The 277,599-nt window shown below is 44.1% G+C and overlaps 2 protein-coding genes and 1 long non-coding RNA gene across 6 annotated transcripts; 2 read left to right on the top strand and 1 right to left on the bottom strand.

The window, feature by feature from the left end:
- Positions 1-1,699: 1,699 nt before the first annotated feature.
- Positions 1,700-69,031, bottom strand: LOC143358415 (sodium-coupled monocarboxylate transporter 1). Of its 4 annotated transcripts, XM_076795553.1 has the most exons (8): positions 68,320-68,589; positions 67,922-67,966; positions 65,669-65,846; positions 16,090-16,492; positions 14,534-14,708; positions 13,122-13,273; positions 12,248-12,388; positions 1,700-5,084 (listed from the first exon to the last, which is right to left on the bottom strand). In XM_076795553.1, exons 4-8 carry the CDS (start codon positions 16,446-16,448, stop codon positions 3,953-3,955), a joined length of 1,959 nt encoding a protein of 652 aa, XP_076651668.1. In that variant the 5' UTR covers positions 16,449-16,492; positions 65,669-65,846; positions 67,922-67,966; positions 68,320-68,589; the 3' UTR covers positions 1,700-3,952. The 4 variants fall into 4 exon arrangements, with proteins under 4 accessions (XP_076651668.1, XP_076651669.1, XP_076651667.1 ...); XM_076795554.1 differs by lacking the exon at positions 65,669-65,846; XM_076795552.1 differs by lacking the exons at positions 65,669-65,846; positions 67,922-67,966; positions 68,320-68,589 and adding an exon at positions 68,727-69,031.
- On the top strand, positions 43,584-48,153 carry LOC143357950 (uncharacterized). Its single transcript, XR_013082910.1, has 5 exons — positions 43,584-44,040; positions 44,268-44,446; positions 45,114-46,321; positions 46,391-46,512; positions 48,126-48,153. It is a non-coding gene; the product is annotated as an uncharacterized LOC143357950 (long non-coding RNA).
- Positions 69,032-110,659: 41,628 nt separating the features above from the next.
- Octalpha2r (alpha2-adrenergic-like octopamine receptor) lies at positions 110,660-250,577 on the top strand. Its single transcript, XM_076794887.1, has 3 exons — positions 110,660-113,213; positions 246,640-247,020; positions 249,510-250,577. The coding sequence occupies exons 1-3, from the start codon at positions 112,029-112,031 to the stop codon at positions 250,104-250,106; spliced, it is 2,163 nt and encodes a 720-aa protein (XP_076651002.1). The 5' UTR covers positions 110,660-112,028; the 3' UTR covers positions 250,107-250,577.
- Positions 250,578-277,599: the final 27,022 nt, after the last annotated feature.

Genomic DNA, 277,599 nt, shown 5'->3' with positions numbered 1-277,599 from the left:
ACAGGTGACCATTTCCCGCAGCAATCCGTCACGCTGGTGATACTGCCCGATGTTTACACGATATTTTTCTGTCGGGCTTGCATCGACGCTCGATTTTGCCCGGACGAAATAATGGGCAACCGTCGTCCACCTTTTGGGCGCTTCCAATGAGCCTCTTTAGATTTATTTGTTTATTTGCGACGGGCTGGGCGGGGTTGGGCTTGCCGACAACTGAACGGCCCCGTTTGCTGTCCGAATAAATTCACGGGTTTGTTTATTATGCCATTTATCTGCTGGCTGCTTTTATATATAATCCGGGGTAGCTACAGTAACAACGGTTATAAAAATAGGACGGGACGCTTTGGGGAACTGGTGGACTACTAGGGGTGAAAAGTGAACTATTAATGGTCACAGTCGTTGTTAAACTGCGCGTTTTTGGGGCTAAAATGCAAGGGAACATGTGTGAGCGAATGAAAATCGGTAATACTTTCATTTTGATGTTATGTCATTTTAGGAGGGGGTAAGGCTTTTCATCAATGACAGAAAATTTTCCTTTATTCCATTTTCGTTATCCTTTCGTGTTTAATTGACCCCTAAAGATAGTCTCTATCTCAGCCCTTCTCATTCTCCTTTTGTATTTAATTCATCCCTTAAGCTAGACTCTTTATACAAACACTTCTGATTATCTTCTTCTATTTACTTCATCCAACAAACCGTGTCTGTGACTACCATTTGTACTTACAAATTCAATTACACCTCGCAACGACAAGAATTCAAATAAACAAGTATTTGTACGGTGTAAGAAGCACCCCCGCGATCAATTGGCCCGCGGTTGTAAAACGGCGGTATCACGCCCGGCCAAGAAGCTCCCGGTGATTTTGACGAATGGCCGATTTCCAGCGGTTCGGCTGGAACCGGCTCGAATTCGATTCCTCGATCGCGACAGTGAATTTGCAAGTTTAAATTTATCGAACCGCCGAGAGCGATAGATTTGCGGCGGCGAACTTTCCCCAAAGTTCGCCGATAGTTGTCCGATTTAAAGCGCGGCAGATTGATGGGAATTCGCGGTCTGCTTATCCGATCGGTGAACGCTCGTCGTCTCTTAATCGTGGTTTAATAAAATTCAACGCCGACGGGAATCTACGCTCTCGATCCGTCGTCGCGTGAAACGATTATCATACTCATCTACTGACGTCTATCGATAAACTTATCTAATCAACGAGTAAATCGATGTCTGTAGATCGCTCATCGAACAAAGTCGATTATCTTATCTCCGATTAACGCGACGAGACCGTTAATTCTCATTTGAATATCCGCGAGAATGTGACGCGATAAAATGGATCACGATCTCTGCGAATCTGTGCGAAATCTGCTGACCAAGCAATCACTGCAGGTAATTTAGGTATGACATTGAATCTTTCGATGGAGTTGTTAATTTTACCCCATTCTTTCTTATGATTGTTAAATAATAAATTCACGAGGAGAAGGTATATGAATTAATCCACGAATTTTCATTGCAAGAAGGACTAAACGTCAAAGTAGAGACTATAGCGAGTATCTGAGAATTTTTCTGGATCATTCTACAGACCCAGAACATCGCAAAAATTATGTTATCCGCGTAAAGAAAATTGAATTTGTACGACTTCGGAACTGAATATTTCCGAGTCGTTTGAAATCGAGAGGGTGGTAGGGAATTTATAAACAAATAGAGACAAACATGTTCAACTCAACACTTATAAAACATGATATATTTGTATGCAAAAAGAACAAAATAAATATTCACAGATCATTCGTAACCTACTTCGAATCGCCGCTATCAGCTACTCGTAAAAATAATCGTTAGCCTACGAAGTATAAAACTTAATTAATATCGCTATGGAGATATCCCGACAATGGTGGGGACACACACACGCATACAGTGCACAAACACGCGCCATCGTCGCAATTCAGAATCATGAACTTCGTGTATCTCTGACCTTAAGGATCCGAGTCTCGCTCGATTTCCGTGGATCACCGGATCCCGCCAGTTTCCTCGCAATCCTGTATCACGATTCAATACTTTCATTACACGCTAACAACGCGGGGCCGGGTGCTCGACCGTGTTACCAGACTGCTGGCTTCGAATCAACGTTCTCCGTTATCCGAACGGCATCGAAATGTCAACCTAGTTAACCGTCTCTTGTGCGCTCGGGTCGAATCACGAATGTTTCTTCCTCTTGGAAAATAGAATCTGCAGAACGTGAAAGAGACCGAATTGCTTTCAGACGCTTCGACTTTCCTCGATTTATCACTCGCGAGGCGGCGGACTTTAAATACCGAGATTTATGCTGCGAGCGAGCTTATTCTCCGGGGTAGACGAATTTCTCTACTCGAAGCTGTAAACCCCGGCACAAATACGCGGGATGATAAAAATAAACCAGCTGATCTTCGATTCTCCCGAGACAATCTCCGCGAAAAATATTTGTTGGTCGCATATGAATTGTCCGATTCGTAACAGTAACTTCTTCGTATGCAACGACCCAGTAAAAAGCGAATCCAATCGGGTTTATCCAGCAATCGTTCGAGGAAGTCGAACAACCCGGCCGCGATTTTAAACAATTGAGTATTACACGCGCGTGTACGTATAACGTACAAAGTGTCCGTATGGCAAAATTCGCGAACGCCTTTAACCCTACCCCGGAAAACGTCGGGGAAGGCTCGCAAATGACGGGCGTCGTTCCGCAAAACTCGAAACTACGTTTTCTTAAGTGCTCCGCGTACGAAGTTCGTCGATCGAACTGGAGGGCCGTCAGTCTCGTGACCCGAGATAAAAACGGCAGGAAGAAAGGGCCTGGCTCTCCGGGGCTAGGGAAAACCGAGTCGACGGTAGTTGCAGTTGCATCGGGATGCGCCAATAAATGCCACCGTCACGAACCCGATGCAGCCAACGGAGGAAGATGCTCGGAAAAAGAAAAAACTGAGCGTCCTGGCGGAAAAGTATTCGATCCAACAAATCAAGCCTTTAGCATTGTAATCATTCGTATATTTGACGTCGACAATTTTCTTGTTAACAAATAAAACAAATTTAACGATAAAATTCAATACAAAGCTGAGTATGTTCGATTTTTTACAAGTTACAGATTCAGAAAATTTAGGACATAATCGTTCCCAAGTAGAGGAAATTGCTTAAACAATTTCTGAAAGTAAGTCGAGCTAAGTAAATTTTTTTTACAATTTTCACATACCGAGTCCCTTATGCCACATTCAGTGAAAGCACAAGAGTATTCGTTACTTGATTAATATTTCGTCTAAATATCGCACTAACTCTTTAAATATCTACGTAATACTATCATTCACTGGAGTAGTTCTCTCAACGATCACCACTTGTGATTTCGATCGAATATTTTCCGCCAGGGCCAGATTTCGCTTCAGAATACGATCGTTTGCGCGTCCATGTGCCACGTTCCCTACTTTGTACTGCCTTCTACCCTGTGTCGTTCTCGAACGGTTCCAACCGGAAATGTTCGCTAGAAGTACAGAAACCGTCTCATCGACCGCGTCCGGGGCCAAAGGGCGGCGCCAGAGTCACCGGAGGGCGTGGCTACAGTCGAGCCAGAGCGCGGAGTGGTCGGCCCGGACGGTCACGTGACACCAGCGCCTGCGCGACGCTATCTCGAGTCCTGCTGGCCTGTCTACAGGCCTCTAAGTTACCTTACGAGTTACAGAAGATTTCTACTACGGACTAACTGAATCTGAGTTTTCAAGACTCTGCAGGATCTAATGGTCCAGGGACCTCCTCTGGCTCGTCGCGCTACACACGAGCCATGTTCGAACTGGGAAAGATCCTAGGGCGTTCTACAAATTTCGGGAACTAACTAATCCCAAGGATCGCACACTCTGCGATCAATTCCGACGAACTTCTACAGTCGGTTATGCACTGAATCACCTGATCAACCAGGTCATCCTTGCGAATCACAGCCAAGGTGTTCATCCTTCACAGTCTCGTGCCTTTGTCAACTTCGTTGGTCACGTCCAGGGAGACTGTCTTCAGCGCGTTCAGCTTCTCGATATAACCGATATCGATGTGAAGCTTTCCGTTACCGTCCACCGTGCCCTGAAGAGTCTTCTCGGCGCCGTTTGCTATGGAGGCCACCGAGGATGCCGTGGTGGTGTTGATGTTGTTGTGCTCGTTCTGCAGCCTCGTGCTGCTGGCGTACAGTCTCCGCCTTCCGGGGAAGAAGCCTGACATCTTCACTGCCAAAGGATGGAGCAGATGTTTTTCGTACATGTCTGCTTCGGCGTCAGCGGTGATTAGGCTGACGATGATGCCGACGACGACTGTGGTCAGGCTGCCGATCAAAGCGTAGTACATGTAGGTGATACTGTAGAGGTACTGCAGGAAATTGGTGGGCTCGTTGACAACGTTGTTGAGGACCACGTTCTCCGTTTCGTTGGTGAAGCCGGGGCTGGAGTAGTACGAGTTGCCTGGCTGAGTGATCCACGGAGAGAACGTGTCGTTGTGACAGTTCTCCGTTGACAGTGGCAGCGTCTCTACCGTGTTGCTCACCGTCAGGTGACCGAAAGTGATCCAGAGGGTCGTTATGTGGCTGAAGATCATTCCTGCTACCGCGCCCTTCCAGTTAGCACATGGTACCAACATGGCTAGCAAGAAGACTCCTAGCAGTGGACCCGAGGTGGCTGATGTCATCAACATTGAGGACTCGATCACTCCCGACAGCATCGCTACCAGGAAACTGACGCCAATGATCAATACACCGTAGATCACACTGATGAGCTTGATGAAGTTCAACTGCTGCTTGTCCTTCAGGTTCTTCAACGATGGTATCTGACCCAGAAAGTCCTCGAACGTCACCGTGGCTAACGAATTCAAGTTGGAGACTGCCAAGGTGAGTGCACTGTTGAACAACGTTGCCATAACCAGACCCAGAAGACCTGGCATGTTCAGGAACTTGTCTTCAACGTAGAACGGCACGATCTCATCGAATTTCGAGATGTAGCCCAGACTTAGGGGATCACAGTCGGCGTAGTTGGCGAAGATTACCATTCCCACTACCCATGACAGCGAGAAGAGCACGAAGATTATGGGCATGTTGGCCATCATCGTCCTGGAAAGAAGGATTCAGTTAACATGTGAAATAAATTGAGTTGTTCGGAAGACAGTAAGATCATTATAAGTTAGCAACGTGGAATGGTCAAGAGATTTAATTAGTGGCTTGTTTGATATTGCGGAACCACGTGACAGTTGTTTAACAATTTTGTTTATGTCATTTTAAGTGTTTCCCACTGTTATCCTTTTCGATTACTATCCTTTTTCTTTTTGTGGGTGGATGTGTTTTAATACGATTTTAAGTCGACGAACAATTTTTACTGTTTTTTTTCTTTGTTCTTTTCGGTATCATTAAAGCCGGCGGGTTTACGTCATTTTGTCTCCTCAGTGTTTTGTTTTGGTACAATTTTCTGAATCCAAGTAGGTTTTAATGACATGTGTCATTAGCAGTCTGGAAACCGTCATGAGAAATAAAATGTTCCCGAGTAAGTTGTAAGAAACCGAAGTCAAATAAAAATGTATTCCTTCTATTTAACAATTTTAATAATTACAATAGTATTTCTATATTTGCAACAACCCCCACCCCCACATTCAAAGACAATTTAAATGTCCACCAAAAAGTATCAAAGAGCTTCTTTCTGCTAACAAAGGGAATGATGTGAGGTCGCTTTCCAGGAATTAACTGTTAAATACCGTACGCAGAAATGTGACTGATTGGAACCGGATGATTAATTAGCGGAAGGCTGGATAACGTCGCGCTCGAGGGATCAAACAAATCGGATTAACCTCTCTAAGGGAGCAAGCAGCTCCCGCTTGTAACAACGGGGACCGTATGTCCTTTTTCCGTATGTCCTTTCTCCACTCGATATTGTTGACCTTACGCCACGCCGACTGGCTGTCACTGAAAGTTTGGCAGTCTGCCATTTAACCCCGTCTCTCCATCCCCACCCCGTTCAGCACAGAAGCCATTGATTACGCGGTAACGGGAAGTGCGGCCGGAATTTCGCGAATCGGAAAGCGTTCGAACGTTACTTCTTGTTTAAACATTCGTTGTGCATACTCATTACACGTGTCGATGAGTAATTTACCTTTTTGCCGGATCCCTTGCCCAACCGATTTTTCATCCGACTGCACCAGTCGTTAATCATTCGCCGGAAGGGGTGGGCACGCTCTCAACAAACACCCATTAAATGTTCACACTATACTAAATGGACATGTAGAACATAACTTGCTTTCTCGAAATCTCCTATTGAAACATGGAAGTATTTTTTATTCGAAATAAAATAAAGAAGAGAGCAAGGGAATTTGAAACAGGGCCTGGATGAGACCTAATTTGCAACTTAATCAGTTGATTAGCAAACGCAACAGTTGCCGATGAAAAACATAAAACTCGCATTCTTTTTGATCTGAATCTAAAATCTTCTTTATGAAATTGACTCAGTATTACCAGACAAGGTTTCCATTCAGAATTTAACTTTAAAAAAATTCCAGTATTGTCGTGGTTCTTTCTCGAGACAATTCTTTATTCAGCAGCTAAAGTATGAACATTTTTCGACTGTCTTTCAAGATAATTTTTGTTCCATTACTGAGATGAAACCGACCTGGAAACCGAAGGTTCCTGAAGAAAATACATTTTCCGGCACGTTTCCAAAGCCGTAGAATTATTTTTGTAGGGGCAACGTGTGCCCAGCAGTTTTATCTGAAATCGTCGCGACACGCGTCCTTCTCCCAAACCAATAAAGCCGCGAAACGCACGATGAAGCGTGTTTCCGCGTGACATTACGCCCGCGATTACAGTCCAATAAACCTGTATCCGCGTGGACGATTTTATCGCTGCGTGCCATGATTCTAGTCTAATAAAAATCAACAGCTAACAGCAACAGTTTCCAGACTTATGCTTTGAAGAACCGGGCCAACATGTTTAAGAATTTTTTTCGAGAAAACTAATGTACCCTTCTTAAAGCGAGTTGTCTTATTTGAAAGTACATGTATCGCACTAGCTACAGTAATTTTTGTGTTTCGAAATATTAAGGAATGGCTGAGTAGCAGCTTTTCAAAATCAACACAGAAAGCAGAAAACAGCTTTTGGAAGGCAGGCTATTACTCAGCCATTTCTCAAGTTTTCTCGACAAAAAAATTACTGCAACTACCACAATGTACGTACCTTCGAATAAGGTCCTTGTTTAAAAACAGGTCCATTAATTTCTTCCCGGAAAAAATTCCCAAAAATCGCGTCGCTTACGGATGGTTAACCAGACGCGACCCGTCAATAAACTATTTCTGTCGTGCCAAAGGCCCTTCCAAAGTAGACCTTTCGTCGTCGATATTTCACCCGGAAAAAGGGTTGAAAATAAACTGTTCGCGATCGTTGCAGAGTATTCCTCCCTTTTTCGTTCTTGTTTTTTGATCGGAGCCCGTAGAGATTCGAAGCGACGGGAAAAACTGTATGCATCGCGAACGGCGCGCGATTTTTTCTCTTTTACGGGTTTTTTCGTGCCGTCGAATGGCTGATAAGCGTACCGTGGACGCATGATGCTTCCTTCGGAGCGGATCTTTCAGCTATGGCCGGCATTGTGAACTGCGGAGCACTCGGCGAATTATTTTCAACGCCTCCGCGGAAACGGTTCGCTTTTCAACGTGAGTGGTCGACGGTGAAACACGCGACCTCTAGAAAAAATGCTTCTAATAGCTTAAAAGACGTGTGCACAATGTCTGTTTACAGAATGGAATTCTAATGAAGCTGATCCGTTTAAAAACTGCCTAAAAATTTTTCTATAGAAACTTTGTATAAGGGAATGTAAAATAGTCACGCTTAGTGCTCCGCCAACCTGGTGTTAGAGAAAGAAATTGTTAAATGTCTCCTGGTGCTCGCAGCAGACGCGGACAATTTCCATTTTGCATAAAGATCCGCACTATAGTTATCAAGATGGGTTGCTTTCGGGTGGTTAATCCGTTTAATCGCGGCGCGGAAATTCGCGAAGTTAATGGCAGGCGAAAATTCGGGCCGGCAGCGGCGAGGTCAGCGTTCGCCTGAGATTCGCAATTTGCGTCGGAATTGCTCGGGTTTCGGGGGTGTGGAGGGGGCTGGCCCGTGAATACTGAAATTTCCGGAAGCCCGGTACGGCTTCGGAGCACGCACGGAATTAGCATTTTACGCGTCTGATATGTAAACAAGTGTCGCACTGATAAAGCCGGCCACCGTTTACTCTGGACCAAGAAAATCACGATCCACGAACGGTTTATTCGCGGAAAAATCGCGGATTAGAGCCCTTGCGAATCCGCGCTGCCGAGCCGGTCCTTACCGTCGCCATTGTTCCCGTTTTTCAGCTCTAACAAGCCCCAAAGCAACGAGAATTTGCTGCCCGAATCCTGTGTCCGTTTACCACCGTTGAAATATTCTTTGGCATTAAATGCAAAACACGAGAGACTCAAACACCTATGTCATGTGACTTAGAAAGTTATTGTCTGTTTGCTGTCCGTGTAGATATTTCGCAGGATATTGTTCTGTCGAGCTTTACGTACAGTTCCCATTTAGTTTACAGTGCGTCCCATTCTCGAGAAATTATCGTCATTTAAGCTGTGACAATTTCGGGTTAAACTTCACCGTGGCAACCCAGAAATTTTTAATTTTTCACTATATAATCCAGCACATTTTTGCGAGAAAATGCCAAAAATCGAAGTTTTAAGGCGAGGAATTTTCTGGTTCGAAAGTTATCGGTGAAGTTAAGCCTAATTCCGTGAAAAAAGTAGTATGACCATGTAATAACACTCATTTTGTAGTTTAAGAAGCACACGAGGGACAATGTTGTCTTTGTTTGATTTTTGGAGTTCTCTTGAGACGTGAACAATGTGTCGTTGGTAAACTGAAATTAGAACAAGAGATTGATGGTTTTCTTGTAATAATAAACGTTAGTGAAATGCACATGAAAATTGTGTGTTTTACGAGCGCAGTGAACGCGCGAATACTGTACAGGATACTGGAAATAATCGTGTGCACCAGTTATGGGAGAGCCAAGCTGCCAATATTGGTTTTATGATTACGAAATTTATGGAAAAGTTTAGAATTTCTATAAAAACTGTGTTAACAGTGTGAAATACTAGACAAACGTGTACCACTAGGAAAAGTGTTTTAAATAATATTGTTCTCAGTGAGAATTTGCACGAACATACGGATGTTTATCAACCAACGTAGCGTTTGACTTGTTATGTAAGTAAAGACGTGTATAATGGAAGGTTACTAAAGTTAAAATTTCAAGAAAAACATATTTGCACAATCGTAATGGCTATAATTTTTGCCAACGTGAACTTTAATAGTACGTTCTACCCGATAATGTTGCTTGATAGCTGCAACAGTCGCTATCAATTTAGGAACGGAAATTGTTTATGACATTTTAATGATACCTACAATAATAGTACATTTGTTGCACAGAGGACAATTTTGTAGCGATTACGCCAGAGATTAACAAGTCAGATGTATCGGAGAAACAATGCAAGCTGCGTACGAGTTATAAGTAGCCATAAACTTTCCTTAAACTTGCTGATAAACATTTCCAGAAAAAAATTATATAAACAAACACCGTCAGAAGTCCTTCAAAACATAAATGAAGGAGAACATATCTCAATTTTCTGTGTAAAGTGGTTACAGAGGACGAACTTTTAATTATCAATTAGTCTAGTTTGTAGAGGACATTTAATTTAGCAATTAAACTTGTTGAACGATGAAGTGAACTTTCTTCTGAAAAATGACTTTAAACGGTAGATGAAAATGTCCAGGATCACTGTTGATCAAACGTGAGCCTTATCGACGTTTAGATGTTTACTGTTTAATACTCAACTAATCAGACAACTAATTCATGTAATTCAAATAAACTTTTATGCCATTAATCAATAGTCTATTAGCCAACATTCCATCAAGCACGTAATAAAATATTTTCTATCACAATATCTTTCAACGCTTGACAATTTTTAGAAATAATACAAGGGTTGTAAAAATGCCTCTCAAATTTCACTAAACTAAGGCTCCTATAATATTTACTTAGCATATTTAATAGCGTTACTCTCACTACAATACTTTCGCCCCAAAAAGTTTCCTTAAAAAGGGTATTATTATGTTAATGCTGGAAGAAAAAGATTAGTGTGCAGCACAACCATAAACCAGCCACTTAGGGATTAAACCAGAACAATAATCGGCGAATCAAACTGTGCTCTCGAGCACCACAATTAATTTTTAACGATCGCGTACACGGAACCGGCAGTTTCGCGTGGGATTCATGCTCCCGTTGGATCTTCTCGATCATTCTCGTTCCCCTGAATCCTCGACGGTTTCGCGTGGCGGTAAGGGGCCACGTTTTCAATTAAAGGGTCAATCGTGCTCGCAGACACGTGCGAGTGAGTCATCGTCACGCCGAGGGAAGCGCAATTTTTGCCATAAACGCGCGTGCGCGAGCGCGCAGGCTGTCTTATCGGTCATTATTATGATCCGGCGGCATGCGTCGCGTGACGCCGCATGATAACCGGCCGAAACCGCTCTCCGCATTATGCAAATCGTAACACTTATCTGCCCGTTATTTTCATTTCTGATTGGCCGGTAATCGGCTTCCCCTCTCCCCAGTTTATCGAAATCCCGGGGCAAACAACTGGAGTCTCGATCGTTTCTCGATCCACGCGGCTCTTGTTCGCAACCTCGTTTCTCTCATCGATCGTCTTAGGGTAGTTTCAACTCCCGCCCTCGAACACCGGGAGAAGCTGCTGAGAGCTATGCTCGAAATCGAGAGCTCGGCTCGCACAATTTTCATAGTTTTACTGCGCGAGCTGCTTTCGAGTACCCAACCCAAATCGAATCACACTGCTACGATATTTTCGTGCTTTTTATCCGAAACTCGAATCCCAGATTTTTGTTCGAAATCATACTCTTTGGGGTTGCTAAACTCGGACGAGCAGACGCTCTTTGATTTTATTTGGGACAAGCAAGGGTGGCTCTTGGGTGCCGGGTTATTCTTTATGACATGCGAATTTACTTCGGTTTTCTTGGAAGGTGGTAGATCATACTAAAGTAAAACTTGATAGATCATACACAAAATAGAAAGTACATTTATAGAATTTGAAAATTCTGTATTACTTTTGTCTGCTTACAATTACCGAGAAAAGAAATAAATGTCCATGTAGCTTCTGTGTCTTGCAAACAATTTTTCTTTCGTGTAATGAATGAATGGCATTTGTCGAACACTAATGCAAGAAAATTTGTCGGTATATCGCAGTGTAAAAAATTATGCAGGATGCGTTGCAGTGTTTTGAACGAAGGAGTTCCAAGAATTCAAAACAACTATGTTTACCGACTCGTAGACACCAATTAGAAATTACATAACAATTTTCCGGTATTTGTCCACAATCAAACCTGTTGAGATCGAATTGATCTCTTTTGGGGCTCAATATCAACAATTCACCTTATAAATATAATAGAATATTCATTTTGAATTTATGTCGAGAAAAAATTAAAAATCGTGGCAATGCTTCGGCCAATTGGGATCACAATGTGCCCAGGCAGGCTCTCCTATATACAATGGCTCTAAAAGTTATTCTCACCGCCAAAAATTGAGCGAATAATCGATGATTTTTATACTCTGGGCAAAAATAGGGATTTGCGAGGCGAGCTCGTAAAACGAATATGTTTTCCCTTGCATGAATAATGGCTAGTACTTGGATTGAAATGTGTAAGCGATAGCCTTATCAATGAATAGCTCAAGTTATACGATTCATTGTTCGAGTGGAGCAGCAGTTATAGTACGCCCTTGCCATAAACCGACGTCGTATGTGGGCTAGGTACTTTATGCGCTTACGACAGAAGTGAGTGGAATAAAACATAGTAAACGCGTTGGAAGAATCTGGAAATAGTCTCGCTTTAATTTCTGCTAAAATTTTTACCACAGCTTTCACGCCAATTAATGTTTTCGTATTCATTGTCAATTTCTACTTTAATCTTGAATTAATTCTCTTTTAAATTTTGTGTTGCAATGTTGGTAAAACAGCCTGTCAGATGGTTCGAGAAAAGCCAAGGACAGCGATTTCTTTAGCTCGTGATACGAAGATGAAGGACACGCGTCTTCTATCAACGGATGGGATTATGTTATGAGATAATTGTTTAAATATGGAGAACGTGCGTCCTCGGCTCTGATTCTGGCGAACCTGTGGAAGTTGATATAGAAAAATCGACTTAATACTCACTGGACGACCTTCCTCTGGCTAGTCATGCTGCAGTACCTCTGCACGAAGTTCTGTTGACAGCCGAAGATGGACAGACTCATGAACAGCTGGCCCAAAGTGGCCGACAGCGTGGTCACTCTCAGCGTTGGGTCCGTGTCCATGCTGAGGAAAAGAATATTCCTTCATTAAGACCTGAGTAATCGAGATTTTAAATAATTTGTTTGTTCAACCCCCTTCGTCTCTGCTAAGAACAATTGGAATTCAAGCTACGACTGTTATTTTCTCGCGAAGCGATTTTCCGAGTGTACCATGGGGAATTTACATTTACAAATTGACAGTTCGGATAAGTGGTTTGTGAAAATCCGAGTGAACAAGGCTCTTTGTGGGGAGACACCTTGAATTGATGTTTGCGCGACTTATGCTAAACTTTCATAGACTGCTTCCTGGAAGCTAGGACCGTACATCATTTGGTTTTGCAATGGCGGTTACCAAGAGGTCATATCGAGTGATTATTATTAAGAGCACGCAACTAGATCAAGCAGAATTATTGATATTAATAATGACAATTATAGTGAAATGGTCGACACCGAAATTAATTTAGAAAACGAAAAAGGATATTATTTCTGATTTGACCTAACGTTTACTCATCCATAGAGACTGTGAAATCAACAGAAGAGGTGGACGATGGTTAATTTGATGGATAACTAATTAAACATAAAATGGTAAGCTAGGAAGTGGGCTATCAGTTCAGAAGTGAAAGGTCCATCAATTCAAGTGGATCTTTCAGAATAAATCTCTTCTGTAGAATCGACCGATAACGCCGTTATCCAGCCCCATCGTTTCGTTATCGGATCAGGATTTTTGAGATCGCTACGATCTGTATGTTTACACTTACTTGAAAAAGTCAAGCCGGCCGCGTTCGTACGTCACGTTCACGACTTTATCGGGTCCCATATCGGCGGTGCCACGGGCGATTATCACCAAAGAGACACCGATCATTGTCAGGCCTTGTATCACGTCCGAGAGAATGGCCGCTTTTAGTCCTCCCTGGAAAATGATCGATCGTTCGATTACACTTCCACCGGTGCGATCAATTAACACTGCTTGCGTCACAGATTCACGACAACAATCGTAATCCGCGCAGGGAAAATCGAATTAATTGTTTGCGCCGTTGTTCGATACCGTGACTCGCTATCGAACGTACACGAAGCCGATGACATCATTACATCATTACCAATATTTTGTTAACTTTTTCTCATACATTACAGTTCGTTCTACCAAATTTTTTATCGAACATAAAACGGTCCGAAAATTTAAAAAATTATGGGGTCAGCGAAAGGTAGCCGGTGTTTGGAAATCATTAAAAACTCGAAGACAGGATAAATGGTGGGTATTGACGATTGTTTGTAAATTTACAGATCAGAATGAAACGTGTGGCGCGTCGCGACGCTTTCAGGTGATGTCTCCGACCTCTGTTTACCGGAACTCGTCCCGTATTTACGATCCTTTCGGCCGGAAATGTGACTCGAACGGGCAAGCAGCCTCGCGTGCTCTCTCGATTCCGAAATAATTGATGCCGCGTAAATGTGACCCGGTGAACCCGATTTTAGAGTTCCGGACGCGACCTGTCGTCTTCCGCGGAAAATTTTGCCCATTCTTCACTTTGCCGTTCCACGCAACCCCAATCAATATAAAAAATCGTCGCAACTTTTGTCCACAATTCAACAAAATATTTCAAATACATTACACAGGGCTTCTAAATTAAATAATTGTGGAAGTTGAACCGGTGACTTCAGCTACTAAATTTTTTCTATCATTCAGTTAGTGTATATTTAACACATTTATAAAAATCTAGACCGACATATCCAGTGGGGAGGTACAATTTTAATTTTAATCATTCTTGAAAGTGGCTACAAGGGCAAGGAAAAATCTGACTTGAGTCGTGAAATGTTTGAAATAAATAATGTTCGACTAAACAATTCTCTATCCATCGTAGAAACCTTCCGTGCCGTTTTTATCTTAATGGCACACCATAAAAAATCAATAAAAATCCTTTTCGTCGATCGAAGCATGACATGAAAATACAATAATATTTTTCAAGGATTTGTGTTTCAAGTGCTTCGAACAACGATAAAAATTTGTACCAATGTAATCACGTTCTCATTTCAATCGCACGTAACAAAGAAACAATAAAAATTGTTTCTCCTCAATGGGACAGCGTCCAACATCGAAGCACGATTCTCTTTGTTCGAGATTGATTCTTCAGTTCGGAACAAAGAAAAAATGTCTCGTGACCGTTGCACATACCATGACGCTGAAGATGACCGATATGGATGTGATTCCGATGATGCTGGCCCAGTACGGCAGCCCGATGACGGCTTTCAGTGCGACGCATGGCGTGAATATCGTGACGGCCAAGTTCAGCAGGCTCCGTATCACGTAGGAGAAGCTCGCGATGCATCTGACTAGCTTTGACTTGAACCTGGACGAAATTAGCATAATTAGAAGAGGTCTCGGCTCGGCCGGACATAATCGTTAAGCGTAAAGACGTTCTCAAGGCCCGCGGCGAAATCAAAGTCCGAACCGGCGCGGCGTGTGTTCTTCGGAAGCGCGAAATTTTTATTGAATTCTTTGTTGTTTTCTAGACGGTAAAATCGAGAAGAGGGTTCGGCGATGAGGCTCGATTCGATTTATGCAGGGGGTCCTCTCGAGGTAAACAGAAAATGCAAAGCAGCTTCGGTTTCGGGCGAGCAGCGCGGCGAATTTAAATTTCCTCGTGATCCGTCAAGTCTCGTCATTTTGATAGAATAACAGAGGGATAGGGGATCTCTTGTGAAAGCGGAGATTTCCCTCGCTGTTCCGTCAACGGAGAATATTAAATCCCTTCTCCCCCGAAAACTAATTTTTCGGCGCCACTCCCCCTCCACCGGCCGGCGGAGAAGAAAAGAAAATGAATTTTCGAGGCGAGTTATCGTTTCGGATCCCCGTCCGCTTCCGTTGTTTCCTTTTCGTCTTAATAGGGAGTCGGGAAGACAATTTGCCTGAATCGAATGGATTATTTATAGCCTCTCTCGAGTATAGTGACTCCGCTAATTGCCGCGGCAAGCATAGCTCCTAGCCGACAAAACACAAAATGAGTCACGCGCACCGGCACGTCGCGGCGTCTTGACTCGATAATTCATCGGCTAGCATGTTTCTGTCTTTTAAGCGTGTTTGCGCCAGGGGACTGGGAACTTTAATAGCCAATTATGCCCGGTCGAATCTGTTTTCGTTGCAGTTCCCGTCTGAAAGAACTTGTTCTTTCTCGAGACGATGGATCAAAAGCTGTGACACCACTTGTTTGCGTGTTTCTTCTCGCGTTGGGCTCGACACGTCAGACCTCACGTGGCAAAGAAATGAATTTTTTTACACGCCGCCCCGCTTTGAATTCTCGCGATGACGCAACGTCGTTGTGCTTTGAACTCTGATGTTACTGTCTATCGAGATTCTGTTGCCTTTTTGTCACGAAAATATACCTTTACTGCCATTAAAAAGATATAAATTACATGAACTCTGGTTTCATCTTCTATCTACAATACTTTATCAGACAATCCAAAAAGTCTATAAAACTCTATCAAACCGCCCCAAAAGAATCGTCGACAATCTACATCAAAACTCCGTCAAGACAGTAACAAATAATTCGAAACCGTCAACAACAAGTAGAACTCGAATCGAAAACCGATCCTCCATACTAATCACTCCCAGAACCAGCATCGGTCTCCAAAACTCATTCCCAATTTCCATGCAAACCAACCCCCAGCATCAGACACCCCTTTCATCCAATCGTGGCACGCGCGAATCGGGTCAACACAGCAGACAATTACCTCATATCCAAGTACTGGTAGACGGACGTGATGCCGAGGCTGTAGTAAACAGGAACGAAGATGAAGCAGACGATGGGGTACGCGAGCAGCATACCATAAACAGTCTCCCACATCGCGCTGCCCCTGTAATACAGCTCGGACGGGTACCCCAGAAAGGACCTGACCCCCAGAGTGCCCCTGGCGATCGAGAGCATCATGGCGCCCATGGACACGCTCCCGGTGGCGAACACATAATCGGCCTTGGTGGTCTCCTTCCGTCGTCCCCGGAACTTCTCCCATAGCGGGATGACGAACGAGGCGATGATGCACCCGACGAACACCAGATAGTCGATCACCATGGACGACGGGTTGATCGTCATCCTGGAGTGTCCTGCTGGCCGGTGTCAACCCTTACCCTCGAGTCCTTCGTGGTACCGAGAAAACCGAGTGTATCGACGTTAGCTGCGACCTCTGCGATCGTCTTTATGGACTTCGTGTTTGAAACGGACGCGAGACAGTTTACCGAACCTAGGTTCGACCTAGGTGTCTTTGATCTCTACGTTGAACCAGGCGAAACGATTGTCCTCAAAATCTGCCGGTACCCGTGTCCGTGAATCTTAGCAGAGCGCGTGTAGACGTTGAATAATTCGATCAAGTGTGTGCGCGTGTGTGTGTGCGTGTGTTGTGACGCGTGCGAGAGAATTGCGAATGTTCAAATGCAATTTTCGCGGGCAATGCGATTGTCGTCTTTCCCGCTGTCCCGATACGATCAATGCGACGCGATCGGTGGCGACGGAACGTACTGACTAACGCCGACCGTTAACCACTTCACGTTATTATGCTCAACACCCGGAGAGAGATAGACAGCGCTGCCATCGAGAGCGACGGAGACCGACGCCGACTATCTTCCGGAAAACGGTGGAGGGGTTGCCGGTGGAAGGGACTAGAGAAGACCAAGACAGCCGGTGCCTGTCGAGCTTTTTTTCTTATCCGCCTATCGTTATTATTTATCGAAACCGTCTCCTCGCGAGAGTATTTGCATGACGAAAAACTGTCACGCTCCGTTCCTGGATACACCCACCGCGTATTTCGTACCGATCGACGACACGGAGATTACTCGGATACGGCCGGAAATTCTGTTATGACGGTATTAGACGAACGTTTAGGCGACTGGGGCTTGTTTTCACAGCGACGAGCCTTTTACGACGCGATTCTTCGATCACGAGCATCTCTGCGATACGATTTATGGCAGATTTTCCGCACGATTTCGGTTTCAGCGTTGAGTCGTCAGGAGGTTGCGGCATCGCGCGTGGTTTCGGGATTTTGGAATTTGACGGGGAACGTGTTTGGAGCTTCAGAAGAGTTTTCGGTTCTTAAAACTCGAGATTCATCGTTTCATCGTGAGCAGTCTTTAATATTTATGAAGTCTGAATTTGTGAGAGTGGAAAGAAATTTTCACCTAAAATTATGTTATTTTTGCGATTATTTGGAACTTGGTATTATTCGAAATTGAATTTACCTAATTTTAATCATTTCCAGCACTACGATCGCGATATATTAATGTTGAACCTCACTGTAAACCTATAGTAAACTGAACAAATTCCAATATAACTCCTTCATATGCAAATCGGTCCAGGAAAATCAATATTAGTATAAATATTCGTAGTCCAGTTCACCAGCGGTCTATACCGCACCTGCGATCATGTTTTCGTAAGAATTACTATTCTCCCAGCACCGTAGAATTATTTTTATTTCGAGATTGGTGTTTTGGGAGACAAGGCTCCGGTCGAGCAGAAAATTGAACCGCGATCGATCTTTTCTAGGGCAAGAGAAAAGGGCCAAGAAGGGCTGAGCCAAAACAAGAGTAGCTTCCTCGAAAAGGGACTTCGATAGCTCTTGGCCTAGTCAAACAATGGCCGATCGAACTTCTGAGATGCTCGGTGCATGGCTCGAATTTTTGAAGACGATTATGCCGACCCCGTGAACCCGGCATTGTTGCCGAAATTCGCGGAAGTCGGCTCTCGATTGTCTCGGACGCTCCAAAATTTTCCATTCGGAATGGACGTGTCAGCACGTGCTGACCAGAAAAAATGGAACTTCATGAATAATTACTCGGGTTTATGGCAGTTGCGTAACACCTACGAGAAATTCGCGATTGATCTTTATTCAATCTATAGGAAGCCTGTCAATAAGATTCTATTGTGTCATAAATGCAATCGCTACAGATAAAAATTTATTGAAACCGAAGAATAAAAATAGAAAAGTGAAAATAAACTGAGGAAAATAAAAATCTCTCATAAAAATTGGTGACATATTTTTTGACGATTTTCTGAAACCGTTAAACCCCCTCCTAAATAGAGTAGTTAATGGGCTAAACAGTTTATATTAATTTTCTACAGAATTAAATTATAATCTCTTCTCTCGTGTACGTAATGTATGTACATATCTCTGCTCTTTAACCTTCAGCATATTTCGTGTATTTAATTTCGAGACTAGCGTAGTCCGTTTAATAAAAACGTTATTACGGCAGTCACAGTATAATTTGTTGATTACTACACAGTTCACTAAGACGATAATGAAATTCTCCAGGTCTTTGTTCTACTAGATTCCTAACATTTGCCTGCACCATAAATTCATAAATCCTGCCATCCATTTATTGCTGTGATTATTGCATCAACTGTAAAGCTCTTTGGAATGTTCGCAGCAGTCTACTTGATAATTCAGCTTCTCGCTTTTAATTCCTAGAAAGTAATCGTTCTGAGTCAGGCGTTTTACCGAGAAACTCGTTCAATTATCGTTACAAACGTTTCCAATTTACCGTAAAATCAATTCAAATTTCAAAACTGCTTTCTAACACGTTCGCGCACGCTCTTAATCAACTAGAGTTCTTGAATATAATCTTCGTTGCAAAATGAATCATTAGTATATAAATATCGCACTACCAGGCAACGAATGCAAAGTATTTGTCTCATCTCTAATCCTCCAGACTCTACAATTATATTCGACAGCCGATTAATTCGCATTAATTAGAGTCGTCTGGCAGACGAACAAGGAAAAAGATAAATTAATTTTCGTACGCTAAAATCGAATTAATTTCGTTAATTTCGTCTACAGTCCAAAGATGGGTGTGGAATGTTATAAATATTGCTATTTTTAATTTTATACGCATAAAGAAAGCTTACTACGTTTTCTCTTGGATTCCGGCGAATGCAAAGCCTCGTTCTGATTAATTAAAAAAGGATGCCACATTTTTGGCTCGGTCTCTGAGTTAGCAGAAATCAACGCAAAATCAATCGCGGCTATTTACCGTGGCGCGTTTAACCCATTTCCCTCGGCCGATTGACCGAGTGTTTTCAGCTGTGTGGAGGGGGAGGAGGGGGGTGGACAAAACATTTCATACACGAGTCACCCGGATCGAGATTATGCGGTTCTTCTCGCAGATCCGGCGAATAAACCCGCACGGGCTCGCTCGTCGAATCTGCGGGTTCTGCGAACTCCGATAACGGACAGACGCCTCTTCATTTTTCGCAAACTGCCGTTCCGGACAACTTCCGGCGGAAACTTCTTCTTCGGCGAACGTTTTCTACGGTGAAACTCGGCGCAGAACCTTCGCAGAAAATTGATTCGAACGAGATTAAACTATTCCGAGTAGATTCCCCACGGCCGGGAAATGATTTCCGAAGGAGAACTCGAGCATCGACTCTCTTGTTTTATGCATTTGTTTAAATGTATTATACATCGCTGAAAAAAAGGAAGAAAAAAAAACACCGCGACGCGGTGACCGTCGAGCGGTCATGAAACTTTCATGCGATTGCAAAAACTACGTCGAGACGTGTCGCTTGGTTGCGGTTACTTGGAGTCATCGTATTTTGTTCATTTCGAAGAACCTTAAGTGCATTTATTCGTGCAGATATTAAAGAAGAGTCGTGTCTTGTCAACAATTTGAAAGAAACGTGATCCTTGGAAATTTTTTTCTAGAAAATTAGTGGATTTATTTTTAAAACGAGTGCCTTATTTAAAAGCATATATACTGTACTACATGTAGGCATTTTTTTGTTGCAAAATCTTAAAAAATTGCCTGAGGGATAACCTGGAGGATATTTCCCTAAGAGAATGATTTTTCAGAGCTGAATGATCTGCAATTATGCTCGCTGTCGCCGCCATTTTACTTATCTTTGTCTAGTGGATAATTATCGTTACAGCATTATTATGTACAATCGCTGTTTGATTGCACACGTAATAATCATATTTAAAAAACAGTCGGGTTACAATCATGATAAAAGGCTTTTGATCAGATATGATCGACTGTCGAAATACTTATTCGTTTGACGCGATGCCTACGTCAAACCATTATGTTTTTCACGATAACTCTAGCACGAACAATATGCTCTATCCTCTACGATCACATGTCGTTCACGAAGAATCTGCTTTATCCTCCGTGATCACGTGTCGTTCACGAATAACGTGCTTTATCCTCGGCGATCACGTGTCGTTCACGGGTGATTTGCTCTATCCTTTACGATCTAAAAATCGTGGAATCTTCTGGTAACCAAAATCTATAGGTGAATTTATGTTTCGTAATTTATGTAGAATAGAATTCATTCGACTATTTGGATCCCGAAGAATATGTGCTCTTAGAAATTTTCAGAGCCAACTGCCACAATAAATGAGAACAAGATATCAACAATTAAAGTTCACCGCGTTTTAAGTTCAATGTCGCTGTCGTGTGCAATATCCTTAAAATGCGAATGCTATCAGCATCATATCATCATAATAGAAATTTTATCCTGTATCCTTCAAGGATCCTTGTGTCCATAGCGCGTGAAAAATCGCGATTAAAAAGTATAGTTTTACAGCGATCCGTCCTCCACCCCCAGCAACGCGAGATACGAAGATCGCGTACGTGACGAATTATGCAAACACCGATAGCCTGGCATGCCGCAACTGGATTCATCTGCTCCAGTTCAACAGATACGCGCCTGTCTCGTAAATAAGCCAGTATTTATGTATATTCTACATATGTTCATATACTATATCGCCCGCGGCACGTGACACAAGAGACACTTGTTTTCTGCGTGCGCATCGGAACTCGTTTAATCTGGCCAATTAATTCGCATTGTCAATCACTGCTCGGCCGGATCGTCGGAAAGGCGTTCGAAGACAACGCCAGCGAACCGGAAGAAATCGAAAACCACGCCTACATATTAAAACCATCCCATGTTTTCTATATTTTCTAATTGGAGACAATTCTCTACCTCGAATAAAATCTGCAAATCAGAAAAATACAATTCTTGCACTAAATCAATTCATCAGAGACAAATGATCATAGGCAAAATGACGAAGAGTCCACAACAGAGCTTGCAATTTTTGCAAAACCTCTTCCAACCCCTAAGCATCTCGACCTAGGAACTCATATGGTTCCAAACCTTTCCAAAAAGGGTTCCTCAGCTTCAACACAATTTCTACTGCGGTTTCAAGTACACCTATTTCGACTTATTCTTTTTATGTAGAATCATCCCCTTTTCGGTTGGTGTATATCGCTGAAACCGATTTATTGACCAATTTCCTTTCAATGCCAGAAAATAAAATTTTTAAAGATGTCTCTCGACACCTTCGGCAGAAACAGTGATAATAACCGCGACACCGTTCCCGAACCCCCTCGATGCAGCCCACCCCGTGTGAAACCCCGCGTGCAACCCGATGCAACCCTTCTGGGAAATCACAGGGGAGAGAACGAGGCACTTGTGCGAGGACGAGGCAAGAGACAGGAGCAGACGCACGGTGAATGTCGTCGAAACGCACGGCGCCGCAGTCAATTCCGTCGGTTCGTTCGTCTGCACAGGTATCAAGCCTCTTCTACCAGCACAAGGATCAGAGGCGGCTGCCTTCTAGTTAGAATGCGCGACTATCGACGCCGCTCGGCGCCGGCTCGTGGAAATTTCCCTGAAAAACATTAATCCGCTGTCGCCTGACGTGCTCCACCCACCCAGCACCTTCCAGAAACTCTGTTCCCCACCTGCGAAAACTTCTGAACACTATAGGGACGCGTGCAATTTGTTGGCGAACCGGATTGGCGACGCAATTTTTGGGAGGAGTTTGTTTTGGAGTTCATTTGTTTGGTTTGAAAAGAATTTCGCGTCTTTTGCGTAGGATTCGTTGATCACGCGACGCAGATCGCAGAGTGATGTTGAAGGTGGTAGTATATCATACCTCCACGATGCGTAGAAAGTTCTAGATGTGATTCTGTGGCGACTGTATAACTGCGGATTTTATGGCAGGGACGAATAGGAGCGAATTTTCTGTAGAAAAGTTAAATCAATTTGTAACTATCAATGTATTATTTCTAGCTTATTGAATACGTTAAGGCTGAAGCTTTTCAGCAATTTTTATTTTCCATAAAATTCCGCAATATCGTTGTAATGTAAACGGGTGGTGTAGTTTTAATCCACACTGTGTTTTTATTATTTTAATCATTAGAGGTATTCCATTTTTGTTTCATCTCGCCTATCCTACCCCTTCCATGGACACCGTTCCCCACCTATAAATGATTCTCACACTATACGGACGCGTGCAATTTGTTGGCAAACCGGCTTTTGCTGATTGACGACGCGATTTTTTTGAAGGAGTTTGCTTTGGAGTTCGTTTATTTGGTTTGAAAAGAATTTCGTCTTTTGTGAGGGGGATTCGCTGATTACATGACGCAGATTGCAACGTGATGTACGTAGGTGGTAGTATATTACACCTCCATGATGATGCGGTTCTTTGACGATTTTTGACGGCGGTTCTTACGCTTTTACGACAGAGACGAATGGCAGCAACTTTTTCACCGGCGAAATAATTGTCGGCGTTTTAAAGGTGAACCAACAATTTTTATAAATGTCCAAAATTATCGATAGCGTGTCTACTCGACAATCTCAAGAAAGTTCCCAAAATGAATTGAGAACGTACCCTAGTCGTACGTACTCAGTTTCTAATCAGAACCTAAGGGTTTCGGCCTCGTGTCCCGGCGAAAAGGAGACAATGTATGCCGCACAATGCACGAAAACGCGAACGTTGACAAATATCGGGGGTGTGTTTTAAGGGAGCAGCCAATGAGACGCCGACCGCGGTAAATGCGAGCGAGAGCTCGTCGGGAGAGAGCCGCACTTTCGAACAATGGCCAGGATGGCCGTCCTCCTTTGCGGACATTCGCCGCTTCCGTCGGCGTCCCTCGCGCCCTTCGACACCTTCCGCGTGAAATTTTTCTTACGCCTTTTGTCTCTCGCCACTTACATCTCTCCGCGAGAAAGCAGAGAACTCTGTGCTATCTCCGTGCAAGCCGTGCACACCGTGCACACCGTGCTCCGACGATAGCACAGCTTTCCCTGCGAATCAGTTCTTCCGTGCTTTTGTGTTCGAGATAAAAGCGACATTCTTGGAAATGTAATATCGAACGCGACAATTATATTTCGCGATCGAACGGCCCTTTGAAAGTCATCGAATTAAGGGCCTCAAAGCCCTGGATTTTAGACGCTATTGAAAATGCAACATTTTTAAGTTATTGTGCCGCTAGGGTATTAAAATTTTGTGTATATGCTTGTTCGTGCCCCAACCTAATACTCTGCAATTTTTGTGCAATTATCCTCATTATTATATACTTAAATAGTGCAAAATTTTTTGAAAGTTGGCACAATTTTTAAAAAATTGAGGATATTTGAATTGTTGTAGTTTCGTGAAAAAGAATCGTGCAATATTAAGCCTGGACTCTTTTTTCACGCAGTTCTAAATGTTTAAACATCCTCAAAAATATAACGTTCAAACACATGATGGAGTCACCGTGGATCGGTGTCATATTTTTGGGGAAACTGTCAAAATGTCCAACGGAAAATTAATTTTTCACCCGCCAATTATCGTACTATGGTTTAACTCTCACGCGTGACACAGCGAAAAATAATCAAAGTTGCGACAAACTACGAAACTCGCTGGTGAAGGAGACACCCGCTCGTCGATTAATTCAGCGAACCATACAAATTCACGCGTATATGCTCATGCAAATATTGTACAAATACGCAAAGGGCCGCTGGAGCCGCGCCAGCTTCATGTTCATAATTTCATGCAGCCGAATTACATCCGTCAAAATGGGCTTGCGTGAGCGCGCAAGAAGAACCTGAATCAATACTAATTCCCCTGGCTATCTTAAATATTCATTCGTCAACGCGTTCGCGAATTCTACGGGCTGTCCACCCTTGGAAAATATCAACGGTGACGGGAGTCGGTTCCATACAAATTAATATTTCATTCGCTCGATGCAATTATCTCGAGCGCTCTTGCAAAAAACGAAAAACGTTCGCGATTTATCGCTCCCTTTTGTAAACAGCTGCCGTGTATTTTTACAAATTTATATGTACGCCGTTCGATTATTTTAATAAATCGTTATCGCCGGAAATTAATTGAAACGTTGCCCAGCAAAGTGTCACGTTTTTCATTACTTTCATTTCATTTCGACTTTACATTCGACTAATTTACTTGCACTTATTTTCTACATTCGAATGGTAGTTCCAGACAATTCACTCGATTCACTTTAATATTTTTTCAATTTTATATTCGACTGGTAGTTCTTCTTGATTTTGCATCGGTCTCGATATTTTCCTTTAATATTATAATTTTAAATCCTGAAATTCTTAATCCTAAAATTGTTTGCATTTCTGGAGAATCTTTCTCGAAGAGCATCATCAGCTTTGTACAAGCGATCAACTATCGAGGCAAGGCTTTGATTCGGCTCAAAGTGCAGGGAAAGGATCGCATCGAGTCGGCACAAAGTGCTCCCTGTTTCAGGCTTTCGGATCCCGAAGTTTACATCGATTGATACAAGAATTTCGACAGTTCCGCGAGCAACGGGATCCGTTCCCAGAATTCCGGCGTTTCCGCGTTTGAGCGTAGCCCGGCGATCAAAGATCGCAAGAATGCGACGGGAGCGGGCGTTACACGCGGAATAATCGCCGGAGAGAGGGTGTGAGAGAAGAGGGAGAACGTTTCGCTCGACTTGGCCATCGATAAAGTCTGCCGGACGAGTTCCTGGCCACGGCTCTCCGAGAACATCCCATCGCGATTTCCATGCTCGACCAAACCGCTTTTGATCCAGTCCCTATGATCGAGCATCGCTCGCGTTCCTACGAATCCCCTAGCGCCGGTCTTTGATGCCAACGAAAACAGAAGTGAACGCTCCCACTCGCTAAAAAACTTCCAGAATGCCTGTCAGAAATTTCCGAAATATCTGCCACGATGCTTTGGAAATATCTACGCGCTTTGTCTGCTTTTAAGCGGGAAGTTTTAGAAAATTTTAAATGTGTCGTTGTATGGTAAGTTAAAATTGTAACATATTTGAGTGACGTTATCTTATTTTCTACTATACTTGTATTGTTGCTGGCACTCCTGCTGTTTTCTTTTAAGTTTTTCGAGCAAGAATAGATCGATAGATATGTTTCGTACTTTGTGTGCGTCATTGGAGACTTGTTTACTATCGCTCTGAAAAATAACATAATCGTTGGTATTTTCTAATCTAATCAGTCCATGTTCTGTCTTACTCTATGCCAGTGACATTGACTCATGGCTCTGAATTAATGGATTAGGCTAATAACAACTAATAGATGTTAGAATTGATGGCAGAAATTTCAGAAACACTCTCTTAATTGCTTCCTATTTTCGAATAACCATCTCTTTACATTTCGATTATCCGTAGATAAAAAAAATATGTCGTTAATTTTTCCTCTCATTTCTCACGTAACAATTTTATTCGCATGTTCAACGATTAGCAACGTGACCTAATAAATATTCAAGTTCCATTAGTTAGATATGTATCTGGTGAACGTTATCGCGTAATCGGTTCTGCAGTCTGATAAACTCATTCATAATCTCGGTACTATAGATCGCAGATAAATGCCTACTATTCAAGCCAATCATCATGCTAATCATTGCTACCAGCGTTCTTCCAAGAAAGAAGAATACAAAATAAATTTTCAACAATTCATCCGTCGTCTTTATTCGACGGTAAAGTTTTAAATACAAAAGTACATTTAAAAAAAATGATAAACAAAGCTGTAGATGGTTTCGAGAAGGAGCAGTATAATCGTGAATAGTGAAAAAAGTCCTTCGATTATTAAAACAGTCCGAGTTTTTCTTCTCGACAGTGAAGGCCGACAGATGTGATCGCAGCTTTTCGTAAACAGATGGTCGCGACGAAAGGAGAGAACACCGACGAGCGCAGTACACGTGACGAACCGGCTCTTTCGTAACACACGTGCGATTAGTTGAAAACTTGTCGAGAGCCCATTTATCATCGGCGATAAAGAGCGAACGGTAGAAATTCGTTGCTCGCCGTGCTGACGACGTCAAACGATCGGACCCGGGTGGGGACTGAATAGTATTATTTCAAACAGAAATTTTTCATTGTAAGTTTTCCACTATTCTTATCGGAAAGTGTCAGGGGCCAAGGACCGGAAGATTGCGCGCGGCTCAAGTTTCCCCGGCAAATATTAGCCTCGTCCGGCGATTAGAATCCATTAAGAACGGGGGAACACGAAAAAAGTGCCTCGCACATTGTATGGTAATCGTTCGGAGACATCGGAAAACTTATTCCCGCTCGCGGAAGTCAGTTTCTTGACTACCAGGCTCGCTGGCAGCGGCTCCTTAAGCCGCGTTCTCATCGAGGAGACTCTAGAAAGCAGCTCTATCGATTTTGTGTACCCGAATTTTCTTCCAACCCTTGCGCACTGCTCGGAAAATTGGGACATTCGTTTTTCAGGAATTAAATTGGATGAAAATTGATATTTAACCTTGGAGTAAAAATCTAGTTCTATTTTCGTTCTTAGGTCGTACCTAAAATTTTTATTATATTATGTGGCACATTTTACAGCGCATTTAAATATTCCCAACTTATGAATAGTACATGCACTCCGACAGAAAAATATACACAATCTAAAAGATCCTGAGCAAAGTGATCGTAGTCATACACGATACGTTTCAGATATTTTTCATATAATTTTGTAATTGAAATCAATTGAAACTCTTTCGGAAAAGTCTCTCAGGTGTGGACGCAGCCTAAAGCATCGCCTATTGCTCGTCTCTTCCATTATTAAACAGCGTCATCTACCTCCAGTAACCATCCGCACCTATCTGCGTAAATAACGCTAGAAATAATAACAAAAATCATTCTCTCAGAGTATAATTGAAACTGTAGATAGCGTGCCTAATTACGCCTATTCAAATGTCATGGGAAATATGTAAATTTTAAGTATAATAGTCCTCGAAGATTTGTAAACAAGATCAAAAATCGACGAATAAGCAAATCATCTACTACACAATCATTTGCGGAACCGCTTTATCAAACACAGTATTTATTTTTTAAACGATCTTTCTGAATAAAACTGTTTCTATTCCTAGAACCATTTTTCTGGAGGAAGACAATCTTTCTGTTCCCGTACGAACAAAGACGATACACAACCGACGACCGCAATTACACATAATCGGCACGGAATCTACATCATTCTCCATCGAGGGAAAACCAAATTGGCACCTGGGGGATCGCGGTTTCCCCGGAAAAACAGTCGCCTCGTTTTCTGCGGTCTCGCCGAATCGATTAGCCGGTAGCGCGCGATTCCGACGAGCACATGCTCCGAGAGTTCAAGGAAGCCAGTCGATCACGAGGACGGTAGTCACAAGACAAACAATTGGCGGGCAGTGAATTTAATTGATGGCTCGGCCGGGCCCGTTGACCCGCCGCCGGCCCGGGCCGACGGTCACGCGCCGGATCATTGATTGTGACTCATTCGCGGCAAGGAGAGAGAGAGAGAAAGAGAATGCGTGCAAATTTATTCGAAACGCGTGATCCCGCGATCAGCTCCCCGGGAGCCGGCCCAATCAAATTTTTATCGCGCACCCAATTCCGCGCTGACGTATCACCCCGCGAACGTGCGGCTTTGCGACATTTATGCGAATTTATTTCGAGCCGCGTGCGACGCCACCGAATTTGTTTAAATGTTCTTTTTCTACCTCGGGAGCAGGGCACGACTGTGCCATCGGGTTTATTCTCTATTTTTGTGGCCGATCGCACGCGCGGTTCTCTGCGGACCGCGGGACATTCGTTGCGAAATTGCGCGATTTTGTTGTCCGGGTCGGTCGCGAATAAATTGCGGTCCGATATTTGCACAGGATTTTCCTGTCCGAATTTGGAAGTCGCGGGAAACGTATCTTCTGCGGAGGATTCGAAGATTGTGAATTTCTTTTACATATGTATATGTGTATATATGTATATTAATAATTCATCACTGTAGAAGATCTATTTCTATAAAACTGCATATTGGGCACGATTAGGTCGACTTGAATTTTGTATGCTACGCTCCGATCGTGACGCCACTTCCACAATTTTTGCTTCCTTTACTTGACCAAAAATGTCCACGATCATATTGCGAGGTTTTAGCGTCGCAAAATGAAATCTACTCGAACTGGACCGGTACGTGTTCCTTCCGCAGAGAACATACAAATTCAATTAGATCTGCCCCGGTAGAAACATACGGATATTCCGGCAGAAATTTCCTGCTTTCCTTTTGCCCGGGAACAAAAATTTCCGTGAAATAGAAAACGAGATGTCGATCTCTCCTCTAGTACATCCTTTTAATACTGTTCCACTGTACCCTGACCTCGTCGCCATGTACTCAATGATTAATGCATCAGGCCGTTCCGAAAGTCCATCATTTTCCACTAATATACACAACGTGAACATAATATAATTTTAAATAATTTTAAATACATTTAGTTTAAATACATTTTAGTATACATTACAAATTGAAGGTATACATTACGAAAGAAATGATATTACTCATTTTTAATAATCCTACAGTAAATTTTAATTAAAACAAACCAATTCTCGTACTTACTGAAATTAATGCATATTCACTACCATCGGTGTGCATTGGTCTTTGTACATTATTAGCTGTACAAATTCGTTCGTGGCTCTCACAGTCAATTAATTGGAACTTCATTTTAAAACCCAATATTTAGATGAAGCAAATGCTTACCGATCGCATGCCTGTTTGTAAATGATCAATAAATTCACCACGAATTAATTTGTGCATCTATTATTGGTGCATTGTTTCTTAACATGTATTTCATTCGTACGAATCACAGTTTCAAGTGCCATTTCCCTTGTGCCGAGCATTGTTCTGGAATTTCATGGATATTTATCAGAATTTCGCAAGCCGACAGCATGATTTGGCGAACCGAGGAATATTCCGCGTTCCCGAAAGCCCGTCGAGGTTTTCGGAAAATATTTTCCGTGGAGAAACAGTTTCAGGACCCGAGGTTCTTTCGCGGCGGTCGATGTTCCCGAAATTATGGGCGACGCGTGCCCTGTGGTTACCGATAAGCCCGACTTCCTCTTCCTGTTCCCGTACACTTCGCCGACCTCTAACGAGGTTTCTACTTCGATGAAGTCGACTCGCCCCGGCTCGCGAGATCCGACGAGGATACCCAGCGAAGTGAACGGCGACAAACTCGAGCGAGAAACGAAGTGCCACCACGAAGAAGCGTATCCTGCCAGAACGAGAACAATGCCGGTGCAGGATACGACGGGGTAACCCAGGTGCGTTCGACAACGTTTCGCTTTTAAACATTCCTGCACGTCGACACAGCCACGGTTCGCAAAACGTCGCGGTTCCGCCGCAAATGGCGATCGCCTGCAAATTTAATTGAAGCTTTCTGCCACTCGGATCCGTCCGCGACACGGGGAAAAAGAATTTTCCCGTGGCGACTGATCGGCTTTTGCGATAACCTCCACCGGATTTGCGGAATTTTCACTGCGTCCGAAACTGTCCTATGCAAATCTCACTTGACTCGTTTTCATTAATTTTTATTGTATACAAAAGGGAGGAAGATTAAAAAATTTGAAGCTTTAGGTGACCAAATTTGATTAGACTGGCCGCATTAAAAGAGAAATTGAAGAAACGTAGCTATTGGACGCGAAATTCAATTTTACTCGATGTCTGTGTATGGCCGGACCAATCTACTCAATACATTTCCATAGAAACACTCCTGTGCCTTTGTCCACAGTATTTATATTTATATGAATAATTTTGACGCTTCGTTAAATAAAATATACAGTGTTTAAAAAGCAGTGTACCTACACAAATAAACTATTCGTTATTGGATTATAAATGAAGAAATTTAACTGTCTAAATTTAGACAGTTCTTGAAGAATATAATACTTTTCCCAACCTCTTTATAGACGAATATAAACAAAACGAAAACAGAAAGATATGAATATCTACGAACATTCATCAAGAATATATTAAGATAAACAGTTTTTAGTGTCGCAGTTGTAAACATTAATATACATACAGAGGAATAGCCATACTAAACATAACAGCAGACTACCATGAATATGTATGAATATTCTTGTCTTGGCAATGCAGTACATTTTGTATTTCTGATTCTTTCGTGTTTCCTGGATAACGAACATATAGAAAATATTGTCATTTCTCAAAGTCTATTAAATTTTTCTGTAAATGTGCAAAATCTTTGTTTTCCTTTCGTCTTTAAAATTTGTTAGGTGTACGTGGACCTCTTTTGACTAATTGCGTATGCGATATTCATTACTATAATTATTACAAGTATGTTATACCCAGCGTTCGCCAATGAACAATTATCAATTGCAAAACCAAAAACCGGGACTGTCAGACATTTTCATGTCTCTGCCCGTATCAATGTTAAAATAAATAAATGAATAATATTTTTCAATCCTGTCATGATCCCAGACGAGGCGTGGGGCATCAAGATGGCGGACAGCCGACTATCACCGGATCAGTAATGACAGTCTAAGCCTAAACGTCCGACGGCGAGCGTTACTCGCGATTCCGCAGAAAAATCTGTTCGCACGACGCGTTGCCGCGATAACGGTGTTTGTAATTGGCTCGCGGAGATTAACGATAAAGCATGCCGAGCACTCGAGGCTTTGCCGGCTGATTGTATGCATATTGCATGAGCTTCAGTCTCTTTTTTTAATCAGCGCCGGCTACGCGAGTTCCGCCGGTACAATATAATCAAAAGCGCTTTCGAAGACAGAATCGACGTATGACAAAGATCGACCATAGTGCCCGACGATCGAGAACACTCGAAATCGCCGATTTGATTCACTTTCGACTCGATTATTCCTGCAACGGGGTAAAACAAGCATGAAATTTCACTCGCTCGATTTTATAGGGGCAGTTATCCCATCCCTCGTTTAAGCAAAATTTCTGCTCGACTATTTCTTCTCTTTGTCCTCGTTTAGGAACACTCCGAGTTGCTCAACGACTCCTCGGTTATCGCGAGCATCTTAACAGAACCGATGGTAATTAAGAAACTTTTTATTGTGTGGCCCTTTTCGTGTCACCGGGTTGCTAGAGTTGATGAAAGTTTATGTAACTATCCGCGGATTTATAAAAACAGTAATTACCGCGAAGTTTACTCCTTCGGCGCTTTAGTACCCTCGGAATAGCGCATAAACGCTTCTACTGCTCTGGGCATAGTGGTTCCTGTTGGCCCTCGGTGTTGGTGAGTGACGCTCTCGTTTTGGCTAAAAGAGAATGGTCTATTAATGCGTCCTTTAATCAGTCCATTAACCCTCCCAAAAAGGGTTAATAATAATAGTTAGGAGTAAATAGTGAATTTTTATGCACTTATGGCATCCGAATGCACGAAAGTCCACAGTCAAGTAATGTAACTATCTAGGAATATGACGTAGAAAGGTTTGTTGGTGAGTTTTTGTCCCCATTCGCCTCGAAACGGCCGTCACAGTGTCATAATCGGCACAGCCTTTGTGGAGGCCAGAACGCAGCTCTGGAAGGTTGTCAAAACAGCTTTCGGTAGCCTCCAGGTTGCATTAGGATGATAAACTTCAGACTAGGCTTGTCTCTGTGTACACGTACCGTCTACTGTTTAATCGTACGGTCGTAAAACCGGCACACACCGTTCACCAGCGTGCCTGTCGTAGTCGCAATAAATCTATCAGGTGTGCAATTATCCAATTACCGTCGCAACACAATTATTCCGCCAGGCAGAAGTCACGGGGAGAGGCTGCGATGACGAGCAGCAGGATAACAACATTCTTAACATTGGAACCTCTTCTCAAACTCGGAAGTTCGTAATTTCTGAATTTAAAGTCTTTGAAATTTCAAAGACACATTTATGCAGAATTATTAAATAAATAAACTTTGGATATTTTCTGTGACAAAAAGCGCCAACAATCTGATTAAGTACATACTTCCTTTTATAAAATAATGTACAAAATTCATCCATCTCTTTTCTATTTATTTATCAATTTTAGAACGTTAAATTTATTAAGGAAAGAGCATGAATCATAATTCCAGCTATGGTAATATATGTGTACCCAACGCTGACAATTGTACGTGAAAACGGATAAAGTTAGCTGGATTATGTCAATAAATTCTAGTACTGTCGCATCAGAGTCGTTCCAATATAAAATGTGTGGATTTTCTACAGCATTTCATTATAAAGTACCGCCCAGCTTATGTTTAGGATTGTTCCGATTCTTAGGCGTTCCAATGGCGGCCATTCTAGAGGCAGAACCAATATAATGACTCCAGATATTGGATATCGTTCACAGGATTTTATTATTCGTATCGTATCACCGTAAAAGTTATAGATTTTCCATTAAATTTCTTCAGATCGCGATTTAAAGAGCTACCGCGGCTCGCGATTATAATTTGTTCGATTTTTAGGTACTTGGGGGAAGTAGCAAATCCTGATATTGAATATCACGTTCGCAGAATTATACTGCTAATATTGTTCTATCGTGAATGTTATAGATTTTCTATTGGATTTCTCTAAAATGCGATTTGGAGAACCACTAAAATTAATGATAAAGTTGATATTCTCCCTTTTATATTGTTAATATTCTCTGAATTGTGATTGGAGTAACTACAGTTTATGCTAAAAATTGTTATGTTCGGGCACTCCCATGCCCGCCACCTTGCTGACTCAGCCAGCGTCCGGTCCCAGATGCCACAAACAAAATTGTTAATTACGCAATTAAAACCGGCAAAATATAGATCCCGTCTATATTTAGCACATTATGAGCTCTTCGAAACGGAGACGATAAATCTCAACATAATCACTCGTAAAATTATGTAATCGCAGCAATGAACACTCGTGACCACCATATCGAGGATTCACTCTGAACTCTTTATCAGCCTCCATTAGAAAAAACTCATTAATCACATTGTTTGTCCAGTGAAGTCGTAAAGCATGTTCGACGCGTTACCTTCGATCGCGATCTCGATTTTTCTCGATTATTCCGTTACTACGCCCACGACTGACATATTTCTGACAGAGGTCACGAAGCCTGGCTATCGGTGGACGAGAACAAAATCGGTTGATTAGATGATCCGGTTTCATGATCAGCTGTTTACCGATTCGAGTTAACCCGTGATGCGTCGCGACGTTTCGATCTCCCTCGGTTCTCGAAGGCCCCCCTGACTTATCAGCTCGCATTAAGAACATAGTTAATTGGTCGATCGGTATTTATCACCGATCCGCTTCGTGTTCTCGATCGGAGCGAGTCTCATGACTGATAGCGGCCCCTGACGCAAGATCTGCGATCGAATAATATTGTTGTCGGCGTTAATGAGATCCCAATTAGGGTCTGTTTGCTCCCTGATTTTATGGACAATCAGGATGCTACTCGGTGCACGCGAAATTTGTAACGAGTGCGGTCTACGTGCAGAATTTCTAAGGTGCTTCCAGTAATTATATTTTTAATGTTGAAACGTGGTAAACGAAATTTCGTCTAGGAAACAGTGTACTAATTTACTTTGGAAGAAAGGTATGCAGCACTTGATTTAATTTAACCGCAAAACAGACTCGTATAATATAATACAATGAGCGTTCAGTTTCATTTTTCATCGCTCAATTAGCAGAGTTTCAGCGTTTAATTAAGAGCCTGTCGATTCTCTGTAATGTCTCATCTCGCCGAGACACAGCTGGATAGCCTAAAAATATTTTCGAGAAGGCGAGTTGCTTTTCGCTCAGGCGACTAGGATGTTGATTTTTTCCTCGATTTACTTCCGCTCGCCGTGTAATGCGATGCCGGCAATTTCATTATCTCGCCGAGAATGCGGTTGGTTTATTAGGCGAACGAGACGGGCGTGGGAATTGTTTAGAAAAATGGAGGAACAACGTACTTACATAAATAAATTGGCCATTATCCACTGGGGAAATTAATTCGGCGTATTCTTATCGAATAGCATACACGTAACCGCTTTAACCCTCCGTATCCTATGCCAGAGTCATTCATGACCCGTCACGGTGGGGACAAGCTGAAACGTCCGTTAGTATGTACAATTTTATTCCGATATGAGACGAATCTTCTTCTTCTTCTTCCGAAATGCGACGAACGCCGGTGTACAGCCTTGTATAAAAATCAGGAAAATTTGGGATTGCATTGTCCTTCGAGTGTAACAATTTAGGGGGGTAAGACCAAGCAAATAGACTAAGCTGCAGTCATCGCGAAACGGTCGCGAGTTACTGCACAACATTGTCGCTAGGTGACGCGTCCAAATGAAATTTAACGTGCACTCGATGCACTAAACGGCAAAGCGCTATGCACGATTATTACCCCGAGAAACTCGATCCGGGTGCATCGTAACTGTATTTTAATGTGTCGATATCGTTGCCAGCAGCCGCGGTTTATTTTCGTCGGTTGAGCAACCGAAACGTAGTAATAGACATTCTGCGCGCACGCTGGATGCATAGCGTTTCGAATGATGCATGTATATGCGTGAATGCCGGGGCTTCAACGCGCCGCACACCGTGCACAAAGCAGTGGATTATTGCTGAAAACTGTCGGCCACTCGACACGTTAACACGCGCTCGGTTTACTGATTTCTTGTTTGAATTGCGTGTTACATTCCGCTCGGCGAGTTAGAAACAATGAGGCCCCCGCGCGAGAGCAACAACGGCAACCATTTACACGTTCTTTTTTTAAACGTTTGTTTAAAATGTCGCCGGGGGAGGAAAGCTTCCGGTAACCTGATTTATTCATTCAACAGGCCTTTTTTCATTTTAGACATGTCCTCTGTTGTTTCTAATCGTGTCAGCTGCTTTTTCATAACAACCAGCCTTTACGGAAGGGATTTTGTATTTTTCAGATTCCATCAATTTTTGTTCCGATCCTTATTAGCTACAAATGGATAAAGTGCTTGGGAAGTTTGTATGAAATGTAATAAAGATTATTATAGTGTTCCTACAGAATTTAATATTCATTAACGCTATTTAATCTTCAGAGTAGATGTAATTAGTAGAATGAACCTACAACTCATGCTCTCTAAAAATAAAAATGATTAACAGTAATGTTCAGCTGCATCTGCCAAGTGCTTTTTTAAAGATATGCATTTTGAAATGAAATAATTACTTCGTGTGCGTAAATAAAATTACTTAAAGATGATACAATAGAATCCTCTGTTATTTCAGATTAATACCGGGTGTCTCAAAGCAAAATTGACTTTCACTTATCAATTTCATCAGAATCAATATTAAAAAAAAATTAAATGAATCATTGCACTTTTAAAATCCACTTTGAAGGTTTACTTAAGGTTTAACTTTAATCTGACAGGCTATTTATGACACGGATGATGTTTCCAGAATTTTTCAGCAGTACCCTGAAGGGTTTGCACTCGCAGTGCATCAGGACGCGTGGAGGGTGCATCGAGGTTGGATTCGGTTTTGAAGAACAGTAAATTGCGACAAGGGAGCAGGTTGTTTCCGTGTTTGAGCGGACGTTACACGACACGATGGCTCGGTCTTCCATGGTTTAATCCCTACGATGCACCCGCGGCACGTCATTGCGCACCGTTGCGTCACGTTGCATTTGGCTTCCCTCCAGATGCACCGGGGACCGATAGCGGTCAGATCGGGCCAGGAAAGTTCGAGATCCTCACCCCGGCGGCGGCTTTTCGTGCGGGCGCCACGCGACGTGATTTAAATTTTTGCCAAACTCGCATCAGGCAAATGCAGTTCTGTTCCTTTTGCCGCTCCGCGATTCGTTCTCCTTCCCTCTGTTCTTTCTGCGAAATTTTATTGGCCGCGAGATTCGACGGCGCACGGAGATCGGAAGAAAAGAGACCTAATCGATCGTTCATAATTAGTGGGCTCGTTCTGTAACTGATCCTACAAATTTCCTAGTGATAACAATGATCTACTACAACAATTCTTAAAATGTCCGACTTAGATTGTATGGAGTCTCTCTCGTTAAAAAATGTAAAAGCATATATCAATTGCTCATTATATCCTCACTTTTCACCTCGCATTTATAAAAATGGCTAATCCTACACATAAATAAAAATCAGTAATTTAACAACTGTATAAAATTCTAGCGAGACAGCAGGGAATTCAGCAAAAGTTAATTCAGAATTTATTAGAACCTTCCCGAGTAAAATCAACAAACCTCTGATTCACGCGGAGCCTTTGAACCCGCGAAAAAAACGCGCCATGCATAAAATCGTTCATTCTCGCGTCTCACAACTGGCTGACTCACGTACGTACGTTGCGCAATCCGGTATTTTTTGCGATAGGAGAACCGTTCGAAAGCAGTTCGCACCCGATGACGGTGTTAATTACAGGAGACGGTCTCCTCGTTGGCAACTAACGCGGCCGTATTCCGCATCGACAATTAATTTGTCAGCGCGGGACGGGTGCGGGTTATTTACTGGAGGATTTATCGCCGTCGCCGGGTGGAGATCGTATTTTGCCGCACCTACGATTCGGCCAACGGCGAACACGGAGAAATCGTTCCTTCGATCCGATCGATCGATCGTGTTCGTTTGTTCGCGACGCTCCGCGGCTTTTCATAATTAAACGTCACGCGTATCGCGGCCGCTCTTGATGTTAGTTAATGGGGAATATTTAAGCGCGATTATCCGCAGCTGTTTCCTTTGTGGCTTTAGCCCGACTTAACATCTCGAGGGCTGATAACGTTTCTTCTTCGCGAGTCAAAATTAAATTGCTCCCACGGTGTCCAACGCACGAAATGAAGTATACTACTCTCTCTCTCTCTCTCTCTTTCACCCGGTGAAATGAGAATGATATATTGAGCTCCTGGTAGCGGATGAAACGACCGCCCATAGCATGCATTTTATGCTGTCTGTTTGCGTTCTTTTCTTTTTTTTTTCTTTTTTCTCTTCGTTTCCTTTCGGTTCCGGGCGCTTCTTGCGTCCACCGGTGGAAATAATTTATCGGTGTCTTCCACCGAGACCCAGTTAGGATAGTAAAATATCTTCTTGCGAGGCGGATCCTAGTTAATTCAGAATCGCACGCGCGATGCAGATCCGACTTTAATCAAGGTAGACGGAATTTCTTTGTGACACTCTTCTGTTTTTGCACGTAATTGCCACGGCGTCGCCGTGCAATTTCTCCTCTCGACCCAGGCCGTGTTCTTACCAATTTAGCGAAAATTAGTAATTCCCCGGAGCTGGATGCTCGGGCCACGCTGCCGTTGCCTTCAAGACTCCTCTATTTTAGGGGAAAGACACGGAATTGATGACTGACTGAAATGAATTGTTTGGTTCGTGCGTGATCACTTGCTTTCTATTTATTTTGCTGCCACTGAGTCGGCTAGAAAGTCTTTCCTGCTTCGTTAAATTCAAATGACTGAAACATAAGTGTCGTTCATTATATTTGCAAATATTGTGTTATCTTGCAGTGTCGTTGCTTTATTTTAGTATCTACTTTTACGGATAATATCACCGATGGACTAAAAAGAAAAATTTAAGGACTGTTGTGACTTACGAAAGAATGTTTCGTGATTTATTTTTTAACAGTTTGTGACACAGAGAGGCGAATTTAGAATGAAACGTTACATTAAACAGCATAAATAAATAAGTCCCGTGAAAGGGAGTAAAACGTACTGGAATGTTAGCAAAATGTCATGAGGCGAGCGAAGCTGCCGGAGAACTCTCTTTCATGCGGCTGGTTCATTACGCGACATCTGAATCTAAACTGAGTTAGTTTAATTCGAAATGAAGTGGACAAACCTAACGCCGCCGGAATTAAACTCGAAGTGAACGCACTTTGGCCCATATTACTTCGCTGCAAATCGTGGAATCCCCGTGAACAATTTTAAAAAATCATTTCACATGTGCAGCGAGAAATCCCGGACCATAAAATTGTTGAAAACGCGTGGGCGAACTTAATTTTTAATATCGTTAAAACTTTCAATACCCCAATGACCCAACACAAATTATACAATACACGTAAATTTGAACTGGGAATAGATTAATAGCATCTAATAGCAAGTTGATAAATTCAGTATTAAAGGAGGTAAATATTATGCAGATCAAATTGTTTTATAATTGTTTTTAGAAAATTGCTCAACAACTGAACACTGGGTCAACACTGACGGAATTAAATTTGAGGTCCAATTTGACCCTCGCGACAAGTAAAATTTTCCGAATAATTTAGAATAGTCATTCTCTAAACATCAAGTCAAACCAAGGTTGGATCGATTCACCAACAAACGGGCCAAATTAGCGTTAATAATAATTGAAATGCTTCATCCAGCTTGGGCATCAATTATACAAGTTAAAATCACCAGCGGAAAAATCCATGCAGCTGCGTGGAAGTAAATTTGCCACATCTGGAACCGAACAACATATCCAAGTGCCTAATTTCGCCGCCCGATCGCCCTAATCAAATCCATGGGTCCCTCGTCACCAATTACCAGATCGCCAGAGGCAGCAGCTGATCGTCGACCGCGTCTAAGCGCGTTTGAATACGTAATGTCAAGGGGGCAGAAGTTTTTCTCCGAATGACTCAATCTAACCACAGCAGCCGGTGCACTATAACCGGATCGAGCGTAATCTTGGCCGTCATCTTAACTCATTACAGCGTTTCATTGAAAACTATCGCCAAGTCCAAGTTTATAATCCTACGAAACGATACGTCAGCATTAATGAATTCTCCGTTAGCGTGACTAGAAAAACTATTGTCCAGTTAAAGGCTTGACACATTGTTACGATGCCGATTGACGTAGTTTTCTCTAAGCGTTGGAACTTCTATTGCTAATTACTCTTCTTTCGTCAGAACAAATGTTTAAAAACATGTCGGACCCCTGCGAGTTCTAGTCCTATGCCGGAGTCATTTCTGACCCACGCCGATATTTCACTACAGTTTTTCTCCGATATAAGGCGATTGCTCGGGACCAGCTTTCGTCTTATTTCGGATGAAGAAGGAGAAGAGGGGATAGCCATTTTCTTATTTCGAAATAAAAAGCATCGTCTTATATTAGAATAGAATTGTATATACTGACAGAAAAATTTTAAAAAATTGAAAATTACCAGTGTATAACATTTAACCTACTACAATTAATAAAGGAAAAATTTCCTAAGCATTATTTTGCTGCAACAAGTGCAAAAAACTTTTATGTAACCTGAGGATTAGCAATCTAGTCGTAAAGTTATGCGTGGAGACTGTCGTCGCACGAACCATAACTCATGTTTTTCGGCAGTCTACCATATTCTACAAATATTTTCGAGTCGTTCGCGAAGATCCATCTTTCGCCTGGCAAATTCGCGGTCACGTGATCGCGATCCTAAGCCGTTTATCATCCTTTTTTCCGGGGCAGACATTGACACGCGAGATGTTCTTATTGCGCCGCGTAGCACGGTCTCTATTCCTTATCCATTTCCGGCATGTCGGCGCGGTTTTTCGGCGGAAAAAAATCCACGATACAGATTTACGACGCGTGCGTCCTTTCCGCGATGTACACACACGATGTTTGCTTCCGTAGAACCGGTGACGCCCGCGAGCGTGCCGAACATCACGTTGCGCCGTGCGTGTCGCTCAGGTAGTCGTAATTCCTGGCGTGAGATTTGCAATTTAAAATCGGCGACGAGAGGACAATATTGATTTATCGCGGCGAGTCACGCGGATCCCGAGCTTCGCAGATCTTCCGCGGAACCCTCGATCCGGGAAATATCGCGATCCCCCCGGCCCGGACGCGATTTATCACAATTTTTGAACCGTGACCCTCCGGCAATTTTTCCCGCGAAGCAAACTTTTATTTCTCTTTTTATTATGCTCACCCTCGCGCTAGCATGCTACAAAGTCCTGAGCAATTTATACAGATTTAAAAAAACTTTTTTTAATTTTCTTTTTTTCATATCGTGTCATACTGGTTTTGATCATTTCGAATAGAATTTATTAAATATTAACACTTACTACCACAGCACAGATTTTAATATTGACCTAGGTGCAAAATTAAAATTTTGATTACCCATCTACAAATAAATGTACTAGCAATCTTTGTAGACTGTATGCATCACAACATGTTAACAAGAACTTAATTGAATGAAGCTATGTACTGAAAAATCGAATTTAATTTCCTGCCCCGCATCGACTCGCAAAAAGAAACTCCGAACGAAATTCACTTTAAAAATTAACTTGTGCAAACAGAGTTACGTAGCCTGGAGTGCAAATTGCAAAAAAAAAGAAAATGTTTGAGCAAAGACTTGCATCATAAATTCTCTCGATATTTCGACAGAATCTTCGTTTTCGACGAGTGCGTCACTCTTCGTTACATAAGGGGACCAGAGTGTACAAACAGTTCCCAAAAATCTCGAAACGAGAACGTAATTAAAATCCAATATATTCACTTAAAAATATACTGTCTGGGTATTTTGACAGAGGTATGTCTTCGATAGCTGCGCCAATCAACCTCACACAAAGCATACAAACAATTCCCAAAAACGTCACTTGGTGTAAGAACGCAATAAAAATCAAATACAGTTTGAAAATGTATTGTCTGGATGTATTGACAAAATTTTGTCTTCGATACAACGTGTCAGCTTTCATTGTGCAACGATCGAAGTGAAGAACGTAGCAAAATCCAATATCCCATCCAATCAATAATAAAAAAAAAAAGCTCCGGCGGAAGTCAATGGAAGATCAACTGTAAAACCCGCATCTGTTTCTTCGAAAGGAGCTTTTTCACGCAGATGAACGCGTTACGCGACCGCGAATTGTCCTCGCGCAGTGAAACTGTGCCGGTCACGTGATTTAAATTAAAATTCCGCGTGCGCCTCGCGTGTCCGGAAGCCGAATTAAAATTGCGGCCCCGGTAAGAGACAAATAACATTAATGAAAAAAAAAAAAAAAAGAGAAGAGTAGAGTGCAGTAGAGTGTGGCGGTGGTCGCGTCGCGTCGCGGCCCGTCCCGTCCCGTCCCGGCGTCGTGCAATATAAATTTCGCGTAACTTCGTTTAATTTTCGGCAGCCGCCGTCACCGCACCGTACCGTCGCGATAGAAATGGTCGTCGTGCTGGAAAGTTCCGCCGCGTTCAGACCGGAAACATTAGCGGTTTGATATTATGCAAGTTTGACGTACTATGGTAGAGTGCTGATCACGGTGTTTAACCGATTTATCCGCGGGCAAACACTGCGCGTTGATTCATTATACCGTCAACAATCGGTTCACACAAGCGGCAATAAATTTCACCCGGGCAAACAGCCGAGTGTAAGTAAGTCAAATAAAACAGCACACCGTGTGACAGAATATATTCCACCTCTTTCTCCTATTTCTCTCTCGGTCTTTGGGAATCGCGGGGATTCGCAAACAGTGTCAAAACTCGCTCGTAAAAGCGCGCGCGCAGGTATTACGTATTTACCGATGAATAATAGTCTTCGTCTCGTAACCGCGTTCCGTAACTTCGATGGAAATCATTTTTCTTCGAGGAACACGCATCCGACGGGTAACGCCCACCACGCCAGTCACGCTGTAAATGTTTCTTTCATCTTTTTTATTTATCTCACCCCTCACCGTAATCGGATTCCCTCGGCGTCTCGTTTAACAACGCCCACTAGAAAATTTGCAGAATCGATCATCGTTCCGAGAAGCTGATTCGATTCTGCGAGGTGTCTAGCAAACAGGACTTTGTGGAACTCGGTTTTTGGAAATGAGCGTGGAGGTGACGTGGATGAGAATTATGAGAATATTTTTTTACAGAACTGGATTAGGTGTCCAAGTCTTGAATACTGAAGAAAAAGAAAATTTAAGCTCACACTATGTTTGTTTAAATAATTTTGTCGTTTGCTGCTACGAGATGTATTTCAACACTTTTTCGACTTTCGATACTTCACGATTTTTAATGTGTTTTAATTTCCTAAAAAGAAATCACACGACGATGCAACTGGACTCATCTTAAAGCTTGAAGCCTCTACTATCGTAACCCATCATTCATTATCCTCAAACAAAATTTTTCATGCTACAGTCGAGAAAAATCTGAAAATATGTTGTTACATTTTTTCCTGAAAAAATTGTACAAAATCAAACGTCTGTAAAATCGTTGAAAAATTTTTCTCATGACTGAATCCTGCACAGAGTTAAAGATCGAAGCTTCAGCTTTACAACGACATTAAAAAACTTGACGTACGATTTTTTTTTAGCAATTGTACAGGACTCAAACCGAGACACAAGTTCGGTCGAGTGAAGCCCGCATGGTGTACCTCAGATTACCGTAAAGATGGCGGTACACCTTACCCTTCGAAGTTGAATAAAACGGCTGGAAAAAATCGTACATCAATTTTTTGCTCTCGTTGCAAACGGGAAGCTTCGATCTTCAAAAAAAGAAAAAAAAATGTCCACTGTTTTTTCACAGTAAGTCCAATAACGATCTAATATCAGCGTGCTCGCCGGGTGCTATGGAATAGAAAAATTGTGGTTTCGGGTAAACGAGATAGTAGATAATGACATGTAATGGATTTGCAACGACCGGTTGTGTCACGCCGACTGTTAGGTAACCGTTTGACGAACATTCCTTTCCGCTGTCGGTTATAATCGGTCTGCAGCTGTTTATGTAAATTAATATTCTTACGGGTAGAACGCGAACTAAATTCCATTAACGATCGATCGTCTGCCGGCTCAGTATTAATGGCACTCTCAATGATTTCTTTTCATCTGAAGACGAGCACTTTGAAGTACGAAAGAAACGTCATTTCATGTCATTATTACTTGCAGAAGTCGATACATAACGCTCGATTCTTCAACAACATTGTCTCTTTTCCATTGTCCCGAGACTGTTACGAATGAAAACGTTATTATCCACTAATTAGCCAGAACTAATTTCCCTTCCTCCACTTCTATCTTCGTTACGGTTCCCAAGCTTCACCTCGCTGCGTTTTCCGCTCGCGCAAATCGAATTTTCGAAATTCACGGAATCGCAAGGCTTAATATTCGAAACTGGATCTATCGGGATCGCTGGAGAACCAATATCGCGGAAATCAAAAATTTCCCTCGGAGCTTTCACAGATGGAACACGCATGATCTCGTAATCTACATATTGACAGAGGAACACCTGCCGTCCGGAGCCCGTCTTTTCAATGCACGTGTACCCGACGGTTACGTGCAGTGCCATGATCGATCGATAAGCGGTGGCACGTGTTTTTCATTGCACCGGGGTAACAAGAGACACGCACGACTCGCCGCTGATAGCCGCTGCAAACGAGTTGACGATCTAATTAGCGATCTAGCGTGGTTCAAAATCCGCTGATCGTGCAACGATCTACTTCCCCAAATGGATTCGCTGTTAGGGAGATCGCGAAGCAGGGACTTGCTCAGTTGCGAACTGGCTCGCGGATCTGCGCGATTCCGCTGTTCCGCGAATCAAGTCGACGATGATCGACGCTAATCTCTCGGAACCCAAGCGTTTCCGATAATGGCATGTCGGGCGATTACTGAGACTTTTTCGACTGCTATTAAACAATCTTCTAAACACACATTCATTCCCCCGGAGCTCCTCGAACCATTGACTTCGCGGTTCACACCGATTTGCGGAGGTATAATTGTCTCGTTCCTCTAATCACACGTTGGAGTTTGCTGGTTTTGCAAATTGCTATTGCTGGAACGTTTTGTTAGAGTCTTGCGAGGTAAGTTGGTTGGTCAAGTGTAGATTAGGTTTGTAACTAGGTTTATAAATAGATAAAATATGAGAGTTCATAAAATTGGTTGGACGAAGGACTTATTCGAAGCAGTTTTTGATTAGGCATCATTGCTATTTGACTGCTTCAAAAATTTTGTCATTCACTCAATATTATAAATATTTTTCCCCGTGTTTCTATATGAAATAATTATATTTTCTAGTTCAACATTTAATTTTTTTGACCGTGCTGATCTTCTTTCAGGCTCAAAGCAAACGGCCAAAAAGATTCAGTGCAGCTTCTAATGGCTATGGATTAGGTGAAACTTCGAAAAACCCGGGTCAGAAGGGGCCCAGGTGGCGTAGTTCGACGGTTGAGCTTCATCGTTGGCCTGTCAAGTATCCCGGGCTCGGATCCAGCAATCTCCGTGTTTCACGATTAAGGTGAGTCACGCATCTGGATCTCGGCAACTGTTACGATATGCTTGGTGACCTTCGACACGGTTCTCGATTACGTCAGACGTTCCTTGTTACGCACGGCATTGATAAGCCACGGAAAATGGAGTGGGATCGCTTTTAATCTACGCTAAGATCTTGATTTACGCGACGATTGTCACCTCACGGATTTCGTCGGATTCCGGATTTCACGTTTTTGTAACCGGGTTCTGATGTTATCAGAACATAAGATGTTATTGCAATAATGCTACTATTCCACTGACAATTTCAAGTTATATCATTTCCGAAATTTTGAAATTATTGTGATACTGGATCAATATTAGACGTTTTTTGGTACCGGAATGTGCATAAACAGTTACCTGGCTAGTTCTGAAAACTTTTGTTACTTGAATATAGATGAGTAGTTACTTTATCAATTTAAAGAAATTTTTGTATCAGCCTAATATGGACAAATTAGTGGACACTTACGCACTCGCCTAAAGAAATTCTTCTCTTGTCTACTAAAATTTGAAATTCTCGCAAAAATCCCATAACTCTTTGTCGCTTCTGTTCTCGTTCAAGTGCATCCGAGTGCATTCACTGTGGAATTAAATAATGGCGTATCGATGATTTCGCGCTGCACCCGAGTTTTCTGATCGATGCATTTTCTCCGCAGGGATCCCCGGCTGATTTTTCATTCGAACACGCTCGCAGCCGCGGGGAACTATTTACTCGGACAAATTTCTCCCGGAGTGCGCTTCGGGTAGTTTAGCTGCAAGAAAACCCTCTTTCGCGAGGGTTGCGAAGGGTGAGGGGGTTGCAAAACCTCTGAGAGGGTGAGGAGAAAGAAGACACGATCCGCCCAAAGGATCCGCGAGATACTCGCGGCCGGAGCATTTTTCTGCATTACAGTTATTTCAAGAGTAAATCGTCCGGATTGATAAAAATGGAGCTCGGGCGGCGGCAGGAGCGTGTATAGCGCCGCGGCTGCCGCGAAGAAACGTCGACGAAGGAATATAAAAGGCCCCGGGACGAAATTGGACGGTGATATACGTCCCACGGTAGCCTAACTACGATACCCCGGTTGGTCTACCGTCGGTTTCACGGCCGTTGCTTGACGAGAGCCTTCTTTCCGAGGAACCGATCCCGTCATTCTAACGGTTCCAGGTCCAAGTACTCTATTTTCCAATTATCCCGGCGACGACGATGCCCAAGCGCCACTGGAAATTAGGTCATTGACGGCTAACTGACTCCAGGCTGATCCACTTTTAATCCCTGCTGCAGAGGCTTCTTGGAAAAATCGGCAAGCCCCGGGAACTTGAAAATAGGATCATTAGCGGGGCGAGGATTCCGCGTACAGCCGGTGCGATTTAAAGCCGAGCATTGTGAAGAATTCTGGAAAGTTTCTCGGCCGTCCCGTTTTATTTTCTACCCCGCGGAGCCCTTAATAGGGTGGACAAATCTCTGTTTAATTGCAACCCCTCGGGAACCGGTCCCTGGAAATTTATATTTGCATGAAGGCTCGCAAACCCTGCCGTGGACAGGCGTCCGCCGTAATACTAATTTTCGCGGTTTTGTCTGCGGAAGACTACACTCTTCAGAATGAGATATCTTCTTGGTCTTCGCTATCTATGATAAACGAAGCCAAGAATCGTTTTGCATCATTTTATGCATGGTTTCCAAAAAATTTTTAGCACCGTCAAAGTAGCTTTCCCTCACAGCTAATAAAAATGAAGTAAAAACATTTGTGCACATTTTACTTTTAACATCGTATTGTGCAGAGTTTTCTTTTCGAAACATTTCAAGCACCCGCAGGGAAGCTTTCTCAAGAACCAAAGTTTACCAGAGCTTCAACGTTCGTAACACTCATACCAACGGCAGGAGGTGAGCAAAATTCACTACATTTTTTTAACATTCTGTATTGGCTGCGCTAAAAGCCCAAAAAGTTTGCAGATCGTATTCTACCACACCCTTCTTGGCAGAAAAGTGTTGAGCACCCTTCGGAAGAATTTTCCGAGAGAGCCGAAGTTACAAGTGCTCCAGTGTTTATGTTGTTCGAGGCTAACAAAAATGAGGTAAAAGAATTTTCTTATATTCTAGATTGGTATTGCAATAAAGCCGTTTCGTAGAACGGTTCGCGTCAAATTGTACCTAAAGTTTTCCTAGTGCAAAAAATGTTAAGCACGCTTAGGGAAGAATTCCCGAGTGCGAAAGTTTCCGTCGCGTTTAATCGGGCCCGGTTGTTAGAACTGCTTTTAACCAGCCAATTTTCCTCTACTCGCCAACGACACCATGTAACAGCTTCGGAGTTGCACGGAGAGGACGGTTTTTGCGCAATTTTTTCCGCGTCGCGAAAGGCGGAGGTGTTTGAGAAGGGATCGGAGAAGGTGGAAGGGACCGGCTCGAGCAAATCCAATATTTAATATTAAATATTGGACACCTCGAAGTCGCGACTCGTCGTCGGCAAACACGATTCGCAGGCGGACTGTTTTTACTCGGAGCTACCGGGAAACAATGGACCCTTGATTGTCGGTACACCGAGGAACAACACCGCGGGATTCGTATAATTCGATCCCGACGCAGATTCCGCACGCGTTTCGCAAGGCATTCGCAGGTTGACCGATCGAGCGTGTCTAGATCGCTTTCTCGCGAAATTCTAGATCGACACTTGGTCACTATTCAAGAAATGGGGACTGGGAAAATATTTTAACAATTTCATTGCATTACATTCGACAATTCCGGAAAAATGCAATTTTTATTTCAGTTAGAAATTGCCTTTGAATTTCAGCTAGAAAAATTGTAATTGAATGAAATGGTCTGCTTTTACATGATCTCCATTTTTCAGCCATTCAATTTGTTCGAATATTGTATTTCGAAAGATACAGCTTCGATAAATGAACGAAATGAATTTTCATTCCTGTTTTCCAAAATCGATGCAGAATATTTTTATTTTCACAAACAGAAGGACCATTTTATTAAAAAAAAAAATTAGTTTATTCATTTAAACCATCAGAGATCAATATGTACACAGTTGAACATCATCAATGTCCACTTCCGTAATCTCGGCGCGCGATCGATTATCGCGTGGTAGGAATCGAAGTACCCAGGGGCAATTATCGGGACGAACAGGTCGGGTAGTGATAAGATCGTCACGTCAGTGGGCTCGGGTGATAATCATCCGTTCCGCCGGTAAAAATAAATCTCGATGATTCATCGGCCCGCGAATGACGTTCGTGCGACGGTTTAAAAGTCGCGTGAGATAATGTAGCGGGTACGTCGGGTACACGTACTCCCCGCCTTTCTGCGAGTCGAGAGAGAGGGGCGGGTTGTCTTAAAATGAACGATTAATGGAGGATCACGTACACGAAGGAACCGTGCTGGATACGAGAACACGGAAACACGTTGAATGCGAGAACACAGTATAAAAATAAAATAAGGTTGCCACGATTTTATGTTTCACCCCTTGAACTATAACACCGAGTCAGACCCGTGATGAAGATTTCCGACAGGATCTACTAAATGCGCGTGTTATTAATAGACTGCGGATTTTTATGCATTTACGGAAAAATTGGTTATACTTGGTTATTCGTTATTATTGGCGTAACCATAAAATATATTGCAGTGCACGGGGGTACTGCTAAGTCTAGCACTCAATTTTCATATTTTGAAAGGATCGATCTTCTTTCAGACGCCACGCGAGCGGTAAAAATCTTGAACATAGTCGAAAGCTGAGGATTATGCGAACCTTTGAAAGAAGTGGGCCGAAGAGGATCCATGTGCCACAGTTGGACGATAGAATTCCATTGTTCGCGTATCAAATATCCTGTCCACGGTTTCGATGATCTCCATGTTTTATGAGGTGACTATTTTTATTTTTAATCTAGCATTCCATACTCTTCCATTGACAGTATTGTTTCTGTTCCAGCCAAAAATATTGCACACAGCTGTCAGGAACTGAGGATTAGATGAAACTTTGGGAAACGTATATTCGAAATGAATTGTGCAATTTTAACTCTACCATTCTGCTTCCTTTTTTCGACGGTATTGCTACTAAAATTGAATACAGCTCCCAGGAGCTGGCCGGGAGTCTAGGATCGGGTGAAACATTGAAAATTCTGGATTAAAACCGATCCAAGTGCTGTAGGTCAACTAAATAAATAACTAAAAGAAAAACCAAATAAATTGCCACTATCGGTCTGCGACTGACACTCGCGCAAAAATCTGAAAATTATATAAGACAAGGGGGCGTCGAGTAAAAGAAAAATCCTGGGTCAAAAATGACCCAGTTGCTGTAGAGCGCCGTCTGAATTTCGCTACTAACGTCCCGAGCGACTAAACGGAAATAAATCGTGTAGATCGGCACATACCTGACACCCGAAAATTTAAAAATCGCGCAGGGTAATGGGGCGTCGGGTACGTCGGGTACAAGCTCTCCTAGTTGCCGGTAGAAGCGAGGGGGGAGGGCCCGGTTGTCTTAAAATGAACGTTTAATGGAGGGTCACGTACACGCGGGAACCGTGCCACTCGGCTCACGAACTCCATCCTTGCGGATCGAACGGGTTGCCGCATGCGGTATTAACTCCGAAATTAGCGAGTTCCTCGTGAAATAGCCACTCCCCGGCCGCCTGTGCCTAGATCTAATCAGCCTCGGGCCGAGAAGCCGCGAGCCACGCTGTAATTTGCGGGGAAGCGTGAGATAAGTCCCGAGCCGCTGTTATCAAGGCGGATCGGCGAATCGCCTGGCCGACGATACCAATTCGCCACGGTCGCTACCACGGGACTCTGGGAGCACCGTGAATTCCCCTAACTTCCCTTGCCCCCTCCCCCGTACCCTAAACTAGCCATTATTTAGCCCTCTTTTACCATTCACAGCTCTATGGAATTTTAATGCGTCAACGGGTCATGTCTGGTTGAATGTCTTGTTTCAAATGTTGCGCAACTTGTAGCAATATTTTGATCGTGAAATTTAAAAAAATGACTGGCCAGCACTGGGTAACTTAACTCTAGCAGATTATTTGAAATAAAAAATTCAAGAAGATTTGGTAAATCTGTAGTTTTGTCTAGTAGATGACCGGAAGGATTTTCGAAGAAATTGATTTTCCAGAAAATGGCAGAACGTAAAAATCAATTCTTAAATCTCCACAGATAATTCCGTCACCTATCTGTAAATTCCGGGAAGTGAACGATTCGTTGAATCAATCATAAACGTCCAAGTCGCGTACAAACGACACGTTCGTCGTGGCAGCACGTCTTCGTACCTGTTCCAGTTCGACGGAACCAGTTCGATCGGACCAGTTCTTCCCGTTTCCGGTGATTTATTTCTGTACGAAACCAATCGAACCGCGCGTACAAATAGCGGGCGACTGAAAAGCTCGCGGATCGGCTTTAGTTTTATCGAGTTGGGAAGATAAAGTCGACCTCCCGCGTAATCAACGCTCTCGCTGGAGGAGTCATCGAACGTCGGTTTGTTCCGTGCCGGGAAATCATCATGTGCGGGAACATTCTGATACTGAAAAGGGATTGGCGAGCAGGAGGTAGGCGTGACCCGAAAAACTGTGACTCTGTCGCCTGAATAGCCGCTGACGAGCGCGGCTAACAAGGTTTAACTTTTAAAGAGCGTGTATTTTACAGCCGACCGCAGGAAAGACGCGCGGAAACGAATGGCCAGGTGAGCCGAAACTTGTTTGTTGCGCGTGGTTTCCGAAATTTGCTACCGTCATCGAATTCGCCGGAGGTCGCCTCTTCAATTACTATTTACCCAGCTCAGTCTTTTCGTGAATTACAGTCTTTATAACTGGAATTTTTAGTTTGGATTTGACTGTATTAATTTCTCGTCTAAATACATTATTAGAATTTTCAGTTTTGTGTTTATGCTATTCACTTGCAAAAATGCATTAGAGCTGCACGATATGAGGAATTTTTCAATTAATTTTAAATCTTTCATTTATAATATAAATACATTGTTACTGAAATTATTACTTCAAATTTTGAACCATTGAATTATAATATAAATACATTGTTACTGAAATTATTACTTCAAATTTTGAACCATTGAATTATAATATAAATACATTGTTACTGAAATTATTACTTCAAATTTTGAACCATTGAATTATAATATAAATACATTCTAATTAGAATTTCCATTTTAATCATATACCATTGATTTATAATGTAAATGCATTATAATGAGAATGCTTACTCTTAATCGTATGCAATTGTTTCGTAATACTGCATCCGTGACAGGACGATATTAAATTGGATTTATGAATATTCTTCAGTCCATATTAGAAGGAGAAAATATTGTTTCATGCACATGTATATTAAATTTGTACATTAAAATTGCATGCTCGATGAATATCTAAATTCTTTGGCATCTAGGAAATTGTTAAAAACGGAGCCTCCCTCACGAGTCTTGTAAAAATGATCCTATCGAAAGGTGTTAATGTAAAGAATAGTGCATTGACACCAGTAAGTTACATTTCTTTTTTTCAGACGAACAAAATGAAGTATTTTTTTTTAATCGAACAAAATCGAATGTATTTTTTTAATCGAACGAGATCAAGTATTCTTTTTCAACCGAACAAGATCGACTAAATGTTCCTACCGAAGCAGGATCAAATAAATTTTTCAACGACATTTTTCTGCTTACAGAGCCACAGAAAGTAAACTGATACCGCTGCAGCGAGGAATCGATCGACCGGAACCTCAACCGTCTTGAGCCGTCTTATCGATGTTTATCATCGATCGGTATTGTATAACTGGCCGCCAGATAAGTCGTCACGTGCGTGTCTGGCCAAACGCGTGAACAACGATCGGCAGCGCGTGATTTCTCTCGTTATCGTGCTCCCAAATGGAGAGACACTGTTATCAATTTCTCGCCGCGAGTATCACGGCTGCGTGCCCGGGCCCGTTGCTCCCGAAATTTGTCGAGATAAGGAGATCGAGTGGGAGTGTATAGTACACATAGAACCCCGTAGACATATTGTGTGTTCCCCGCTGTGACTAATTAATTACAATTAATAGGCGAAATCGCGCGGCCTCGGGTTCATATTATAATTATCGAAGTTCTAGCAAGTTTCTCTCCGGCGATAATAAGAGAAACGAGTGGTCTGATAATCGCGGAGGTCATTGGAACCGCGGATAAACTCTGCGAATTTCGTGGATTTTCGAGTTGCTTCGCGCCAGCTCGTTTATCGTAACGCTGCTGTTAGAGTTATCGGGAAAGTCGTATTTACTGGCTCGGATATTTTCTTTCACGTTCACAATGTTTATTGCTCTTTCATTCTCGTGTTCGCAAAAACGAAGTTTCGTCTAATTTCACAGTCCCGGAAAGCGATTTCCAGAATTTGCATAATCTAACGACGCGTCCCGCAGATTGCCGGGCAATCAAGTCTAATTTTTGTCGCACCAGAGCACCAGCTCCGCGATGATAAACCGAGAGATAGAGAGATAGAGAGAGAGAGAGAAAGAGAGATGACAGGAGAACGGCGAAGACAGTCGCGACCGATTCGATGATTACGCGGAAGACGAAAATTGCACGCTACGCCGCCGGTGGCAATCGTTCGCCGCCGTTAATGACACGTGTATAACAAACGGCCAGAGAAATAATTACCTTCGGTAATGGCTTTATTCCGGCTCGGCCGGCAATCGGGAAAAAAAGCAAGAACGGACGGGGTGACCGGTGGTCAGGATTCGAAGAGGACAGTTGCGCAACGCGCGCGCGCTGAAATCCGCTCCGGAGAACCGGCGTGGCTCGTCGCGTGCCGCGCTGACCGTGTAATTGAAGTTCTCCCAGGCACAAGGCTACCGCCGATTCCTTGTTTTCTTTTCGTAGATCCGTAGATCTCGGGGTAGCCTATCATTCTCAGCCTCGGTCGCTCGTCGAACGGTGTACTGGAGGGTTCCTAACTGCTGGAGAAAATCAACTCCGAAGCTAACAATATCGCATTTCAATTGATTATGGTAACACAATAAAGTCTTGATCTAAGTTCATTTCTCGGGTCCGTGCTGCGACATAGATCGTGTAGCGCTACTATTTTCTTGTGACCGCGTCGATCGTACCGAACGTAGATCGGGTAGCCGCAGGCGCACTAATTGAACCATTTTTGCGGCTTATATTTTGCTACACTGTATATAGAGAAACGGATTCACTGTTTACATTCTAAGTTCGAACCTGATCGATCTCTGCCGGAATCAATTCTGGCACCGAAAAAAAGGGTACCTGGAGCCCGTCTCTACGTTTCGCTCATCAATTTCGCTAACTTTTCGGCCCATTGATGGATAGCGCGAACGGTTCCGTTGGCGGGAAATCGATCCGCAATTTTGCGGCAAGAGATCCCCGCACCGGTGCGATTAATTCAACTGTTAAAATTGTTTAGACCGCTGGCAGCGTAATTGCACGCAGCAGATGGACAGAAAGAAAATATACTCGGCTGCCGTTTTTTTTACGCCGAGCTTGAAGTTAAAAGAGGCAGTAAATCATTTTTCAGAGATTTTTGGAACGAGGACAGTGATTATATTTTTTACATGTTCTAAATGGTTCATATTTTCTTTCGTGACGTTTCTTCATGGCTATTGTCCATTGAGCGATTCGGTTCATATTTCTTCTCCTGATCTTTATTAATAGTCAATGTCTGTCGGTTGATTAAAGAATTGATAAATGAAGCTATAGTCATTGTCAAATGCTTTAAAAAAAATGTTTAGAGAAATTGAAAAAGGAAGCCATAGACTGTGCTAATGCTCGTGAATTGTGTGTCGAAGAGGTCTATGGATCGTATCGTAAAAATAATGATAAAAATTAAACAACTGTACAAATTCCGAATTGTCTAACAACCTTAAAGTAATCTTCTCAATTTTGGCTATCGATGCTGATAAATGTCGAGTCAGTTCACCAATTTTATAGTGCTAGATGAATCGAGACGAGGTCACAAGGACGATCCGGGGTCCACACGCAAGGACTCCAACGTCGCCGCCAGAGGAGGCCGGCCGGCGATAGACTTTAATGTCGCTTAATAACGGCGAAGTCGCGCTCATAATGCCAGTTTAACCCCCGTATTAGAATGTACGCGACTCTCCTTCGCCTAAGTTTAAAAGATAACGATGGAAGTTAGCTCAATTTGGTGAGGACAGGCCCCGTTGCTCTCGCCTCGAAACTGAAAACCGGGCAGATATGAAAGGAGAATGGAGGGTCCGTTCCGCGGAATAGACGAGACACAACGTTTCTGCGATGGGAATTTGTTTTGGCTGAACTTAATTAAACTTCTTAATGATATTCCGAGCCCGTTCGAGTCTGAAACTTTCATTTAATTCACGTCCGTTCCTGTTTGCGCAATTAAATTTCTTTATCCGAGACGGAGCGCACCTCTCTCTTCCGTGAATCCCTGCCCTCGATTCATCTTCTAATCGGATCGGGAATCTTTACAGTTTAACTCTTTCTGTTTCTATGTCGAATCAGTTTCGACCTTTCTCACCAATTTATTCATTTTTGCATTGAGCTACTTATTTTTCTGATATTCGTAACGTTTGTTCATTTGTCGTCTTTAGGAGGCTGTCAAAATTCGAAAAAGAATTATTCTGGCGTGACTGTGGTCTGGATGGTAGCCACATATGTGCTGAAGATGTGTGCAAAATTTGAGTTCGATTGGCAAAGTGGTTTTCGAGGTATAGTGAAAATTAGTTCGGAAAACATGATTCCGAGAGAGTGACCTTTGAAGAACCGTGTTCTTCCTAAATGACTTACACTAAATCAGCTGTGATTTCGTTATTTTTTGGAATATCATTATGAAATTGTTGGAGCATGTCTTTAAAATATTGCACTTTCGATGCACGTAGAGAAAAATGGAATCGTTGGATCCGTTAGACTATAATACTCATAATTAATAAGCCATCTTCGACGCGGTTTCTGCGCTCATTCATCGGCCGCCGATTGAAAACCGTGTTTCCGGTTGCGCAACCAACTGTTTATTGCCGTCGGTGTTTACACTCTCGAACACGAACGGAGTGGAACTTAAGAACAGCGAAAAATCGACAATCGGTGCAGGGAATGCAAACAATGGCGCAGCTATTTACGCAACTGCCCTCCTCGGAGTCGGCCACCGCGGTGCGTGCACCGGGGAAAAAGTATACGGAACCGCTGCTCCTTCAGTGTCGACGGCCCTTCTTAGCCTGCTTCAAAGCGGATTCAACTTCCTCGGCGAGAGCTTCTGAATTCTTTTTACTGCTAACCCATTGGCTTGTTTCTCTTGCTACTGCATTCTTCGGGGATGCCTTATTATTTAATAATTCGCTGGGGAACAGAGGGCTGTGCAGCTTTTTTGTCTGCTTGTTTCGGTCGGTGTAAGGCTGCGTTCGCTTTGAAGATTAAATGTGGGGCATCTGGAAGGTTGGGTCTACCCTTTCGCAATCGATAAACTTTCCAATGTTCGTCCCGTAGGGAAGAATAAATTTAAAATGGGTTGTTGCTGGATGAGTCTAATTTTCACGGAGATTTTGTAAATTTTTATTTTTGTTGGTTCATCTTTTTTAGAAGAGGACTGTACGGAAATTGACCTTTGTTTTCTATTATTTTATGGTTTATTCGACTGGATCTGAGTGCCGAAGTTTATTGGATTTTGTTAAAATTATTGCTTCCTAATAGCATGAGTATTTACGTCTGCGGTAAACGTATGCAGTTTATTTTTAAAAAACAGTGTTTCATTGGAACTTGAAAGACGAAGTGTTTATTTGCTGAATGCAGTTTGCGATCTTTATTAGCAGAGTGACTCGACCATTTGAGACGAAGAGTTAATAAAACTCAATTACTTAGCGGAGCGATGAGATGTACATCATTTATTAACGCTTTGGTTGTCGCCTGTGTAGTATGCTTGTTAGTATGGCGCCGAAACTCAATTAGAATGGCAAGATATACAGGAAACATTTTCTGACATTCATTGGCTGTTTTAGAGTCTCATATTTAATGAGCTAGAAAAAATAATTACTGGGAAAATCATTAGTTACAAATCTTGAATGTTAACTAATTATTTTTCTTCAAGATGGAAAAATAGAAAAATAACTGAAAATTTGAAGTAGAAAATCGACGGAATTAAAATAGTCTGTATACTTTAAAAATGTGTAACAAGATCTATAAGGCCCACTGAAGGGAAGACAAAAATTTATTAGTGATTTTAACAGCATGTAAAAGTTGAAGGTGTCGTCAACAGAAGAGGAAAATAGTAATCCAGCGTTCCCTGTAGCATGTTCTGTACATTTTGCAAACATCTCGCAAACAGAGCGTTGCAAAGGAACGGCAATCGCGTTTGATACACTGAACATTCGGGCAACGGCGTCGAAACACACGTAGCAAGGAGTGAGAAAATTTAGGAACGAGAGATCCGGGGGTCCAGCAAATATCCACAGACAGCAGAGAGTCTGGATTCTTGCTCGGTTAAGGGGTTGACGGGTCAACAAATCTCAGCGGTGGAAAAGATTCGAGCGCTGCCCCGTGGAACAGACACAACAACCGCCCCCGCAGGCGAGCGCACCTCTCGTACGCAAATATTTGCTGCCTGTAACGGGATATCGAAATCGCAAGTCGAGCGTACGTGCCGGGACTGACGATCCCGCAAGCCCGTTTCGCGATGGATGCGAAGGAAATTACTAGAACTGTTAACTTCTTCCTTGAACGGGAAGCGGTTGTCACGGCCGATAGCTTTTCGGGGGATGAAAATACTCCTGGACGCTAGGAAGCCAATGGGAAACCCCTTAACCCCCCACAAATATATTTTCTCAAGCTTAGAGAAAGAATATACAGCGTGCAAAATTTTTAAGAATGCACAATGAGCTTTTTGGTTGGTCCTTTTAATTTTGTCATGTTTAGAAAAAAAAAATATATAATAAAAATGTCGGCAAATTTACTCAACTTTTCAGTGATATTTTATATTGTTTTTATCAGTACCTCTTAAACTGGACATATTTGTTTTTTAACCGTGAAAAGGTCAAATAAATAATGACATGTTTTATGAATAAAATGTTTTAGTGGCGTCACTAGAAAGTGTCAATATGTTCTACGTATGTAAAAAGAATTATACACTAAATGTACCTTGTGAAATTATAATGGATGATCATTATAATGAAATTCTTTAGTTATAAAATGATGGTGACAATAAGAAGCAATAAGAAGCTTCTCCCCTACAAGTTTTTCTCACAGCTGCAAGAGCAATGTCTTTTTTCAAAAGTCGACTGCGATAATAAAAAACCTCGATCGAAAATCGCAATAATTGAAAATTCAACAGGAATCGCAATTAGCTCGGCTCTGCAGCACGGAAATTCGTACGGCAATATATAACTGCGTTCGGTTTACAATATCTCGAGATCAACAGTAAAACCACCGCAAAACCGGAAAGAACGTTGACAGATTTTCATCGCGCAACCATCGGATAATATTATCGCGCGAATCGATTCAAACCCCGAAACCGCAGCGCCCCGTTTACATAATATAATATTATATTCATTAATTACGGTTGTTTATTTCATTCGCCCTGCATCGTACAAAATATATTATCTACTTATCAAATAATCGACGGGTTATGGGATGTCCGTGCTGTTCCACAGCGAAAGAGTGCATCGATCCGACCAATGCACCGGGGAACGAGTCAGCATTCCTGCTGGAAAGAGCTCGTAGATCATTCCATGCTGTTCATAATACATTTAAATATTATTCCAGAACCGCATTAAATACGTAATTACACTTTTAATTTATTTACGTTGGCTCTACATACATGAACACGATTTCCGAGTATCGAAGAGTCGTTAAAATATTCAAGCTCGTATAATTTCGTGAAAAAACACCGCACGACAATAAGTCTGTACTCATTTTAAAGCTTGAAGCCTCTACTTTCATAGCCTCTTATTCATTCTTCTGAAGAAAAATTTTCCAGGCTACAGTTGATCGAAAACTGAAGACATGTTCTTACGTATTTTTCTCGAAAATTGTGCAAATTCAAACGTCTGTAAAATCGTTAAAAAATTTGTTTCCCGACCGAATTTACAACAGATTTGAAGATTGAAGTATCCTCTCTACAACGACATTGAAAAAAGTTGATGTACGATTTTTTTTAATGCCCCAGCTTAAGTATGAAGCCCAAATTGAACCCAAAAGCATTAATCACACTACTCACATTTTCTTACAACGTAAACAAAATCAAAATTTCGATCTGGTAGAATTCAAATTAATAAAATTTCCACTCACTTCCCGAGCTAAACCGTGACTAAATCACCGCTGACAGCTCTCGACGACAAACAGCTGAGTCAGCGTGTGTTTGTACTTTTTTTTTCGCTAGAGTACCGGTTTCACTATATTATGGTTATACTTGTCAAACACGGAATCCTCGGGCCTGGAAAACAGGTATAGCCGCCGATAGGATCGCAGCTGACCCGGCTCGAAATTCACAGTTCTCGGGGAAATCCGTTCCCGCCCCCGCAAAACCCGAAACCACCCCCGCCACGGCCGGAACCGTCAACCCCCTTTCGGTGACCGAATGAAGGGAAATGTATGCGAGTCAACGATTAAACCGGTGAAGCGCGACGAGCCACTTTGCCCGGTGTTTTTCGGGGGTGGGGGAGTGGGGGACGGCGGGCTAACTTTGCCTGGGCTCGAAACTTTTTAATTAATCCTCCGACCGGTCGGCTAATTCGGGCCCGGGGATATGCGCCATCACGAGGACGAAGGACCAACCCCTTCCGCCCCTCGTGGTCACACGTGATTTGTGCTACGCTCGAACGAGCCCAAAGTGGCTGCAAGCTTTTTCCGGCCGAATTAAAAGCTTCTTGTTACGAGTCCCTTTCTTGTTTCGAACCTGACGCACCGAAAATCGGGACCGTGTTTGCTTCGTGGACTCGTGCATTATTCAAAGGGTAAGTCTCTTTTTTTTTGGCGCTGAAAATTAATTTATCAGTGGATCTTGTAGATTAATTCTTCAGGAAGATCTCTGTGCAATTTTAAGTTGGTATTCGTAATATTTTCAAAGTTATATTTTATTGGCGTAACCTCAAACTGCAAAGTTCGTTTTTCAGGCAACCACGTTTTCGCATATGATTGTCACAATTAAGAATAAAGTGCTGCACCAATTAGCTTGAAATTTTAGGTATACCATCAGAAACAGTCCTATCATCGTCTGACCTACTACCGACACCGAGAGATAAGTTGTACAGATTTTATTTTAATGTCAAAAGTTCAGCTCCTGTTTCAGTAACATTTGGTCTTAGACAGCTACCATACCTCAGAAAATAATTTTTCCCCCGCAGATTTCTCCGATTTTCTCTGCACTCTGACCCGTGAAGACAACCCCAGTTTCATCCCCCGGCATGTCACCCCAGAATTTGATCACTATCGTTCCCATAAGGGTGGCAAGGCCATATCTGCTACGCGTTTTCCTCTCGATTGACTCGCTTATTAGTCGATAACTCTTCCACTAATCACCCAATCGACTCGTAACCCGGCACCCACATAGAAAGTGAGTCACACAATAGAACTTTCGAACTAACCTCCTCCGTCGATTCTACTTCGCCGTCGTGCAGAAGTTTCCGTTTGATTTCTCGACGCGGAATCAATTTCATCGAAAATTTCAATTAGAGCATTCCGTCGCGGAATTCCCGGAGGAATTGCCGGGCGGTAATGGACGAAGACGGCGAGCGGGAAATGCGCGAAGAAGGCAGTGGCTTGGCAAGACGGTGAAAAGTTAATGCCCGGCTATTGTCGCGCGAACTGTATTTTTATCGCGCTCTTTCAGCTTCGCAAAGCGAGAGACCTGAGTGTCTACGTGTATAGACTCGGGATGGAGATGGATGGATGAAGAGAAAAGGAGAAAGAATGACAGCGGATGTTGCCGGGGAACTCGGCAGCGCATCGTCGTCGCGACGCAAAGTGCGCTTCCCTGTTTTAATAAACAAGCCCCCTGTCGAAGCGCCTTTTGTATTACAGTTGACGCACAGCCTTCCACGGCGACGACAAGAAACAAGCGTTCTAATTAAAGGACTAAGTGATGCTTCTCCCGATGAAAAACCGGGTCGACGACGGAAACTGTGAATGACTAGGACCGGGGCTGATGTCGTTAATCGTTAAACCTCGCTGGACCCTGCGGAACCAGGGCGTGAGACCTTGCCCGACAAGATTTATTAATTTTAATTTTAGCGATTTTTTTTAGGAACACTGCCACTTCATATTAAACGGGAAGTCTTAAGCCAGCGTGTCTCAATTAATTCCGGGTAATTATTTTACACGAGAATGCTGTTAAAAGAGCAACGAAATTACATTGAATTGACTTTGTTCTGGTGGAAAATTATAACCGTATTAGTCCAGGTTGAACCATGCATAAAATAAAAATTTAGACATTAATTGATGTTAGAAGCTTCATTTAAAATGGTCCCTTAGAGGAAGATGCTCTGGGTCCAGATAAACCCACCCATTTTTTTAAAATGTAGAGACATTAAAATGATTTATCTTCGTGTAGGATCGCTGTCGAAAATAATTTTGCAGAGCCTATCTAATTAAAAAGTTGACGAGCCCGGTGCCAGAAACTTTGGTCGACGTGATTGCATAATGGGTCCGCGTGGACCCATCCTCCGCCACGCCTCGATTAAATCATTTGCACTCTGTACAGGAGCCCGCGGGGTACTTTTGTCGTGCTATATCATTCGTCCCCGACTGGCATGACCGACGAGTAATTTTCGCGATGACTTAATCCGACGAATCCGTTCACGAACCCGTCCCGTTTCGCTCGAACAGCGGCTATCGATCGTTCCCGATGGGCGGAGCTGTGCAAAAGGCGAGCTGCGAACGCGTGTACATCATAGGGAGAAAAAGAAATAGGAAAATCGGTCACGGGAAGGTGCAATTCGCCTGAAATTCCTGGCGAACCTGGATAAAAAAGGTAGGGGAGGGGGATGTGTGGTACTCGGCTAATTGAATACAGAGTTCTCTTGTTACAGAGACCAAGCCCCGGAAAAAAAGTGTTGCGATACGTAGGGGAGCTGGTACGCGTTCGAATGGAGAAAAACTGTGAGGAATAAAATTCTTCCTCTGCAAGGCCGACGCAACGGTGCCCGTCAAACGGTATCGTATCTCGCTCGGCGAAATCGAAACAGAGTGTTACGGAATAATTGCTCGGCTCACAGGCGGAACACGCCAGCTTTTATAATCATTTCAAAGAGCGCAGCTAATCGCCCGGGAAACGACAGCGCCTGTAAAACAATCCCCGACTCGGAGCACCCGATGCTCAAATTAATTCGTGGCCGTGAACAATTGCGGAATTTCGAAATTGTGTAGCTTCGTGTAAAAGAATCGCACGGCATTCGTTCTATGCATGTTTTATAGGATAAAGTGTCTACTTTCGCACCCTTGAAGTGGATTTAGTTTTCTCAGTCACCCTTTTTATTTATCAAAAGAATGAGCGAATGACTTCGGAGTGAGCGGTTGCTTTTCTTCCTTTGGAATTAGACAAATTCAAAAAATTCTAAGGAGTTGGAAAAATTTTTTTCATGAATTGTTTTAATGTGATCTTGTAAAGGGATGTTTCCTCTTTCCAATGACGTGTTAAAAATTGATCAGCGAAACTTTTTTAAGGTTCCGTCGTATTTTGAATGCCATCGATACTGGAATAACACAAAGTACAATACAACATACATTAAATACAAAAATGACACACATGAATATCCTGCATACACACCGAAGACATGCTAAACCTATACACTAAATCCTAGTGTACCTATTTTACTCTCAGTGTAAACTGTCTCTAGCTCAATTGTTAATTCATTTCATATTAGGTTGAAACCGTCAGCAAAGTTTTGGAGTGTTTATTTCGCAAGTGAATAAACGATCAAGATTGTTGTTTCCGCGGCCAGGAAAGTATGAAAATATCGCGAACAAAGAAACAAAGTCGAAACGGAAGCGAGGCGGCGTCCAGTCCGGAGAAGATGAACACATTTACAAATAAATTGGGAAAGTGACGTGGGTCGAAGGGGCACCGTCCAAATCTCTTCCCTTTCGCGGGCTCAATTTCCTCAAGCTGTTCAATTATCTTGCTCCCAACTGCGTGGCTCTTGCCGACGAAGAACACGAAGACAGGAGAAGGATGTCGGCGGGCACATTTATTTCTATCACGAGCGAGAGAAAAGGTCGGCCCTGCGTTCCGAGGTTGCCCGGCCAGAAAACTTCCACGGGGCATTAATAAAGAAAATTTCTTCTAGCTGTTACAACCCGGCCAGATTTCATCTCAGGACCGAAACGGAGACTCCTTAATATCCATACTTTCGAAGGTAGGTGGTTTTCTTCCACAGCCACTGCCGTTGCCCGCGGCACGCGAACTTTTCGCAATAATCGTCTATAAAAAGGGAGACAACCGGCACATCTGACGGCATAAAAAAATGCTAAACGCGTGCCGCAGTCAGCACGACTCGGCTCTTTTTCGTTCTGTTATTTTTTATGGGTTCCCTTTTTTTTCAGTACCCGGTTCTACCCGCTGCGGCAGACCGGATTCGCGTTATCAAATTCCTAAGCGGACTTTTATTACCCTGCATTTATTTTTTTCGAGTTTGGTTAATTGTCTGCGCGCATTTTTACCCAATGCAGAAGAGGTAGACTCAGTTTTGCTTAATTTAAAACAGTATTGACAAAGTTCAAAGTGGGTCTCAATTGCAACAAACTGACGAGAAATAAACACGCAGGAAGGGTCGTTGATAGACTGTGAATCTTGAGAGAAAATACAAATTTTTTACCACGATTGAAGCAAACTGAAATGAAACAGGAAGTTAACTAGTAAAAGCAGCTTTAATAAACTACAAATTTATTTTCTACCTCAACAGGCTTGATAAGTTGAAAATGATACGAGAATATTTTTAAATTCTGTTAGTGGTTTCACTGTGTGACGTTCCCCCTATTCATTTAGCCATGAACGCGCAAACGAGAACTGGACGGTGGATTCCCGATAATTTTCTGGGCGAACGAGCGGGAGAATCGAGAGTCGATGGTCCATGGGAACAACCGAGAGCCGATTCGTCCCATGGGAGGAATCCTCGCCATGGCGCCAAGCCGTAGGAAGTTCGTCTCCTCCGCAAACCTGTTTTCGCGCCTCTGCGGACAGGTAAACACGTGGCGCGTGAAGGACAAGAGGAGTTTGAGCGTCGCACGTCTATTTCTCGAGCCCGCTATATCGACAACTATTTTTACACTCGGAACGCAGACCGACCGGCCAGTTTGGCGACGATCTTCTGACACAAACTATTCGAGGTTGATGCAATTCTGCGCGGTGTTTTCGTTCGGGACGGACGCTTTCTCTCGAAGAGCTCTTTCTCCCGTTTCTTCTACGAAAAACAAAATGAGTCAGCGATGCGTTCATTGTTGCAGAATGCGTGGGAAATTTTGTCTCGTTCGTTTGGAACGTTTTTCTGAAATTTTCTTCACGTGGAAGTCGTGTGGTATGGTAAAACGAGTGTTCTCATTTTTTAAATAACGGTTGTTTGAACTGTGGAGATGATTTTGTGCGGAATTTTTGTACGAAGTTATTAAAAATAATTGCAATTTTTGGAGAACTGTAGAAAAGACGTCGATGATACGTGACTTTTTCATTAAAAAGAATAGTCAACTCATGGATATGAATCCCAGTCCATTTAGAATACAAAAGAGGAAAAGAAACGGTGAATACTGGTTACAACGAATTGTTTCACAATTCCAGAATAATTTATCAGTAACAGTACCTCTCGTGATGCCGGCAACACATTAACAACCGAAAGCGAACAAGGAAACGAATTAAGCCGCCGTTCGATCTAATCACGCAAGGCTTAAGGTTTGACAAATTGACTCTTAAAGATTCTGCTGACGTATGTCTCAGGATTAACGGAACTAGTATCTACATCTAGAATCTTCCTTATCTCGTGCTTATTATTCTACTCGTTGGAAAATAAGCAGATGTCTTTCCAATTACAACAACAACGGTTCCCATAATCGTTCGAAGAGAAAGATAAATTAAACGAACAAATAAAGACCATTAACGTTTCTTCAATTCAAAGATAATTACTTGAAAAAAAAATCTATCGACAACGTCAGCACTTTGATTGCAGCCCAAGTAATCTCAAAAATTCGATAAAATCATACTAATTTATTCAGTGGAATAAACATTGGAAAGTTTGTGGTTCCAAAAATAAATCTGAACTCTTCCAATTCTTTCCAAGGTTCACTTGTATAACTTGTACCTCTATTTTGTCCCATAAAACAGTAACAAAAAATCGTACCTCAATTCTTTTTACGTGGTTGGAAAAGGGAAGCTTCACTCTTCAAATACATAATAGAAAAAAGTCACGAAAACAATTTTTCAATGTTTCCAGAGATGTTTGAATTTGCCTAATTTTTGGGGAAAATATGGCTTCAGTTTCGCACCGGCTGCATCGTGGAAAAATTGTTTGGGAGGAAATGAATGATGCTGTGAGGAACGAGCCTCGGGTTCATCGTCGAACGACTCTTCCTCACAAAGTAATAACAGTTTCGACATCCCCAATTTCTCAAAAAATCGGAAATTCATTTTTCGGGCCGTGGAAGTGGCGAAACGAGAACGAATCGATGAATCCGCAGGCAGGAACGCGATCAAATCGGGAAGAGCACGGTTTCATCCCGGAGGCCGTTCATTTTTCTTTGTTCCTTTCTATAATTTAGTTCCATTATCGTGGTCGGACCCGCGAGCGCAACGGAAGCGAGTCTCGCGTTTGTTTTAATTTATCCGGGCGCGTCGTTTTTCCCTTAATCTAAATATAAAGGCAAGCCGGAGGGAAACAGCGAAAATAAAATGGCGTTGCTCGCGGAAAAGCGGTGAAAACCGGCTTGGTTCGGGGAGGGACGTTAGGGGCTCGCGATTCCGCGGCGGGTTATGCATTTCTCGAGGGAATTTCAGCGCGGCACAATAGAAAATCACGCGACACGAATAATCATGGCCGCCTGAAATCCGGCCGGCTGATCGCGTTCCTCGATGCTAATGGCTAATATCCGAGCGTTTCCTGCCCGGAATCCGTATCTGCCAATCGAACAAATTTGCGAGTATAATGAGACTCGTAGGTACGCTCGTTTCATCCCGAAGAGGCCTGTGCACGCGTGCACAAGCGTAATGCGCGCTCTCGCAAATGACCGCCGAGCGGGACGAAGAATCCCGGAGCGGAACTCGAGCGTTTTCCATTCGGATCGCATGCGATTCCGTTCGATTTGCGAAAGAGCGGTGCGAGGTGCGCGAGCATTTCGTCCTGCAGCAATATTCGCACCTTTGGTTATATCGTGTTTGCGCAAATTCTATGTAAATAGTCGTTTCTTTAACATCAAGAGACTTTTCCGCTCTCGTTATACCGCAATCTGATTCCCATTTTAAATCACCATCCGAAAATTCCACGTCGAAGGGAGAAAAATGCTAATATTTCGCGTACTTCTTCTTTCGTATCATTATTGCAATTGTCTTTCTGTCCTGGGAAGCGTTGCAGAATAAATTGACAAAGGGGTGTTTTATTAGATTTTAAGTATTCCTTTCGAATGAACGAGAAGATCTCATGAAATATTTCGCCCTCTCCGTATTCGAAAGAGACCGTTCGGAGATGTAATGTTTCAACCTGATTTTTCTGTCATTTCTTTTATTATTACTAACAATATTAGCAGTTTAATCTTAACCATAAAAGAAAACGTATTCGATCGAGGAAGCGTTATTCCGTGTACACATTTTATAAATAATTCATCAATAACCACAGATGTTCATGCAACAGGGAATTTTACAGCTCGACCTTCTCATCTACATAATCCTGAACGAAAGAGACGTCTATTCATCTTATTAAACGTTCTACGAGCCGTTCAATATAACAACAAGAAGCTTCCTAAATTGTTCGCGTGGATTGTGCAACCTATTATGCTAAGAGGTCGATCAGGCTACCGGTTATCGTAAAACGGAGGTCAATATCTGCAGGTTGCCATTATGTAGAACCAGTCGAACAGATGGTTTATGCTCGAAGTCGATGTAGACTTTTTCACGCATAAATAATTGAATATTATCGATGATAAAAAATATTATTTCTCGGACGTTGAAGTTCGTCTCTATCACAGCCGGCGCCGAACCGCGACAAATCGATCGATTGATTTGCATTCGAGAAGCATCCGGAGGATCGGTGGAACATCGTTTCAGTAAACACGGCGCGTCACAGAAGGAAAAACGAGGGACAAAGAAGCGCAGTTACCTCTTCGGTCCTCTTAATCCGAGTTCAACGACGCCTCCGCACGGTGGATCCTCTCATTCCCGAGCGCGCCGCGTGTCCAGCATCCGTTCGAGCCGAGTCCCCAGGCCCCTTCAAAGCAACGAACCCGATATCTCGAAGCTCCGCGAGCGCCGAGTGTCCTTCGAGGACCTCCGTATCCCTGCACAAAGGAACAGACCAGCTCCGTGACACGTCCGATCGATTCCGAGCCCGAACAACACCCGAAAAATCCCGCTTTCCCCTTCCCGGAACCCTCTGTCCCTTTTCTTGGCACCGGTTCCCGCTTGTAACTTGGAATTACAACGCCAAGCATCATGGACGATCAATCGAGTTCTCCTTCGATCGAATACATACTCGGCAATAGCTCGCGAATCAGACCGACGTCGAAATATTTAATTATTTAAGATCTATCGTTGGTTCCACGAATTTTACAGTTCTAGTAGATCGTTAAGCTAGCAAACAGAAGTAACTATAAATAAGTGCATTGATTCACCGAGGTCGAGCATTATGAACTTCGGTAGCTGTTTCCTAAAATATCTCTGACTCAGGAGAAAATTCGTCACGTGACGTCGTTTCGCTGAAAAGCAACACAGATCGAGAAGCTTCATCTCTAAAATCAATTCTTGATCATTGAAACGTTACTAAAAAATATCTAGCATCATACCTATATTGCAATTGTTCCATAAATTCAGTACACCACGATTGAAGCATCTGCTTTCCACTAAACGATTTATACACCTATTCAATCAACACACAAATCACAACCTTCTCTATATCTTCTGTATCGTGTTTCACTGAAATATCTTTCTGCATCGTTCTGCATCACTTCTAGCCCCGTCTACGCAACAAGTTCTACCATCTAAACCATCCTAAGCTCCTCGAGTCCTCCTACGATTCACTATACCAGCGAACAATCACCGCAAACGTCAACAGGCCCGAAAGAGCGTTCACGCCCGAACTGCTGGGCCCTCGAAGTAAAAATTTCGAGGAGATTAGGCGCGAGCAGGGTTTCGGGGAACTCCGTGGATTAAAAAGGGACACCGCGGCGCCCGAGGAGAGCAGGAGAGAGGGGGGAGAGGGCACAGAAACGAGTCGTTGGACGAGAAAAACGGGTAGACACGTAGGAATCGGTGGAAGGGAGAAGGAACGCTACGCGGATAGAAACGGAGAGTGAGAATCGGACCTTGTCGGGTCGAGGCGAAGGGCCAGAGGGGTAGGAGGACGAAACTGGACCCGTCCTCGTTAATTCACTCAAACAGACGTGCTCGACTGGTTCGTTAGCTCGATCGAGTTGCATCGCAATAAGCAGTCGCTTGTACGTGGCCCGAGAAGTCCGCGGCACACGTTTCCCGCCGCGACATCGGAAACGCGTGTATCAGGGAAACGTTCCCGAGCATGCACCGCGGCCGAAAGGCCCTCCAATCGAACCACCGACTCGCCTGGCGAAAAAATTCCAGCTGAGAATTTCCATACCGACCGGCGCCGTTCGGGTTTAATCTTTGCTTTCAAGGAGATTCGATTAGAGTCTGCGATTTTTTCGGCAAACCCCAGCCACCGTTTCTGCAGTTTGCTGTTTTCCTTTGAACCGATCGTGGTGTGCCGGTGGTTCGTGCCGGGGATTTCGCGGTTAATGGACGTTTTTTATTCAGAGGGAATTGCAGAGATTCAGAGTCGAAACTGTACAAAACGTATAAATTAATGCTAACATGTATTTGAATAAAATAGTATACTAAAAATTTCTACAACTTCACGAATTGTAACAGAAAAAATCTGAAATCTCGACGGGATCGGTATACCTAGTCTTAAACGTATGAAAACATTTTTTAAATAAACTCCTATTTGGTTCTTACGACTTGCAATTGATGCGGACAACTTTTATTTCTCATAAGGTCAGTCTATTGAAATTGATATTCTGTTTTGAGGAAGTTTGTATACAGTATGCAGACGCAGTAGAAGTGGCAGGTCATAACCAGACACGTCAGTCGGTGCCAATTTAACCGCACGTGGGTCTTACCAACTTTCAAATTCACTTTTCTTCAATAAGCGAGACTCGTACAAAAATATTTGAACCCACATTTTTGTACTCCTATTGGCTGACTTAAAAGTAAGCTATTAAACATTTTTATATCCTTTTTAAAGCAATAGTAAGCCCATTAAACTGATTAAATGTACTATCACCAGTGCATAACAATAAAGTTACAGATAAGCTTTTTAGTGAAATATTAAGGTACTCACGCAGCTAAAGAATCCTGATTCTAAGGAAGCTAATGGCTTCGAGTTCTGAGAGACCCACCAATCCAGTAAGAAGCACCATAATTGCAGACGGAATTACGTTAAACGATACTTCAATTAAAAAAAACCTTACCAATGAAAGAACAAATAAAAAAAATGCTACGTTCACAACTTTATAAATCAATCCAATAAAATTTAGATTCTGTCCGTTGACACTACAAAATAATATAACAAGTATATATTTTAATATCTTGACAATGGAAAAGAAAATATTTTAAAACGAAAATTCAACATCTTCGCGAGGTAAATTCTAAAAATCAAAACAAAGGTAAAGAAAATATTTTAAAAATAAAATAGAATAGACAAGAATAAAGATACTATTTAACTGTAACGATACATACAGTCTCCTACATCGAATCACAATAAAATCCGCAAAACCGTTCATTCAGCTGGCTTGGAATTCCGCGAGTCGGCGAAACGCTCGACCGACACCGAACTTGACATTCAAACTCCCAACAGCGTGTCCACGGAGTCACGCGAAAGTATCGTGCTCGTTTCATTTATCAACACCGGTCACATTTTCCCGCGGCTCTGTCGTAAATCATTCGGGACCAAGGTACGGCTGGCAGTCGGCTCGGACTGTTTGCAATAATATTTCTTACATCATACACGTATCGGACGCGAGCGGAGCAACGCGCTGTCTACGATTGACAGTCGTTGCACAACACGGGCAGAAGCTTCGTAGTAGTGTGCATAGCTAGTGGTCATCGATCGATTCGCGGTTAGCGAAGCAGAGAAGATTACGTACCGGTTTGGATCGAAGGATGGTCGCGGGAACAATAGATCGCGAGAGTGAGAGATGCGGGGCGAGGATCGACGACAGAGAAGGTGTCTTGATCGATAAACACACTGGGGGAGGGGTCACGTCAGATTGGTAAACACAGGGATCGTGCCGAAGCCGCGCGATCGAGCTCGATCCACGCGGATCAGAAGACGTGCGCCGTGGTCAGTCGACGACGTAATACTGGGAAGCCGGGAGAGTTCGGGCTGGTATATTTAAAAAGGCAGAAACGTAGCCGCGACCGTGTTCCCCTGACAGACTGGCACCGTGCAATACCACTGGCAACGTCTGCGGCGAGCACATGCTGCCGGCGTGCGTTGTCTCTATTACCATTCGATATAAATAAAGGCACCAGGTAGCACCAACCGTGGGACGTTCATCATCGGGAGTTTCGGGTGCCGAAACGAGTCTGTTAGATCGTCTGTTAAATTGACGCTTCGAGCCAACTATCAAATTTGTCTTCAAAATCCGATACAAAAGATGATGGTCGCAGACGTTTGGTATAGATGCAACTGTATTATTTGATCGATGATCGAACATTTATTTTCTGGAACAGTCTATTGAAACTTAAAGTTTGTAGTAATTCTAGCGGACAACACGAAGAGTTGCTTACACGAACAGTTACAGTTACGGTTACGGTTACGTGGTTCTCAAGGAGAAAACTGTGAGTCGATTTTTAAATTTATTCTTCGACAGCTGAGTTATTTACCGAGTCATTTGTGTTCAGAGTGGTGAATAAGACAGGTATTTTTAGTGCCTTGTTGGCAGACACAGACTTCAAGTTTGTCACTATCAATAAAGACTTTGTTCTTCTTCGAACGAGATAACCGCGTTACAGAGGAATGATTATTGTACTTATGTAGTTTAGATTAAAATTTCTGGATACGTTTAAAAGCGATGGATCGATGACTGAATCAAAAAATTGTTTCTCTGTTAATTGAGCATTTAATTATTTTACGAATCGTGTTATTAAAATAATTTTCACACTTCAGAAGGTACAGTCCATAATCCTTTGAATAATCGACTTAAGATCAATGTCACGGTTGCGCAGTGGCACATTTGGAACGAAATGATCGTGCTTCTTGGAATGAATTCTTAAGCAGCTTAGAAATCGGATTCATTTCGATCAGATGAACTTTCAAAATCTTGATGGAACACTCAGAATATTTTATTCCCTGAACTTCGAAGATGGTGTGCGAATTAACACTGTACCAATAGCAAATATTTCATCGTACGATTTTGTGATAGTTCATTATAAAAATTCAAGGAAATCCAAATTTTGGTTTCAACTAAAATTCCACGAAGCCCTCGACAGTTCGCAGAAATATTCAGTCTCGCGTAATTCTCAAAACCATTGTATTCACACAAACATCCTCGGTTTAATGATAATCGCCTGATTGAGAGATCACGGGTCACGCAACGTATAGCGCGCGGTGAATCGCGGTTAGGCAGAAACCGAACACCGGTAACCGATCCACCAGTCTCCGCTATCAGCGATGTTTAGCGTGACAAGTTATTTTTGCGTCACGATCCCGTGATTCCACGGGGAAAAAGGGTAAAACCGGACCCGTCAACAACGATCCGAATCGTTCTGTATATTCTCTTAAAGAAATAATTTTAATATTTTTTAGCGGACGAGATAGACGCGAGGAACAAAAAGAAAAGACTTATTCATATTTTATGCACTTTCGCTGATTAGTCGGTTAGAACACGCGACGTCCAGTGCCGGTTTCAGCAACGTGTTTCAAAGCAGAAATTCCCTACTTTATTCGCAGCGCTCCGCATTAAACGCAATTGGCCGATGCTAACTTTCGCCTAATGTTTCCAGAGTGTCAACGAAACTCGAAATTGCGACGACAGCCTCTGCTCGAAACGAATCCGCGCATGTACTTTGCTTCTCAATAAATTTGTGCGCGCGTCCGTTCGTCCATTCATTCACTGTGCATCGGATATAGTTGTCCCACGTGTTTTAAAAATATCTTCGGTAATTTAAGAACTCATTACATGCTCGTGTACAGTTGATAATGCACTGAATTCGAAAGCTGCATTGTGAAATTTTGTGTAAAATGTTTCAATAAATCACAGAGAACAAATTTCTTCATGGCAACTACTTGCGCAAATTGTAAATCATTTCAAGGGGTTGTTTTAAAGAGGAAGCTTCAATCTGCATATCTATGGTTCATGCAGCCATGAAAAAAATTTTTTTATTGACGTTCCTAATCGATACCGTGTTCAAAATGAAACCTGTCATCAAGTTTTCCTTCACCGTCACTGATATGAATTAATAACAGAGCCTCTATTATCCTGAGAACCCTAAAATCGATCTTCAAGCTCACTTATCTAAACGTCCACTCCTCTTATCAAATAAGAACTAATAAAAGCGTTGAGAATGACTGGTGAGCCTCTATTATCTGAACAGCCTTGTCCCCAGACAAGTTCAGATAAGAAAGGTTCTCCTGTAATTATTTATTGGGATTTTCTCTCCCATTTGTCAAGTGGCGTCTACCCCAAAAGTTCCGAAACCCTTTCCAGTTTAATGAGTCCGTGGAATCAGTCATGGTGATGGATTTTAGGGTCGTTCGGCCATTAGACCGGCTCGGTTCTAAGGGTAAGACGAATTGCCACGGGGCTTTGCTCCTCCGTTCGAAGAAATCAGGTTGATCCGAGCGCCGCGCCGGTTGATCGCGTTCTGGTTCGCCTCGGAGCGTGACGACGACGCTCGGAGCGTCGCGAGTACGCGCGTCTTCGCGATAATCTCGCGCTTACGTAATCGCGTGAACTCCCGGTTGAGCCTCTCGATACATCTGCAGATGAAGTGATTCACCTCGACAGAAGCCGATAAAGACCGAAGCCGGCTCGTAAACAAACGCGGCGTCAGAATCCCGTGACGATTTTTCCCGCGGTTCCCCGACCATGTTCTATTTCCTCGTGCAACTCGGACCTCGTTCTTGCACCGTTTATTAGTGAGTAGTCTCTGTGAGTAGTCTTACTTCTGAGACGCAGAAATTAGAAAAATTAATGTAAGGAGCCGGTAGCACTGGGAACTTTTTTTCATACGAAACTAGTGGGCATACAACGATGGAACTTTATGCAGTTGTAAAAGTGTATCTTGAGCACATATTGAATTTTTGTCATAAGAAAATATCGGCTCGTTTCGAAGTTATAAAATAATTCGTAAACAATCTATGTTGTGTATGACTAGGACTTTCATTCACGTAAGTGAACAGGTACAGGCAATTTTGGGAATTTTTTTAGACGAAACTAATAAAGATATCGATTCGAAATTTTATAGACCTATTAACGTATACTAGAAGAATGTATTGTCACTTTTTTACATAAAAATATTGTGTCTAGACTATAGGGAAAAATTGAAAAGTTTGTCAATCTAAACGAGATCTTTTTTTCCCGAGAAAGCAGCTACTCCCCGATTCGTTGGCAGTTCAGCCAGATCACCAATGAATTTCTGAGGGATAAAGAATAACACACGGCGTTGTCCAGCGAGCTATTTACTTGACGAAGATGGCGTTCTCCTGGATCAGCGGCAGCAACGTGACTTCACTCGCGGCACTGTGCGCCGCGGAGACATAAAGGTTGACAAGGCCCTCCATCTCCGGGTCTTAGAAATCCTTCAGGATCCCGTGGAAATATTTAGAGCGATCAATTCCTGGCTGGCCGATCCCGTCGTCCTTGATTCCACGTGTGGCGTTAAAGGTCTGATTTACAATAGCCGGGCGCAGTCACCGACCGAACGTAGTCCGTTACTCACCGTCGAGGAACGTGACCGGCAAGTGAATCGCACCTGCTAAATAATATTTGATCGAACCCGGCGAAATAAATCCTCCAACTTCCTTCAACCATCCGAAACCGTTCTCTTTCTCTGTTTCCGCCCCCGTGTCTGGGAGCCGTTGTAAATCAGCGGCGGCTTCGTGTTTGTCTTTTCCTTACTTTCTGTTTTTTCGAACGATTTCCGGAAATTCGCAAGGCAAACAAACCGAGAGACCAGCGCCCCGATAACACGGTCGTTTGACGTCAAGCTTGTCACGCGCCTGTGTGCCTCCCGTCACGATGGATTACGCCGAAGAGACGCCTCAGCGTCGCGACGTCTCACATAATCAAACAGCGAGAGAGCACGGTGCGACAGGCATCGTCACCTACAGGTGCGCCAGGGCGATGAGTTATGCGCCGAGAATACGCGGTGTCGCGAAATTAGGTAAACCGAGCAGCATAATCTGGACTTATACCCCACGAATGCCTGGCAGCCTCTTCGAGGTAGGCGCCAAGCCGAGGATTAAATTCTCGTGTCATACGTGCGTGCGTGACACAATTGTTTCCGCAGCTTTGGTAATACGTTTTCGTCCTAGAAGGTGCGGGAGGGTTGCGGAGAAACTGATGATTTTTACGCACTGTTTCATTTGTTCGGGACTCGAAATTTATTCTTCTGCGGATGCTCGGAGATGATCTGAATATTTCTGCAAAGATTTCTTTTTTTAAATTTATTGCTGTTAAATAATTTTAGTGTTTTCAGTAACGATATTCGAGGAAAATGCTCAACGATTCGTCTAACTAATGTGTACGAACGTATGCGAACGCGAGATCCAGAATATGGCGAGCGTAGTGCGCAAACAGTGGATTAAGTAGAAGCAGACATCATAGTCAGACTTCGTTAAACGTGCTGCACGATGAACACAAAGTTTCAACAACATGTCTCACTTACATATTCTGTTTGTTCAGTTTAGGGATTAAGCAGACATCTCTTTACAATTTCGACACTACATTCTTATAATCAAACGAGAATTTATTTATTTATAAAAATGGAACGATTTAAAATTCGAACTTCTCTACATTCCGCATTTGAGTAACAATATAATTTACAACCCTCTCTCATCTAGTGAAACAATCGTTAAATCATATATGCATATTTCACTATACAATCACGTTATTCCCAAAGAACGCACCTGATACGCTACTCTCCATACTTCGCGCAAACTTCGAACCGTAGTATGTAATTACTTAACAACATGTCGAATCATAAGACAGTCCGCTTCACTGCGACAAAGTCATTTCCGAATCTAAACTTCACAACAATTATATCTTACTTAATAACATATCTAGCAACATTTGCAACGACACGTGACATTCATCATGTGTTTCAAGCCTGCTGAGTCACTGTTTCCACGACAAATCCGTCACTATGTACTGCAATGTATTCTCAGAAACAGAAATAATTTATGACTAACTAACAATTTGCTAACAAGTTTCCGACAAGCGCAATTTCGTAGAATCACGTTCATCATCCTGGATAATCATATCACTAGTTCGTGATTATATCGAGAGCGAGAATAACCAGAGAGCAGTAATTTATCAAACACCCAAGAAACCACGTTGAGTAGACCGTGATTGAAAATTCACACTGCAAATTCCAAAACACTTTCAATGATACTGATCACTTTCTATTTAATAGTAACGAGCCAGTCTCGAGATTAAGTTTTCAAACACAATCCACTATGGACATCAGTCGTCACTTTTAAATCGAAATAAAATATGATTTGTCTATTACCGAAATGTCGAATACAAAGAAGATTAAAAGCATTTAATACCATCTACATGTTACTTTCAGCTTACTAAAATTATTGAAAAAAGAAAGGATTGTGCCTTGAAAAATTGTCGAAGAAAATTTTTGCACAAAGATCGCAGTCTACGCACAATCTTTTCCTATAAGAAAACGGTTGAGAATAAAAAGGTTCTAATCATAGTAGGTGCGAAGAAAATAATACGGCAAGGGGTTAAACAGACCTCGTGCGAGGGCGACTATTTCCCTGAGAAATTCCCTCATCGTTCACGGGAGGAGACACTTTAGTCGGCGAATCCGCGAGCGCCGGGACAGGAACTTGCCTCGCGTTTACATTTGCATTTAATTCAAACATATGCACTCGTGTATGCCGTTGAACTTGAGTGTTTCGCCCGGCGTATCTACAATTGTCGCCATTTTCGATGCCACCATCCACCCCCGTCTTCTCTGCCACCCACGCCCTCGGTTGTTTCCGTCCCAAAGCAAAGATTAGTTCCTGGCACACATTCCGCGCGCATATCAGGGCAAGGTTTGAGCGGAATTGTATCCACCCGCGCCGGCCGTGGGCACCGGCACGTGTTACTCTCGTGCCAGAGACAGCTACCCGCTAGGACTAACATATTTCTACAGAGAAAGTCCTAACCGAATTGATCAGTTTAACCGTCCATTGGATTCATAAGCTTTGAAATAGTCCTGCCTAGTTAACAGTCTGAAAGAAAGGTGATTTTTATGAATTTTTTCCGTGGAAATCAGTGGAGCTATTTTTTAAACGAAAACCTTGTTCGAAAGTACATACATTCTACAACTTTCACCATTTTGTTTTGTTGCATAATGTTTCAAAATGTCTGAGTAACAGCCACTCTTTCAGAATCTGTTTTCCTTTCTCAGAGTCCTCTAAGCTGGATCATCTGAAGCAGAAAATTTACAAAGATCGTTTTGATATATGATTTTGTTTAGTAGATGAATGAAGGGATTCTGAAAAGATTCATTTTTCACAAAATGGCAGCCTCCGACACGGTGCTCGATCGCAGCGATTAAAAATCGTTCCAGTGATTCGAAGCACCGTTGCGAAATTCATCAAAATCTTAGAGTCACTCGCAGATTGTCCGCCGGTTGCAGGAGCGACGCATGTATATCCTCCTGACGCAGACGTCCCGGGAGCAACCATAATCCTCTTTCCGCGCGTGCATACGTTACGAGCCGGAAATTACAGTGTAATCCTATTTTTGCGCGCGTTACGTGTTAATCTTTACCAGGCACGGGGGACCCGTTCGCAATAAAGTATCCCCGTTCCTATTGGAATTCTCACTCGTATTCCGCGCGCGTCGTAAATCAGCCCCGCGGACACTCTGGATTGCTCGTTTGCCCGCGGCCTGGCCATTCGTCGTTTGCTTTGAAAAAGTTGCGCGCGCGCACGCGTTTTTTTTTGTCACCTCTAGCACAGGATGATTGAAGGCCGGCGAATGACGAAAATTGACCTTCGGATCCGGGACGCAAAGGCTCCCTCTACGACAATATTTCGACTTTCCCCACACCTCATTCGTGTGCTCATTTTTTTCGCGTGGTGGGCGTTGGCTGTGGCCATTCACGTGTTTGCTTTGATAACGGTCTTACCGAGTTTTCGCGGTCCGTGAAGGAGGAGGTAGCCATTTTTAAATGGCTTCTACATTGTGACAGTTAAAAGGAACTGGGAAGCTCGGGATTTTTTTCAGACGAAATTGGATAACGTACCGAAATGAAATTTTGCGAACTTGTTAATCTATGTTTGGAGAATACACTGTAATTTTTTCGTGTAAAAGTATTGACTATGTTCGAAGTTATACAAAGAATTGTAAAGATCTACATCGTACTAGTAAAGAGGCACCTTTGGGAATTTTTTTAGAAAAAACTGATGCATATATCAATTTGTTACTTTGTGGAGTTATTAAAGAATAGTTCGACAATGTATTGTAACATTTTTCACGCAAAAAATTTTTTGTCAAAATTTCTTACGCAAAAGTTGTCAATCTATAGTAGTGTGGCTATGGTTGGATTAGTAACGAGTAGCAGGCAATGTTTAGGAATTTTTTGAAAAAAAACTGGTGAATTTACCAATTTGAAAGTTTGTGGCATTATGAATCTGTACTTCAGGAAGACATACTATTTTTTTGGTCCAAAAATATTGACTGAGTTCGCAGTCATAATGGAAACTGAAAGCTAGGTATATAACCATAGAATAGGGGTAGTTTATAAAGAAGTTTTGATTTTTGATGACGATGTTTATTTCTTAAGTTACAAAGCACTTTTGGTATTGATACTCAATTCTGTAATTTCTGGAGCTTCTTTGAAGTTCAGTTCTGCGATTTCCGAGGAAATGGACTTCACTGCTTCAGTTCCAATGCACTTGCGATCAATCTCTGTCCTTGCGTTTGCCAGTGTCGTTTCTACCAATTGTCTGCACCTACCGCTTTTGAGGCTGCATGACGCGAGACCTCTCGGTCAGCCATTTTGACGAGTCCCATTTCTCCTGTAAATTGGCACACGGTCTTCTCAACTTCAAACAATCAGTTTAAATCCAATGGTATTTAAGAAGCAGACGAACGTGTCAAGATAAAATGTCTTTGAAAATATGTTCATAAACTTAATCACGGTGTTTAAAAATAGGATACTTATTCATGTCCCTACTCTAATAATGTTATCAATAAAAAATAAAGAGTTTAGGGATTAAATACGGTATAATGAGGTCTTGCCTCCTTTCCTTTCGGAAGGATGCAAAAATAAAATTTTCGTCTAGTCAATGCTAATTAGTCTCCGTAGTTCCATCAGGTTTTACGAAAGTTCTGCGGCGTCGTATTATCCCGTCAGTCTCGGGGTGAATAATTATCAAGAAATCGTGTATCTCGCGCATCTGGGAGGGCCCCAACTATTAATAGGATTATTGTCCACGGATAAATTCGTTCGAGCGTCTGCAGATTCGCGTCAAGAGGGCCGGAGCGGTGCAATTATTACAGAGTACTACGGATTAGCGAATGTTCCACAATATCGGGAGCTAGTTTAACGAACTACCGGGGTGTTCGGAAACTCTCCGACTACAAAGCAACCACCTAAATCGCGGCTGTCCGCGTTGCCCGATCCGCGAGGCACCCGGTTCCGCGAATTAGTTCGCGACTGATTGGGTCAAGGATCGCTGGGCGCGAATAAACTCGAAACGAGAATGCCGGGCTCGGGGAAAACGGGAGAGAAAAAAATGTGGAAGAATAATGGTTAAGAGAGGGACGGGGGCAAGAAATACTAAAGAACCTCGAGCGAACCGACCGAAACTGGGACGGCGAGATAATCTTGAGGAACTAAATATAAGACCCGAAGACGAGATCCCCGGGCAAAGAAAAGAATTGAACCTGTAATGAACGACCATACACAACTGCTGAAGAATGGTCAACAGTTTTCCCGCAGCCGGCGTCGTCGACGATGACGACAACGACGACTGGTGCTGGTTCGCTGAAAAAGTCCCGAACGAGGGATTATCATTCTTTGTGCGGCACAATGAACTAGAATTATGTTCGGTAATCGACGTTATTGCGGAGCGATGGCTGCACTAGCTTTTTATTAATCGGCAACAAAAGGATTCTGATTTCAAATATGTTCATTCAATAAATCCAAAAATGATAATAAACTCTTGAGTTTGGACAGTACAAGTCCAGCATCGAAAGTATTGAGCAAGGATGGAACACGTTGAAGGGTGCAGTTCGAGTACAACATTAGAACCAAAAGGGTGGGATGTCATCGAGGAAGATAAAGGGAGACAGAAGCATGTAGAATGGAACATATGGAGACAAGGGTGTTCTCCTTCTCCACCGGAACGTGACTAGGAAGGGATTCGTAGGGGTTGTAAATTATGTCCGTAACAGACCCCACTCGATACATTTACCAGGACGCTATAAGATGGCCCCTTAAGTCACCGTGTTACCAATTACGATATAATATCAGCTATAGGGAACGCCCATGTCCGCGGAGATTTATCTGTTTCCGGAAAAAAGGGAACAGATGCGACCGTGTTCCAAGATAACGCGGAAATAGGGGAACTGTTCGCGATGGCTTTGGTTGACACGCCTCTTATGGCTTTTATGGTCGCTACCCTTAACCAGGATAATGCCAGGATCGTCTGCTCGATTATTTCTTGTGCTGCGATCATTTGCGAAATATGAGAAAACGAGTTCTTTTCAAGAATGTTATTCTCGTATTAATAGTCTTATTAGATTCAGGATTTTATTAAAAAAAAAATGGTGGATGTTATGCATGTGCAAGGAATTGCAACCTATCAGTCCGAGGCCTCGTTAACTTCATTAAAATATGCAATAAGCAAAGTTACAGATTGTCGCCCGTGTTTTCCTCATAGTTCAGCCACGTCTCGTAAACATGGCGCCGGACCGTTCGCGTTTTACAGGAAATTGGAAACAGCGTGCGCGGTTACATTCCGTCCACGAAATATAAGACATTAAATTACTCGGTGACGTAATTGCGCTGGTGAGACGACCGGCGACGATATAATGAGGCCGATAATTGAAATTTTCGAGTTCGCGTAAAATCGAGGGACCCGGGATAATGAGACGGAACGTTGGCGAATTTGGCATCCGCGAAAGTTCACGAATCGTTAATTCGGAAAACCGAGTGGCAATTGAACTATAAGCGAAACTTGCCATCTGTGAATTCTCCACAAGTAAATTCTCTATTCTTCACTACAAATTCTTTATTAATTGTCAAGGATAAAATCAGCGCACTAAACCGAAAAAATGAAGAGAGAAATGACATGACTCCATGGCCAACGCAGATTCGCGAGAAGGTGCAAAAATCGCACCTCCGGTTCTGTTGCTTTGCGGTATCGGACGAATGGGCACCGATGCCGGTTGCCGCGAAGAAGATATACACTCGTCCGAAATAATGCACCATAAATTCGAGGGGAAGTTTAATGTACCATTACCCGACGGCAGGAGGGGGCTCGCGATAAATCAGCTTTTCGTCCGAGCGTGCTCGCGGAAGGATGAAACTGGGTCGGCCCGCGTTCCGTCATCGTTAACGCCGTCGTTCACTTCCGTCGGCGATCGTTCGCCGATCGAGGATACATCTTCCTCGCCGTAAGAAACGATAAATCTCCCGGCAAACTATGTATCCTCGTTCGATGTAATATTTAAGACTGACGGGAGATTTCATTCCGCGCTTTTTGTCCCGACTGGTCCACGTGTGTTGCGAACCGCCATGTTAGCTGGACAACGCTCGAAGTAAGCGATTCAATCTATTTATATACATTAATCCTGGAACGAGTAAGTGGACTCTACGAGATCGCCGGATGAAAAATGTTGACGAAACATTATTGCTTTCGTATTAAAGAAGTTGTCATCTGAAAAAATCCATAAATCATCGAAGCCACTTTAGAATGTATTCTCGTAGGAATCTTGCAACGTTCTAGGTATTAAATTAAAGATAAAAGATCGCGCTATGTGATAGAATAATTTAAATTTACAAAGAAGTACCGCTCTCCGAAATGTTACTTGTCCAGCAACATTGTCGATTCGCAACACCGCGCGAGGGCCTCCGAGGACGACCGAGGTCCGCCACAGAGACTCCGGAAGCCATTACGAGGCTTGAATCCCGGAATCGTCCCGAGGAATACACGAACCTGCGATTTGAATTTAAATTTCTCGGTCCTGTAAATTTTCCAAGATCCCCCGGACGGGCTCGTTCCCGAAACGCGAGTGAGCGTCGCGTGAAACGGAACGGAACGGCCACACAGCGGGCACGGATCATAGTTACAGCAACAAATTATTACACAAGCGGCCGCGGTGTGGGATATAAGTGGTCCCGAAGGATCGACGACAGCCTCCGGGACCCTTGAATCCTGAATGCGCTCGTTCTCGAAACTTGTGTCCTGCGAACTTCCAACGAAACCTGATGGCCGGGTCGATTCTGATACACGAGAACTGGAAATCTGTCTACCGGGAGGAATTTGTTACGGGCTCACCTGTACAATAAACGAACACCTCCCAGCGAATGAACATAATTCGTACAAAATGAAAAGATGTTAATCGAAATTTATGATACACCCTTCACGATGAAAATACAGCAATTCAATTGTAAGCTCACAGACATATACCTGAAGATTTAATAATTGATGAAATGACGACTCCTATTTTAATTAATTCATCTTGCAACAGAGTGATTGTTCGGCGAAGCTCGGCCGCGAATGAAATCCGCGTTCGAATCGTTGACGTTCGCAACAGCGAGACGGATCGTCGACGCTCGTCGATATCCTCTGCCCAAGAGATTGAATTGCTAATTCGACCAATTATTCTCCCCGGTTGTTGGTCATGTAAAATTGAAACAGTCCACACTTATTCGCCCGACGAATTTACTCGTCGATTGAAATCGAATCGATCTCGACGCACCCGAAAAAAATAAAAAAGAATCGGAAACACGTGAATTGCACGGGGGCACTTTGCTGCAATCAGTTCCCAGATTCTCTTACCCCAACGTTGATTCATTAACGGAATAACGGGGAAAGAGGAAAATTGGATACGATGATCTCGTGCGCTTCCTTGCTCGCTCGCTTGCTACAGAGTGTTATGAGTCGAGAGGATCCTGACTGGCAAATCTCTCCCCTGCTATGCTATTTTCTCAACAAGTTTCGCCTCATTACTTATCCGCGGCATCAAAACAACCGATCTTCACCCTCACTCGTTAACCTCTAACTCTATTTACTTTCTCAAGTCGTAAATTATAAAAGACACAGAGGTTCTTCAGGATTTAGTGGCAGTCGTCATAATGGAGTCTGGAAATTTTTCACGCGGTTCTTCCGACGAGGCTCAGAAATTTATTTTTATTACGATACTTCAAGTGAATCGAATTTTGTAGACTGGGGAATGTTTCGATTTTTGAAGATTTTTTGAGAAGTCTGTGTCAGAAAATGACATTTTATCTGCAACTTGGCAGAAACAATGTTACATTTTATTGTGTCCTAATATAAATCGCTTCGGTTGTACTTTGTATTCGTTTTCATTAAGAAGTTTCTTCCGAGCAGCAAATTCATACTCGCAAGTGAGGTTCTTTATAGTAGAACTTGACAGTTAGAAACTATATTTCTCGATAACTCGAAGTAAAAACTTTGTAGCGATATCCAAGAATTAAATTTACGACTGTGGATTCACGGAGTCTGGTCTCGGGGCATCGTAAATGGGAAGCAGGAATCAATGGGTCAGCGAAGGAACAAAGAAGGAAACAAATCAGACAAATAGCCTCGCTGCGACTTTCGAGCTGCGCCTCCATAAAATGTTTACTGCGTGGCGCATCCTCTGCGGCGTGGATTTTTTCGCATCATCGGGCGTTTTACGAGATTTTTACGGTTCCTCCCGTGGCCGGCTCGCATCGCTCGCGAAATGAAAAAGTCCGGAGGCTGTCTTCGGATCGTCCTCGTCCATTCGAGGTTCAAAGCCACTGCGAACGCGCGCAGTCGACGCTTTCCGGTCGGAGCAGGCTTGTTAATAATGGGAACGGTGTTAGCTAATTATCCGTGGAAGTTTATCCATCGATCATGCTCGCTCGCGCGTCGGGCGAGCCCGAATTTAGAAGAAACTGCTTCGTCGAACTCGCGTGTACTCGTTCCGTTCCTTTTTGTCTTTCCATAACACGGAAGTTCTCGGATTCCCAGGGGCGGCAGGTCTCTCTTGCCGGTTTCGAAACACATCGCCTCGTTCCGCGAAAGCTGCGCGAACTTTATGCGAAATTAAAATCGAGCGGAAACAGCCTCGCTGTCGCGAAAGTTCCACGGTTGTTTTAGTTATGGCCATGTATCGTCACTTCCCGACCGGCGGCGTGTCGTTGAAGTAAAACTCCATCTATCCGAGCTAATTTTGTCACGGCACCCGATTTATCCAACATCCTGAGCTCCCATTATCCGGAAGTTTACCGTGTGTACGCGCGGAAGTACGCGAACTCTATATGCGAGTTCAAGCACCTTAGAATTGGATAACATTCAAATGGAAATAGACATTGTACTAATTTTTGAACAGATTGCACTGTGGACACCGAGACGGTACGGTTCTCAGAATCCAGAGGAAAAAGGGGAAATGACAAAATTTAGTATTTCTCAGAAGAGATAGATTTTTCTAAATTTTACAACTCGATATTTTCTGACATATCAAATTTTATTCTATGCCATTTTTAACGTTTACTTACTTCATTTATTCATACTTTTTAACTGTATACGCATGCTATAAAAGTACGTACAGTAGAATACGTAAACACGGTCTTAACATTGATATTCCCCCTAATTCTCGTGGATACTTCTCTTGATTTAGGTGCGATATATTCTTGTAAAGTGTTATAATGGCAATGTAAGGTCATTGGAGAAGCGGATTAGTTTCTTGTCTACCAAGCCATCGACCCGGGTTCGAATCCCCATGGGGATTACCATAACTGTTGGTGGTTATTTTCTGTAGAATGAAAATATAATTTATCCAGATAATCTGTAGTTTAATGACCAATCCGTCCAAAATATTTGGAGTAAACAAATATTTAGATGTAAAAAGTGAAATAATATGAAACAAAAATGTCAAAAAGTGAATGAAGTCACATCAATGAAAATCTCACAACGGAAACCATGAAAATGACAAATAAACCATTACAATTGATCCGAAAACACAACAACACACAACAATCCTTAATGAAATTAGTAGTGAACTTGTCATAAAAATTTCACTAGAAAATTCTCTGAATGAACTGAATAAAGTAATCTTGGATAGAAGCCGTGGACGAATCGTAAAAGAACAACCAGAAGAGAAGCAATGTTATACCAATTCGCCAAAAAGTCCCTCTAAATTTCTTTAAAACGACGGGGATCAACCATTCCATGCCGTCGGCGAGTCCAGGAAATGAAGATTACGCGAATGGTGTATCCAGAAGCCAACAATTGTTGTCCGATTCACTATAAAATTCCGTCGGCTGCGGCTGAAAGGGAGAGGACGACAATGGGGGGCGAGTGAACACGACACGAAAGTGTAAACAGGTGTAAAGTGACAGTATGGATCGCGTGGGAAGCGCCGATACCAAACATCCATTGACAACCTATGCGCAAACAACAAACAAGCCAGTCCAGGCCAATTGCAAGCCCTTGTGCCCCCTCGCGCGTACAGCAAAGATATTTAACGGCGACAGGATCCCCTGCATCGGCGATACGATGCACCAGGGGGGAATCGGATCGAAATGCAAACGCCGCCGCTTAAATATCATGCTATACTCTGTGGGACCTTTCGGCGTCTAATGACGCACGACGCCTATCGACCCGATCCTCCCGCGCGTACGTCATAAATCCTGGTGCACCGCGTGTGCACCAATGCAACGCGCGGCCGTACGTCTCAGGCAAACGCGACTATTCTCACGGGGGGAATAACTATAATCGAAGTAATTTATCCCCCCTCCCTATCGTACCGGAGCGCCGGCAGCGTTTAATGTCGCGTCGAATCAATGGTCGCGATTATATTATACTGGAACGGCGTCATAGCACTCGGATGTAATCGCGAGGCGCGTCTCCCGACACGTTCCCATCAGCGCGCACTCATAGTGATTCGATTCTCACTTGACAGCCTGGGAATTGCCAGGGGACCTAAAAGGATAGGTTACCACCTACGGTAGATCATTAAAATTGGCCCCTAAAATCCATAGCATTCTTTCACAACTTTTTCTTCTTACACAATAAGATTAGGGGAACACTTGGAATATAGATGCACTAGTCTCGAGGAACATCGGTGTTTTTCTTTCATATGTTTCATACCAAATTTGTACCACCCCACCTGTGAGTACGCATACTACGGTACAATATATTGCCATCGATGAACTAAAGTATAACAACGATGTCCTAACGATATAAAATAATCATGAGATGTTATCGTCATTCATAGAAAACTTTATCGCACTTCTACCACGAGAGTTAAATATTCCATTCCCAGCTGAATCATCCCACACACCGAGAAGATCGTGAACAATTGAGGAAATCGGTTGAAGATACACGCAGCGAAGCATAATCCCGCGAACCTGAGGGATCTCTCAGCTTCCGCGTGCGTTATCATTGTGCCGGGGGTTTGAAACGAAGCCCGTGGGACAGCACCGGCAGAAACGAAAAGAATAATTTTCGAGTAGCTCCGCGGAGAATAGCGCGCGATGGGAAATGTAAATCTTCGGCTGCAATATTAACAATCTTCCACGGGCCCGGTTCGACTAACCGCGCGCGGTATCAGCCCCGCGTGCAGAACTTCTGCTCGCCCTTCGCTCGAAATAATTCAGCGGAGCGCCGCTCTATATACCGGGAGTGCTTCTTAATTGCGCGTTAATAATTCACCGGAGCGAATTCGCAGACGGTAACACGAAAAATCGCTCGCGCGTTTCTCTCGCTCGCCTCGCGCGGAAAATCGTTCCGTTCCTCTTCGTGGACGCTGGACGTCCGTCGGGATAACACCGGGAACATCACCGGCGTGTCCGACACAGACGTTTATCATACGCGCGAACGACCGACACGAATGGATGCCAATTTTCTGTCCGGCTGCGAATCGGAGGGCCCGGCCTCTGCGCTTGATATTGCGAACCGAAAAAATCGCGATCTACGAGTCGCACATCGTTTTTTTTCCGTCTCCGTTGCGGCCACTTCAACCTCCTTTGATCGCTCGTTTGCGCGATTCCTAGCTGTTGAACGCGCTGAGCAAAGTAAGTGTTGCTCTCCTTGTTTCGTATAAAACCATGTTAGCGAAACAAATTATTTCGTGTGTGCGAAAGTTTCAGTCTGCTGCAATCGTTCATGCATAATTACTTACACTTGTTCATGGTTATGATGTTTTGCCTTTTGCTGCACTTATTTCTCTGCTATCTGAATATCCGTCTGCATTGTAGACTGGTAACAATATGTCGTGTATGGATAAAAGAAAATTGTTGAAAAGACTGAAGCTTTTGCACGCTTTTGTTACGTTACAGATTAAAGCAACACTGACAATGAGCTACAAGAGAAAAGATATCGATCTTTGAGGTCCTGTAACTTCGTGTAGAAAGGTCTGAGAAAAGAGTGAATTTTCTACTTCGACACCCCCGAACTCAATTTCCTGAAAGTCTTTTCCTTGTTACCGCACATCGAATACTGCAGAGAGACATTGACAGTGAATTTTGATTGGTACTTATTAAGTGAACATTAGGCTTCTTGTGAAAGGAAGGTGATTGTTTTATCTAGTTTGGTAGCTAACTTTGTACAAAGAGTGTGTACGTAAATTGTTCTTAGTTGTAACAGCTGAAAGAATGTTTTAACTTAATCTACAGTATGGTTCATATCACAGTACATTATAATACCCGAGCGAAGGGAATCGCAACATGCCATTGTCTATAACTTTTGTGCATTGCTTTCTGGACGGTATCGACGAGATTTCTACTTCGAGGAGCGTAGATACTGGTCATGGACGGATCGTTGAACTCGTCGAGACGAGAGGCGACTTAACAATGTAAATATTCTGCGATGCTCTGGATTGTTTCGTGCGCGGCTGTACTATTCTGTCTCGAATCGACCAACCGATTCTTCTTGAAAAGTTCTCTCAGAACAAATAAGATAGAGTATCCTGTAGACCATCACCTTTCTAGAACCTAATTAAAATGTTCACTGCGTTTGATAGAAAATCGTATGCATCTATAGTCAGTTTAATTCGAGAGCCCTCCCAAAAAGTATAAAAATCGATACTCAGACCCACTAATACACTCAATCCCTTACAGTTCTGAACAAAACAAGCTTGGCCAACTCCCACGCGATTTCTACGGAGCTATATCTCTCATCATAGAACGGATCATCGGCGTCTGGGCTTGATGTTGCCCTAACTCCGAAGTTCGGCTGCCGTAGACGCTCGAAATAGTTGGTTCTCGCTGCTAATTCCGCGGTCGCGGGCAGAAGTACGCTGCTTGCATAGCCATAGTGAACAGCATCTGCGAGTCACGTGTCGCCTTTCGAGGCGAGAATTCTCTGGCCACCGTCACCGAAATCATCTTTCCGTCATCCATCTTCCGTGCGGCCGCTATACACGCGCCGACTATCGAGCATCTGTCGATCAGTAGGACACCGACGGCAACGGCGGCGACTGAAACTCGATTTACATAGGATCGATCGGTTTCTGGGCCGCATAAAATCCAATCGCCGAAGGATTCCGGAGGCTGTCGGTCTCGCGCGAAATCTCTTCTTCGTCATCCGGGCGGACAGCAGCCGATTCCTTTTGTGTCCTGTATCGTTGCACGAGCTAGGCGCAATCTCGCCAGGCTTGCCGATCGATCCCACGACCGACAGGCCCTGTCAGACGGACGAGCGATCTCTAACGATCGATCGACAGCCTGCGAGGGCTTTGGATCTCCTCGACCCTCGGAATATCCGATAGCAAACCGGTCGCGAGGAATCGCGGACTTCGCGGACAGCCTACCGTGATACATTCAACACTTTTTCTATTGACAGTGCGGTCTTTGGAACGTCTATGTGAATGGCTTTGTGTGAATTTAGCCGGGAAATGAACGTTGACACCATTGAGGCGTCAATTGTTTTCTCGTCGCTTCACGGAAATCTGATATTTATTTTCTGCGTTATGCTAGACGAAATTGATCGCTTCTCTGGTGAACGACAATGTTCTCGCATAAAATAAGAAATTTATCGCGTAGTGCGAGAAAAATCGGGAAGGGTTTATGTCAGGTTTGTACGATTGTTTAAATATCGACGCTCTTTTCGCCATCGGTAATTCGAGTCTCATTTCGAGCGGAGGTAATTTCCTGCGAGCTGCGGGCTGCGGCGTTCGAATTATCCGGTTCCGACAACCGGTTCGCTTCTGTTCGCGCGTTTTTACTGGCTGTCAGTAGCCGGCAACGATACGGGCAAGAAGAAGACTGCTGGCCCCCAGACCGGATGGACGCCGGAGAAAGAAGCTAATCGAGAATCGCTTCCGCCACGTTTCCGCACACGCAGGCAAGAACGCACGTTGCAGCCCCCTTTGCGTCACCACCCGCGGCGAATCGATTCTTCGAAATCGTACGACGACGCCTTGCTTGGCTTTGTCGTTTCTTGCACGACAAGTTGCTCAATTGGGTCATTCTCGGATGGAAGTTGGAAATGTCGACAAGCTTCGTCGGTTTCGAATTAAATATTGGGCTTCCCTCAAAAATCGGCACGAACTTTCCGGACAATCCAATACTTTCGTCCTGTGTAATTCTCTCTAAATCCACAAAGTCCACTGATACAACGAAGTTCTATTCAAATAATAAATTGTCGAATTCAGTCAACTCGGATAAAAGTTCAGCCCCGCTTAAAAAAATCTCGACGAGCTTCGTTGATCTCGAATTAAATCAGCAATTATATTTATCCTGTATTATTTTCCGCGAGTCCACAAAGGTCGTTGCGTTAATGGAAGAATCAATTAACAAACGGCTATGTTAAAACCTGTAACAATCCCATCGTTGCATTACCGCTGGGGAAACCGGTGTGCTCTCTCCGCCCGGAAATATGTATCGCGGTCCCTCGAACGGATCAAATTGTTGTCGACGTTTCGCCACACGTTCACCTCTGTAGTCTATCAATTTCTAAAGAGGTAGGCCGGCTCGCCGGGATAATGGAATAATTAACTAACAAACGGCTATTTTAGCGGGGCACATTGGCACTAATACGGAACGGGAACTTGTACTGTAATTAGGCAGAAATAACAAACGTTACCCCTTTTCTTTTTCTGTCAATTTAAGCGAACGCTCCGCGGTAATTCGGGTCGCGATGCCGAGCGTGAACAAGTCGAAATGCACTTATTAGGGAGAGGGAAATGCGCGTCCGCGTTCCTGGAGAAGTGGGTTGGCGGAGGCAGACGACTCTAAGCTACGAAATCGTGATACTACGCCGCACAGTGGTTCAATCGATGAATTAGGAGGAAAATAGTTAAAAATTAAAGGTAACAGAAAACACGTATCAGTGAATTTTCTATATACTATAAATAAGTACTGTGCATCGGCAGCCGGCGAGGGGGAAGTTATTTCCGCGAAAGAATTGAATTACCGTGACGTGAGGTAGCGCTGGTAGTTAATGGCTGCTTCCTTCTTAAGAAATAACGCTACCTGTGTCCCTGGCACGAGAATCATTCGCTCCAGCGAGAAAACTCGACTAATATTAGTCTCTGGAACAGTAATTGTGATCCAAAAACCCTGTCAACTTGGATATATTGTGGAGTAATAATAATTATTCTTTAATGAAAAGCACGTCACGACGGAACCCACCCTACCTGGATTCGAACCTGGGCCCTCGAGGTGGAAGCCAAGAAGCTAGTCTACTTATGAGTTTACATTCGTAATATGATACTGTGCAAGCATATCTCTTATCTAAAGAAGTCGACTACGCTTCCTTCTTACAGTGTCGCTTATCTAGCGATTAATACCAGGGGTCTCTAAAAATAATTGCCGCGCTAAAGAAGAAAACAATGATGAACTTCACATGTCTGCCGACAAGAAACAAGCATATCCGCTTTACTAGCCTGTACTGGCTCAAATGACACCTTTGATAACATTTTTTATAAGCCTCTCGGTGACTGAAAGTCTTTTTTAAATGCTTATCATAAGAGTTAAAGAGGAGTCTAAGACACTTTTCAAATAATTTCTTCTGTGTCCCACTTCATCCTCATTCGTCAAATTTTCTTCTGGCCTAGACCAGGTCCTGAACCTTGAACCCACAAAAGTGACACTCATTTTCTCCCAAGCCTGACACATCGATGAACATCTTTTCGACAGCTGATCGCTGCCTGATCCCAGCATTGTCAGAGTTTAGCGTGACCCGGGGCCGTCGTCTTCGGAATGAAAATCGGCGGCGCGTTTCAATCATCAAAAAGCAATCAGAAGATCTCTGGTTCGCGCCAGCGTCCCCGATAAGGGTGCTAGGCCGGTGTACGTCGATCGTAAATCGATTCGACGATCGAGCGACCCGCGTCATCACCAGAGAAAGAGAGAGAGAGAGAGAGGGGCAGACAGACAGAATGGGAGAAAGAGAGAGTAAGAGAGAGAGAGAGAGAGAGAGAGAGATACATCGACGCTGTGGGTACGCGTGTGTGCGTCGGCCTAGTCTGCGAACTTCGTCCCCCTTCCCCGCACTCGTGGCCCCTTTCTCCCTTTCTTTCGCGCATCCATGACGTCACTCCGCCCCTACCATCGGTTTTCACCATCATGCCTGCATCCCTCGCTCGGTCTCGCTCCAGCCTTCGCGAAAGAATCTGCTCGAGGTCGATACACCTCCCACCCCGTCAGCTCGGAACCAACTGGCCTTACACTTCTTCCTGCCTGAATCCTGGCCGAGTCCTCAAACTTCTCTTTCTCTCTTGGCTTCGTGTGCCCTCTCGTTTTCTTCTCCATTTATCTTTCAACCACCCTCCTGCACACCGTTCTCAACCCCCTCGACATGCGGCGATGTAACAATCCACACTTTACGTCTGTTATCACGCGACTGCGTCGTCTATGGGAATTAGCAAACTAGTATATCGAAATCTGGAGCAATTTCAGTTGCTTGAAGGATGAGCAGTTCTATCGACTCACTTCAGATAATGGTTTTTTTAATTTTATGTGAAGAACATTGACACATTCTGTTGCAGTCAAATTGCATCTTCTTTTATTGACTGCTGTTTCTCTCTCTCTTTCTCCTGGATCGTTTCTCAGGTCAATGACAATGTTTTCGCGCAATGTAAGGTATGTACAAGCGTCAAATACTTGATCAGTGCATCAGAGAAATCTGAAATGTTTCTCTGCATCGTACCTCCATAAATCGATCATTCATCTGCTAAATTAAAATATTTCTCCAGAAACTGAGACACGTATCGTATAATTTACATAAAATTAGTGGTGGTTTAAGTCATCATTTTCCCGTCCTTGACATTATCAACAAAATACAATCCCTCGAACTTAGCAGTCTGACCGAAAGATACTAAAAGTTTGTCTTACTGAAACACGTTGTGCTTACCAATTTTCATCTCGGAAACCAGCAGTAGGATTGAACTAAAATTTTTTTGTGTTGACCTAGATAGTCGATTCAACATTCACAAAAATGTTCTCAATCGAAATATCAATTTTGCGATGTCTGCAATTTTTTATATTTCAAAAGACAACGTCCAATTTATCAGCATTCTATTTCGTGTCAAATCTGGAAGTCTTTCATCCACCTCGTGGAAATCATGGAGGTATATCGAAGAGTGTGACTGAAGAGAGAGACTCGCTATTATTGTTGAGCAGTATTACGACACAACAGCCCCGTTTTCATCGCCATCGTGCGATCAATCGCCAAACAACAAACGCCGTTCACCGATTCGTCCGTGTCAGTGGCGCTCAGCTATCCGAAAAGGGGTCGAAGGACGAGAACGATGGGAGAAGGGTGCGAGGTAGATAAACGGCTCCTGAAGAAGCACCGGACACGAGGACACCGGGTAATAAGGGCCACTCGTGTGCGCGACACAGTTCGGAGTCTCCCGGACAGGAAGGGGTTAACCGGGGCTGGGATAAAGGGATGATAAGTAGACGCCGGTGTTGGAATGTTAAAGCGATCATTCATGGGGGTTGACGTTGTAGAATCGTTGTCGGTCGGGCTCCACCTTATACAGCACGTCTCGTACACTGCTAATCCCGCACGACCCTGCATTATTCCGACCCTTCTAAATTTATATCGACCATTCTGGGAAGTTGGAATTCAGAAGGGTTAACGTGCACAACCCTTTACCTCTAGCATTCGTCGTGCTACTGTAATCCGTTACTGTCGCTTTACAGTCTACCCTGGACCTGCACCGTGACCCATAAAATTGCAACATGTTTTAGACATTGTTGCTGAATCGTTTTGCCCTGGTGGTTAACCCTTTAAGTTCTCTAGGTGAGTTTTGTTGAACATTGTAGAGTGGACGTTTCGAAGACGTTAAAATATTTATGTGTTGATCTTTGATATGTTCTTTCAACTAATATCTTCTTTTGGAATTATTATTTCAAGGTCCTTATTTCAAAGAGTGCAATTTTCAACTAGAACATAACAACTGACCTACAGAACCAGTCGTTCTTGCTCGTTCAAATTTATTTTTTCAATCGCAAAGTCGCCGGGCGCCACGAACAACAGAGCTGTCCATAAATCGGCAAGGATTGCCGCATTGTTCCAAAAACGAAGCAGAAAATCGCCACCAGAAAATATTTAGTCCCGCTGTCCCATAAACACGCTTAACCGCAGTCGAACAGTCCGCAACAATGGCGATGATTTAGCCATTCCGGGGCATTCAACGATCCACCTCAAGATCCAAACCCCGCCGTTGCGTTGGCTCGCGATATTCGGGCTCGCGGGTTATCCGGGTCACCGGAAATAATACTTTAAACCGATAGTATCGTTAACTTCTTGCGTCACGGGGGCCCATAACGATCCTGGTGAAAAGTGTAGCTGCCGAATCGGCCGGCTCGCCGGAATCTTCGGGGTGGAAACGGGGGATGAAATGGCGAGTTACCATTCTCGGTCGAGATTTCCGAAAAACCTACCCCCCGTCGCGTCTCTTGGAAAATCGAACGCGTTTACCCAATTTCTGTGACCTGTCGCGGTGTCGGAGACTTAAGGGTGGCGGGGGTGAACTGATTTAAGTAGATCGAGCTGAAAAATTTTGGTAACGTGACGAAATTGTAATGAAGAGGTGTGCAGCGCTCCAGATAAATTAATTGCATTGGTTGGTTTGTGAAAAATGTTGAAATATCGCCGTTATTGAATGGAAAGAGAAAGAAATTCTGTTCTTAAGCGGGAGCAGGGCAAGTTGCCACTAGGGGTTGGTTGCAAGGGTGGGGGCGCGCGGCAGTCATCCGACACGACCCCTTTTCCACGTGTTGCTCGCCCCTTCGTTGTCCCAGTGCACTGGCAGAGTGCAGTTAACGAGGACCCCGCCCTTGTGACGTCATGCCGCGCGGCGCTTGCGTGTGCGTGACGTGCACGCACGACACACGCACACGCGCACGCACCCTCCTCGCGGACGAGGCCGAGCGCGTTGCACACCCCCACGGCACATAGCACGCTTGATTTCTTGCGCTGACTTTTTCCACGACCTTTTCCAACCACCACCTACTCCTTCTAGTTTTCCAGCTTCTCCTCTTCCTCACCCTCCGCAATTTCCATCCTCCTCAGCCACCCCATTTCACGCGAGGATTGTGTTCCGGTGTTGTTTAGTTATTCTCGGTGAAAAGGGTGATTCTTGAATCGACCGAGAGTACAAGCTGTTTTAGGAAACGTTGGGAGAGAAGGGTGAAGGTCATTTTCTGGGTTAGGGATGTGTGAATTGCAAGGGACATAGTGTCACTACACAACGTTAGGATAAATTGTAACACGGGTGGAACATCAGTTATTCAAGTTTAGAAACGTATTACACTTTTTAATATTTTTAAGCAAACGAGAGTGTACAAACACTCACGAGCAATGGTAAATATTTTTTTGGGAACCATCATTGATATGCAGGGGTGGCAATAATTTAATTGATATTCAGGGGAGATTGATATCTGGTTGAAAACCACATTTACTCGTTTATTTTGGAATATTTCCGAAACTATTAATTCTGGAAAAAATATTTACACATTTCAGAGGTGTTTTTATCCCTTGAATATAAACCAGGTCGGCTAGAAAAATATACGTCAAATATTTTCCCAAGTTTTATATTGCGTATGCGTTTCATAAAAACAAATCCAGGGGTTGCTTGATTACATTGCTGAAAACAAAATGGCCGTACTAATTCGCCGAAAATTCATGAGGTGAAGGTTAACCAAAATTTAGATTTTGACTAAATTTCACTACAATTTTATATTAAAACCTCTGTTAAACAAGAATTTCAAAAATCTAAAAATTCTTGATCTTCTAAAATTCATGAAAGAGAAATCAAGTTAACGAACAAGTTCGTACACTATAAGCAGCGTGTAGAACGAAATGTAATCAGTACCATTAAAAATCTAGCCACTAATCGTTAACCTCACGAGAAAATCCAACAACAAAAAAGATTGACAAACAGCCACCCTCTCGAATCAATTCCTTCCACTGCTCGATCCACTGGAAACGGAAAGAAAACCTCACGAGTAGTATGAAACAAAGCATAGCCGCATAAAAATGAGAAGAGCGAAAACAATTCAAGCAATCGCAACAATGTCCCAACGTTTTCTATACCACCGCAGGAAATCTCGCGAAAGCTCGCCGGAACGTGGTCTCCGATCCGTGACGACAAGTATCCATCAAAAAAAAAAAAGGAAAAAATACAAAACCGTAAGTCGAGCAAACAATTCGGAAAAACATCTCAGCGTTACGACAACCGCGGATCGAGAAAGAGAGAGAGCGAGTGAGGGGGTGGGGGGAGTGAGGGATGCGCGTCGAATCGGGAACAAATTCCGACGCGAAATTTCGAAATCCACCCCCGTAAACCAAAGAGGGAATTCGAAGTTCGTGCAACCGAGTGGAGGAATCCGGCGCATCGACGTACCCCGAAATTCCTGCATGCAGCAACCGCGTTGCATATAAGAGGCTGGAAAACGGTGGCCGCTCACCGGGTACCGTGTTTCGAAGTTAGTTTCGCCGCTGGAGAATTTCTTGATAGCGATACCCGGTGGCGGATCGAGCACTCGACCCTCGATTTAGATCGGGGGGCGTATCGACGCGGCAACAACAAAACTCGAATCGAATCGAGACGAACTCTCTCGATTGGCCGCAAACGTCTGCGGTTCGCAACAGACGTTGCTAAGCCGTTTCGCGTTGCAAGCCGGTTCCACGAAGATTGAGTTGAACGTGTTAGACATATTTGGGTGCCATTGAGAATTTTTTGGTTCTGGGAGTACTGCGGAGAGATCAGTGACTCAGCACTCTCAGCACTCTCAGCTCTCTCAGATCTCTCAGATCTCTCAACACTCTCAGCACCCTCAACGCTCTCAGCACGCTTAGTGTCTCAGCATTCTCAGCATTCTCAATGGGCTCAAGTCACTAGGGAGTGCCTCTCAACACTCTCAGCACTCTCAGCTCTCTTAGATCTCTCAACACTCACAACACTCTCAGCACCCTCAGCGCTCTCAGCACGCTTAGTGCCTCAGCACTCTCAGCGTTCTCAATGCGCTCAAGTCAGTACGGAGTGCCTCTCAGCACTCTCAGCACTCTCAGCGCTCTCAAGGCACTTGAGAGTGACCCTCAGCAGTGTCCATAAGAAATACTATCAACAGCAACTCTCGATAGTTTTACTCTCAAATTGGACTCCTAACTTAATAACGGGTTGCTTTGGATTTCCAACTTTCAATCATCATTCTTCTAAACATAGTTGAATGACCCACTGCGAAGACAATTCTGTTTAGTTTCAGACTACTCCAGATACTTGACCTAAGTCAGCAACCCATCATAAATCCTTTGAATGCTATGGTTTGGCAATTAGAGCTCGATTTTAGTTGAAACACGTTGCCGCTAACAAGTTGGGAGATCGTTCCGGCTCCGTCACCGGACTTTTAAATATTCGCAGTGCAGCAGCGAACGACGAAGTTGCTCGCCGTAATTTCGTTCGACCGTGGTCCCGGCGGACCTTCTGGGAACCGGAAATTAACGGACGGCTCTGCCGCACGCGTTTTTCCCCATTATGCAGTTTATTTACCGGTCGCACCGGTCCCCCAGCGAATATCGCGGCCTCGCACGGGATTGGAAAGTTTCGCGGTCGATCGCGAAATCTCGACGGTGTTTTATTTATTTTGCTGATCGCGCTTCGGTGGGATTGTGGCGGGAGACGTTAGCGAATTTTATGCAACCTCGGAAAAAGGACAGACCATTAATGACCATTTATGCAGATTTGTAAATTTTTTCAAACGTCATCCTTTATTCTTGTCGATTTAACGCATCTTTCCTTGCTAGTTGGAAAGCAGAAAGTTCTGCAGTTCGTTTGATTATTCCCAAATAATGTGAAGAATTTATACAAACATATTTTTCATAGCAAGTTCTATTTCCGTATCCTTTGAAATTCTGTCTTTTAATTAAAAATGGACCTGGTTACTCTTATCCAAATTTTGGTTTTAATTGAAAGAAAACTGTGTATGATGTGAACTGTGTTTCAATTGAAATACAAGCGTATGTGTCATTGTGGTAGACTGATGTACAGAACTTGAGCATGTGGATTTATTAGATTGAAACTGACATTTGGTTTGGACCCACTTTGGACCGGCAGTCGTTTTATTTATTCACACATTTGTTTTCGACATGGTGGCGCCAGAGGCCTGGTATTTAGTTTTGTTTCTCTCGTTCATTTTGCTCTGTTTGGGCAGATCAGCGTATTTATGTTTATTAGTGATTACTCTTCATTGTATTAACTTCCAAGCTGTTTCATTCTCATTTGTTATTGCCTCATATTTCTTTTATTTTTTCATATTTGTTTTTTTCTCGCTTGTATGCGTATGAAACTAAAAATGGCATTCATGAATTTGACAGAATCTCGCATTGGGATCGTTGATATTCTACGTACACAGCATTGAAATATATTATATTCATGACTGTCACTGGGTTATTGCCGCTTTTTTACAATGCTGGCACGTGACATGTTTATATTTTTCTCGCAAAAACGCGGGATTCTGTGTCTGTCTCCGAATATTTATTACAAACCCGGAGAAGCTTCTAAACAAAACAAACGAAATGATTTGTTTGCTACTTAAGCTCAAAGACATTGAACAAAAGACGATCAGCAGACAATGGGGAATTGACGGGGGGCGACAAGTAGCTAATCAGAGTCGCGTCGCGGATTACGCCTTGGTCTTCTTATCGCTGTCGAGACTACTGTTATCGTAATAATACGTAACGACACGGTCAACGTCATTCTTAAGCGTCTCATTTCCTATTGTCGACGCGTGTCACGCATTAGTCTCGTCCTGTGATTAACCTAATCAAACTGCTTCAGACGTCACACGATAAGATCAAGTCTCTCAATCTCCGTGCGTAATTTACCTGTTAATAAAAATCACTTCGTTAACAAACTGATAGGACTACAACATTTAAAACCCGATTAAAGGAATAAAATAAAGTGTACAACGCACGGAATAATCCATTGAATATTTGAAAGCGCATAAAGAGATACAGCTAAAATCTTTATTTTCTCGTCCTTTTGTTTGCAACAATGTTTAAAGTCACCGACAAATCCGACGGTTCAAATTACGGGAAAACAATTTCTCCAATACAATTCGTTACACGATTAGCAAAATTTCAGTAATTTCTGGCAGCAACGCGATGAAATGATTTTTCTTTCGGAGGAAAAAATCGCTCGGATTATTCCGCGTAAAAAATTATAACGCCAGGAATGGCCGTCGCAGAATTTAAATAATTCTTTATCGGTCACGTATAATTGATAATCCACGCGTTTCTCCGAGGCCGGAGCCCTTTTGAGCGAGCTATTTAATATAGATTAAATATCGATTGTATTTCACGTTGCGCGAATAATTCCTTCGACATCGCCGGTTCATGCTTCCCTGGTGTTGCGACACGGCCGCGCACACAAGCTTAGAGCGTCGAATTTGACGCGAGAGCTCGGGAATTAATGTAACGCACCGAGGGAATAATCGGTAAAAAATTTAATTTGTAATTTCCTGTCGCGAATTTCTCACAGCTCGTGGTTCGCGAGCGACATTTCAGCCATCTAGATTCGCTAAATTAATCACGCCCGTAGTTTTCCGGATAATTTAATGGAGCCTGATGTGCCAAATTGCATGAAAATTCAATTCCTTAAAAAATGGCAACATTCTTAAATCGGAATACTATTTTCTAAATGATGAAACGAGAAGGACTAAACCAGATCAAACAACACTCTACAATGACCTGTATCGAAGAAATGAAAAGCAAAAGCAGAACCGAAAAATATAATCAACTCATAACAATATTAAGGAACTGAAAATATAAATGTCAAATAAAGATTTATAGAGTGCAGTAGGAACAAAATTGCCTTTTAAAATACGATATAAACAAAGTAATATTTAGCCCGGTTCGCCAATAATGAAACGACTAGCACAGCAGCCTCGGAATTAATAAAACAGCACCAAATTGACAGAATTTGTTCAGATTTTGATGGAATAATCCGTGAACACTGCAATTTGCACGAAGGCAGGAGCCCAGTTGGCATCGTGTTCGTTTTCCGGAAGCTTTTGACTGGCGAAACAAATTCGGTATCGCTAAAATCGCCCGTCGTGGCGAGTTTCTTGTGCAATATTAATCGAATTCATTGGTCGACGGGTCAAATGCACTTGCTCGTGCTGGTTTCGGCGCCACCTGTGACTAATACAATTGGCGGAGTGTTTCGAAAACGTCGGAGACACCGTCGCTGGTCTGTAAATGGCATTAGGTCGCGATTGGCGACGGACTCTCGACGTTCTCGATCGATTCCTCCGTCGTCTTTGTCGGCGTCGTCGTCGTCGTAGTCGTCGGCCGAATAAAATTTCACGGAATCACGGTAACCGCGAATTATTCCAACTGTCCTGGTAATATACGTGTGTATATGTGCGCAGATACCCAGCAGCGCTGATATCAACGTATAAAAACGTTTATGCGAACAACTGCGGGGGCACTTCGCCCATTAATAATTCACTCGACGAGAATTTTAAACAAGAGAACGTCGTATCAGCTACGTCCCCCATAAACCCAGCGCGCAACTTTTATCCAGCAAGTTATTCCGCCTCGACAGTAATAATATCAATGTAAATCAGGCTAGTAAATTTGGAGCGGGCCAGTGTATTTACCGTGGGAATTTATAATGTGGCTATTCGGAAAATTCCACGAGGTATCCGCTGGCGGGTCGAGGTCTCGCGGTTCGCTCGTTTCCGGCTTTGCCGCTTAAGTCTCTCCACTTCCTCGCTTCCGGGATTTTTTGAAATGAAAATAGTGGTCGTATTGGATTTAAACTTTGTGGTCATATTCAGTAGTCTGTAAAGAATATATTATATTTTTTTGTCCTATATTTCCTCCATTACTTTCATTTTTAAAAAAATCGCAAATTTCGGCTGCGATATCGTGCGTAACAATGCAATTGAGCGAGCAGCGTCTTTTCTCGTTTCGGTATCGCGTGGAAGGCTTGTTTCACAATAGGCGGCCGGTTTCGCTGGATGTATTCGATACGTAATTTGTACTCGATACTCGCGCAGGCTCGAGTTCTCACGTTTTCCGGGCCGGGATATCGAGTATTTCGGCCGCGGGACGATTCGCCGAGGTTAATCGATGCACGGGGACCGTTCGTCGGATTCGGCTGGATTTCGATATCGCGCCGGATGCAAATGTTTCCATCGACCGGCGGGTGGTATGGTTGTAACAAGAGTTGCGAGGGAAAAACGACGGCGGCGAAGTAGCTGGCCCGATAAACCAGCTCCGTTTACGAGCAGAATGATTCCTAAGAAGGCACAAGTTCGCCGTTATTTATTGGACCAGCGTAAAAAGCCCGGACCGATAAATCTGCTCCTTTACTGTCCCGGGGTTTACGACACCGGCCACCGTAAAATTAGCTATTAAAATTAGCCAGCCAGTTTGCTCGGAATTAGCAGGACGCCTCCGTATCGAAACGGGTCGGCGAGCCAAGAATCCCCTTTGTGCACAATCCCCGTTCGGTTTTTCTTTTTTTTTTTCTTTTTTTGTTTCGGTCTCTGGGCCTGTTTTCCGCTGGCGATCGACAATCGGTTCGTTAGAGCCGCCGGGGGAAATTTCATGGTGTCACCGTTCCCCCCTCAGTTTTCTCCATTGGGAGCCGAGTCATTGGATTAGCGGAGCGGCAGGTAATTCCTCGTGTTACACCGGAACGGAAATGTAGAATGAAATTTTTCGGTACAAGGCTTCGTTTGCGCTGAAATCGGCTTTGATTCGATGGCTCTGACCCGGTGCATTCGGCTTCGGTAGTCTGACTATCACTCATTCGTTCTACTGGCATTACTGTTTTCAAATATTGTTCGGCGTCGCTGGAGTTTTTTTTTGGAAACAGTCGGTGATCGAATTACCGGAGAAATGGAATTCGTCGCGGGAATTCGATTAAGTAGAATTGGACTGCTGCGGTTGGACACTTCCGTAGTGGCTGTATTGTGCTGTTAGTTTGTTTTCTGGAATCTAAGGTTAAAAAGATTTCAAGGGAAAAAAGAAATAATACTACTATTGCACAAAGTGGATTAACACATAGCGTTGAATGTATGGCATTGTCTTTCTGTTTCTGGGAACCTGATGCTGACGATACTCTTAGGGTTGCAAGCAATAATGCCACCATTTCCGGTATCCTCTTAAGTAGAATTGGACGGCCATGGCCAAACAGGGTAATATTTGCTCTTTTGTTTTGTTCTTGTGTCTCTTGGAATCTAATGCTGAGATACCCATAGGAGAAAAAGCAATAGTGTTGAGATTGTAGCTAGTCGGTTAAGTAGAAGTGAACGGCAATAGTCAGACATCTCCAGAACCGGCAGTACTATCGGCGTCGCTATCGTTTTTTGAAATCTGGTGGTAAGTAGATTCTCCTGAAAAGGTAATTCTGTATAATCGCTGGCGTTCGATTAAGTAGAATCAGACGGCAATGATCAGCCGTGCAATTATCGTTAGAATCATTGTGTGTGAATAACGTGTTCTTAATCTGATTGGCGAGAAGACTCCCAAAGATAGAATAACAGTCTTATGGAAGCCTGCCCAAGTAGAACTGAACAGTCATGGTCAGACAATCAGATACAGTCAAATAAAAGAGGAATCTCATGTAACAGAAATTCAGTATTTATGATCTTGACATCGTTCTAAATGGATATCACTCGGTCGTGTCGAGGAGTACTTATTTTTGTGGATATAACGGATTAATAATTAAAAGCTGAATGGTCAGGCCGGTGACTATTGTGCATCAGCCGCGTGACAAAGTAATGTTTAAATTCTCATGGGCCCCGCATGCTTAATTCTTACCGCAACACCACCGTGCCAACCCCAACGCGACTCAGCACTCGTCTCACCCCAGACCGCAAGAAATCCCCTAAAACCACAATCCTCGTGGTCGATTCGCCGCGGCTGCAGTCAGACTTAAGTAACACCCCACCGTTCGTGAAATATCCAGCTGATATTCGCTCGCAGGCGTTGGTCCAATCGCCACGTAACGATTCGACTTTGTTTCCCCATTGGAGGATGGCGTCTCCAGAATTCAATATGCCCACTGGAGCCTATAATCCTTAAGTAGTATCCTGCCGCGTGAATTCGCTTGACAGTCTAACTGCTGCGTCGATCCGATCACCGTACAATGATCCTGTTTCCATTGACAAATCACGTCACTCGGGCTCCCGGCATAATAGCCGTGCGTGATAATCCGCGTGACTGACTGTTGCCGGGCTGATTTCACTTCGAGAGAATCTTCTTGCGTAAGTCCGTCCTGGAACTTCGCTCGAGAAGTTTGCTGCGACAATAATCATGTTCGAGGAACAATTATTGCTTAATGCATCAAGTTGTCTAACAGTTGTCATTAGCTAATGATAACCCTATCATCGTTTAACAATCTCGTGGTTTGTTTAATCGATGAACAATATAGAGAGAAGACAGAGTGTATTACACAGGCTTTGCTATTTTTGTGGTTGAAAAAGTTTTGTTCACATTTAACCAAAGAGTTAATTGTTAAATAATAATTGTTTTTAACCAGATTTCTACTGTGTTTAATGTTAACGGTTGAGTGAACTGGTCTTCGATTACCAGGTTAAAAAGAGAAAGACACAAACGCAACTGGATAGATAAGCAGCCTGTCTGTCTGACTATGGCTGACCTGCTCTACTGGCTTCATAATATTATCATGTATAGGGAGTGCATTATGCAGAATACTTGGAAAATTATTGGAGCTAGAGGAATACTTTATATAGAAAACTCGCGTGTCCTTCCCCAAGGAATCCAGGCATACAATGAATTTCCCAAAAATTGTACACACCGCATCAAAAGTGGAGGACTAAGTGCCTAATTTAGAGCATCCCGGGATGACTAGAGCTCGTTGACGTAGGTGTTACGGTGATAAAAGTTGAACTACCCGCATCACGGTAGAAAGGTGCGAAATTTGCTCGGGTATCTGTCGGAGCGTGTTCCGAGGGGTAGATTGCATTAGAACCGAATCTTGAGTCTCATCATCGGTAATGATCGCGTCCCGTCTTCGTTGACAGATAATGCGAGGCGAGCGTAGGGCCCGTATCTCGTCGCCGGTACCGCGGGGAGGCCAAAACGAAGGAGTTCGTAACTAGTTTCCCCGCGGAGCGCGGCGCATGTCCTACGGACGGGAACAATGCCGATACACGTACACGCCGTGTGCACCAATACGCCGCTGGGCCGACGCCAGAGAGAGGCCTGCACGTCGGAGTTACGACAATATCCCGAACTTACCAACGGCAAACTTTCGGCGAAGAGACAGACGGAGAGAATGAGAGCAGGTTGCGGGGGCGGAGAGGCTACGTTGACGCGTTCCCATCAAAGGAACCGACGGCCGCCGCCTTATGGATGCCGAGGCAGGCCGGGAGAGAAGGAGAGAGAGGGAGCTGGTTTCTGCTTTTTCTTTTTCTTCGTCCTTCGTGTCCCTTCACCCTACGCCATATCATTTTACGGCGCAATTTTTTCTCGCCACAGTGTGATTGGCCACTTCAAACACGGTCAACGTGTTTGCAGATTGAAGATTGTGGAAATAAGAGGGGTCTTTCATTTTTATTTTATTATTCGACGAGATTGTTGACGATATTATGATATAGTGTTGATAACAATGGAATTGCTTGTGAGGAATGTGTAGAGTTTACAGCGTGTAGATTTTTGTTACAGGAGACTAGACATTCGTTCTCTTGTCTGACCATTGCAGGCTGTTCTACTTACTGGGAAAATTGAAGAATATGTTGTGGTATGTCTGTACGAATTTATTTTTAAGGACGGGATTTGTGATAATGGATTTATGAAACACAGTATTTCAAGGATTTGTGAATATCATCCCATTTTGAATAACAAGAAGGATTTAACTTATAAAATAGGATTTTATTTAATTAGAGATATATATTGATGCATATATAATATTTGTATGATGAAAATATTGTTTCCCTTCCAAAAATCCCAAACACACCGACATTAATATTATTTAAATTAAATCCCATTCTTAATTACATTCAAATTATTTTGCTTAAACCCCATACCTCGTTAAATGCAAATTACATTAATAATACTGGTGCATTGATTAACCAAACGAGCCCTAAACCAATCACAATCACATTTATATTAATTCGATTAAATATGCAATCTTAACTGTGCTTGTTAAAGCTACATTCATCCGCTCGTGGTTCACTCGGCCGACCCCCGAGGGTGGTTTCATCAGCGAGGAATGGGGACAGCCCGGCTCCCCGTTAAAACCCCATACGTAGCTGGTTCCACGTTGACGGTAGTCGGCTGTTTTTCCCGGTTAATACGGCCGGATGAGATCGTGCGCGGAACAACGCACTGTCCATCTTAATTTGCCCTGCGCGCGCGTTTTTAATTCGATCCCGCGTCGCGTTCGCTGTGCGCCCGATCCACGCCCATGGGCACTGGGAGCCTGGGTACCGTGAGCCGTTGTAAACGGCTGCGAAAATATTTGCTTGCGTCATTGCTTGTCAACGCTCGTAGATTGCGTCTCTACGTTGTCGTTGTTTCACCTGGACAACGAAAAACCAGAGGGAAACAAGAATCCTCGGAAAGAATTTCCGCGCACCACTGCCGCTATTGCGATATGCTTTCAATGACCAGGAGTCGCTTGGACAAAAGCCACAAACTTGGAGCTACACTTCGGCTTCTTCTGTTCATTTTCGTTATTACTCATATTTTTGTGGGTCTATTGGAGTGGAGCGGTGTGGGATTTTTGGATCATTTAAATAGACTACATTTATTTATAAAATAAATTAAAATATAAATATAAAATATAAAAAATAAAAATTGCGTAAATCATCGAAAGGATGACAAATAGGTCGAATCAAATCATTGTCAACCCCCATTACAAGCGTCTCGTTTAACCGTGAAGCAGTTTATGAATAAGAGGGGTTCGAGAGTTAGCTCGGCCGTAGCGGAAACGCGGTTTCATTATGGTCGAAATACTTGATCATCTGGATTTGCTTGGCGGTGAAAAGATCCTTCTTGTACCTTGTTGCCCGCGAGTGCTTCCGATAACAAATTTCGAAGCCGAGTTTCACGAGCTGCCTTCTCGCGGCGGGAGCCGTACGGAGGAGCTACGCCGCTTTATAACCACGATTTTTCAGGTTTCTTTTCCCCGGCTGCGTCGACGGGGAACCGTGTGGAACTGCGCTCGACCTATCATCCAGACACTTCACAACCTAATATCGTACATCGGCCGCACTTCCGGCGTCCGCGTGGCCATCGGAAATTCGCACGCGGACCCGCGGCAACTCGACAACCTTATAAGCGGGCCGCGGAACTTGAGGCACGACGGGCGAGGACGCGAAATTTGCAACGCAGATTCGTCGTTTCGAGTTACGCCGGTCGACCTATCGCTTTGAATCTTCGATGCGATTTGGTCAGCCGCGAGCCATTTCTCAGCTGCAATATCATATATAGACATAGAAGACGTTGCTGGAACTAAAACATCGTTCCCGAAGAACGGCGAAGAAAATCGTTTTCAACGCAGTACCTACCGCCGATCATTTCGTCATTTTTAATATCCGTGGCTAAAAGCTTTCCAGTGGATTTTTCAGCAGCAAAAAAATGTTTTTTGTACTCGCCACAGTCGATCACCCCTTAACTCAGAGCAAGCCTAAAAAATTGAGGGCAGCTTGGTCCTTCGAAGGGCAGTTGGCCCGACGTGAAATTAAAGGGTTCGGGTTCCTTCGATCCGCTCTCCTTTAAAGCGTCGGATCGACCAGCCGCGGCGTGGGAAAACGAGAACGAATGGAAGCCGGACCGATTGTTGACGTCGGCCATCGACAGCCCCAATCAACCGATTAACGTTGCCACGCCGATGTCGGCGTTATCATCGTCGTCATCGGTGATCGTCGTCCACGTCATCGTCGCAGGGGTTGCGCTTGTACGTGGCTGATCGCCGATGGGGTCGGCTGCGTCTTCATTGTGGTGGCCGCGTCCGTGAATGCACCCTCGGACCGGTAACAACCGGCCTGGCAGCGCAACATAATATATTCCCGATCCGGTGGCTCGGTGTTCTAAAGGCGACTATCAAGTTGTGGTCGCCTAATTTACGATCCCGGCAAATGGACCCCGGGTTTAGTGGACGCGCGGCTCTTCGATCCACGGCACCCTCGAACAGCGCATTTCCCGTTTTCTCCGCTGCGGAAACCTCGCGGGTTGCCGTCCGTGCGCTATAGTTGCGGGATAATCTAGTGTTCGAGCTCACAGGGTGTCAGTCGGCTCTGAGCGACTCTCACTTCAGTAGAATAGCCTTCGTCGACAGACACGATGAATTTTAAGGGAGAGATTGGACTAAACCGAAAAAAATGTGTTTTTGAGCATTTTTTCTGAAATGATGGCTCGATGAAACACCCTGATACTTTTACTATCTCTTCGTTTATAGTTTAAAATATAATGAGAATATTTGTGCAATTCGATCTGTTGAGAATTAAGAATTAATTGTGTTCAGAATTTTGTCCTCGTGTTAAAAGAATGAAAATTTGTGCTGGTTTGATAGCCCTTGTACTGAGAAAATTGGTGACGCCGAATAATAATCTGGCATGTTTGGTATACACTCGCCGAAATTTCTATAAAGTCATCGTCATTTTCATAGATATTTTTAAAATATTACAATTTCTGTTGCTTTATCGTATCTGGCCTTGTGCTTTGTTGACACTCGGATAGAAGGACCGCGCACTCAAGACCGCATTGTTTACTATTTACGTTTTTTTTAATTATTTCTGCGTGGTGCAGAACACAAGTGCGAAGTTTCTATAAAGTCACTTAGTGTTTCTCTGGATTCTGAGCAGAGAACTACGGGAAATTGCAAACATTCTAAAAGTATTAGTATTAGAACTGATAGAAATCCTGTTTTTTATAATTTGATTCGCGTGTAGTACAATGCCGAGAGGAAAAGTACTAACAATTGAAGAAAAAGCATCGATCGATGCTTATAAAAATATGGGCTGCTCTAATCGCGCAATTGCTAAGAAAATTAATCGGTCATATACTGTGATTAATAATTATATCAATTTACGTGAAAATTACGGAAAAAATCATTTTAAAGGTGGTAATAAAAAATTGTCAAAGAGACAACATTCATTATTAATGAGGTCTGCGGCTAAGGAAACGAAAAATGCAGCACAATTGCGAGCTGAATTGGAGCTCCCAGTAACAAGAAGACGTGTGCAACAACTTTTAAATTATTCTGGGCAATTTGTGTGGACAAAAATGCAACGTAAACCAGGCCTTAAAGAAACACATAAACAGGCCCGTCTTGATTTCGCACGGGCACACATGTCCTGGACAAAAGAGTGGGAGTCTGTCATTTTTTCAGATGAGAAAAAATTTAATTTGGATGGGCCTGATGGCTGTAAATATTATTGGCATGATCTGAGAAATGAGAAAAGTGTAACAATGAGTCGTAACTTTGGCGGTGGTTCCCTAATGATATGGGCTGCGTTCAATGCTGACAAAAGGACTCCAGTGTGTTTCATAAAACACAAAATGAATTCTGAAAATTATACGGATTTGTTAGACATGGTTCTAATACCCTTTACAGAAAATATTGAAGATGACAATTTTATTTATCAGCATGATAATGCTGCAGTGCACGCGTCGAAGCACACAAAGCAGTGGCTTCTTGAAAGAAATATCAATGTTTTGCCATGGCCTGCTTGTTCTGCGGACATAAATCCTATTGAAAATGTTTGGGGTATCATTGCGCGACAAGTTTATAAAAACTGCAAACAATACAACTCCATTAGCGAACTAAGGGATGCGGTGATTGAAGCATGGGCGTCTGTTAAAACAGAAACGCTACAAAAGTTAGTTTCGTCAATGGCCAATCGCATTTTTAATGTAATTCAAAAAATGGAGGTTACACTAAATATTAAAATAGATATAATAAAAAAACAATTGTTAATTTCAACTTTATCCGTATAAAACGAAACTGACATTATAGAAATTTCGCAGTCTGTTCTGTGTAAAATTATATTTTTGTTTTCTTTTATCAATAAATGTTATACTTATGTTTTGAAATCGGCGTGTATGCTTTCTTTATGTAATCCCGAAATGCTACCAAATACAAATTTTTCATTGGTAATGGTATAATTATAAGAATTCATTACAAAACACAGTGACTTTATAGAAATTTCGGCGAGTGTATATCGCTTAAACTTTGTTTGACATTTCCTCGGTCCGTCTACGAATTTCTGTTCACGATCGGCGAACGCCGACAACCGCAGCAAATAACAGCGTCGCAATCTGTTCGAGCAATGAAATCTACATAAATTATTAATATAGGTACGTGCAAGTAGAAATGGCAGCGCAGATTGATAACACAATAGGAACAAAACGTTGTCGACTAGAAATGCGCAATTGCTTTAAACACAATTAGCCAGGATCGGGGTATAGTGATCGTATTATGCCTGCCGGCTAAAGTCGCCTCTCGGCCATATTGGACATCTGGTGGTCCGGTCGTCGAGTATAGTCAGCGTACTACTGAAAGGGTCAAAATTGATCGTATCAAGTTAAAATCATAGTAGTCCGCCCTCTCGACGTGTCAATTTCTCATCCACGTAACATGAACATGTTTTTAGTAACATTCCCTGTGTCAGCATAGGCATGGACATTTTTAGCGACCCTATTATGTTTGTAGTGCACCAGAGTCTTAAAAAAATTTTATACAAAATTTCATACAAACATTGCTACCAAGTAATGTAATTTTATTGACTACATTTATATACCTAGTCGAATTGATGGTTTCTACTGAGCGTGTTTAAAGTCCACAATATCTCAAAACAGAGGAACAATTTTTAACAGTTTGCAGAAACCCATTGTGCATGGAAATAAAAATATTTCCTGTCTGTCGGAATGAATTTCAATTGCAAACCTTGAAAAAGCGGCAGCAATTGCTCCTACCATGCTCGCCAACGATTCAAGTAACCGTAGACATCAGCAGCAACATCAATCTCAATCATCAATAATCCCACCACAGGCCATCCCAAAGAAACCTCTCCCACAGCTGCCTAATTAACCAGTTAAGCGCACATTCAAGCGGATATCTCTTGTCCCCATTGGCCTAGGATCTGCGTCACCCGCGCTCCAGAAATCCGACTCCCCCATCCTCCCCGAAATGAAAAGGACTGCTTCGAAACGTCTGTCCATCCAACCGAACCCCTCCTAAAAAATCTTGCGGTAAGCTTTCATGCCAACGCCCGAACTTCTACTAATAGTAGATGGACACTGGTAGGAAAGAACCATCCTTAACACTTTGACTGCCAGTCACTCATATCTGGGTGATAGTATAATTTCTCCAAAAAAGAATTTCCGCGGTGACAGGTAGAGTGCGTTAAATTTGCTCATGGTCTGTGAACTGTAAAAGTATTGCGAAAGTAATTACCACCGTAAATATTAACCTTTCAGTTTTCGTTTTATCGAATGCGTTGCTCTGATTTTACCCAATTTTTGTTCTCGTTGAGTATGCAGTGAATGTGTTCAACGTACGGGAGCGTACTAAATTGCGTAAAAGTGCAAGAAAGTGTAGAAGAATGAGACAATGGGAATCGGTGAGGATGGAAAGAGAGAACCAAGTTGAGCCGGGAGTAGTTTTTTCGCGGACGGATCGGTCGATGGTCCAAAGTCGACTGTCGGGCCGCGGCGGTCTGGTGCTGGCGGCGTCGCGACGCTTGCGCCGCAGGTTTCGCGACTCCGTCAGACGGCGCCCCGACGCTGGTACCGTCGGACGGACCGGTCGGTCGGGCCACCAGTCGGTTGAGTCAGCAGCCCTCTCTCTCTCCTCCGACTCTCTCTTCCTCTCTCCCCCCACCAGCACACAAAGAGAGAGAGAGAGCGAGAGAGTGAGAGAGGCGGTTGGCGCGCGTGCACACCGAGAGAGCAGGTTCGCACACTTTCACGCGGCGCTGACGCACACACTCTGCCCCGGCTCGGAATCACGGGCTCGTTGGCGGGACCCGTCGGTGTGGACCGACGTCGGACACGCGCACATGCACGCCCATTCTCTCTCGTTTCTCCGTCGCGCGCCCTCCCAACATCCTGCGAGAGAGAGTCTCTATCCGGCGAACGACACGAGAGGGAGTCCGAGTTCCTGGCGGAGTCCCTCGCGGCTGCAGTGCGTTCCCAAACAGCCACGAGAGAGCCTCGAACGTGTCCGCACGCACGCACGCCACGCGACCATCAGCCCCGGCTCCAAGGGCCACGAGGTGGCCCTTTGACTCCGGATTCGGCGACCGCGAGAAACCGGAAGCTTCTCTCGTCGCCGTTTTCGTCCTCGTCTCCGTCTGCGTCACCGTCTTCGTGTCATCGTCGCGAGAACGTTCGACGTGGAGACGACACGCGTCGATCGTGTGCTGCGACGCATCCACCACCTTTGATCCCTCGATCCTCCCGAGGAGCCTCTCTCGTGTCGACGTTTTTCCCGCGCGTGTGCCGCGAAGGATCGTGCTAGGACCTCGTGACAAGGACACTCTCCGTTCCTCCCTCCGCAGGTCGCAAAAGAAATCCGCGAAGAGGATCTTGTCGTGATCCTCCCGACGATGATGGCTCGAGAGTGATCGTAGTGGAGATGCGTCGATGGAAACGGTGTCGGGGATCGCAGGCTCGATGGCGCAGCTAGCAGCGTGACTGAGTGACTCGAAGGGACGAGCTCGCAAGGACGACCGGAAGATCGGCGAAAGTGGTGGCTACACGTCGCTGGCTGGTAGGGAATCGATGACCGTCGAGGATCGCTGATCAGCTGACGGGTGAAGTGGTGCGCGAGGACTCCGAGAGCGCGTCAAGCGGCCGTGCGCGTCCTGTTGATTCTGAGCGGCGAGGACGAGGCTCAGGGGCGTGTGTCCGCCGCGACTGTCCCCGTGTAAATAGCTGTACATAACCGGGATCCTAAATTTTCACTACACGCGAGCCCATCCCTCTAGCTCCCTAACCGATCGCTCCTCAACCGATCAACACTTCCCAAGCCTGATCGAGTCTGCGATTAAGAAGGGAACGAAGTTCTGTGACTTAGATTGAAGCGAGTAACGGATATAAAATTGCGAACGGAGGTCCAGTGACATAGAGATAGAAGAAAGAAGTACGGATGTACGATCGAGAAGCTCTGTCGGTCGGTGGTCGGCGTGTATAAAGACATGTACAAAGATCCTAATTAGTCGAGTTCGCTTTTCGTCGCGAGTGTCTTCTTCGTGCGGTATCGCCGCCGGGAGGTCCGCTCGATCCCGAAGGGAACGACACACATCGTGCCGAGAACACAATTCGCGAAGAAGCAAGTCGGAGCAGTACGGGTATCCAGCGCTTTAGCCTTTTTAGCAGCGGCGCGATAATTAAGTAGCTCCGCGGCCGCGCGTTACGAGCGTTCGCGACGTCGAGCCGCGAGTAGAGAATTTACACATAAAGTACGCGTAACATATATACGTACACAGGGACACGGATAGACACGATTGTACGCTAAGGTAGCAGCGAGGTTGTCGAGGGGAGGGGAATCAAATCGGTCGACGAGGACTCGAGCGGGGGAAGGGTGACGCGTTTCCGTCGCCGAGGACTTCGACGAGTCCTGATTCTAGATCGCTGAAAGGACGATAGATCCGATCTGTCTCAAGTTCTCGGAGCTGTCTCTCGCCTTCTTTTGCTCTCACCGTCACTTTTCAAAGGGGGACCAATTTTTCACGGTGATTATCAATCTCTATTCCTTCTCTCTTCTCTCTCTCTCTCTTTCCCTCTGTCTTTCGGCCGATCGTTTCTCTCCGCCTTTCTACCTTTTATCTTCTTAATCCAGCCGGCCGGCGTGGCGCGGCGCGGCGTGGCGGCGGACTATACCATAAATCTCGCTGCTCTTTCTGTATTAACTCCGTCATCGTGAGCCGACCGGCGAATATACGGGCCAGTCGCTACTCACGCGAGCAATAAATCAACGGAGCAGCCTGACTCACCTGGCGAACCGAAGATCCTGATATCACAGTCCTCCGGTATAGATCACGGTACCGAGTAACAGGTAGACTGCTCGCCTCTTTCCCCTTCCGCCTTCATCTTCGTCGATCAGAAAAACACCGTGTCGAACAGATCGATACAAAACCTGATTAAACACAGCCTCAACAGGCCCCCCGAGTAACAGGTTTTCATCGTCGGTCAGAAAGACAGCCACGCAAAGCAGCCTGTTTCACCTGGCGAAAGAAAGATTCTCCTATCAGAGTCCTCCAGAATAGTTCGAATATCAGAGTGTCTCTTTTTATCATTTTACCTTCATCAACGATCAGAAGGAAGAAACCCTGGTGTCGAAGTGAAAGAAGATCTTGCCTCGAAGCAGTCTGACTCACTTGCCAGAAGAAAGGATCTACCATAGTGTCCAGAATAGTTTTCAAGAACAGTGTCGAGTAACAGGTAGATTGATCCTCTCCTTCTCTATCATTCTACCTCCATTCTCGATCGGAAAGAGTAGAACATAGTGTCGAAGTGATCGAAACAAAGCCACGGGGAAGCAAGTAAAGTAGCTACGGTCTAGAACAGCCTGATTTATTTGGGGAAAGAGAGATTGTCCTGTGAGAGTGTCCTGAGTAGTTCGAAAAGCCGAGCCGACATCTTTTCCATCATTCTATCTCCGCCATCGATCGAAAAGAGGAGAACCTAGTGTTGGAGTGATTGAAAAGACGCGAAAGGGTATCCAGAAGAAGTGCAACCTGGTGAGACCAGTCTGATTCGCCTGGCAAAGGGAAAATACTCCTGTGAGGGTCCTGGAGGATTGTGCGAACAGTGTTGAGTAACAGGTAGACTGTATCTTTCTAATTCTACCGTTCTACCTCCATTACTGATCCAATAGAGAACTGGCAGCAATCTGAAGCAACCTGATTCGCCGGAGGAAAGAAAGATTGTCTTGTCAGAGTGTCTAGAATAGTTCGAGAAACGGTGTCGAGTAACAGGTAGACTGATCCTCGCGTTATATATCATTCTACCTTCATTGATCAGAAAGAAGAGAACATAGTGATCGAAACAAAGCCACATAGGATCTAGCACAGCAACAGTCTGGCCAGAGCAGCCTGATTCACCTGGAAAAAATCCTCAAGGGTTGATCAAGGGAGGATTGTTTCGATAACAGGTAAATCTCTTTCTAACATTCAATCTCGATTATTAATCAGAAAGAGGAGAACCTAGTATTGAGGTGACCAAGACGAAAAAGAGTAACCTGAACCGCCTGGACAAAGATAGACTTCCGCAGGATACTCCCTCGTCTATCGAAGAGAGAGAGAGAGAGAGAGAGAGAGAGAGAGAGAGAGAGAGAGAGAGAGAGAGAAGAGAATAGAAAATTGAAGCGATCATAGCAACGCGGTAGAGGGCCCAGCGAGCATCCGCGTCCGTTCACCGAGTATGCGATCATCCTGAAACGGGCATGACGCCCCTGGCCTCGAGATGCGACGAGACCACCACCATCCTGCTGCTGCTGCTACTCGAGCTGGCGCCCGGTGCACGGTGTTACTCGCGCGCGGCCACCCTGTCCGGCTCGACTTCGTCGAGATAGCATCAACAGTGGACGGCGAGGGTGCGAGTGATGCCTCAGCTCGGCAGCATTATGACCATCGACGCCGGTAGTCCGACAACGGCGTCCAGCAGCGAGCTCGAGGAGAACATGACGTGGTCTCGACCGGCCGGCGACTCGACGTCTTCCTCCTTGCACGAGGCCCACACCGTCCGAGGCGAGACACAGACCGACCACGAAGACCAGCACCTGCGCCGGTTGCTGCGTTTAGCTACCGCGAGCATCGGGGACCGCGGGACCACGATACCCGTCGCCGGGATCGACCAAGGACCAAGCGAAGGACCCGCGAGCACCGCCAAAGGGAACAACACCGAGGATACTGTCCCGCTGGACGAGCGTACGGCCGAGAGGATCGGCTGCGCCTGCGAGAGGCTAAGCCTGGGTAATCGGTTAGGCGGCCAGGACACGTCAGCGGGATCCAGTTTGCCACCTTTTCTGACCAGCAACGAGACCGACCTGGACGACAGGACACTGCTGGAAGGTAGCGGTGAGGGTAGCACCATCGGCCTGGACTCCACCACCGGCATCGGTGTCAGTACCACCGACAAGGAAGACGCGCAAGGACTCCGCGAGCTCGAACTGCTGTTCGGCCTGGGTGGCATCATGGAGGACTTCGGCGGGACGTTCAACGAGTCGTTCAACCAGAACCTCTCGTACCCCTGGAACAGCAGTCATTACAACGAGAGCTACATCGTCTTCAGCGAGAGCATGTACCCATCCGGCTACACCCTGCCGCACATCGTCCTGGCGTCCATCCTCGCCACTCTGCTGATGATCGTGATCGTCGTGGGTAACATGCTGGTGATCATCGCGATCGCCACGGAGAAAGCGTTGAAGAACATTCAGAACTGGTTCATCGCCAGCCTGGCTGTCGCCGATTTCTTCCTCGGTCTGGTGATCATGCCGTTCTCTCTCGCGAACGAGATCATGGGCTACTGGATCTTCGGTTACTGGTGGTGCGACATCTACTCGGCTATGGACGTGTTACTGTGCACCGCGAGCATCATGAACCTATGTCTGATCAGCCTCGACAGGTTCTGGAGCATCACGCAGGCCGTTGAGTACCTGAAGAGGAGGACGCCCGCTAGAGCTGCGCTCATGATCGCTCTGGTATGGCTGCTGTCCGCGCTCGTGTGCATCCCCCCGCTGTTAGGATGGAAAAGACCCACCCCAGCCGAAGAGTACCCCAAGTGCAAGGTGAGTCCTTTTACGGTTCTACAATTTATAGTTGCCCGGGTCCGATGGGATCGATCGGACGCGTAATTTCGTTCTCGAACGACCTGCGAGATCGAGCTTAGATAGAGACAACGGTGCAACCGTGTGCAACCAGCTCAACCGGCCGGCTACACGCGACGACACGTGCACTCGACGACGTGCGCCTGGCCCTGCACGATTAATGTTTAAAACACAATTTTCCATGGCCTCGCCGCACGGGCCGGCAACCACCATTCGGGGAGTTAATTATTTCGCGGGAACCGGATGCACCGTCGTGCCGCTGACAGCTTACTCGCGTTCTAGGGAGTTCGCAAAAATGCCCGGGCGATTTGCGTCGCCTAGGCTAAACGACTTATGGCGGTTTCTTTGCGGTTTTGTTGGATCGTGTTAACGAGTATTTTCTAGCTGATCGAGTTTGTTCTGGATACCGGATCGGTGTCAGTATATTCTTTGGATTTAACGGAGAAACGAATATTGTATAAATATAGGCTTTTTATACAACCTGACCTTATCAAGTGGCTCCAAAAAATATTTGGAAACTTTTCCAATTTCTTAAATTATAAGTGTTGAAATATTCTCTATTTTTCGAATAGTTCTATTTATTGTGTTGCTCCTTCGGTGCAATAAAGATGCTATAAAATCCTTATAGCAGGGAAGCGAGCTCTGAATTGGTTCGAGAAGGTTGAATCTATCGATTGATTACTGGGAACGATTGTCAGGGTCGAATAGAGTAAGAAATTCATCGAACGGTGTCGGGTTTCATCCTCCGGTCACGAAAGGTTATAGGATAGGGTTGGTTTGCCGGGGAGGCACTTGGCCGTGATAGTGGGACCGTATATCCATTTTGAGTAATTTCTCCTGCGAGTGCATGTATTATCTAGGACGATCTGGGAGTTTGAAGCATTCGATTAAACCGGCTGACGTTGATTCTATTTTCTAATCGATAAAAGCCACTCGGTTTTCTATACCGGCGTCATGGCGCTCGACTCCGAGGCGTTCCTAATGTTGCAGGATTATACAGGATGATTCTAGGAACTGGGTCGAACTATAGTTTCGGTGTGGGCGGTCCTCGGAAAAAATACGTGTAGGGATGGATGAATCCTATCAGGTCGCAGAGCGGTGGATATCGATAGTGTTGTGGAACGTTGTTGAATACTCTTTGAGAGGAGACTTGTTGCCAAAATAATGACGGATGTCCTTGAGAACGTTATTAGGGATGCAGGGAAGTGATTAAAGTTCACTCTGAAGTTCTCATTATAGATTTATTATTTTCTTTAGTTTCCTGAAGGAAATCCGAATGAAATGGGATACGCGGTGGACAAGTTAGACTTGTACAAAATTACTTAGAAATCGTTACAATCATCGGTTAAATTAATATTCTATGCGAACAGCTTGCAGCGATACAGTGGTTGCGGGATAATGAACGCGCAAATAGAATCAAATACACGTCAGAATCGTTATAACGTGGAATCGTTATAAACAATTTTCTCAGACGAGTTAAATGTTGTCTCGAAGGGTGCAAGGTAACAATGCAAAATCGTGTTGAGTTCGTTTTTGGGTTCCGAATCTGGGATTCAGGGATCGCAGGGCCACTTTTGAATCCTCCGGTATAAGCAATGTCAAGTCAGAGTATTTCCACAGTATATCCTGTGGCGGACACGCGAGAAGGGTAGGAACAGGATGCGGCGGGAGTAGAGGAGAGAAGAGGAGTGGAGAGCAGAGTAGGACCGGACGGTTGCCTTTTATGCAGCGTTGAAACCCACCCTTATCCTCAACCCCTCGGAACCAGCTTACGTTGCCCACTACAAAACGCCGTCCAAGATTGGATTTCTATGCCCGACAGTTCGATGCACGGAGCTGACTCGCACAACTTCACGGCGTTTTCCGTTTTTCTTCCACCCACGGTTCCGCCTAATTTTTCCTTTTTCCCCGCGAGTTTTTTTTTACGAACGTTCTTCGATTTCTGGCGTTGAAAACGAACCCGAAAAGCAATTCCTCTCTCGGACACGGGAAAAATAGTAGAATCCGTTTACCGGTCCTACGGGACCACCACGAGGCTTATGGTCCCTATCGATCTCGCTGTTTGCTACTAATTGGAGGGCCAGAGCTCTCCGGACCCGCTGCGCTGTTTAATTAACCCCCGCGCGTGACTGGAACCGGCGCACCACTCGCACGGGATTTTTTGGAACCCTTAACTATCCGATCGTCGCATCCCTGTTTGTTTGAAGGGCCCTGCCGGAAATGTCTACCTTGGACAATCCTCTGTTTCTCCATGGTCTCCGAGTTTTGAAATAGCTACTAGAATTTCGGGACAAGAAGATAGGATCTCTATTATTTTTACTTCATTCTGAGTATTTCACACAAGATAACCCTATCTTTTATACGCTGTATACATTCTACACTCCATGGTACCCAAACACACGAAGTATTAATTTTGTAGAATTTTATTTACGATTGTTATGGAACACCGTCAAACATTTTTTTAATGTACTCATTTATTTCACTGCTTATTAATTTATCATCTGTATTTATTATACGTGTTTGCGTACGTCCGAGAATGCGATCAGACTCGAGATTATGACCGGAGAGAAGAGGAAATTAAATATGCGAAATAATGTTAAACACACATTTTCAGTTCAAGATTATGTAATTAATCCACGTTTAACAAACGTCAGGTGACTCTGCAATAATTACTGAAGTATTTCTCTCCAATTTGAATACAAAGGATATTAATAATTTAACAGAGGAACGTTCTAAATATATATATTATAGATGAAAGATCGGAAGACTGTGTGGTTGTAGGTGTATGAAATTCAATTCATTTTAATATAACTTAGTTTCAGTTTAATTTAAATTGATTTAATTAAATTCAGCCTCTTTGTCATTGGTATATCTCGATGTTATTATAATAAATTAAATGGATAAATTTAAGAGGGTTAAGTTTAAATGCAGTGTGATTAACAAATACTCTAAATTCGATGCGTAAATATTTTTATTTCAATTTCTCGCGAATGCTGCATTTTAATGACGACTATAAAACGAGGTACAAATTATTATTACTAAAGAAACAAAGTGGATTAATGTAACTACCGTTAGAAGTTAATTCAGAGCCCGAAGAAGTATTAATACTTCTTTTTCCACTTCTTGTACTCTCCAACTTCCAATAAATGAGTGTATAATGAAAACGAGTCGTTATTATGATCAAAGAAGCAACGTGGAGTAAAAAAGACACCCTTCGGGATTAATTCACAGTCCAAGAGAGTACAAATACTTTAACTTCCGTTTCTTGTGTTTCCCGTCGTCCAATATAATGAGTGTAGAATGAAGTTGAATCATTATTATTACGAAAGGGAGAATGTACAGTAAAAAAAATAACCCGGAGGGGTTAATTCATTGTCACAGAAATAATAAATCCTTTAACTACCATTTCTTGTGCTTCTCGTGGTCCAATATAATGAGTGTAGAATGAAGACAAATTATTGTCTTCAATGAGACAATGCAGACAGAAGACACTGCCCTTAATTTATGTTCTGAAGAAGCACAAATAGGGGCAGGACAGTACGAGCATTATTATAGCGTGGAATAAACATAAAATATTAGTTGTTGTGTTAGGGAATCTGATTAATCGGACTGCGAATCCTCATGCAAAATAAAATTGTTCAAAATCTACTGTCAGATTAAAATAAAAATGGATTCTTCTTTCAACCAAGATCAAATTCAGTTGCTAAATTTACTACTGTCAGCATTTAAATAGGGATCGATGAAAATTGGAAACAGTCTCACAGATGGTGTACACTGCTTATAAGAAGCAATATTCTTCTCAAATTATGCTGTCGTCTTCACAGTGTGGCATTCCAGTTATCCAATTTTACTATATCCATCCAAAATCCGCTGTCTGCAGATTCTTCGCAGGGTTTACAAATTCCGAAGAGGTTCTAGCCAAGGTTTACAAATTCCGAACAGATTCGGATTCCCATCTCACACCTACTCCTCTCGTGAGATTTCTTTCCATCACGAAACAGCACTCGCGAAGCGGATGCTTGCGAGGAGAATCGTTTTGACACCGCGGAGGCGGCGTTCGCAAAGGAACCAGCTCGAGGGATAAGCTTATCTGGTTAAGCCTAGCGTGTTGACTGAAGTCGACCATAAGTTCGCGCGAGATACGTCTTCCCGTGAGAGCGTAAAAGCCGAGCGGAGCAGAGAGGAGCGGGCGCGCGCCATTAAGCGGTCGCATCCGTGCCACGGATACATGTAATGCAAGAATAATGGCCCGTGTCGCGGATCTAATGGTTTATTAAGACGGCTCGCTATCTAGCCCGCTTTATTAGGGACTGTTGATGCCAGCCGTGCCTCGCTCTTCTTCCATTGCCTCGCCCCCTCGCCTCGATGCTTGCGCGCCGCGGATTTATGGCAGGTCATCCGTGGATTAAGTTCTCCGGGACTATAAAGACCCGGAAGTCCTCCTACTTTTCCTTTTCTGCCGCGTAACGAGACCCCGTTCGTCAGCCGGATTTCCATGCGAATTCTCCTTGGACCGAGCCCCGACCGCACGACGTCGAACCCCGCTGCTTTTACCGTGTTTACGTTAATGAAACATGCAAAACAGGTGATTCGGGTTAAACAACTGACACGGATTGAACGCTAAGTATCGCGGCTGCTTGCTTTATTTTTCTCGGCGTGGTTTATAGGCTCTGGGAAAGACGAAAGTCGCGGTGGCGGGATAAATTGTTAGGAGTGGATACGGATTATATGTCAAGTGTCGTGGATCGTGTCTTCATTTTTATGAGCACTTCCTCTTCTATCTCATCGGCTTTTCAATTTATCGTGGAAAATACTTCACACAACTTTATTCCAGAATATTCGTAAAACACTGTGGGAACGAGTATAGTGAATTCCGCCTACAATTCTGTGTCTGTGTTGGTAATAGAAAAAATTTTCTTCATTAAAAAGCTGTTAACCCCAGTTCTATTCTTTCGAAATTGTTTCTAGATTGTATTACAATTTTTTGGTCTCCCTAACATTTTCAGGGCGGCACCGGTGGTTATCCTCATCCCTTAAAAAAACAAATCTCTAACATATTCAGGGCAGTACCATTAATTGGATCAGCAAAAAGTATATTTCGGAAAGCATACCGAACCAAACCTCTCGGTCACTCTCATCCCTTGAAGCATAAAAGAACCGCATCGCAGTGATTTTTCTCCGAGAATCGTCCTCTCAGAGTTTCCTCACTGTAAGTGCGAGAATTAAGGCTAAAGGATCGCTCTTTTTAAAGTCAGTGACGAAACGACGAACGGTCGAATGAGATTACGGGGCTTTGGGGAAGGAGGGAGGGGGTAGTTGAAATTCGCTGGAGCCACAGAGGCCGTGGGTAACCGTCTTCCCTTTTTCTTCTGTTCCCTCGAACAGTGGCAAGCTAATCGCGTTAAAAGATTGAAGCACCGGGCGGGCTCCTCGGACGAGTGCCGCGCCGGGTCAGAGCCGAGCAGGAAGCTGCGCTCCCATCCTCGAGTATTTGTCGCTCTTCATTCGTCACCGCTCAGGAAAAATCCGGCACGGGGGTTGGCACGAGATGGGGGCAGGGACGGCGGTGGGCTTCGCAGTCTTCTGCGGCTGCGAGATTGCCAGCCCCCGTAATAGCGAGGCCGTCGCAGCTAGACGGTGAATTACGGTTGAGAAAGGTGCGGCTGAATGTTAAGGAAGATTCATTTCCGTCGCTCCTTTCCTACGACTGCGGGGACTTTCGCGAATCCGGGGTCCTCGTGTTCCTGCGACCTGAAATGCCGGTGTAATTGTGCGGGGCGACTGCCAGGAACCGTACATTCGATCACGTTACTACTGAAACGTATTGCAAAAATGTACTCCTTCATCGCTCCATTTCTTCTTCAACAGGAAACAGATTTTCTGCTTGAGAGAAACATACTAAAATCGTTGATGACAGAAAGTAATCTGTCCTTCGCCCCTGTTCGTCGCAACTCGTGAAGAACATTCTTATAGCCCGACCAGATTCGCGATTTAATTTTTAGAAGTAGGTTACCGAGGATTTTTTTCCAATTGTAGTCCGTGAAATTCCCCGTCGAAACGAACCTCGTATTCCGTTGTCGAGTGCCTTTTTTTGTGCCGTGTCTGTTACAAGCAAATTGATCATTTCGGTAAATTGGTAGACACAGTAAGGACAGTTCGAAACCGCCGAGCAATTACCGGCTTGAATCTACCTCCGAGCAGAGCGCCAGCCAGGAAAATAGTGGACGATAGGGCAGTCCTGGATATTGGATTCCGTCTACCTCCCGGCTCGGTGTATTCGAGAATCTTTTCCACCTACGGTTCTCTGTTTCGTCGACAGATATATCTCTGATCTTGGTCACGGTGTGAAGCCGGATCGCCTGGGTCCGACGATTCCGGAGGCAATAGACCGAGGAAAGCGAAAATTGATATAGCCAGAATTTCCCTGGGTGTCGTAAGCCCAAAGCAAATGTTTCCACGGTGTCTTACCTTCTTCTACTAAAAAAGTGTGGAGTGCTCGGGCGATCGGAAATTCCGGCTTTCGAGATCATCCTGAAATACCGCAAACGAAGGTCATACGGGAACCACATAGACAGGAGATCGTGGCAGCAGGTAGTCAGACAAATTATTTGACCGATGCGCGATGTAGCCATTATTAGACTGCGGATTCCATTATTCACGGTAAAAGTTAGTAGATTTTAAGATTTCCATTATATTATTTGTAATTTGTTAAAATGAATAAAAGACGAAACGGACCATAGGAAAGGCTTTTCGGAATCTCTGCCTGAGAAATGGCGAAGAATCGTCGGCTCGCGTGCCTTTTGACTTAAATTCGTGTACTTCGAACGCTTCGTTAAGCAACAAAAAGGGTTGTCGCAGTAGCCGATTCACGTTTCCCAGGCTGTTTACCAGGATCGCCGTTGGGATCCATGACAAAGGTGCTTCCGCCGTGAAATATTTCGCGGAGGGTCCCGGGCGCGAGGAGGGATCTCAGCGGACACTTAAAAGGGTACCGTCCGAGAGAGGACTCGGGCACGATTAAAGTGTTTCGAACATAAAAGCGGGCCGTTCTGCTCGCTCGTTGAACGAGCCAGGTCCTTAAACCATCGACCCTCGGAAATAAAGTCGAAAGCTCGGATGGCCTGCTATCTCCCTCCCTCCCGCAGTTACACCGTTCATTAGTCTGTAATTAAGGGATTCTTTGTCGCAAAGGGACCGACTTCTGAAACATTTGCAGAATTTATAGCGGCGATGTGCGGGGGTGAGAGGGACGGTCCGGTGTTCGCGGACTGGTTTCTTTCGCCGGCGGACCGGAAGGCGGAAATAGAAGCGTATAATTAAACCGTGATCGATGGAGGCTCCGATGAAGATTGTCGAGGCACCGAGCACTTAAATATACCGGGAAATATTATTTTCTCTTTTTTTTTGTAGCTGGGTGCAGTCCGATTGCAAATCGTTTGCAGTGGTATTGGGAACCGTTCGATTGCGTGGCGTGAATAGATGGGAGAAATTGTTTCCGGATACTTTGAACCGGCTGGCACAACTCCTGCGTGATATCCGATTAATTGCTGTATTTAATAGCAATTCATAAAAGCAAGACATTGGTCGAAAAGTCTTATGCACTTTTTTCTGGATGACATAAAGAACCCCATGCGTGAAGTTTTGCGTACGAAGCTTGATATCCGTCCGCCCAGGCGTCTTTAAGGAAGAGATCCTGCATTCTGCAAACAGGCCAAGCAAAGTTTCGGGAAGTCTGAAGTATAATCTTCGGAGGCGTCGCGTTCGAAGGCGTGCACGCGGTAGATACATCTTAAATCGCGTCCAAGTTTCCCAAGACGGGGCGAGCAAACGATTTCATTGGCCGTGCGCAACAATTTGAAAGATCTGTTAAGCAGCCCAGATAAATAGAGCTGGTGGGAGGGGAGGGGAGGTGGCGTTGGGCGGCCATTTGTTTAAGTTTCGGAGCGGCCTCCCGGTTACGGACGTGCTTCAATCTCCTAATGCGATTAAGTTCGCACGGAGCGGCGTTGCGCGTACAGCTACCGACGAGCAGCGAACTTGTATCTCCGGGGTGCATTATCCGTTACAAGTTCTAATAAATTTCGGGGGAGAAACGGGTTCCCAGTGCCCCGTGACAGTAAGTCGGTCGCCGCCATTCCCGCGCGAATTAACCCTGGGGCCCTCCCCCCAGAGCGAGCATTTCCGCTTCCGCCCTTGTACCCACACCAGCACGCGATCAGACGGAAATTCTTCCGCGGCCTACCGAATCCCGGAACCGGGACGCTAATCTAAGTGCGGGAGAACTTGCGCCCCGAGTCTGTCTGGCCATGAACGGATATTCCACTTGGAACTACGTTAACGCGCGACGAGACTCGGGAATTAGGATGTCGAATCGATTTCTGCCGTTGGTACCGAGCTGCTGGGGGATTGTTGGCTGATTTTGGTGACTGCTGAACGATTTGCAATGCAATTTGTCGATCGGGACCAGAAATGGCGGAGCTGTCGTTGTCTGAGGAGAGAAGCTCGATTTGGAACATTTTGCTTAAAGATTTTTATAACTGACGGCTTTACGGTTGCTCAGTCTTGTTTTAACTGAAAATTAAATTATTTGAATTAATAAAATTATATTATCTCTACTTTTACATGCTCGAGTTCATTTCTGTTCAAAAATTTCCTTGAAAATCGAGCAGTTTGAGAAGTAGTCCGTCCCTCTACTTACATGACCACCATGAAACAAGTTCGATCAACACGTCTGACCATCGCTTATCTTTTCCACTGCACAGTGGACCCCACGTTCCACGATAATTTCCTCGGAACCCGATCATTTTGGGAGAAAGTTTTACTGCTGACGTTCGGTTCATTTTCTCAAGTAGAATCACAGTGTTTTCCGTTCTCCGGAGTTACATCACGAAATGAAGCTGAGAAAGCAATCGTCGGGGAAACGACCGCAGCCATAAAAAGATTCTATCCGACACTACCGGCAGGTTGTTGCTGTAGGAATGGCAGCGTATTGCACCGTCGGTGGCCGTTCGCTCAAACTTCATGCATTTAATCACCATTACCGTTCGATTCGAAGGGACGGATGATCCACGATCGAACGACTCGTCCGATCGTAAAGGGATGATCCCTACTGAACCTCCCTTAAATCGTGTCCGGGCCGAATGTAATCTGTTTACGGTGGTGAACGTGCGGGTGACGGGGGTGGTGTCGGGTCGCACTTATGGGTAACAACGTTCGTTGTAACGACACGACGGGCAAATAGTGTTCGTTGAGGCAGCCGTGGCACACGCTTGTAAACTCTTACGAAGGCATACGTGATCCGACTGGTTTACATCCAGCCGCCTTCGTGCGGATTGCTCCCAGGCTTTAAAGACGGAATTGCTGGGAACCGTCTCGACGAGCTCGCATTGTCGTCGACGCTGTCAGTCCTGTCCAAATGTCTTCCGATGCAGAATGGCCCGATGGAATGTCAATGATCCCTTTTCAATCGCCGGCCAAGAAATTTCGGATCCGTGGAACTTCGTTCCGCGGTCCTCAACTATTTCACCCATTTACCGAGTATCTCATTGTTCCACCGCTACAAAGTAAACGCTAATTATCTCGTCGATGTACAAAAGTACACTCGACCCTTTGAGAAATTACTGTGGCGTCTTAATTAAACCGAATTCGTGAAAAAGCCCACTCCTTCAGGCAGCGTTGACTCTGGCAGAGACCTCTCATTAGCAGCTAAATATTAACTTGTTGCTAATGAAAGTGTCTAATATCTCTTACCTTTTATATATTATTCAATTCACTTTTACAGCCTTGCTTCTCTGGTATTGTTTAGGAACAATTTAAGGAACAGAAAAATGTATTTCTCCCTTTAATAATTGTAGTTAATCAAACATTATGTAACAGTATATTTAAACTTATATTATAGTACTACGTTTCGTTCGCTCGTTTGGTCATAATTCCATAAAATCCGCAGTTAATTTGCAACACTTTCTCGCATACATGGTTCCCACATTTTAACATAATTAAACATATGTCAAACGATCGTGGCCACGAACGCAATCGAGTTAAAAGAATTATGTTAAAAAGCGAAATTACTGACATCCATATCAAAGCAATACATATGTAAAATACCAGCTAACTATGGGTACAATTTAATCGTCAGAATGACGTTACATCGTCGACGAGGAGAGAGTTTCTTCAATTACTAGGACGTCGTCAAAGGAGTTTTAATCCGCATTTATGCAGCAGCGGGTTAGAGAAATAGGGCTTGTAAAAATTGTCGGCTGTGTCTTGGAAGGAGCGAACGTTTCCAGGATGAAATTAATTTGTTTCGGGGACTCCAGTTAACATTTTTACGAGAGTGTTCCGTCCCGGTTGGGACCATCAAGTCGGCGAACGTCAAAACGTCGTTCGACGTTCCCGTCGCCGTTTATTTCACTCGCGACGTAACGACTGCGTCGTGGATCTCGGCCAAAAGTGTTCGAAATAAAATTTGCGTGCCCCCGGTGGCTGTAGGCAGCGGGTCTCGATACGCGAACTCAATTTCCCTGGCACGTCGACGAGATCCGGCGATACCTCGTAAGTTTTGCGAGCTTTCCCCCGATCGGTTTTACTATCGAAAGCGTCCTCCCCCCACCCTCTAGGGTATCGTCGAGGAATGGCTAAATATATATGTATATATCGTTCAGTTCGCGCAGCTCCCCGAAACGGCAGACTTTTCGAGGAAGGATAAGGAATACTGTCGTCAAGTATCTCTGTATCTCGTTATACGTTGTTCGAATGATTTACTGGCTACCAGGCCATCGTACGCCATCCTTTTGGCATTCGTTTGCCTCGAACGCCGGCTGATAGAATTTCAGATTATTGTAATGGCGTCCGATACCGTCCAAGAATGCCTCGCTACCGAATATTTTATTATCGATCTGTTTATTGGTACTCGAGAACCGCTGCGCAGAAATCGAGCCCTTCAACGGAGACCACCTTCCCTTCTCCTGGAGAACGGAGAAATTCGAAATCGGAATTTTATCTCGAACCGCGAACAAAGTTATTGGATTTCGGGTAAATAAAGATCCAATCTATTTTGCGGCCGAATTTAGAATAAATTCGACGTGCGAACTTCACGGGGAATCTCGACGAAATTTTTCCGCTTCAGACGATTCGCTATATTTCTGTTTAACTGACACGGATACTATTTTGCTGTTTACTCAAATTAAATAATTGTTTGGTTGATCACAGTTTAAAATCTCTATCTGAACCTTAGAAAATTTATTCTGAGAAATATCAGCTTTGTATTAAGATATTTTCACTTCTTTGTTGTGTCTGGCTATTTTACAGATATTCTACTTACGTTTGCAGTTACTGTGAATCATCTAGGAAGAGGTGAGGTGTGAGCTGAATTTTACTCGGTCATCTAAATGAATAAATTCAAATGAGAAGTGAACAAGTTTGTCTAGAAAGTGAATAAGACGAAATGAAAAAAAAAGTTCAGAATTAAAAGTGGAAGGCGAAAATCCTCGAGTGTGGTACATAAATAGAAAGCAATTTTTCATTTTGGCGTAGCAACTTTCAAAAACAGAGGCACGTATCTTCCTCAAGGAACTTCTTTTCGCGAAAAACAGTTCAGAAGCCTCTCTATACTCGGCCGAATTTCGGGTTAAACTGCGCGCTGCACAATCAAACGTTGAAAAGGATGTTCCGTGAAAGAACGTGTTCCATTAAACGAAATCAATGCAACGCGAATAAATTCCTCGCCATCGAACCAGGAAAACACTTCAACCGCGTATATTTCGCCCATCGAGAATACCGATTTTCCTCAGTAGACGATGCGTGATTCGACACCGAGGGCGTTCGATTAAAGAATTGTTTAAAAAATAGAAGGTTGAAAGGAGAGATAGAGAGAGAGAGAGAGAGGGAACCGCAAATTTCGTAGTTTGCAACGTTGCTGCGGAGTTATATGCGGGGAATTATGTACTAGGAAATCCCTATACAGTGGTTAGAGCTCGTTGGGACCGGGTAAGACTAAATCCGTGGCCGGTCCCGCTGAAATTTTCACTGAAAAACCACCTCGGATCGGTATCGATTCGTTGTAACACGTGCACGCGCGATTCACGGCGACGGCGAACATTCTACTCCGCTATCCACCGTATTATTGGCGACATCAACTATTCATGAGGGGCGACCCACCGACGGGGAACCATTACAACGCGCGAACACGTATGCAACTTTCACGGATAATCAATGACGAGCGTATCGAACACTACGCGACGGCTCCTCCGCCTCGTAATATGTAAATAAGATGTTGAATGCGCCGCCGTCGAAAACCTTGTAATGGATCGGCGACCTGTAATTTCGTCCGGGAGCCTCGTTGAGACGCGCGCGAGATCGATACGACGAGCTACGCCGTAATCCAGCTCCGACATAATCATACCATCAGCGCATATATTCATTCTGATTCATGCATTCTTCATTCTCCACTTAAAACCCCGACGTTATAGAATTTTCATCCAGCTATTGCATTGGTAATTCAAGCGGTAAACTGTTAATATCGTAACTTCCGGTCATTTTTACATGGTCTGATTTTTGGCAGGAACAATCTGCGAATTCGATGGATATTAAACGTCTCTACGGCCGCGGAAAATATTTTTTCCTGATTGAAATCAGTGTACCAACAAAGGCTGAAGCCTTCTCTTTAAAATGACGTATTAAAAATTGTTGTACGATTTTTTTTCACGAACTTATGATGGTTTAAGTGTCGTTTAATTTTGACGCTTCGAATTTGAACGCCAGTGTATATATTCACTTTGTTTATTGCATTATTTATTTTGCACTTCGAATTGATATTTTAGACTTTCTGGTCGACTAGTCTATCGATAATTAAAGTAGCAAATAAATATTGTCTCCAAGAATAATACTTTATTCAAGATCTCAAGCTTCCCATTGAACAGGCTGGCGTGTCTGACCATTCCTCGATATTTCTACTTACTGTAACCAAGAATAAGTATGTAGAACGTCTTCCGTAGAATTCAATTGTTAAAAATTCGTTCGATTTTATTGACTGTACTGTTGCTGACTGTATTTCTCTAGCTTTCCGATGCATTTTACATTAAACAAATTGCTCCGATTTTACGGAACGTTTGAGTTTGCCGAGCTGGCGATAAAAATGCGAAAGTACGGGGAAATCTGAGGACAAACGGGGGACGAATTCGCAAATGAGATTTCATAAACCGCGTCGGGTAGTTCCGTTCCTGGAACGTTGACGCACGGCAGCGATAGCGAAATTCATTTACGACCGAGGAATAATCGTATTCGTAGATTAGAACGTAACGCTCCGGTATCGCGGCTTTTTATCGTCATTTTGTGTTCTTTTCAGCGTGGGCAAAAGCGAGAAAGAAAGAGAGAGGGAGGGGGGAATGAAACAGCCCGCCACATCGAATAGCTTTCCGCGGGGGAATAAAAATTACGACTCTTAAGCTTTCGCGAGCCTCGGGAGCGAGTGGCTCCTTCAGCGCGGCGCTACAACGAGGATATATTAAAATTCTCGTGTAATAAGCCGCCCTCGCGAATCGTGTCGCCTTTTGTCGGACCGTTGCCTGTTCATTCACCACCGCAACTTTCATTCCGCGTTCCCTCCTGCCCCGTGCCGCCGCGATATTCCGTTACAGTATTGTAATCTCGGCCGGCGAAGAAGAAACGGCAGGGCGAGTCCCGCCGAGTAATTTTGACGCAATAATAAAGGGAAGATCTGATTTCTCCGGGCCGGTTTGTCGCAGAACCCACTTTAAAAGTTAACGAGTCCGTGCCGTGGATAAAGTCCCGTGTAAACGTAGTTCCGCCGTTGTTATTGTTGAACGGCGCCCTCGGCTTACGGTTACGACTGCATTCAAAACTCGAGAAACACGATTCCGATTGTTGTTGGAGGGACACGAATGTTTACGCTCAACTTACGTTTTTAGAGACGCGCGACACTTGCCGCTGTTCGCAAACCATTTCGTTTTGTTTGGATCCGAGTTGAAACTAGCCGAGGAAACGTGCCGCATCTGTACCTATGAAGATGTTTAGCACCATTACTTCGAAAGTATTGATTTCTCGATATCAAAAATTGACATGCATCATCCTGAAGTATCGACATAGACACCATCAAAAATTGAGACCCTACTCTATATTTTCCCGTTAAAATAAATCCACGAATGTTAACTAGTTTCGAGGGCTTCACGAATATCCTTTGCATTGGCATTATTTTTTCTTCGTTGAATCAAACGCGATTTCTCTGGTACAAAATGGGCGCCCCACTTCTCAGACATTCTTCTGTGTCTACGAAAGAATATAATTCGCAATCATCGGCTCGTTTTCCCATTAAAATCAGCAGTTTCTCACCGCTGAGGAGCCAAGTTTTTCTAATTCGAGCAACAGATCGCCGAAGCTGGCAAAAAGAAAGCCCACTCGCTCGAAATGCCCGAAGTTCCGATCGACTAGATATCTTCTCGCAGCCGATGGACCGACTATGAATTCTAATTAGAGAGCCTGAGGCGAGAGGGAGAGAGAGAGAGAGAGAACAGCATCCAATTAACGGGCCGGCGGGCGTAAAAACAAATTCCGGTTCATGAAGCAGCGTCGAGGCCAACGAGCAGCTCGGTGAACTCCTCGGCAAGGTCCCCTTCGCTTATTTGACCAAGGTGGATCCTCCTGCCAAGTGGCATTTGCGGCGAGAGTATTTTAATCTTCGCCTAATTGTAACGAACAACGCGCAATCAACCTGCGCGCCCATACCAGACCGACAACGACCGAGAACGAGCAACTTCTCACTGATATTCTCACGTTCCTTGAAAGTTCTGCCACTTGTTACAGAGAAATTAATTATTTTAGATTCTACAGAAACCATCTTTATGCACAATAAAAATTGTATGCTTTGACTGCAAGATTCGGGGGCAACAAATACTTATACAGACTACTTAAACAATGAATGCTACAGCTTCAAGAAGCAAATCTTCTTCGAAAAAAATCCTTATTTTGTATTTGTTTGGAACGGTTTGAAATAGTTATTGCCAACAGTTTCAGACGCACACGCTTTCAAAAAAAAAAAAAAAACGAGTTCGAAGACAAATAAGACGGGGGGTAGGTTCGACGCGTCAGGGATGCGAGTTAATTTTCCCGACGAGGTTGGGTCGCCGACTACAAAAATTTCGTGACGTATATCCGCGAAAAAAAGAGGTTATTACCTCGTCGGCCAGGCCTTTGAGCTGATAAAAGGCTCGGCTCGTCAGCGGAACGGTGGAAATTCAAAACGCCGCAGCAACTAAGCCCGGCGTGGCGCGGACTCGTGTAAAAGTTATCCGGTTTAATGAGAAGCTTCCGGAATATGCAATAGTCGCTGCTGGTCCCATTACGGATTCTTTTGTTCGGCCGGGGACACGAACTCAAGTGCGAAATGAGAGTTCCTACGGCCCTGCGGCTGGGAACTGTTGGGGGATGTTTGCCTGTCGATCATTGAAAAATGACGCTGGCCGTTGGAACTGACACATTTTGCCTTCTACTAGTCCTATACTGACTTCCTAAGGACCCTGCATCCTTCAAGTGCCTTTGTTTCGAGGCAGCTATGGGAAAGGGTACTGAGCATCTTCTGATGAAAAGCTGTGAATTAACCAGATGATTCACTGTGACCAGAGAAATATAAAGAATAATTAAAAAACTATAAAGAATAAACGGAAGGAACAGAAGGGGTTGGTTGGGCTGTTAAGAACAACAAAATAGCAAACTTCTTCGCGGTTCTCGGAATACTGTCGCGATCGAGTGTAGTCGAGATCTGCCGACGACAGGAGCGTCAAGCATCGACAGCCCGGAAAAATATTAAATTGAGTGAAAGACAACCCTTTCTTCCACCACCTCCGGCGTTATTCCCTCCCCTTCGACCCCCTCTCTCCTCAGCTTACGTAACCACAGCCCGAACCATCGAATTCCTATTGGACCATAGCTCGGGTGCAACTAAGGAGGGGGTGGGGCTGTATTCATCGCGAAACAAATGCGTTCCTGTCCGGCGTGGCGATTCATTCGTGGCCGATTAATTTCTTCGAAATAAACTGCGGCCCGGAACGGCTCCGTAAGCAGCCAGCCATTAATCCGGCCACTTCAGACACTAGAGAGAGAAAGAGAGATAGAGAGAGAGAGAGAAAGAGGGAGATCCTAGGTTACGTCTTGCGACCCGGAAACCCGAAGACGGTTCCAGTCGATCCTGGAACTTGTTTGTCTTGATTCGGTCTTCGACGATCAATTAGTCCCCTGGGATGTGTCCGACCTCGGCTTACGAGAGGGTACAACCTGGTTTCGAAACCATTTGTTCAACGTCACGCTAGAGGATCGAGATATTTATTTATTTAACCAGGTAAGTCTCTTGGCGAATTTGTTCGGGGCAGGTAGAAAAGCGTCAGGTTTGGGAGTTTTTGGAAAATAAACCGGTGCAGGTGTCGGAGTAAATCTTGAAATAATCTGTAGAGGAACTCTTGAAGCTTTTTTACCAATGACTGTATTAGTATTCTCATTATTTTCAGCCATGTAATATTTTTTCCCCCGAACTTGAAGATTAACGTTCTCATTTCCAACCGATGAATTTCACTCTGGTAACTGCAAATAATTACAAGCGTAGAGCGTAAGACCGCAAATAATTACAAGCGTAGAAACGCGACCGAGAGCGTGGCATTAGCATTCTAATTTTACAGTCGACGTAAAGAGCCCGGTAATCAAGCAGAAATAAAATTCTTCGTGGAAGGGGTAGCGCGGATTCGCATAAACAACCGCAACCTATTAATAATTCAGCGCGTTAAAAATACAGATTTCGCCGCGTTCCGGTGTTTCGTACCCACGCGTGCCGCGAATGCATAAATACGAGCCGGCCCCCGTGTTCGCGGACGATATTCGCAAGGAATAAATAGACCCGGCCTGCACCGCGGCGGCGAAACCGCTTTTCTCCTCCGTAGTCCGCTTTATAAAAGCGGCAGCCAAACAGAAACATATTTTTCCTCTAACAAGCCTTGCTCCTTTGAAAGGAACAACCATCCGTCGTCAGTCGAATTAAAATATTCATCTTATCGAAGTTCCTCCGAGGTTCTCCACCGTCGAGAAAAATTCCTCGCCGTTCCCGTTTGCCTCTCGGCGTTTCGCGACATTCTACGAACGCGATTAAATCGCGGCATAGTTCGCGACGTGCGCGTTGCCATTTCCACCGGCTCTGCTGACAAAACCCGATCCCATACTGCGTTTATCTGACAATGTTGTGACACCGATAAAACTCGGAGCGGCGGGTGCGCGATTAGGTCTCGATAAATCACATCCTTTATTAATTTTACACATAAAGATAGAACGAATAGAATCACTGCAGAAAAATTTACGTAATGTATAATATACTTGACTCATTGGAAATGTATTAGATAAATAATTCGAAGAACGCAAGAAGGGATTAAAAAATTCGATTGGATTTATATTGGACCTATAGAAGGTTAAATAACGGTCGGACGCGGAGCAGCGTGTTTTCGCCTAATGCAATAATAATAATGGAGGTCGAAGGGATCGCGCAAATTCCGCAAAAATCGTTGGCGGGAATCGGGCCGGCAATACAGCCGTTATTTTATCAGGGAAGAATTTGCAAGTATCGGGAGTGGTAAAAAAAGGGTAACGACGGGACGGCCGGGCGACGATTAATGGCTCTAATGGCACAGCGGTGGACGCCGGTTCGATTGTCCTTTACGCGTGCGCCCGATTACCGGCTGCCCCATGGGGAAAAACCGTGTGCAGCGGCCGGTGCATCGCCGGAAAAAGGGATCCGGGCCCAGCGGCATTACTTACCAGCGACAATAGCATCGCCGTTGTAAATTTCGCGCGACCCGACCCGCAGCTCGCAATTTCGCGACGTCGTACGTCACGCTTCCGCAATTTGCTCCTTACCACCGTCTTGTACCACGTTTATGTTATTTACCACGCTTTTTTTCTGCTTCTTTATTTCTTCGGTGCCAAAAGTCGTTTCTCTTTATGTAGAATTTTGTAGACTAAATCTCCAGAACACGGCCACTAGAGCACGATTGCGCTCTGTCCGACAGGGCTGAAGGGACCCTTGAAAACCGAGATGTCTGCGAGTATCGGCCCGCCCTCCGGACACTCGTAACAAAAATCAGAATAGACGAGGGCCCGCGATAAATCCGCCCCGGCCCGATGTTCCCCGTCTATAACCACGGTTAATAGAAGCGGCAATGTCGAGCAATTAATTCACCTGGAAACGGTCCCGAGCATGCTCGGAATTATTATAATTTACCGAGCACGATGACCCCGAGTGTATCTGAGTGAAACCGCGGCCTAAACGTTGTTACATAAATCCTGATGACACGCCAGCCCATTCCGGCTACAATAATTAGCGCTGACTAACACGGCCGCGTTACCATAACCGGATACATCCTGCTGTGCCCGTTCTACACGGTCTCCCTTGTGGCCCCGACGATAAAATTCTTTTTGTCCCATTGGATAGGGACGGCGAAATTGTGCCGGTTACTCTCGGGGAAAGTACTATTCTTCTAGGATCCTAACGGTTAGGGGATAGCACCGGTCTGAGGGAAAAGCTACCGAGATTTGTCGACTGGACAGCCTTCTACCTAGACGATTATAGTGCGCTCTTTGCTGTTTCTGCGATACTAAATCCTCTGGAAAGACCTCTGTGATTGTAGACAGAAGCCATGTGTTTCAAACGAATGGTTCTCCCTTATAATTTGTTGGAACTGCAAGTGTCGATTCATTAACCCTTATGTCAACAACTTGGTACCCACTTTCAATTTCTTTTTCAAGCTCCTTTAATATCTTTTTGTTGACAAGTAACAAAATTATTCTGCATTTGGAATGTTGGTTATTCACAGGAGGCTTAAACATGCTTGAAAATGTAATTCCAGTATCCTGTATTTTAGCAATTTTTCAAAGCAAATCTGAAGGAACAGGGAAAAGCAATGGAAATTTCGTACGCTCGTGGTGGCAGGCACTAATTGAAAATTACGTGCCTCGATTGTGCGGCCCGACGCAGCCCGAGTTTTTCATCGGAAGGAAAAAGCTGCCTCGTTTCGATCATCGTCTCATTTCCCTCTTTTACGTTGCCAATAAAACGATCGCCGTCGGAGCAGCGTTAATGGAATTCGGCGCACGCGAATGAAACCATCGAACTTCCACCCTGCAAACTTTCCTCGCATCTACCCCCCACCTCTGTCTTGTTTTCTACTGGTCGCACTCGGAAATATCCCGTTAAGGGTGAAACACCATTGGGTGAAGACCGCGAAGCCCCCGTTGGACTTTTAACAACCCTTAACTGAATGGATTCCGACGTGGTCCAATAATTTTTCTTAGCACGTCGAAATTTCGTTCGGAACCACTCAACACAATTTATCTCGCGTTGCGGAACCGCCACTTACTGTTTCTAAGGAGTAAATGCAACCAGATTTGCACTGGCTAACAAATCTCAATTTTCCTTTTCTGAATTCCAAACCCCGTAATTCAGTTTTTTAAAACAGCCCTTAATAATTTTTCAAGAATTACTGTAGACAAATTTAGAAGCTTCATCGTTTGTGATTGATTTAAAAAATTACTCAGTCTCCAAGGATCTATTGGACCATCAAAGGGTTATAAACCGTATCAAAATGCACTCGTATTGAAAGACTCGATTGGATGCGTTGTTTGCAATATTTGTTACCCATCCACCGGTATATTTCTCGAGAGAAAAATATAATAATTCCCGATGGAGCCCCGCTGGATCGTGCCTTCTCGTAAAATTCACCGATCCTGTCCATTACCCAAATCAGCGCGTCCGCACGGATTTTCATCCCCCATTTCACGGGGGTGTGAACAATGTTCGTTCATTCCACACGATTTCAAACACACGGCACACCCTCTGAACTTAATCACGGGTCATGAATGACCCTATATAACGCTTCACACCATAATTCATGGAGAAAGACAGAAAAGCACATGAGAATCCAAAAATGTTAAAAACTGTTCGTCACGTTTGTCCAAAAATGTGTCGTTCCAGAACTAAAAATGCGAAAAATCTGCCCAAATGAACAACAAAAAATGATCATCCCTCTGCTGCAAATGGAATTGTGAAAATTAAAATGCAGCGGGAAAAATAATTACTGTAGCCTTGGAAGAGAGACAGTGATCAAATTGTAAAAGTTTATTTTAACGCGCCTCGAGCGTTAATTTCCTATTCTCGTACTTCACTTTAACTAACAAAATTATATTTCGTTTATGACGTCAATTTTTATAGAAATACATATCACAAAACAGTTTGAAAGACAACACAGAGCAATCATTTTACAGTATGTAAGAATAGTAAATACCTTGATAAAAAAAGACGAAGGAAAAAGAGAATTATATACCGTTCATCTAGAATATTGCAAGACGATTTCTAAATTGAATAATTACACAAAATTAAATACAATAATTACACTAAATCTCCTCAATTATTTACGTACTTACGAAAATCGTTTCCAAGTGGGTTGGCGAGAGCTGGAACTTGAGTTCCAGCAAACAGGCACGTTGATCATTGCGCGGGGGGTTAAAACCGGCGCAAGAAACACTTGTCAGATAGCCCTTTAAGCCCTAGCCTTTCCGAATCCTGTGTTACAGTTTCCTTTCGCCTCTGTTTGGCCTCAAGTTCGAGTCGTGACGCCTTTCATCAGCTAACTCCGAATCCGCTAACGTTGTTTAGCCTCTCGATAGGCGGCCATTGACGGGGTGACAAAGGCGTTTGTCTGCGCGATTCTCACCCCGGGCGAGGTCGACCTCGATTTGACTACTGGCACTCAGCCGATGGCCACACTAGGACCGCGGCCGCACAGGGATCAACTTAAACGTCGATGCGTATGGATTTCATTTCTGACCGGCCCTCAACGTCGATTGCCTGGTTAACTTCCACCCTCGTCAATCGCTGTCGCCGCGGAATCACCTTCGCGCCGAAAGAAATAGGCGCGACAACTATTTTCCTTTTCCACTGAGAGGGTCCTTCGATTTCATGGACGAGATTATTTTCATTTTCTTCTTTTGGGTCACTGTGTCACGACGTTGCAAATATGTAGCATTAAAACGAAGGGTAGTGCAATTAATTAAATAGTACCACAGAGACCTGAAGTAATTATTTGTAGATTACGTATATTATGTCTCTTTTTACATTAGTTTCTACTTTATTAGAAAATAAGTACAAAACACAGCGTACATTTGTATGAACTCATTATTTGTAACGAAGAATTAATATGTGTGCTTTTAAAGGACGTAATCCTTGTCCACGTTATCTTCAACATTAAATGCAATGAAGCAGATGGTTCTACAGGGATACAAAATAGTTATTAATGCTCTGGAGGGAAAGCGTGTATTTAATTGATATCCGAGGACGTCTATCACCAATAAATGCGCGAATACACGCAGTTCTATTCCGCAGAAATTCTATTCGAGCAAAACAGTGCTCGCCAGCTGCACGTAACAACCGGATCGCGTATTCCACGCAGTGGCGGCCTAACGGGACGCGCGGAAGAAACTAAAACAAGTGTCGCGGCGTAAAATTTTATGAAATTCTCTGGTTCCCGGTAGTTTCGTTGAAAAAAGTTTCTCTTTGACGCGAGTGCTCGAAACTTCGCCTGTGACAGCTCGAATTTGCATGAGCGCGAGACCGTCTCGGAAACAGCTCCTAAAGTCCGAATCGATGTGGTAAGAGGGTGGACTTGCAAGATTTAACCGTTCGCGGACTAGAAATATTTTTACTTTCCTGTCAGTTAAAATGTACCTTCGGGGAAATGCCTGTAAACTTTGAACGTACAACTCGATTACCTGTAGCGACATACTCTTCGGGAGTATGACAGGAGTAAGACTGTTTAGCCTGCAGTTAAATTTACTGTTGTTGAGACGTGCTCGAGTGCGCGTGCACCAAACAGCAATGAATATTCTAAATACACTACGGATCTTCATGGAAAATAAAAATTGTCTGCCCCAATTCCAAGGCACAGGAGAAGAATTATATTTTCTTTCTCGTACAACTTCACAAAATTGAAAATTATTAATTCTAATCTTTTTACGGTTTTAAATTTCTCTTACTCGTTTGCGCCATAAATGCATAAGAACGAGTTGGTGCAGTTTACAATATTCGACAGATTAAAATAAGTTTAGGATACATTATTGCAACTTGTTAAGATCTGATTGGTGAAAGGGAGAAGCTCCTATATGGTTGCAGATTCTTGCCATTGACGCAACTCTTATTTTGCATTAAAATTCGAAGATTATTAAACACTGTTATATCTTTTCGACAATATTCGATGGTGCAGACACACCTCTGGTCCAATTGTACGACCAGTTACGAAATACGCTGCATACAATTGAAGCATCTTGCAGAAAGGTCCACCGTTCGAACGAGTCGCGAAACCGAAACACGGGCAGATTGTACCGACAAGGCACCGTGTCCGCTGCCAAGAAAGGAGACTTTTCATTCTCGCTGGCAGCTTTTCAAACCGCGATGCCCGTTTGTTATTCCGCGCGTCTTAGCGTTCACGCGAGAAAGGCCACGAGAATGACGTCGCCGAGTGGAACGCGTGCCTTGCAGGGACAGGGCAATTTGCAGGCAATTCCGCGGCGCAATTCGCAAGGGCGCGCACGTAGCCTCGAGTACGTGGACCGGCGAGGTCGTTTCTGCCCTCTCTCTCTCTTTCTCCCTCTCGCTCTCTCTCTCTCTCTCTCTCTCTCTCTCTCTCTCTCTCTCTCCGACCTGCCGCATCGTTATCTCGCGCGCGAAACGTACGAAAAACGGCCGATTCAATTTCCATGGAGTTCCGCGGGAATTCGGCGCGAATAATAATCGCGGGCCGATTACGATCGAGCGAATTCGGATTTTCCCGCGTGTTTGCGCCCGACCCGAGTTTCCACGCGGGTGCAACGGCCGGGAAAGAGCAAATGAACCCGCTCGTGGACAGAAACGCTTTTCCCGCACCCGCCGGACAATTTGATCGCAATTCCTAGCTATTCGCGAACGTTAGCGGCGCGCGTTTGCGCGAAATAAAATTAGTTCCGCCTCCGACCCAAATCAATAAGACAACATCACCCCATTTTGTTTGTTAAAGTATTTTTATCGTATTTTTATTTAGATTGAGTATTTTTGTTCATTTATTTGTTACTTAGTATTCGCGCACAAGAGATTTCCATTGAAACCTACGATCACGAGTCCAGCCGAAGCAGACGGATTACAATTAACATCGCGTTTGCCAAACTACCCTTCCAGGAGTTAGACCGACGTGTGCGTGGGCGGATAGTAAAGCGGACAATGAGCGAATAATTTTTCGCGCGGCGTTGCGGGCTAAGTGCTCGCTCGGAATTTTATGACGGCGTTAGTTTACGCGAGGACGGGGGAAAGGGATCGATACCGGCGACGACGCTCTCTACAAAGCGACGACTGAAATTCCATCTCACCCTAACCCCCCCCCCCCCGCATCATCCCCCCGTGCGCTCAGCCCTACAGGAACCCGCCCATTTTAAGATAGATCTCGATCTTTCCGGCCGGCAGTTGATTAAACGGAACCCGGTCCCGCCGATGGAAATGCGCCCGGTTCGAACGAAAATTGGGAAACTTTCGCACGAAATATTCATGCCACAGCTAAATATACAGTCGCTCGCAAAAGTTTGTCCTCGGTGTCTGCAGATTTTGGGGACTTTGATCAATATTTTTGGGACGAAACAAATTTTACTGTTCCGTACCTTCAAGATTTATTTGTTTTCAGATAGACAAGCATATAGAACAATGTAGTGTTTTGTTGAATCTATCTGATTTTTATTGTTTTTGGATTCCAAAAAGTTTCTAGACGAGCCTACAGGAAATCGACTGTGCAGGAAGAGCATATTATTCTAGAATGTTGCCAACATGTTCAAAATTTTGTTGGTTTAAAAATTATTTGAAATCAGCAGGTGTGTGGAGACTTTTGCGACAGACTGTATGGTGGAAACAGTGAATGTCGATCACGAGAAAAGCATGTAGATCGTTTTTAAAGGGGAACTTCCTCGAGACGATTGGAAAAGTGAAAATGCGAAGGCTTCCGATCTTCTATATGTGACAGTTCTAGTATTTCCGATTATATCTCCAGGATTAAAGACCATCTTTTATTTAGTTATCTATTTCACAATATTTCTAATTGAAAAGAATCGTGTGCATTCTCAAAACACATATAAAAACCATTAAAAAATTTGAGATCGGAGACTCCACCAGTTTTCCTTGAAAAAATTCCGAAATATCACGAACATTTTGTCTCTCAGAACTTCTTGTTACCACATCATGAAGATTCGGTGCAATTTCGAAAACGCAGTGGAGAATCGTTCAAGGAACGGGGCGCGTTAACGTTAATCACAGTTGGAAGTGTCTTAAGATGCACCTCTGCAACTCCAGGCATTCGGTAATAGTCGTCGTAGATTTTAATGAACATAATTGGAGGGTCGAGGGGATGGCGCCGCAGAAACGGGGTTTACGAATCGTCTCGCCTTTCGAAATCTCTGGGACGGTTTCGTTAGAACGTAACTCGGCTCGGTTGTTACAAAACGCCGAGATAAGAGTGGAGCGGATTCGATCATCGCGATTCGATAATTGAAAGGGAAATCGGACACCCGTCTGGTAGTTTCCCGTCATCGGCACGTAAAATCTATCCCAGGATCATCCCACCATCATCTCCGACGAATTATCTTCGAGTCTGATAGAAGAGAGATGATCCACGGTTAAGGAAAGTTCGCGGCGGTCACAATTACTCCGTGGAGCGGGGCAGAAAAGGGAGGGGAATTGATGGTTAACGGCGTGGCGGTATCTTGCCAAAAGTTCCGAGTTTCTTAAGGGTCTCGAAAAAGTTTAACGAATCTTTCTCCGGAGGATCGTGGAGTATGAAATACGCTTGCCCCCCGCTGTCCGGGATGAAGTATAGAGACGGCGAGCGAAATCTGGAATCGCATGAGCGCGCAATAACGATAGCAATATTCGTTATCGCCGCGGATCATCCGGCTCTGTCAGAAACGGGAGATTCGCGGAGCCGAAACGCTCCTTTGCGTGGAGCGAAATTTCTACGAAGAATTCGAGCATTCGAAATGTGAAAAATCTGGGAAGAATTTTAGGGCAAAAGACAATAGAGATAAGTATGCAAAGATATGACAGACGAATTTTAGAAGAGAAGGTAATTAAGATAGATGAGTGAGTGTGGCATAACAATTGGTAACGTTGTGGAGTACTATTTTGTGAGTATTGTCATCTATGGGGGTATTCTACAAGTTCTTGATCGTCTTTCGTCGACTATGAGCTATTCTACTTGGTTACCGAGTTTGTCTGACCATTTATGGGCCAGTGTTACTAGGTGTTGATCCTACTTAATCATGTACAAGGGAATTCCGAGAGGAATTCGACGCGTCTAGCGACTTTATGAGCGCTACAACTGGCTGCTTATCGCATTTAATCATAATCTGGCATGTTCTATTAGCTGATGAACGTGTATGATGCTATTGAACTCTAATCTAGTAGGTACTGAACGTGTTTGACGATGTACGAAACTATTCTACTGGGTTCTTGAGTGGGCTGATCGCATCCGAGCTTATTCCACTGAATCTGGGTTAAGACCGATCATGTGAAAGCTTGTTGTGACACGCTCTGGGTAGTCTGATAATATAAGAGTTTATTCTACTGGGTATTGTACAAGTCGGACTATATACGGTCCTACTCTACTAAACGGTGAAGTACTTTGATGACATACGTGGCTATTGTACTGGATAATGCACAAGATTAATCATATATCTATCGGTTCTATTAGGAATTGAGCACGGTTCATCAAATACGAGGCTAATCTACTGATTACTGTTCCAATCTGTTTGTAAATGGATCTATTCTGTTAGAAATTGTACACGGCTGATCATATACAAGCTTGTTCTACTGGATGCTGAATATATCACAAACCGATCTAGTTTAATGGAAATTGGTCACGTCTGATCCTATATGAGACTATACTACATAGCACTGCTCTAGTATAATCATATATCAATCTATACTACTAGGAATTGGACTATTTTACTGAGTAAAATGATTATTCTACGATTATTCTACTGAGTACTCCACAGTCTAACAATAAATCCATCTATCTAGGAACTGCACGTGTCTCGTCATATATGAGGCTGTTCTACTAGGTACTCCTCGCATCTGACTCAACACTGTCTTTCTCTGCTTGTCTTCCAATTTGTTACTCATGACTTACACCCTGTATATTAATCTTTTTGCATAATACGCACCATTAAGAGCAATTCTGACTACGGAATAATGCTGTACGAATCATTGTCACCTAAATACCATGAACAAATGCTCGCTCCTAACAATAAGGCCGAGTAGCCCAAGAAAACGAGTGCTGCAGCACACGAGACACAAAATCGCAGCGAGCGGTATCCATTTCCGATATACACGGTTACAGGAGCGGCAGGCAGGCTAACGGACATTCCATTTCCATTTACTCGGAGCTTTAATATTTCATTCGAGCCGGAGGAATCGATCGCGTCTCATTAATGTTTCCGTTCCGCACAACATTCGCGAACCCATTTTCCCTCGGTCGCATCAAGAATTCATACGATTAAGAAACAATGTCTGCACATACACACGAGCTGTGCGCGCCCACGCGTTCGCGCGATCATTTCCACGATCCTCTCCCTCTCTCTCCCTTCCTCTTTTGCAGACGCATCCAGGCACCGACAAAAACGACTGGCAAGAAATCGTCCGTTATCGGAGCCTGTTATCGTCCCGCCTCCGATCTTCATATCGAATTCCGGGTCCGGCCCAGATTTCCATAATTTATGTGCTTTTAGTCGGTAACTCCCATCGCGCGGAGAGCCTGCGAAAAATCAGTCACCCCCTCCTCCCCTCCGAATCCCCTGGCGAGTGATTTTACACCCCCCGAATTTCTTCGCGGACTGCAATCCTTCGGGGATGGGGGAACGCGAGAGACGTGCATGCGCTCGCATCGCGATTCCGACCAGGCCGCCCGCGCACTTCGTGGAATAACTTATAAGATCCCCAACCCCGAAAGTTTTTCGCCACCCCCTCCCTACCCACAATCTAGTATTTCACTATTTTCGACATCCGCATCGTGCCACTCGGAGCACACAGCTTGTTACGAAACGATTTGTCCGCGACTTTCGACTCCGATGATCGAAACTGCTCAGGGCCGAAAGGAACTCAGCGAACAAATTGAGGAATTAGTTAAAAAATGTTCATGTCGCGCAGTAGATCAAAACTAGGTCTATTCGTAATCTAATACTTGGGGTAGACAGACAAGGGCACAGACTTATGTCCGTTCTCATTTGTTAAATAAATGATAGTCAAGTTCAGGTCTCTTAAATTTGTTTTTATTCTACACGTGTTCCCAGTCAGGTTAAACAGGAGCAAAATTGAGTTGTTAGTAGAAAAACAGAAATTTTTAGGAACTGAATAATCGACGGTAACCGCACAGGCAATTTTTAAATATTTATCTAGCGACGTCCATGTTTTCGTATTTGTTCGGGAAAAAAGCCGGTGACGTAGTTTAAATTGAAAATATTGTTCCACCCTTTTCTACAGGTAAAAATGACGGAGAGTGTTGGCTGCGGAGTACAATATATCGCAGAAACAACAGAGACTGTTCCCTTGCTACAAAAGTAAACGTTGAATTTGCGAAGTAGGTTTTCCCGTTAGAACTAAGCTAACACCTGGATAACAAGCGAGGTGTAGAAGTATACCAGACACCATATGGGGTTTCTAGCGGAGAAGGGGATCTATGGAAGGGAAGGGATGATTTTTAAACGTCCGAGTAATTTTGAAAGGGTTCTGTCGGTGTATTGTCGGATGTTTAAAGAGTTTCTTTATGTACGATTGAAGAAAGAATCGCGTCCCTTTCTCTTTTCTGTTTTCCTCTTTTGTTTCACGGTGACCTATTTGTTTTTACGGGTTCTCGAGGATTGTGGCTCTGTGAACTTTTGTCTTCGTTCGTTGGTCAAGAACGAGGAAGGTTCGCGCTGTTAGGGAGTTCGAGGCGCACGTTCCTGCGAGCTTCCCAACCCCATTAAACATCCCTTTCTTCCGCACTCTCATTATCTCCCTCGCGTACCTTCATATTCCCGGTGGTTGCGCGGTGAGTTACATTCCACGGTTTTCCGTTACGCAGGATCTACGTCCGCCACCCCCGCTTTTTCCCGCCATTCCTTGGATTTCGTATGCGAACCGGATACCGGGGTATTCAGGCCGCGTTCGCGCCAAGGAATATTCTCCCTGACGATGCCATAATCGCGTCGCCTGGCTTCGCAGCCACGGAACCGATTAAATTAATCAAATCAACGAAACTGCGCCAGCATTCTTCCTCAGCAGTCGTTATTATTGTCCCGTACGATTTAATCATACTTCCTGAAACTACACAGGATTATTTTGAACCAGCGGAAATTTATGATAACAATTTTAAACTGCAGCGTTCCATATTAATTGAGATTTTTACGGAATGTTTCGACAGGGATGAAATGGACGTGCATTTTCCTTGTTGTGGACCTTGTCTGTGTTTAAACTGTGATCATTCTACGTAGAAAAATCGGAGCATGTTGAATTTAGATGCGTTTGAAAGTAGGGAGCTTATTTTTGAAAATGAGCCAAGGTACGATTTTCTATGATTTTTTTTCATGGAGCTATACTAGTTCAAAGACAGACTATCTTTCATTGAACAATTTACTGAAGGATGGTCATAAAGAAAAATTTTCTCGATTTATAACTACAAAATCTAAAGAATATAAAACACTTCAAAGCTAAATCGTAACAAAGAGCATATAACAACTGGAAAGTTAGTAATCGATTATCGCAAGTAGGAATTAAGTCAAAGAAAAGTAGTAGAACTCGCCGAGAGCTCAGCCCACGCCCATCCAAAGGGGACAAAGGGTTCTGTTTCCTTTGGCAGCACCTGCATCTTTTTTTAGCCGCTTCTGCATCGTTAAAGTGAACACCTTGCACAGCCTCGAAGCTTCTTTGACCGGGGAAATGCTTCGGCGTCTCTCGTGGCCGCACAAAGTGTCCAGAAAAATATTTGCGAAAGTCCCTCGCGGGGTAATTCGTTTTCACGGTCCGATGATTTTTATTAGAAACGCATCTTGCATCGGCGGATCATAGTGGCCGAAAGTTAATCGCCGGGCAAAGATAAAAGGGCCCTCGTATAAGGATCGCTTTGGAGGAGCCTCGGCGATCTCCTGCCCTCGGAAATTTCCAATAAAACCACCCCTCGCTCCGCCGACCCCCGCGGGGAAACGCGAGAACGAATACTTGGAACGATGATTCGGTCTTCGGAAATTTCGCAGCGGCCCGAGCCTGATCGGGAATCGCTCGCAATATTTCCGGGCCAGGCATTTACACCGCTGCTCAATTAACCTACTGAAATAAATTCACTAGCTCGCGAATTCGCGCAATCCCGCATTCCTTTTTTTTCTTTTTTGTATCCCCGTACGCGGCGCTTCGAACTGCGATCGAATAAAATGTACTCTTGTTCGGGGAATGTTCCTGCTGACATTCGGAAACTTTCCATAGAATTTTTGCCATTTTTACAATGCATGGAAACAATACGTTATAATAAATTCGTTTTAATAACAAATTCGTTATTCAATGCACACGATGAGACTCTTAACAGTTTCAGTAGTCTTGAGAAAATTCTATGCATTCACTTTAAAGATTTCAAAAATTTACGAATTTTACTAGGTAGAAGACATTTCAATGAGGTTTCTATATCTTACAATCGAAACAAACAATTTTTATTTTTCGTAAAAATTCACTGTCTGGTCATCGGAAATACAACCCCCAATTCGAGCTCAGACTTTCAAACAGGAAACAGCGAAATACAACCTAGCGAAACAGAACTTTAAAATACAATTCCAGGATTAAATTAGCACATCATTTTTGCAAGCAAGGACTTTCCATTATCACACCAATTTCTTGGGTAATAACATGGGGTAAGCTTGAAGAATCGCATCTGGCGTCACGTGTGAACTCCAGAGAAATGCATCCGTGTGACATCCACTTCGTTGGGAGACTGATGATCGCAAGGTATCATCGCTTCGTCGAAGCACGAGATAAAGAGAGAGAGAGAGAGAGAGAGAGAGAGAGAGAGAGTGTGTGTGTGTGTGTGTGTGTGTCTCGTCCCGATCTTCTTCCGCGGATATTCCCTCCTGAACGGTTCCCATTTTTCCGGGGAAAAATCGCTCCGTTTTCCGGCTGGGCCGGACTGCGATCGAGGGCAGGACAGCGCCATCCACTTCATGGGAATTTCGATACAATATTTCTCCCCCGGAACGGTCCGTTGCCATTCATTCGAGCGCTGCGGCGACTCTCGCCCGAAACCATGGCGAAAAAGAGTCGAACGATGGGAAGAAAGTCAAGAAGCATGTACGGAAAATGATAAGGAATTCGAACCGGCCCATTGAAACCTCTGACCCGGTATGTCGACCAACAAAGATTTCGACCACCCCTCTGATCCCCCATTTTCCTTTCGCCTCTGTTCTCCAGCCTCGTTTTCCTTTGTATTTCGCCCTACGACCACGTACGTCGAATTCCTGGCTCTGTGTTAATTCCGAGAGTTAAGTATGTGCTCATTAAATGATTACCAAAGAATCTTTTAGCAGAACGTGCCCAAAATTCGAATGAAAATAATACTTTTCCTGCGAAGAATCGTTTGGAAATGGTTGCAAGGTTTAGGTTGAGTTTGTAGAGAGGTCTTGCTAATTTTATAAAATTTTAACCAGAGAAGAGCCCGCCCGGAAGTTCTGTTCAACAGCAGTTTAAATCTCTGCTTCAGGTTGTAAAGGGTGAAAGGATTTTTTCAACGGGTATAATATATGTTAAAGAGCGTTCCTCTAATGAAAGTTTTGCAAAGAAAATGGAAAGAAGTTGGGAAACTGCGATACTATATCGTGTTTCTAGACGGAGCAAGAAAGAATTTATCGCCCGTTAATATACGCTCGAAAAAAACCCACGCGAATTTATGGGACGACCTAATAATTCGAGCGTGTGGTTATAGATCCCGCCTGTCTGCATAATCTAATTCATTAACGTCCGTATTAAACGATATTAAATTACGTGGAAAACAAGAATGGGAAGGGCCAACGGGGTAAGGACGTGCTTCAGACGAGCTGACAGTAAACTTAACTTTCGCAACAGTCGTTAACAAGAGAATGGTACACGTTGTTGGTATTTATGTTGCGGGGAATGAGATGTTAGGTTCACATATTTTTCAGAATTTTTGCAAAGAAATTTAACGAGAATTGACGCCGTCTTTAAGTAGAATTTGAACGTTGGTTGAAATTGGGTTTGCCAGACCTGTGGTCGACCTATTCTACTAGCACGATCAACGCCAGTATGTTATAGATGCTAGTATAGGGAAACTGTGTTGTATTTGACTGACTATCGGCAGACACAAGCAGTTGTCCAATAACCGACCGACCTATTCTAGTGACCCGATTAATGGCCGACTCGTACTACTTGGTTGTATTCTACTAGTGGATCATTGATGCTATTTTTTAAATCAATTATTGACTCGCGATTCACCTACTTATTGACTCAAACTATTGATTCTATTTACCAATGAGAAACACGTGCCACTTGTCAGATCAGAGCTAGTTTTGTACTACTTGTCTGATAAATTCCAGGTCCACACTGCTTGACTGACAACGGGTGTACTTCTCAATTTGTTTGCTCAGTGAGAGACTCATACTACACGTCCCACAATGACTACAATTTTCTCCTCGGTTGACGAACGGTGGACTCGTACTACTTACACAATACTAAAACCTTTAATCCCGTTCCCTCCTGTGGAGATTAATAAAATTCCGCGTTCGTCTGTTACTGCCAGCCGTTCGGCGATGAAAAAGGGCTCTCAAAGAAAAATCGATAACAGCGTGAACAACTATAATTACAGAAGATTAATATCTCATATTCCATCGCAACTCCACGCCCCACATTTCCGCGTCCCGCAGATGGCTCCAATTACCCAGGACAAAAATTTATTCTCCCGAGTGTCTTAATGACCGGCTCCTCGCCGCGGCGAAGGAAAGAACGGTTCCGAATGGGCGGACTTTAATCGTCCTCGAATTACTGGCCGCCCATGGGAGACGGCAAGGTACGACCATTGTTAATCGCAGTTTCGCGCGTCGGCGTTTAACGTCGCTTAACGCGATCGCCGGTTCCTCTGTTCACAATTAGTACGTCCCGGGGACGACGACGCGTAGAAATTCGCGGCCGATTTGTACGGGTTTTTTATCTCTGTCCGACGGAACCGTTCTCCGGCGGATATCATTTTTCCACGAGTCGGGCAGCCGGCCGAATTAATCCCTGGAAAGACCGGACCGATTCCGTCGGTGAATGCCAGTGATACAGATCCCGCCATCCAGCCTCTCGAAATTGGATATTTTCGTGGACGCGGTTACACCGGTAATACGCCGCAATGGGTATTTACTCGGGAATGGAAAATGCCTTCGTCCAAATTCCCACGTGCCGTTCCAGGAAGATTGATGTCCATATTGTTGGCCCGCTTTCCGCCCCGTCGCCTGATTATTGCTCTTTCTTTCTCATTAGGCATCTGCAACCGCGAATGAGATTCGGTTCTGCTACACACTGGCAAATTTCTGTGGCTCCATTTACAGGCAACGCGATCGATTCAGTGGCTCTCAAAAGTGTCCGTACACATCTTTCAGTAATTCCCTATAATTAAGACAATGTTCTGGTCAGCAATGCATGAATTTGTTATTAAAGAGTCCATAAAAGTATGGAATACTGTGTCCAAAATTATATTAGTCGACGTAATTTGGCTCCTCCGTTGAGTGAAAGAGAGTATTAATTTTTAAGGGGAGTAGAGTTGAGGACGTAGATTTTATTGAATGGAAAAGCTACCAATTAAATTTGTAAGGGCCAAGAAAAACTTCTGTTTCACTCCCGCGCGTAATTATACATTATTAAGAACACGACGGACGACAAAGTAGGTTTTTATTGTAGAGCACAATTGTACGCGCGAGCCGCGCAGAAAGAGAATATTACTTTGAAAGGCTTTCAGCAGAATTGAATCGAAATTGTAGAATATTTATTTAATAATTATCGGACTGCGGACCGTACGCACCGGTGGCGTCTGCGTCGGCTGAAACGCGGTAATGTGAAAGCTTTAGCAAAGTTTAATGCACACTCACTTTGCCGTTCTTTTTTGTTAAACAAAGTGTGGACTTTATGCGTTCGCCACAGGTGTAACCGCGTAGAACGGTGGCGGAATAAAAACCTTAATAAAGTTTAATGGACTTCGCTTTCAGTTGCACGCGATAATAAATAAACCGCGGATTTCATGCATTTACGGCGTCGCGAGTGTGCAAAATGCAAATAAGGAAAAATATTAATAGCACTTAACGATGTTGATTAATGCAACGGAATAATATTATCGCGGAACGGTACAATTAAACTTGCCGAGTCACCGGCTGCGTGAATTATTTGCGTTCCATTTGGGTGTACGAGTTCCATTAAACCTTCTGCGGAATAACATTTGTCATCTTCGTTAACCTCTTCAAGGATAGAGACGCGTATGTGTACATTTAATTCCAATTTGATACTGCTGCATTATGGCCAGCTATCTGGGCGCTGTTTGCTCTAGCATTTTCGAAATTGTGTTCGTTCTTCTTCGACTTAAACAACTCATCTCTGTACACAACTCATATCTTGGTGAAACCACAACTTAGTGGACATTAAAACCATTCCACTGGACTGACACTATTGTCACGCTGAAATCATATTCGGACCTTGTAATATCCTTGTAACTGTGTTTAAGCTCAGCAGTCGTGACTAGATTCATTCAAATCCTTATTCACTATTCTCCACATACATTTATCAACTCTTGCAGGATGTAGAAAATTAATGGCTACTAGAAAATTAGAGTTTTGATAGAATTTTTATAACTCATGATCATAGTAGACCTCAAATAAATTTTTCGTTCAGAAATTGCACAAAAATATATCCTCCATGGTGATAAATGCAGTAATTTAATTAATGTTCCCAGAAATACACGCACGAAATAGATTTAAATCATGCACGCAAACAGAGATGCATCGAAGCTCGTTAATTTCGATTCCGCAAGCCACGTTGCGAAACAAGGAAAAACTATGAATAGGAAGTGTTGTCACAGAGCACGATGGCTCGCCGAGGAGCGATGGGAATCACGATTATCCTGTCGCTGGAAGGCATTCAGGATAATATGTATCGCAGCGGCGTGATTTCGCGTTACCGCAGCTGCAACGCCGAACATTAGCAATAGTAATTAATACCGTGTAATATCCAAATAGGATGAAATCGACGTTGTGGTAACGGATCGATCGGTAATATCTCCTGGCTGGTGCCGAGCGTTCCGTCCAATCACGGCCGTGACGCTGGTTTAACTTTCGCCGAGATGTCGGCGATCATTCGTCGGAGCCATTCGCGTTTCGGTCTGCGAAAATTCCGGGGCCGGTAAAACGCAATCTCCGTGACACGTAGACGCGCCATAATCGCGGCTCAGACCCGCATACTAGACGTTTCCGGGTAGCACGGGTTCGACGCTCGAGAGTCAGCGGGGAAATTGCGGCTTTCTATCCGCTCCCGGCTCGACGATTTCGTCTTTTCGCGCCTCAACGCGATATGAAAACGATCCGGAAGTGTATCGGACCGCATTTCGGTCACGTAACTCGCGTTTCCGTTTTACGCGGTCCCAAGCACCACCAAGAAATTGTTCGGAGGACGCAAAGTCCTCAAAAACTTGCTCTTCAAATGAACACAAATTTTCAAATGGCAATTTTCACAGTCTTTATAGGCTTCTTTCACTTATTTCACGAGTGGTTGACCTGTACTACTTGTTTGCTAAATAGTTGACTCATACTACTCGTTTGATCAATCTTCAATTCATACTACTTGTCTGACTCATTCTTGACGAATATTCTATTCGTGTTCCCATCGTATCAGCGATGGACTAGCACTACTGGTTCTACGAATGACTGACATGTACCACTTGTTTAACCAGCACTGCTTATTATAATCGCTTTAAGAGACACATCGGGTGTAGACGGCTCTTCGTAATTTTTCGCAGCCATCAGCGTCGTCCGCGTTAATAACGATGGCGTCACGACCGGAAAGAGTTCCCTGCACCTCCGGCTTCTCGCGAGAAAATGTTTGTCGTCGCCTCGATCGCCGCCTCGAAGAAAATCTCGCGATCCAGGCGGAGAGAATCGAGATGAAGTTTGCTTCAGCGAGAAAGTTTGCGGAGAGTCCTCGAGATGAATTCGCTGGAGGGTGCTGGACGGGGTGGTATGTGGGTTGGGAGCTGGAGGATGACGGCAAGACGAAGCGCAAGCAGGGAAAACAAAAGGAACGGAGATGGAAGAGATACAACAGCGTCCAAAAGTTCCCGTACACGTGTTCCAGAGCCGTGGAACGCGGAACAGTTGTGTTCTAGTCGAATAAGCTACGATTTTTCGCCCGAAGGAACGTCAGAAATGTATCGCTAATGTTTTCCGCGCTCCGTCGACTTTGTCGCCGAGTGGAATCTTCGATGATCGTCTCGAGAGCACGAACAGCACACTTTTCGAATCGGGAATTCACGGTTTCCTGTTTTTCTTTTATTACGTCACGTTGCTCAATATCCAATGATGTGTTTGTGAAATTATTTCTGAAGCAAGATTTCTTTGTTCTTAGCAGTTTAGTTAACGTTCTTAGTCTTTCAGGTGGTTCGATATAATATCAATTTCTTTTTTACGATTTCATTCTTGCAATAACCTATTAAACGTTTCATTATTTGCTTCAAATTAATTTCATTAAGAATCTTCACCAAATTGCTTTCTGTTACTCCAAGTTTATCGTCGAAACAGTTGCTTCCCGAGGATTCTAAATTATATTAATTGCAACAACGCGCAGCCAGAACCAACGGAACGTGAGATCATCGGGGAACGCGGTGGCAGAAGCTCCCGTTTTCTCCTCGACCATTTTCCGATCCGGCGTGCTAGGTGAGAAAGGAGGTCGAAGAAAGGAGCGCCCTCCTTCATTACCAGGTCCTTTCCCTTCCTGGGCATAGGACGGCTTGGAACGCGATCGATGCCGCTAAGAGAACAAAACCCTCTCTCTCTCCCCCTCTATCTCTCTTAGTTCACCGTCGTCTTTCTCTTCCTCGCGCGCCGAAACAGTTTGCCTGAGCAGCACCTCGTGAAGCCGAGCCGAAGGTTGTTGGGTTCTCGTATCTTATCGAGACCAAGGATCGATATATACGATTCTCAGTGTTTCCGCCTTATCTGCGAATGCACAGGCGCCTGGTCTCGCGGACGAGTGTCCTGGAGCTTCGATGTTGCGATGCTGAAAAGCTGCTCGTGACCTTCGAACACGTGTCACCGCGCGTGATCGACGAGTTTCATTAGCTGGCCTGGCGACGATCGAGCGAGCCACCGATCGAGCCATCCCACGACAGATCCGGGACTTGTTTTTAACCCATTAAACCCTTACCCACTTGATCCGCTCAATGACAAACCGTTTGACCGTGGAAAAACCACGGCCTTGACCAATGGTACTGTAATATTGCTTGCATGCGTGCTGATCGATTTATATCCTGTACTCAAATATTGACAGTTCAATTTTATTTGCCTCAATAGGGTCCCCTTGTCCGACTTTAGACAGTCTCATTCTACTTGCTGAATTATTGGTTGTTTTATTCTGTCCGATCAGACACCGTCATATTATATTCATCGTTACTGAGCCTGTCCTGTTCTACTCGTCTGGCTACACACTGTTCAACTTTTCTCGACACAAACTGTGTCACCCTATTCGTCGGACTACAGACAGTCTCGTTTTGTTTTATTTCGTGGCCTATTTTACATGCCTGGCAATTGATTGCCCTATTCTACTTATCATACAGACTCATCTGTGCTACTTGTCCGACCATAGATTCTATTCCTATATGCATCATTCCTACAAATCACACTTGCCTGATCAGAACCCATTTCATTAAAATTGTCTGAATATTGTGGTGTTTATTCCATTTGTATGATTCCTATCGTATTTATTCCATTTGTCCGACTATGATCGTATTCGTTCCACTTGTAGTACTAGCAATAGGCTTATACCACTTGATTGACCATTGACAGTCTCTCGCCACTTGTTTCGCCACAGTTATATCCACACTACTCGTCTGACCAGTGGCGACTCGTACCACTAGCTCGACCAGTCGGGAAATTGAACGTGGAATTAAACGTGCAACTTAAAAGTTTACTTTGAGACCAGAAGAAATTCCCAAAGGGGTCTTTGGCGAACTTTATTATCGAAATATTCTTCGCATCCTTGGAAAGGCAATTTCCCCGGTAACAGGATTATTCTTCCCGCATTAAATCATTTTGCAGGATAAAGGCCGTGCAAACGAACGGGAGGAACAGGAGCGGTGTTCCAGGACGACGTACCTCTCGGGAGGGAATAATCAAAGAGTAATACGATAAATACTCCCGGCTTCCCGAATTAAAAGAAAAAAGATAAAGAAACGAAGGGACGGTCTATTAAAGGGCATAAATCATTGAGCGTCGGTTCAAGAAAACTCCACGCGAAAGAGATCGTTTCTCGAGAGGAATTCTCGAGAGCCGGAGTTTTGCTGGCACTTAATCAATTCAATTGTGATTCGTCAGAGGGAATCCCCGAAGGTCCTTGTTTCGGACTCCCGCCTCTGTTGTTTTAATTACTGTTCTGGAGTACTTCGCCTCGGTCGCACGAAAGTCTGGCCACTTTGCCCCCCCGGACAATGGACTTAACGAATCACAGATTACCGGGTTTATACTCTAGCACAGCTGCGTGGACCGGGAATTAACTCGGGAATCGAGTGTCTCTCCGCTTTTGAGGAATTTCTCGTCTTTGGGGAACAATTCCTCCGAGTATTATACGAAATTCCTTCGACACTAATCGACACTCGTTAAAATTTAAACGCCAGTTTAACACTTCTAATACGCCCATGCTTGTACTGTTCGTCTCGTTATAATGAAAATCCAGAAAAAACAATTTCGTACAATAAATCCTCTCTTTTCAACGCTCGGAAAAAAATTGTAACTTTAGAACTCTGTACTGAGCATCTCGGTACTTTTTAACGAGTATTTACAGATTAATTTCCCCGAGAATTCGTTCGTCTCCTTGACCAAATTTCCCGCGAGACCGAGCCGTTTAGCGAGCATCGGGATTTCGCGGAACATTTAATTCTTCTTTGTCTTGGAAGTGGAACAAGTTTATCGGCGCCGCTCTCGCGCAAGAAGCGAAGTTAAAAAGTGCGCCGACGAGCCGGGACCGGTTACAAAACGGCGATCAATCCAGAAAAAAAACCCCGAGCTTTATAAATACGTTCTCGGGGCGCTGCGTCGACGTTGGGTTCGTCGTCGTTACCCCTTTCCACCAACAATATGCTCGTTCCCTGGATGATAAGCGCGTCTCATCAGGACGGATACAACAGTCGATAATTCTATCAAGTCCCAGCTAACGAACCGGCCAGGATCTTTTGTCGTGGGCGTGGTACGTGACCGATTAATTACATTAACGCGCGGCGTCGCTCTGAAGCGCCTCATTAATTGTTCAGACCGGAAGTGACGGGGATCGACGGCTGGAGGCGGTTGTTTTTCGTAAGCGGAGCTCTTACCGAGCGTGAGCGAATGATCGGCTACATAAAAGGACGACCGAGGCTGCAAATCTCTCGGAGGAGCATAAAAATTATTTATATTGTTCCTTTGGCTGGAGTTATGAATTATCGAATTCAATTCAATTTTTTTTTTGTCGTTTATAAAACATCTCAGAAGGAAATAGAAATATCAGTGACTCTTATCTAAACCATTTATCTACATTGAGTTCCAGAAGATCAAAACGGGCACAAATTCGTGAAACCCACGTGCGTGTGTTGTAACACTCTGTTCAAATTGTCTATTTTCGCACAGAGAACAAAAGCCCGCCGAATTTAGCACAGTAGATCTCTTCCCTTGCGAATCATTTCGATCTCCGGGCTATTATCTCCACCGTTTCTCCTGGCTTTTACGTTTCCCACGATGCGAAGAGTGTTTGTAATTACAATACCGACGCCTCTCAAGCTCCGGCTGGTGTTTACACGCATCGCGAACGTCCATTTCAGATCAGAGTGCATTCTTGTTGCGTCAGCAGACTACCTAAAACACTTTCTGACCGGCTCGCATTATTTCCAGGCCCGATTCCAAGTTATTTCGGGAGTATTACGGTTTACGTCGGTGGTATTTCGATTCAGTGCTCGAAGCAATGGGTATCAGATGCGCCGTGATCAGTCAGACACTTCCGATACGGCTAGCAATGGCTCTCTGTTTCACTCGATGGGAGCAACAGTTGCTTCATCGTCTCGTTTCCACTCGGCGAATCCTTAAATAAATACCCCCTAAAATTGAACTCTCCGTTGAAAACCCATCTCTCCGCTGCTTTACGTAAATAATAAACAATCCTATCGCGTAGTCAATGCGGGCCATAAAACGGGTTACCTACTCCGCTACGGAAGCGTCCCAATAACCGGAAGTCTGCGCAGCCGTTTGATGGCAATATATTGACTTAGTTATTCACTACCGTGTTCTTCAATTTCCCATTAAACAGACTTCACAAAGGGAATCGTTGCCCGCTTATCGTTTCACGATCATTTCTGTCTGCTATTTGCTCTAAAATTGTTGTTCAATCTTGTCACAGTTTCTATCAACCTCATATGGCCCTCAAAAATAATTTCGAAATAAATTATAGATCAACAATCGTCTATTTTCATTTCACAGTTTCATTCGGCCATATTTGTCTTATTTGTACTTATTTCTTCATAATAAGTACTTCAGATCTCAATCTGTTAAACACACTTTAAGACGGAAATTGTTTTCCGAATTAAATCTTCTTACTGACTCATGGTTGTTTTAGTTTTTGTTAGTTGTTCATTGTGAAACTGATATAGAATTTTTATTTCGAATTGTAGAGAGTAAAATGAAACAAAAAGTTCATGTTGCTGATGTAAACGGCAAGGTACTGCGACGATCTATTTTTACCCTGAACTTATAACTTCCTAGTGAGATCGGAAAATTGATTAAAAAGTTCGTGGTCGTTCATTGGCAGTACGGATCGTTGACTACACTCGCGCGCCCACGTCTGCAAGGCAAGTGCGAACGAATAATTTATGATATTATTCATATCGCAATAAAAGTGAGGGAAATACAATTGAAGCTACTATATTACGGATACATTCAATTATTATTTACAGTACAGAGCACTACTAAAATTGAAGAATAAAATATTCGATAAAATTAGAACCTACCCTGTTTCTTGTTTATTAAAATGCTTACATGAAAATTCTAATTTCCCGTCAAATCCTGCCTCCCCAAATTGCTCCAAAAGTTAGCATTTAATCTCTAAATTTAAACTCTGATTGCAGTAAGCACGTTGGAGTCGTAAAGTCGTCTGTTAAATAAATAAATGGATTAGCGTTAACGTCTTGATGGTGGAGCCAGTATCGATAACAATCGCTCGAGTAGAGCGGCAATGGCGATTGTCAGACGCCGCACGGTCAGATGTTATCGAACGGCTCGATACGGTGCATTGTGGTCCGATCGCGGCGCAGCCAGAGAGATGTGACTAATTAGTTTCATTAAGTTGAAGAGCAACGATCGACCGGATTGTCACCTGACAGGATCACAGGGCCGCGGGCCGAGATGATCGATGCGACCATCGACCGAAGACCCTGCGGTCCGCAAACAGATGGATACGCACACTTGAGGCTGAGTACATAAATACGACGAATCGGCAAACGTTTGCGACGTTCCACCGATGGACGTGACTAATTGATTTCATTAAGCGGCCAGTCCACACTCGAGGACTCTTAAACACTCGACGTTCCTCTCAGATTTTCCCTTGGACGCGCTCAATACATTCTTCCCTAAAAAATGTTCAGAAAACTGAGTTAAACAAGACTTATTTTTTAATAAACAGCTACGATCGATGAAGAAAGAAAATTCGACCGTGCAATTAGATTATTTAACCATGTCACTAGTCGTTGAATTGGTTCTGCATCTTGACTTGTCCTGAATTTCAATTTGGTACAACTTTTTCGGTTGCAGTTTTACACTTATTGTTTACGTCATAGTAAATGGATGTTCGCGAAGAATAAACGAGTCACGCCAGGGAGGATGCTTGGAACAATGTCTCGAAAATTCGAGGTTCCCGGGGGCCAGAACGTCGGAGAGTTTGCGCAGCAATGCAGCACAGTATCGCTCGAACGTTCGGCCGCAATTAATGTCATTAGCCTTGCGGTTTGAACGGTCGAAATTAGTAAGCACCAGCTCCCATTGATCCCGTTCGGAGCCAATATCAGCCGGGTAACACAATCGCCGGATACTTTTCAAAGGAGCGCGCATACCGCGCGCCGGGTCAATAACTACCGGTGGACAGATTAAATATTTGTCCCGATCTGGTCGCGCGCGGTTAATAAGGGTCATTAATTTCGGCGATACGTCGACTGTAAAATTTTTCCCTCGCCCGGGAAACGACCGGCCTCGAGCGGAGAATCAATACTCGGACAAATTTTTCGACCATCGAGTATCGACCAGATAAAAATGACAGGCGACCCCCCATCCCACCCCGGTGACTGATTGATCTCGCCGAGGAGTTTAGCATATCCCGCACGAAAATCGGCAAAATGTTCTTCCCATTTTGTACCTCTTTTTCAACGTTTTTAATATACAATTCCGACCTGTTAAACAACGTCCAGAAATTGTTGAGTTTTTCTGTGAAATGAAAATGCTTATTTTTAATCGTGCCCTAAGAAGTGTTCTGTGAAGACTGGTGACTGGTGAAATTTTATAACAAACATTATTTCTTTTATATTGTCTTGTACAAGCCTGTATTCGATAGACCGTTAATTTTCAGTGGTCCTGTATGCCAACAGATTTTAAATCAATAAATAATGTACCTCTTCACTGAAAATTTCCAATATAATTTACGCGGAATCTGTTGCTATAATGAACGGACTGTAAATCTTTACATAATGTGCCATTGTAACAAGTAATTTTACAAAAATTAGCATAAAAGACCAGCTGCACACACCACAAATGTATAAAAATCCACGGATACATTATGACAGCATAATGCGAAACAATTTTTATTAATACGTTCCTCAAAAATCATTTCACCACATATTCACGACCGATAATCGTTCATCTTCGTTCTCCACTAAATTTAGCCGAATGTGTCTTGCTCACAATATCACATTTTCAAAAAGCTCGTGAAAATACGGCATAGAAAATGGCCGAATATTTACTCGAGGGTTGAACGTGGGGGTTAAACAAATTCTGCTGTATTTCTTTCAAAAATCGATTGCGAAGCACGCATGGAGATAGCAGAGTGAAAATTCGCGGGTCATAATGGAATATGCTGCTCTAGCGGACCGTTTCAATTTGCTGGAAACTGTCTCGGACCGATTGCGTCGTCAAAACAGCCACCCTATCGGGAACAATGCGGCGGTGCGGTGCATGGTAACGCGGACCCGGCGATCTTTGCCGATAGATTTGCATTCGCAAACGCGGTAATGTAATGCAATCGATTGCAGCCGGCCTGTAAACATAATAAAGTCCGTGCGCAAACAAAGAAAACGGAAACGCGGGTACATAGTACAAAATCGTCGGCGTGTGTGGGAGGAGGAGGAGGCGAGTCGTGCCGAGCTCGTTTCTGTTTTTCCGGTTGTAATTTCGCTGATCTCGCTAGGCAAACGGGTTAACGGGCTGAAATTTCACGGCGATCGATCGATCGAGAACGCACGGTCGCTTCGTTAAAGTTTCACGTCGCGTCGGTCGGCAGCCGCCGTGCGCTTTTCCTCTATCCGGAGAGTGAAAAAAATTAAAATAGAGGAAACCGAAGAAAAAATATCTTTTTCTCGCGACCCGGAGACCGGTCCTCCCGCGCGCACGAATTAAAATTGAATGGTCGCTTGGACGAGTTTATCGAATTCGTTTTCGAAGTTGGTCGAACGCAAACGAAGAAACGGCAAACAGTTTCAGCAATTTGTGAATCGAAAAATTAAATGGATCGAATTAATGTTTTCTATTGACGTGTCCTACTTTTAAGGTGTTTTGCGTATCATATTACGGAGTTTGAATTTTATGATTGAAATTTTATATTTCAGATGTAGGAATTGGTATGATTAAGAAAAACTCGTTGACCAACGACACCAGGAAAAATCCGGAGCACGAGAATCCCATACTTTCCCGTTGAAGAAGGCGGTCGTTTGGTCGTTCAAACTTTAAAAAGGACCTTCCAAGCCTGCGTCGTCGTTTCAACGTCAGCATTTGCAAAACGTCGACTTCTTTCCGACGTGTGCACGAAAGTCACGTATGTCTGCGAGCTCGAGCTCCTCGAGAGATCTGTGGACGAGGGTCTGATCCTCTTCCACCACCTGGCTATCACTTTGTCAGTCCTTCACCCCCCTTCCCACCGCAGCGCATTTTCTTTTTCCCCTGATGTCCTCTAAGGTCGCTCTAAGAGCCCTCTAGTTGCGCACGTGCACTTGATTCTCGTTGATGCTGCCTCGCCCCGATATTCCTCCGAGGAGACCCAAATATCATATCCTGGAAATGTCCTATTGGTAAATAAAAAATTAAGAAATTTTTGTGAATCCCACGTCTCTATAAATTTTTAGGATATCGAGTTGTTGCCAAATTTGTGGAAGATTCTATTGGAAGAAGCTCTGAACATCTGTCAGCCGTATGGTCGATATATTCTACTTACTTGACCCCTGGTAAAGCTGTATTTTTTGCCTGACTATTGGCAGTTCCATACCACTGTGTGAATAGTGGCGCATTCATTTCAGTTGTCTGACTCGTGGTTGATGGATTCTACTTGTTCAAGCAGAGATTGATATATACTGCTTGTCCGAGGTCTTCCCTCTTTTACTTGTCTGATTTCAGGTGCATACATTCTACTTCGATGGTCGTTTATCCTACATCTGTTGCTATTCACCAGCAGATTCTATTTGTATGGTTAGCGATCGATTTATTCTATTATAGCTGACCACTGGTCGACGTATTCTACTTGTACGGTCAGCGGTCGACTTGATCTACTTGTACTGCCAGTGATTGAAACGTGCGATTTGTCTCACCTGTTACTAACTCGCACTATATATCTGGTGAGTGGCAGACTTCCTCTTACAGTGCAGTGCTAGTTTTATCGATATCAGAGTTTTACTACTTGTCCGACTAGTGAACGAGCCATACCACTTCTACTACAGATGCTTCCGAACACCGACCAAGTAACGCTACTTATCCGATTAATGTACGACGAAAACAGCTTGTCCGGTGAACGAACAGTTGCAATCTCTTCGCAATAAGTCAAAATTAGCAATATCAGCAATTCTTTGACTCAACCCTGGCTATAAAAGCGAATTGCCACCGGTCGCTATGCACGGAGCTATATTATACAGAGATATATTCCGGGTAGAAGGCGAAATCGGAAAAAGTGACGCCATAGAAAAACGATATTGCGTGAAAGGAAAACGCCGGACGGTATTGGGGGTTGGGCGCGAACCAAGGGGAGGGTTGGAAGGACGAAAAGCTCGGCTCTGCAGATCGATGTTCCTCCCCCACCTTTAGACCCCGACCGTCCCTCTTTATCCCGGTTTTCGTTAATACAACCCGGTCAATAGCAAAGCTCGGGGCTCCAGGCTGTTTGTCATACATCCTCACATACATTTCGTATTGGCAGATGGTTCGTGGCTGGCCTACCGTCAGGTCGCCGCTGTTTATGCATGTCCCGGCGTCACTCGCCACCCACGACGGACAATTCTCGATCCGATACGGATGACCCGTCGTTCCCTAAATTGTTTACGATCAGTCGCGTGACCGGGGCCCGAAAGTACCCTCACACGGGCCTGGGGAGGGTCCATCCTTCATTAAGCGACGCCACGTGGTGCCTAGAATACCCAATTACTCGATAGTCCCTTAGCTGTGGCGCGATTTTTAAAGCCTCTACGTCGTGTCCGAAAACTTGCAAATATTTCTATTAAACAATTTAATACCATGAGATTCGAGTGTCTCGCACAACGTTGAAAAATCCGTTGTCTCTACTCCGGTGAGCGTCACACGAGGATAACCTTAAAATCAGCAATAACAAGCACAAACTAATTATCTTAATGGCCGAGCGGCGTGTAATGGGTCTCAGAGGACCCACCCGTATCCCGTCGCCGGCATTGTCGCGAAGAGTCAACAAAAGCTGGGAACTTTGTGGAACAACGGGACGCTCTGACCATCGGCGAACAGTGAATCCCTTCTTCTGGCTCAGTTTTTTCGGCGGTTCGTCGAGGCCCGAAAGAGGGATTGCAGTTCTTTGTGAGGGTACATTCGTCGGCAGGAGAGGAATTAAAAGAAAAATGGTCCGTTTTAAGTGGCGGATCTGGTAAACCCCTGTAACCGTTCCTTTGTAGCCATCGCTCAAACACACTGTCCACACGTGGAAGTGTCTTTCTGCCGAGTGTACAGTATACCACGAAACTCTTCGGGCCTTTCACCGCGCCTTTCACTATGGAAACACCTATTCTGTTGACCATTCGAGCTCGAGTTCCGAGTTCGTGCCCGTTGTTCGAGATGTGGATTCTGAAACGCAGAACCAGCGGCCGCAGAGTGCCGTTTGAAGTTTTCCCTACCGACCTGAAAAAAATCCGGTGGAACGAGAGCAACGCTGATTAGACGAGCGACGTAACGCGATACGATCCCGCGGGACACTCGACGCAGAGGAAGCGCAACGAAATTACCCCGAGGCGCTCCTTGGATTACCGAGCCAGCCTGCCGTCGAACTGCTTTCACCGTTAACGAGCACAATTTTCTCTGATAGTTAATAATTTTTAAATTAATTCCCAGCTCCGCGCTGAACCACTAAAATCCTAGAAAACCTATGCCTCCACGCGAATCAAACATTTGGAGCATCGATACTTGCAACCCGATCGAAACGATCGACGTACGGATTATTCGGCACACAGTTGCTGAAATATTAAACTTCAATCTCAATTCATGATTTTAACACTGACATGATCAATCCCGTTTGAAGTATGGGAATTATTTATTTCGCTAACGCTGGAATATTAAAATTCTCTGAAATTTTCATCCCTATGGAAATCCATGATTTTAACACCGGAACTCTTTTCAGATGGTCGAAACGATTCACTTCGGGATTATCCAGTCCGGAATTGCTGAAATATTAAATTTCAATCTCTATGGAAATCATTGATTTTAACACCAGAACTTCCGAGCAGGTCACAATCACTTTGGATTATTTGTGTCACTATTACTGAAATGTTAAATTTCAATCTCTATGGAAATCCGTGGTTTTTAGACTGTAAGTAGTGGACTGTTCGGAATGACCCACTTTGAATCATTTAGTTCACGATCAATAAAAAATCCAGTTACTTGTTAGACCAGTGAAACACTTTAGTTTGTTCATTTAATAATTGCTGTTATATTAAAGTCCTATCAATTTTCTATTCTAAACATTGTTAACAGTGAAAATACTTCTACATCCTCAGACTTCATCGTAAATTCAGCATAAATTGTTTGTTTAACGATTCTTTTGAAAATCAGTAGTACAAACACGCTTCTATCCGACGGTCGCCTTAAAGCTTCTCGAGTTTCTATCGATATTCTCCTGTTGTAATAATTCACAGTACTAAATTGCAAATGGTGTTTACTGTACTGCGAATTGCATGCATTTATACTGAAATGAAATACAGCGATAATCACAACAAAAGAAACGATTTACATTCTACTTCTGCATGGAATAAATCGGAACAAATGACAGGACGAATGTTGCAGCTTTCGAAGCACACGTTGAACAGAACAGAAGCATCTGGAAGTTGGGTTGAATAGTCGCACGTCGTTCTAAACACAATGATCTCGTTCTTCAGGAAAGAATCGTGGTCTCGTTAACTTTCTCCGAGGCGAAATGCAATCACGACGAAAACGAAAAGTTCCGTGGAAGTTAATTTCAGCGAACAGTCCGCTTCCATAACCGCTGAAAGGTGGTCTCTCGGTGCGTGTAGCCGAGCGGAAAGAACGGAAGCGTACAATCCGCGAAATGAAGTATTTTCTGTGGGCTGCGCCGCCTTTAGCTGATCGGTCGATCTGTATCGTGGGCCCGTTGTTTCGTGCCCGTGGAGCTCCAGTCGGTCGATAAGTCGAATCGTGTGTTTAGAACGGTAATAAAAATGATAAGCGGCAACCCCATCGGATCGAGAAGAAGCCTGTCCGTGGGAAAGTTGCTTTTTCCTACGACACAACATATTTTGCCGTCCGAGAAACTTCTTCTTTTCCATTTGTCACCGGTGATGAGTTCTGGACGGAGTCCGGTCGTTTGTGACCCACACTGGGGAAATAGTATATTTCAGCAGGGGACAATTTGTACCTCGAAGTGGAGGGACATGTTTCATGCATTCAAGGTGAACGTGGCTCGCGAACGACACTGGAGTCTTCTTCAGATGATTTGTTTCGGAGTTGTGTTAGGATGTGATAGTTAGTGATGAGAGGCAGGTGAATGAATGTGTCAAATAAAGTATGACATTCTGGCAATTCAATGGTTCGACTCAATTTGGGGTTGTATTGATTGGCTTCGAAAATAATGATGCAATGTGAGAGTTGTGGTCGGATTTTATGTATTCATGAGAAAAAAGAAAAACTATAACGGAAAACATTAGAAGGACTAAAAGAATTGGAGAGTCTGGGTACAATACTTTCGACTTACTCAAATCATGAAAGGAAGAAAAGCATTCTTAAGTGACTCCATCGCTTGCAACAGATGCAGACAAATTATTATATTGCATACAGATCCACAGGTCTAACGATACTCGTTACGTTTGTGACTTTATGCTGTGGTTTTCTAGTGAGAAATTTTCGAAAAACCGAACCCGATTAAATTTCCTCAATTCCCCAGCTTAGTTATTTGATCCAGGATAAGTCTAGCCTATTATCCCATAAGACGACATTTTTCAGCACCATTAACGAAATCAGAAAACTCGAGACAGCCTCTCGACATCAATTTCACCTAAACCGGCCGATTGCGAGTGTTCGCGACAATTCCAGCCACCCACGCGCCATTTTCTTGTCTCCGACGGAACGATCCCTCTTCCGAAGGGACACTCGGCTCAAGAATTTCGTTAGCAGGCGGTCGATCGATCATCGGCACCATGTTCGATACATTATCCGAGCGTTGCCGGCGATATTAACTTGTCACGACGCACACACAGTCGCTGAGAATCGAGCATCCTCAATTCCTGTGTTTCCCTCGACATTTACGGCGAAAGGAAGGTCCGGTGGATGAAAGGGTGGAGGGTGCAAGATAGAGAGTGAGAGAAAGAGAATAGAAAGAGACGGAGAAAAAACTGGAGAATTTGTCGGATGCAAGGCGACCGAGGAATCTGGAACTAGGCTGTGCCGAAAGAGGGAATCGATATCGACGCGAGAGGGTAAGAGAGAGACAGGTGTAGAGGGTGGGAAGGGAGAGAGGTCGCAAAAACCGTCGGATCCTCTTTTTTCTCTCCCAGTTTTTTATTAATATTTCTTTTTATCGAGAATTTTCTTAACGCGAGCAGTTTCAACCCTCTCTCTCTATCCACCCCTTAGAGAAGGGTGGATCCATAATCCGCGGAGTTCGTCCTTTTTTCTTTTCTTTCTCGCCGGAACAGTAATTCAGTCCGTGGCCGCGAATGATTTGTGTGCGTTCTACTCGAAACGAAATAGGCGGCATTCTCGTCCTCTCTGTCTCTCGTTTAGGCTCGACTGTGTTCGGGAGAGAGAGAGAGAGAGAGAGAGAGAGAGAGAGAGAGAGAGAGAGAGATGGATAGTGGGATGAATGTGTGCGTCCCGCGTCAGTTCGTTGAAGTGGAAGACCGGCGACGGCGAACTACAACGTTCGATCGGGGAGCCGGTGGTTGAAACTGGGGTGAGGAAGACTGAAAGCAACAACGGTTTTCTATTATTGAGATTAAAGAAGGGGGAAATCCGGAGTGGGAAGCGACCGCTCGATTTTCGCCGGGAAATAATTAGCGGCAGAAATGAATGACGCCCGCGGCTTTCTTGAGCCGATTCGGTGCAGTCGAATGCATATTGTTCCTGTGGAAAGTTGCTGCTCTGATGAAGACTATTTACTATAACGTTGGAGCTTCCTCGAATTTTTCCCTTTTCGGCGTCCATTATGTTTGCTATTTAATTGTGTGCATATAGCAAATAGATCGGGTTGATATGTAAAAATATTATTTTTAAGGGGAAGATACTATTTAGAGCGTTATTTGAACATTCATTCGGAGGCTCGAGAATTCTTTCTTTTCTCTACTGAAAACTAATGGATTTAATGGTTCTGCTGATCTTAAAGCTAAGTAGAGCTGCAAGTAACAATAATAAAACAATATATAGTCCTTTAAAGAAAACCTTTAAAGAAATGTGACTCCAGAACAAAAATGCTGCAAACCTGAGGACCAATGGCTACTGCTGTCACCATGATTGCGTTTTTCGATGAACAAATTTCTCTTCGAATTATAATCCTTAGAGGTTGGAAATCGCTTGCGATACACACACACACACACACAACGTGAAAAGGATAATGGCCGGCACTCGGCGCAACGCTTTTCCCGCCGGCACTTAAGTCGAACTCGGCGTTCACACACCATTTGCGTGGCACAATGAACATCGACTGAGGAAAAAAACGAGGCGGGCGTTGCAGGCAGACGGAGAGGAGGGACCTGGAAAAGTGGGTAGAACGATGTGTGTCAAGCACCGAAACAGATTTGCCGGCGGGTTAAATCGTTTCGCTACCGCGATCTACGATAATGCGGAGCTGGGAACGATCGCTAGAGGTCCACTGCAGAACGCAGCCGAACGAAAATACCGCGGGCTAATTAAGTCGTTCGTCATCGGGCCGTTTCGCTTTTGCACTGGCACGCAATAACAAAGAGGGGGATTACCCGTCGAGGGGAATTAAAGCGACGGGAATGACAATCCCGACGCGATTCTATCCCCATTTCGTGCACAATGCCCGGCCACAAAGGAAACAGAATTATTTCATAAGTCATTTATTGGCGCACCTCTGTGAACCTTCTCCAACGTTCTTCAATCGTCTAGAGAGACTATTGTCCGATAGAGATCCATGAGATCGGTGAAAAGTTATTAATATCGTGTTGATAGATTGTCACGAAGTTTAGTGGAGATGAGAAGTGGTAGTGATACAAATTAGTCAGACGAGAGCAGAATAGAGATTTTCAGGATCTTTCTGATTGTTTTAAAAACTATTCACAGTAAGAATATTATTTCTGTATCCATTGATAAATCTGAATGGTTCTCAACAAAATCATTTCGAGGGTTCTCTAGTTCCATATTTCAGATAATATACTCAATAAATTCCGTAACTGTAAGACAAACGTTAAAAGAAAAAGCATCAGGGAACGAGAGATGGCAATTCGTCGAGAAACGGGGTTCGGGGATGCAGAGAAAGGGTAGATGGTGGATTTTACTTGCCGGATTCCTGACTGCGATGGTGGAGGCCGCGTTATTGGTGAACGGACAGAAAAATCGATGAGAGTGGCAGCCACATTCGGTTCGTCGGAGCGTCTCCCTGCATTTTCTCGGCGTGCGACATCGGTATCTATACGACGAAAAGGGGTTGCTGCCCCTGCCTTCTAGAACGTCGCTCTTTAAACGTGTTCCGTCGCTTGCCACACGACGGAGAGTGCTTCAAAAATACTCTGTTTACACGCAGAAGCAAATGTTGTATTTTGTTCCGCCCATGGTGTCCTATCGACTTTAAAATTAATACTTCAAACTTCACTGGAACAGGATTGGACTATTCGTCACTTCCTTCTACAAATTTTTGGTCTGTTAAAAGAAACTACAGTTAAATTTAGAATAAAAAATAAAATAAGTCTTTTACTATTGATATGTTGGTTGAAATAACACCTTAAAATAATTCCTGGATAAATGCTTCTCCTGAAACCTCTACTATCTCGTATCAAAAATATTAGTCTGATAATTAATGCTCCCGAGTAAAAATTCGTAAGAATGCAGAAATCGTCTAAAAATGCGAGAGTCTATTTTTAGAAATACGAGTCCCTTAAGACCATACATTTTTCCTCGTTTTATCGGATCCGCCACAAAAAGGAGGAGTCTCTTATTAATTCTTAATTACCAAAACATCCGCATGGAAGTTCAGAGGCAATTAGAGACTGTTGGTAATTTTTGCCTCGAGGACCCGGCGGCAGACTGTGGGAGCAGCAAGGTCAAAGGCAGTGGGCTCTTTTGCATCGAAATGAAAATCGAAGTTCGCCGAAGTCACCGAATAAATAATTCGGCGTCGATAATTATTCAGCGGCGGTGGGGGTTGAGGTGCGGGGAATCAGCATGGAAAGCGTGGATGATCAATGTCGGGCCGCGTTTCATAATCCCCGCGAAAGGAAGCGATTCATCAAATAGGAAGCGGATGCTTATGAATTATCCACCGAGCACTCCTCCCGCGCGTTTCTTGCCCCGTCTTCCTGTGCATTCAACGAGCGTAGGACCCTCCCCGTATTACCGTAAACTGTCCGGATAAACCGAGGCAGTCGAGCATGGTCTTCGAAAGAGAATTTCGTAGTATCCTCTTTGGAGAGTTGAGTACACACACTGCTCTATATCAACCGACAGCTTCCGCTGAGGCTGCAACACGGACCCGCAAATATACGAGCGAGCGCGCGCGCGTGGGCTCGAGCACACACGGGTGTACACAATGCCAATGTCGACGGAATTTAGGGTGTTACACCGGCGTTTTGGTCGTCGAGTTTAACCGTGGGCATCTTTGTACCGAGACCTGACAATTAGGACGCATTAGTCCCCAAAAACTTCATTTGCCGCGAGATTTAACGAGCTCGAACTGAAGTGCGAGACTGTTTGTGTGGATCGCTCTGTGATAATCGGTTCAGGTGTCTATTCGCGCTACCATACCAATCTTTATCAATAACGTCACGTAAACTAAGATACAATAACCTGTAGAAAAAGCAAAACATTGCACTGGTGTCCTGCGTTTAATGAAACTAGAATAAATAAGTAGTACAAAATCGTATTAGTCAGACGACAAGAAATCACGTCCAGTAACATGATGCAATAATTTCTTCAGGTACCATCACTAAAAAGAGCATGTTAGAGTTTAATTAAATTTTTCTATGGGCACCATGCAATGTTCCTGTAGAATTATTTTTATATTGTATTTTATAGTTCATTCCCTAGTACGTAGAAGAACGTTGATCTTCTAACATTGGTAATCGGCTTCGTCAGAGATCTGACAACGTGTAAGCACACACTATCAATATTGTCTTTTAATAATCAACCCTTGCTAGGCTAAGCTGTGCATGGTTAGTCCTCGGAGGTTCGAAATCTCCGAGCGGCGATCGAGACATGTGGTCTCAGTCCCCGAGAACATTATCCTCCAGTTATTCGCAATTAGTATCGACAAGTGCGGCACTCGGCTCGGGGATGGTCTAATGGACAACACTTTGCAGAGGCGTGCGACGTCGTCCATGAGAAAGTTGAGCGAGCAATCTGTGACCGCAAGGAGGTGGGCAGGGGAGAGGTCCGCCGGTATCAGCTGACCAATGGCGATCGGTAAGTCTGCGACGTGAATTTCGATCGGACTCGCCAGACCGCAGAGCACCTCGGACTTGGAGCCGGTTACCATGCAGCAGCTACCCGCCTAACCGTTGGAAACCGCTGTCGGGTAACGCGTTGCTCGTAAACAGCCGGTTGTTCCGTCGGAGATGGCCCCGGGCAGGCCGGAGTCGCCGCTGGACATTAATATCCCATTTGGAGTTCAGAGTTCTGCGGTAGTAGTAAACGAACCGTCGTTGCGGTTCCGCTGATACGTCGACAGAACGCCACTTAGCGCTGTCTTCATTCGCATGGTGAACTGCTTCTTTAACTCTCAGACGCTGCCCGCGTCCGGCTCTGCTAACATTGGGATCTCCAAACTATATTGCTTTGCTGAGAGTCTAAACCGAAGGAATAGATTTTACCTGGGATGGAACCATGTATCGCAATAGGAACATTCTAGTTGGTCACGTATGATCAATCGTGGTCTATGACCATGCATGACCTTTTGCAACCGTCTATGACCTTCGAGAATCAACGAGAACCATCTGTGAGTGTAACCATCCATGACCATCTATGATTATCTATAACCATTCATGATCAGATATGACCACATACACCACGTAAATGTGATTTATGTCCATGTATGACCACCTCAACAGGTTTTTTATCCCATTAATGGTTTCGGGATCAACGAACACATGCAAAATCATTTGATATTCTCCACGAACGTTGTGTGCACTCTGTACTTTTTATTTCGATATTAATAATTCGATTATGAAGGGTTAATAAGTATCAAATCGTGTGGAAACGTGCTTCACGGTGGACGTGTGCGCGAACAATTAATTTGAGCTCGTTCGTCAAGAACTACGCGTACCCGGATTACGATTTTTTTTCCATTTGGGGATTTCACGCAGCTCGCGGAATCCGAGTCGCGTTAAAATTCCCTCGATCCGCGAGTAAAAAACTGACCGTGTCGGACCCGGAGCTTTTTTCCACGTTGAGTCGCCCGAGCGTATAGTTTCGGCGGGGCACCGTCGTCGCCACAATTCCATCATTTCCGGGCTTGCCGGAATCCGGGGATCCAGCTGCGCGGTGATTATGGTGTTCGCGTTCGTTTCGAGGTGTTCGCCGGTCCGAGAGAGAAATGTATGGCACCGTGCAATTCCATTGAAACGGGACGGGCGGTGACTGGGTTCGCTTTGACCCAGATTTCCATCTTCCGACGATTTATTTCGGTCAACAGGTGTTTATATCGGGCCTAACGAGGAAATCGATGCGTTACGAGTGGACCGTGAATATTTGTCCATCTGTAGATCTCTGCGAAGTGGTTTTCCCAAACTCGTATTCCCTAGATATTTATTTCCATTGCTGTTCTGTTTGATCCTCACGTCAACGATGTGATTTAAACAATTTTTGTTATGCACCTGTGGGCAATTAGCAAAATTCTTGGAAAATTATAAATAGGAGATTGTTCAAAGTCCTAGATTATTTTGGGCACTGACATAAGAGTTAACAATTCTACCAGACTTTTTTCACCACTTTAGAAATGTAACATTTCAATTACAAACATTCAAGAATCGTTATCCGCAGTTAAAAGGTTAAACCACTATACGATACTGTGTCTGAAGAACTGTAAACGAATGCGCTGAATTACCCCAGCCTATTAACAAGCAAGTCAGTGAATCACAGCGGGCACAGTCGAACAATAACGACGGGACCGCAATTGTTTCGATCTAATCGCGGCGAAGATTTATCGTCGAGGATTCCGGTGCGTTTTCCAATCGACTGGCACCGCGGGTAGAGGGAATAGAGAACGACCAATAAGTGGCCGATAGGATAGAAATAAAAGTGATCTTGGAAGATTGATACTCGGCGGTCTGCGGCGAATAAGCTCGCGATCCTCGTCGAGGAAGGAAACGATCGTAATCCGGCGATCGTAGAACGACGGGGGTATTCATTGTTGCTGGTCGACGTCGTTTCCGGGGTCTGGCTCGTGTTCCAAAGTCTCGTTCATTCGAAGAAATCTCTCCGGTGGTTCGGTCTCGACGGGGGAGCCTCTTATCCGACCGAACACTTACCGGGGCTCGATGTCGAAGCCTCGACACGGTAAGTAGTCGGGCTAACAAGAGTGGCCTGAACGAGTTAGCTGGAACGAACAGGGCCCGGCCTGGGAGCCACTGTTTGCCGGAATTATGGATAGCGAGGCCGTAGATCAACGTGTCTCGTTAATTTGCAGCCTCGACGAGGCGAAACTCGAGCCGGTGTGCGCGGCCTGCGCCGCGAGTGGGCCTAATTGAATTGCTGCTCGCCAGCCGGCTCTAATTTACTTTCGATTCGTGCAAGCCTGGTCTCCTCCTCGCCACGAGGATTCGACTCTGGAGAGAGAGAGAGAGAGAGAGAGAGAGAGAGAGAGAGAGAAAGAGAGAGAGAGAGAGAGAGAGAGAGGGTGGAGCGGGACATTTGAAATTCGGGCACGAGCGGCGACGGCCAAGTGGAAAACCTGAACTCGAAGTGGTCTTCCAGTTGTCGATCGTACTGGTGTCCTGGGTGAGTCGCATTAAAAAGGATTAACAAGCTTCCGGGGGCAAGTGGCTCTCTCTGTTCTTCAGAAGAAGGGCTTTGAGGGCCCTTGTTGTTGCTTGAACGGATTGGAATGTACTCTATTACCTACTGTGCATAATGTACATACTTTCTTTTTGTGCATAAAATGCCTGGATTTTATCCATTTATTCCGGATCAGCATCTACGACCACCCACGACCACTCATGGCGCGTATGATCGTCTATGACCATCCATGAATTTTCTACGATCATCCCTGATTATCCACGGTGGTGCATGACCATCTATTACCACTTGAGAGCATCTATGATCACATATTGCCACTCTATGACCGTTTGTGACCACCTGTGATCATCTATGACCATGTAGAATCATGTGTGACAGTCTACCAACAACCACGACTATTCATGATTTCCCTAAGTTCCTCTGTCACCATCGATAACCATCTGCGACCACGTATGATCACTCCTAACCATCCCATCACGATTTATAACCACGTATGATCACATATAGCTCAAGTCCAGCGTCTCAAAGATATTTTCATAGGTCTTAGAGAATATCGTCAGTATACCTAGCTATGATTTTCCCATAGAAATCGATTCTTTGAGCCAGCAAATCATATTCATTACAATTTCAGCATCGAATTCTCACGATTCTCGCAACTCTCGCGGGCAAACGGGGACGCTGCCGTCAGTTATCGATATCGCGGCCGCGATACCGAGCGTAACCACGGCCTAATTTTTTTCCCCGGGCGGCCCCGCCGACTGTATCCTCTCGAGTTACCGTACGCGATAACGTTAAAACAATTCCCGGCAGAGCGATAAAGCGCGCGAGGCGAGCTGGGCTCTCGCGGCTTCAGCCGCAGCATCGTTACCCTCGCGCCGTTCGTAACAGACGGACGATTTAATATTCGCTCGCCGCGGCCATGAATACATCGTGCATCGCGCGCGATTTTACGACGGGAATAGCCGTGATAACGGGCGTAACCGGCGGGGGCCCTGAAGAGGCGCACGGGGGGCGACGAGGAAGATGTAGCACGGCTGCCGGTGAAAAGTGGTTTCGGTACGTCACGGATCAGACCGGCGGCTGGTGAAAAGTGCGCGCGAGTGCCTGCGAATTCGCCGGAGCAAATATTTACAGGGATCAAGCGGGGTAATGACCGCAGGTGCTTGCTTGCTTGCTTGCTTGCCTGCCTGCCTGCCTGCCTGCCTGCCTGGTTGGTTGGTTGGTTGGTTGGTTGCTTGCTTGCTTGCTTGCAGGGAATTTTCGGCGATGAGTGCACCGTATGCTGAGTTAGGTCTCGGCCCGCGATTACTACGGGTTCCAGCGAGTTTACTTCGTTTTCTGCGGCCGTGTGTTACCTCGTTGTTTCTCTCCTACTGTGCTTTGCAGTTTTTTTTCCGCCGCTTTCTACCTTCGGCTGCATCGATTTGACTTCTTCATTGAGTTTAAACTTTGTTCGGCGACTAATTCAGTGGAAATTTGTTGCTTCACTGTTGTGCGAGTCAGTGTTTAAATTGGTTTAACAAATTAAAGTGTAGTTGGAAGTTGGACGACGTTAAGGAACTAATTTCATTTTGGAGAGAAAATTTAGTCGACGATTTTTAACATTTTACCGGTTGTTTAATTATCTTCCAATTTTGTAGATTCTCGATCAAACATTGTGCTATTGTGATTTCAATCGTCAATCGAGAAATTAATTTGAGTAATGAAAAGAAGATAAAAACTTCCTTTAAGATTGTATTTGGAACAAAATTTTTTTAAGCCCTTCTGACAAATACAAAACGGTGAATAAAAAGTCAATAGGTTTGCAGCGCGTAAAGTGTAACTCGATATTCTAAAATAACTGTGGATTTCTGTCGATCGCTAGACACGTGTCATCACGTTCTACCGCTCAGATGATCCACTATAGTCAGCAGTTCTGCTGTATTTCTATAAATAGTACAAGAACTAAGCGAGTCGACTGCTACGTGTACATACATGTACGTGTCAAGGCGTCAGAATTATAGTGCTGCAGGTAGAATAACTGAACCGAGAGTTTCTATCGGCAATCAGACATGTGTCATCCCGTTCTACCACTTAGAAGTCTTTCTACCAACAAGAAATCTAGTTAGCAGTCCTCTCACGAATTCCTGCATCGGGGATGCTGCCAATAGAATGCAATTTTATAATAGGAGTTGGGAAGTTTCACAAACTTGGCTGACGCATTTCGAGTTTTATAAATTTTCTTATTACGCGATATTTATGAAACGATATTTCGTGATGTAAAATGGAATTCATAGAAATTCAATTCTGAACACACTTCACAAAATTGGAGAAACGTCAGTTCACGAAAATATGAGGAAAAAATTGACATTTTTAAACTGTGGCAGTCCCTTAAAAACTGCACTGACGATGAATCAAACAAAACCATTGTTTCCCGACGTGGATGGAGGAGAGATTTAGTATTTTCTATTGTTGATTCAGGTTAAGTCTCAAAAAATGCACATATGACAAGAAAACCTTCACACATCACCATACAACAGAAAACCACCCCGGACAAGAGGTTTGTGTTCCAAATAAATGTAAAATCATAAACGGGACCTAATCTTCAATTCCTGGACACTGTACTGTATATTGTAAATCTATCATACGTCTCCGAAATTTCATAGAAAAACCTCCATAACTCACCCGAAATTGGCACAGACCAAAAACTCCAAGAAACTCCCTTGTCCAGCAAAACCCTTCCGAACCACGCTTGTAAGGAGCAAGGCACCTCAACCCCCGTATACACGAAGGCGTAATGACAGGAAGGGGTGATGGGGGTGAGAGTTAATCAACAAACAGCGTCGACTCGTTGGTCGCAGCATCTGCGCGAAATATCCTGGGGCGTTCGCGCGTACGATGTTCCTCTCTTGGCCGGCTCGCCCCGGGAAACTCGATTGAAGCGAGACGATGGCTGGCGGCGGTGCGGCGGGGGTGTAAGAAGGGCAGAAGAGGTCTGGGGAGGGGCGAGGGGAACTGTTAACGGGGGAGGAGCGAAGGACGACGCTTGCAGGCTGGTACGCGAGGCTCGAGTGTCTGCGGTATTTTAATATCTGACATTCCTGAAACGACCGATCATCCGACTCTACCACCACGCTAGCGGCCCCGAACGTCTAGCTGCCGACGCGCCGTTTGCATCGGCGACGGTGTTAACCGCTGCTAGATATCACTGTCACCGTGGTTACTGTTATTGCCGTCGCGTTGTTCACGCGCCGGCTCCCGTCGGAATTGCTGTCTCCGTCGATGATCGGCGGACATGATCCGCCGGATCGACCGGTATGCTACAACGTTTCATTGTTCGTTTGTTCTGATGCTGACATTTCGGTTGCTTCGTTTCACCAGGAGACCGTATCACGCTGACCTTTGTTTGCACCTGCCGAGAGAGTGGTCGGAAAAATACGTGGGTGGAACTGGCATTGTGTCCTCTGTAGGGTGTTCTCCGTAAGGTCGGGACCATTGGAGGGTGTAAAGAGATTTGGAATCTATAAGGTTAATTGGGTTTGCATCTTGCGGATGGATTGTTTGAAGAAAATGCACGGTGACATTCTGGAAGGTATTCTTGCGTTGGATGCTGGTCTGCTTGGCGTGGGTGGATCAAATTGGTTTGTTAGAGACTCTGAAGACTTCGTTGAAACGCGGTGCTAGCTGGAGCTAATCCAGGGCAGGTTCGATGCTGATCAAATTGAATTATAATTGAAGAGATCAAGCAAACAGAACGCACCCAGAAAGCATGAAACCGTCGGGAACAAGTTTTCTCTTTCAACGTTATCCCTTTCGAAAAAAAAGGGGAGAACACAGTCGAGGTCGACAAACGCGACAGGCAGGGGTTGCTGGAACAATTTTGTTGAACCGGTTAGGCGCGTGTGTGCAATGCACTCGGTAACCCGTGCAGAGAGTTGATTTATCAGTTATCGTAATTGCAACCGGAACACCGCGTCTCCTCTTATTTCGCCTACGATATTTTAGAAACTCTCATAATGGGTTTCAGGGCGCGGCCCGTTCGCCTGCGGTTTCCTGAAAAAGTAGATCATTATTCTCGAGTGTGAGCCGCCTTTGAGAACGACTTGCCATTGATCAATGTGTCCTCCTCGGTCTACGCCCGCTTCCCGATCTCATTTGTCTTTCGCGACCCGCGGAAACTTCTCCCGCGGCGTTGTCGGTTTACATTCATCCTCGTCACTGACGTCGGCTGTTGACATTCGCCGATGTGTACCGTCGTCACTGACACACGACGATTTCAAATCGATGGCAGCGGGAATTAAAAATGCGCGATCTCGAGTCGTGTGTACCGATTTTTTTTTACAATTCCTGTTGCACTGACTGTGTGTAAAGGCAGTCCATACGCGAGGCAAAGGACACAAAGTCGATCTGAAGTGTGTTCACAGAATGATCTAAATTTATGTGTGTTAGTAAATGTGACTGAAGTAACTAGAAACGGTTAGCTGGCATTACAGAGGGGAGGCTTCTACAAGAAAATGAATGACGGTGTGCAAAATCAGAGGCTTAAAGCTTTAAAATGAGACCAGATTTGTTGTCGTGAGATTATTTTTCACCAAGTTATAATAACCCAAATATCGACAATTTTACTGAAATCGAAAATTGTGCCCGATACCTGTTTAGCCACTGTACCTTGTACAACTCTAACAAAGTGGTGAATGCAGTGTAGAAAATTGTGACTGTGATCTGTACGAAGATTGAACAAGTAATAAACACCATGAATTTAAAATTCTCAATTTTGTTTCAATATTTGTGGTCCGCAATCAACGTGTTAAACATGGTACTCAAAACTGTATAAGACAGCTTTGGATTTGAGCAAGGACTGTCCAAGACGATTCCGGGACTGTAGACAGTTACCACAGGCAAACACGAGGAACATGCTCCCAGCGACAAGCCTAATCTCCTCGAGATGGGTTCGTCGTCCAGCGGAAACAACGCGTGACGTCGCAGTCGAAGGAGGAAACGCGTGGGTGTAGGATTTAGGGGCGGCTGATTGGAATTCGATCGGCTGGGTCAAACGGCTATGTTCCATCGGAATGCGTATACGGTTCCGTTCGGATGATCCATTGCATCGAATCGCGTCTATCTCCCTCCTTGGGAGCTTTCGTTTTTAGCCCTCGCCTCGGTCGGAATCCGTTTGCTTCTGTTTCATCCCCGTGGCCTCGATCGGCCAAGCCCACTTACCCTTTGACCTCTCCCAGGGGCCGAAAGCCCCCTCCCTCGTTCTCCGCCCCTGGTCTTTGGTATCACGTTGCCAGCACTTTTGCTCCGAGGATTAAACGGTGTCCGCCTCCCTTTCAAATGAGCAGACGCCGTTTTCTCTCGTCCCCCCTCTCTATCTCTCCGAATGCTATCCGGATGAACGCCCTGTGTACGATCTTAACCCCAGTTATCGAAGGATCGAGAGGAATCGAATGAGATTTAAAAGTAATACCGCCGGCAAGGAAGACCCGACTAGATTAGACCCGGTATCATTTCGAACATTATGTACGGCTACGGTTAGAGCCGAATGTAATTAATAGGCTGCGGATTCTATCACAAAAATGAATATATAAGACACAAAACTTTAGACACATTAGCAGAATTCCATTACTCGCGACTTATTAAAATTATTAGAAGAGGAAATGCTATTTTATTTAACTTCTGCCCCCTACAGTTGTCAGATATTATTTTGCATAAAAATCAATCTTTGCGAAGCTAGGACACTGAAACATTCAGAGTAAATTAAACAAGACTTCTAATTAATCTTCACACACGTTTAAAAATATGAAAACTACACTGCACAAGTATGTGTAAAAATGGGAATCAAGTACCCTGTCTTGGCAGAAGACAAGAAGCGATTCTTTAAGGATCGAATGATTTAACTACACCATTCCCTTCAGAAATTACGCCCTCTACTCTCAGCAGCAGAGTAGTGCTTCAGAATGATCCGGCCGCTCCAATTTTTATCCGCAGTTCTACGCTCGACTCGTTTAATCCGCGCGAAACCGTGTACAATGGAAAGGAAAGTCATCTGCGAGAAACAAAGAGGAACGAAAGCTCGGATGAAAATCTTCTCGAACGAAGCTTCGCGTATGGTCTATAGTTTATGGACACTTCTGTTGCGGAATCGAACAAGTTTCACGGTTTCGCGTTCTTCTGCGCACGAAAAGCACGACCGCGCGAACTTTGTTTTGATGATGCACGATGTCCCAGGGCACTTGAACCCTTTTTATTATCTTGTCACGAGACGGCCTGTTTGCCGGGAAATTTACGGCCGCCGGAAGTGGACGAGGCGCGGGCCGCGTGGACTTTTTGCGAGCGCATTAATTACTCGCGTTTTCGTTTTCTTTGGTGCAGTTTCCGGGATCGCGGGGAGAAGTGCAACAACGTTTCAACCTGTGGACGTCGCTTGAACCCAAAAATTATCGTTTCAGAGTGTTCGTGAAAGATACAGTAATATTTTTGCTGGCTCGAAGCAAGTTAAATCGTGACGAGGAGACTGTTTTGCGATTTACGTGTTGCAGGAAGTGAAATATGCGAAATGCGGGACAGTTGGGGATGAATTACGTTCTTATCTCTTTGAATTACCGTTACATCCGCTGCAGAAGCGAATTTATGAGGCTGGGTATCTCTAGAATAGGCTCGAAAAGTAGAACGTTAGAAAAACATCCAAATTCTGAAGTATTTCACGAATCGGAAAGCAAATTAATCTTTGCATTGCAGTTCTAATTTTTGCATGTAAAATATACACGCGTATTCAATCTGTTTATTTGATCAAAATAAATATAATTCTTCTGTTGCTGTTAACATTCGCTTTGTAACTAACCGAAATCATAATGAAAGTGTATATGGTGTCAGTCAGCATTGAAAGCATTCATTGTCGTTTGATAAATTAATTTTTAATTGAAAATAATCGAGTTTCACAGTAAATGGGAATTTCCCCTGCAAATTTAATATTTGTAGAAATGTTGCGCAAACAATGCCTGAAAGAGGAGCATTCAATTACGCGTTTCATAATTTGAAATCGGCTTTTATTCGTTGGTTCGTTGTTGGAGATTGTGAAATTTTAGCAGTTTTTCCGTGGGAGGCTCTCGAACACGTGTCATTATTAATCAGCCTTGCTCATCGGTCACAGAGAAACCTAATTTCCGGCCGGGACGTCTATTAATTAAGTTTCCGTATCGTCAGTATAGATCAGCGGTAGACGCGCCTCGCGTCTATTAAACCGCATCTATTAATCAAACTCCTACGCCGTGGATGCAGCTCGTTCGCACGCCTGCTCTCGCCAATCGAATCGATATCCTGGGAACGTGATACTCGACGCCTTTCACAATACTCCAAACACCGTTACTTCTAAACTCCGGACAGCTCAACTTGCGATACTAATGCTCCATCAATCACCAGGGACCATCGACAATCTAATTTACACAAATGCATCTGCATTCGCGTTCGTGCACACAATCAACTGCGCACTTCTGTGTTTCAAAATTTCTAAAATCAGTCCTGGGACGTGTACGAATTTTCTGGGAACAATTTTCTGGGGACAGAGCGTCTGAATGAAATCGATTTATTGTCAGCCGATCTGGGGCAAAATCGACTTATTTTTTAATATCCCCATAAAGTCGGCAATCTGCTCATCGACGTGGCAGAGCACAGCGTGATTCCCGACGGCACTCGAGGCGGGAACGAGTTCCACTCAAATCAGTCGCCGCGCGTTTCGCGTGAACCGAGGGCTTATGAGCTCACGGAAATCCTCGCCGGGGATGAGAGAGTGAGAGAGAGAGAGGGAGGGAGAGGGGGAGGAGGTTAGGGCAGAGGCGATAGACGGCGGGAATCGCAATTTTATCGGGTCCCGAAGAATAATAAGTTCGCGGGACGACGGCCGATTCGTCTTTCGCCCGACGGAATCGAACGAGGTCCCGGATTCTCTTCGACCGGTGGAGAACGCCGCTCTCTGCGTCCTCTATAAATTCACCCTGGAGTTCCGCGATTTTGTAATATCCCGAAAGCGAGCAGTGTCACACCACTCCCCTGCATCCTGTTCGACCCCTTTGTACCCCCGTGGCATTTATTGGCGCTGACTTTTCGAAATGGCAGCGCGACTTGAAATGGCTGCGGGAATCATTGCAGTCACAACAAAAATTTGTAAAATGCAATGAAACGCAGTCGAAATTTCTGTTGTTCGCTACTTAATCCAGGCTACTGGTTCGAGTTTCTGGAAATTCCGAAGGCCTTGGTGGTGTTTCTTCGGGGTTCGGGGTTTAGGAGGGGCCGATCTCTATTTACAAATGGCTACGCCCGGGAATTATGGTTATCGTTCGCCGCGGTGTTTCCGCGCGAGCCACCCGCTCGCCGTCTGGCCCGCGTGACAGAGAGAAATGCCGAAGGAACGGCGCTTCATAGATCGCGGTTCTCCCGGCGTTCCTGAATTATTAGTTCCCGGAGAACCGAGTCGAGAGCCGTTCCCGCGGGAACACGTACTTTCGACGACTCGGCTATTCGTCAGGATAAACAAGAACGCGGTGATCGATCTCCAGAGTCGCGCACCCGCGACCCGGCTCTTCGTGTGCAATCATTGTTTCTTGGCCGGAAGTCGATCTTCGCGAGCATTCTCGAATCGTGGCTGGTTCATTTTGTCGTATTAGAGCACTCCAAACTTGTGCATTCTTCTGGGTTGTGCTATAAATGGACCAGATAAAAGCTTTATTCTTTGAAAGAAACTCTTTAATGGAAAATGTGGACAATGCAATTTCAAGATCTCGCTGAAAATGTTAGCATACATGAATTTTTAGTATTTCAATCTTCTCCTACATAGGATAATTAATTTCTCAGCTATGTAGGTCGATCTTTAAAGTGAAATATTCATAGAATTTTGATGCAGATTTTACTACTGAATTTTTCTCTAACCTGTTCTTCAGCTTTTGGTTAATTACAAGTTTCTACACACTCTATCTTTTTTCGATCTTGAGTACCAAAATGTACATTTTGAGAAAAATTCACAGTGCGGCGCTACAGAGTTTTATATATATATATACACGGAACAGTCCATTAATTCTGGCGGTCGTAATTATCTTGGTTACTTTTCGAGACACACGGCTCGGTCTCTTTTTACACCGTGTGAAACTGAATAGAGCGTGTCATAAAAACCGTGTACCACTAAATACAGCGTGTCGGAAAACCCTGCTGAAGTCAGTTTCTTCAAAAAAGACCCGGATGTATTAAAACTTTCATAAAAGTTCCTCCATCATACTCGCTTCTATTTTCATATTTAAACGAACGTCACTCAAAAACCACGTCACTTACATTCCCCGCAGAATCTCCAGAAGCTCGGACCATTAAAAATCCTCAAAATTGGTTCACGGTGTGCTTGAACGATTTGTTCCAGCTCTTTTCTTATACACCTACTGTATATAAATACCTACCGATACTATACTGTATATACTATATTGTATATAAATAAATACCAATACCTACGGTACATCAGTCACAATTACTGCCCAACAGTAGTACTGTAACATCTCACATACAACACCATCAACAGACTAAACAGAACAACGCAAACGCATTGCACCCAACCCAATAAACTCTGCACAACCTGATTCCTTAAACCAGAGTTACAGCAACCGCTCGTTTAATGAGGAAACAAGAAGGACGAGACTTATCTATTGCAGTTGGCTAAGACGCAGCGCAAAGCCGCGTCTCTTCTCTCAGTTTCAAACCCGGGACGTACAGGTACCACGCCAAATTCTGGGATTAGATTGCCGGGTAATCCGACGAATTTACGGAGAGCTATATGGCCAGAAGTAAATTCGTTTCCAGTTGTCCCGGACGAACGTGTCCGCCACTTTCTTTTCATTTCCCCGCAGTCCCATCGCGGCCGGCGTCTTATTTAGAAATAAAGTGGAACAGCGGTGACCAGAGACAACCGTCCTCGCAGAATTAGAGAAGCAGAGTCAGTCGCGGTCCCTGAAGCGACCGACGTCGTCTTCCGACGCGAGGGGGGTGGGGGTAGCACACACACGACGTCGACCCGACGAAGACCGACAGACCCGCCGAAATTTATGATTCCCTCGGTCGGAGAGAGCCTGCTGCCGGATAGAGGCCGGCGATAATGGAGTTTCTGCGCGAGGAAAGACAGAGACTCCCCCAGCGATGGCTTCGAGCCGCTCGCGAAAGAACAAGACCGCTAAATTCTACAGATCCTTTGCTAGGGCCTTACACGATTTTCCTTTCTTCGAGATTATGTAGATGCGCCCGTATGAATTATAAAAAAATGGCTAACAATTTTGATAGACAGATTCTGGTTATTTTTATAAAGTAATGTAAGGTAGTCACTTTTCCACAAGTTTTAAGAAATATTTTCTGACTCATCGATAGGTAGTCACTTTTCCACAAGTGTTAAGAAATATTTTCTGACTCATCGATATGAATTATACAACAATGACGCGGCTGGAATAGTGTTCGAGCATGTATTAAGTTCTTTGTTCGTCTGGATCACGGTCGATGTAGCCCAGCAGGAAATGGGAAAAATTCGATTCGATAAATCCGCATCCGGCCAACGCTCGAATCTTCCTTCTAGCGGAATTTACGGGGGAATCATCCCCGACAGATCAATGGAATTTCTTCGTCTTTACGTCACGCGCCGTCTGCTGGCCATCCTGTGGACGGGAGAAAGCCGCTCTTCTCTAGCAACGTTCTCGTGAGTCGATCCGACAGTCGAATAAATTGTTTTCTGTTTAATGGCGAGCTGACGGGGGAGAGAAGACTGCGTGACGGGACCTTTGTTCAGCCAGGCCGATACTGATTGCGTGGAATTGTTGTTAACCGTTCCCTGCTTGCTACTGAATCCTATTCCTACCAGGATATTACCCTCGCGAACCATTGTGCCTCATGATAACGGATTCTTGATTTCCCTCATGTGCTCCTGTAAGAATGTATACTACGTGGCCGACTCTTTCTAATGAATTATGTTCGTATACTGTGTTTCTTTTTTGTTAATATTTCATAGAGTTACTTAAGCAGACTGTCCCATTTTGATGAATTGTTCTTGAAGAAATGTTCTAGAAGAAACAGCTTCCTCGAAATTGATCATAGTTTTCTGATAAATGGATGGGCTTAATTCTTGAGTAATTACTCGAGAAGCCAGCATAATGATCGACGTAGAGTAAATTTAAAAGAGTGAAAATATTCCAAAATATTATAAACGAAATCTTAAAAAAAGAAATAAATGCATATGTGGCAGCTGTACATTGTAATGAATGGAGACAATTTCTATTTTGCATGAAAATTAATTGTTTACAAATTGTTGTCGAAGAAATCACTTGTTTGAAGTCAATTTAAATGTTCGAATAGATAGCATTGTTGGAGCCACAGAATTGAATTGAATAATAAGTGACAGAAGCGAGTCCAGCTAAAAACCTATAAGCACTGTGTTCTAGGAAACGAGTAACAGTGACAGACACGTCGTGCTTTTCAGAATGGCAGACCACAACGCCCACCGATTCCACGCGGCACGCAGATTATTTTTCGTGAGCGTGGAACGCCGCGCAAAAGCGTTATCTTGCCGCACGAACGGCCGCGCAATAGATTCACTCGGGAACAAGGTCCGACGATTAATCAATCCGCTCCGAAGCGAACGAGTTCATCGTGCCGGTTAGGGTATCAGGAATTTTTAATCCTTCTCGCTCGCGGCCCCCGGCTCAGCCTGCTATTAATGTCACCCTCTCGAGATTAATTGCACTTATCAACTTGTCCTAGTCCCACGGCTGAAAGGAAAAACTCTTTTTCACGGGGCGCTGGTCTCTCTCTTCCTCTCTCTCTCTCTCTCTCTCTCTCTCTCTCTCTCTCTCTCTCTCTCTCTCTCTCTCACTCTCTAGCCGGCCTCTAACGTTTATCGATTCCGTTCCCGGGGAAAAATGATTTAAAGGGACCTGTCTGCCGTGAATTCGCCAGGATTCGTCGAGACGCGCGCTGCGATCGTCTTGAATTTCATGTAAATGGACTCGAGTCGAGGACTCGGTGCTCCGTCGTTTATCAAGCTGGACTGTATTCCCCCGAATAAACATTATTTTTGCTTATTTATCGCTTGTCGATCGCTATTCTATTATCACTTGTGAATTGCCTCATTCCGCCCTTTAAACCTTTGAAACATTACTGTATTTCTTAATTTCTCTTTTCCATAAAATTATAGATAGATTATAGATTATAGATAATAATATTATCTATAAAAAATGATGTGTTAAGCAAAAAAAATTACTCTTCCTTTTCACTCATTTTTACACGTATAATCATCACAACGTTGCACGTACCATAATCTCGAAGCCTCCCTATACACCAACCGTGAGTTCTCTAAAGGAGTTTCTCCGTCCGATCAATGGCACACCTTTACCACTGACAGCACCGTTTCAGAGGCTCCGCAGTGGAAAGAGCCGGCAGTGATCAGACAGACGAGGAGCTCATAGGAGAACAGTTCCTCTCGCAAATTCGTTAAGAACAGAGGCAAAAGAATGCGGCTCGCTAACAATCCCGGGGCGTATCGGCTAACAGGAGGAGGAAAGGCAACCGGAGCTGATTACGTGTGCCTAAAACTAGGGGCTGCCTCGTTTCCTTTGTCCCGGTTCGAAATAAACACAGAATCCAGTTGGAATTTGTTTCAACCGGCAAACGCGTAGGGATCCTCGGTAAATTTTCCCGAAGCATCGGCTCAAGTAGGAGGAGGTCGGAGGAGGAGGAGACGCGCTAACTGGATTTCGCGTAGCTGCTTCGCTGACTCCGCCATCCCGGCTGCAGTTTATTACACCACCCACCGGATGTAATATTATACAGCTCAGGTATTTTGCCCGTTTTCCGTATCACGCTCTGTCGGCGGACCCCAGACCCGCTCCGGGTGTTGTCCGCGTCAGCCGCAGACCTCTTGTTTAATCTCCAGGCTGAATCGTTGCAATTCCGAGCGTTCGCCGGTCGTCCTCCTGGATTAGAATCGTTTCGGATTGTTTCGCGACCGATTGCGATCTCGCCGGAACAGGCGACACCGTTTACGAACCGCCTTCGTGACGCGGGCTCATCATATCGCGGTTTTGAGCGACAATCATTTAGCAACAGACGAAATTACGGGAACGAAAATGTTCGCCTGTGCTATTCAAATTATTGCAACTCCGTGACGGAGAATCGTACGACAATTGTTCCGGGCTCGTTCTAAAGAGCGTAGTTTATACTTTCAGTGAAGAAGCAACGACACCCTCTTATTACATTTATTTTATAGTTCTAGCACCAGTACCAGTACCTTGCAACAGATGCAGGAGATTTTTATTTTGCACGAAGATCCGCAGTCTATTGATGGGTATATATATTTTTGAAATGAGATTGGTGTACGATACACAGCTAAAACGATCTAAAATATTTTAGAATTTCTCTGAACCGTGGTTTTCATTAGCCAAAAGCTGCGCTGGCTTCCTGCAGGCTGGAAATCGTATGAAGGGGCAATCTGAGTGGCACAATAGAGCCGAGATAAGACAAGAAGGAACCGTTTATCACGCGACAAATAGAGTATATAGTCGCCCGGACGGGGGATCCAAAATTCCTCGATGCCGAGATTAAACGAAGCCAAGGAGGTCCACGCGACGCGCGGCCGTTTCCCCGTCGCCGACAACGCCGAAAGTCTTGCCAACTTGATTTTCTTTCCGTACAAGGTGATAATCCTACTGGAAGAGACAAGAGGAACAGGCGGGCACAAAAAGTTTCGCAGCATTGTCCCCGGGAAACCCGCCGGCAATTGTCAGATATTCCCCCGTTTGGCCCGGGGAACCGAGGACGGGTTCCAAGGGACGAAAGTTAGCGGAACTGTGGGATGATGAATGGCGCTCGATCATGTCACCTTCGCGGACCGAGGCGGCTGTTGATATTAAAATTAATCGGGCCGTGGCTCTTTCAGCACGGTGTTTGACTTGATCGAGCGACGGCCAGAACTTTGACGAGGGTCGGAATTTTTTCTAATTGAAAGCCTCCGCGACAAGAATCGAATTCTTTAACGCCAAAGCCTGTCCCGGTGTGACGCTGCTGTAGGGTTGAAATGAATTTCCGTGTGTGCCCTCACAAGTGTAATATTACTTGCTATTTTAGTTCGTATTTTAACTTGATTCGTTTTGTTTCGTTCCTCATTACGGTACATTGAATAAATATATCGAAACGGTGATGCATTCACAAGGATTAAATTACAGGAAAATGAAATAACGGGTGGAAATTAACCATTTCTGAACAGTACAGATAACTATTGCATTGTTATACATTGGAAAGGCGTGCACCGATGAATATTCCCAAGTCCCGTCTTTTACCAAATTAAAAATGAGAAATGATGACACGGACATTGTCATTTGTGCGATTTTCAAGTTGTTCACCGAGTCCAGGGGATCTCGAAGCTTCGTCCATGGCGAATATACAGATCATTAGAGCGGTGGGGTTTCCGGCTAGCGAGAGGCCAAGAGAAACAGTGTAATTCACTTAACCCCGTGCTTAAGCGTGGTGAAAGGCGAGCGGGAAGTACAAAGAACAATAAAAGGAGCCCCGTCGGAAGTGGAGCGAAGGTCAAGCCGGCGTCAACGGCAAACGTAAGCCGCTAATTGAGTTGCACAGGGAAATCGTGGCCGTCCGTCGACGTATAATTAGGTATAATTGCTCCCATAAAGCGACGGTTGAAAAGGGGTGGCTCTGCCTAGTGTGTGCGTGTGGGTAGCTCGAAAAACAGGGGTAGAAAAGAGGAGAACAGTGGCGCAGTCATAGAAAGGCGGAAACGAACGCGATTTAGCGTCGCGACGAGAGAGAGAGAGTCCACGTGCGGTGAAAGCTTTCTGCGAGCTTCTGGACACCGTTTGGTTCGCCATGAAATCGCGGACGCGGATCTCCAAGAACGAGACTTCGATTTTCGCCGCGATTTCGAGGGCCCTTCAACGTTTCCTTTTACCCTCTTGTACCGCTTCCGTCGAGCCGTGAACGCCAGGCGCGAAAATAAAGTTCCCAGAGAACAATGCGTTTAAAGTGTTTACCTGCCGCGATCGATCCCCGATGGGTTTTCGGTGTAGCCACTTGCCAGGCACAACAGTCTTCCTCGCGACGCGCAGTGCACGCTATTGCTACTTTAAATAATAGGCTTGTCCCTTCGGCCCTGGTGCCACTGCAGCCGCAATTCGGTAATTGTCTTCCTGCTAAGTTGATTCGTCTGCGATCGGTTCGGCACAATGGAATCGGTCGTTCATGGTCGGACCTTGTCGATTAGTATCGTGCGCAGCTTCGTTCTTTGACGTCGTGCATCGAACGTGCTTTGCGATGTTTGTTCTCAGGCATTCGAAATTCAAACTATTACGGCCAGAGTTCTGAAATAGAAATTTCAGTTCACGGTCGGGCGTTCAAACTACATTTTCTAAACTCAGACGATGGGAATAGAAACTCGTATTCATAGCCAGACGTTCGAAGTAGAAACTGCGCTTCATGCACGCACGATAACCAAACAATGAAAATAGAAAAATTAGTTTCCTCTAACATATAGAAGCTAGCGCGTGTTGTCCACAACCGAACATCAAATATCAGCTACCTGACCATACTGAAAGACGCGCACCTGGTTCCGTAATTAATTAAACAGCCCCGCGGTTATTTACGCCGCGGCTACTAATAGCGACAAAGTAGTTACAAACAGCCATAGCCAAGCGAAATCACGAAACACGCCGCAAGCTGTAAAAATACCGAAAATAGAGTACCCTTGTGTTAATATACAGCGGTGGCTTCGGGCGTAGTAGAATTTAATTAATTGCCAGTAACGCCAGAGCTAACGGTACCGTAAACCATGAAATTTTCTGCAGCGCAATGGCAACCGGCAGTCGCGGAAAGCCAGCGTTGTAAAAGAAAGTATTGTTAACTGCTCCTTGCTGCCCATTAAACACCACACGCTTCGGGGGCGGAACACTTTTATTGTAACAGCTATAAAATCTTTAAGGAGCTTACGGAAACTTCCGCTTTATGGCGGCTCACTCTGGATCCATTAGGGTGAGGCCGTGCGACGTGTAATTGCGAGACTTGCAGGTGATTTCGCGGTGACGGCAACATCGAAACACTGTTCGGCTAATTTACGATTGGCTGGCCTCGTTCGGCGAGCTAACGTACCGACAGAATTTTTAAGTATGTACCATTGCGTTCGAGAATACGTGGCCCGAAGTATTCCATCGCGATTCTTTAATCCGCTTTCGCAGGGTTCGCATCCCCGGGACTTTTCCCCGGAGGTAACGACGAAAATACCCTAATTTACCAAACGGGTCGCTCGATTTCCGGAAAGAGTTTCCCAAGTCCCGGACCACCGGAATAAAAAGCTTCCCTTGCACGGTAGCGAAGCACCGGGATCCGCGAACCGCGTCTTCAAGTAGCGGTTTCTGAACAGGGGACGTCGATGCTTTAAAGCAGATAGCTCCCGGCACTGTTTGAGCTCGAGGGGAATTACATTCGCGAACCGAACCGATCCCGCCAGAATTTTAATGGTCCGGCCCGCGTCTGGTTCCGCTCGAATTGAGAATTTATAAAAAGGGGTCGCGTTTAAGCTGGATCCGCGGCTGCTTAAAGTTTGCATTGTAAACGTCAAGACCTATTCTCCTTTCTCCCCGGTTCAATGCCGCTCCGATAGAATCCATAGATGTGCTCCGCGCGTGCAATTTGCTCAGACGATTTCCCGCCGTTCAAAAAACCGCTTATCCTTCCATTTTCCGTGTTCGTCCTCGGAAATCGTGCGCGCGCGGGAAAAAAAAACCAAATACCTTGTCTAGCCTACTTCTTTCAGTCCTCGTCCTTGCTCGAGCTATCAATCTGTGGCTTCGGATGCTGCGAAGCCGCCTTTGACCTTTTCAAACTTGATAGAATTGCTGCGAAACATTCTGTCCTCCTTTGAACAGCTTTCAAGGCTGTAATTAGAGACTTCGAAGTAGACATCCCAGTTTTTAGTCAGACTGCCAGCGGATAAGGTCGGTTTTCATCTGACGTTTGAAATAGCTTCTGTATCTTTGTATTCGGATGATTGGAGTTGATTTTGTAGTTCACAGTCAGACATTCTGAATAGGTTCTAGCATTAGTACTCTTCCTCCTTAACGATTTTTATGAGTTGGAAATAATACATCAGTACCTTTAAACGCTTTAAATGTTTTCTGTTTTCGTGCTTGACCATCACATTTTTAACAGAAAACCATACACGTTAACATCAAATAGATTCTGGTTATGGTCAGGCAGCGGAAGTAGATTCTGTATTTTGCTGGTAGAAGTATATAGATCCTGGGACGCTGCAAGGAGATTGTGTCAGGAATAGGCAGACACTATAAGTAGAAAGTATTGTATGCGGTGGAACAGATATTCGAAACCGATATCGCGATGGTATCGTATATTGTTCAATGTTGCATTTGGAGCGGAAATGGTGCTTGCCAGTGCAACAAGGTAGAAAAGTGGGTGGTCACATAAGAGCCAATGATGGTCCAGTCTCGTTTCATCGGTTCGCGACGAGACGGGGCCGCGTTAACGCGTATAATCGGCCCTCCGGTGATCGCCGATTCTGTACATCATTAATGCAAGAAACGCGGACAATTACGGCAGATCGCCGGATTATTAATTACATCGCGTCGGCATTGCGAAAGTAACGAGCTCGGAATGGGATTTCAGTGATCCCGATCATTTCGAGTGGTGCGCGCGTGACGAACCAGCCGCCGATATTGATTTATTCGACGAGAACCAGTGATATAACTCTCTTCCTTCCTGTTGATATCATTCCCCGAGGAAAATAACTGTTTCCCGATGCCGCGCGTTCGCCGCTCGATTGAATAGGAATATCAGTGCAAGGTAATCGGTTCAAGAGACTGGCCTTTGCATGCTTTGAAACGTCGAAGGTAAAATACTCTCTCGGCAGTGGCTAAATTTTGTACTCCCTCGCCGTACGGAAATTCCCTTTGTTATCCACTTACCATGGTCGAAGAACCTGCTCAGAATGTCTGACGATCAAGGCTACCTATCTACGTCAAGTGCCTCCCCATGTGTGCCAGAGTCGACTTCAAGTGAGCGACTAGGCATCGAAGATACTGCGTCGAGTATCTGACTAATATTGGGGGGAACCTGCTTAGAATGTCTGAGTACAATGATCGAAATCTACTTCTACTGTCTGGCCATGTATAGAGGAATCTGCCTATAGTGTACATCTACGTATGGGACCACGTGTGGGAGAATCTACTAGTTGAATAACCTGTTTAAAATCTGGTCACGATGTCTGAGGATCAGATCACAAACTTCGGAATCTCCTTCGAGTTTCTGAGTAGAACGATATAAATATACTTCGAACGTCTGGTTAAAACAGACATTGTCTCCTTCGCTGGTACAACTACTTGCTAAGTGAAGTACTGAATCTTCAAACAGGCATTTAGGCATTTCATTTTCATGCAAAAAGAACAGATGAATGAACTAGGAAAATTCATCATGATTTTTAAATTTTGTGGCGAAATTTTTACGTAGAGGGATAAAGGTGTTTCGAGGGACCCGTGTGTGCGACCAGGTCATCTATTGAATATTCCGATTGTTCGGCGCGTATCGCGGTCGCTGATCGATGCAACGAGGAGTCACTGGCCCGCCCAGCCGGTCACCGGTAATTTTCTCTATTTATATTTTACGGGGCGTTCATCCCCTATAAATAGTGGCGGCGGATAACGTCGGGAAGGCAGCGGGAAACGGGGCGAGAGTCCGCACACACGCTCGCGGGCAGCACGCGCCGAGCCGCACACGCTCGCCGAGTTCCGCGCACGTATTCATGCGGAAACGTCGGTCAAAGACGCCGAGTCACGCCAACCTGTGGGACCTGGCCTGATAGGCGGTTCGGTAGCTACCACCTGCCCACCCACGGTACGTTCACCTCGCAGGGCTTCTCAAGCGTGGCTCTCGCTCGCCCGGATTAACCGCTTACAGTCTGCCAAGACGTTGGGACCATCCCTGACCCGAACCCATACCTTTAAAACAATTTTAAGATACCTTAAAAATTGACTTCTGAGAAAGAGTGAGTCAACAGAAAATTGCTTGCATGCATGTCTACTCTCCCTTAATTGTAGAAATGTCTAATGTTTTCTTATGGGGAATTTACCAATGAAATTCTCGAACACCCGGTATGTAACATTAATACATGCAGCACTGCAAAACGAACAGAATACATGTCGCCAAATTTCTCTGCAATATCGCATTCTGATTTCCCAAGTAATTAACCCAACCGTCAGCTATGCCGTACTCCTGCAAGTAGACGCTCGATCATCGCCCATCAATACGACTGATCGTCTAACGGAGTGATCGGTAGGTAGTCGCGAGCAGTGCGGTTACCCGGCGTTCCCTTCGCAGTAGACGCGGTCATTCATAGTCAGCCGCTCTATGAATCGTGATAAGTGCAGTTGGACACGATCTAGGCCCATTATTCGCGCAAAACACCCGGCTAGAGATGCTTAGCGCTCCCGTTGGTTCATTACATTAACCACTCGCTGGGAATCGAGGATTGCCAGGAGGGTTTGAGAGACCCTGGCCCATTGTGTATGCCTGGCCGCGGTGTACGCAGCCGACCTGTTCGTGTTTCCGGCCAGCTCGTATTACGAGAGAAGCTCCGTGTTTCTTTTCTCTTTTTAGTGGAGTAGAGTAGTAGAAATCGTTGCGCGGCCCACAGCTAGGCGTTCCGCCAAGAAAAATTTCAACGGGCCACTCGACTTCCCAACAGATAACGCTTTAATCCGGCGGCGAGACGCGCTCTTTATGTAAATCGCTATAACCGGCAGATCATTGCCCGCGGATATTGTTATGGACACTGCGATCGCCTCGAGATAGCTGTCGATACCGGAGGCACAGCGTGAACAGAGCGCAGGAAACGCCCAACAGCGAGAAATTGAAGGGACCGAGCTTTAAAACCAACCCCGGTGGAATGTTAACGAATTTTAATCGCGTTTTATTCGAACATCCGGATTGTGGGTGGTATTGAGTAACTGACCCAAGCCGGGTTAGGCTCGTGTGACGAGTAATTTCGTCATTATCGCGGGCCAATTAAAGGGCAACAAGTTGTCGCGGTTCGTTCGAGGCGGAACCGTGAAAAACACGCTTTGTTCGTCGGCGGCGCGGACCTCTGGCTCGCCTGCCGCGATTTATTGATGGCTTTAATCGAGTCCCGAAGGGTAATCATAGACTCTGATTGCTGTTTAATAATGCGGGCCGCTGGTACGTTTCGCGTGTGATACTTTGCCGAGCGACGCCGCACTGGGAAATTAGATGGAGATAATGCACTTTGAGATTTCACGCTTTTGCTGCTTCTTCGAGCACTGAAAATACTGTAGGGAATTTCAGGCATCGTTGGTTTTAGTAGTGAGTTAATTTTATCAGTCAACAATGATTTGGCCTGTAAAGAAAAAATTAGCTAATTGTAATATTGGTCCTGATTGTAAATGAGTTTAAATTGCTATTCTCAGAAATTCGATTTTTTTGAGAGAAGAAGATTGCAAGCATTGCAATTTGCAGTGTACGATCGCCTGTATCAACTCAGTGTAATCACAAACTCGTCAAGTGGCGACTACAGAGAATCCAATCCTATTGACATATAGTCTAGCTTGTAGCAATACAGTTTGAAGTACATGTTGCACGTTTGCAATCGGTTAGGTTTAAGTGGATATCATCGTGAATAGTTGGACTGTAAATACGGTAGTTATGAATGAAATACCTACCCGCTGTTGGTAAATGTATCGTGACTACGGATAGGCTGGCAGTAGATTAGATCATTCATTGCTAGACTATAGTCAGAGCAAGCTATAGTCATTGAAAATATCGCCCAATTCATTTCGTTCATAAGTGCTTAAAATCTTCAGTCTACATTATTATATTATGATCATGAAAATGAGTTCGTTACAATTCATGCGATTATCTTCCGGGTACATAAATAGTCTGTCAAAATAAATAATAATAGATATCAAGTGTAATGGGACTTTTGCAGTCAGCCACAGCCATTGAAACAAATTTACGTTCCATATCATCAGGAATCAGTAAATTACAATGCACATATTCGGATGGGATATAGAAATTTCATCTAGATAAATACTGATGAATGCGAAGTAGATTTGGTCGTTCACAATCAGATACATGACAATGAATCACTTCCTGCATTACACCGACCGGAGCTGTTGCTCGCAGAGAATAGGACAATATCCGCACAAATAACATCAAGATAAGTGGCAATGAATACGAAGTGGATTTGGTCGTTCGTAGGCAGACACATCAGTATGAACAGTTTCCTCTGCGGTATCGACGAGAGAATCTTGCTGAAAGTGAATCAATGTTCAGTAATTTCGTAGAAATCATTTAGATAAGTACATTTCGATCTGGAGTAGATCTGGACGTTCATGATCAGACAATAATCAAAGATAAATCTATCAATTCAACTAAAATTCAAATATTCCTAGCAGGCGTTAAAAGTTTTAAAAAACTGACAAATCTACAAGTAGAAATGGCCTTTTACGGTCAGACATTGAGCGATCCGAAGACTGCAAGATGCATCGGCATGAATCGGTGCACGTTTGTCGATGGGCGCGTCTTCCGGGAAAGTTCTCGCGCCGTTGGATATCAGGATATCGCGTGTCCCGATTGACGTCCGAATGGAAGGGAACATCAGTGGGCTGGGTCACGCGAACACCGTGTTTCCTTACGCGTCTGTGCATGCAACACGGTGCATTCGCCGGGGTTCGTACAGCGTCGGCGCGCGTGCATATGGATGCGCATAATTACGAAAGTGATGTCGGCCGTCCAGGATCCTCTATGGAGACCGTGTAAGGATGTACACACGGTACACGCGTGTTTTCACGTGGCGTTGCCCGTGCGGGAACAACGATCACGCACGCACATACACGCGTACACACGCGCAGGACACGCAGACAGCGACAGAAACCGTCCCCGGGGCCCTTGATATGCAATGTTTAACGAATAGCCCCTCGCTCGCAAACGCGCCGCAGGAAGCCAGGCAAGTTGACACCCGTGAAGTACGGCGTAAAACGTGGAATTATTCATGTAACGATTATTTTCACTCGTGAATAGAAATTAACGCGATATTTCATGAATAAGTAAACGCCGGAGGATGCGAGCCGAGAAATCATGGCAGACAATTAACACGGAGAGAACCACCACCCGCCGCGGTGGGGCTTTCCCGAGCGCGTGCAACGTACTCGCGCGCTCCTCAGCCAGTCCGTTCCGACTTTTTCAATAATGAATAACGGATTCGGGTAGTTCGTTCGGCAAACGGATCGATGCCATTAACGCATTATCCATCCCCCCGATATTGAATTCAATTCGGACGGAACACACTTCGGAAAACTGCGTGCGGAACGCGCCGCGGAAAATCGAATTGTTTCGTTCCGCGCGAGCTCGGAGAGGGATCCTAGTCGCTAATGTCGGAATGTCCGGTCAGTTTTAAACCTGTTTCCAGCGGTAGTCGAGAGGTTTATTTCAAACACCCGCGATAACACAATCAAACGAAATATAATCCATTATACTGGATTAGCTTCTAACAGCTTGCGGACGCCGGAATTCCTGAGGCTTCGCGTCGGGCAAAGCTTTTCGCTTTGTGGAGCAGTGAAATAAATTTTATTGTAATCCTTTTATCTCTGAAATTCCGCTGCAGCAACGTTTGCGCAAAGCACTGTTCAATCTCATTGGAGGCTTAATGAATTTGTTTTCAAGGTTCATTTGGCCGCTGTGTCCACGATTTTTAAAAAATTACATGATCGATTTGCTTTAAATTTGATTGAGGTCGACTTCAACATAGTCTATCTCAAAACATTTTTATATTTTTCATATAAAACAATTCTTGGTTATAGCGTATAGTATAAGTAATCAAATGCAGAAGACGGTGGAGTCGGAGAAGTCTGTTTGCAGTTAGCCAGAAAAAAATCCAGTTGCCAGGAACGTCGCAAAATGATCCGAAAATTTTTCTAACTAACGCAACAAACGTCGAAGGATCAGGTTCGCCGCTTGCCGGTCGGTAATTGCAGGGCCGATCTCCCGAAAACAATTATTCCTGACTTTGAAATCGAGTCACGACGCGGTGCAGGCATAAGCCGATCGGCGGAAAGTTTGAATTTTCTAGTTAAATCTGCAGGCAGCGCTGAACGCACGCCGGCGTTAAGTAATTTACAACCGGCCGGCGAGCGCCATAAAACTCAATATTTCCCCGCGCCCTAAAAGCGCGTCACTTTAAAAGTTCGTAATCACCTTAGAGCAACAGTGACAAGCAAGATTAACGTTTAATAACCATTCATCGTTGGCACACCGTGTCCCGAGGAGCCCGCGCTACCGTAGAAAAAGTTCCTGCATATCTCAACGCGGTGGAACTCCCCCGCGATGCACTGTGTTCGACGAACAAAAAAAATGTTCCGCAAAACCTCGCCGAAAATGTAGGACAGGAATTTCCGATTTTAGCATCCCCCTACGGCCCTCGAACCCGCTGGTAAAACAGTTTCTGTAACTTCGACAGGCGTGGGATTTCACGCGCAGGATCCGTGAAATGTTTGGATGTGCCGGAGCATTTGTAAATTTTAATCAAAAATCTGTCGGACGATTTCAGGGCCCTGCAGGCTTTCCAGATAGTTAAGGAACTATGAGAAACTGCGGCTCTCGTTGCTCCGTGCTGGAATACCGATTTATTCTCAACTTATGTTTCCCGTTACTACATAAGAATTCCCATAAGGAAGTTGTTTAATTGTGCGGAGGAGATTCTTTGCACACAGATCGAAAATAGTTTGATAATAATTGGGTTTCATCAATATTAAATTGTAGACAACTATTGAATTTAAGAGCAAAGTTTAAGATTCTACAATATCTGTGTTATGAATTTTCTGTTGAATGTTGTAGATGCCAGTAGATTATAAATGGTGCAGAAAGGAATTACATGAAATTAATATTTTATAGTCTGTAGAGGATTCTCTATTATTCCACTTCAAGAACGGAAAATATTTAATGGAAGAAAGTACGCGATGCCGATGTTTCCAATGAGTAGTTCAGGTCGACCAAGTCAGACGTCGGCCTTCTGTTTGTTAATTTCCAGTAAGCTGATAATAGGCTTGCAGATATGATCTCTCGCCGTCGGTAAATTCCGAGCACAACGGGCACTGGGATATCGGACAGGCAACTTTACATTGAAACTTGCAAGTTTTCAATGACACAGACATTATTTTCCAGAATCAAATAGTAAACTGTCAAGACCAAAAGTCTCTTAACAAATGATAAATTACAAGCAATGAAATCCCTTCAAAATTGAGTGTCCATACTGACTTGTTTGTTGTAAATGTAACATATCTACGTTGTACTGTAACTAGTACTAAAATTATTAGCAATTATGCAATTATACGAACAGATTGAACGAACAGCTGTCAGATCGACCGAAAAACAATTGTTTACCAGCTATGAACAGGTAAATGGTTTGAAGATCGACCAAACGACAAATGGTCCGAGCCAAAGCACCAGTCCAAATGCCGCAGGACCGCCAAAAATCAATATGGCGATCTTGTTAGCAACGCGTCCATAAACACGCTCGAGACTCGCCGCATGGTCAACCTGATAATTAGGTTCCATTTGGTTCTCCCGTTCACCAAAAATCGATCGGCGATAAGAGTCTGGGCGAACAAAGAGAAACAGAGAGAGGGAGAAATAAGGAGAGAGAGAGGGAGAGAGAGAGAGAGAGAAAATCAACTCTCAAGCCGTTCGTCTGACCTGACCAACTCTCAGCAACCCGGTCTCGTTTGACCCGTCCGCCAGCGCCGTCCCCGTGGGAGTCGGTTTCATAAATGGCCGGTAAAAGTTCGTTCGAACGAGTAACTTTTAATTTCCAGTTGACGTTCGCTTCGGCGAAGAACCCCGACGGTTTAATAACCCGTGGGCCTGTTCACGGTACCGAAGCTTTCAAAGCCGGATGAAACGAAATTTCCACGTCCCTGAGCTTCGCCATTATAATCACCGATTGCGCTTCTTCAGACGCGCCGCTCGTCGCTAAACTGACCGCGACATTATTATCTCTGCTGAATTTACCATCTGCCACGTATTTCACTGCTTCGCTTACAATCTATACTACGAGGATGACACCAACGAATAAATTTAATCGGAGGACCACAGTATCATTTTTCAAAGTCGAGCAAAATCGACGAATGAATTTTTACGGGTAAATCCCTTGCCTTAGAATTTAATTCCAGGGATCAACCCTTAGCACAGGTTCGTATCCCAGGAACGTATACAACAGGAGGGACCATGAATTGATTAGGAAATGAGCGAGATAGCGATGCAAGTGTAGAAAACAGGTTTCCTATGCGGGCCAGTAATAATAGAGGATTACCATTTGTATGTTTGCCGAACGCGTCTAACCGTCGCACGTTAACGGGCCTCGGGTCAATGTACAGTAAACATTGACAGTGGCACGGCGTTATCTGTTTCCTGAAATAACTTGATGAACGCAGATGGTTGCCGGATACCGCCCGGACAGAAACAAATAACGTGGCTGTGACTGATTGTAAGTAGAAACTGTGAGTAATAGTCAGACGCGTTAGCGGTCGCGTTCAGCGCAGCCGGAGTGCTGCTGGCTGCGAAATAGACGTCCTTGTTTTATGTTTTTTGCTGGTCTTTTTTTTTATTATTAGAAAGCTGGGCTTTCAACGATAGGCACGCATCGTGTGTTTCGATGATGACGTGTCCCATGACGCGGATTCGTGACGCTTTTGGAGCCACCCATTTTAGCAACAGACTCCGCCTTTTTTGGCAGCGATCGCAGAAGACGGTCGAGTGTCTGGCCAATCAATTTGCTGACCGCACAGGGATTACGGCTGCTCGAACGCTTGGCCTGCTTACGGATTGTTGAGTCTCTTTGTGACTGCAGTTCCAAATAATATACCAGTCCGCCACGTTAACGAGGCAATTTCGCCGGATTAATTTTCCACGGACAGGGACCGGCGACAGACCCGCATCCAACAGCATCCAAAATCACCTTCAAATATTCGTCAAAGTCGAATTATGGCTCCTCGAGACGATCTAACTTGGGACGAGTTAATCGACGGACGAAACGTCTAGAGCGCCTCGTTGGGAATTCTGGTCGCGTTAATCGCTCACGAGACACACGATTAAGAAATTCGTTGCAGTGTCTGGGTATTTGCGTGTGCGAATCGTGGTTGAAATCGTTTGCCATTGTTGACGATTGCTGGGAATTTTTGCACTCTGGAAGATTATATACATTTTATGCAAGTTATATATACATATATTCTTTGTATGTTTGTCTTTTAACTTGATTGATCCTTTTTTAATCTTCTTCGAGTCTTGTGACAATTATTATTATTTTATGAAGTGGGACAATTTTAGCAAATAATGTCGACTTAATGCACAGTTTTATTGTGCTATTTCAGAAAATATTCCTTCAATTGATTCGATATTTTATCAGATCCTTAAATACTCCATATATATATATATATATATATAAATATATATATATATATATATATATATATATAAGCCGAAGTATTGAGTTTTGAAATTGACCCTCTACAATAGTTTTAAATAATCCTGATTAAAGGCAGACAGAGTATTGTATTACTTCAGGAAATATTTCTCAAGTTAAATTGACATTATCCATCCACATTGAAGTACTATTCTAATGTTTCAGAAGGTGTTTCTTGAATTGAAACGATGTTTCATAAAATCTTAAAAATAATCTTGATGAGAATAAAGATTTGTATCACTTCAGGAAATACTTCGTGAATAGAGTCAACACGTTCACAGAGAGAATTATGGAGATTTATTAGTAGCGTGTAGTTTCGTTGCCAGAAAAATGCACAGCTCGGATTTCCGTCGGAGTAGGGAACCCCGAGTTCAGTAATTTAGACTTCGGTGTGTACTTAAGGGTAACGATATAGTGCGGTACTAAACCCAGTGGGGCAATAAAGACAGGTTTGGATACGACGGTCAACAAAGGGTATCGGACAAAAGGGAAGTGACATTTCACCCCTTCCTGTACAAATTAACCCTCCTCCATTAGGTATCCCAGAAAGTTCGTGCTGTTTTCGTAGTCCCCAAATGGTGGCTGCAGTATTTATTGCCGCTCCAAACCATTTACTCGTACAAGGAGCAAGGTTACCTCTAAAAATCTTCCTCCCACCAACTTCTACATTCTATTATTTATTGCTTGCAAATATTTTCGATTTCTTTTCTTATTGTAATTGTTTACTTTAGATAACCTGAATGGTAGATTACTGAGCAACAAAGAAATTACGTGGAGGGTTCCCAGTCTACTATAGATAAAAGCAGTATTAATAAACAAATCGGAATGGAAAAATTCACATAATCTAATAACAGTATAATAAGCACCTACGCAAAGTTACAAATTGCTCAATTACACATTTCTATTTTCAAAAAATCCAAAAGGAATAGATGTTTTTACCGGAAGATAAAATATGTTGTTAAATAGAGACAGTTTGATAATATTATTAATTGTCGTCGTTTCAACGCAGGATTGCTCAGTTATCCAGCGTTAAATCGTAATTTCCCCACTCAGACGGTAGATTCTACGGAACCGGGTTCTAAATCACAGTAGAAATGGCCAGCCATAGGTCAGACAGGTCCCGCAGTGTCGGGACAACAATTCCCCGCGACATTATTATTCCCCGGGGGCCGTGGTGCCCAAACAGAAGGTCGTTCCCGAAATTTTCGGAGCGTGTCACGTGCGGGGGTCGGTGTATTCGAATCTCAGGTGGTGGACGCGTACACACCCCGCGGATACCGTGGTTCCAGCAAACAAGCAAACAGATACACACAGGTGCACACGCAGTAGCAACGGCCCTCGGCGACACCGCCTCGTTAACGGACCCGTGGCAAGAACAACACCGGCTGTTAGGGGTGGATTATGATCGTCCTGGAGTGGAAGAGAGAGTGCAGGGGGCCAGGGACAGAAGAAAACCGGAAGGCGAGAGGCAGGCAGAGGGACAACGACCGCAGTGTCCGACAGCGGTGCGCCGACACAGAGCCACCCTTGTCTTTGTTCATAACGAGGAAAGGAGTCCTCCAAAGCGAACGTGACGAAGGGTTTCGCTGGTTGCTCGAGGGTGGAAAACACTGCGTGGAAAATGACCACGCGAACATAGAACGCAAGTTCAACAGAACATTTTAAGACATTGCGCGAAACAGAAACGTATTAGCTGGTTTCATGGTAGAGGTTCGAGTGGCTTCCTCGGAAAGATCGTTTTGGTACTCGTTCCTTTGTGCATTGGTAGATGCGATTACAGAGACAATGCTCAGGAAATCGCGTACTACAGCAACTAACCTTTAACATTTTACCCACCGTAATTCTATTAAAAGGATTTTCAGTAGCTGTACTATATCAAACGAAAGCTTAGACATTTTCTTTTGCATTATAATCTAAAACGAAATTATAATTCAAAACATTACGCATTCTCATTGTGAATACCCAAATTGAACGAAAACGAAACGATCTTGCAAACGAGGATGGCAAAGTTAAAACTCCCACAAACCAGGACAGTCTATCAATAACCCGGATCCCTTCCGCACAAATTCCGCCGGCAGTCTCCGTGTCAAGACGTCCATTAATCTCTCAATCTCGTAAACAAGGTTCCAGCTACTAATTAAGCCAGGCCGTGAACTCGTGTCCATCAATTCCGCATTTTCCCGGGGAAGTTTCACAGCGTGCGATCCCGCTGCGAAGGCAGTGATTATGTTAAGTCGCCAGTGTAGGAATTAAAAGTGCAGGAAACTTGCAGCAGCGTCCCCAGGCCTGAAATATGTATACAAATGACGAGGGTCCCTGGGAAAGTTGATTCGAACGTCCACGGTGTATCTGAATTGCAAATGTTTTATGCAGACCCCCCGCCAGTATCTGTTGGCAGCGTCGAAGGGAAATATTTATGACGGCCGACGCCGCTATGCATTCATTTTCCCCGCCAACCCCCACCCTCTCTAACCTTCGATCATTCTCATTTCTTTTTTCGTTGTCGTGGCTCCAGGCCGGGGAGCACGTTATCTTTCGAGCGTGTCGGAGACAATACTGGGCGCGTGGCCCGACTGAGTTCATTTCGCTAATTGAAAACCGACCGATCGCGTCCCGATACCGAAGACAAACAGGGCCGCGCATTATTATCGATTTAATTTCCGATTAACGAGCTCGCATCGGCGCGGCGCGAACGACGGGCTCGATTCGAACGCTGCGGGGAATAAAGTCGGCCCGAATTTAATCCTGCCGAGGGGGTCGCTCGCGGCGCGCTTCTCCATTCGGTGATTAACTGGTTCCGGGAGAAATGAAATTAGATTTTCCGACGGTGGCAACCGCGTGTCACGCGTTCCGCGAATGTTTTCGAGCACATCCTCCGCGCGCCCGGGTGATATTAGCGCCGAGAAATTTACGAGAACCCAAACTTCTCTAATCGATAGGATCTCGTCGCGCATTCTTATGAGAACCCTTTAAACCCAATTTTTCATGTTCCCCGACAAGGACGAGCAACTTTACCGACGACGTTTTCACTTAATGGGAGCACAATAAGTCTTTCGGGAAACTTCGCCCGGCGAAAGTTTAAAGCCAAGTTTCACTTTGTTAGAGTCCGCTAGAAACGGCTCATTCTGTCCCGCAACTCGCTCGTGCCTTTTAATTGGCATATTTATTCGCCGGTCTGAGGTGCTAGTGTCTGGGAAATTAGCTGATTTTCGAATCAATTATTAGAGAGTGGTATACACGAGTGAGGCGTGTTCGAGTGGATTTAATTTGTTTTTGAAGTACGTTTGGGTTGTATGGAGTACAGACCTAATATACTGAATTCTCGATATATGTCAACAACACAGGTCTTGCCAGCGTCGTGTATCGTCTAGGAGACATACCCGAGGCCTCTCGAGCTTTAGGCGCCTCAAGGGGTACACCCCGCAGTGGTGGGCATAATTCCGCGACATTTATCCAGGGTCTTGGCGACATATACAGAGAAATCACTGTACACGAATCTATGTTTCTTAATTCGAACCTGTTTCGTGATCAAACTACGTCCAATTCATGTCTAATTCTATGTTTAATGTCTGATTTAAATATCTTGAAATTCGATCTTACTTTTACAAGAAGATTTACTGGGTACAATGATTAAATTACACCTGGGTGACGTTCAATCTACAAAACCTGATGTTCCAATCGAATCCCACTGAGGAACAGATTTTCAAAGAACCTGAATCAAAAAAGCATGCTGACACTATCCAGAGCGTATTGATTGCGAGCAAGCGGTCTATCAGTCATGCACAGAGTCAGTTCATCAATCAAGGAACCTGTGGATGGAGGCTGCGGTTCTAGAAGCTTTGTCCGCGTCTAATCGTCGGTTCTCGGATCGTGTTCTCGTAGGATCGAGGATCCAGCTTGCGTGAATCTGGGCAGGATCGTTGGTCCGGGCCGGAAGTGAGCGACGTCGGTTTCGTCGCAGCGTCGGCGTCGCCGGCAAACGGGTCACTTCCTGGCCGGTTCTCTGCTTCCGTCCCCGGTTCCGCTTGTAGTATCCGGTTTTAATACCCGTTGGCTAGCTGCCTGAGCACTGCGGCCGGTTTCACAGGCGAGCAAGAAGAGTCTGGCTAGAAAGGCACAGGTGGCCGCCTCGTTTCAAGTATCGCCCGAAATCAACTTCCTCTTTCGCTCGGCTCTCGAGCTCGCGGCACTAATTGGTGGCAGACCACAGGCCAGGAAACACAGTCGCGTGTGCACAATTAGCCGAACGGCGAAAGTTCACGGGAAATTATTCGCGACCGGTGCGACGGCCCCCGTAGGTCCTCTGATAATCCTGTCCTTGGAATATCATGGCCATTTCGTACGAGTTGATGTCTAGCGTGACAATTGTCGTAAGTTTTGGCGAGCTGATTCCACTGGGATTGTGCCTAAGGTGATTTATGGTGAGTGGGCTCGTTGGACTATTGTGGGCTTGGGAAATTTTGGGAGAATGTGATTCGAGTATGGCTGGTCTTTTTTAAAAGATATAATTGAAAGAAAATCATACATTCAATTCGCCCATTTGAGAAGTCCTGAAAGATTCAATCTTGCATAATTGAACAAGAACGTGGACTCTACTGCGACGCAAGGATTCGCAACTTTGATACACATTTAATACACCCTTTTAACAGTATTATACGAATTTTCCAGCTACGTCAGAAGTCCTTGAGATTCACAAGTTATGATATAAAGATCAAGCAACAGGATCAAATTCCAAGTCCATCAGGGTCTAATTAAAAGCCTGCTCTTCTTTAATTATAAATGAGTTCTAGAGTTGCAGCGGATTGGAAGAAAAGCGAAATAAGGTGAGCGGGTGGCAGAAGAATTGCTTAATCTTATCAGCAAGGCTATCGGACGTTGTCATAACAGCGAGATCAATTTAATATCGCTGGAAAATGATTTCTTGGAATAGTCGGCTAAAGAGCGCAGTGCGGGACTATGAAAATCTTGACAGATTCGTTAACTTGCTAACACTGTCATAAAATAGACCAGTGACAAAAAATGTTCAGTGTGCCGCATTTAATAAAATTTTTATTGACTAAGATTCATTTTCTCGAAACAATCGGTAGGTAATATTACAAATATTAAATGTTTACGTCCTGGAAAATTATTTTTAGACGTTCCACATCCACGCAGAGATCAGTATAATATTCTGCTGAGTGACGTAGACAGCGAACTCACGTTCACCGGTCCGTTTCTTTTCGGTATGCAACCCGAAGAAATATGTTTCCCGCGGCGGCGTTGGATTATGACGTTGGAGGCTTACGATCCCCGTGATGCGTCTCCCTTTTCGCGAACAGAAACGCGAACGGATCGGGAACCCGAGAGCACCAACGTTGCAACGGGATCAGCATCGAATCTGCATATTCCCAGGGAAAAATCGCGGGCAACTTGTTCCCCTAGACCCCGGCGACGAAGACGAAGATTAGATTGTTCGTCGTAAAACGATTCCCGGTCGAAAGTGATCGGGACACCCACCCACACACACACACACGCACAGACTCCGACAGCCAAGGGAAAAACGGGAGCCGATAGTAAAACAGTGAAATGAAATTTCTCCGAAGCGATGGGATATCCTAGGAAAATTCTGTCAAGTATCGGGAAGAAATTTCGACGAGTTCGACCCGTTCGTGGGGCTGGTTTGTCCTTCGAATGAGACGTCTCTCGAAATTGCGCTAAAGTTTCTCCGATCGTAAAACAATAATTTGTGGAAAGACATGCAGACTCTTCATGAAATGTAGAACTTGATGTTCCTTGGACAATGTTCGGAAACGTGTCTGACGACTCACAATGGTAGAATGAAGAACAGCTAATTCTAGAATATGTTAAATTGTGTTAAACAAAGGATATTTAATCGATTTTGGACTGCAGGAGAGCGCTACGTCTGCGCAAATGAAAAATGGTTTACGTTTCATTACGACGTGAGGCTCGGTTCCCGGAGATATCTTGTAAAGACAAAGGATATTTTTTAACATTTGATAAGTTAGTATTATGAGAATTTCAGTTATGACTTCGAAAGAATCAAATTAATTTATGAAAATAAAAGTTGGCCAGACAACAGTCGTTCAAACAAAGGAAAATATGTAACTTTAAAAGTCAGGAACAAAAACTGCCATCATTTTTGCACCAATCCAATCTTCAGAAGGAAGGAGAGAAAATTAAAATAAAATTGTGCAAATGAAGAAGGAAGAAGGGAAAGGCAAGATTCATGCAATTTTTGTGCGCGAAACCACTCAAGCACAGCATTCTCCATGATCCCGGAAGCAGCAGAGTAGTTTCACGAGTTCCTGTAAGGATCGTTTGAATTTTTAAGCCTGCTCTTTTCGGAACAAAATGTGCCGCGAAATTTATATCGCTCTCCGGAGTAAGAAGCCTCCTGCGGAGCAGCATGTTCGCGTCTTCAACAGCCCGCGAAATATCGAACGGTTCTCGGATAACTCAGCCGCACTTTGTACCCGTTCTATGCGCGATCACGTATATAGAAGGGCTTCGCGGTTATTAACCCTACGCCCTCGCATCGCGAGTCGTAGGATCGAGACGAGGGGAAAACGGCGAAGAAGGATGGAGAAGAAAATGGAAACGGATTACGGTGCAACGGATCGATCAATCAGGGGATGAATCGCACTTTAACGGTAATCGGAAACCACGGGTCGGAGCCACGAGACGCGACTTTAACGAGAAAGCGAGTGAAGCTGCGAAAACCGAGAGAAAATCGGTGGAGCGAAAGAGAGAGAGAGAGAGAGAGAGAGAGAGAGAGAGAAACAGGGGTGCATTGATACTTGATCGAGACAAAAGAGAGGCGAAAGAACTGGTGAAAGGGAAAAACCGTGGGAAGAGAAACGTAAATTGATCGGGAAAAGCTAATTCGATCGTTCCTCGGAAAGGGGCGACAGTGAAGAGGAAAGAAAAGCGCAACGCCCGCAGGTGAAGCTGATTTACGAGACTCGGAAATCTTTCCTCTGAATTCTACGCTGGAGAAGTCGCCTTTTCTCTACTTGCAGTTCCTTTCGGTGTCTTCGCGGGTGCCGGTGAAATTCTCCTTGCCCTGTTTACACTTGGCCCGACGGGTTTGCGGAATTTTCGCATGGAAATGCGCCAAGCAGTCGGAACGACGACGGGGTGAAGGCGTCTTTACTGCGCGGGAATAACTTGGGCCTAACTATGTAGCTTTGGCTTCGGCATAGTTTCTCTTTAGCACGGACGTAACATTCGCGTAATGTAGAAGCCATGTTTTCGTTTCAGATAAAGAAATGTGTACACCGGAAACATTACGGTCCATCAACAGCAAAATAGAGTCTCTGCGGCTGACTCGATCGGTTCGAATCGATCAAGTGTCGAAACTTCTTGATCCAGGCAGAAAATAACGGAATGGGACGGGTCGCAAATGAAACGAACCGTTTCCGATTCTCCTCTGCTTCTCCATCTCTTAATTTAAGTTCGGCGGCGAGGCGACCACACGCGAGAAGTTAATGGATGTTTGTCGCGATGGCCGGACGTCTCCGAAATTGATTTGCCGGTGGACGCGTGTGAACTTCTTCCTTTCCCGCGAAACTGCATCTCTCTCTCTCTCTCTCTCTCTCTCTCTCTCTTTCTGTCTATGGTTCAGCGAAACAACTTTTCCCGTCCAAGTTCTTCCGAGGTGTGTAACTCCGGGGGCCGCGAGCTCGCCTGGCCAAGTTTCCGAAACAAACACCGGGACGAAAAAGAATTTCAAAAGTTCACCGTTCGAACGGCTCCTTCCCGCGGAATCGCTAAATAGTGGCCCTTTCAGCCGGTTCCCGGCCGTGCTCGATCGATAGTTGCGAGGATCGTTTCCGGAAACTCGTCAAGTTTACCCGCTTTACCCGCTTCCGCCGCCGTTGCGGATTAATTGCGTCAGCCCCCGATACCCGCGCGCGGGAAACTTCGCGAGGGGAGAGAAAAATGCCGAGGCCCGGCTCCCGGCAACTGTGTTAGCGGCTTTTCTGTTATTAAAAAAGTTACAAAAAATTCCCCCGCCGACAAGCAATGGGATTTTTTTTTTCTCCACCCGGCCCCGCTGGAAACCTCCGTCTGCAACTCGACGTTCGATCTCAACCATGAAGAACTGAATATGCGATCGAACCTAAGTTCATGCGTTCTCCGTTGATTTTGTAGAGTTTGCAATTTCTTTTGAGTAGCTCGCACGGGCTCGGCGTTAAATATTCATGTTTCAGGAAGATGATTGCGATTTTGGTTGCATTTGGTGTATGAGTGTTTGGGGAAGCTTGGTGGGGGACGTGAGAATAAGGTAAATGTGATACGAAGCTCATTGGAGTTTGTTTTAAACCTAATTCAAGCTTGTAATATAAAATTGAATAGAAACTGATTCGCACATTACTTTATTACAAATTTATTCAAACATAAACCTAGTACAAACTAATGCAAACGCAAATCTAAATAGAATGCTTCAAATGTAAATTTAATGTAAACGTAATTCTGATTGAAACATAAATTCAACACAAACTTTTCACAAGCCGTACGCAAACCTATTTAAACTTCTTCAAACCTTAACACAAACCTCTAAACAAAGCGGAATATCGATTGCTACAGGCCCGTTTGCGTAACAAACAGATTCACTCAATGCACACTATGGGACCATTAAGAATAATTAGATGGGCCCTCCATTGACTAATTAACAAAACATTTGCGCGAAAGGAAGGTAAGACGCACCCAAAGGATTATAAATCAGGGAACAATCTTTTCACCTCTAATCTTTTTCGAGACACGTACTTAGCCAGCTATCGCTGCACGACTACCATAATTGAATTAAAGGAGTGGTCGAAACTACCTAAGCGATAATCCGTCAGGCCCAGTGGAGCTGATTTACCATTCCCGTCGCCGGATCAGGAAAGCGCGATTAGTTTCGCCTTGCCTCGTTATCGCAGCATTCTTCCACCAATAGGATCCGTGGATTATCGGGGATCGGGCGAATGAAAAGTGGTCACGAGGGTCACACGCACGCGATTGATATTTATAAGGGTACGTTTATGTTGGAGCTGCGATAAAACCTATAGTGACTCCGAAACGTAGTCAAGCATTGGACTTCCGATATTCGAAAATTTGCCATTATTCAAACCGGTATAATTTCGTGAAAAATAATCGTACGGCAATCAATCTTAGCTAATTTCAAAGCTTGAAGCCTCTACTTTCATCACCCGTCATTCATTTTCTTCTGCGATGCCCTGGAATGATGCAGCAGGTCGCGAACCGAAGACATGTTTCGTCTCAAAAATGCTAAAAAATGAAATGTCTCTAAAATGATTATAAAAATTTTCTCACGACTGAATCTGACATGCATTTAACAAGCGAAGCCTTCTCTTTACAACGAGTGCTCAAAACTTGATCTGCGATTTTTTCTGGCAATTTTATGGAACAGAAATGAGGAACGATTCGAGAACAATTTCGAATTTCACAATTTTTTCACATATTCGACACTCGATTCAGAAACTCAGCCTCACAACGTCACAGTTCGCAGATCCATTCTTCCGAAATCTTTGTTTTTTTTCGCATGGCGGTGAATTCGATTCGCATACGTAAGCGTGAGTGCGTGCGCGAGAGCGCGGCCACCCACGCTTATAATTATTGCCCTTCTGGGCGGACTGTTATCGCGAGAGGGCGAATGCAAATGCAGCGCTCTGTGTGTGTGTGTGATAGAGAGAGAGAGAGAGAAAGTAGCTCCGAGGTTGAACTATGGAAAATTTTCATACATCTGCATAGGATAAATATTAAAGAAAACGGGGGCGGGAAAAAACCGTTCCGGCGATACCGGCTGCCACCTGCCGCTGCTTTGTATTCCGGAAGTTCCCTGATCCGTGCGACCGGCGGCCATCATCGTCCACCCTTCCCTCGGGGCACGTTTCCAGAATCTGGGCCAGATTGATTCCCCGGATAAATTTGTTCATCCCCTTTTTGAACATCAAATATTTAGGACCAAATCCTGCCAGCGAATTACACCGAAAATTATTTTAAGCAGAGGCAACTTCGTTCGCTTCTGTGCTTGAAGATCTTCAGCAGCATAAAAATTGAATTGACTTGAATTGAGTTATAGCAATATCATTAACGTTCACGAATACAGCACTTTATAATTCCTTGGTCCAATTTCTGTAAAATAAAAGCGTTCTCTGTGAATAAAATTGAATGAATTCTGGAAGGGGTTCGGAGGAAGAAGATTAAGGCAATAATTTCAGCCATCCTTTAGTTCCTTTATCCAGGATCAAGCCTCGTTCCCGGCCCCACGTAGAAAACGGTGGAGGCTTTATAGAATCACTCGATACACGAGGCCATTCGTTCATGTTTCACGGCGTTCCGCGCACCGGCTGGCGATCGGGCTGGATTCCATCGTAACGTGGAAAAAATTGCGGCCATAATGACGACGGAAATTAGAGAGCCGTCGCACCGTGTACGCGAAGCAGCCCCGGTAAAAGTTCTCACACCCCATTAAGTATTTGTGCCGTCAGTCGAGCATAACCGCGAGACTATGGCGATTTACCCGGGTTAAATAGAGAAAAATGTACCGCAAACTTTTGAGTCTAGCGCTCACCATCGGCCTCCTGTTTTCCTTACATTTCCCTCGAGCTTATAAGAACCGGAAGACACCGTCGAAATTTTCGTCATCGCGAGATGTTAGACGGAGAAATTAGTAGCTCTTTCACGGAGTAAATAACATCTACTCGCTACGAGAAATATAGATCTCCTCTCGAAGAAATAGAATATCACTCCGGCGAGTAAAATCAAAGGAGTAAAATAAAAGAAAAGGAGTTTTTCTCTCTCGTGGAGAAAACGGTATCCCGTTACCAAGAAAAAATCCGCGTCTCTCTCGCACAAAAATTAGACCTACGCATAAAATTAGTAGCTCTCTCGTGGAGAAAAGGAGTAGCTCTCTCGCGGAGGGAATTACCGGTCCTCCCGCAATACAGAATTCCCAATCCTCGTATTTTTCTGAATGGAAGTCGCGTCGATACGACGACCGATTCTCGAGCATTAATAAACAAAAGCGGAACACAGTGATCGGAAGGGGACATCGTGCAAAGAAATTTCTATCGGATGAATCGTTCCGTGTCGTTGTGGCTGCAAAGAAGGACAGAACGATCCGGGAAGAGGTAAAGAAAGAGAAATCGACTCCGAGAAGTAGGGACCGCATTCATCGGCAGAGAGACAAGCAACACGAGGGGGGAGGCAGATATCCGAGAATTTTTCCGGTCACGATTTAAAAGTTCGCGTTCGAGTGTTCCGTTATTCATGGCGGAATTATTGCCCGCATTACCATTTAACATGGTTAGGGATTCCGGGAGCAGAATCGTTTCCAAGTGGCCGGCGCGCACCGAATCGATTCGTTCGGGCAACCTCTTTTCTCCGGTGTCCCTGCAACAACTACAACCTTATCGGCAGACCGCGATCTCCCTCCGCGTTTCTTGCCGCGTTTCCCGTTACCTTTTTCCTTAGCTTCCCCCCTCCCCCTTTCCCTTCCTCTTCCTTCTACTTTCTCCAACGTTCTCCTCTCCGGTAGCTTTTAAACGTTCCTCGAGCACCACATTCGATAAAGAACGCACGCACACACACAGATGCACAATTGTACGCTCACACGGACGTACAGAGACGTGTAACCGAACCGGTGTATTTCTCGCCGCGGTATTTTCCGTCTTATCGTGCCGGCAGGCTTCATTTATTACGCGGACAAGAATCGGCCAGCCGGTTTTTATCGTCCCCGAGCCGACACGTCCTCTGTTACTGACAGCTTTAAGATGCTTAATTTCTTTTTACGCCGCGAGACCATTGTCGGACGCCCGGATAAGTCGCTTCTTTCCACTACCGGACCGTTAGACCGGGATCGATGGCCCCCGGATCGGCTAAATTGTCCTGGGGAACACACCGCAGAACGATCCGTAATGACCCTTTTTTTGGAATCCGAGATTAGAGCAGGATTGATTATTTTAACGCGGGATAAGAACATTTGGGTGTGGGAAACGTTGCTAGTAGACAGCGGATTTTATGCGTTTATGACAAAAACAGGCTGGTGTAATTTAGCACTAGGTTACGAAGCACTGAAAGTAACTATTTTACTTTACCATTAAAACATAACGAGAATTTGCCTGTCGAAATTTTTAGCCATTTCTCGTAAAAAGTAAATGAAAAATATTAGCAGTTAACTTGAACGGTTCCTCGGACCCAGCATTAAAACAGTAGAGCGAGTCACGTAATAGTAATTGGTCCAGAAGGCGTAAATCCGGTAAATCGCGTATATTTTACGAAATAGTTGGACTATCAACCGTTTAGTTTTATTGTAGTTGCTAGTTAGGATACTGGGGTCCTTCGAGAAGTTTATAGGGCTCTAAAAGGACCTTTGAGGGAGAAGCTAGAGATCTGGAATAATGTAGTTTTTAGGGTAATATGGGGAGAGTTATGACCCTCAGATGGCAGCTGAAGGATTATCTGAGATCTGAGGATGATTATTGATGGACTAACTCGACGACCAAGGGCAGCTCTCGATGGAGCACCTATAACCCACTGGAATATTTGTTAGCATCCAGCTTGAAATCCTAGGATTATATAGTACTACGTAGGGCAATACTCCTTTAAGGATTATGCAGGATTTAGTAATTAATGGGTCATCCAAAATTCTTGAATAGTTCTTGAAGAAATTCCTGAGGACTATAGACTACGGAAACTTCTCTAAGACTCCACAATAATTTCCAAAAATTTATATTAGCCACGAAATTATCCTTCAATAATGTTAGCCGAGGTTCAAGGTTCATAAATCCCGAGGGATTACCCAGAACTCCCAAATTGTCTTTGAAGACTGACTTAAAATGCAAGAGTAGTCCTTAATTAATCACTTGGAACTGATGGTCCTTGGAAACTAGTCTAAAATCCCATGATAATTTTCATAAAATAATATTAAACCTATAATATTATCACGTCGAATGAACCAAGCTTCAAGAAAGGATTTTAAGGGATCAAGTATTAATGGAATCCTTGAGCAGCCCTTGGAGAACTCCCGAAAGTGCACATATAATTCTAAATGCACTGACAGTCCTTGGGAACTAGCTTGGAACTCCAGGATAATATCCAAAAAAATTATGCAGCACCACAAAGTTAACTTTGGAGGATAGTTGTAGGCAAAATCCAACTATAGATCCTAGAAGATTACTTAAAATCCTTGAACGTTCGTTAAGGAACCATCTTAATAAAAACAGGACCATGTGACGTTAAAAAGTGTACCTTCAAAAAATCGTAGTACCCCAGAATGTCCTTCAAAAGATTGATCCAAAGAATCCTTTACAATCGTTGAATGGAATTTGCAGGATCCAGTAGATCCTCATGATCCTTCCACTTCGGATCCTCGTCGAAGAATGACACTGTTCGTCCGTGCGCCCGTATTTATACAGTCCGCTCCGGTTTTTAATTAGCCATCGCGCATGATCAAATATTGATTCGGCATTAACCTGCGCGCGCGAGTTAATTATTTGCGAAACCATTGTTTTTCCGATGAATTACGAATCATAACGATTATGTCCACAGTGGCCACAGTTAACCGATTGTTCGATCCTGAATACGACACGGTTTATTATCAATTATTACACGTTGGGGCTGAAATATACAGTAATTTGTCACGATTCATTGTTTCTGTGTAGTCCGCTCGATTCGTACTGCTTTGCCACCGAAACGTGAATGTCGAATTAAACGTACCACTCATTCGCACGATCTCTAAACAGTCCGCAAACATCGATTGCAATCATCATCACCATCGAAAGCCACATTTCACTTCCTTCTAAAAGCAAGTGGAAAATCCAAAGTAACAAAAATCCCCTACAAAAGAATTTTTCATATTCAGATTGTGCACATACGATGGAAACGAATTTTTGGGACAACCTAATTTTTAGAGAATCAAGAATTTAAGTATAGTAGGCTCGGATAATTCGAGGTGGTATTGTAGTTTATATAAATTTTCCACGTGATAACGCTTTATGCCCGGATTAGAGCAGACTCAGCACGGTATAACAAGCATTGAAGCATTCACTTTACAGTTGTTAATAACCCGGTACACATAAATTTCCCCGGGAATCATTGCGAAGCTGCAGGGAGCGGTCTTGCGGTCGAAATCCAGAAAATCGTAGCATGGGATTTTTCCAGGATTTTCCAGGGATGTAACCACGAATGCGGGGCGCTCCGCGCAATTATTAATCAAGATTTTCGTGTCCAGCGTTTTAACGTGCCGAACAATGGCCCGACGGAATGCTAATTACCTCGTTCGTCGGAGTCGTGCGGGTGAAAGGAGACATTTCGAGACGCGGCACGTTGGGCGGTTAGCGTTCAAGGCGGTGGCGAGGGGACGGTAAGGGGGCGCGATAACGGAGAGGAACGTCTCCGAGAAGAAAAGGGGGTGTGGGCGAGTCTCCTCGTGTATAAAAGGGAACAGCCGCCGCCGCGAACGAACGGGAACGGTAGACAAAGTTTCGCGGAAGTCGCTGGCTCAGGAGTTGATTTTTCTCCCGAACGGAATATTTCACGCTCTGCACAATCTCCGGCATCGGTAGAGAAGATTTCAAGGGGGTGCAGAGGGGGACGGGAGGGGGCCGCAACAACCAAGTAATTACATGGCGAGCACTCCCGCGGGAGACTTTTCAAAGGTATAAAAGTGAATAAAGGTGGCTGCTCGTTGGACAGAAGGGTCGCGAGGGAATCGACACGGCCAGGATAGAAGAACATCGTGATTCCGTGGTCAGAACGGTGCCGATGAACACCGCCAGATAACGAACAAACCGCCATATTTACGGCAACGTGGATCTTGATAAACCCGGCGACGTTCGGGACAACGGACAACGATCCAAATGAATTCCACTGCCTTTCTCGCACCAAGAAAATGCTTCTTTGATTTTAATTTCGGTCTAAGGTTTTGTTAATTGATTAGTTAGGAGTTATTCGCCTTTTGTTAGACAAATTTCTATGGGAAGTTCAATTTTAGTAGTCGTGACTCGTACAACTGATGAGAAATTCTATTTTGTTTCCTTTAATTTAATTATTTTATGGGAGGTTTTGATTAAACATTTTCTGTTAGACTGTTCGTAAGGTATAAATGTACTGAATATTTTTTAAAACACTTCTGAAGTTCGTTTTTAATATATAGCAACCTGGAAAGCATTTGACACGTGACTAATATAAGACAATCTGGAAGGCATGTAATATACGATTAAAAGAGTACAACTCGATGAGATTGAATGAATAAATACTAACGTAATCAACATATTTCAATGGAACAAATGGAAATTCGAGCGGGGATGTAGAAATGAAATCAGTAGAAAGTGAAATTCGCTCTCCCCGCTTATGAAAACGGGTCTCGCGACAGGCTCGGTGGACAAATGGAAGTAATTAAAAGTATCCCGGCTGTCCGGTCGGGTGTAAAACAAATTGGAGAAGTTGCTGGCGGTTCCGTGGAAACCGGGCAAGCACGTCGCAAGACATGTTCCTTGAAACTTTCCGAATGGATCATTCGATTGTTCGTCGCGAGAAATTTTCCTCGCGACGAGATTCATGTAACGCGACCCTCCGCGAATTATGCCGCTTTCTCGTAATTCCGAAGTACCTGCGACCTCGCTGTCACTTTTTATTCGCGACGGAACTTTACGGTGTCGTTCGAGAGTAGGTTAACTAGTGAATAATTCCTATCTACGACGAACTGCTGTCTCGTTTTTCTTTTTATTTTTTGCTTTTCTTTTTTCACGACTTCCGTGTAATCAACAATCCAACGAGTCCTCGTAAAGCCGACATTTTCTTTTTAATGAATCGCTCGTAGTCTTTAACGAGCGCCGACTATAACCTCCCCGTTCTCTATCCCCACTCTTTCTCTCTTTCGAATAGAACCATTTCTCCGCGAACTCGAAGAACACATCCTTTTACTGCGAAGCTGCGAGATGCATTGTTACAGCCCCGGCTGTTGCTTCGAATTAATTTAAATACTCCGGAGCGAATGTAGCTCGCGAGCAGGTCGTGAGAAATGCGTACGGTGCTGGAATGTGTAATGTGTAATGGAACGTGTAACTAGCTGCTGCGTCGTTTTGCTGGAAAGTTTCGAGTCCGATTCGGTGAATCGCTACCGGGTCGGATTTCCAACAAGATTGCTCGAAATAAATCTGTTGAGGCATAAATTATGTTGTTTTTGGTGGTGGTAACACTTGTTCGCAGTGATTTGGGACCTGGGACGTATTGGATACATTTTATTGATGCATTGGCCAAATATTTATTGCGCTATTTAATCTCGGCTCTGAATTGGTAATCGTCGAAATTTTGCGATATTAAAGCAATTGATCAGGTCATTCCACAAATAATGCGAATTTCCTTTCGTATTTTAGGAAGATTAAATGTGAACACATAAATTCCGGAAAGTGGAAGTAATTATGTCTACCACAGTAAAAATTCCATAAAACTCCACTGAACCTCTTGCCACGTTCGGATCGAGGAAAGCACGCATGCTTCAAATAGCGAAAATAAATTTTCCAGGTCCGCAGAAAGTGGAGTTTTCGTTTCCAAGGAGTCGAGAGTTCATTACCGGAATACTTCCTCAAAGAAATTGCCCTTTTGAAAGAACGAAGGCGCCAACGTCAAAATTAATTAACAGAAATGTACGTGAAAAAGTTCAAACAGCAATACCTCGGAGTAAAGAACATACCTGAGTGAACAGCAAAGGGACACTCTAACTGCCCAAGATATTTCCCACTGTACATAGCGAACGTTCAGGGAAAAATAATTAAATTGAGCGATGGGAAGAACTAAAAGGATACGAGAGTAATTAAAGTAAAGAAGCTTGGCAAGCAATCTTCGAGCGTGGTTCAGAAGCTCGAGAAAAATTGTCTACTTTTCTAAGCAACAAATTTGGGAAATGAAAGCGTAAATAATTTACAGTAAGATTTACAGAATCGTCGTTCCCCTATCACCTGACAAACAAAGATGCCGATACCTTCGTAAGAGGAATATCCAGGAACAACGGAGTGATCCCTGTAGATCCCCAGTCCCTGGAGGAAGAGGATCCTCCCTGATCCCTTCGATCGAACATCCCCGTGGCCTACGAACATTTGAATCCACGGAGATCGATCGCAAACCTGCAGTGAACGCGTGGGTGGCACGTGTGACCCAGCTTCTGGATGTCTGTGAAATTAAACATGACAGAGCATCATCCCCTTAGGAATCCTGCCACCATAACCCCATCAGTATTTCCATTACCACGTTTTTGCTCTAACACTTGGACGATAGCTTTGCGATACGTGCAAATTTGTGAAACGTCAAACGCCTTCAACACCAACCAAAATTGGCTTAAAATAATTTTGACGATTATTTGCGCCCAATACAAAAAGAAATTAATCCACTCCCAAGAAAATCAGACTTCAACAGCTCAGTGCAAATGTTTCAAACTAATCCCCAAAAATACGAATCGACATAAAGAACGCACTATATTTAATTAGCACACACCCGACGACGGCAGAAAAATCGGCAGTGTCAAAGAAGCCGATCGATCGCTGAGGGAAACACGGGTTTCCCGAAAAAAGGGGAAACCGGAGGCAAACAAAGAGGGGAAAAAGGTGTTTCAATCTGACCGCAGAATCTCGGATAAAGCCGGGGATCCCGGCGGAGCTTTTTTCGAGGTCGACGTCTGCTCGGACATTTTCTCCCTTCCTTTCCTATCCTCCTAAAACCGCCCCCGTAGCAAAAGAGGCTCGCGCCGCCATTCGCTTGAACAAAGGTGCATCTTTAATTGTAGTCGGGGATAAAGCTGCTGCTCGTCGACGGAAGCTTTTCACGATTTTCACGGAAAACGCAAGAATACCGTCCTTTATCCGAACCAATAGATGCCAAACCACATACACAGAGTGTCCCAAAAATGTACATTCGTCGAAGGGGTGATTCCGAAGGACATTTCAAGAAACTTTTTTTTTCCGCGGATTCATTGAGAAGTTATTAACAAAAGATATGGTCCAATCAGAACGCGGCTACAGCGGACGGATTCCGGCTCGATGATTGGTCCCGCTGAGCGTGACGTTGGCGCTGGCAAGAGCTAGGGTTGAGAGTAATTAGCGAGCCCCTATTATCCGAACGGCTTTGCACCGCGACCTGTTCGGATAAACGAGGTTTTATGGTGCCAAGGGGTGACCTAAATCGACGCAAATGCTTGTCATTTGTTCGACAGCTGTGTCCTCACTCCCCGCAGAAGCCCTCAAACCTGTTTCGGAAATCTGTCTGACCGCACGACGCCGATTCCCAATGGCGCCGCGGGCCGGCAACGCGGAAACGGCCGTCGGCGCATCGATGATCGCTCCCGACAGACATATCCGTGGAAATTTATGACCGCCGCCGAAAACGGATACCTCAACCCCTACCACGTACCCCGGGCCAATGCCAATTCCAGTCGAAATTGAATTGCCTTTTCGTAAAACTAATATTTCCCAGCGATTCGCGGGGACAAGCGCGACTCGTCACGGATTTCTGCCACCGATGCTCGATACTGGCGTGTACACGACCCGCGAAACGCGTTTGAATAGCAGATTTCGCGATTTTTCAAACGCTGTTGAGATTTCAGGCGAAACTGTACACGATAAATTTTGGTTGAAATATTGGCTGCAGGGACGAGTTCTTTCCTGAAGAAGTGGGAAGAGGAACTTCCCGCTGACGCGGGGGAGTGTATCTTCGTATTCAAAGTCGAATTACACGGTGTCGTTGCACAAAAAAGAGTCTTGATATTCTTGGTGGTTTCGGTGGCGAGGAAAATTTGTCAAGCCCTGTAGAGAAGTCTGAATTTGTACATTTAACAAATTATTGCCCTCTCTCACCGTGAGTTCAAATAAAAACCTAGTCTAATTGATTTCGACAGTTACATCAGTCTACATTACAACAGGCTGCCACGTTTCTGACATTTTTCTCTATTTCCAATTACCAAATCAACCCCTAAAACACCACCCGTCCAAAACGAACAGAAAACTTCGAGATAAATCGAGCGCGACTACGGAAAATATCAGTTCGGCAGGGACATCAAGTATAGCAAGCGTCGCCGCGCCGTAATGTCTCGAGGTAGAGCTCGCAGAGAAACGATCATAGCTCCGCGATTAATTAAATCGACGCAGCAAAGTGCACGACTTTATTCGGGTTCCAGGAATATCGCGTAATGGGACGTTCGGTCGGACGGGGTTCGCCATTTTTGATAATGACGGCGTCGGCCATTGCCAAAAATGCAAATCGGCCGTCACCGGGACAATTTACGTGGTCGCCACGGCAGGTTGCGTAACGTCCTCTAAGCGCTGCTTATTTGTAATATCCGCGATAAAGATGTCTTCGTTACGAGGATCCAGAGCCCCTCAGCGCTTCGTTGGATCCAACGATCGAATTTATTCGGGGAATTCCCCGTAGTACCGGGCGGTGATCCAACCCCGGCTTCTGAATCCCATTTCCCGAGGTTTTTACGGGCCGCGATGCAGGTTAAGGTCTTGCCTGAATTTTTACGAATGCCCAGATTTCTCTGATACACGTATTCCTTCGGCCCGGCGAATATTCCGAATAAATTTACGTCCTATTTTGGCGGCCATTTTATCTGTCCACCACGTCGTTGGTGCGTAAAAGAGCCATCGGCATTTTCATTTACAGTTTCGGTAGCTTTACCAGGAATTTTTATTGCGAATTCTTTAGTCGAATTTTCTTTGGAATTTTTTATATATATTTTTAACGTTCCTTCAACAGCAGAGGTCGTTAGCAACGTGGAACAATTTTTAAGTGATAGTTGTATCTATATGCGAATGATTGGGAAAAGTGGAATCGAAAAACTTTTCTTCAGTCTACTATGACTTATGAATGATTCAACTGTAATTCATTAGAAAATAGTGGAGATGTTAAGATCAACGAAGCGAGACTGCCAGACGAATATTAAGTTCTTGTAAGGTATTCACAGTTTCCTACTGCACTATTTTTTAATATTGAAATTCTAGCGATAACAATTATATTAAAAATGATGATCCGTCGAAGTCTCGTTGCATTCAAGGTCAGGTGGATCAATGTCTGGTTCAGAGGGTTTCCGTCGACCTTAGCCCGCTTCGAAATCCGGACGCGCTCAATGTTCCGTAATCTATCGGTAAATACGCGCCTTTGTGAAAAACAGGAAACACATGAATACGGCCAAAGCCGATTTAATCTTGAATGTCTCTTCAGCCCTGCCGTAGGATCCTCGAAAGTGAAACTCGGTTGTGCTACTTGCTCTGCTCTGCTCGCAGAACCGTCTTCCAGCTCGAACTTAGCATAAATAACCGTGTTACATTATTCCGTTCTCTGCATTAAAATTCATTCGGAAGTCTTAGCCCTCAGCAATGAAGTCTGACATCGCAAAGAATATTCTACTGATTCGTTCGAACGCTCAAAAATAGTGGGAAGGTATTTGACGAATTTTAATATCTACACTGCAGTTTATATTGTATTCTATTTCTCTATTTACTGCAAAATAGAATTAAATACAAATTGAAATTCAATTTCTATCAAGTTCCAATCCTAAGTAATACAAGTTGTGCAAGAGTGAAAAATATACAGGGTGTTTGATTACAAGTGGCAGAAATTTTAAGGGGAGGTTCTCCTGGACAACATAAGACGAATCGACAGTTAACAGTGTTCAAGCTCTGCGTTCAGGGAACTTCCTCGTATCGATTCCGAACAATTCTAAGCCTTGATTAGCGACTATAGTGTGCGAATCCCGTTTCGATCCACGTGATTCCGATTCGCGCGTTTACGGATTCCCGACGAGTAATCAGACGGGGATCCATAGTTCGACGTGCATTAATTAGCACTTTGCGTCGGATTAACAGTCGTCGACCTATTGTTTCGGTTTTAATCAGCGTGACGAGGCGGTCGGTAACGAGGGCTAGTTTCCCGGAACTCCTTCGGCTCCGTTCCCAACGCGGTTTACGACCGGCTTTACATCAGTCCCATTCACGGCCGAGCTAAGAAATTCCCGACGACGTAATTTCGGAGAGCGTAATTGCTCAGCCGAGCGGAGCCGAGCCGAGCCGAGCAGAGCAGCGCGGGGCAGTGCGGAGCAGATCCGGGTGTGAAAATCAAGCGTGTTTCCGCCAGCTCGTCACGTTCCGATCGTAAACTCTGCCGTCGCTTCTCGCTGAAATGGAGCTTAAAAATCGACGACGCCGACATGACCGCTCGAACTTCACGAAAATGGTATTCGCGAGATCGCTGGAAGGTGTTCCGAAGTGGATTCGCTCGTAGATTATCTCTGATAACAGGTACGCTGTGGTTTATGGTCGCGGAAGTTGCTGCGATTGCAGTGGAAAGCGTTTTTCGGGCCGTTTAACGAGAAATCGATTTATTCTCGGTATCGACGCGAGAGATTCCGTTCAAAATTTAACGAGACATAGCGTACACTGTTTTAGGGAGGGTTTAAGTCATCGTTTTGATCATCGCGAATCTGTTCATCAGGTAGAAAATTCTGAACTTCACAATTAGTGCTGAAAGTGGACAAAAATGTGTTTTTACCACACGCGCAGCTAAAAGTTCTGGCGATGATCAAGCGTACACAACACGCAAGAGGATCTGCAAATGGTAGGCAATGATTTAGCACGGTGTCTCGCGGAATCAATCGACTCGGTTTCTCACGAGCGTTATGGAAGCAGGAAAGGAGCAGCTCTTCAGCGAGAACATTCTTGATCGAGATCCACCGGCGCAGTCAAAGCGTTTTAATGGCGGAGCTAAACCTGACGCTGCTGCTCAGCCGTTGCGTTTCTCTTTCGCCGGGGGTTTTCGAACGGAGAAGCAGGATTCTTCATCGCTCAAATAGATACTCGGCCCAAAGGAAATTAGCCGGACAAAGGGAGGAGCCGCTCCACTTCCGAGCGAATCCTCTCTAAGGAACAATGAACTCGAATCACGGTAATTGCATTCTTTCCTCGCCGCTGCGGTGGCCATCGCGGGGAATTTCGGCCGTTCCATTCGACAATCCCGAAAGTTGCTTAAATATAGCAATGAAACGAAAAAAATAGTTATTTAGTAAGCTGCAGAAACGCGAGTGGCGCCTTGGAAATGCTGCACAACCGTTTCGTTCCAAGAAAACGCGTTTCTGACAGGTACCATTTTGTTCGAATGCATTTACGGTAAGTAGACTGCGGATCTTTATGCAATCAGTTTCTAAGTTCATTGTAAAGAACTGCACGAAAATACATTTCTCCTTTTAATAATTTTGCCAAATCAGAAATAAGTTTTGCACTTGCCATAACCTTGTAGAGATTTATAATATTTCGAGTGAAGTTAAGTGTAATTGGAGAAATATTTGCGGTTATTATGAAGGTAAAAAATTTCCGAGCGACCAAATTGTGTTAGATTGAAATTTTCCCGTCGCATTTACCGCAGTTTCCGTTCGCGCATTTCCTCCCGTTAATACGCTCTTTGTGAAGGATATTATCGGTTAGTAAATAAATAAAATTAATGGTGAAGCGTTTGTGGAAATTGAGGGATGCTCGCCAGTTGCTCAAAGAGTCCCGGCACCGCACAAAGCGTGCGCCATATGAATTGTTAATGAATAAATTCTGGATTTTCCGCAGTCATTTACAGAGGTTGAAAAGCTGAATTAAACGCGATGGAACTTTGATAATTTTCTGCGGAGAGTACTTTCTGTGTTCTTCAGAGAATGATGTGGTTTGTGTTTTACTTCAGGAGAAGAATTACTCGTTAAGAATGTGTATATTAGCGTAAACATTCACGGCCTGTTAAAGAACTATCGATAAATCAAAAATAACTCATTGTATTCTGTTAGGTCATTTACTTTAGAACTGTTTCAAGATGTTTGCACGGTATAAGTGCAAAACTTGTTCGCCGATTTCTGAACGGTTTCGGGAAACGGGATTCCCGTTCCCGTTCGCCTAACTGACGAGCAGTCAGGCTAACGCTGACGGAATCTTGCAAACTGAATCTCTGGCTTTGTCCCCGCTCGAAGTCCCCTTTGTGTTCCCTGCCCGTATAAATAACGAGGCGACGGTTCTTTCTTTCCCCACATTAATACATTCGACGCGCAAATCCGATTTGCCGGGGCCAGGTAAGTGTTGCCTTGAGGAAGAGAAGGATCCACGTCCTTGAGGCATCCTCGACACCCAGTCGTGTCATGTCGACTCACTTTGGAACACGAGATACCTGTCCTCTCGGAATTTCAGCACGTCACGCGTGGACCTCTTCGAAAGCTATGAAAATATTTGAGCGGAGCCGAACGAGAAACCTATTTCCCACGAACCTCTTCCCCGCGGCGAAAAATCGCATTCCCCGGTGAAATGAATTTTCACATAATTTAATAACCGAGATCATTGTTCGTGGTTCTACCATGCATTTTTGTAGCGCGCCAAGAAAATATCGCCACTTGCGGAAAACGTTCGATGGAAATTCTGATTGATAAAAACGAAACATGGCTTGGTTGTAAAATACGATTAGAAAAGAATCTATGATAACTGTGAAGCGATGGTATTCAAAGATGAACGTTTCAATTTGCGAGTTTCATTGTTTATTCAATAACCATGGGAGTGGAGTCGCAGTTCAGGATCACTGTGGACGTGCACTGGGAAGGTTTTATAGTTATCCAGCAAGGTTTTATGGCTCGATCGAGGCTCCTGGTATGGATCATTCAGATCATATCCCAGGGTGCATCAGAGAGTGGCAGATGTATATATTCCGGATCGTAAAAGTAGCACCGTATTACAGTCACCGTAAAAAGAAACGTCGGGCATAGTTATAGGTAGTCTTCTGGATCATTTCATCACTGGATCCCGTGTATTGATCCTGCGTCCTCCTTGAGAGTTCTGTGGAACGTCGCTGCATAATAATATCTAAGAAGCGATTGCCATATTCACCTATAACTCTGTTGACATCAAAATACAAACCGGAAATAAAACGTATAAATAATTAGTTGGTCCTTCGGATGGTGGATGGTTTTGACAATTTTTTTATGGCTCCCATAGCTAGATCCAATAAAATCCTTCTGTGAAAAAATTTACACCCTTTTGCCGTTTAGTTTATGCATTTATATAGAAGAATGAACAAATTCACTTGAGTGAAATTATTAGAATTGCCGAACGTCACCAAACAATTTCTTTGGCAGTATGGCAACGCGGCGAATTGTGTAATTAGCCTCGTCGAATTTCGCACGCAAAATGTCGGCGAAACTGGAATAACATTACAAATCGATGTAAGGGTTGGCCGGCAGGTCCCCTGACATCGCGCCCAGCGTCGTCCTCGTTAATGAACATCGCTTGCGGCCATTTCCGCGGAAATTAACGAGGATGTGCGGCAGCGGCGGCTGTCTTTCGCCCAATAACTCGAGACCGTCAACTCGTGTTTCGTTCGATTTCAAAGCGGGCCAATGTATCCGGTTCGGAACACGAGCCCACCGTCCGTGTCCGGTCACCTCGTTATTTTTAAACATCGATTAACGAGGACCGGAAGCCGTGCTCGTTCTTCTGACGGAGGACGTGTCGGATTACCTCCGCCGGAGGAAGGATTGCGCTAATTATACTTGTAATTAGCGGCTCGGACGCGAACGAGGACACCGTTTTCCCATCGGCTACTCTCCGCCGGTATCCGTATTGAAGCGGCGGTATTGGATCGCGAGCAAATCCAATGCTCGTGAGGTCGGCTTAAAAAGAGGGAGAGAAAGAGAGAGAAAATTGGAAAAAGTGTTGAATTTCGCATGACGCCGCTCTTTGACGAACACGTTGACGCGACGCTCGTTCGATGCCGGCGAGACGGAACGTATATAGGGCTCAGTGTCACTACGTTTCATTGAAATATCACCACGCGAATTTTGGTCGATACTGGCGGAGAAAGGACCAAGCCCATTTCACATGAATTAGATTTGTCCGGGAACAACGTCTGTTCGAAGATGAATGAAAAGTTGTCGTGGAGTTCTTGTGCCCTCGATTAACCATTTCCACTGCGAATTATTTTACGATTGCAATGATTCAAACTTCCGTGACGTTTATAATTCACGAGAAACAAAAGGAAAATTTGTATTCATTGCATACCCGCGTGTTCTCCAATAACTACACGTGAACTACAATAGAATAGAATTTCATTTCAATTTCAAGGGAATTAACAGCATACGTACTTAGAATAAAAGAGAATTGTACGAAGCCATTGTGCATAGATGTACTCTTATGTGAGTACTTAATAAAAAATCTCGAATAATTAATTCGTAGGCTGAGAGAAAGAGAAAGCGAGAAAGTCTGTCGTAGTGGTTCCTAGTAATAACTAATAAGTTCCTAGTAGTATAGTAAGACCGTAGCATCCTGAATTCAAGCGACACGCATCGTTTCGGTCTCCAGCGAGTTGGAACCGATCTCGTCGATTTACCGGCTGTGAGAAAGATTGATGAGTGGTTTTGGCGTACTATAATCGCGTGCCCCTCCCCCTCATTCCCACCCGTGCAACACGCGGCTCCCGGTAACAGGCATAATAGGCATAATTGAATAGACCGTGCGCACATAATTATTCTCGCAGTACACTAGGCCGCGATTACGACGCAAAACGCGCATTATGCGGTGCACCGTATAGAAACCTGTTCTCTGCCTGGTCCCTTCTCTCGCTTTGCCAAACCTCCCATCTCCTTCTACATATACCTACACATGTACGCCGCGACACAGGGAATAGTTGAGCCGCGCAATTTATCAACTGACCCATTTCCCAAAGTCACGCCGAAAGATCGGAATACTCGGGCGAGAGAGAGCGTTTCGATTGTTTCCGCCCTGGAGCCGCCGCGTGGCTCGGATTCTCACTCAACTATTACGCATTCCGCTGCATCTGACCCCTGATGACATCCCCCGTGCCACCCCCGTCGGACGATCTTCCAACAATTAAAAAATTCGCACTCGACCAGAATTTTTAGCCGACGCAATTCTCATTTTTCGATCGGAGCAAAATCTTGGGGTAAAACTGCGTACAATCATCGTGACCTTCGTATACCTTATCAAGGACACTCTCCCGAGCGAACCTAAAGACGTTTTAGCTACCGCTCGTTGTGAGCCCAAAAGTTATTGACAAATGACAGTAGTATATTATTTCTCTTGACTCCAAAACATGGAAACCGCATCAACTGCTACTTGAACTCGAAACTCTACGCTAACATAAGTCGAACTCATTGCTCCGTGAGCGGACACTTCAGTGTCGTCTTATCTCTGCTCGCATGTTCTTCACGAACGAATCGAAAGCGCGACGCGATGGCGGCCCCGAGCGTACAAACGAGCCGACAATAGAGACCGTAGCTCTCGCTGCAACGAGATTCAATTATGCGCTCGCGTGCATCGCCGGCTGCATGATAAGGTAGCCGATGCCGACCCTCGGACGCTCAAATTAAAGCGTCGCTACGTCGAGACGATCGCGGAAACGCCTCCGGCTGCAAACGTTGTTTCAAACTCGCCTTCTACGAGCTACCCTATTTTTTCGCTGCTCCGATAGTCCTCCGGCACTCTGCTGGAACACGTTTCGCGCTGATCCTTTCAGCGGGAACTCTACAAGTCTACTCGATAGCGAAATTCTTCTCTTTGTAGTTTCTCTGTAAAAATGTTCACTTATCAGGGTTTTCCATCAGAAACTTCAATCGTAGTTATTCAACTTTAAATTGACTATTTCCGAATTGATGATGTTTGAACTGCTACAACTCCGTGCAGATACTTGGTTAAAAAGAATGATCAACTACCTTGAAAGTAGAAGCTTTAAGCTTGAAAATGGGCCCAGAATCATTATCCTACGATTCTTTATTACGGAGTTACAAAATTTTTAAAAATGTCAAAGACTGCATGCTAGAAAATGACGTAGCCAAATTTTTCACCCTGCCGGACTCACCTGGCCAGGTGAGCGATTTTGCGTCGTTGTACTGTGGCTTAGCGTTGATATAGCGAACCACCGATAAGGATTGCAGGCTGCCCGAGCGAAAAATCTTGAAGATGTATCCCCTGGTCGCAGTCGCGCTCGCGAGGGCGCATCCTCGAGCAATTAATCACGGGACCGACGCTCGCTCGTGTCGGGAATTTACGACGGGAGCGCACCTGTTCGTTAGTCTCTGGCCAATTATACACGCGCGCCCCGTTCCCGTGGAAAACGATAAAGCATACACCGCCGCCGTGCACGAAATAATAGTATTTACGCGCAATTACGCTCTGTCTGCTCGCAATTATTTCTATGAACAACACAGCCGCGCGGAGCGCGCCGGGGGGGTGCCGTACTCGCTCGCCGGCAAATAATTGTGCAACACGTATTTATTATACAAACACCAACGGGCCAATGGATCGAAATTGCTCGCCGATCCGCCGCGAAATCGCGCAACCCCGTGACGAGCTAGCACTCCTGAATCGAATTCTGCGCCGACCAATTAGAAACGCGCCAGCCTTTAAACTCTAATGAATTTTTCGAGCTCGAGGAGAGTTCTGTGTCCAGTCGGTTGCGCTTCGCGCGCTTTGAATCGGGTGCAATCGAATGGATTCGAGAGGGATGAAAATAGTCTGCCTCAATCTGCTGTTGGTTATTCTATTATTCTAATCGGGACTTTGAAACTGCTTAAAATTGTGCTGAACAAGGGAGAACAGATAGTATACTTCTGAGGTTGGTCCCAATTATTTTTATATCCAGTTTGTTTGCTGAATTATTCCTTTAATTTCGATATCCAGACGAAAAATTGCAGCTTTGCAAGGATCCCGGTGTCGCCCCATCGATGCATAAGGGAATCGAAACGTGACCGTCGGACACGGTGACCTCGCACGAATGGTCTATCCAGATGTAATGATCCGTGACTGTGGAACTAACCGTGGATGTTTGCACTGTGGACCACCCTAACCGACTGTATGCTTATCCCCGCCGAGAACGGATATTCGGGGTCGCTCTGTCGAATTTTTACGAGGCACTGCGTGCTTTCTGCGACTTAATGATCCGACTCGCAGATTTTACAAGCAACATCTATAGAGAGATAGCGAGAGAGAGAGAGAGAGAGAAATGGTCGTCGCGTAATTCTCCGGGCGAGTGCATTTCTGCTATTATTCGTCGAAGGCGTGCCGTGCACTGAGTACTGAATTAATTAATGTAATACGTTCGCGTAATTAAAAGGTCGAATAGAGTCCGCCATGTCGGCCCCTATTGTCGACGCAAACCGTGATAATAACGTTAACTCGTTGAGAGCGTCCGCCGTTATTTCTGATTCCCCGGCACAATGGTCTCGTGACATCATTCTTCTTGTTAATGTCCGGCTCGACCTGCGTTTCCGGCTTGTAATCACCCTTCGTTTCCGTATAATAAACGCATCCCCTGTCGCGCTACACCGTTAAATATGGCTACTTATTACAAGCCAACAGACGGACCATCTTTTTACGAAACCGACATTTTCAGCTGCGAGGTAGCCACTTAGAAACTTGTCTTTAACCCCTTGTACAGCGAGTTACATTATATTCCAGTGTATACCATCATGGCGGCGCCTTTTACACACGCATAACTTTTGAACTACTAATATCCTAGAATTAAAACTTGAATTTTCGGCATCTTCTCGCCAAAATCTACAGGATAACATAAAAGAAAGTTTAAAATTTTTGATTCCCTGAAGTAAAGTTTAGCCCTAATAGTCAAACATCGATAATAATGAAACAGAATTTCATACAGATATAGAGGTCAAAGGGTTAATAATTCTAGTAGGTCGAAAGCAATACTTTTAAATTTTCTACTGTTTCAAACTGCAGCTATCCATTTTTTGATAGCGCAACTTTTTGCAAATGGAACTGAAGTTTCTCTTTTATCATTGTGCGGAGAGCAACGTCATTTATATTCGCCACTTGAAACACAATCGAATCAACGAAAGAAATACAATAACGTTTTATCAAAAAGTGTAAAACAAATCAATCGTTTCGTGTTCTAGTAAAACAAAATTTCTGCTCTGGGCGAAACATGTAAAATAATAGACAGCAATTTTGGCTGAAAAGCGGGGGCAGATAGTTTTCAATCACCATCGTGACATGTGCAGTGACACGCGATATCGATAGCATAAAATTTTCGTGTAATTTCACTCGAAACCGACCTTTACATTTCTGCATCTCTACATTCTGAACTACCTGTAAAAATTACGTCGACTTCCTAAAATCGATTTCTACTCAAACTACGATATAGATTACATAATTTTTCAGCTCCCACTATCGACAGAGACCTCGTTATCTTCCACAGAGCTGCAGGAATTATCTTCTGACGGCTCTCTTGAATATTTGACAGAGTTAAAAATGGAAGCGTTCGTATCAGATCATTTTTTACCGGAATAATTCACAGGGTCAGGAGATTTCGCAGACGTTTACGTATGATCGTTATTGAGCGCGATGAAGGTTTGATTAGGGACATCGTGGATTAAAACGACCCCGCTAATCGTCTTAGAAAATCGAGCAGATTTCTCACTGCACGGTGTAATAGTGTCTGCTAGTAGAACGCGGGGATGATATAGTAGTCAAAGTGTTAAAGGAGTTCAGAAAATTAGTGCTCGAGTAGAGCTAAAGTCTGCAAAGGGGATGGGCTCTCATCAACGACTCCGAACGAGCCATTCACTTTGTCTCGGCGACGTTGAAGAAGACCACGGAATTCCTTGCCAAGCTCTTTCCTCGGATATTCTAGCTCTCACTATGGTCCTCTATGTTCTTACCAGCCACTGTGCTGCAACTTGAACTTGCCGCGTTAACTTGCTCTCTGCTAATGGCAGTCGAAGGGCACCGATGATACTGGACAGAGAGGCTGCGAAATGGAGACGACATAGCAGAATCATTTTCTAAATTAATATTCTCAATTTTAACGCTGCAACTGCCGAGCACTGAATGCGACTGATAAATATTGCTTTAGAGCATAGACCAGGTTGCATTTGTTCAGATTTCCTGCGATTTTTCCTATATATGTTTGAAAGAAAATTCTCATTAAAACATTTCCATAATTTTAACCAGAAAGAAACAAGTCATTTTGACTAGCCATTAATTATTATTTTTAAATTCTTCTAATGTTTTTACGGTTCAATTACACCTAGTTATTCTGGTCATAAATGCATGAAATATGCTGTTCCAAATAGGAGTCTCATACACAGTACTGAATTTTATATTAATAGTATAAAACATGTACATTTTTATTTGGGTCTGTCTTTTGTATTCTCTTCTTTCATCGCGTGCGGTAGAAATCAAAAAAGACCAACAATGGTCGGTTCACTTTCCCAAGAAGATTTTTTTTCTCGCGGAAAAAAAAACACCAATTCTTCTGTTCCACGCTTCCACGCGTGGGAGGAAGCGCGCAACGCGCCGGAGCTTTTCGAATTTTATTTTATTTTTTCGCCAACTACTTTTTGCAAGAGGAAAACCCGGTTCCCATCGTCCGATTATTTTGCAACGCCCGTTTGCCATTTAGCGGTACCGGAGCTCCGGGCTTAATCAATATTTATAAACTATTCAAAAAAGCTCGCACGCGTACGTAACACTTGCTGCCTGCCTCGACGAAGATACAATCGGTGTCGATTTAAAATTTAAACTCGTAGAACCGAGGCTGAGTGACAGCGTTCAAAGGGAAGACAATTTTCGAGAGAGAGAGAGAGAGAGAGAGAGAGAGAGAGAGAGAAAGAGATAGGAGAGAATAAAGTTTGAAAACTGTCTGAAGAGACGCGTTTTTCAATTTTGAATGATTAATGCGGATGCGTTCAGCTCTTTCCACCCTTTCCACGATTTTTAGTGGTTTTCGTTGTACGCTGTTTACCCGGTTGTTCAACGTCTAAATTACCCTCCCTGGAACTGTCAACACAGCTTGTTTGAGTTTGGCTATCTACAGAAATTGAGTTTCTGCCTTGTAGACGGTTTCGGCTGACGATTCGATCGATTCCGATCCAGATCACCCATTCCGGAACGATTTCTACCGCTTCTGGGTCTCTGAGAAAAATTTTCAATTGTTACTGAGCAGATTATCTTCTCTGGTACCTGTCACTATGATTTTTATTTAATCTTCATATATATAAAATAAGAATACCATTGATTAAAGAGATGTCTCTTTGTACCGCATACATTTTCTTATATCATAAAGTCTTCTATTATTCACATTAATTTTTAGCAATAATATTTTATTCTTCTCTATTTCATAAATTTTCTCATGCCACATGCATTTTATATGCTGTGCGTACTGCACAAGTATTGTTTCCTTTAAGTTCCTGAAGAGAACAATTCTTTATACATACATTTCCAAAATTAATTTCTATTAATTCTATTTCGTCTCACTGCATATCTTAAATTTCCTCATGCGACTAATGCATAAACATGGTGTGTGCCATGCATATTGTATGAGCAACAGTATTGTTTCTCTTACCTTCCTCAATCCAAATCTTCTAATGAATTCCTTCTAATAAAATTAATTCTATTTCATTTCCGTGTATTTTATAAATTTCCTCATGCCACAGATTCATAAATATTCACAGTCTCTGTACAAGCACAAAGACCATTTGCTTTGTTTCACTGAAATTAAATATTCCTCGTTGAATATATTTGCAAAATTAAATTCTTGATACACGATCCACTATTTTTGCAATTTTGCTGACCGCCGGCAGCTCCGATTATTATAATTTCTATTGGACCGGTTCGGATAGCTGTTTATTATGCAGATTTTCTTCACACAGTTATTGTATCGCGTTTCTCACGGTCAGGTTGAATTTACCCGGCTATCGCTGGGATCGCGAAAGATTTCCATTAAGATAGCAACGATACATAATATCGCGGCCCCGATTGAATCGCATCGAGGAAAATTTGGCCGGGCACGGTCTATAATAATAAAAATTTCGTTCCGGCGGATGGAAAATGATACGCGAAATTGGCTAGCTAGTCAGCAGGTTGATAAATCCGACCCGTTCTGGCAAATACCGGTACCGTTACCTAAATCACAGCCCTCGGAACATGATTCGAGACTTAACTACCATTTCAATCGCCTAAATAAAGAACACGGCAACTCGTGGCCTTCCATACCAGACTGCTTATGATTCCTCGTTGGATGAACAACTGTTGATACCGATCGATGGAATAAGAAATTTGACAGATGCTGTATGGCAGTTATCAATATAAAATTTCAAGTCAATACATCTAAGTCAAACTTTTTCTGAATATAATAATTAATAGGAGTGGAAACATCCCTTAAAGGAAACTCACCCAGCAATTTTTGTGCGAAAACAGGGCATATATTTTCTACGTAGCACCGTGTGGTGAAAAATGAAGCTCTCGTAATCAGAAATAATTTTGTTAATGCAATTCAAGCCCGATGCACTCGAACTGCATACAAGCCTTGCAGAATCAAAAGAAATGCACAACCGGCGATTCAACCGGTCCGGTTGGAAGGACACGATCAAATATTCACGGTTTATTGGCGGATTGATAAATAGTGGACATCATGGGAGAGGGCGTGTTTGTTGAGTTTTCCCGTTAATCTCCAAGTCAAACGACCCTAACCGAAGTAACTGCTCCGCGATTAAACTGAACGGGTACCGTACCTTAAGCTCGCCGGAATTGTGCAAACTTAGTTCGCGCACAATAACATCGGTAATCTTGTCCTATGTCCGTGTACATACGTATCGGTAGGTACGTGACGTATAACTTCCGGCCTTGTTTGAATTCGATTCCCGTCGCGGCGCTCGCGCGCAAAAATTAAACGATGTTTGCTGAGCTCCAATTCCGGGAACGTCTGCGAGTTGCCGTGCGGTTCGAATTGATAGCGCACACCCCCTGTTCTCGTTAACATTTCCAAAATCGAAGTAATCAAAGCGCGTCGAATGCTTGTTGAGACGAATTTCTTTTAACATTGTTTATCGCTCGAACGTGGCTCGGAACATTTAAGAGCACACGGGTAGGGTGCAAAATCGGCGAAAGATGAGATTGTTTGCCCTTCATTTTTTATCCATGAAAACGAGAGTCTCGGGGGTACGTGTTCACTCGAAGCCGATAGAACGTTGCTGTCTGCGAGCTGACAAAGCGGAAAGTGGAAACTGTGACTCGAACGGGGGGAGAAGGGTGAGTGGACAGGGGAGGGATATGAAAGCCAAAAAGAATGGTGGCTCGAGGATGGACAGCAAGGACTGGAGGGTTGAAAAGGAGCTGGAGACTGCTCGAAGATATCTCGAATGCAACAGAGGGTTGAGAAGGGAGGTTGGGTAGTTGGAAAACGGCTGTCGATTCGGGGATATCGTACAGATCGAGAGAAGCTGACGCTTTTCGTTTTGCGAACGAGTCGGAGAACGAAGATACCGAACGAGGGTGGAAGGGGTTAATACATTTTTCACATGGTAAAACACCCTTGCAGTAATTTCAATTTTATCTCCGCGGAAATCGACTTTGCTGGTGCTTCTTCCCCTTCGTGTGACTGGAACCCAATCGATTTAGTAAGAAATAATATTTTAATATTGCATATTATATATTTATTCTAATGTAAAATTTAAATTTGTTCACTGTAATGTATTATAGAAGTTCGGTTTAGTGGTTTATATTGACAACATTTATAAAAAATGTACAAAAAATACGACACAGTTAAACTCCTTCTTTTATCTTTTATAATATATCCCCAATTAACTTCAAAAATAAAGATTAATGTTATTTGACTAAATATGAAGGAAAAACTGGTTCCAGAAATCTTAAGTGAATCATTGAATTGGAGTATTTAGGGAGACCGTCTCCGGTCTGACCACGGCAATCCATTTCTACTGACGGGAATCTATAGCCTTGCGGCGGCCGCAGTAGAAGCGGTCGGTGCCTAGGCAGACACGGTCACCGAGCCGTGTCAAAGACTTCTCGACCTGCTCTGCGCTATTTGCACAGTATCCATTACGGCGGGGCGGGAGGATGGGAACAGTCCAGCGGGACCACTTTGAAAAAACAGTGGCCCACCGGTGGATCTACATGGCTCAATTAAACCAACAACATTGTGTATTCTCACACCTGAATCTGGTCAACCGCGAAGCAGCCGGTGGTGCATCGATCGGTCGCTACATTAATAATACCACCTGTTACGATGTCTGCTCGGTTTCGGTGGGAAAAGAGACTCGATCAGACAAGTTTCGAGAGCGATCTCGACGAGGTTCGCGAGAGCAGCAGTATCCTCTTAGGTCCTCCTCTGCATCGAATCTCCGAGACTGAAAATATTTGTTGATCGATCGCATCTATCGAGAAAACAGTGAACCGTCCGTGTAGCCGTACCGATACTCTCTCACTAAAACGTGCTATAGTCTGGTTATATGTGCGGCGAGATAAATGGGTCGAAAGGATCATTTCCATGGGCACGAGGCTCGCTATAATCACGGCTATCTCGCGTAAGGAGACCTTGAGGAGGGAAAAAAAAACAGCCGAGGCCAGCCCACGCGAAAATAAATTTCTGACTTTTCGCCGGGGAAGATGAAAGGAATCCGCGAAAAAAGGTGAAAAGGTGAAATATTTGTGTCCGACCTAGGACGACCGCGACCCCTTTGCCTATCATCGTAGAAGAAATCGGTGAACGCGGCGCGTCAATCGTCGGGCTTTTATTAGACCTGAAAATCAAAAGGACTCGCCGCGCCGGCGCTTCAAAGACGTTTCAAAGAGTAATATTTTTAATGTCTCCTTTGTGACGCCGCGCCGCGAGTAGAGCGAGAACTCCAGCTCTGTGGATTCACGATTCTACGTTTTGCAAGCTTATAACACCGGATCAGCGTTATTATAAGACCTTTGGCACAGAGAAGTCTGCCATTCGGTACGAAAACGATCGCGGAATCTTGACAATGGTACTTCCCTTCCATCAAATCCACAAACAAATCACTTATTCTTCCTCACATTTATTCTTCACACTCCAGTAATGTGTCTTGGTGATTTTCTGAGGGTTACGAATTCATTCTTTGCTGTAAGCATTTGTTAAAAGTTCTTCAATTTTCTTCAACGGTATATCCAAACATAATTGTTCAAAGCTGCAACTGATCCTGTCTGATCTGTTTGAAAAAAATTCTGAGACTGATTCTTACCATCTTCCATTGAAAAACAGTATTTTCTTCCAATACTACGAAAGACTTAACAAACAGGTAACACGAGACAAAGGATAATAAGCAATCTCGCGTATCGTATCTCGAGGATCATAATTCAGGATTAAGCGAGCCTTGGGATCCACTCTGAGACTTCAACGGATCTCGATATTAATTACATTGAGGATCTACAGGCGTCTGGTTCCCGACGATTCGTCTAGATCGAGGATTGTCCTTCATCAACTCTTGCAATACTGCTCCCCAAGACCTGGGAATAATTAATAAATAACACCAGTCGGATTAACACTGTGCTCCACGTTGTTGCTTCGCGAAAAGTTCGCCAGATCATGAGATAAGCGTTCTTGAAGGCGTCGCCACGCTCCGTCAGGAAAATGCTAACAACGAAAGCAACGAAGGTGAGAAGAAAACCTAAATTCAGCCGCGAGAAACGGGGAAACGAGCGTGTATTTAACGGCGGCGTAATCCCTCGCGTTTTATGCACCCGTACGAAAATTTCCAGAGGATTTTCGGCCCCAGCCCAGCGTTTCGTATTCGGCGACTATGCCGAGGCACGTACAACCTCCCTGCCCGTTGCATCGTCGAAAAACGGTTCTCCTTTATTTTGCATACGTTTCGCTCGCTCGTGGTCCGCGCCGCGGAACCCCCGTGGAACACTGAACAAAGGTTGCAAAATTATCTATGAACGCTACGCCGAAAGGTCTCATAGCGCTTTTTAAAATGCAAAAGCGAGACGTTGCGCCGGGGCTGCCGCGACTATTACGACCCTTCATCTTTCCCATTAATTATAAATTCTATAATTTAATGAACCCGACGGCTTCTGCCGTTCTTATCTCACGGTAAAATATACTCCCCGTGTTGTTCAGCAAGTATTCCACTTTACTTACTATGATTAAAATACACAAAGTCAGAAAGGATTAGTTTAATTAGATTCATAATTTATTCCGACCTTCTGTCAACTGTCAGGACATTTTTAATAACGATAGAAGTTAAGGCACGTAGCAGATGAAGCTCAAGTGAAAAAATGACTTTTATTAGAATCTATTTAGAAACATAATTTTCATCCTATTCGAGTAGGTACCATGTCTGACCATGGCTAACGATTTCCACTCACAATATATCTAAGTGCCACAATAGATCCTCAAGTGGAATAAAAATTGGAAGCATTTCTACATTATTTTTATATCCTGGAAATAATGGAGAATGTTGGAAAAACTGTACCATCATGTCAGCTCGACAAACATTATTATCCCGGAAAACGTGTTAGAACGCCGCCACCCATTTTCTGGCGTTTATACTCAAAAAATTTCAAAGGAAAATTGAATAAGCTCCGTTTCGGCGACAAAAGACCGAAATTTTCCGGGACATCAAAGCGTCCGCGCGTAAATCAGCTGAGAAATGAGCTCTCGCGTGAGTCGGGACGCCGCAGCGCAACGCGTTTTTACGCATCCCCCCAAAAAGGTGAAACGAGACCGAAAAGCTCTTACGTTACGCAATCTTCAAGCAGAAACGGTCGACTTTTTCGGTGGGGAGCTTGGCTCGTCGAATAATCCGAGATAAAAGCTCGTCGCGGCACCGACCGCCGAAAAAACGCTGAATTTCGGTTATCCTCGCCGTTTTTTTTTTTACCGCGACTGTCTCCACGGAGATCGGACCATCCAGTTCGCCAGAGAGAGAGAGAGAGAGAGAGAGAGAGAGAGAGAGAGAGAGAGAGAAAGAGAGAGAGAGAGAGACTGGATATTCGAGGTTGGATCCGGGACAGCGATTCACGTTGCAACCGGGAAACATCTGCCCAGGGAGCTTTAAGGCGGGTGACGTTCTTCCAGGGAAGCTTTCGAGCAGCAAACGAACCCCGAAGTGGGAGCCGCTGGGGATAAAACTCTTGATCAGATTAGAATTTTCTTTGTGCGATTTGTTCCGCTGGAATTTGAAGGAATTAGGGGTTGTCTGACTCTTCGCCGACCCACGTCACTCGGAATCCTTTAAGTAGTTTTACATAGAGCCCCCACGGAGATGCTCTATCCACTTTGTCAAACAAAATACTTTTACAGAGAGTCTGCACCGCAATATATTAGATCCGAGATCTTCGACGCTATCGGAACCCATTCTGTCAACGAAAGGTAACACGTCAGCGTCTGATTTGTGACGGACCCTCGTCACTGAAAATTTTCTAGTTTCATACAATATCTAGAAATTTTATTTTCTCCGAAAATGATGTTCGTTTTCGCTTTACGGTATCAACGCGTATTTTTATAATTTAGCTGTTTATCAACAAAAATACTGAAACAGTTTTAAAAAGAAATTGAAGACGGGTACCGCGGTATCCGGTTAGTGGAATAAGGGTTAAAGTGCAAACGGGGTTGGCGTAAGGGGAACTGCATAAAATCTAAAACAATTTCAACAGATTGTTAACTGTTTTCCGCTTGGGAGTGCCCAGTATCTTGCTGTGGCTGATGAAATTGAAACTTAACTTAGTTTGCGAAGCAATGCAAGACTTTTGGCGAAACGATTCGCAACTACGGAGCATGTATTCACGGCGCAGTGATGCCGGACATTGTCCAGTTCGAGTGAGAGCTCGAGCAAGTTGGTCCAGTGCGGGTCAAGTCGGCGTCCGTGACGTTGCATCCGAATAATTCTCCGAGCACTCCACAAAGGGAACGGTATATTTTAGCGTGTGCCGGCCACACGCGCGTTTACAAGCGATACGCGTGTCCCGGGGTGGGGGCCCGCGGCGTGGGCGGCCTGTTCACTTCATGAAACATTTCAGTCGGGCGAACAATGCTCGGTAACGAAGGGCTGCTCATCGCGAGCGTTCACCCGCGCTCCAGCCTCGCTTTTCATAAAACATCGGGGTTCACTTATTGCGTTCGCCGAGCCGCCGCGCCGGTTAAGCCAATTATGTAGCTCGTTAAATGGATACCGAATCCTCCTCGCCCAACCAGCTGTTTTCATCCGGCAAAAGAAAAATTCGGCAAATAGAAATATCCAGTGATTTCGTACTTTGTTAAGGACGAAAGGGTCGAGATTATATCGTGGAGGATGTAATGGAAAACTTAGTTCATTTACACAGTGAATACATCAATTGTTAACAAGGTAATTAACCCGCCTGACCGTTCCTGAATGTTTCCACTTGCGGTTCGATTTCATAGGGCTGCTTTCTGTTGCAAATTGTTGTACTAATTGCATCACAGTCCATTAACACTCTACATTCAAATTGTGAACAAAGTTGTTGGTGTGTCGCACTATTGTCGTCTAAATTTGCTTCCAATTAGTCCACCCTTGGTTTCCTATGTCCGACCCTACCGTTTAATCTACACGTAAATACTCTGCTATTCCTGCAAACAAATTAGCCATAGGATTTTTCCATTAACATCTGTTGTTGAAGATGTTATTTAGCAAGCAGCAGGAGTCGAAGAACGGCAGAAAACACGGAACGTCCTCCCGTTTGAATTTCGATATAAATCCGAAGTAGTAATATCCCGAAATAGTCGGACATCCAGCAAATCGAATCTCAATTAATCGCGCGCGGAACGAACTCCGACTCACATTTTTCATTAACTTCTACTCGCAGCACCGTTTGCACCTGTGCTCGTTCCAGAGCTTTCCATGTTTGATCAAGGATATTTGATCAAGAAAACGGTGGAGCCGGTTTTAGCGAGACAAAGCAACAGACACGGCCGTGCGTTCCGCGGAAAATGGAACGTGAAGAATGTTTAATTGGACACGTTTGAATCGTCCGGATCTGAATCAAGGACGCGTGAAAATTCTTCGAAGCGCTCGGAACGCTGACGTATCCGCTGAACAAGTATTATCTTGTCCCGCGAATCGAATCCAATAATTACACGGACGAGAGTATCGGTCATATTTCACGCTGTCCATCACATCGATGATCCGGCTCATTAGGCGTTCGAACAGAGATTTTTCGACATTGCTTGTCCGCATTTCTAACTAATGATGCTGAATTCGATCCAGCAGTAATTTCAAATAATGCGTGAGAGTTTCACGGTCTTCTCACCATTTGTGCCGATAGCAAATCTATAGCACTTCCATCCATAAAAAAATATTCGACGAACTGGTGTCCTGAGAATTAAAGTCCATCGCGTATTACCTAGATAGAGATTAAAAAAAAATAGACTACATGAAATATTTTATAGCGTTCACGTTCCAGTCGTCGGAACACATTCTCCTTTCAATTATAGTTTTACCGTCCACGCCTCACATCCCCTCGAATAGTCTCTTTATTGATCTTCATTTACATTTTTACAACGCGCCGGAATAAAACGACGCTCGCGAACGAGGAAAAACCTGACCGACGGCGATTTCAACAGCCATTAACTTAACACATTATCGTCCATGTCCGCGCATTCGTGTGTTTCATTAAAATCAATGCGAAGCCCGTGTGCACGATTCACGCGCTTCGTTAAGCGCATCGATTTTCCGTGCACAGTTTCGCACGATGTTTTGCGCGAAATTTCTTTATCGATCCGCTGGAAGAATCTTATGTCCTTAGTTCGCTCTGGAGAAATTTATTTCATAGAATGTCTGTTCTGTAAGTGGAAACTGTGGGTAATGGTCAGACAGGATTTTGACCAAAGTTTCAAATTACTTTTCCACAAATTCGAGGCGTTATTTGAAAGAATTTTCGGAGCAGCGAATGGCAATACAGAACAAGAATTTCGCAGAGAAGTTGTAGACATTCTAGACGTTACCTCAGTGTTCGTTCTTTTGTCTTTAACTTCAAGTTTCCTGTTCTTGCAGATTTTACTTGTCGGAAATCTCGGTTATTGCACAAAGATTTTCGGTAGGCGAAGTGTTAGAATGGAACGAAATCCACAGCGAACGAAACGAACCTTTTGGTCCGAATTTTTCGGTCCATAAAAATCATCGTAAAGTATCGCAACGGATTAATAAACGTTCGCCAGTAATTAAGCGAAGCTGGGGGAGCAGCGGTACGTTGTGCAGACTCGCTAAATAATCCGAATCTGAACTCGCTATCGTTTTTCCAGCTACGCGATCACGAGTATCCGGTTGAATCGCGTTACAGTGTGGCGGCGAGCGTTTGAACGGGCGGAGAATATAGATGGAAATCGGTGTATCCCGGTGACCCGGAGACCCGCAGTCCGCGAGGGACCCGCAGGGCAGGGTCGCGGCACCGTGTCGACAGTTTTTCGAGGCGTTCCCGTGCACTTGACAGCGCTTGGCGCGCTCAAGAGTCGCCGCGGACCGTTTTAAGCGGGCCAATTCCGCGCGGCCGGCCGTGAAACGTTTATCGATCCGCGGCCCGGATGGATCGGCCCACCAAATTGCTTGTTTTCCGGACGAAATAGCCAGCAGAAGTATTAATTTGGCCCCCGCGGGACCGTCGCCGGGGAAAAACCCAACGTTCCCCGTGTATCCGGCGAAGATGACAATTTAATTGCGTCCGCCGCAAAAAGCTGACCGGGAAGAACGAGAGTCACGTTTTGGACCCTCTGGATACCATTTGCGCGATCGTTTGTTCCGTCAGAGGTCCAATAACACCCCTCTGGATCCGTTTTTCTCGCATAATGGGTGGCAAACGAGTCAGAAGAAATTCCACTGATATTCGTAATATTTAAGAAATTATACTGTAGAGGAAGAGAGAATTATACTCTGAAGATTCAAGGCTCATAGCTTGCTGATTATTTAGGAGGATGATCTTTGTTGGATATCCAATACCAGAAGGTTCTCGAATGAAACTCGATTTTCGAGTTGATATTCAATTAAGGAACGAAATTTTCCTGTAACTAGGTTCCACGATGGTCCAGCTGGATGGGTTCAATAATCCATATGGCAGAAAGTGGCCTCGAGCGAAATTTCTTGCTGTTGCAGGAGCGGAGACAACCGAAAATCATGTATGATGTAGAATCCGTAAAATTGGGGAAGGTTTAAGTCACCACTTTGCTGATTTCGAAATTGTTCATAAAATACAGATCTTCGAATCCCTCAATTACATCTTCATGTAACTAGAGATCTTTCAGCTCACTCCTTTTATTTTATTCTCCTTCTTTCATTTCTCACACTGTCTCCTCCTTTCATCACTTCCTTTCTCGCTCCATCCATTTCTTGAACTTCCCCTGTTTCCTCCTTTCCCTTACTGTCTTTCCATCTCTTCTATTTTTAACTATTTGTCTGTCCCTCCTCTCTTTAATCATCTTTTTTGCTCAGTACTTTGTTTGCTCTTCTTCCCAAAGCATTTCGTTTTTTTTTTCGAGTCCTTTCTGGTCCGTGCAAAAAGCAGCAGCTTCCCTATTCGCCGAGTGATATTGCACGGTAGAACGGCGTACAGAAAAGAAACCCGCCGCGATTGATCATTCCCGCGAAGCCCCCTGGATCTTCGCGGAAACAAAAATTGTCCCGCGGTCTAATTAACCGAGCGACTCCGCCGACCGCTTCGATTTGCATAGGAACGGGCGCAGAATGGAAGCCCCGGCCCGGTTTGAATATCGTTAATGAAACTCATCAGTTCGCCCCCTCCCCTTCTGCCCGCTGCTCTCGCAGGTTTCTTAATATTCCGCGAGTCGGCAGCGTTCGCGAAGACACCAAGCTGGTCGCCCGCGTTCAACGCAATTCGAAATCTAATCGCGTGCCCGCTTTATTTAATGAGATGCAAATTCGCGGGACTTCGGGAATTTTCTCTTTACCGCTAACGCACGAACGTAACGCATTAACAGGAAGCAGTATTAATTATAGGGCGGTATTCGCGCAAACTGAAGTCAGTTTGCTTCACAATCAGTTAAGCTTGACAATAAAAGAAGTCAACTTTTTTAATACGCTACTATTATTTTATTAACGCCCTTTTTCTTTTCAGTAATACCACTTTCAACTTATTTAGTGCAGCTCCTTTTATTGTCGATTTTTTATTGAAACGCTACTATTACTTTTTTAATGCCCTTTTTATTCTTACAAATATCACGTTCAATTGATTTATTTAAGTTAACAGTATGGATTCGAACATTTGCCGACAGAAATTTATTATAGTTGTGAAATAATTGATAAAAGTAGAACATCTGGCTAACCAAAACTGGTTATATTTGAAGAGGAAAATATGTTCTTGAGTAGTCTCGTTTTTGAGGAGAATGAGCTCCAATTTGCGTCGCGCGTACGTGCTCTCGTGTACGGCTGCCTAGTCGGTCTGACCATGGCTGGCGTTTTCTACTTGCGCCCAACATCGACAGCGTTACGTTATTATTTCTGTATTCACGATCAAGCTATTGTCTTTTGTAGCATAACAATACTGTATTTATTATCAGATGTGGTGCATGTATAACAAAAATGAGCAGGGAACAGTGGAAGCATCAAAGGAAAACAGAAATTTCTGCTGGGCTGCTTGGACTTAAAATTGATGCAGAAAATTTTCATATTACATAAAGATACACACGCTCCCAATTATTTACACAAGTCTACAACAGAGTAGGTAAATTCATATTATTTTTGACTGGAACGATTACCATAGGAAATAAAATTTCATTTGTAATTAGTCGGGTTTAAGCAGCGTTGTGCAATTTCCTTGGCAAAAATTCGCGCGGCAACAGAAATTCTAGATTACTGAATGTGTTCTCGCGACCCGGCGAGGAGCTTTCGCCTGTCCAGGGTTAAAATAATATTCCCGGCGACCTGGGTCAGCGTACACATCTCACGGAGGATTTTAATACCGCAATTTGTACAGGAAACACCGTGTCGACGGGTGCGCCTGTTCGCTCGGCGAACTTACACCGCTGAAAACAGTGTATAACCGTTAATACAGTCGCTCGTTAAATATTGTTTTATTCATCCTAGTGCAGCGACGGCATGTTTCCGTTGCAACAGCGGTGAAATAACAATTTCGCAGCACAGTAGAGCCTTCTAGGTCCGGGCATTGAAGATTTCCGCGAGACATTGGATCCCGGGTGATCCTGTGTGAATCGATGGTGTCTGATTTCCATTGCGTCCCAGAAATGAATTTCTTCGCGTCTCCATTCGAGGCGTCGTGGCCTCGTCGAAACCACAATGGCCAACGGCGACAAAGGGAATGCCAATCGGGTCATCAAAGGAACGGATATCGCCGAAGACGATGGGGAAAACCCATCGTGATGAATTTCGAATCTTTAACGTTCCCCGCAGCGGCGCCGGAAGCCGCGGCCCGGTGTATACTTATCCTTCGAGAGCCTGACACATTCTCATTGGAAAGAATCCAGCCTGGATTTCGGTAACCAATAACCCGGGTCTCGCTTCGCCGCGGAAATAATCCCGACTCTCCTCCTACTTCTACTCTCTCTCTCTCTCTCTCTCTCTCTCTCTCTCTCTCTCTCTCTCTCTCTCTCTCTCTCTCTCTCTCTCTCTCTCCACCTTCTTCATCTTTCTTCGTCGCCTTTTTGCCCCATTTCCTTTCTGCCGCCGCTCGATTCCCAGTCGGAGTTATTAGCATCGCTCGGGAAGCATGGGACGCCGGCCCATTCATTCGGCCGTGGACAATAAGACGCTTAGAGTTGTCGGATCGAGAATGTACCACTAATTTGTTACACCGCAGGTGCAATCTTCATAAGATGAAAACAATATGCCAGTGTTTCTGAATTATCAATATCTCTTGACAGAAATTTTTAGCTCATTGCGACAGGATTTTAATTCCCAGATGATTGTACTATATAAATTGTAAGTGTCTGACCAATATGAACTTCTTCTACTTAAACTGCGCATGCAGAGATTGTTCAATTTCCTACCCATGCCCTGATTATATAAAAATAGACAGAACCGCGTTGCTTATCTCCTACAAGGTTTCATTAATCAAAAAATCGTAGTTGAATAATTTACAGCGTCCGACTAATAATACCCGCCGTATCCACTTAACATGAAATACATAACCAACCATTAGACGATTACACGACCACCCATCTCTCGATTCGCATCAAATTAGCGTAGAAAATGAAAAATATACAAGCCCGTGTACGAACGTACGTAAACATTCAGATAAGTGGAAACAGTCGGAAACGGTCAGACACGCGAAAAAAAGGAGTTCTACTGTTCTCGCGTGTCAAATGACCATTGAAACGAAATTCCCCGACGCGAGGAACTTTACTAGAGCCAGTTTCACTTGCCATTTTATTGCGGACCGCGCTCGGTATTTTATTTTACAAGCGTCGTGGGGAGGGGCGGTATCAGATATTTTGTAGTCAATTAAAAATATTTCAGGGTACGTTGTTTCCGTTTTTTTTTTTGCGGCGGCGGCCTCTGGCGAGAGCCAGCGAGGATCGCGCGGCTCGTTGCCGTGCCGGTCGGAATGCAATTATATCGTGTGCACGAGATATAATCGTTCCCTCTCGGGTTTACGCTGACGCCGCGGTTAAAGAGCATGATTTCCCCGAATCTAGATGAAAAGAAGCAGCGGAACAGCCGGCAGAAAGAAATTTAATTGGGTCGGGCAAAACGTGGCCGGGGGCATTCGGTGTACGGGCGAGAGACGAGGCCAGCTTGCGTCTGCTTTTTTCGGCTTCGTTGAACTTAATTGAAGCGATTCTACGGATCCCGTCGGCGGCGTTACACTCGTCACGCTCTACGAAGCAAAGCTACAATACCCGAATTCCACGTAGCTCCGTCGAACAACATCCGCGATACAGGGATTTCTTGCGCAGAAATCGCTTTGTGGCCGGCTATCATCCCCTGCTGTTCAGGGATGCGTAAGTCACAGGACACGAGCATTTGCAACGAGGCAAATTTTGAACGCGATCCGATTCTTGCTGCAAAGCATTCTTCCATTCAACCACCTTCATTTTGATCTTCTAGCTATATAGATCGATTTTTCAAGTGGGTCGTCAACATTTAAAAATATTTTATTCATTACACCACGGATTTTTATGCAAAATAAAAATTTGTTTGTACCAAATACAAGCAAGAGGAGCCGAGTAAAAAATTTTTTCTACTTTTGATAATGTTAACAATCTGAAACCGATACATTAATACTTTTAAATAATTTTGATCTGTCCGCTGTTTTAAATTTCACCTGCACATTTTAATCATAAATTCAGCAGATCCACAGTGTACTGATGCATACTTCAATTTTTGTATTTGGAAGGGTTGAAGGAATTCATTTCTACAGAACAGAGGTTTTGATTAAAGACATGGTTCTAATCAATGCGATGAAAATTGCTGTTCGGTTAGCATTTAATCGACTATTTAATTGAATTGTATTTAATTCTAAGTGAATTTCGTTCCATTAGAATGTAATTGATTATTCCATTCTATTTCAATCAATTGTATCTACATTTATATCTACTAGAGTAAGTTAAATTATAATTTCATTGAATTAGAACTGAATTGATTTCTGTGACAGTGGAAACGAAAGGTCAAGGGTCAGACAGTCGCCCGTGCCGGTTCACAGCACTCTGATATCATTCATCTTGCTTTTCACATGATCGTAGAGGCAATGATCGAAGGAAAGACAGCAAAGACAAACAATTCGATCTTTGTAAAATCGAATTTCTAGGCAGCATTGAAACCACAGACTACTATCGAGTACAATGAGACTTCCTGTAGAATAGCTTCCTTGATACCTCACCGAACACCCAGTACGTAGCCAGAACATTTCCATAGCAGGAATTCAGTGGAATCGTCGCGAGATCTGTCGTAAGCCCGATAAAATTACAAAAAGAATATCGAAGTCTAACAGCCTCGATAAAAAAGGCTATCACATTTCCATAAAGAATAAGAAAAAGAAATTCTCTCTCTGGAAAGAGAGAGATAAGGGAGCCCGATAAGGCCTCGGTAGGGTGGAAACCCTATTACAAAAAGGTGGGAGAGTACCTTGGAATCGGTGGTTATTCCCCCATTCCTCCATTGCCGGGGCCAATGACGCGATCGGGCGTCATTTATCAGCATAATTGAAATCGCTGGCAAGCTTCGGACGGCGTTTTCAGGCGAGAAAACGAATCCGGGAGCACTATGGCGTCGTTCTGTCGAGAGTAGAGGTACTTCTACCCTGTTATTTGGTGGATGTCTTCTCTTCGGTCTCTTTCGGACTCCCTCGAACTTGTTTCTGTGCCGATAGACTCAATTTCAACCGTGCGATTGGTAAACTTCTCTCTCGAAATTGGCGAAATGATTCGGATAGGTTGCGTTAGGTTTCTGCTGAGTCTGGGCTGGGATTAGGCCAGCTATTGGTTAAATCTTGGTCTGGATTAGGTCAGGATCGAGTAAGATTTCGGTTCAATTGGAAACAGGATTGTTTCTCGGTCGCTGGACACAAATTTTTTCTCGCGATTGCTAAACTTTGATTGCTTAACGATTGCTAAGTTGATTCTCGTTAGGTTCCAGCTAGATCGTAGCTAAATTTTCGAGAGATCTTGATCAAGCTTCAGTTCACAGGAGCTCGGAATTGTTTCTCCGCTGATACATTCAATTTTACTTGGAATACGAGCTGAACTCGGGCTAGTATTCAGTTAGGTTCGGGTCCGGAACGCCAGACTGGACATAAGCGCGAGTTCCCGCTCGCGTACGAGCGTTATTATTCATGATTTCATGAATTTTCATCCGCGGCACTCGAGATTTCTCGTTACTTCGCGCGTACACGCGTTCATGCTCGCGCGCGGCCCGTCGGGCTTGTTCTTCCGTCGCCTTTCTTCCCTCTTCCTCGCATCCGTGGAAGGAGACGAAGAAGCAAAATGAATTTTTCATTAAGAAAGAAAGCCGCGAGTGTAAGTAAACGTGGGATCGCGAGAGGGATAAGGGGGCTGGAAATTCCGCAGCCGCGAACCGTGCAACTTCTCGGCGGGAGGACAGACTGCAATGGGCGGTGGTCGACCGACGCTTGACGTCACCGTCCGAGCAGGTTGTTCTTGCCCTCCTCTGACGACCTGGGGAAGAAACCGGGCCGAGGAACATGACTGATGGAACCGAGAATTGAAACGCCGTGGAAGCATATGTTCGCACGAACCCTCTCCCTCATTCTTACCCACCCTTTCGTCCTTCCTCAATGTCACTTACACCATCCCTTTCTCGCCGTATCGTCGCTCAATCCTTCACTTTATTCCTCTCACACTTTCTTGGTTAATTTCTCTCTCCGTCCCACACTGCCTTAGCTGAACTCTTTTTCTTTTCTTTATTAAGTTCATTCAAGAAAAAATGAGATTTCTACGTGGTCCCTGTTTCTTGAAATGTTCAGGTTCTATTTATTCGAAATACTTTGTCACGAATCTGACTTGGTATTACCGGGCATAGGGTTAATTGTACTTTTTAAACGAACTTATAAACCACAGCCATTTAATTCGTGTGCGTAACATCCACTTTTATCGAATTAAAAAATGAATAAACCGGATGGATAAATATATCAATCAAACAATAAAACTGTATCTAAATCCTCAAAATGTCACGCGAATGCGCACCGTAAATCACGAATATAAATTTAAATAAAACCGCAGCAGCCTGTATAATCCACTGAAGGGTTAATACGTGGCTTAAAGTGCCAGAAATACTTATCCATAAGTCGGAAAATGTCCTAGCTTCGTTAAAAGCAGCCGGAGAACTAAATCTCGTGGCCGAGCTACGAGTGCACTGGATTTTCATGAAAACCCGACCTCGAACAGCTCGTTATTACGCGTGTCTGCTCGGTAAGGGCACACACCTGCTGCCGGTCCGTCGGAAAACCGTCTCGTACCCTTCGCCCTTTTTCAATCTTCTTGGTCCGGCACAGGCTGAGAAAAAGCGGTCCGGCGGCCGGATGCCACGTTTATGAGATCAGCGGACGATATGAAAGGCGAAAAAGACGGGCGGCAGTAGAAAAAAAAGGGGGGGAGATTAAACGTCCACCGTGGAGAGATGAAATTTTTCTACACGTTAATCGTTTTACGAGGGACTTGAGGGAAACTCCTAAAGCACCTGCGCGAAGTCACTCGACGGTTTTAAGGCTCGTACGAAGCGGATGAAAACCGTGCTGTTTGACCTTTCTATCCGCCGGATGTACAAGGCTTGTTGATTCCCGGCAAAGGAACGAGAATACGAGCGCTGAAGTTCCGCCGATGAAACTTCGTTATCATAATTTTACGTTGTTCTTAAATTGGCTACGCGAGACTTTTCTTTCGCGTGGTTTAATTAGCTTGGCCAGACGATCCTCTCTTTTTCCGAGGAAGTTTAGTAATGAGTTTCAATTTACTTCGTGAAACATTGTTAAATTATGCGTTGCCCAATTTTCGGTCTACACTTTTATGTTGTAGTTTGTGCTGTTCCATTATGATGGTTTTAAAACGACTCTTACTTCTCTTTAAGAGAAACACGTTTCCAGAAGAGTCATTGGTTTGGGGAGAACAAGCTACAAGTTTGTTCAGCTTCGAAGGGTTCGATTTCTTATTTCAAAATTAAATTTATTATATTGGTGGATAAACACTCTATTTCAAACAACAGAACGTTGTGGAAGAGCTTTCAAGACTGTCCTGGGAGTGTTTGACATATGGCTGATCTGTACTACTTACTACTGAGACGCCTGTTGTGAACACTTTCAGTAGAATAAATCGACATTGGTCAGACATATGGAATGTTTTCCATTAATTTCACAGAGTAAACGCAACTCAACAATAAATACGGAAATGAAAATGTAATGCTTCCTTCAACGCACAAACACTGTACTCAAACAAGAATTATCACTCTCATACTCAACAACAACAACAACACACTTAACTCAATCATGCTTAAAGCTTCACTCGCCTTCGTCCACACACGTTCCACGTAGATACACCATCAAACAACAGCAAAGGCAACTAACAACGCAACTTTCATATTTTTAAAAAACGTACAACAAACACGCTACGTTGCGATTCTATCGAGACCATACTCGAGGAAGTAGGGTGGCATTACAGAACAGCATAGATATTGATAATCTCTGCGAAGCCGAAGAAGTCACGTCTCCGCCATAAACCCTATCCAACCGCGTCTCTTCAACGCCGTTTGTTTCCCCCGCGAGGATTCATTATTTCTCCGTGAGAGAGACGTTCCGGAGGCGTCGCAAACACCAGCCGCTGAAATCGAGGGCAACGCTATGTAACGCGACACCGGGGATTATGGCTGGTTACCGTGGAACCTGGAGCTACAGTCCCAACAATGGTCACCGGGAATCCGTTGTAACAGCAGGCTGCTCGCAGCTCCGAACCTTGCTCTCTACCATTTCCACCGACGAAATTAGGATAGAACGCGGTCGCGATCGTTGTCGAAACAAGAAGGCCAGTTGAGACGTCGACGACGAGCTTTCACCGGCTATAGTCAGCGACCATCGTGTTGTTCCAACCCTTTATAGTTCATGGTACACATAGTATTCCTGTAGCATCGCGAGGTCGTTCTGTTACGATGTTAGCGAGCGAATGGGATATGGCGATGGTTATATTTGCGGTACGGGAGCTCGCGGATGGATGCATATTTCAGTTTATGTAGCATTATACGAGGAGTTCAGGGATTAGCGAATTGTGCTTCTTCCAGCTTAGATGTTATTACTGTAACCTCAGTACGTTATTAGATTATGAATCCTGGAAGTTTAATTATGGAAAAATTGTTGGTACATCTGTGAAGGGCTGTAGCTTCTCGTTCCAAGTAGAATAATTTCTCGAAAAACTTCGGGAGAGAAAAAACAGAGGAAAGTGCCCTTTTAAAATAGCATTACAATCATTGTGCAAAAAATTCGTTATAATAGTTCAAAGATCAAGCAGTTCCCTCGATAGACGATTTTTGACTGAGAGCGTAGAGAACTGCAAGAAACCATATTTCGTGGAATTATTTGTGACGTCAGCTAACAACAAGACCATACTAAAAATTGACTATACGATAAATAACATTGTCAGCTCCAAGTCTTAATCGCAGAAAAAGACGGCGTCGCTGATTCACGAAGAAAAAAATTATTGCACGAGGTCAGGCGTGAATATCGAAACAATTCGCCTTCTGTCAGACTTCGCGAGGGTCGTGGATAAAAACGGAAATGCATATTCGCGCGGTCGAGCGATCGCGATGTGCATCGACCAAGGAACGCGCCGAGTCGAATGAGTCACAGCTTCGGCACGCACAATAAATAAACGAAACGTCGTCGTCGTTTCGATAACGCGGCCGTTAACGTCGCGACGCGCCGTTAATAATTCGTATGCAAATGGAACGTGAAACGCGCGCGCTGCGAAGGAGTTATTACGCGGAATCAAACGTCCTGTGTTAGGGGGGAGTTCTCTCTGCCTAGCCGTAAATTAAATTGTATTAAACGGCAATGTGCTCTCCTGGTGCACGCCTTTCGAACAGGAAACCTCGTTCTCTCCGTTCCGCGTGTACAGGGGGCGGAACGTGACGCGGTTCTCCCTCGGACTGCGTGTATCGTATTCGTTTTCGCGCGCGTGACCATAAAAGTATCCTCTGCGTCTTCCCCTCTCCCCCTCACTCGCCAGGTGCCTACACGACGAGAACTATCGGGCCAACGCAATCGCTGTTCATTCAAAAATCAGTCGCAACTGCTCCCGTGATTGCTGGAACCGGTCGAACACGCTCCCGGGGAAAATTGGAAAGTCGAAACATTTTTTTCGTTTGCGGCGCGCACCGAGTGTTCCGCAAACGTCGGGCCAAAGTGAAGGGCGCGTTTTTACGGGGGTGGAAAATAAGTCGACGTTTTTCGTATTTCCATTCGGCGAACAAACTTCCCGGCTTTTTTCCACCGAACCGCCAGCGCGTTTTATGGACCACTCCCGGTGTTCGGGGACCGGCTCTGTTATTCGAATTTTTCGAATTCGACGCGCTAAACTTTCGTCAATCGAATTCTTTGTTTTCGTAACCGTTACGGTTTCGCGGTTTTTCATATTTTCCGAGAGCCACGTTAATCGAAATCGTCGTTATACGAACACTCTCCTTTTTCTGGATTCTTTATTTATTGAGATTTTTTGCCCGGAGAATTGGGAATTGCTTTCGGGACCTGTCCGTTATCGAACTCTACGTTCAAGTTTTATTACTTTGAACTGGTTTTAATCGTATCGATTGATTGTCGAAACACTTCTTTCGCACGACTCTGCACTGCTCGATATTTTCGTCGAGTTGGTTCTTTTGGGGGACAAATTGAATTCACTCGATATTCAATTTAGATCAGGATCCAGAAACCTGGAGGTGAAAGCTCCTAACAATGTTCAGTAAGCGTACTCATTATGAATAACATATTGACATTTTTCTGAAACCTGAAACATGTTCCTAAATATCAGACATTCTACAATGTTTTCAGAATCATCTCAGACATTCTACCATGCCTTCAGAATTTTTTCAGACGTTCTACAATTTGTTCATGAACTAAAATAATCTCATTCGAACAATGCATCCATAATTGCAAACCTTCGCAGCAAGAATTTTTAAAGACTCGACGTATGAAAACCATGCTGCCCAGCTAAATGGTTGATCATCGAAGTGTCCGGACCAAAAATCGCATGCAATAAATCTCGCAAGGATCGCGTGGACTTGATAATATATCAGACGATAAATTAGTTCGATCTCGCGGTCTCGCCACGTCGGTAACGTAGACAAAGCGGCAGTTCCGACAATGGGGCCATTCAACGGTTGTTCATTTCTGTTTCCAGCTTTCAGAGGACATCGGCTACGTCCTTTATTCGGCTCTAGGTAGCTTCTACATCCCGTCGTGCATCATGGTGTTCGTGTACATACGTATATACTTCGCGGCGAAGGCACGCGCGCGTCGCGGCATCCGGAAGCAGCCGCGTCGACGGCCACCGATGCAGCCGGCATCGCCGGACGTCAGACAGACCAGCTTCACGCAGACCACGCCGGCCACCGAGACCAAGAAACCGCCCTGCTCCGTCATGGAGAACGTCGCCACCATCGAGAACCAACCAGTTCAGATACCGATCGTCACGTGCGACTGCGCCAGCGACGTCAGCACCTCCGAGGCCGACCCTGGGGGAGGAAACAGCATACCCATGGAGGAGAAGGACACGTTGAAGGTTCGCTCCAAAATATCCCCTTAGTAGCTAATTTTTCACAAGCACATACAAATTTTAATCAAATATCCTTCCCATACAGTACAAAACATTGAAAGATTCACTGTCTAATCATAATCAGAAAGCCCCCAAAAATAATGTTAGAAACAAAGGAAAGCTGTAGAAGTGATTTTAATACCGAGTGTCTGACACATGACTGATCTGGACTACTTACTACTGCACCGCGCCTGTCGTATGAACGCTTGCAGTAGAACAAATCGAAATTGCCGAGACACCGGAAATATTTTCCATTAATTCCACGGATGAACAACAACTTGTTGCTTGCAAATTTAGTGTTTTGTGACATATTGTTTATAATAAGACACTACGTACAAACCCCGAAGATGCGCAATCTAATAGCATTCTTAGTAAGCAGACTCCACTCGACATCAGTCAGAGGGTGCCCGGCGAGTGCATCTCGAACTTATTCGGATCGAAGACAGAACAGCATCGGTTTCCCCCGGTCCGGAATTAGAATGGATCTCCCGATCTCGTCGATCCTCGGTAGGGATCCACGGGTCTCGATGGTCGCGCGTCGCATAAAAATGGAACCGGTAACTCAACGAAACCAGAAACTCGCTATTGGATTTCAGTTTCTCCCCCCTCCCATCTCCGCCCCCTCCGGGTTTCCAAGCACAAATGGAATCGAATAAAGGCGACGGCGGATTCGAGTGCTCGCGATACAACGAGCGCCGCGCGCCGTTTCCGCTGGTCTCGCAGCTCGTGTATCGAGGATCGAATCGATCATACATCTCCCCGGCGACGCTCCCACTGAAATTGCTACTCCTGATCGTTCCTCATAAACTACCCCGTTCGACGCGGCTCCCCCGGATAAAATTAGAGTAACACCGCGCACGCCGGTTCCTGCCGAGGAAACGCGTATTACAGTCGGCGACGTAATTGAGTGGACAGGTAGAGGGAACCGGTATCAATCACGTTTCGATGAATTAACGTGTATATAGGTTGTGGATTGATGAGTGTGGACTGCGAATTTCCATGCGCAATTAAGATCTTCGGCAAAACATCGTTCTGCAAATTTGTTAATGGCAAGTTTCAGTAAAAACTCTATATACATTCTCTTTAACTTGAATCTTTAAATCATTAATTTGCCTGACATGAACTTCTCTACCAGAATAAATGATGCAATCTCTTAAATAATTCAATCTCTTTATTCGATTGATCAACGAACAGTTGACCCGCAATATTAATTCGATAAAGTTGGATCGATAGCGATTTCCACGATCCCGTTCACTTAATTCTGTCACCGAGACTGTATATCCCAGAAAGCATCGCGGAAGTGGTCACGCTCCGGACGTGCAGCGCGGGAATTTCTCCTCGTAAATGAACATTTATGAGATCCCATTCCCGGGCACGTGATTCTTTATGAAATCATACGGATCGCCGGCGAATACGGGCTCCGCGAATCACCGGGTGAAATGTATCCCCCGTCTCCGCGGGTTTCTTTAAAACATCTCGGAGCTCCGTCTTCGGCTGCCGCTGGACAAAGCTCCTTTATTTCCGGCACGTAACGTTGTTGCGCGATGGTATTCCACGGAACACCGGGAACGTGAGCTATCACGAATGCGTTTTGATGAAGCCTCGGAACACGGCTCTGTTGTAAATGGACTGTGGATGTTCATGGAATTTCTGGATTCGCGAAATAGATTCACCGAACCTCGATTTCCACGGAAATTTAATCAATCCATTCATATGCTCGAGTTTAGCGTGACGAAATGCTGTAAAATTTTCATACATAAAGACAAATTTGATCATGTACAACAGGGGGTTGCTGCTCTGCTTCTTTAACCGTGAAAATTTACTCTATTATATATTTATACACTGGATCACTTCTTCCAACAAAATATGTCCGAAATAAAACAGCACCCTCCCGAATCAAGCAATTATCAACTGATACAAATTATTAATGACCGAATCAATTTTTCATTTCGTACCAGTACCTTATAATTAATACAGAAAATTTTTATTTTGCGTAAAGATCCTCAGTCTACTAATGTGTATGAACAATGAGAGCTTGATAAGAATTTCAGTTGTAAACTTGTAAAAATCAATGGAAGAAGAAATACATTTTTAACCCTTAACACTCGAATGGTGAGTGTGAGGCACCACTAAAAATTAGTGTATTATTATTCAAAATATTTTTTACATTATTAAATTCGTTTGCATTTAATAAATTACTAAACATTTCAGTCTTGCACGAGTAAATGGCACCATTTTCGTACGTATAACATGAACAAATATATAGAACGGAAATATTCTAGGTCGGAAGAAATGTTTCGTTTTGGAATTAAAATAGCTTCGAGTGCAAAGGGTTAATTAACTCCCACGAATCGTAACCCTTCAGTTAAGATAAAAACTGTATGAACCACCCGACACAAAAATGTCAAAAAAATCTGGGCCTCACTAAAAGACTGTCTCTCACATATTGTCAACAGGTGACGCTCCCAGTGCACATGCAGAAGAGCACGTTGAAGGCGACGCTGTCAGTGAACGGTGACGGTCAATCGAGCGTGCCATCCCGATGTCGAGCACCTAGCGTTGGCATCGACGTCGACATGGTGTCGGAGTTTGACCCGTCGTCGTCGGACAGCGGCGTGGTGTCGAGGTGCGCTGTGGTGAAGCCACTGAAGCTTCGTCTCTGCCAGCCGATTTTTGGCCGACGGAACCTCGGCAAGCTGCGACGGGAGCACGGCGACGTCGGTCGTCCGTCGACGAAGGACGAGGTCGGCGTCGTCGAGTCGAAATCCTCGAAATCGCGGGACCCAGAGAGAGAGAAGAAGAGACTGGCTCGTAAGAAGGAGAAACGCGCGACGCTGATACTCGGCTTCATCATGGGCAGCTTCATCGCCTGCTGGCTGCCGTTCTTCGTCCTCTACATCGTCAAACCGTTGTTCCCGGACATCGACATACCCTCGCAGGCGTTCGTCATCGCGTTCTGGCTCGGATACATGAACTCTGCCCTGAACCCGTTCATCTACACCGTCTTCAACAAGGACTTCCGGCGCGCGTTCCGCAGGATACTGTTCAAATGAGCCCCGAGGCTCCGTTCCCCGGTGAGAAAACGATCCGGGACACCGTACACAGAAGATCGATCGCCGCGGGTCACCTTCCGACAGTGAATCGATCCGTCGATTCGAGAAAAATCCAGAGACTCCGAGAGAACAATCCTTTTCAGTGAACAAATTCGGTTGAACGTTCCACGGCGATCGCGATTCTTTCGTTTCGAGCTGGAAAATGTTGAGAAGTGTAACGGCGCGTCTGTGAGTGGTTAATCGAGGATCTAATTTAAGGTTAATCAAATTTCATGTTGGTACAACTTCTACACGCGATAACAGTGAGGTCAAGCTCTGTGGCAATCCAAGGTCGAGATTTTTAAGCACTGAACAAGGAAACGCGATCGTCCGATACTCAAACGCTTGAGCTGTGTCTACATTCGTCACCATTCGTTGCAATAAAATTTATTCTAAGGTTTTTCACAACTGAACACTTCACAATTCTTTCAATCTTCAATCATTTTCCGTACCAAGCACTGCTAGGAAGTCTATTATCTGCAATGCCGATTAAACGTCCGTAGACAATTTTGACACATAGGGCTCAATTTGTTAGAAACGTTACCAATTTGTTACCGATATCTCTCACTTCCAAAAACACCGTGCAACGAATGACAGTCTGCGATGACGTGTCATAATTATTTAAACAACATCCTAACAGAACGAGGAGCATAAACGAATATGGGCACTGCTTCAAAGTTCATTGCTCCACCACTGACGCATCACCATCTAAATTTGTCATTACCTGGACAACATTCTAACACAACGAGGTGCATAAATGAATGTGGACACAGCTTCAGGTTACAGCGACAAAATCGTCGTTGTCGAATCAAAGATTCTGCCGGGCTCTCTTTATTTCTTGTCCTGTTGGTCGATCGGTTCGACAGTAACGATTTTATCGTTGTACGACGTTCAATCGGAACGTAGGGGCCGACTCCTCCGACCATAAACTGAGTTTTGGCAATCTCGGACGGTTTTCGCTGGAAACGGCGACGTCCGTCATTCGACGACCGATAACTGCGCGGATCGTCAAAGTTTCGATGTTAAAACTCGACGAGTGACGATCGTAAATCGTTGTAGAGGTCTCAGCTGTCAGCGTTCCCTCGATTAGATGCAAGATCGGTCATCGAAGGGAGATATCTAGACAAATGGGGTCCCATGGGATCGGGGGCGAGCTCGACTCCGATTTGGCCGAGGAAAATTTGCTTGGAGCGTCGCTGGACTCTCCGTTTCCGGCGTGACGCAGCCCCTAACTATCGCCTCTGTCTCTCGAGTCTCGTTGTCGATCGGTTCGAGGTGAAATCGAGATATCGAAGCGTACTCGCGGCCTTCTTCCTTCGTAGAGTTCCTTGGACGGACGGCGCACGGTCCGATTGTATATTAAACGTCGCGACAATCCATTATTATCGATGTACGTGATTGTAGATATGTATAGCAACGTGCGTGCCTGCGTGAGTGCGTGTACGTGTACATGACTGGATGTTCGTGCGTGTGTGTGTATGTGTGTGTGTCTGTCTGTGTGTGTATAAAAAAAAAGAGCGGAGATATCGGTCGGAAGAGTTTTTGTTCGCGGAATACGCGACACGCTCGAGGCGGGAAATCTCGTTTCCGGTGGATTCGAGAACACTGAGGGCTGCCGGAAGTTTGGAGGCTCGGATGAAGTTTCGTTGCGGAGAGCCAGTCTCCGTGGATTCGAGACACGGGAATGTCCTGGGAAAAAATAAATCGAGGACCCCGCGAAGTCCCAAGGATTCCGAGAGGAAAAACTTTCGGGACGGATCGCGCACAGGTACCGGTAAGTCACCTGAGGTTGCAAGTTGAAGTACCTCCGTTGCTTCGGACCACATGCCAAAATAGTTTCCCCGGAAAGATGCTGTTTCCAACCACTGTTTCCTCAGAGTCGCAAAATGTTATTTCGGAAAGTTTGTTTGGGTCCTTGTGTTTTACAGAATGTTTGGAAAGTTTCGTTTTTGACACTTCTGCATAGATTTCCTAACATTTGATTTTATCAGTATAAGCATTAACTATGCATTTTTAAAGAGGACCATTTTTGTCTAAACACTTTGACTTAAAGTTTTAAATTCGATTTAATTCGATATTGTTTTTTTTTCGTCTGAAGAAACACATCTCATAAAATAAGAAAATAGGAATCAGAAATTTTAGAGCATGAAGAAAATGGATGAATCTTCATCTTGAGTGACACATAAGGGTTGAAAAAGGATGCTCTCAGCTTTAAAAATCCAGAAAATGAACCCTCCTTCAAAAAACACTATTAGAACCAAAATTGTCAGAAAATTAATACAAAATGATTCGTGAAAAACTGTTCAAATATCGATGTAACTAAAACAAAATGTTCATTAAGTATCACCCTCTCACTTTTCCTTCAATTCTTTCCTTGTCACTTTCTTCTCGCAGAAAGCAACGAAGACACTCCATCCGAAAAATTGTGTTAAGTGACTCACCTTGTACCGCAATGCAATATAAAAATTGTACACGAATAAAGGGGCAGGAATAATAACGTACACCCACCGGAAACGAGCTCGAGTGCACTAAATCGGATACTGCGAACGAAAACGAGATCGCGCGAGCCAGTCGAGTAATGTTTCCTATTAAATAGGCACAGTAGAATCGACACACCGTTAATCGTGTAACGTTTAATCTCGAGTTTCAAGATTCTATGATGAGGGTGCGATTTACACGATACGTAATAGTAATAATACCAAACCAAAAAAATAAATAAATAAATAAACTAATGAATACTAATAACATTACTAATAAATACTGTAGGAGTTTCTCGAGTCGGACGATGAATCGCGCGTTATCGTGAAATGGATACGCGCGCGATGATTATCGCGGCGGGTCACTTCGAGCGAGTCAAATCGCCAGGGTTTTCGACCCTGGCCGGGCTTAAATATTAAATTCGATCGCATCGTGTTTAACGGCACACGCCCCGGCTGTTTGATGTCGCCGCGTCGAAAACCCGAAACACGCCCCCTCCCCCGCGGATTCAATTATTACGCGGTGTTACGCGATGTTTGCGCGGCGAGGCGCTAACTCGCGATCGGCCGCTTTATAATTCAACACAGCCAAGGCGCACGGCGAAACCGATCTCCTGATACTCATAAGCCCCCTACATACACCCTGCATCCATGCCTAATTGAATATCTCACCCTCGAATCACCCCCGCCTCCTGAAAAACGTCTCGAAACGCAATTTCTCTTTTCAGAAGTAATGGCTAAAAAAATCTGAAAATATCGCACGTGTACTGTTAATCCTATACTAGAACGCCATTACGTTTTTTAGTTGTTGACACATCGCATTTTCTTGCAACTCGTTCACTTTGTCGAGGTGTACTCTTAATTTATTTTATAGGCTACTCTAAGTGAGGGGGTGTAGGGAGTTGTATTTTCTGAACGAGTAGTATTGTTTTATTTAAATTTTCCAGTAAACTTTTAGAAGGGTTATCGTGCATATATACCCTAATATTTCTTATGGGACTCGTATCGGATGACTACGAGAGATAGTTCAGCCTTATAATCCAAGTACACGAATAACTGACTAGGCTGATTTGAGTCAGTGTTTTCTCGAAGCCCGGATGATTGGGTATTGCCATAACAATGTCGTAATACAGCGTTAACAGTACACGTGTGAATTTTTTCAGATTTTTTCTATGATTAGTTCAGAAGTTATGCCTCTTAAAGTCGCTAAAATCATTCTGCCAGCGAAGGACATGAATTGTTCTTTTTCACAAGGATCGGAAAGATATTTCTCAACGTTATTTCAAGCGTAAGCATACTTACACGGAAACCGATCGGATAAAGCCGTTTCGAGGTAAAAAGGTGCGCCGCAAGCGGAACTCGATGCCGCAACACGGTCGCGTTAGGATCAAACGTGTCACTCACCTAAAATCGCGTGATGGCTGCCAAATTCTCCGGCGGACACGTTTCCAGGATGAAATCCCACCAGCACTGGTAACACCGGTCAGGATGTTTGACCGATGTTTGCTCTCCTGCGTCTAAACAAATCAAAAAGCGACGATACAACGGCTCGTAAATCGAGAACGGAATCATCCTGCGGAATGAATTTCGGAAAAACAATTCTCCCTTCCCCCTTCTCCCTTCCCCGTACGTTTTCCACATCGGGCGAACGTATTCAATCCGGCCCTCTCTATAACGTAGATTAAAGTTCATCCCTGCGGCTCTGACCGCGAGGAATTCGAATAAACAATTTCTACGGATTGTCGAAAACCTAATACTTTCGGGGAAAATGGTTATCCCGTTCGGTAACGGATTTTTTTCCTGACGAAATATTCTGCGATCACCTTGTCTGGCTCTTTGCATGCTGACTTATTGGATAAATGCAATCGGTGAGACATTCTTTTGCTCAGATAGCTTGCACAATTTTTATAAAGTCTGATGAAATACCTACTTATATTTATTTTTAAAAAACTGTTATATGATCTGTTGCTTTTCTTACATTTTTATCAAATTATATTTGTGCACAATTTAATAAGTATTCTTCCTTCGTAGTGCGATCGATTTCATTTTTACGCAATACATACTTTATTGGATAATCGAGGATGTATTTTCGATCTCATGGGTGCATAAATGAATTTTGTAATGGCGCTCTCGTCATTATTAATCAATCGCACAATGTCCATTTTATTAAGCTTGTTAATTCCGAACCAACCAATCAACGAGTCATCATGATTTTGGCATCTTCTACCATTTCCGCCCATCAATTCCCATTATACGCATACTCATACCTGTAGTACATCGTTAAAAACAAGCTTGCTAACGTCGCTGAGCCGAGTGCACGTTGCATCGACGAAAAACCTGCATCGTTTCTTGGTAAAACAAAGAGGCGCAGAGTAATTAGCGCAGAGTATAGAAATTAACTGGAAGTTAATGCAAATTTGCGGGTTCAATCGATACTTTACTCCTCCAGCGAGAAGGTAATCAAGCCTCCGCTTCGCTGCAGGTTCTCGAGCGGAGCGGGCACGAGCTCGCGGGACCGTTGTCAATCATTTATTCATACGTCAACGGGTTTTTCGGGGAGCGAGAGAGAGAAGATTGATTAAAGCTTGCCATTACGACGTGAACAGGCATCGAAACAATTTTTTCTTTGTTTTTATTTTTTTCTAGAGCGTTTAGGGCCTCCCCGAAACACACATACCGAAAACGTTTTCGGATCGCGTGCACCGGCCGTTTACGCGCGCACAGCGCATCGTTGCATCGTGTGCATGTATGCATGCGTCACGCGGCTACGTGACACGCGACGCGCCACAACGATAAATCAATAAGCCGGTGCGTGTACGAGTTTGTGTGTGTGTGTGTTGAATTTGTGTGCGCGCGCGTGTGTGTCTCTCTGGCTTTGCAACCCCCTATTTTCCCACCCCTTTCGGTGTCTCTGTCTCTGGCCGACCGCGCGTTACATCGTTAACTAGGGCAAAAGTGTCGAGGGAATAGACGAACGAGACGGTTCCACAGTCCACGGAACCGATACACGAGCAGCCGCACTGCTGATAAGATTGCCAAGATTATTAGCGTGCTCGAGATCGATGCGACACGCGCATCATCGTACTTCTGCATCCCTAGTGCCGATGCTCCGGCGCAGCGACGGCATCTGTACCACCGAAAACGAAATTTCCCTCGATTCTTCATTTGTTTCTTTCTGATGCGGTTTTGCTATTGAACGTTTTACCATTTTTTACTCTGGCAATGTCACATTGCTGATTGATATGTCGACTTTTATTTAAGAGATCATTTCTGGGCATATTTTCCGGAGCAATGACGCCATCTGTGCCATTAAAAATGAGAACCTGCTTCGATTTTCTATTTATTTACTGTGGCTTCGTTTATTCATGTCAGAGTGATTACTTATTTTCTTTCAATTCTCAGTGTAATTTTTAAAAATTCGGGAAATTGAATGGATGTTTTGATAATGGAGATCGTTTACCCTAAGGGAGCGGTGGGTTAATAAAAGTTTTTAAAGGGGTCGAACAGGGAAACTGTGATTTAATTGTTAAATCGATTTGAATTATCAGAGGTCTTAAAATGTGCCACTTCTTCGAAGATTGGTTAAAATAATCAAGCAGCATTTGAGTCCCCCTTTTTTCACCCCAGGACACGCTGTTTCAAGTATACATTTAAATTGCAAATTCTGCAATTTTGATTGACGTCACTTTTTTCCCCGGTACTGCATACGATAATTTCGAGGCATTCAGTCGCTCGAGGATGTATATATTTTAACTGAAAGGCCGGCGTTCACTTTTGCGTTAAGTACACGCGTGATCAAATATTTTTCACCAGTAATATAAACGGACAGAAATGACCCCGCAGCAAATGCTGGCCACGTATGTATGCGGTCACATGTACGTTCCAAATGGAGTGAACGCAGCGAACGCGCCGCATTTGAATAAAAATGGCCAGCATCCGGCATAATGTATGCTATCGCTCAAAAATATCGCTTGTTTCAAAAGCGTTTTTGCAGAATGAACCGCGAGTGGACGTTACAAATTTCGTTATTGCCGGAGCGAACACACGTGTTGCCATTATAAAATGCAAATCCTTTCGCCTTTATGGTATGTGTAAGCAGCTGAATCATTAAAAAAGAAATACGTCGGTGAAATTTTATCGAGATATTTTTAGTTCATGCGGTATATTTCAACAGAGGAAAGAAATTTCTCTTTTGAAACGTTTCCCTCACTCTTTATTTATGATAAATGAAAATGGGGCTTGCACCGATACGTCGGTGTATACGCAACAGAAGAAAAATGCAACCACTCGCTGTAATGACTTCCATTTTTTCCTGTTCATTCTATTATCTCGGAACGTTAGTTTATGCAATATCCAGTACTTAACAGTCCCTGGACTAAATTTATTCAACAGTCTTTCTGTCGAAAGTTATTTTAGTGCAGCCCTTTATTTTTTAATCTCGAGTTCTTCAAAAACTGAAGGGTAGAACTTCAAGAATATAATCTCAATAATCTTCTTTCAAAGGAAAAGGAAATAGCTAGTATTTTCTAAAAAAATCTAAATTTTCTTTCGACGTTTAAATATTAACCAGAGTATTTAAAATAAACGATTTGCATTCGTCTTCGTGCTTAAAATCTTCACCGCGAGTCCGACTCGCTGTCATACATCAAGGAATTAAACTCGCCAATTAGTCCCCGGTTTAGTCGCTCTATCCTCCCTGGATTAGCGTGAAGCACCATATCCCGGTTAAAAATGATTCCCCACAAATTTCAATAAGGTCTTACCTCGCCGTCTCCGGCACATTTCCCAATAAAATCTCGTTCAGAGCAGTGCGCAGCTTGCTAGAGGCTGTCGGGCGCGTTTATAGCGAGGGAATCCCGTGTTCTCTTTTCCTTATATTTGAGCCGCGAGGTCGAGCTTGGCTACCTCGAATACTTTTCGCAGGGCGGACATATTATGCCGCATACCTCGTAACATGGGATTCACTGTTATACGGTCGACCGGATTCCTGGAAATTTATCGTGCCTGAAATAAAAGGACTTCGGGAGCGGACGTCCCGCGATGCGTTATGTTCTCGAACGCATAAAACCGGAGCGGAATTTGCATCCTAACCGCGCGGAGCAACACGCTCGCTCGATCGAGCATCCCTTATCTCCTGATCCCACCTCCCCTCAGGATTCGCCGCTTTCACCGATTCCCACGGATCCATAGATCCCGCAATCCATCGGGGGGAAATCATCGAATCGGGAAAATTGCAGACGATTTGCTCCCACGGCGCGGCGCGGCGAGTCGAACGGCTAAATAGCCAGGCGTCTGTCTTGAAAACAGGTGGCGATCGATCAACGAAACGACCATAAACGCTCGGAGTCGACGAATCACAGCAATAGAGCGGTCTTCGGGAAACGTTTGTCCTCGTTGTTAGTTCCAGATTTTAATTAGATCGATGTAAGCAGCGAGGCACTCGACCTTTCTCCTTGTACACGAGTAAGATACTGATATAAGCGGATCCGGTGAAACGCGTGATCACGATCTAACGAACAATGGAACACCGTATCGAAGAGAGAATGAATAAAATCGTGAGACGACGATTCACCGTTTAAACAATTGTTACCGAGACTTACGTGTGACCGTTGTCGAGAGCGTTAGGCGATCGACAAAGCGATTTTGCAAAGCAACCAAACTCTTTTTCCAAGAATCTCTGTACGTGTGCGAGAGCGTGAGCCTATGGATTACACTAAATCCGAACACACACACGATGTTACTCGGAGCGTATATATGGGAGAACGTACTGTGGAATGAATGCGACCGCCGAGAAAGAACCGGCACAATTCTCCGTGGTCGATCCTCTCGTTTAAACGATCATTCTAATTAAATAAATATTAACACACGCTCGTACCGTCTCTCAGCCGACAAGCGTCACGACAAATTACCGATTGATTGGCCGAGGACACCGATATACTTTGTATCTATACACCGTTGTACACAGATATGTATATTATTACTGTTATTAATATTATTCTTATTGATTCATCCACAGATTATTCTTATTATCGCCGTTGTCATTCTCGTTCTGACCGCCGTTCATTCTTACACGTATTATTGTGCATACAGTCAGACAAACGAACCCTCGATACACCCTTTAAAATGGAAAAACTTTTCCAACAATGTAGGAAATAATTCTGATCTTTTTTTTAGAGGGATTAGTTTACGAGATGCTCGAACAATTTTCTGTACCTCGGCTAGCAAACTCATTCTTATAACCAGGCTGCATGATTTTATGCATTTATGACAAAAATGAGAAAGTGTATTTTAAAGCATTAAAAACATTATCAAAATTTGAAAATTAATTTCACTCCAGTATGTTGCATTTCAGGTGGAAAATTTTTATTTCACATAAAATCTTTTTCCCATAAATTTCGGAAAAAGTTCTTCCGTTTTAAAGGGTGCAGGGAGACTTTTTGGTCCGATCGTATATAGATATACCGTCATGGAATAATCAAACGTCGCAGTAGGAATCCAACGATGGACCTTAATCCTTATTTCGACTCATGCGGCTGGCCACTCCCACGCACAAAAGGGACGCGAGATCGTCAGTAAAAATCGTATCGATTTCAAGGAATTTTGTCCAATGAATCGCGCGATCGTGCGAATCGCAAATTCGTCTGATGAATTTCATCCGATCGTCGGGATTCGCCGATTTCTCTGCCTCGATTAATTAGGACGCGCCGGTCCAGCTTGTTCGACTGTTAATGAGTCTCGCAAAGTTCCATAGCGGATTGAGCGCTCGCGACTTATGCAGAACCGGCCCCCAGGAATCAAATTAACTATCTCGTTAGCTCCGATTGACCGTGATCCGCCGTGTCTTCGTGTGGAATTTACGAGAACGCGTCCTCGCTCGGTGATCGACAATCTCCGAAATGATTCGACGCCGGGATAATTGGCAGAAGGCAGAATTAAAAGGGAACGAGACGAGAGATTCATCGACGGAACGCTGCGACCAGTTATTCGAATAATTTTTCATTAATTCGACTGCATTGTCCGGTCGTTACACATGAAACTTGACAATTTTATAACAACGATTATTCGGAGCCATAACGAATTAAATCTTTTTTCTTTATTTTTCTTAAAAGTTTTTTATATTGTACGTAATTGAACTCTTTTCAATTTGATTTATTTGTCGAAAGAAGTTTAGTTGTGCTCTTGAAACACTCGGTCCGAATGGACCCGAGCAACACCGTCCAAGGGTGAATGTACCATTAATCTCAAAAGTAAAAAATCTGGGGTATCAAAAACCGGAAAATCAGTGGAGATATATTGCTGAAAAAAATTCGACACTTCGAAAAATCGAAATGTCCATGATAATTGAAGAAATCCTGATTTGTTGATATTTTCACGACTATTAAAAATATTCTAATTTGCGGAGGCAAGTGTATAGATTGTTACAGTGTGTACTGCTATTAATAAATTTCATTTTGAACAAAAGCACGTCTGTTTAAAATTCGACACTTCATATGAACCTGATACCAAAAAATTACCTGCCATAGATTCTAACGTAAGAGACTGTAGGAAACTTAACGTCCGTACGATGATTCTAGTTAGCAGACGCCGTTAATATACAATCTATATTTTATTCGATCACGTTGGCTGTCGACCAAGGTCCACAAAGAAAAGCAATTTATTTAATGAAGCAGAAAGTCAAGGCTGGTCGCATCGAGCGAGCTTTTAACCTTGTTGCATCTCATAGATCCTAAAATTTAGGTTACTCGATAACACGAATATGAATTTTACAGGGTCTCTCAATTTTTCATCATTTTAAAGAGTCGCGTCCGAGCTCGTTGCAACGTTACACCGCAGCAGATGGTAAATCGGTTTAGAAACGTACGTGGCTTTTGACGAACGAAGTAATTTACCGAAATTGCTCGTTAAAATCGAGGAATGATTGAAGGTCGGTAACGACCGGGTTTTCCGCTTAAAATATTTGTTCCGTACGGTATGCAACCGTTTCGAGAATGACGATCTCGCGTTGGTCACCGCGAAAACGATCTCTATCGATAATATTGGAGCAATGAAATCACTGTGATATCGCTAAAACGCTTTCAAGGTGTGTGTACTGGGATCGACGATGATCGCTGCGCCCGCGGGGCTGGGCGTGGCGGGTTTTCAAAATCGAAAAGGAATATGGCTGAAACGGAACTAGATACTTCGACGTATGAATGGTCGAGAAAATGATTGCATGCCAGAATGAGAATGAAAGAGAGAGAGAGAGAGAGAGTGAGAGAGAGAGAATTTATGGTATTGGTTATCGTAAATAACTGTAAATCATATTATATTGTATATACGTATACACATATATATATACATATATATGTATGTATATATAAATCACGATATCGTATTATTAATCGGAGGAATCCAGATACAGAGAGTGCTCCACCTGAAGGCAACTGTCCAAATATCTTCCTCACTTATGCTAATATAATCAATATTTTGAATGCGTGTGTGAGAAATGCGTCTCACATTCTACTTTAATATTTTGGGAGCCAAATTTTAATGTTCGGTACAATATGCAAGAGAAATGAATACAGTGCAGTGAGTCTTCAAATTATTAGAGCCGCGACACGAAAAATATTAATGTACATGTCCATTGTTGATGGACAATCTTATCTACAGGATTGCCAAATGTACCTATTTACAATTTGTAAACATCAATGGTTCAGCCAAGAAGTAAGAAGGCAGGTTTTACTTAAAAATTGACGGCTAAATTCTGTTTACCAATTTGTGATTTTAATAATTTAATCACTCCATGCACATGCAAAAATATATGTAGAGGACTTCGATTGAACGTTTGCAAAAATATAATCACATCATAAAAATATTCTTTGCGTCACATTCGTCCATCAACAAATATTTTTAATATCCTCCCAACCGAAGAAGACATTTCAGTGTTTGCCTTTAGTTGGACCACCCCGTATATGCATACGTATAGAACACTAATACCACGATAAATATTAATATCACTAAAGACTATTGTCATCGTATTACTGTCATTAGCACGGTCCGATCGAAACCGTTGGATTATTCAAGCCCAGCTGGTTCTGTCCCACAATTTCCGTCATCCGGCGATTTGATGAATCGATTCAACAAAAAAAAAGGAGATAAGCTTCGAGGGTGAAGGATCGATTTCGATCGGACCGGGATCATTACCGACGCAACAAGTCCTATTGTCTGTTAGCGTCGATTGTCGAATGCACAGCGAACGAGAGAAAGAGCGAAAGAGAATGGATGGTAAAATGAATGGAGAAAAATTCTATTGACACACGTGGTGAACACCATGGTGTTTGCGAGTGGCGTTTTAGTGTACATATGGGTGGGGGGCGTTCTCCAAAATGGAGGACGATCGGCCCCGGGCACGTTCCAGCGTTTCCTTCGGCTAGTTTAGGCCATTTAGACATGTAAGCGATTAAAAAAACGGTTCTCTCCGAGTTCGATATCACGAGCGGAGAGAAAGAGAGAGGGGGAGAGAAAGAGTGAGAGAGAGAGAGAGAGAGAGAGAGAGAGAGAGAGAGAAAGAGTGAGAGAGAGAGAGAATGATAGAGACGAGGACTCGAGAAGGTGGAGCGAGAGAAACAAATAAATAAACTAAAAATAAAGTAACGAATCTGTTAGAAGGCATTCTAATAGTCTATTAAAGCTGAGAATTCTATCTAGAGACAATAGCGGGAGAATGGGAGAAGCTTGTCAGCGCCAAGGACGATGTTTCGAGGTCTACTTATGGGACGCAGAATGATGGGCTCTCATAGGCTCACACGATGATTGGCTCACACCTAGCCGACACCTCTGTTCGATTTGAAAATAAATGGCAACTGCTCGACACTCGATCTTCGTCCATTATTTTTCATCAACTTCTACGTCTTTTTCCTTGTTTAGCGACCGTTTTTGCGTCTCGTTCGCGAATACCGATGCGATTTTATGTGACCCACCCTCGGATCTGTATGCAATACTTTTATTATTAAAGCAAGACTTTTTGTAATTAGTTGTCAGCATATTTTACTTTCACTGGAAAAACGTTTAACGTTCCTGTTTGGTGGCTGTTGCGCTTGGTACAACAATATGCAAGGGTATGGAAAATTTATGTTCCGATCGCTAGATGTTCGTTCACTTTGCTGAATATTCGGAAAATTAATTGGAAATGTTTTAATTGCAAAAATGGCTTCTAAGGACGAATTTTTCAGAACAAATCTTGAACGAAATGAGTGTTCAGAAATCCTGTTGATGCTTATTCTAATTGTTTATGTTCAACGACGATTTTGTTTTTCGGACAAACCAGACGATCCCGATCTAAAAAGTCGTCCGAATTCCCATCAAAGAGGACTCGCGAGGGAAAATGTTCCGCGACTATAATGGAGTGTTTAATGTTTCAAACGGGACGATATTAAACGTTCACTTTGTTGAATCGCATTTCGCGTGGGCCCTCCCGAAAATTTGAATAAACAATCCACCGTGCTCGCTTCAATTTTCAAACAGCTTCCGGCCATTTCGCGATTTTCGTCGATTCTCGATTTTTCGATTGCCGTGATTAATCGTTGTTGAAATGGCACGGCGTTCGCGCTACTCATTGGTCCCGTTGATGGTACTTGTATAATTAAACTGAGAACAATCGTGAAAGCTATTAATAAAATTGACTAGATTATTTTTCAGCACGTAAAATGGCACCTTGCGTTGTTCTTGATTCTTAGCATTTCACAGTGGATATTTATATAAATTTTTAGTATTTTTGGTAATTTTATAAATTCGTGTGTTCTGTTTTAATAGAGTCACTGGGTACGATTTTCTTGACTATTGCCTGTATAAATTTTGTTTATGATGGAACATGAAGTGTAATATATTCCGACGATAATATGTTGTAGGTAAATGCGCGTTTACATGATAATTTTTACGAAATGGCAGTTCACGGGTCAAAGGTTCCATTACGCGTTTGAGGGAAGATAAAAAGCTCGTTAAATTTTACGAAGATTTTCGCAGCCCGATTATTTTTCCATCAATTTTGCAGGATGTGCGATTTTACAGCGGGTTTAACAACTTCACGGATTTATGGAGTCCTATATTACCTGGCTGTCGTTCTAGGAAATATCAGACTTCAAGTAAACAATCCATCAGATGCGTGGGAGAATATTGCCCAGCCAGCAGCGAAGGAAAATAAATTCTGACGGAGCGTGTTTAAAGTCAAACGTCCTTGTGAACGGACACATGCCAAGCCCTCGACTACAGCGTGCAGCTGCAAGGTTTAACTCCGCTATAACGGCCGCGTAAAATCGTCTATCCAATTTCTGGATCACAAATTATTTATGTGGAAACAAATTTTTATGGACTGACGTGTAGTTAGACAGATTTCTATGGAGCTATGTAAAAGCATCGTGAAATTTTTCTCAATCCCTTCGCTACACTCAAAATTCGCATAAAATATGCAGTCTGGTTTCTGGAGCCATGCGAAGATCGATTCGACCGAACCAAAAATACAACAGACATCCTATAACCACACGATTGACTTTGCGAAATCGATTATGCGCTTTCTGCCAGTCTACTGTTTATCCTCCGATGACGTCGGCTCCAGCAATAATTCGCAAAGCCCGCGATCAGAATGTTTTTAGACGAGTCCGCATTCGACGAATCGGTTTCGCGTTAGCGATCAATCGTTGACATCGGTTTCGCATTAGCTGCGATTCTGTCGCGCGAGAAATACATGAAAATCGAAACACTACTTCCATTCGAACACACCATTCCGTAACACGTTTAAATTTTAATTCGCCCAACTTTTTAAACGAAACTACAATTCGCGCACTCCGAAAAAGTTCCTAAAACGGTCCCCGGGTAAACGTTGCGCATATTATAATAATGGAACGCCACTCGAGGTAATTCAAACTTTGTAAACACGAGTTTATTTTCGAGAGGGATAACGAATAGAGGACGCTTGGCATTTTTTCAGTGTTTGTTTGTTAATTACATTGCACTCCAAACGAAACACTGACGTCTGAATTAAATAAACAAGAAAATACTAACGGTGTGCTAGTCTAGATTTTCATTAAAAAATGTTCGTAAAATCCGCAATATAGCAATATACTGCTACCGTTCAGATTCGTTTACAAGTCACAGTTTATCGTACGTTGTGTACCAATGTTTCGTTCACCGTAATATAAAAACAAATTGTCGGTGTATAACTTTTGCGTGAAACTCCAAAAAAAAAATAAATTAAAAAATACAGCACGAGACCCGCGGGTCGACAAACAAAGCGTGTAGAACGGTTTCTGCTTTTTTAAATGAATCGATTCGACCGCACGCTCTCCATGCAGAACGCTTTTTGAATTCCGAACCTGAACGGAAACAGAGAAGCCATCCTATTGGAAATAATTACCATGAAATAATCCGAAAATCGCTAACGGGAAACCTTTTACCGCTAATCCGCGAAATTCGCCGGTAAATCATAGCGAACTTTGAAAATCACCTTTTTAAGTCGCCAGAAAACAGTCAATAATTATAGAAAATTATTTGGCCAACAAATTTGAAATTCCAACTCGCAAATAGACATTAGAAACATATTTGAAATGCTCGCGAAGTTGTTAAGAAAAATGGGGGCGTAACTTTACCTCAAGAAACCAAATATTTTTAAGTTTTTTTATCTAACCCTGTAGATTTTTGCGAGATAATGTCGAAAAACCAAGTTTTAATCCTAGGAGATCACTGGTTCAAAAGATACACGTGCGTAAAGATGTTCGATTTTCATCGTTTATGACAGCTAAGGGCGCCGCCATGTTGGTATGTAGCGACCGTCGCGCGTCGTTGACAAAGCGGAGCCATCTCCCGTCAAAAACATTTCGCTGTGCAACTAAATTTGCATTAACAAATTGATACCGATCCGAACAAATTCTCGAACTCATTCGTTTCCATATCAAGTTCAACCTATAAAAGTGTTCCATTCGTTTACGTGTGCTCAGTTGAAAGGCCATCGACATTCCTCTTTTGTTTCGCGGAAAGCAAAAATTATGCTCGAACGATCTCCGGGCAAATGTTTGTTCTTTCAATTTAGCGGATCGTTGCGGGCGCGCCGGTCAATTTTCGACGCGAGCATGGCTCTAATGCAACCCGGTCTGCCGCGTGGTACGCGCAGTTTGCGCAGGTTAATTACATTTTCACGTTTAAATATTTTCGCTCGTTAAACACGCGGGACACGGCCGCGTCGCGGCCTGGAAAACCGAGATTCCGACGATCGAATTCGCCGTTGAACCCTTAGTCCGCTCGAATAATTTCAGAGTGTCCAGGATATTGTCCGTACAAACCTCCGCCGTCTGTTAAAAACTTTGACGTTAACGTTGAAGCGGTTTACCAGAAGACTGCGAATTTTTTCGCGGACGCAGCCAACATTCAGTGGCAAAATAAACCATTCTATTTGAGCTTCTTCTGAGATTTTTCTTTGCAAATCTGCCTCTTCAAACGTCCCTTCGAATTTCCATATTTTCACTACTTCGTTCAGGAGAAATATTTCTTGAAGTAACGAGCTTTCTCTTTTTTCTCGAATGAGTTCGCGTAAAACGATAATTTTTATAAATTTCCCCATTTAATACGCTCACTTTGAAGCAGTTTTAAATGATGTTTAATACGGAAGCTGTAAGAGGGAAGATTTTATTGAACTTTTTACTGAGTCCTGTTGCACTCTGCAGATTAAACCAGAGACTTCGTTGAATTCTTCATTTTGCTGAAGTTTTTGAGTTTGAAAATGAACGTACATCCATCCACAGATTGCGTATAAATTGGTGGGAATAATTTGTTCATTTTTTTAATCTAATAATAATTCATTTCTGTAGTTTTGATTGAAACGAGGAATTTGTCCGCGAGGGGTTGAAAAGTTGGATGAAAGCAAGAAGCCGGTGGGAATCGATTCGCTGCGATTTAATGGAATCATCGGCAACAAATTATGGAGATTCCGATGCGCCTCGGTCCCCTGAATTCGAGTAACGAGGAAAACAATAACATCGCTAGGCTCGCAACGAGATTCGCGGGTAAGAAACTCGAAACTCGTTCGAGATCGTCGCGGAAACGGTCGGGGGAGGAATCTAGTTACCTGTCGGGAGACGTTCGTTGTACAGAGCACAGTCGTAATCCAAGGCGATGAAAAATCAACGAGAGAATCCTCCTCGAGGCTGGCCGCCGCCGAGGTCGACGGTAAACTGATTAAACGGAACCCTCGAGTTGCTATCGTTTACCGTTGGAGCGTGTTTCGCGTGCATTTTAATTGTACTTCGATCAACTTTCTACTGTTTATAATCGCTCCCCGTTCCGTCGTTTGCGGATCTCACTGTGACGCTGTTCAGATAACGTTCTGTCCTTTCGACGAAGCAACAGATCTTTATCGTTTCCTGAATTATAGAAAATTACAGTACGAGCTTCTTCGAATGTCACGCGAGCCTCGAGAAATGCACTTTGAAAATCGAATGGTGGAGATAATGATTGAGAATTGAGGTGATTAATAGTGAATATATACTGGATGTTAAATTTGTGTTAATATTTAAATAAAAAAGAAGCACAGTTTTTATTTTGGTATTATATATGATGAGAGAGAGAGATTCAGATCTTATATTGGGTTGGCGCAAAATGATTGCATAAGATTGTATATGATTGTATAAAGTGACTAATGTGAATGCTAATATAGTTTATGCTCCTCGAAATAAATTTTGAACATTCTGCCTGAGGACGCCAACCCCAACATTTGAATGATATTTCATGAATGATACAGGCTTTTAGGTCAAATATTTTTCAGCGTTGAATCATTGTGTTCTTCGAGTGTTTGAAATTGTCTAAAATTGATTTTCAAGTGTTAACATAATTTGTACATGCCTCCTGTACATCGCCTCCTGCACAAGGCGTTTCGTGCGTGTTTATTGTAATTCATTCCTTTATTTTTTATGATCTCTTTCGTGGATTGGGACAACCCCAGGTGAAAATTTCAGCACGGGTGCAATTAAATTCGCGGGGAAGGAGAGCCGACAGGCGGCGTTCAAGTTTTTCGAGAACAAAGGCAACTTGTTGCGTCCGGTGTTCACGTTCCCGACGCACAAAGCAGTATAATAAAATTCCTGGGTGGAATTTGACGAGTCGACGCGTGAAATTTTCACCATGTGTCGAGTATCCAAGTGGAGAATTACCTTTCGGAAATTCCTTGTGGGAATCGTTCGCAATTACTCTATAATTAATCAAATGGAACGTGTCACTAGCTAGCCAGTGCGTTCGATAACGAGTCTGTTGCAGTTACGCTAATGATACTTCTTGAATGAAAATGAGGATACGCAAACACGACAAAAGAAGCACTAACATTCTTGTCGGTTTGCTCCGCCTCTCTATTCTGGAGAAAATGGGGAATTTAATCGCAAGTCTTTATCAACTTAAAATTAAAAAACGAATTAAAATAAAATGACTCGGAAGAGACGGACAAGGAAAGGTGAAAAGATTGTGGCACGATTGTGCTGGCAATAATAATTATTGTTTAAGCATGTTAACACCGACTTAATCGACCGAGTTCTATCCAGTCGATTTTAAAATGATTTCTGAAATGTTCGGCGGATTGTTCTTCATAGCTCTATTAGAACCGATTGAATCTGTTAAGCGTTTCCAACATGTATGATAATTGGATTGTGGATCTTTATGCATTTGTTCTTAATTTATTGAAACTTTCATTTCATATATGATAAATTTGCGTAAAGATCCTCAGTTTAGTAACAACTTTTGTTATTGTTACACCACGTTATCGTTTTGAATGAACGTCTTGTCAAATTTTATGCGAGTTACGCCTCGGTGAAGCGCGGTCGTCGAGAGAATAATTCTCTTTGAGATTCGATTCAGTGTATAGCGCGACGTTACCGGGAGTTGTAGTTGTAATTTGGTTTGTCGGTATCTCGGAGAAATAGTGGACGAGAGATCCGGAAAGAAAGCGATCCGTTTCTCGGATGTGGCACCGAGAAAACAGGTACTTCGTCGAGCACGAGTTTAACGAGACGCGGAAGAATAGTGGGAACGCGGGACTGTCAGCGGAAGAGTTCGAAGAAAATAATTAAAAAAAAAAGAACAAAAAACAAGCTAGACAACGAGGAACGAAATCACGAGACGAATGGAGATGGTTAAGCAGATTTGCACACGTCCGTTGCGGTGCTGTGCTCGAATTGCCTGTTTTTTACAGCAACCCCGGGGCTCGATCTATCGATCGGGGCCGAGCGGATCGATCAGTCGTGAAACGGTTCGGATGGTCACGGAACACTAGGATGTATACAGACATTTCACGAAAATGAAACTATCGGTACATTACGACTTTGTTTTATAAAAGATACTCGCAAAACGAACCGATGTGTTGTTATTCTTACCAACTGTCCCATTCATTAAACTTCCAGGAAATTTTAATTAATTCTTTTTTCATTGAGAAGTAGTTGGAACGTGTGTGAAAATTGGCGATAGTTAGCAGGCTGAAATTATTTATGCGATTGAAATTACGACAGAACTTCGAAAATATTCAGCAGATAAATTGATAATCAATCAATTGTAGATCGCAATTCTTTACGCTATTGGAACTTCCACAGACTTTCAACGATAGAAATTTAATGGAATTGGGAAAATTATTGATGCAACAAGAATTTTATTTCACTTTCGATTCCTTACGCAGCCCTTTGTGCAATCAGAACTTCCATATACATTCTACAGAAGAAGAAATGAGAAAATGGATGCTTCAACAGAATTTTATTCTTCATTGTAGTATTTTTATCCTATTGTAATTCTGAACGTAAAGGAGAAAATTTTATTTTACCCTGGACTCTTTATGCAATTCTTTTGTGAAGCGAGAACTTCTACAGATGCTCAACAAAAGGAAAATAATAAAGTGCGCGCGTGAATAGAATTTTATTCATTATTGCAGTCTTTACAATGTAATAAAACTGTTACCAAGGGCAATACTATTTTAGTTTGAATTCCCAATATTTGCTTATAAAATTTTTCAATTCTCTTGAACTCACAAAAATTGAATTCGTATTTTTCCAACGCAGTTCTTTTATTTTTCACTTGTTTTCGAAACATAAAGTTAAAGATCCTTCGACTGTTGTGTCTTCTTTCTTGAAGAAACTTCGTCACGCACTCGCTATCAGTCACCACAAGCACTGACATCTCATACAAAATGATTGATACATCCCTGGCTTAGAGAAATTGCCTATAACCTTTTTTTTTGGAAAGAAGGTGAGACGACGGCCTCAACACCTGTCACCCCACTTCGACTATGGTTGCCCCGAATAATTGGAGGGGATTTGTGAAGGAGGGCGATTGTCAGAAAGGACTTTAAGCGTCAACAACCCTAACAATTCCACGAGTCAGTTGGAACCCTCCGAGGAATATCAATAATTCCGTAGTGACCTCCCGATACAAAGCAATTTTTCCGTGCATTCAGCTTCTCAAGAAAAAGTCATATTATTATTCTTTCAAGAATTTTCCCTTTACCGTGTTTACCGAATATTTCTTCTCCCTATTTTCATCTCGGTCGTGACATATTTCGAAGTTCTGGGCCAACTCCTTTAGAAAAGCGGAGAAAAGCGCGCGTCCTCGACGTAAGAAGAATTTTATATTGAATTTAAGGGATGAGTCGGCTGCTTTACGCAAAAACCGGCTTCTTTGCGACCAGCTCCCTCGGCCGAGTGCGAAATAAGTTGCTCACTAATTTAGAGAGGTGAGCAGTTTCGAAACAGGTAAGTGCTTACATTATCTCCCCCGGCGTCGGTGTTTCCGTTTAAAGACGGCGTTCGGAGTCGAACAGTTGACCTTCCATACACGTCCGCTCCGAACGCGAACATTAAACTTAATACGACGCGGATTTATAAAAGCCTTCCGCAAAGCTGCTTATAGTAAATAACTTATAACAGAGTTCGAAGCCGGCCGAACTTCCTAAGACGGACAGTTTCGTGCGACGAAATTTCGCTTAGAGGACGGCGCCGCGCCGAACCAACACCCGCCAAGTTTTAAACAATAGTTCTCCCTCGCGAACTTGTTAATAGCCGTGTTTCTGATAAGCTATCGCTCCGCTCGCTGCCCGATTAGGGCTCCGGCTCCTTCCTCGAACTCCCGGCTCGAGTTACACTGCCCTACTCTTTGCGAATGCATAAATAGTCGAAGAGATAAAAATTCAGCTTCTTACGCCGACTTAACAGGGCTCCGGAGGAGGAGCTTAATTTTCTCCTTGAACGTACTTAAAGTATAGAGAGCAGTTGCATATTTTTATTTCATTTACGCTTCTTCATAATTTTTCTTCATTACCAGCGAAGATTGACTGTTTCGAATTCCTTCGAGGATGTGGGTTTGGGAATTTTTTTCTGCTCAACGAAATAATGTACATTTGCGAAACTTGGCAGACATATTTATACATATCTGGACTATGTCTATGAATTTTGGTATGTCGTTATTGTTAAAGCTGCGGTAGTTACATACCAAAGAAACGCATTAGTCATTCAATGTTAAAAATTCGATACCGTTCCACTCCATTGTTGGACCACTCAAACCAAGAAGGAAATAATTTTTCACAAAATTCTACCTATCTGAAGATAATATACTTCACCAATACTTTAACCCCATGACTATGCTAAAACTCATAAACTATGCCGTATAAAATGTCCACACTTTCTGTCCTTTATATAGCGTGATTTTATGAGAAATTCCCAATAACTTTGTGAACTCCCGGTATTCGACGCGAGAATAAAATGCCAATACACCCGAATGGAATTCGCGACACTTCCATGGAGCTGGTGTGGCTGCAGGGTGCCGGAAGACCGCGCAGTTATCGAGGGGATACTGTAAACGACAAAAAGGGAAGCACGCCGGCGGCGGCGACGGCCCTATATGCTGTATATAAGGATCAGAGAATTGGAATGGCAAAGATACCCGAACGGTTCGCGCTCCGTACAGAATTCAATTCCGTCCTACGATTCCCGTAGAACCAGCCATTGTGAACGATGGTAACCGGGACCGATTTTCCAGCGGAGTAAGCGGGCATCAATCGGATTCGGCGCGGAATGAGAGTCTCGACTAGTCGGCGATCTATCGCGGTATCTGTACGCGGAATACGAACCTCAAAAGTGCCTGCTGCACGAGTTCCTTGAGCTTAACAAGCCCGGAACTGTTTCGAATTAATCCTCTAAGCCCCGGGTACCTATCACGAAATTTAGAAATTTATCTAACGATTTTTGGGCTATTTCACGTTTTCTTATTGGCGAATTCTTGGAACTACTAACATGAGTTCAATTTTCTTGAAATTTTTTGAGATCTAATCGATCTATTGTCGCAAATGTTTGTTTCATTCATACTTGGCGTTGCTCTGTAATACTACGATAATAGGAAGATAATAATCTACAATATTTTCTTTTAGTAAAAATTAATATTTACAGTTCGATTACTTGGCAGAAAAATCGTCTAACAAAATCTATCGTTTCACAATGTGAAATTAAAATGTGTGAAGTATCTCTGTACGACCGACAGTAGGAATAAAAAAACATTGACGGTTCTTTTCATTTCCGTAAAGAGCGAATGTATCAGCGGATGGGATCGAGTAATATCGAGTCAGATCTTTTTTCTCTGAAAAAAGAATGATTAAATTTGATAAATATCATTGATCACTTGTTTGCACGTCCATAACAGAAACTTCAAAGCAACACTCATTTCCTTAATGAATATCGGATCGAACATAAAATTCGTATCAGTATTATGATCAAATTAAATAGCGAGGTTTTCCCGTACTGCGTAAAGAAATTTAATCTGGTAATCCATCTCCTGTTAATCTTGCCGATCTTAATCTCAGTGTTGAAAAAAATGTCATTCCGGCAGAAACATTCATTTAAAAATATTGATCAGTTACCAAGTTATAAAATACGTATCAGCATTATCGGATATTACCAATTATCTGTGGACTTTCAGGAAATCCGCCATAACTTTGTAACTGATAAACACTTGCGAATAAAAGAATTATGAGACATGCTCTAAACTACGCCCTTTCAAATGCAAACACATTTTTTGATCTAGGTCTCACAGCCTCTGAGAAATAATTTCCCAAAACTCACTTTTCTTTTCCGTGACTTCCTGGCTGATCACACCCGTCTGAAATTGTTTTAGGGCGATGCGAAAATATTAATTAAAATTTTGTGACATGATCAGTGGAGTCGGAAGCTCCCGGGGACACATTGTTCGTATCGCCGATCCGCACACGTTGGTTTCTCAACGGGGAATTTCGCCTTAAATCGATTTGCGTCAGGTGAGCGACAACTCGGCCGCACCGATGCCTCGTGAATGCGCGGCAATGCCATTCGAGCAATAACAATTTGGTTCATGAAAGCCGAAACTACGATCTGCCGATATTCACTTCCGATTGATTCTCGGCCGCTTTGAGTCCCGCGTGTGCCACAGACACGGCGTGATGTATCTGTCCTGGCGCGTATTGCACACGCACACGTTTCGAATTAGGGCGGCGGAGGGTTGTGCATGGCCGGGGTTGAGCGGGAGGATAGCAGCTGATAGGGATACCTTAGAGAGGGTTCATAATCGATATCGATCCACGGTCATTAACGACAACAGACCGCGCGTTCAAATCGGGAAGGGAAATGGACCGGGAATGATCGATGAAATCTTGCGTTTGACAAAAGTGAAATACATCCGCTTCCTCGCTCAGCCTCCGTGAGAATCCTTCCGATCCGCTCTCCTCGTGATCCCATCATGCAACTACAGAACCCACGCTTTGCGACAAATCATTCCTACCAGTGGAGATAAGATTTAGTCATTGACACCAATTTTGAACCATTCTAACTTTTAACACAGAATTTTAGGAAACCGTTCGGACAAAAATTGTTCAGTCTTTCAAGGACTGTATAAATATGTAAACATGCTGTCGCAGAGGTTTTCGAAATGGTTTTAACACCATTTTTTCTGGAACGGATCATGATGGTGCACGACGGAACGACTGGACTCGCGGGAGCGAGACGATCGAGGAAACAATTTCATTTCGTCCGTGAAGCGGCGCGGCTATCGGGTCTTGATCTCGATCAAAGTGTTCTCAAACGAGGGTGTCTGCCAATTAATTCGCGCCAGTGACGGCCCCTCGCTTCGACGGCGGAACGGAATTTTTTCGTTCGGACTGGACCGAGACTACTAATCGCCGGAGAACGTAACTCGGAATGTCGGACCTGCGCGAATTCCTATGTGCAAATGAGATTCTGACGCGAGTCCTGGAGAGGGCCGAACGTGTTATTGGAAAGGATTCTAACGACAGAGAATCGAAGGAATCCCGTTCGCGAATCGACGGCGCCGTTGAGCGGAATAGAGAAGCGATACGGTTGCACTTCGCGAAAAATCCGAAGATCAAATACGCGTTCAAATTCTGCTGGATGAGTAGCAAAAATTTCACACAAGGTTTACGCGTCAATATGACGCGATCTAATATTTTTAATTTACGATTTACATTTTACATTTACATTTTACATTTACAACAAATTTATTTCTTTGGGTATACATTATGTAAACATTCTCGTTACTTTTATAAAGTAATGTGAAATAATCACTTTTGGTGTTAGTGTAAAGGTTTGACGAAAATTCCCCAGTAAAGTGAAACGTAAAATTAGATTTGCGTTGCATCGGAGGTGTAGATGCATCTTTTTGTATGGATTCATTAAGCTGATTTCCGAAGGATTTTAGCGAAATTGCGATGAAGCTCTCCGGTGTCCGCTTCTTCGGTGCTACAGTACAAAGAGGAGGGAACCTTCGTAGGTGACAGGAAATCTGTTCGAACCAAGTCGAAACCATCGGCGCCGGCTACGCTCGCCGCGAAAGTAACTAGTTCGGACGCGCGAAACGGGAATGGCGGACCAAACGACGCGAACGAAACGCTAATTAGCCGAGACGAGAACTCGCCAGGGACACCGAAACGGGAATGAAATTTCCTCGAAAGTCGATGCAATCAGGCCGGTTGGCGAACGCGAATCGAACGGACTTGGAGACCCTGCAGCCGCGATGGATGCTGGCCATTTTAAAATACAACTTTCTCAAACATCGAATTTCGAGCAACAAACTTGCTTGAGGACTCTTCATCGACACACCGATATCTCTTCCCGCTGGGTGAGTATTAATTAGCACCCCAAAAAGTTCTCCCGCTCCTCCTTTCCCTGCAAATGTTTGCCTACAGAATAGTTCGTTTAAATTGCTGTAGGCTGTTCGACTTGGTTCGAAAAATGTTTTTCTTCAGTGCGAAACTTTCTTTCGGTTCAATATCGAACAATCTTTTTCTTTTGATCATCTGCGAGAATTTAACTTGGTTTCAAGACCAATTACCTTGAAACCGTGCCAAACTTCGGATATCCGTTAAGAACCTCGTATCAAATCGAATGAAAATTTCGATCCCTTTGAATAGAAATCTAAAATCGATCGACAGTAGAAGAAAGGAACGCTCGCACAGATTTCTTCCGCCATATCCCCTGTAATACACCGGTTGAAACATTTTCAGCATAATTAGGTAGATCGCAATTGCCCGAAACTGTTACCACTAGGCAGTAACGCTGAAACTAACCTTCTACTTGCGATTTACGAACGATGTGGCAATAGAAGCGAACTGCGGGTGAAAATTGACGCGAACTGTCCCGGGGAATGTCGATAGATAGTCGGGGAGTACGGGAAGATCATTTTTCGTTAGGGGGGGGGGGTAGTGTCTAGGAGGAGGCTAGAGCGTTCGCAGGAGGCGCCCGAAGAATAATAATCGCGAGGAGGGAAAACAAGCGGGGCGAGAACGTCGCGTTTACGAAGAAGGATTGAAGGGGAGCGGCTTGCGGCTCGAACCGGGGATGTGGAATGTTTGTAAAGTAAATTTCGCCCGGCACGAAAGAAGAGGACAACTCGATTTCGAGTTTTAATCCAATCCTCGGCTCCCCGGAGGGTCCCTGATCCATCTCTCTCTCTCTCTCTCTCTCTCTTTCGTTCGCTTCCTTTCTCTCTCGTTCGTCCGCGGATCGGTCCTTGTTGACAAGCCACGCCCGGCCTTATTCAGTCCTCCTTTCTGTTTTCTCCATTTCCTGTCCCGCCATTTCCCAGCATCTGTATTCCCGGCTCGGGGAAATATCCGTCCGGAAGAAGCACTGTCTCTCCAGCGACTATAATTCTCCAGTATCCATGTTCCGAGTGGCTGACGCGAGCAAACATTGTCACACCGGGCGCAAACATGTATTATAGTGCCCACGCTTACTACAACTACTTACTGCCGCTCCAAGTGAAAAAACCGAACGGCACTTCCGAGGACTAGTTCAGGTATGTTTCTGAACGCAGCTTGCGTTGTTTGACGAGGTTTGTGCTGAATTTATTTCGACTAGCCTTAAGATTACAGGAAACGTGACACAAATTCTGTCAAACCTGACGCAAATCTTCACACACAGCAATGCACAACAACAAATATATTTTTGTGCTTATCCTTTACAGTGAAGTCTGTTAGTGGTTACATCCGCATGAGCATCGCGGTTAATGCATAAGTAAAGGGAAAAAGAGGGGAGCTTTCGGTGGATATCGGTAGTTTCCAGACGCACGGGCGACAAGAACCAAGGACACAGTCAACAGAAGGAAAAGCGCGGTGCAAACGTCGTTAGCGACGAACGGAGGAGGATTACGGGGAAGGTGAGCAGCCATTTTCCTCGAGGAGCACGGGATTTGCGGGTGCAGCTTGCGCGGGATTTGCGCCGGGGGAAGAAGAATCGTTGCGATCGGGGAACGTCGAGGATAAAGAGAGCTAGCTACGTACGAAGGAACTTTCGGAACAGACTCTGGAGCAAAGTGGTCGAGAACGAGAAAACCGGGGATGAATTGCCCGCGGAGAATGTGCTACGTATTGGGGGATACACGTCCGGGCAAAAATTTAACCTTCTGAAACTCCGCTCTGTACACAGTTGGAAGAAAACGAAACAATGTCAATCACACACCGTGTGCAGTATGGGTTGAAGGTCTAGACCAGGTTCAGCTAAGTGCATTTTCAGTTCAGCTTCGAATCTGCTCGTAAAATATTTTTCTGTATTTAATTTGCAAGGTATGAATAAAATTACTGAGATCTTGACATTGCTCAGAAGTGTATTTCGAGGTTGTCGAAGGTGGCTCGAACTATGAAGAGAAAAGTCAATTATTCGAACTGAAAGGGAATTTTTGAAGTTTGAATACGTACCCAATATCTGTCTGTGGTGTCTCGTCGAGTGAAATATTGGTCGGGTCTATTTCTTTCGCAGTAATTCCGCATAATAATCGCGTCGCCCGTTAGCGATACAGGGGGATGGAAATAATGGTGTGTGGAAGGGGGGTAGCACGTTGCCCGATACCCACCAATGTTTCATCGTCGTTGATTTATCGAATGGAGGGCGAGCGCAGCTCGTAAGTCGACATTCATAAGATCGTTCACTCCGAGAAAGGCGAGCCCGACTTCGTTAATGTAATCGATGCTCGGGACTATAGTGATCGCGAGGCAGGTTCAACAGAGGTGGCATTGGTGGGTCGCATCTCTCTCTCTCTCTCTCTCTCTCTCTGTCCCGATTCTTTTTAGACACGCGAGATACCGTAAACGGATCTGCCGGAGACGATCGATGACAAGAACGACGTATGATCGTTCACGCGTGATTGGATAAAAGAATGGAATTATTCATGATGGTTTGATCAGCCATACGCGACACACGCCTCGGATAAAATGACGTATTTCGTTATCGTCACGGTGCAACGCGAGGGTGGCTGCATTAAAAACGGGGCTCGGTGACAAGGAAGAAAATTGAGACCGTCAGTCATTCTTCTCGCTGATTCTTTGTTCTTGCGGCACGTTGTTTCCAATATTGATCAATAGGTATGTCGAAGCAACTCTATATTTATATACAATGTTATTTTTGCTATTGATATTTTATCTTATTCACTTATTTGTTCGTCGATTGTGGACC

The sequence above is a fragment of the Halictus rubicundus genome, chromosome 10 (genome assembly GCF_050948215.1).
Source record: "Halictus rubicundus isolate RS-2024b chromosome 10, iyHalRubi1_principal, whole genome shotgun sequence".
Classification (NCBI taxonomy): domain Eukaryota; kingdom Metazoa; phylum Arthropoda; class Insecta; order Hymenoptera; family Halictidae; genus Halictus; species Halictus rubicundus.
Note: the sequence above shows the minus strand (reverse complement) of the source record. Positions and strands in the feature narration are given on the sequence as shown.

Excerpts from the sequence above, each read along its gene's own strand:
- LOC143358415 (XM_076795552.1), bottom strand. The coding sequence starts at position 16,448 with ATGACGATCAACCCGTCGTCCATGGTGATCGACTATCTGGTGTTCGTC. Across the intron at positions 13,274-14,533 it reads CGGTCATCTTCAGCGTCATG|GGAGGACTAAAAGCGGCCAT; the intron begins GTATGTGCAACG and ends ATCATTTTCCAG. Across the intron at positions 12,389-13,121 it reads GGCCGGCTTGACTTTTTCAA|CATGGACACGGACCCAACGC; the intron begins GTAAGTGTAAAC and ends TCTTTTCCTCAG.
- Octalpha2r (XM_076794887.1), top strand. The coding sequence starts at position 112,029 with ATGCCTCAGCTCGGCAGCATTATGACCATCGACGCCGGTAGTCCGACA. Across the intron at positions 113,214-246,639 it reads AAGAGTACCCCAAGTGCAAG|CTTTCAGAGGACATCGGCTA; the intron begins GTGAGTCCTTTT and ends TTCTGTTTCCAG. Across the intron at positions 247,021-249,509 it reads AGGAGAAGGACACGTTGAAG|GTGACGCTCCCAGTGCACAT; the intron begins GTTCGCTCCAAA and ends TATTGTCAACAG.